Raw genomic sequence first — 288,358 nt, forward strand, 5'->3', positions numbered from 1 at the left:
ACAGGCTGGATGTGCCAGCCTGGCAAGCCAAATTTGGCTCACTGGCCTCAGGTTTGACATCTGTGCTCAAGATTGTGGTGATTAGTAGTTCCCATGGTGTCTGTTTTGTGTGAGAGCAATCGTATTCATTTGTTAATAGAAAAGGATATTGTTTGGCCTTTTAGTACAGACTGAAATATTATATGTTGAAATATCCCACAGCGTATGGCGGGGTTCAAGAAACAGCATTAATAATTTTCAAAGAAAATGGTAATGAAGACTTTTCACTGAAGGAGATGGCGACCATAAATTATGGTACATTTAATTGGTTGGTACTACAAATTTATTTGAACATTGTTTATCTGAAGTAATTCAAATACATTATGTATATGAAAATAATTCATGTTATGCATTATATGAGCTGGAAGCTTATTACATAGCATTTAGTGCTATCACATTCTAAATACATAGCAAATTATGTTTTTAATTTCTCAGCACCAAATTATCATATTGCAAGTATTTCAAAATGCTATGCTTGTGTCTGGCATCTGTTTTCTCATTCCTTAGATAAATGTGTTGTTTCTAAAGGGGATACTTTTTCAATGATGTGCTCATTTGTATGCCAGCCAAGCCAAAATATTTGACATGCAGATGTGATGATAGTTTCCCTCCCAATGAGATCAGATTTGGAATTTGATATCATTATGATCATTCTATGCTAGCAGGGTATGGCAAAGCCCTTTTGCTGCTTGTTTTTTGTGCACTAATTTGTCTGAGGCCTGTAATAAAGAAGGACTTGTTTCAGCTAAAGGATTTTGAAACCTCCTTTCTAGCTGAAAATGCCTATAGGCTGTATAAAGTTTCATAACTTCTTAGCGTACAACAATTGACAAGAAAGCTATAGTATTTGTAACCTTTCTCTTTAAGATACATGTGTAGGTTTTAATAGATGCTCCCCTTCCTCCTTGAGTGGGTGTCATTTTCTTTGTGATCCAGGTAGGACGGGTTAATGCATACAAGTCTGACTGTATAGCAAGCTCAAGTTCCTAAGTTGTTGGTTGATATCTGTTGTCCAAGAATAGAGAAGGTTCTCAAAGCTACCCTGGCTCCTGGTCCTTCTTGGCTTTAGGGTAGGTGTCTTCAAAAGCCATCTCACACAGCAAGTACTCTCCATCACACCAAAAGAACTAAACTAATGAAATACCACAAAAGGCATATTTTTAGAATAATTTTAACTTAATTAATGAAATTGAAACTTTATAAGGCTTCATGTTACATTGTTTTTGTCTGTTCTCATAATCAGTTTTAGTTGGCTCTTAACTTTCATCTGCCTCCTTCTTTACTGTATAATATCTTGGCCCAGACTTGTTTCTACTAAATTCCAAACATTTTACAAGTCCCTCCCACCTTTGCCTGAAGCTGAGCTATGAATTGCTATCATGCATCACAGAAACTAATTACTCTACCCATACATTGAGTTTGCATTTGTCATTTACAGTATAATGCATTTTACTTCATGCTGATCAAGTGGACATACAACTACCACCCCTGCAAGAAATCAAATCATCTTTATAACAAAGCCCCATATGTGAGGTGGATTTTTTTCCCCAGTGCTTTATTTTTCTGCAGAAAATGTTCTGTTTCCTAAGTTAATTAGTGACAACAAATGGATACCAATTGCAAATACAATACTAGGCAACCTTGGCAGTTCCAAAGTTGTAATTCATGTTTTTAGGTGATTATCTCTAACAGGTATGCGAGAGAATACATATCATTGAAATACATCTATGTCTCAGTGTGAAAAGGAATTAATAAGTAGTGACAGCAAAAGAAGAAAGAAAAACCACCCACCATGGCAGTATATTTTTAACATATCGTGCACATTTATTTATTTTTTGGTTGTTAAAATTAATTCAGCCTTCTCCAACTTGGTACCCTCCAGCTGTGTTGGAATACAGCTCTTAGCAACCCCAGCCAACCTTGTTGACTGAAGGATTTCAGGAATTGTAATCCAAAATATGTCAAAGACAACAAGTTCGGAACAGTGATTTAGCACGTGTCAATAGTTTTCAGTATCTTTATTTCCTTTTTACATTTAATTAAGGGAGGTATATGCCATTAACTTTAATTTTTTTAATCTTTACAAGTATAGGAATGTCTACAGAATATAAATTTAATCACATTAAACATGCTTTAATTTTCCTTTCAAATATTTCAGATCAATGTAATGGTTTTGATCTATTTTATCAAATATGTGTATGTAACCATTATTTAGGATCTGTTTAGTACACCAGTTATGACCTTTCCTAAGAAGAATATATTTTGAGTGGGCATTCTTTTAAATAGCTATATTCATATACCTTGATACTACAAATCCTATTAGGATTGAAAAGTATGTTGTATATATGTCACTACACCCTTTGGATTGTCTCCCCCCTTGCCCATTCAGCAGCCTCTTCAAAGCATTTATCGACTCTGGCTGCTTTATACCTCTTAACCCATGCTACCCCATCTCTAACATGAGGGTAACTGGGCCTACAACATGGCAACAATCCTCCCTTTCAGCTCTCCTAGTGGGATCAAAATCTAAACACTTTCAGAAAAATTGTGCAAAATATTTATATGCAGGCTTTGTTCAGATATGTTAAAAATATTTTTAAACTCTTCGTTTCAGGGGTTCTAGACATTTTCCCTTTCCTTTCACTGTTCCTTGACCTCCTGCCTCACATTTACTTTCATCAGTATGACCCAGTTCACACATAATGCTGTGATGCATGCTGGGTGAATTCCCTGGCTGTTTTTAATATTCAACTTCTGATTGGAGATTCCTACATTACATCTGAACCCAGACCCTAGTTGAACCATGGGTTAAACAACCCACACTTAATCTACAATTATTTCTTTATTTCTTTATTTAAAACATTTATATCCCGCCCTATATCATTAAGATCTCAGGGAGGCGTACAGATAAAAGCATACAGTATAAAACAGTAAATATGCATTGATAAAAACAAATTAAACCTTAAACCAAGTTAAAACAGTATATAATTTAAAAGCAGTAAAACAATTAAACAATTAAAACAGTTAAAACAAAGTGCCATCTTAGTGAATTTAACCATTAACTGTGGATTGTTTAAGGTATGATTAACCTATAGGGTCTGGGTTTGGACTTCACATAGCAACTCCTGATAAGCCCAGTCTGGGGTTGAATATTCAAAAAGCCCATGGAAAATGCCGGGACACACCCCATGGTCTATTATTTATTATTTAAATAATAGTAAGCATTTTAATTTTGTGACTATACATATAAGTTAACGCACACAAAAATTAGCAAATCAGTCTTCTACTTTGGCCTCTTTTTTGATGATGCATTTCCTCTTTCATTGACAATGCATACATACAAAATCACTTTTTAGATTACTCATGCATTGGGCCTCTGAGGTTTAAACTGGTTCTTGAAAAAGGCAATGATTTTATCCCTTTCTAGATCAAGATTGCTAGTTTAACCTTCTGTTACCTTGGAACCTGGAAAAGTATATTGATGGGCAGTTCCAAATCCAATTATTATTTATTACAAGGTGCAAATAAGAGGCTCACAGTGCAACAGAATAACAAGTGCATCATCATATCCAGTTGTTACTTTATGAGGTAGGTGAGCAAAGCAACAGATGTTTTAATAGAGATGTTTATAAAGAAGCAACTTTAAATAGTGATTTATCCCAATCCAACTTTATAGGTTTTGCCCTAGTCATTGTGGTCGAAGATTTCAGAGACTGACACAACTTTTGTCCAAATTCTAAAACAGTCAAAGCTGAGTTTTCACTAACCAAATCACTACTGGACTAACATGGAGGGTGGGTGGGTGGAATGCAGAGATTCCACCTCACCCCCATTTGTGCTTAATTCCCCTTTCCCCAGTTATTCATGTTCCAGAAGGGCTTATTTCCTGAATGTGGAGAAGTAGTTTGCAAACACATGCCCCAAGCAAGTGTGGTAACACCTCTGTAGCCTGAAAGTACAGCTTCGCAACAGTATTATTTTTGAAAGCCCCAAAGAAGAACCATGGAACTAAATTTAACATGTAGATCCTAGTTATTGGTCTACATTTATAAGTTTTAACTTGTATAAGCCATAGTGATATTTTAAAATTTAATGCAAGGAGTACCTGATGATAAGTTCTGATCAGAACTGATAACCTATTTGTAAAAGCGTGGCTGCCTACAAATTTTTATTCAGATATTTAAAGCTTCAGTTGGAAGGATAAGAAATGTTGCTCCTACTATACACATTACTGCTACAATTCATTAAGCTACTAGGAAAGATTTTGTGAGTGAAGCTTTCACAGAGATATTGTACCTTCAGGATAACTGAAGAAAGTAATGCAACAAGTTCATTTTTTCCCCTTGTCCCAATTTAGATACAGCAAGCTCCTTTTCGCCACACTGGTCTATCTGGAAATGCACTAATAGGTTTTGGACTGCATGTTATTTTATTTTTCAAGACTCTATTACAGATTTAAGGCTTCCCACAGTAAGTGGAGCTGAGGCAAAAATGAACATGTTTGCCTATTTTCATTTCTGACTTTGTATAAGCTCAAAATTCTTATCTCTCTTCTATTAAACCCTCCTCCTTAGGCAAATATTAAAAAGTTGGTAAAATATGTAAATATTGCTATGGGCTTTCCTAACAGAGGTCTGTAAATAGGATTCTCTATGTAGGTTGCCTGAGGTACAGCTGGCCAGAGCTTTGGATTTGTTAATACCCCAGAGATATATTGACTTGGGAACTAAATAGCTACCCAATTGCTTCTTGATACAAGAGTTTTTAAGGGCATGTACTGAATAAGAAGAACTTGAGGGGACAGGGTGAGCAGATCTTCACCTATCCGAGATAAAGTTTGTGGTAATCCAAGAGCCCTGTACATTGAACAGGTTTCTAATGAAGAGAAATCAGTTTTCAAACAGACTGAGAAAGACAGAGCACTTGGCTTTGGACCCTGGAAGTATCTTAGTATGCTAGCTGGTAAGTACATTTTAATGGTGATAGATGTTTTGAGAAAGTATACATGGTATTTAAACTCCTAGAGGATAAAACAGTTTCTAATGCATGCACAACTTTGCAGAGTTTAAAACAGAACAGACACAAAACTTTAGCAATATAAACAATTATACTCAGTTTTCTCTTTTTGTATTTCCCTTCACCGAAAGATCCTTTTCTCCTCCTCTCCTCCCTTTCAAACCCAAGTACTATCAGAACCCACTTGGGAGTCTTTGGCTGCAATCCTCTGTACACTTATCTTCGAGTAAGCCCCATAGAATGCAGTGAGACTTACTTTTGAGTAAACACATAGGATTGCATTGATAGCTTACCGTCCATGGAACTTTCCCATTTTCCTCCACACAATAAACCTCTTCTTTAACTTTAACTATTGTTAGAGAAGGGATTTTTCCTTATCTAAATGTGTCTCCTTAGTGGTGAGCTCCCACACATACAATTCCTTATACCATTAACATTAACTTCCAAATATACATGTTAAGGATTGGGACGTAATCCACACTAAAAAGAGAACTGTCTTAACATATTTTAAGAAACACAAATTAATGTGCTATATAAATGACTAAACCATAAATGTTGTCAGCCTGGATGTTGCAAAGCATGTACTCCCTGTCAATATGGAAGACTGTAATAACCTTACTAGCATATAGCAACAACTTTTAGTTGTGTTTGGCTTTGACATTTGACAAGGTTCTTTTGTCTACCTGTACTAACATACTATACTTGATGCTTAAGCATTTAAGGAGTTCTTTGTCCTAGATGTACTATTATAGATTGATTGTTTGGTTTACATTTCTATACATCCCAGCTGATACTAAGTGGGCAGTTCAAAAAACAAAACTTAAAATCATACAATACAATAACATGGTAAAACATAATATACAAACTATAAGTAAAACAGAAAAACACCCCCAAGGAATCAAGATAAAAGCCAGCAGCGGTATGAAGATCTAAATATGGTCTAACAAATTTTGAAACTGAAGGGCTATATTCAGTATAGAAAGGTATATCCAAGCAAATTTATCTTGTGTCGTGCTCCATCTAGTTCAGAAACATCTCCATTGTGGACACATTTCATATGGTTTTACATCTCGAAATATGAAGTGTTTCGCAGGCAGAGTAGTCTACTGAACAGGCTACATATTTAAGTAATTCTATATAGCATTTAGTATTTTTTGAGTCAAATATATTATTTGCATATATATATGCATCTACTCTCTGGAATTAACTTAAATAGCTGTTTCCAGAGGGTAGATGCATGGAGTCACATACTCCATGCATCTGATGAGTAGATTCTAGTCCATAAAAGCTTATGCCAAAATAAATTTCTTACTCTTTAAGATACCATGACACCAGGGCCGGGCAAAGCTGGTAATAGGCCTGGGCCAGATGGGAAATGTAGGCCCCATTTCAAACTGCTCATTAAGTATTTTTTAATCAGTTCTAAATACATATGAACTAGAATAATTTATAAAAAAGGTAATGGCAGGCACTTTTATTCAAGGTGTATATAAGTATTCACTTCTTCAGAAATGCTTTACGTGCTTTTCTTTGGGTGAAATCATCATCATCAACAACAACAACAGAAAAATCAAGCAACTTTGCCTTGTCAATGTCAATGTTCAAAACTGCATTCAAACGTTCTTGCACCGTTGCGGACCAAAAGCATGGCTTGATTCATTTTAGGACACTGAAGCTCTTCTCATTAGAGGCCACTGTGGCTTGAGTAGGCCCCCTCAAAATCGTAGGCTCATGCCAACTGGCCCCACTGGGCCCCCTCTGCCCAGCCCTGCATGACACTCTTTGTTGTTTTTAATTTCTCTGGTTGCTAAGGTCTGTTGCAGTAGAAGGAAACAGAGTAGAACAAGAATGAGGGAATTTAGTAGTTATGCAGCATTTACTGGTTGAAAGCCATCATGAAATAAGCTCAGCTGCTATATTCCAGAATATGCATGCTGCAAGATGTTCTCTCATCCCTAGATTCTATGCAACCACTTCCTACTGCTGGGAGGGATTACTACTGATCAGATCGTGAACCTGTAAACTGTTACACATGAAGGGGTTGGCACTGGAAAATGATCATCCTCTTTCCCAGACTATGAGTTGTGCCTGACTTTTGAATGCATGTGTTGTGCCTGATCTCTCTCTCTCTCTCTCTCTCTCTCTCTCTCTCTCTCTCTCTCTCTCTGTGTGTGTGTGTGTGTGTGTGTGAGAGAGAGAGAGAGAGAGAGAGAGAGTTTTGTTTCTTTGTTTTTGTTTAGTGTGTGTTTTGCCTTGATACATGTCATGGTGCTGGTGGAGGGTGTGTGTGTGGGTTGTTCTTTGCACATCACCAGCCTGCCTTTGTGAAATAGATATTTTGTTGTGCTTTGTGGGCAGATGTGCTTTGACATTTGGCTGTCAGACCGTACCTCTGTCTTGTACTCAGTCTCTCAGTCAAGTTACTTGTCTCTCAGTCTCCTCAGTTTGCCACCTGTGAAATGGCTTTTGGACTCGAAAACTGTGGGTTCAAAAGAATAGTTTTGTGCCTTGTACTTGGGCACTTTAATTCCCCCCCCCCTTTTTTTGAACCACAAAAAGAAAAGAAATAAGAATGGGGCAAGAGTGTTTTGTGAAGAACCATGGCCACCATGACAGCCATTCTGGGAATGGCAACCCTTCCCCCAAAGCAGCCATTTTGTGAATTCCCATGACACTCAATATTCCAAATTTTCCCATTGGCCCCGAAGAGTGCAGGTATTAACGACGTCACACACCCCATCACAAAGCCTACTCAGGATTTTCATTTTTGGTGGGACATGGAAGTGGCAACTATGATGCTAAGGTAAGGTCATATTACTTGTTCAGGAGAAGCCATATCATATGGATTTACTAAAATAATTTATAAAATTGCATTAAAATAATATTTCCATTAATTTATATGAGGCATTATAAATAAAATGAGACACAAAAAGGTGCTGTTCTCTATTTGTAGATCAGCCTTTAAAGGTTGTGTTAATACAATATTACAGAATCATAGAATTCCCCCCCAAATAGCAGCAAATTTTCTTGTTTACTCATTTGGATGTGTTGTCTTTCCTGTATCCTACATTTTGTCATGTGTCTGGAAATGGATTGAAAAACAGGAAGAAAATGTTGGCTTTTTCACGTGATTATGCAGTTGTTAAAGAATTAGAGAAAATTTCCCAACACTGTCTGATTTCCTGTTCATCTCTTTTGGCATATAGTGTTGCAACTTGCAATGACTGAAACATAAATTGTTCCATACTGTGAAGTATTCCCTGCTAAGAGTAATGATATTTCATATTGTGACAAATCTTTGATAAAAGTCTATTGCATGTTTTGCTAGAATTTCCATAATATTATTTTGATACTCCCAGTTCCTGCCTACTTTCACCACAGGAGTTATTTCAGGTAGGGTGAGCTCATAAATATTTCTATGTCCATAATAGTTCCCCATTCCTGACTGCAACAACAAAATAGTAAATATGATCACTCCAGTTGAACAAGGATGATCCTTACACTGAAATAGGTCACCTTCTGCTTTGGGAAACAAACATGTAAAGCAACCTGCACAAATTGGCTGGATCCCCAAATTCTTTGCTTCTGCCTGTGTATACACTAGGTTTGCAATATCTGCTTCTACAGGGTTGACCACTCCCATTCCTTTCTAACAGGTGTCTGGCACGAGCAAAGCAAACAGCATCTGGTGGATATGTATGTGTGAACAGAGACCAATGCACACAGGAAATTGCTACACGATGGGAACTTTAGATTGTGACTCATGACAATCAAATAAACAGCATCTTTTGATTCTCTTTCAGCTTCAGATCAACATTTGGTTATAGCTAGCAGTTGCTAAAATAACAGAATTAAAAAGAGGCAAAAAATCCACTTCCAAGGATATGGCAATTTAATAATACTGTACACTGTGAAATATGACATCATCCTGAAAAAAAGAAACAAACTTGAATACTATGTCCGCTTTATGTGTGGGGCACTGGTGTTACCGCAAGTCGTATTTGTCAACTTGTATTTAATATTGACACTTCTTCACTGAAGCTATCAAATCAGCTAAGAGCTTTCTGGAATCTATAACAACGTTCAATACAAAACATGAACCCCAAAAACATTTCCATACTTTAAATACTTGTTATAACTGATACCAAAACTATGGTGAAAACATGCCTGGAGTTTACTGCAAATCATAAATCTCTGTTATCAGTTCATGTGAATGGTATGGGAGCACTTAATCCCTCTAGCACTTGTAAAAGCAAAAGAAGTGTGGACCAGATCTGTGCCTAGATGAGAGATCCCTGGAAACTCCTGCAAGCTGCTCCAAGCTTTCCAAAGAAAGAGCAGCATAGACAAAAACTATGATACCTATGTAATATGGGACCAGTTTAATATGTTCTGTTTTGGTAGAACTGTGTTCTTTCAGCTCTCTGTGTTTTTTTTTTAATTTATTTTTTATTGGTGGGCTCTTATAACTTCTTGTTTCCAAACGTTTTCTCCCAATTTCCTACAAGAAAACATTGCCATCCAGATTCTTCATGCTGCTTTTCCAAGGTGCTGCTGTCTTTAAAACCCCATCCATCCACCATTTTCTCTGTTAACTTTATTCTAATAGAGCTCATTGATACCCATGAAGTTTATTGGTAGAGGATGAATGAAGTATCTAAGGGTGCTTCCAGACAGAGGGCTTTTACTGCTACCAATACAAAGACATTATGCAGCCATGTCATATGTTTTAATTTTAGTGGATTTTTTTTCTGGTAAGAAAAAAGATGGAAGTGGTGGGGAAACTCAGGAGGATTACAAATTAAAGACGGCATCATCTAGACCCAATGTACAATTCTTTGAATAAGGCAGGGTTATTGCTCAATAAAAGTGTCATCTGGAATCATCCTAAGATTCTTGTGGGGAGGGATAAGTACAAAACTAAGGCAATGGATAATGACAGGTGTATGTACTGAAAGACATCCACAAGTGGAGGGCAGAGAGAGAGAGAGAGAGAGAGAGAGAGAGAGAGAGAGAGAGAGAGAGAGAGAGAGAGTGTGTGTGTGTGTGTGTGTGTGTGTGTGTGTGTGTGTGAGAGAGAGAGAGAGAGAGAGAGAGAGAGAGAGAGAGAGAGAGAGAGAGAGAGAGAGAGACCTGCTTAATCAGCAAGCCAAACAAGTACCAGGCTGATGCTATTAAGGATCACTGCTAGTCAAAATGGACTAGTAGGTTCTATGCAAATGTCAGTGTACGGTTCTGGAACTGATTTGTGTGGCATGTTCCAATAACCTGATGGTACCATTTCCTTTCCCTCCATTTCAGGATGGGCTGCACATTTAATGGGAGAAGCAAGGAGGGATGGTGCCAATCAAGTCACCCGCATGATAAGCCATGTGATTGTATTTCTTACATACACACACACACACGCCTGCAAATCACTGGTCCAAAATGTTGCATTTTGGGGTTATCTGTGCCTTAAGTTCCTTTAGCGAAGTAACAGTGATGCTAGTAAAACAAAACAAAACAAAACAAAAAACCAACATTTGTCTGAAAGTAGGAAGTTTCTAACAGTAAAAGTAACATAGACGGAAGCTGCTCAGATGGAATGATGTCATAAACCATAGCTCTAACCCAGCTAAAATGAAGCCCTTTTGATCATTAAGCATGTGTTAAATTTTTGTGACTTAAAAACAGATTTAAAAATGCTTAACTTTGGTTGGATTATGCCCCATGCATTTATGAGATGTTGGGACTGAGCTCATAGAACATTTTCACTTATTCTTGCCCGCTCCACAGCCTTTCAAAAAATAGTTATGTTATAAGGAGTTTTGTCTTGATACTAGCATCAAAAATGAAATCTTCAAGGCTTCTGAGTAGAGAGAGAAAATCCTGGCTTAACCCGAAGAGATAGCTATGATAACTTTGAACAATTCGACTAGGAGAGAACGCCTGGTGGTCTATCTCCCTTTAAGAATGTACTCAGTAGTTCTACTTTGGAAAGACGACTTCATGGGCTTTGTGAATGTATGTCTTTGAGATGGGTGAACTATGCAAATAAAATAAGTAAATAGGCTGCAATCCTATACACATTTACCTTAGATCAGTCTTTAACTCCATTTTCTCCCATTCAATTTGCATTGTTTAGAAATTAACATTAGAATGGTGTGAAATAAATAGGGTCTAGTCAACATTATACCCAATTTTGCAATCATCGCTGCTGCTAGCACAGTCTCATGCTGTAACGTGGAAGGTAACTGTGAATCCAGTCTACTCCTTGATGTTGAAGACTCATCCTGCCACAATGAATCCCAACAGCATGGGAAAGCAGGCAGGTTTGGCAGGTTTGGCTGCTGTCTCCATATCCTTGAGGTAAGGCTAGGTAACATTGGGTTTGCCCTGATTTAATTTCATTACAATTTCAAAAGACTGGCATTCTCTTCTGGAAAAAAGAACCTCCCCATTTCTGTTAACTGTACTAGAGAGGCCTCCAGCAATCCACATCTAATTCAAATAATATAAATCAACACTTGCCTGTGGTATTTATGGCAAAAAAAAAAAATCCTACCCAAAGTGGTTGCAAAGCAGCTTTTTGAAATGAAAGTAGATGCCAGTTATTTGTTTCAACAAAGCTGCAGCTAATTTATTTACATCCCATATCCTATCTGATACTATTAAGACTTTCAAGACAGTGAACATCAAAAAACACCATATACAATATATTTTAAAAGCATAAACCACCACAACTTGTAATCGGCGCACATATAGTCAGTAAACAGAGCTGGGAGCTCTAGGTAATTCAAAACAAAACCATTTATGCCTGGCATCTAACCATAATTTTTGAGGTAGGACGTGAAATAGAGCAGAGGTGAAATCTCACTCTGGACAAGCCAGTATGGTGTGGGAGGCGATGGTCCTTCGAGTAATGTGGTCCTAAGCTGCTGAGGGCTTTTGTTAAGAGCTTAATTACAGCTTTTTTTTTCTTTTTTGGCTCAGAGCCCTAACTTTTAAGTTCTGCAACCTTTGTTAGTTACAAGTGAACCAGAAACAAATCTAGGGACCTAGGAAACAGCCTTATACTGAGTCAGACTATTGGTCCATGTAGCCCGATATTATCTGCACCACCTTCCCTGACCAGGTGCCTTCCAGATGTTTTGGACCACAACTCCCATAAGCCCCAACCAGCATGGCCAGTGGTCATGGATGATTGGAAATTTAGTCTAAAACATCTGGAGGGCACCAGGTTGGGGTAGGCTGATCTGCACTGATTGATGATGGTTTTCCAGGATTAAGGTTGGTAAAGGAAGAAAATTAAATGAGGCTATTTTATTTATTTATTTATTTATTTAAAACATTTATATCCCACCCTATATCAATAAGATCGCAGGGTGGCGTACACACTATCTTAAAAAAAAGTGATATTAGGGCTATTCTATAATCAGAATTGGTCTATGGAAGCAGTTCCTGTGCAAACCAAGTGGTACAATAAAATGGATTTGGCACAAACAGAGATAATTTGACTAGTATAGCAGAAGGCTAGTGTTGATTTTTCCATAGACTTGAGACTGGCTGTTTCTGTGCATTTTTTGAAAGCTGAAAGATACAGGGTTCAAGATATAGGGTATGTATTTTCCATTCCTGCTTGGATCTGGCAGACGTTGAATCTGGAACTTCTTTGCATGCAAAGCACATGCCCTATCACTGAGCTAGAGCCCTTTGTAAATATCACAAAGGGTCATAGCTCAGTCTTCAAGACTTCCATCTATCAGGCATTGCTACTGCTTCAGTCTACCATCATAAATAGGATGAAATACACTCCAGTGTAACAAAGGAATGTGTTTAAAGGAAATTACGCTCATGTCTGGGAAGAATAGTAATAATTAATAGGAAGCAGTTTATTCAACCATAGTTTGAATTCCACATTCAAAATCATTTGAAAAGTTAGCCTTCAGAAAGGTTTAATTTGAGGTCTAGCAAGAAGAAATAAAAAGCATATAACACCCACTTGTTAATCTTGAATAACTTAATGGAAGTGAGGAACAAAATATGATAGGGTGATAATCTGAAAGCTGAAAGAATCCAAACATTTTCTTTCTTCCTGTCACACAATTGTAAATAGACATGTGTATGCTTAAATTTGGAAGGGGATGATATTCTACATTAGTTTTTATTACATTTTCAATTCACACCTAAACCTTATTCCTAGAGTTTTCATCAAGGTTTTTTCTACACATTGATGAACTGACCATCATTTAGACACAAAGGCATTTCAGTTTGATTGCTAAATGCTGTGTGCGCATTCTTCTAAAGAGGAATTTGAGTTTTCTTCACATGTACCACTTCAGTCATGTACCATTTTAAATTCCCCCTCTTCACAACTGCTATTTATGTTTTTAAAAAGGACACATTAATTGCAATAGTGCAACTAAGGTCACATCTAGTTTAACCCCTAGAGTTATAGTAAAGAGAAAAATGTCTATTAATTTCTTCTATATCAGACATTATTTTATAGGGCTCTTTCCAATGTTATGCGAGTGCTTCAACAATGGGAGCTTCCTTTGATCTTCTCCCCCACCCCTGCAGTCCTATGCACATCCTTCAATCTGCTCCAGAAGGTCCCCAACCTTCTGGACCAGCCTTCGGATGCACATGGCAGGCTGTAGGAGGAAGAGAAAATTCAGTCTGCAGTGTTGTCTGTTCCTCTGGTAGAAGGACACTGTTGGATACAACCCTTATCTCCCTATCATGCCTTCGTATAATGCAATCGCATGTATCTTTACACAGACATAAATCCCACTATGCTCAATGTGGGTTATTCCCAGGTAAATGTGCAGAATTGTAGCCTCAGAGCACAATCGTATACAAAAGGGCTTAATCCCAGGTAAATGTGTACAGGATTGCAGGTTCCAACCCTTGGGTCATTTTTGTTGCCCTATACCATTTCCTGGTCTTGCTAATGAACATTGTTAATGAATACTAAATAGTATAGAAGTTAAAGGTAATATAAAATTCTAGGAAACATGTTTTTGTTTAAAACCAGTAAAACCTCTCTTCATTAGTGACTTTTCTGCCTGGCTAAGCAATTTTAAAGAAACAGACCAATAGCTACACCCAGAGCACTCCTTACAAGAAGGACAGAAGTGTATTCATCATGTAGTAATAAGTACTGTTTGTGCTAAATTATCTGTGTTGAAAAATGAGCAGCTTTCAGTTTCTAGGGACTTTTCTATGCAATTAGTGTTATGCTTACTTAGGGTTGCTTGCTTCCCTTTTGTTGCACTCACTTCACACATCTTCCTTCATGTTCAAAAGGCTTTTGCATGCAACTAGTACTGGATGTTGTGCAGTAATGTAGTGCACTTGACTCAGGCTGTGAATTGGAAAGTACCTGATGCAAATCTAGGGGCATTTCCATGAATTACAATTGCTGCAGGAAACATAAATTTTACATTGGTATTTCCTGCAGCAAGTATGTAGCAAGTGGCGATTGCATACAACACGCATCTTTAAATACTGATATACACAACTCTAGGAGACTTGACTGGGCCAGATTTTGCAGAATTGTATACACTGGTATTTAAAGAGTCATGCACACTTGTGTGTTATGTCTACATACTGGGACAAATTGTATGTTCAAACAAGCTTCCATGGGTTAAATAAACTATGGTGGCTTGTTTAATCCCTGGTACATGCTGGGCACCATTTCCCTGATTACCTGCCTGAGCACAGCTTGTCAATGTCATACAAACCCAGGGGGCATGGCTTGTTTGAGGAGGAAACAACTCTACAACAGGCCATGGGTGGCATGTTTTGATTGCAAACCAGCTCTATCTGTGGTAAGATATTGGCATTACTGTCCTGTATTGGCTCCAGCAGAATCAGAATGAAAAGACTTACCAAGAAGCAAATTAATGAAAAAGACAAAGGTTCTAACACACAGGCTTCAGTCCAATGGGTTCAGCCTAAGGCAGGAGCATCCAAGATAGCACACAAAGATCAAAACACAGTTAGGCAGCCAGATATGTCTAGAAGAAGTCCAAAGGTCAATAGCTCAGAGAGTGAATCACAAGGCAAGGTCCAGAACTGATAGAACAATGTTGTCCCAGCACTGGCTAAACAGCCACTGAAGACTTTTAATACCAGAACCTGCTGAAACCCACCTAGAGCCCAGTTGCAGTACATTACAGCTCTCTGGTTAGAGCCCTACTCATGAGGAGTCACATTCTCCTGAGGAGTTTTTCCTTGCAAGTGAGCACTCATTCTCACAGGAGCCTTCTGGCCTGTCACTTGAGGCAATGATGCTCTGATTTGAGCAGGGTTTACATTTCTGAAAATATTAGTAAAATTCACATTTACATAATTTATTCGTTCACATGACATGACAGCCTATGGGTTAAATAACCCATGGGCTGTCATGCACAAGTAGAAGTGAGTGGTACTTCCCACATGCACACCACTTCTGCTTTTACTTAGCAACCCCACTTAGTGGCTCCTTCAAAGCTTACTTAGCAGTTCCTTCATAGATTGCTGTGTGTAGCTTCCAAATCTGAATCACTGTGCTCTTTAGGGGCTAAACAAGCCAGCGATTAAGCATGGTTTGTTGCTAGGTTAACTTCTGAGTTATTTAGCCCCTCAACAACCAAGCAGTCTAGTTTCAGATAACATACTAATCAACCTATGGAAGAGCAACTTGTGGGTTGCTGGGTAAAAGTGTAAGTATCAGACATGTGGAAGACCGCATGCCTGCTCTTTCCTGCTCATACACAGAAGGCCATGGGTTATTTTTAACCCATGGGCTGTTGAATCGTGTGACCCCAGTTATAGAATAATATAGTGCACACTTACCAGTAATAGTCTTTCTGACTATAGTCTTGGAATTTCTGCCACTCTTTCGTTTTCACTCGCTTTATGATAGCATTTTGTGAAAGCACCCACTTTGTGATAGTAGGATTATGACAAACTTGCTTTCCAGGTAGCATGAAGCTCCTTACCTGACTGCAGCCTCCAGGACTTGTTCATCAAGATGAGACTTTTCACGTAGTTCCTTTAAGCTGTACAGCCCTCTAGTGACCACAAGAAGACATACTGCTAATACCCAGCAGAGTCATTGCTGTTATGTTACTGTGAATTCCCAACACATGGCAAGTGTTGATATTTGAATGCTGACAATCCCAGATGACTGTCACAAATCTCATAAAATAGACAATTCCCCACTTTCGGGGCACACACCAATGAATGCTGACAATCATTTGGCATTTATGTCTATACACATCTACTCAGAAGTAAGAACCATTAGATCAGAGGAACTCACTGCCTAGGGAAGGAGAAATTTTTGGTTCAGCACTAATTTTATTATACACACACACACACACACACACCACTCCCCATTCAAGAAGTTCAAAGTGGTGGACAAATCAAATAAAAATAAAAACACAAAAATCCATTTTTGAAAGAAACAAAAGTGCAATAAAGCTGGCTGGTCATTAATGGAAGGCTTCCTGAACAGTGGCATTTTCAGCAGGCACCAGAAGGAATACAAATTTGGTGCCTGCCTAACTTCCAGAGGCAGGGAGTTCCATAGGATAGGGGCCACCACACTGAAGGCTCTTCCACTGGTGGACTCCAAATGGAAAGTAGATATATGTGGGACCACCAGGAGCATGCCCTTTGATGATCTCAATGACCAGGTAGGTTGATAGGGGAGAAGGCGCTCTCTCAGGTATCCAAAGTTGTTTAGGGCTTTGTACACTAGTACAAGAATCTTAAATGTGGCCTGGTAGTGAATAGGCAGCAAGTGCAGTTCCTTCAGCAAGGGAGTTACATGCTGAAAAGGGACGGCTCCCAACAACAGCTGAGCTGCTGCATTCTGCACTAGCTCCATCTTCCGGAGCAGCTTTAAGAGCATCCCCACGTAGAGCACATGGCAGTAATCCAATATTGAGGTTACCAATGCCCATACCACCGTGGCCAAGCATCACATCAACATTACCTTTTGTGCTGTGCACTTGCACATTAGTAATCCATAAGGAAAGAAACAAGCTGACTGAAAACTGCAGCAAACTGTGTATGTACAGCAGTCTGAATACAATCTAAACATTTAAAAGAAAAAAAAGGAGAATGGCAGGTCACTAGTGAATTGATTTCATTTTGCAAACAAAAACAGGTTATTATGATGAATATGCTAAAGCATGCTGAAATCTGAATTTCATCAATATCCCTGTTTTCAGCATTCAGCTATTAATCTAGTAAATTAATCTTAAAATGTCAAGTCTCAAAAGATCTAAAGATGCCAAGTGCCTCTGTTCTTGGTCCCTATCCTCCCATTCCACCAGTATATTGAAACTGCCATGAAAACATTCCATAAATAGCTTTTCATAAAACATGTCAGAAAAGGTAGTATCAACTCTAACAAACACAAAGGGTACAAATGAACACAAAGCGTCTTATCAAGCACTTTGTGTTCTAACTAACAATTTGACAAGCTTCCAGAAGTGTCATACGTAGAGCTGCTAAAATGATGTTTGGCACCCCTACCCAACCCCTTCAGCTTTGGTTTCAAGTGCAATTTTTCTCTCTGGAAATTGAAGGGAGCACAAATTACTATTTATATGCAAGCAGGTGTCAAGGCAAACAATCAAACTATGCCTCACTGTAAAAGCTCCATCATGCCTACGCATTTGCCCTGGTTTCCCCTTGAATTATCCCACTTCGTTTCCTTGGTGTATGAAAGTTTGCAAACTTACACCTGTGTGCTTGTATGTCCGTAGTGTGTTGCTGTTATCCTGCTGAGGTTCACTCTCCTCTTGTGGTTTTTGCCATCGCCTCCACCCATTGATCTCCATTGTACCTCCTCCTACAGTTCATTGGTTGGTGGTAGTTGGACACTGTGCCCTCCCTCCCTAGGTTGTTATTCCCTGTTGCCTAGGCTACAGCTGTTCCCTTCACCCTTCTTGGAGGCCTTGGAGCATGAACATAGTAAAATCAGATGAAGGCTTCTTACCTTTGAGTAAACGCCATTGAACAGAGAGACTTACTTCTGAGTGAACAGAAATAAGACCTCAGAAGTAAGCATGGAGTTGCAGAGCACTTCTTTCCAGTTTGCTGTTTAAAGACTTAAAAAAGAAAGCTTCTGAGTGACCACACTATTAAAAATCAGTTCTATATGTTTTTACTCAGAATTAAGACTCTCTCTGTTCAATGGGGTTTACTCAAAGGTAAGCCAGTATGTAACATTAGCTGTTGAAATCAATTGGATTTACTTTTGTAATTTGTAGTTTATGAATTTGAAGATGCACAGCTTTGCATGATCAGAGGAATGGAAGAGTGCTCCTTCGCACTGGTGAACTATAAGCTCCAAAGGGTTTAAGGGAGGAAATTTTAAAAATCATAAAAAAATCAAGGGATGATCCAATCTGATTCAAATTTGGTATGCTGAAAGCCCTCCTTAAGACCTATCATTGTGCCAATTTTGATCTCTTTATCTTTAAAACTTATGCAGTTTTAAGCATTTGCTTAATTTCCATTTAAAAATCCCCTTAAATCAAGGGATGATCCAATTGGATTCAAATTGGGCATGCTGAAAGCCCTCCTTAAGATCTATCATTGTGCAAATTTTGATCTCTATTTTTAAAAATGAGAGTGCTGCTGGCAAGGAGGGTGCATTTTCCACATTTCTTTTAAAGTGAAAATGCCTACTCAGGAATAAGAACATAGAGTTCAATGGGACTTCTTCTTCCTCCAGAGGGACTGCTTATTATAACCCACATGCAAATTTAATCCATAGACTAATTGATTAATCAACTAAACTTCCTATCACCTGCCACTGGAGGTTGCATTGTGTTCCCCTTGTCACCCATTTCCAGTTAAGAGGGAAATGGGAGGGGAGAGAAGCTAGGCAGCCTTCCCTCTGTGATGCTACCAATGCATCCCCCTCCTGGAGAAGAGAAGATTGAGGGGAGACATGATAGCACTCTTCAAATACTTAAAAGGTTGTCACACAGAGGAGGGCCAGGATCTCTTCTCCATCCTCCCAGAGTGCAGGACATGGAATAACGGGCTCAAGTTAAAGGAAGCCAGATTCCAGCTGGACATCAGGAAAAACTTCCTGACTGTTAGAGCAGTACGACAATGGAATCAGTTACCTAGGGAGGTTGTGGGCTCTCCCACACTAGAGGCATTCAAGAGGCAGCTGGACAAGCATCTGTCAGGGATGCTTTAGGGTGGATTCCTGCATTGAGCAGGGGGTTGGACTCGATAGCCTTGTAGGCCCCTTCCAACTCTGCTATTCTATGATTCCCTTCCCCACCCCCAAAGCAAGTCATGACGCAAAGGTGGAGGATCGAAAGTACAATAGAATAGACCATTCTTTCATTTTACTCAGTAGCCAGGAAGCAGCAGGAAAGGATTTGAATTTGAATTTAAAAACACCTGCTGGAGAAAAAGCATGCCCCTCTCTTTTGTCATCAATACCACCCCTTGAACACACTTTCATCAGCAATACCGCCCCTTGAAAACACGCCCACAGAGCATCAGATTGAAAATGATGGATGAAAATACACATTGAAGTTTGAGCAGGGTGCTTTTGTATTACCGGAAGAACTAGACTTTCTGCATGCCAAAATATGTAGCTAAGAGGGGAGGAACAACCGCAATCACAGCTGGACATGGTCGGTATCATCTGAGTCCTTTGCATGCAATTCACCATGACAGCAGACTATAATGCTTGTGTGATGGAGCTTTAAGGCACAAGCAGGCAGCCGCACAGCAAGAGAAACCTGGTACCATTCTCCACAGAGCCAACCCAGCCAAGAGCCTGCCCAAATTTATTTATTTTGTTTACAATATTTATATACTGCTCCTCATTCAAAATTGAGCGGTGTACAAGAAAAAATACAATAAAACAGAATAAAACACCTAAAAATAGATTTTTAAAAGCAAAACAAAAGGCGAACTGTAAACCATGGCTTTTCATTAAGGAAAGGCTTCCTGGAACAATGATTTTTCCAGAGGTGACGAAACGAATACAAAGTTGGCACCTGCCTGTCCTCCAGAGGCAGGGAATTCCAAATGCCTCTTTCCTCAGAGTGAGCAGCAAGACACTGGCAGGGCAGGAGACCTTGAGATTGCCTGTGCAGTCCCCATCCTCGGACTGAAAATTGGATCCCCTCAGAATGAGGTATTGAAAGGAAAGCAGGTGGCAATGGTGGCTGACAGGGCAGCTTGTGCTCCCCTCCTGCAGTGGAACACAAGGCCCCACCTCAGATAGTGGTTCACATTCTCCCATCTGTGGCGGCAGCAGCAGCAGCAGCAGCAGCAGCATCCCCCTCCTCCTGCCACCTCCTCAGATGGTAGGAAGTTTTGTGCTGGCCCTGAATGCTTTTATGTGTAAGTTTGTGTGTGTGCATGTCAGAGAGAGAGAGTTGTGGGGGGGGGGGGGGAGAACACCCTCCATGCAGACCTCAAAAAGTTCCCTGGAAGGGAATGTGGACCTCAAACTGATAAAGGTACACAAACCTTGGATGTACAGTTATTGTAAAACTTCATGTAATCCTTATTGAGAGAAAATCAGCACAGTTAAAGCTGCAGGAGCTATACTAGAGTGACCAGATACAAAAGAGGGCAGGGCTCCTGCAGCTTTAACTGCTGTGATGAAGAGGGAATCTCACCAGGTGCTACATGCATACAAATGACACCTGCTGTAATTCCCTTTTCTGTATGACTGTTAAAGATACAGGAGCCCTGTCCTTTTCATATGGTCACCCTAAGACAGCCTGTCAGATGGTTGTGAAACCAATTTGACCATCTTTTTATTCACTCCAGCTGTGCGTAAGTGGGAAAGACTGGAAACTGCATCTCCAGGTTTAGGTATCACTGATCTCTGGCCAGGTCTATAGCTTGCTTCTCCTTATCTGGGAGAAACAGATAGAAGGCCATTGTCTTTCTGTGTTGTGAAGGGAGGGATCTGAATTCCTAAACCTATTCTAGCAACAAATTCAGTTCTGATATCCATACGTGATTTATTTATTTATTGCTTTTTTTATACTGTCCAATAGCTGAAGCTCTCTGGGTGGTTTACAAAAATTCAAATTCAGCTGCCTTGAGTCCCATTTTCTTGGCAGAAAGGTGGGGTACAAATCAAATCAAATAAAGATAATATGTCAAATACCATTGCTGGAATCCAGCTCTAGTTAACTCAGAATGTGCATTTGTATCCAAATTAATCCGAATCACACTAAACCAAATGAATTACTATTCAGCATGCCCCACATCTGGATTGGGGCCATAGGCATGGGGGAAGGGTTAATGCCCTTCTACACCCACTCTGCTGGGGTTCCAATCTGAAAAATGTGTACCTGCTAGATATACTTTGTCTTTAAAGTCATGTCTGCTTTTGTTCTGAGTGTGTGTTCTCTCCCAGGGCCAGAACAACTCTTTTGTTAGGGTTAAGCAAAGGTGACCTCCCTGCCCTTTATTGGACCTTTATTTATAGTGAAGGGGAGGAATTTGGGGACAACCATCTTCTTTTCCATACAATGCTCCAGGAAATGATGCTACATGATGATGTAGTGTTCTTCCCAGGAACATTTGTAGCCTATTTGCAAAGTGTGCATACAATGCAGTCGAACTGCCAAAAGGTGACTTCAAGAGTTACATAGCTATTTGTAATTGGTTTGTTTCAGAATGTCAGATTTGATGACCTTGCTACATGCTCAAACAGTCCAAAAGTAGCCTTAGGGAGTTGGAAACTGGCCAGCATGATGTTATTCTTTTAAAATTACTCTGGAGGCATGTAGTACAAAATTACAGATTGGCTTGTACAATGAAAGAAAATAATGAAAGGTTTCCCAGGAAGCCAGATTAAATTAATATAGAAGACTTAAAGTTGCGCTTTTGCTTAGAGTAGTGAATGATACAGATCAAAGGCAGCTTAATTCTACTGTTGGTATTATCCCAGGTGCTAATTTTATTGCTTAAATAAGACTTATGTTCAAAAGTCTTTGTAAAAATTACATTGAGCAGAATATTTGGGTAAATGCTACCCATGGTATTACAATAGTATAATTTGATACAGATGATAGATGCAAGCATATTTCAATTTATAGCATACAAACCCAATATGCAAAGTCTGCCTTTACCTAGATAGTCTTAGCAAACAAGACAAATAAGATTAATTAAAACACAAAGGTGTTGATAAGCTGTTTGATCACATATTATTCTTCCCAAGTAACATACACTACAAACTGGTGAGCCGCTGAAGAAGGTTTTACTCTGATGGATGCTGGGTGTGTGTGTGTGGATGTTTCTCCCACCCTTTTTATTGTTGAGCTTTTCTGCACAAGGCTGATAATCCATTTTATCCATTTTTTGTTTATCACATAATTGGGATCTGAACACCAGCCAAAGACCATTTCCTTTCCTGTTTTTCTGCTGTATAACCTCTAGGTGGAACTGAGATATAGCATAATATTGCAATTGCACAAGTGTAAAAAAAAAAAAAAAGTTCTTTCACTTTCAGAAATAATACCATTTCCCCTGCTCTAAAAAAAAAAAAAAAAATCGTGGAAAATGCTAGGCATGTGCTCCGCTCCGATTAGGAGTGGAGAAGCAGTAGCGGATTGGCCTGCTTCGCCTTACCCAGAGGTGGAGTAGAAGCGGACCGCGGACCCCTAGAAGCAAGGTGAAGAGAAGCGGCCATTTTTCAGAGCTCCTCTTTCAGGCGGAGCACTCTGATCGCCATCTTGAAAACATTTCGCCATAGGATTGCATTGCGGGAAATAATCGCGGATAACTGTGTTGTTTTTGAAGCTATCGTTCTGGAAATTCTTGTGCACAGAGAGTCGTGGATGGGGGTCATTTTGAGACTACTCTCACCTCTCTGCGTCGTGCGGGTCGCGTGCTATATTTTTTAAAAAATCGGGTCAACAAACAGGGACAGCGCGGCTCAAACGGCGGTTTTCGGCTTTTCGCCCATAGGATTGCATTGCGGGAAAGAATCGGGGATAACTGGGTTTTTTTTTAAGCTATCATTCTGAAAATTCTTGTGCACAGAGAGTCGTGGATGGGGGTCATTTTGAGACTACTCTCACCTCTCTACGTCGTGCGGGTCGCATGCTAGAATTTTTTAAAAATCGGGTCAACAAACGGTTTGGTTGTTTGTTTGTTTTTTTGAAGCGATGACAGGCACATTCAACTCCCAATCCTGATGAGAATTGATCTCCTCATGAAGCATCCTCCAATCCCAGCGTTCGAGGGGGGGGACTAAGGCAGAGTCATCCTGAGATCTTTGAGCTCTCAGCGTCTTGTGGGTTTAGCGTTTGTTAGCTGCTGCTGTGTACTTTGGAGATAGATTAGGATTTTAGCTTGGCGCGTGTGTTTGTTTGCTTCTTTCTGACTTTTTGCTTAGTTTGCTCTGTGTTTTTCCCTTACTTTGATTTAATATAAACTTTATTTTAAAATTTTGGAGTGTGTGTTTGTTTGTTTGGTTCGTTTCCCCCCTCCCCTCTCTTAAAGCCTGCTTTTGTGTAGTGCAACAGCCACAGATTGAGCATTTTTGGGAAAGCATACACACACTTCTTGTCCCATTTCCCTACATTTAGTAATATTCTTAAACATATTATTATATTCTTATACATGGACACATGGATAAGCTATCATAGTGCCGAGTTTGAGGTTTCTAACGTACAAATTGACGGAGCTATCGAAAGGGGTGTGAATTAGGGTTAGAGGTTAGAGCCCCGCCAAAAATCAGGGGATGATGGGACTGCCTTGAGTCTGGGTGTCCATGTGGACACATGGATAAGCTGTCCTGGTGCCGAGTTTGAGGTTTCTAACGTGCAAATTGACGGAGCTATCCCAAGGGGTCTGAATGGGGTGCCCGATTTTCAAAAATTCGCCAAAAATCAGGGGATGATGGGATTTGCTTGAAACTTGGCGTGCGTGTGGACACGTGGATAAGCTTTCATGGTGCTGAGTTTGAGGTTTCTAACTTGAACAGAAAAAATGTTGTATAATTTTTTAGCTTTCAATGCAACCCTATGGGGGAAAAAACGGAGCTCCGATCCGGATCCGGAGCTCCGAGCGGAGCGGAGCGGAAGTGGGCGGAGCGGGGGCAGGGCGAAGCGGCCCGCTCCGAAAATGGCGGATCTGCAAGTGAAGCGGAGCGGGGGGTCCGTGCACACCCCTAGAAAATGCTCTTTAAAAATAGAAGTGAAATAGAAAGGTCATGACATTGTCTAAAGAACCTGTAAACAACTGTGAGTACAGATTTATCAGCACACAATAAATGGCTTGTATTGAAAACTTGTGTTTTTATTAGATATTTTTCTTGGGATCTGATTTTATTTGATGTTTTGATTTTTCAGTTATTACTTCATTTATTTATTTGTATTTTATTATTAGCCAACTTTAGCATTAATCTTCATAGAAAGATGGGATATAAATTTAATTAATAATAATAATTATTGCATGGAATTAAACTATCCTTAGGGCACAATATTATGCATGTTCCGACACAACGAAGTCCTACAACTCCCAGCATCCCCCAGCCAGCATGTCTTGCTGGGAGATGCTGGGAATTATAGCACTTATTTTTTTATAAGATTGCACCCTTAATCATATGCCATTAGAGCTATATGCTAGAGCACAAGCTTGAATGTAACTTGAGTTACCTACCCTTTGTTTTTGACATCACAGGTAGGAAGAAAAAAGCAGAACATTTATTGAGCCCATAATGGGCTGCACTCAGGTGGAAAACATTGCAAATTGTGCAGCTGTGGACTAATTTGTGGCTGGCTAGGGAATTCTTGGAATTGTAGGACTCTTTTAAGTCTAAATATGCATAGGATTTCACCCTTAATTGACTTTTCCGTTTTGCTTTCTTTTCAAATATGGGTGGGGTGTTGTTGTTGTTTTGCTATTTGCACAATTTATGAGCTCAGTCACATAATGATGAAAATGAAATTCATCATGGGCCCTGCTAATGTCAGCATATGTACAAGGGCAGCAAGTGGAGACATATACAATCAAAATGTCACGTATTTGGCACAGCAGGCATGCCGTTACTAGAAGTAGAAACATGCCAGTTTTAATTTAAAAAAGCAATTCGGTAGTATGTTTCAGCCCCTCATAGTCACAGTGAAGGGTTTGAAAACAGGAACGTAGGGTGTGGGTAAATAATGTAAAGTCTGGGTCACATTTCTGTTTTTACAGCACACAATTAAGATAAACCTGTTCTACATAACATCTTAATGTTAAAATCAGTGAAATAAAGAACAAGTGAGACATTCACTCACTCCTACTTTTGTAGCTTTTACTGTACTTTGAAGCTTTTGCTCTACTCTGTGTGGTACATTCTCCCCTTCCCTCAAATATCTTTTCTGACTCTATCCTTACTCTGCTGCAAGCTGCTGCTGCTAACAGAGCTTGTTGCCAGCCAGCCAACTGGCTGGCTTTTATATTTTTAAATTTCAATTATTATTTTTGAAACTTGTGTACGACTGTCAAGTTCCTGTTCTCTAACATTAGGGTGGGTGTTGTGGGCAGCAGACACAGTTTCTCATTGCGGCAGTTGTATTTTGGATATTTGAGCCATGGCAGGGGCACACCGTGGTTTGTCATTACTTCCAAATTTGGCAAGGATGGGTTGTTGGGGTGGTTAACAAGCCATCCAGAACCCGAAAATGGGCCATGGATACTGGATGGTTTATCATCCACCCCTTGCCAGATTTGCATGTAATGACAGGCTATGGTGTGCCATATTCACCATTCTGAATATTCACCACAGTGTGAATATTCAGAATGGTGGCAACACAAATCCCTGCAGGGAAATTCACCCACCTTGGCTTCTCACAATTTGCCTTCTTGTCTGAATCCGGTGGGGTGAGTTGTGCAAGGGTTAAACAACCCTCACTTAACCTATGGCGGTCGTGGCTTGACTATTCAAAATGACCACCTGTGCATGCTGCAGTCCACTTTCTCCAGTACTACAAACTATTATTCATTCCTAGACTAAGTGCTTTAGGTATAACAAAATGTATGAGTTATCCTATAGCCAAAGCTGTCAAAGCAGCATACATAATAAAATCAAAACCCATAAATCCAATGATGCTTCTAGATTCTTGAAGCATCTACAAAGCATAATTGGTTTTAGAATCTAGATGCTTTTTTCTCAATTTCCTTCCTAACTGGAGTGGTGGCTTTCATGTACGCCTCCTCCCACAGCATGGCCTTGTGCATGATATTCAGAAGTGAAGGAGTGATGCCAGATGCTGTATGTAAATTTCACAGAACAGCCATTCATATCAGCTCTGTAATTACTGTTCCCAACAGTACCAATCTTCCCTCCCCCACAAAAAATGCACAAATTGCTTTGCAGGTTTCATAAGCTTTCATACACACCGACACATTCTTCTCTTTTATATAGCAATCAACAGCACATCAACACTGGCATAAGGAAGATGCCTTCTTACAGATGATGATGATGATGATGACGATGACGATGATGATGCTTTTGGAAAAGTTGTCTGCAATGTAGGACTTTCTATTGGAGGGCTCAGTTCACTCCTTTGATTCAACAGCCATCTATTTACAAGGAAAAAGTGGTTCTTCCCAAAAGAACAGATTTGCACTTGATCCTTGAACCAGTATACTTCGGTTATGCTTAGATGAATGGCAGTGATCTTCCTCCCATTCATTCGTAATGGAGCAATTGAAGCTCAAAGCCTAATTGCTTGTGGTGGAGACAGTCATGCTTGTTATTCCTGGGTCAGGGATGAATACGCATAAAGCAAAAGAGTGTGGAAATTGCTGTTTTCATCTGGAAGGCTGCTGAAGCCTCACTGCCCCCCTGCCTCGCTTCCCCATTACATCAAACACTTTTCTCCCACCTCTAGTATCAGAAGCCACCAGGGCTGGTGGGGAAAAAGTACCTGATTTGACAAAGTGCAGGGAGCTAAGTCAAGGGAAGGCTCAGCTCCTCTCGCTCTTTCGATATGAAAATTAATTAGCCACACACTCACTGCTTGATACATGAATATGCAGCAAGGATGTGATTAAGCAAAGTTTGTTTCCCATCACATCTAGTTTGGGTTGGTTGATTTTCTAAGGTGTACAAAATGTAAGGGTTTTAGAGGTGTACAAAATTACGCATGGTGTGGAGAATGTGGACGGGGAGACATTTTTCTCCCTCTCCCATAATACTAGAAGCCAGGGTCATCCCATGAAGCTGATTGGTGGGAGATTCAGGGCAGATAAAAGGAAGTACTACTTCACACAGCACATAGTTGGAATTGACTACTGCAATATGTGGTGATAGCCATCAATTTGGATGGCTTTAAAAGGGTTGGATAAATTCCTGGAGAAAGCTATCAATGGCTACTAGTCCTAATGGCTAAGTGCAACCTCCGATATCAGAGGTGGTATGCCTGTATAGGCTAGTTGTTGGGGAACATGGGTGGGAGGGTGCTGTTGCACAATGTCCTGCTTGTAGGTCCCTGGTCGATAGCTGATTGGCCACTGTGAGAACAGAGTGCTGGATTAGATGGACCCTTGGTCTGATCCAGCAGGGCTCTTTGTATGTTCTTAATAAAGTTAGTATGAAGCCAGCTATCAGCAGGGGCAGCCTAAGGTGTTGGTCTACATGGGGCAGAAGATGTTGACAAACCCTCCTCCAACCCATGTCAAGGTGTACAGTACTCAAGCCCAGCCAAGTTATTTTGGCACCTGAAGAAAATAAATAAATCCCATAAGCACCTCTCCCCTTTTGACTGGCAGTAAAAATGATGATAACACAATGATCATCAGTTAAATAGCTAACAATTTGTTGATCTTTCATGCCATCAAAAACCAGCTGTTTCAGTCTGTCTAATGCTCTGGCTGGTCTTGCAGTTACTGGCCTTCTGAGTTGAGTTGAATGGCAACCGGAGAGTCCAGTCCTATGCGTGTTTAGACTGGAAAAAAAAGGTCCCAGCATGCTGGGAATTGTAGGACTAATTTTTGCCTAAACAGGCATGGGCTTGTGCCCCTAGTGGTGATGCTGTGGTTCTGAAATGCTTTTCCCTGGGGAGGCTTGTCAAGTGCCGATTCTGTAACCTTTGGTGCTAGGTTTTTGGGTTTTTTTTCCCTTTTCCAGGCTTGTAATTGTTCAACTGTGATGCTTTATAAAATTTCATTTTAGTGCTTTTTATTTGCTGCTTCTAAAATATTTGGGTTTTTTCATTGACATAGTTGTTCTACTGCCTTGTATTTATTATTTCACTGTGTCAGATGCTCTGAGAATATTTATATTGAAGTACAGCATATAAATTGAATAAATTAATAAAAATGTTAACATTCCCAGCGATTGTAAACATTGGGCATGGTATTTCGTTATTAATTAAGATCATCACCTATCTTTCAATTACTATATATTCTTCAATAGCTTGAAGATCTTACTACTCTTCCTGGATTTCAACATATATCCTACAATTGACAATTTCATCTGGATGCTTATTTAAATATATGGACTGCTTATATCAATGTATATATCTAAAACAGAACTGTTGAATTTTTTTTCCTCTGGCCACTGTGGGTGAATTTCCCACAGGGTTTCTCACTGTGGCAGTGTCCACCATTTTGAGTATTTGAGCCGTGGCAGGGGCATGCTGTAGACCGTCATTACATGCAAACCTGTTGAGGGTTGGTTTGGGATGGTTAGCAAGCCACGCAGAACCCATGGGCTGTTTAACAGCTGGGGGTGCCTTTTTTTCTTTTCTTTTTATTAATGGTCATTGTGAGTGGATACAGTTTTAATCCAATCATTGCGAATGGATATATATTGTTGTTTTTTGTCATGTTAATCCCCACTCTGCCTCCACCCTGTTGCTGGTTTTGTTTTTCCTTTTTCTTCTTTTGTTATAAATGCAAATAAAATTATTTTTAAAAAAAGGTAGAGAAGGGGGAATTTCTAAAATTGGTTGCACATGCAATCCATGGTGGGTGTGGGATTATTTTCTCCATAAGGCCTGTCTGAAGACAGTTGCGCACTTTAACACAATGCTCCCCATTCTGTTCTGATCCTCTAACTTAGCCTTCCACAACTTGGTGCCCTCCAGGTGCTTGACTACAGTCCCCATCAGCCCTCCCCATTGGCCAAGTTGGCTGGAGCTGATGGGAACTGAAGTCCAAAACATCTGGAGTGCAACAGGCCAGAGAAGGCTTATCTAACTACCTTGGGTGAATGGTGGGTGCTCACTGCATGGCAAGCTATTTGTGCAAGCAAATATCAAAATCTTGGTACTTTAGCTATGAAGAAACAAGGGGACAAAAAGGGGGAAACAAAGCTATGGTGTGTGTTTTTGTAGACTTGACATTTGAAGTTTTAATTCATTCAAACCACTTGACTTAAGCTTGCAGGAATTTGTATCATTTCACCAGTCCATTCACCAGCTAACACCTAGTGATATACTTTCCCATTTTCTTGAAACACTGAGATATTGTCTATTTCTAACTTTTCTAATGTGGTCTTCCATTTATTTTTTATTTTTTTTATGAGAAACCATTCGTTCTTATGCTTTTTGATATCAAGCCTTCAAATATATCAGTAAGACTTTAAGGGGATTTTATAAGCAGTGGTTTATGCTCAGGCATATCATCACAGAAAGTTTCATAGTGCAATTTGGATTTGGAAACATCTGAGGAACATGAGCCCATCTGGTTTAAAGCAGTTTAAAAGCTCAAAGAGGTAAAAAAGAAAAAAAGGGGGGAAATCAAACTGACATATGCAATTATTCCTAAGGTTACATCAAACTGACAACTAACAGGCTTCAGTTCATGCTGCAAGGAATGCTATTTAAAAAAGATTAGCCAATGAAGCTGGAAAAATATTCAAAGAATTTCTACATAGCAATTTGACTCACGTCAATATAGATTTGTGTCCATGAGTGAGAAGAAACAGATTTGTTATTGTTTCTCATTGGTCCATTGAAAAGAGATACATTTTTTACTTATTTATTACATTTCTATATTGCCCAATAGCCAAAGCTCTCTGGGTTGCTGAGAACAGCTCTTAGTACTACCAATCAAAAGGCGTTGTACAGCTATTCTGCCTTTCCCTTCTTAGCTGATTTTTTGTGATAAGAAAAAAGGAACAGTGAGGTGGTAGGGGTGGAAACACAAAGATTACAAATGGATGGTGGAAACAGGAGGGTTACAAATGGATGATAACAACTGGACCGCCTCCCTCTAAAATTCTACGAATGAGATAGGATGAATGCACAATAAAAGTCTCAACTGGGAGTCCTCAAAGAGTGTAAAGTAGTAATACTGGGCTATTCTCATGGTTGCTTATGGGTTCTTTAGATGACAATACGGATCTCCTAACCTGCACTTTGGCAAGTTTTTTTTAGAGCAGGGAAAGTGCAGCATTTAATTGTGAAGCAAAGCAAGAGGAAGTGTGATTTCCTCATGCATATTTGCACTATACCACAGTGCCACCTAGAGGTTATGTAGCAGAAAAGCAGGAAAGGAAATGCTCCTCAAATATTATATGGTATTGTTTAAAAATGGCAAAAACGAAGGCTTCCTAAAGGTGACACTTGGCAGCTATCATCAGTTTTTCGATGTCACATTCATTTTGTCCACGTAAAATCCTGAAATAGCCATTTTCTCCCCAGGAATTTCCCCAGGAATTTGCAGCAATCTAAAGGTGAAAGAGAGATATTTTATTATTGTGAATGCCCAAATTGTAATCAAGTAATGCAATGAAAGAAAGAAAGAAAGAAAGAAAGAAAGAAAGAAAGAAGAGCTAAATCCCCAGCCTAAGGAATAGGTGTGGTGGAGTAGCATTGTCCTCTTCCAAATAGACTTTCACTTGGCCCTGTTTCTTATAAAGAGCTACTTGAACGACCTAACTATATGCCAGACATTGGCAACCTTGTGCCTTCCAGATATTTTGGACTACAATTCCTTCAAAACCTGATCATTGGCCATGCTGGATGGGGCTGATGAGAGTTGTAATCCAAAACCTTTGGAGGACACCTCTTGAGGTATATGATGATATCAATCATGTTTTGATTTTTCTAATTAAATACCAGGTGTGCAGGGTGGGACAATAGTCAATGCAGTGCACAAGAAAGGGAGATAAAACCTTCCCTTCCCAGCCATTGTCTTATTAAAGTATCACCCTCCATGATACCATCCAGATGTTCTGAGACCGGACTAGATGCTATAAAAAACATGGCAGCTGTCTTCGTGGTGCTGTGTTGGCAGCGCTTCCCCACCCCAAATCCTGGCAGTCATCCAGGTACTGCAGTCGACACCACAGCCGTCTTCCTGGTTTCCAGTGACCAATCAGCTTTCACCTTCTGTCAGGACCACCCCCCAGATAGGCCATGGAGCAAGGTCAGCCAACAGAAGACCTCGCTTCATGGTGACCTTGCTCCCACCAAAAGAGTCAAGGGAAGTCCCTGACTTTTTTTAGTGCGCAATTTCATGGAAAAGTCCCTCTGTGGCTGCGAATCTGCGGCTGTGTCATATAACTGAAGCAGCGCAGATTTGCAGCCACCACGGGGTTTTGAGCGTGTATAGACAAGGAGCTGCTACTTTTCTGTCTCTCTCCTTCCTGTAACATGAGATGTGGCATTGCTATGTGGATCTTCTCACCCTAAGTCAGCCAACAGGAGGTGATGGTAGGGAGGTGCACAGTGAGATGAACTCACATCACACACCGCTTATTATTTTAGACATTCCAAGAATGGGAGAGTGAAGAGAGATGGATCCATGCCTGCTCTGTGTCATTTAAGGCAAGTTTGGTCCTGAATGTCAGCAAAGCTCTGGGATATTTGTTTTCTATAGTTATGACTGAAAACAACTTTATGGAGGTTTTAGGGTACAAATCACCTTGCCTTTAACTCTAGAGGGAAAAGTCTAACTGGAGTCTAATAAAACCTGCATATGAGAGCTGAACTCCCCAGGTCTCTTAAGGCCAAACTATGTGTGATATGGGAGTTCTGTGACCTTCTCCTGACACCTCTTTTTAAAGTTTAATAGTAGCCAAAGGCTAGGTTCAAGGTGGAAGGTTTTAACCTTTTCACCATGGACTCTTTTCTGAACTATGTAGGCTGCCTTGAGCTCTTTGGAGGAAAGGCAGGACATCCATGTAAACAACAACATCTCCCCGCAAACCTGCTATTTTATCAGCTTGGGGCAAGTACTTGTCTTTCCCCCCAGGCAAGACTATTATTTCAGTTGGGGGAAAGGGTAAACATCCCTCTATCAGTATTCCTTTATTGGGGGTACTTTCCAGATGGAGGGGTCTTACTGCTAAGCAACGGAAGGCATTATGCAGGACTTCTGTCTTTTTCCTTTTCTTCCTTAATGGGTTTTCTGTGATAAGAAAAACAGTGGACAAAGCAGTGGCAAAACACAGGAGGCTTACATGTGGAGGACATCATCATCTGGGACCCCTTATAAAACGTCATGAATGGGGCATGGAGGTGGCACCATGAAAGCCTCATCTGGAAGCACCCTGGGAGATCCATAATGGATCAACACAATCTATCATTTGGGCCTTTAGAACAAACCTTATGTTACATGGTATGGCTGTGCAAGGTTTGGGATTATAGTAAATTCCTACAAATCCCAAGATCCACTGCCTGGGAGAGAGTGACCTACTGGGGCCCCAGAAATGGCACACAGCCATGTCTTCATTGCTGTGATCACCACTGCTGCTGCAATCATCTGGGCGCCACTGTAATCACCCAGCTGCCCACGTGCTTCAGGATGTGCACGTCCCTGGATGGGGCACTGCACATTCCACAAGTGTCCCCAGGGTACATAGGCAGCAGTGATCGCAGCGACAAAGACATGACTGCATGCCATTCCTGGGGGCCCAGTACGTCCCTCCCTCCCAGGCAGTGCATCGTGGGAGTTGTAGGAATTTACTACAGTACCAGGTCCCTTGAGCTGTGCAGGGGAAATGGCAGATCTGTCATAAAATGGTGGATCTTTCATAAAATGGCCGTCAGGATTAAGATTTTCGAACCCGAATCCCAAAACTTGCATAGCCCTATTACATGGATTTCTGTGATGGGGTGTTCCCTCCCCTCACTGCTTATTTAAAAGCTGCCTGAGCCCTGCTCTCCTTTGTATCTGGTCAAGTGGAGCCCTACCTAATGTTACCAGATACAAGAGAGGGCAGGGCTCCTGCAGCTTTAACTGTTGTGATGAGGGAATTTCACTAGGTGCTGCATGCATACAAATGACACCTGCTGAAATCCCCTTTCTATACAACTGTTAAAGATACGGGAGCCCTGTCCTCCTTTCCATATGGTCACCCTAATATGATGTATTGTTGGACCCTTCCTCTGATATTGGATCACTGGAAACATTTAGCAGAGCTTTTGCTCATTCAGTCACTGGGTGGTATCTAATGTTAGTCCTACGTACAGTGGACATCAGTCGAATTCATTTCAAGAGTTATACCCTGAGTTGGACTAACATTGATATTACTCATTGAATGTAACTCTGCTATTGCAAATATAAAGTGAGAAAGCAAAAGAGGAACTACTTTGCAAGGGACAATTGGTATTCTTGCTAACCCAAAAACAATGTAATGGAACATCATGATGATGGATGTGAAGCAATAAAATGTAAACAGCATATGTGCAGAGGGAAATACAAATATGGATAATTTACACAAGTGAAGGAGACTTTGGCCCCAATTCAGAGAAAGTTTGTCAGGCTAACCCTAACAATTTTATAAACTCCACTACAATTAATTTAGAGCCCAAACCCATGCATGTTTAGACAAAAAAAAGTCCTACAACTCCCATCATTCCTTAGCTAGCATGGCTTGTTGAGGAATGGTGGGAATTGAATGACTTTTTTCAGTCTAAACATGCATGGGATTTTTCCTTTAGTTGTGGCTACCATGTTGGAGGAAAATTCTGAGAGTGCCTTGGACTGCAAGAAGATCAAACCAGTCCATACTCCAGGAAATAAAGCCAGACTGCTCACTTGAGGGAATGATATTAAAGGCAAAACTGAAGTACTTTGGCCACATAATGAGAAGACAGGATACCCTGGAGAAGAGGCTGATGCTAGGGAAAGTGGAAGGCAAAAGGAAGAGGGGCCGACCAAGGGCAAGATGGATGGATGATATTCTGGAGGTGACGGACTTGACCTTGGGGGAGCTGGGGGTGGCAACGGCCGACAGAAAGCTCTAGCGTGGGCTGGCCCAGGAAGTCATGAAGAGTCGGAAGTGACTGAACGAATAAACAACAACAAACCTTGCCCTACTGATTTCACAATGATCTTTCTCTGGATCGGGGCCTCTAGCCTTTCTCTATTTTAAAGGTTAAGATCACTTACCCAAAATTTTTGCTTTTGTCCATCTGCACCTTGCAATGCACCCCACCTGTCCAAAGAGATGGCATTAGTAAGATATGCTATGTTAATATTCCCCTGCCCCCTGTACCTCCTAGTAAGGTGAAGGAAATGGAAGAAACATGAAAGGAAGAGCTTTTGTTGTACTGGTTTTTTAAAAAAATGCCAATCAATTAATACAAATCATAACAGAAAATGTAAAATTTAAAAGTATTTTGACAATTTCTCTGCCATTATGAGAAGTATATTTTCAGCAGCAGCAGCAGCAGCATGAAACACTGCATACAATATTAGAGCATCTCCTTCCCACTTGGTCACTGAAATAACTTAATCTTTTCTTTAATGAGCTATCTTCTGTCGGAGGGCTGCCAGCTAGTTCGATCAAACTAAACTGGAAAAGATTGAGTAAATATTAAAATGTTTCCCCTTTATCCTTTTACATTTAGCTCAATTCAAAACCACATATGCCTTGGCTCAGAACTTACTTGCAGAATTGGGACTGCAAATGATCCTTGTGGTTACAGGGCTACTGTTCAGTGAACAGAGGATTTGAGGAAATAGGGTGGTTGGTCTTGGCAAGTGACACACATATGAAATGCAGAAAGTGAACTATTATTTATTTGAACTCAATGCATTTCAGAGGCAATATTATAAAATGCAAATGCTGAAAACAAGATAAGCCAGTTTATGAAGGTGAAGGCTATCCTTCATACACCGTCAAGTCCTAGCTGCCACCTATGTAACTGCAAATGCCATTTTGATGTTGATTCTCCCAGTTTGGAGAGATCCTTTTTCAGCTCTTTGGAATTCCCTTTTTTAACTACTCTAAATAATTTGGTGTCTTCAGCAACTGCTCACTCCTAATTCCAGATCATTTATGAATAAATTTAAATGCATTGGTCCCAATCCAGATCCCTCTGGGACCCCACTGTTGATACCCCTACATTTATTCCTACTCCCTGCTTTCTGTTCTTTAACCAGTTACTGATCCATAAGAGGACCTTGCCATGACACAGGCTCTGAACACCAGACCCGGCCACGGCTACTCCCTGCTCAAGCCAAGCACCACCGCTTACTTTGCAGAAGCCATGCTGATTCTTTTTCTGGTCCTGGTTATTCATTAGCTTTTAATTTGTGAATAAGATCTAGAAAAGGGGCAAGCAACTTTAGGAGGGGCTCAGCCTCAGCGGCATGGCAGTGGTGACAAAAAAAAATGGTGGTCTGGAGAGTTTCAGGCTTGGACCGGGAGGTTCCATTTCCTATTGCTTGATGAAGGACTTTAGACACTTTTTTACTGTTTCACTGGGGATGCATTTGTTGCCACCATTCAGTAACAAATGTGTGCGTGTTTCCCAACTCTGAAAAATATCCAAAATTTAGGCATAATGATGAAGCCATTTTCTTTTAACGCAGTCCCCTTATAATCATACTTCATAGTGACAGTTAGAAACATTCATTTCCTAGTGGTTCATTTATGCCAAAATGGCACTTTTCAGTGATGTTACCCCAGGACAAGAGGACCTTGAGCAATCGCCAAACAGCATGTAAAGCCACACTAGCCTTTTCCTTCCAAAGCAAATATGATTATGTCAGTAATGTCTGTGACAAAGCAGGCTACAAAGGCCTCTGCTGACTGTGAGCTTAGCTATGGCTTCCAATGCCTTGTCTCACATTGTGATATCTGTGTAAGAATCAGAGTTCACAACCCCTTGGCTCATTTGTATTCTCAGTCAACTCTCTGCTGTATACCCTCAGCTAGAGTTCTCTGGCAATAAGGCACGGCCGTAACGCTAGGGAAAATAATTCCCCAAACACCCTGGTTCATGCTGAAACCAATCCTTAGAAAATGTTACTAGCTTCCCACACTATTAAAGAGATATAAATGAACGCATAATAGTTCTTCCAGCTGGGATCTTGGTTCTCATGTATTTCCTAACGGATTGTCCTTCTTGCAATGGATAAACAATGGCCATAGCTCAGTGGTAGAGTGTGTGCTTTGCATGTAGAATGTCCCCGCATCTCCAGGGCTAGGAAAGACCGTGGTCTAAAACCCTGGGGAGTGCTTGCTAGTCAGTGTTAACAAAACACAGCTAGAGGCAGCAATGACTTGACTCGGTAGAAAGCAGCTTTCTGTGTTCATTCCTAGTGCACAAATGAAAAAGCATCAGACCCTGGGCATGGTCTGAAAGCACATGAGATAGCCACCTTGCTGAAGCTAAGCAGGTCTGGGTCTGGTCAGTGCTTGGAGGGGAGGCCACCAGGGAACTGCAAGTAGCCGAGCTCCACTATGGAAGAAAGGTGGGATATAAATAAAGACCAAGTGGGGAAGGGTCACCCACTCACGTAATTACAGAAGGGCACTTTGTCCTCTTGCAGTGAGGCTGCTGCTGAGACCCAAGTTCTCCGTTAGGGAAATAGCAGCCACCAGCACTGCTGCACCATCCCGGAAAACAAGCCCCAGCCGACTTCAGAAGGGATGGAAGTTGGTGGAGAGGCATGGCCTTCAACAGTCTCATCCCAAGAAACATCAGGATGGCTTTATATCCAATTATTGAAGCAATAATTTTGCTTCAGAAAAATATTTTTGCAAGAAAGATTGTAGGAATTCTTAAAACTGAAGGAGAGGCATGGTGGCTCATCCCTGCATGCCCTTGCACCGGAAGGAGGGCTGGCCCTACCATTGGGCAGAGGGAAGCAGATGCCTTTGGCAGCTGATTTCGGCTGTCAGTAAAGGGCAGAACATTGTTAGTTACGCAATTTATTTTTTGTATTTTTTGCTATCACAGATGAAGAGACCTGCGTGTGGGTTGCCCCAGGTACCAAAATAATTTGACAAGTCTTCGGTACTAAATGCACCTTGACTTAGCTGGGGCCTGCTATTTGCTGCCCTGCTTCTGGCAGGGAAATAGCTTGGTCCAGGCCTTCCAGAATACATCATCATCATCATCATCATCATCATCATTGCTGCAACAGCAGCACAAGCATTCCAGCAACTAAAGAATGAAGAAATTGATCTCCACCTCCATGTACTAAAGAAACATTGCCACATTAAAAAAAGAAAGAAAGAAAGGAAATACAGAAGTGGAAGTTTAAAGAAGCCTAAATGCACTTAGGATGTTATTTTAAATGTGTGCCTAAAATGATAATTATCCATTTAATGATACTTCAAATCATTAAAGATGACAAACAATTACTTCTAGAGTAGAGTTTTAACATTTCATTTATTCATCGGAAGTCCTAAGAGTAAATATAAGCATGGAACATATAAACTTTCATGTAAAATAATGGAAAGCAGTCCATTACCTAAATAAAATAAATAAGTTTGGAAAGGCTGCATTAGATGATCAGCAAAAACTAAGGTTGTAAAGTCAGTACCGCTTAATTCAGGACACAGAATCAATTTCAAATTGTTACATTCAAAGCATGTCAGAAATATTTTGTAGATCGTTTTCTTCTCTCTCTTGCTGTCACGTACACGATCTTCAAGCAAGAAATTACTTTAGTGCAAGAAGAAAGTAATTTCCTGGAACTATGGTCAATAGAGCCGGAACCTCCTTTATTAGAAAAAACATTGCCAAAAACTTTCAAAAGATACAAGTGTCTCATGTTTTGAAGCTGTTTATAATTTAAGCCCAAGTCATGAACTGAGGACCTGATCTCTTCTCACACTGTAGCCCATGATCTCTTCTCAAAATCTCAGTAGACTGAACTGTAAATATCGCACCAGTGCAGGGTAAGAGTTTGGATTAAGGAAAGTAATTTAGTTCTGTCTCAAAGGTACAACAGTATTGCTTTATTTCAAGATGTGATTATTTCCTTGATGCTGGGCTACAGGACATACAAATCCCATGCCAGTGGGGAAAAGCCATTTGGCCCTCCACTGTGGCCTACTTTTAGGCTGTAGCCCTGAAGAAGATGAAACAAAAAGGATACACACACACACACACACACACACACACACACACACACACACACACACAGAGCCTGACATGACACAGATCATTCTACATTATTGAGGGGAGGAGGGAAGTGAACCCTGGTGCCAAAAGAAAATATTCTTTTTTATTGCTGAGTCCACTGCCAATTTATTATATATTGTGGAAAAGGCATGCAAAACCACCCCTGGTTTCACTTACCCAACAATTTTGACAGAATGGGTTCTCCTCTGATCACGCTGTGGCTGCCCACCTATGTTTCTACTGTGCTTATAAATTCCACTCTTGTAAAGGAAGAAATCATCATATACTTGCATGATAGCTACATTAAAAAAAGCAAGCAAAATGAATGTTTTTAAAATTCTTCTTATAATTTTAACAATTGCTCATTGCTAATATATGACTTTCCCACTTGGAAGGATATTAAGTACACCTCTTTTATCTGAAGTATTAGACATAAGCAAATAATAAAAAGTAGAAGCAAAACCTAAATTAATCATATATGGCAAGTCCTTGTTTCTTTTCATTTTCCCATTCTTGGTGATTTTATCACACCAGTGTTATACTGTGCAATCACTGCAAATTGCATGCAAAGGACTCCGAAGTTTTCCATCTTATAATCTGCTTTTATTGTGAAGTACTCCGAAGTTTTCCGGTTTATAATCTGCTTTGACTGTGAAGTACTCCCATGTATCCTGCTTTAATTGTGCTATAAAGCCAAAAGACCCGACCTATTTTGCTACTAGTTTTGGAGCATTTGTTGTTCTCTGAGCGGCCACTGGGGGCTCAGGAGCAGGATTTGATACTTTTAAGCTTCAAATTAAACAAATGCTTACATCTGCGTAAGTTTTAAAGATAAAGACATCAGAAATTGGCACAGTAATAGATATTAAGGAGAGCTTTAAGCATACAAAATTTGAATTGGATTAGGTCTTCCATTGATTTTTTATGATTTTTTTACATTTCCCCCCTTAAACCCATTTCCTGGTATGCAAAGGATCTTTATTTATTTATTTATTTATTATTATTATTATTTATTACATTTTTATACTGCCCAATAGCCGAAGCTCTCTGGGTCATTCTTAGGAACACTGCCATTTAGCTAACAACAACAACAACGCAGACAGCTTAGCGCTGTAGGGGATAATTCAAGGGAAACAGGTACGTGGGATGAAGCTATATTTATTTGCTTCCTTCATACACCAGTTTATGCTATTGCCCAGATTTTTCTGATGTTTGAAAACCAATACAAACCATCAGCCCCTTTCCTCTGTTCTGAAATGCACCCAGGAAGAAGAAAAAAGTGTGGATTTCTGTTGATGCGTACATGCCCATCAGGAAAGAAGAACTCACACTGTTTAGAGCATGATTCAAGTCAATATTATTTGTTTAAACTGGGAATAAAGAGGAAGGGGATAACAGAGGAAAACTGTTATAGGAGGTAATAAATGTAAAAACAGCAGGAGAAAGGGATTAAAGAAACTGGCAGTTGGAGATAGGGTACAAATGTGAAAAGAGAAGGAGAGAAAAAATGACAGGAGATGGATAAGAAATCTTTGAGGGGCTTGTGGAGGGGTGGGGAGGAGAAAAATAGTATAAAATAATCAGTTTTCTCTACTTAGAGCAGCAGCCACTAACCTTTTGGGGTCAGTGGGCACATTCTGAATTTTGACAGTGTCCTGGGCACTCTCACAAAGTGTTTGCCATGGAAGGGCTTGTTCATTCTTAAAATGGCCACTATTGTGGGCATGGGCAGTTACAAAATATTAATTTCCCAGAAGGCAAACTGGTGAGTAATAGAAAAGTAGCCCAAGAACCTATGTTCAGGGCAGAGATGGTGGGTCTGACCAGATGGCAGATGGCAACCAGTAAGGGGATACCATCCGCCCAGCCACGCCTCCACTGCAACTCTAGAGTGAGGATAGATGGGACATGCACCATACTAACCTTGCTCTGGAGAAAAAAGTCAGGGTAAGTCCCCAACTTTTTTCCTTTGGAGTTTTGAGGGAAAGCCCCACAATGGTTTTGGGGTGGCTGATGTGTCATATAATCAACCCAGTGCAGCCACTGTGGGGGCTTTTGCTGCGTATAGGCAGCCTGGGCATTGCTTGTATTCCTTTGTTCTAGGGAAAACAAGGACAGAGTATAGGTCCCCAACACTATCAGGGTTCTTACGTTTGGCAAAATGGGTAGTGTAAAACTCAGGAGCATGTATAGAGCTTGCTTGTGTGCAGGGGCTGAGCACAAGAAAAAAAATTAAATTACCTTGCACTGGCCCATTTTCTTTAATTTCTTTCATTATGTCAGTCTCCTAAAAGTGGGGAGAAAGAGGCAGTATTTAGCCCTTTTTACCTATATTTTCCAAATGTAGCATTTAAGGGGGGATAAGATATAATTTTGTTTGTTCGTTCCACTATATTGCATTTAACAACTATGATGAATAGTCTGATCTTCCGGCTGCACAGGCAAATTAGGCTAAGATGTACTAGCTTCTAGTTAACACCTTCACTTAGAATGTCCATGCTTCTTCGTGCAATGTGCATTCATGAATCCATAATTGCCATAGCTCAGGCATGTGTACTTTAAATCCATGTTCCGCAGCTTTGCAGGAATGTGTGGCATATGGGTTGAGTTGCATGGTAGCCAAGTCTTTGGTCATTGGAAACCCCCTAAATTTGGCATCCAGACCCAAAGATTAATCCATTCCTCTTAAAGACCGACATGTACAACATGTCTAAATGTATACTAAATGTTAGGAAAGTGTAAAAATTGCCAGTTTTCTGATAGAATAACAATGTGAGGTGGTCCATGTGTTCTACTTTAAATAGTTCAGTCCTATGTGTGAAAGCACCCTCTATTTGTCCAATCCATGTCCAGTTTAAAGACAAAGAGCTCCATCAGACGAGCATTTTATTGCACCCACATTACTGGGCACTCACGGATTTTCACAGATCCCTCTCAAGACGTCAACTGTCTCCCGCACACCTCCTGTCCCTTCTAGCCTTCTTTGCGCCACAAAAAATCACCCCAGGAAGTCTGACTTATTTTTAAAGACGGAAGTTGCCGCTATCTCCTGCTGTATGTAAGAGAAGCAGCGGGATCAAAATGGCCCACTGAATGGGCTACGTGCACATTGTTGACTTCCTCTTTCAAAAGAGGAAGTAATGGGAGACAAATGCATGGGTGGAAATGTTATGCAAATCCATGTCTTCTCTTTTGTCCTCTTTTTGGATGATACATTTCCTCTTTGTTTAGTGGTGGATAAGCAACCACCCTATAACACAGAGGGAAAGTGAATAGCTGCTGCTGCTGCACTTACCTGTGAAGAGATTCTGTAGGGAGAATGACACTGGTAGACGTGGTTGGATGGCTCTATGTTATTTGGACATGGCTGTGTAGCGTGCCTTTTCCCATCTGCATCAAATACACTTGAAATTGCACAAGCGGTTTGTTGAGATTGATTCCAGAATAATGGATAGCAAGTATGAGTCACCAACCTGTTTGGATAAAAGAACATTAAAAACAACAACCTGTGTTTAAAAGCTACTTTATCAATTAATATGGATTCCTGCCCTCAATCAGATAACTGTTTCATTGTGATCATTTTTGTAAGTAATTCTGTTAGGAACTGGAATGCCAATACTCAAATGCAATACCAGTTTGTTTGCAAAGGACAATTCTCATTGGGGTGAACTATATTTGACACTGGGTTTCCTCCCAATACATCAGTATTGAGGGAAGCAATTTTCATCAGGATCACTGGGGGAGGAAGGAAGAGTTGAACTCTCCTGTCCTGCCTGCCACTGTCAAGATCCTGCTCCCCACCACCATGGCTATTTGCCTTTTTTTAAAGTGCAAAATAACAAATTTAGTGTGCAGACCTATACTGACCTACTTTGTAGTAAGCTTCATTGAACTCGGTGTACCTTGCCTTTGAATATATAGGATTGCACTGTTAATATCATGTTTAGTTGGCCCTTATGCTAGAACAGGTCCATTGACATTAATATGAACTACTCCATACTAATGGAATTGTGGATTGCTGCCTAAAGGAATAATCTTGCCTAATCAGTGCACAAAACTATGTTCAGAGGAGAACTGTGATCAAAAGTGTATCTTAACCGAAGGTTAAGTCCTATTCAATAATTAATCTACCCTTATCATCATATGAGAACATATATCATATCATTTTGTCCTGTGTTTCTGGTAATATTGCCAAGTCAACAGATAGAAATGCTTTAATATTCCACAGTGGGAATCTATATAGGGTGTTTGGCAAAATGGGTTAGTTAGCATCTACCGATGAGAGGAAATGGAGTCCATGTGGGTCAGGACTGCACAATGCAGACACACTGAATAGTGGCCAATTCAGGAAAGTGACATCTTTTGTACCTGCTCTCACTAGATGTAGTTTCCCCTCCTCTGGTGCCAAGATAAGGCATCTGCATCATGCAGCCCCATCTATTCCCCTTTCCTCCACCTGAGTAAACTTTCCTCTCATCCAAGAGGAACCAAAAATCTTCACAGCTCCTCCCTCCCTCTTCTTTAAATGGTGCTATTGTTGTGCAGATTTATTCTGAGAAAGTTGTCAAGTTCTTAAACAAGACTATCTGAAACCACTGGATGAAAGCTCTGATTCATACCATCTTTATTATTTTTCAACTTTCAATGATCAATCTGCATCTGCATTGTTGCAGGGAGACAATGTGAAGGGCAAAGCTTTTAGGAAAACATTATGAAGCTGATACTTTTCCTTTCCGGAAGATTACATTTCTGAAATCTCCCAACCATTTAAATCAAAGTGGCTGTTGAGAAAAGTTGGCTAAGGCTGAAGCAGATTGATTTGAGATGGAAGGTGTTAAAGCATCTTCTTTGTCACTCCTTTGTTCTCTCCTCAGAAAGGCAGAATGTCATGGGAACATCTAGAATCCTGTTTATTTAATGGGCACATACCATTCCTGTCCCTTTCCCACCAGACCTTGGCCATGTAGCCCACACGCTGCAACACATCAGCCACAGCCTGGAATGGGAGGCCTATGCGCTCTTCCCATAGTGACATGCACAATGCTTACAAGCAGGCAACATGAGCTGCCAGAAGTGGGGCCAATGGATGCTACCAGGTGCTATAAGAGGAACACATTGGACACTGCAGCAGGTCATGGTGCAGATACAGAGGGCCAAGGGTTGGTGGAAGAGGAGGAGGAGTAAAAACTAAAAAGGCTCCATTGAACCCATTGCATGTTAAGGAAGGCGGGGGAGAGAAAAGGGTGGCAGGAAGAGAAAAGAGAAAAGGAATGGCCCAGCTACTTTTGCCTCCAGCCCTGTCCATTGCTGCCTTCAGCTTCGCTATTTGTTTTCCCAGGAGCTATCAACTCCCAATACAATGCAATTTGCTTTTGAAGTAGCACTGTGTTTACGTTCCTTTCGATAGCATTTGCCTTGTACCAGTTACACACTGAAACTACACAGTTCTGATTTACTGAACAAATATAACTAACAGTACCTAGTCTCCCCTCCATTCAATTTAACAGCAGCTGAAGGGGATGATATAAGTGTGTGGGTTGTTGAGAAACCTTATCCTGATTGCATTTATGCCTTTATACATTTAAACTATAGGGGTTTGGGGTGTTGTTGGTTCACGATGCTCATATATATATCTTACCTTTCTTATTTATTTATTTATTTATTTGTTTATTTATTACATTTTTATACCGCCCAATAGCTGAAGCTCTCTGGGCGGTTCACAAAAAGCTCTCTGGGCATGCAATCCTATGCACAGTTAGACAGAAAAAGTGGCTGGAGAATGCTGGGAGTTGTAGGACTTTTTTCTGTCAACCCACGCCTAGAAGTGCACCCTTTTAACTCTAAAAACCACAATATATAAAACATTAATTTACCCGTATTTCTTCAAGTAAGCCCAAGCACCATGTATGCTTCCTCCTTTGCATCCCTGTTGGCTCCTTGTGTCACAAGAGATCAAGTTCTGAGGGGAAAGATTGTCCGTGAAACGGCCTTTGGAATGAATTGCGATTCTATCCGCAGCAACACCTGTTTTATGGGAAACAGTCAGGATTATTAAGTAATCTATAGTGGATGATATATATACACACACACACATATATATAAGATATATTCCATGAATATCATGGAATATATACAACAATAATAGGGATGTATGGATCTTGTTAATTCTGATCCTTCCTTTCGTTCTGTTGTCTGCTGATTGACGGAATCAATGGCTTTGTTGATGTGTGATCTGTTTTATCCCCTTATCTCACCTTTTCTCTTTTGTTTGTTCATTTTTAGTGAACACTAATTTTAGATTGCCTTTTAGGGTATAAATCTGCTCAAGGCAGCTTACATATTAAAACCATAATACACTAATCAAACAGCAAAACTCGAGGAAATCAATAAGCACCAGCAATAAATACCAGCAATTAATAAGCACCATTCTAGAAAATACTAAGATAATTGCCCCTAAAAAACCATCAACTTGGGAGAAAGCCAAAGAAAGCAAATGCGTCATTAGTGCTTTCCTGAAGGCTGTGCTGCTTGTTTTCTTTATGGCAAAAGAACATGAATGGCTTTAAACGTTTTTGTTGTAAGCTGCTTTGGTCGGGTTCAAGTGAGCTGGAAAGGCAAGGTATAAAAATTTACGTAAAATTTAAATAAAGCCTTTCTTGAAAACACTTTTGATTGATTGATTGATTGATTGATTGATTGATTGCTCCATCCTCAAGGGACAAGCAGCTTATACAAATGTTTTTGGTGTTTTTGTTTTTTTAAAAAAAATACTTTTAAGAAGAGGCTCAAAAAAATTGTCTTCTCCCTTTTTGGTGTTCTATTCTTGCTAGGCAGGAAAGATTCAACCCCCCTGCAATAGTTGTTCCTCTAGCTGTCTCGATGTCTCCTTTCCTTCTGCAGCCACATGGCAATTGACCATTGCTGCAGAGTTCTTGGGGGGGGGGGGATAATAGGAGAGAGAGAGAGAGAGAGAGAGAGAGAGAGAGAGAGAGAGAGAGAGAGAGAGAGAGAGAAGCAGATGATGCCAAAAGTGTCATCACACAGGGGGAAATTGTGTTTGCTTACCATTGCTTTTCCACCTATGCATTTGTCCCTCATTACTTACTCTTTTGAAAGAGGAAGTAAACAACATGTCCGTGGGTCCATTCAGTGGGTCGTTTTGATCCCGCTGCTTCTCCTACACACAGCAGGAGATAGCAGCCACTTCTGCCTTTAAAAATAAGTCAGACTTCCTGGGGTGATTTTTTGTGGCGTGAAGAAGGCTAGAAGGGGCAGGAGGCATGCAGGAAGCAGATGGCATCTTGAGAGGGACCTGTGAAAATCTGTGAGTGCCCAGTAATGAGCGTGCAATAAAACGCTCAACTGATAGAGCTCCAATACATGTTTGCCCTCTACTGGGATGGGTGAGAAATTTATTTCAATTTGCTTTTGATCAGAAAGAAGTTGAGACTTTAAAAAAGTGTCACCCATTCAGTCCCAGAGCTTTGAGTGCTTATCACTTTAAAATCTTGGTTTGAATCCCTGTGTATTCCATCATTTTAGTGCTTAATTAAGGTTTCCAGCTCTATTTTCTGACATCATCCTTAGCAGCTATATTCATTTTATTATATGGCCAGCAAGTACAACCTGGTCCTCAACGTAGTGGGAATAGATGTACCTATTGAATTTGTCCAGTGCAGATGGGTGAGAATTTCATTTCTGTTCGTTTTTTATAAGAATTTACCAAAATTTGCAAAGTTGTTCATATTTGGGAGAGAAAATGTGAATGCTGGAGAAAGCAAAACTGACAGATTCAGTTCAATGTCTAGAACTGTTCAATGTCTTCCACTTGCTGGAGCCCTTTGTGGAAAGAGGCAATGATTTCTCAGCAGCCCCTCTTCTAAGGAAGAATCTCATTTTTTGTTGCTGCTGAACTGCTGTGTCATTATTATTATTATTATTATTATTATTATTATTATTATTATTATTATTATGCCATTAGTTCATTGATTTGCAAAAACCTGCAGTCTTCTGTAGATAACAAGTGTCCTCCATTCTCTTATGTTGACCCCTTGCAGGGCCTCCAATGTGCATATCGAGATCCCAAAGTCTCCGTTGCATGTAGTCCGCTGCAATCCTTCCATCTGGAAGGCATGCATGTCCTGTGCCCTTCATGGAACTCAATGGAGAAGGTTACATATGTAGGAGCTCCATTTGCACATTGTGCAAGGCATGGAGCTCCAGATTGAGCCTGGCTTTCATTATGTCTTAGGGTGCTTTCAGACAGAACACTTCTAGTGCTAACAATCAGAAGGCACTAGGCAGCTATTCCATCTTTTCATCCTTAATGGATGCTTTGCAATTAAAAAAAAAGATGGAAGAAGTGATTGGAAAATGTGGGAGGGTGACGAGTGGAAGAATGTCATCGAGATGAGGCAAGGCAATCGTGTGATAAAAGCCTCTTCTGGAAGCAGCATTAGTATTTTTAAAAATCTCTTTCTAAGCGACTTTACAGGGGAAGTAATAAAATATTATTTAAAAAACCCAAAAGGAAAAAAGGTAATAATAATGAAGACGATGATGTAAACCCTTTGAGACTTCTTACAGAGTAAAATGACATCTGTGAACTGCCAAGAGCTTTGGCTATGGTCAATATAGAAATTAAATGAATAATTAAATAGATCATCTCTTCAAATACCTCTAGCAAGAATTCAGTGACTTACTGAATGGTTTCAAGCAATGACAGCCTCTATCACATCTTCTAGGATGCAAAAAGGGAATAGAAACCACACTTTACTTGCAGTTGAAAAAGCCCAGGATGCTGCACAATTTCTTTGGTCCAAAGGGTCATGAATCCATCCAGGCCATTCATACCAGGACACAAAATATTCAGGGAAGTCTGTTTCTGCTATCGTGTTTTGCTAAAAGAAAACAAAGGAAGATTGGTGATCCTCACCTGGTCAGCCAACTGCCTGTCATTTTCTTTTAGTGCTGTGACAGGATGATAGACGACTCTATTATCTATGCAGCTTGAAGGCAACAACTGAGAAGAGTTTAGTTGATGTTTGCTATTTGAACAGAACATAGAAAATGGAAACCTACTGTGAGTGGCCTCATGTCCAGCAGAGCAGCAGTTGGGGGAAATGTGCCCAGACGATAATTGTAGCCTTCTTTCAAGCTCATTCCCCAGAACTGGCTATAGTTATTAGCTTTCCACCTGCCTCACAAATATAAAAAACATAGTGCGTCAGCCATGCATATACTGTGCTGTCTTAAACTCAGTCCAGTTCAGAGATGTTGCCATTTGTAGTTTCTGAAGCCTTCATGAGAGTTCACTTCATAGGGCCAAGTAAAATCCATGAAGATGGAGTCATTTTTTCATCATTGTGTTTGAAAAGGAGCATAATTCTTTCAGGATTCTAAATCTGTCCCTCCCAGGATTTCAGTCCCCGTACCCCACCCAGTAACTGTTTTTGTTGAGGTGTAAGGCCAATCCAGAAACAGAGAACAGAATTAATTCCAGTTTGTGATCCAGACAAATATGGACCATCACCAACCACAAATTTCCACTGATGTGGGTAAATGGCAGCATCTGCACTTGGCATTTGCATGCTGTATTCATACAATGAGAATAAATGCATTGCCCCTCTCTTTTAAGATATTGCTCATTGAATACTAAACTGGTGTCCCTGTTCTCACAATTCACATAAATCTATTGCTCACCACACTATCATGGCAAAGTCCTGTCACTTATCTACCAATAGTACATGTCAATAGTGAAAGAGGTCAGTCTCATAAAATTGGGCTTTACTCTGGAGGTGTTAATGATGTGTGTGTTTTTCATTCTCAGCTTTGCGTGTCAAAGATGATCTGCCTGCTACAGTTGAATAGCAATACTTGCAATTACAACATTTAATTGAATCTAGGTTTCACCCTGCCACTTTTACAGCTTCAGAATCTCTTTCACTATTGGAAGCACCTATTGAGGTCAATCAGTCATATTGGCCTATGATCCTTGTTGGTAAATACTTACTACTGGTGAAAAATAATAAAAAGAAAACAAGTTTTTAAGAGGAATGGAATGGGGAATTGGATCATCCCATTTTACCTAATCAATGGATGGCCACTTTAGTATCTGCATCTGAAGAGTCTATGGATTTCAGGTTATGCCTTATTCAGCTAAAGACCTTGTTCCATGTCTGTTGGATGCCACAACATCTCTTTAATATGGGTTTGTCTAAATCAGCTGATTGCTGGAGGTGTAACACAGCTAATGCTTCTTTTTACCGGATGTTTTGGCAATGCCAATAATTGTTTTCTTTTTGTTGAAATTTGGCTAGATAGATTTTTTTTTCAAAAAACAAACCATAGGGCTGGTAAGCACAACCAAAAGAAGTTCATCTGTATCCAACCCTGTTTTTTTGAGCTTGGGTCAGATCCAGACTTAAGCTGGATCAGCTGTGCTGATGGACATGGAAGTGGCAACCTCTCCGCCCCCCTGAATATACTATACAGAGAGTCAGAAGAGTCCTGGGTCTTGTCTATACGATCTATATACCTGTCATAACTGCACAGTGGCACAGCATTGTTTATATGACACAGCTGCCAACTCACAGCCACATTGGGTTCCCCCCTCCCCGAAACTGTGCTTTTTCAGAATGTTGATTTGCCACACGTTTTTCAGTTGCTCCAATACCATCACGTTGTTACTTCGTCTGTCAGTGGTGGCTTCAGTTTGGTGGTGGTGGTGGGGAATTGAGTCAACTGCTTGCAGACCTGTTGAGATCTACTTTAAAAAAACGCAGATGAAAGGAGATCCTTATGGGGTGTGTGTGTAATAGGAAGAATCATAAAATCATAGAACCATAGAACAGTAGAGTTGGAAGGGGCCTATAAGGCCATGCTGCCTCTTGAAGGCCTCTATTGTGGGAGAGCCCACAACCTCCCTAGGTAACTGGTTCCATTGTCGTACTGCTCTAACAGCCAGGATGTTTTTCCTGATGTCCAGCTGGAATCTGGCTTCCTTTAACTTGAGCCTATTAGCATCTGAAGAGTGCTATCATGTCTCCCCTCAGTCTTCTCTTCTCCAGGCTAAACATGCCCAGTTCTTTCAGTCTCTCCTCATAGGGCTTTATTTCCAGACACCTGATCATTCTTATTGCCCTCCTCTGAACCCTCTCCAGCTTGTCTGCGTTCTTCTTGAAGTGTGGTGCCCAGAACTGGACACAATATTCAAGATGAGCCAAATAGAGGGGAACCAGTACTAACCAGTGCCAAATAGAGGGGAACCAGTACTTCACGTGATTTGGAAGCTATACTTCCATTAATGCAGCCCAAAATAGCATTTGCTTTTTTTTGCAGCCACATCACACTGTTGGCTCATAATCAGCTTGTGATCTACCATACTTTCAAGATCCTTCTCACTTGTAGTATTGCTGAGCCAAGTATCCCCCCTCTTGTAACTGTGCATTTCGTTTCTTTTTCCTAGGTGTATGACTTGCCATTTATCGATATTAAATTTCATTCTGTTGTTTTCAGCCCAGCGCTCCAGCCTCCAAGCCAACGGCATTTCCTTCCCCACTGATGAACAACTCAGAATCACATCCCATTGTGGTCATTGTGGCTTACTCCCAGGTAAGCATGCATAGAAATACAGCTGGAGACTGTCATGCTATCCACACTGCTCTGGGACCCTCAATAGTTCTCAATGGATTTACTTTCAGTAGACCTACATCGGATTGCACGGACTCAGCCCCACAGTAATCAGTGGGGCAGGAACTTCTTTCTCACAAAACAATGCACATGGGATTGGGATTGGAGCCTGTAATCCTAACCCCAATTATTTTGAAGTAAGCACTATTGAATTCAGTGGGGTTTGCTTCCCAGGAAATATCCTTAGGATTGGGATTGGCTGTCTCAAGCCGAATGGCCACCTGCGCTCCATCCTGCCATGTGACATTATCAATATCATCCCACAGCAAAAATGCTGCAGGGTTTTGAGGGAATCAGCGAGACACTCCCCTGCTGAATGGGGCAAGCAGTGATGTGGGGCTGAAAGGGGATCTTCCAAAATTCTTGATTGGACCCTTTCTTCGTGTGGAAGTTTCCTTCTTCATGCAAAAGGCAGACCCTGGATTCAGCCCCTCAGATTTTGTCTTTAGGCCTGCTTTGTCTGTTATGTAAGAGATAGGTTCCAATGTTTCCACCACAGGCATTTTTTTTCCTGTAGCATTCAAACATTGTTCAAATGTCTAAAATGCACAGTAGACAGGTTTCCAGCAACTATGATTGGTCAAGATTCCCAAGAAACTTTGGCCATGATACTGCCATGTAAATGCCCCCCAAATGTTCAAAACATGGGCCAATGTGTGGTTGAAATGTAGGGACTTGTCTTTTTCTGTTATTGCACATGCACACATGTGAACATGGCGTGACCTTGTTTGTCCTAACATCATTAATGTGATGCGTTAGCCAGAACAAGATGATGCAATTCATATAAGTGATGACCTTTGGTCTATTAACAACTCTGGAGGCACTTTATAGACTAACGAAGTTACTGTGGCAGAAGCTTTCACTTCATCAGATGCATGAATTATTATCCCCAGTTGCTTGATACATATCTTCATGGGTACAGACAGCAGAAGATGGGGTGGGATTGTTATTACAAAGAAAGGCCAACAGGTCCATTAATTACCTTTTTAATTGTGGTTTATCAGCTGCTAAAGCTATTAGACAGGTACCATGTTATCAGAATGCAGGAGAAAGCAAAACACTCTAATGCCATTTTCTCTCCTATGGGATCAATTAATATGGGAAAAAGGCAAACACATTATGGATGTGTAGCATAGATTAAGTGTCCTATGTAAGCTATTAAAGGAATGATTGAAGCATTCATTTTAAAGTCATAAACTGCAAAACATCAACACTTTCCACCTTGAAAGCAAATAGAATGTCAGCATTCAATAGATTTCTTTTTCCTATCTGAAAATGAATGATTGCCTGGATTCTAAGTATGAAAATGGGCTAGAAAATGTGCGCACAGTTGCACTGCTCTCTCAGAGGAGATGCCATCACAATAAAATGCTTATACCCATCTGTGGAAATAATGCTCTGAAGACACACATGTTAGGAGACTAAGGCAGAGTTGATCTTCAATAAAAACGGGAGCTAGTTGCGTCATCGTGCTGCAAAGCAGGATTCTTACCCATAGTTCCCATCGTTGATTTGCTTAATTAAGTTGGGCTGGATGAGGCATGTTTCATCTGAGCATTTCCAATTACTGTTTAAACATTTGCTGGAATTCATAGAACAGGGATAAGAAAACAAGACAGACAATAGTTTCAAGCAAATAAACAGTGTGTAGTACATGGTCCTGAAATGATCTGCTTGTTATCCCCCCTTCTCTCTCTCTCTCTCTCTCTCTCTCTCTCTCTCTCTCTCTCTCTCTCTCTCTCTCTCACACACACACACACACACACACACACACACACACATGCTGCAGAACATGTGAACTCTCATAAGTGCTCCCTGATCTCTAGCACTGAATACCTGTGGCAGCTGCCTCACTCTGCCTAATGGTAAAACCGACCACTTTAAAGAATAAGCAGCAGCACATCTGCTCAAGGAGAAAATGCAGGAAATTACTTTATCCACAGCAGTTCTACTCTGTTTTCCTTCCCTGCCACCCCACCCTTCAGTGCTGCTCTTTGCGCAAAGCATGTCCAGAAAATCTGGTGCAACACACATACTCATCCCATCACACAGTATGAATGTAATGTGTATTGTTGATAAGAATTTGTTGCATTTCATAAGGGTGCTATTCCTAATTATCTGTATATGCTGACTGTAAGTGATCAGTAACAGACGTGATGAGTTCTGCATGCGTTGTGAGCTAACTGTGAGTTATAGAATGCATTCTTGGAATTGAAAGGAGGCTGCCACCAGTGGGTAGGTTGGGTGCTGGAAGCTGCGCATAGTTTAGCTTAGCAGAGGTACCTTCATCTGGTTGTTACTGAAGACCTGGTTACATTGAGAGAAGTAAGACTAGTGGTATGATTATCTCTAAAACTTAAGATGAGGTCATCCACAACAGAGTTACAAACGCAAGTGTTAGATCTGATTGGCCAGAGGGATCCTGGGAGAATGAGATGCTCACCAAACACGATTACCTAAGCTCTGCAAACCATGCTTACCTGACTGGTAACTATAAGATCTTAAGGATGAGTGCTTTGTTGGTTGGGAGGAATAAAACTTTAAATTTACTGAAGAATATTCCAGATACGATTTCTATTATGCTTCTAATCATCCTAATTGCATTGCTTGTTTCATCACTACATAGATTTGTTCTTCTCTAATATGGTTTGAGCAATAAATGTGTATGTGTGACTTAACTTGAGAGAAGTTTCAGGGACCACAAGCCATAAAAAAACAATTCTTGATGCCCAGAATGCTCAGCTAGATTTATAGGAGTCTGTCCTTTAAAGCCATTGTATTCTCTTTTGATCTAATGAATCTCAGATACACCCATTCAAGTTTGAGCTCCAGTTCTCCCCCTCCCCACGCCCTTGGCCTCTTGCACTGGTGTAAGTAATTAAGGATGCAAGAGGAACAACTTCTAATCTGCATAAATGCCCCCATCAAAGCATCCTGAGTCTGTGCCGATGCAATGACACTTATGCAAGCAATACAGGGGCAGCCCTTGCTGTTCTGGTGCAGCCATCTTGCTGTTATCCAGCCAGAAAATCCTTTTAAGTGTGTAACTCTCATTTAAGTCACTATGTGTTTAGGATGATGGTTATCAGATCAGCCTTAATACGGAAGAGGCTCCATTTATTTATTTCCAGGCCATTACCAAGAGTTGCAGTTGTCTTTCAACATTGCTCCTTCTCCAAAATGCTGACCATTTTTGAAGCAACCTGCCAAGGCAATCCATAGAAAAGGAGGCAATAATTAGCTTGCTACAAGGTAATCGATCATACATCTTATATTTAAAGACAGAGAGTGACATCTTTTCCCCACTTCATGTCAAGTGGAATATTCATTTTTCTGCAACAGTGAACATGATTAATAAATGAATCATGCCTGAACAAATCTAGGAAGACTTTCAGACTGCATGGCCACAATGGCAATTGTAAATGTTGTTTATAAATCAGTTTTATTTCAATATAATGATTCTCATTTCTACAAAGATTGTATTGTTCTTTTCTTCTTGTTGTCTCATCAGAAGCTTTTATGTTGCGTATTCCCTTTAAAAATATAGCATTCGAGTCCCATTAGATATGTGTAAACATGGACTGAAATATGCATTTCCCTGTTGACTAATTATGAATACAATATCATTGACAAAGTCATGGATTTTGGAATGCCCTAAAAATATAATTATTGGCCCAAATCCAGCTAGAGTTAGTTATGAATCCCATTAAGAGCAATGAGATTCAATATAATCACAACTAACATCTTCCAATGGTTTCACTGGCAGGGGCAGGCAAATCCTGTGCATGTTTATAAGAAATATGTCCCACCATGTTCAATGCACCTTGCTCCCAAATAGCATCTCCAACTGCCCTTCTGGTGCTGCTGCTTGAATGTCTCATCACCATTTCAAACTCAAGACTGAAAGCCAGCGTGGCATAGTGGTTAGAGTGTTGGACTGGGACTTGGGAAATCTGGGTTCTAGTCCCCAATCAGCCATGAAGCTCTCTGGGTGTCTCTGGGCTGGGCACTGACTCTCAGCCTAACCTACTTCACAGGGTTGTTATGAGGATAAAATGGAGAGGAGGAGAATCGTGTAAACTGCCTAGGGTTCACTTCAAGAGGAAAGAAGGTGGGATATAAATGAAATAAATGAATAAATAAATAAATAACACTCAAGGCTAAGCTTCTCATCTTTCCTCTCAAATCCTTCTGTAAGTTTTCATTTTACTATTATACTACATCTGCCCTGTTGAACAAGCACGTCGTGTCACCTTGGCTTTAGCTTTGACTCCTCTCTCTCCTTTGTTCCCCATAACCAACCCGTAGCCTCATCATCTCACTTCTTCCTTTATAGCATTGCAAAAGCTGGGCCTTCCCTTCCTTTCTCCTCGGCAAAAGCTTCAGTCCATCCCCCGGTCAGCTCTTGCATAGAGATTAGGGAAGTCGTCTTCTCTCTGGCCTTCTGCTATTTCATCTCAGCCTCCCATCTTTCCAGCCCTCTGCCGCCAAAATCATTCCCACCTTCCATTGCTCTGCTTACATGACTCCACTCCTTCAGTCCCTACACTGCCCTATGGCCCACCTCCAAATCCAGGACAAGCTCCATACTCTTGCCTTTGAACCCCTCCATGACCTCCCCTCCCCTTTCTCTCCCTGCTGTTATAGCCAGATGCGTTGCTGTCCATGATATTCACTTCTCCAGCTCCACCACCTTCCAGCATCCAAAGGTCCGCTGCTCCTCAAAAGACTCTGCCTTCCCTCATCCCCATGCTGTCACTCATGCTTGGAATGGCCTCCCAGAACACCTCCATGGTGCCACCTCTCTTATTTCATTCAGATCTGCTCTCAAGACCCACTTTTCTCATGGAGCCTTTGGCACAACCCCCTAGTTCCCATGCCCTACTGCAATGTAGCCTGAAACTCAGGGCATGTCTACAATATATGGTGTAGAGGGAGGGAGGTGGGACATGTTGAAGTCCTGGAATGGACTGTTTTTGTACTTTTCCATATTTCTGGACAAGTCTGCAAAGCTTGGAAGAACTGAAGACTCAGCACAAGTCAATCAGCTTAAAGGTCAAGTTTGCAGGTGGACTTTATTGAATAATTGGGATGATGCATAAGTGTAATTTTCTCATGATTGCCAATTAGTGGTTTCATCATTTGTTCAGGGAAGTGTATATAAAGAGAGATTTTGGACCATTGTAACCAGATTAAATGTTCTCTCTCTGCTGCTGTGAAACCTGCTGTTAGCTGTGTATCTATGACCATATATGTGAGTACATAAGTGTACATTGTCTTGCCATAACTGTATTATATCTATCAGTAAAATACTTTATTTTTGTACCAAACAAAATAGTCTCTGTCTTGAAGTTAATTTGGTCTTTGCTGGGTTTCATAAAGAACCACTGATACTCTGCAACTTCACTGGTACTAGCTGTAACATAGCATACAAAGTACAGTGATTTTACCCCAAAAGGACAATCCCAGACTTACATGCTTCCTGGATCATTGTAGGGTGTCTAGACACGACACAGACATCCTGAGAGGAAGAGGACATCGTGCCCGCCATTTTGTTTTTGTTTTTTTTATAGGAAAAGAGCACAGGAGAGCTCCACCAAAAAAGTAAGTTTGTTTTTTAAAAAAATCCCGCTCCCCCCATCCCACCCCTGATGGCTCCTGACTCCTTGGAATTACTCATGGGGAGCCAGGATGAAAATGAGGTGCCCGGCCACACGTCCCGCGATCTCGGGATCATCCCGAGACTGTGGGGAAAGTTGGGATAGAAGGGTAGGGCGATATCCTGGGGAAAGGGAGAGATCATCCCTCCCTGCCTCCGTCTAGCCATGCCCTAAACCTAATCACCTGCACAACAACTGAAACAACTGCATGCTGCTTCCCCTTTTGCCTTTGCCTCTGCCTCTACTTTATTGCTTTTCTTCTGTTGTTTCCCCTGTGACAAACTTTAGATCATAACCCCTCAGGATATGGACCAGTCTTTTTGTACTCAGTAAAGCTCTGGGCACGCAGATGGTGCTAAAGCATTAAATAAGTGTGTACAGGATTGCTTCCTTAAATACAACTGACTTTAGCAGGATTCGGGCCACTAGTATTAATACAGTGCCTACAATTGGCCAGGTACTGTACGAACATTTTGTGAACACAGCAATATTAACACTGTGCTCTACCAGCACTCTGGGGAAAAAAGGAGTTTTATGTTGTTTCCTCTATTTGAACATGGGGCTTTTCAACACAAGGCATTTATTGTGTGCTTGTCATTCCCTACTTCCTTAGACAACGTCGTGACCCTCCAGTTTCACATGTAACCAGCCCCTTCAGTGAGTTTTTCCAGACCAGGAAAAATGCAGCATTTAATTGTGAAAGCGCAGGAAAGCACAATTTTCTGTTGGGTATTTGCACTATTCTGCTGTACCACAGTGCCACCTAAAGGTTTTGTAGTGGAAAAGCAGGAAAGGAAATGCTCCTTAGGTAGTGCTTGGATCTCAAGAGGAAACTAATACAGCAGATTCATAGCCAATTAACAGCCTCATATAGAAAAGCTCATAATTCCTTTCTTTTCAAAGTTGGAGAGAGTTTTAAAAAGTAAACACACACAAAACCCAGTACTCTTATTTGTGGCTGGCTTGATGGGGCAAGTGTACTCAACCCTTTGCCACAAAGAGAAGGGCTGGAGCTGGGGCAGCCTATGGGAAGGATGCTGGCCATAGTTTCTTGCCTCCACCTTCCTTGGGGAAGCACGTTGCATTGAACTCTGCTGCCCAACACCGCAATATGTGCTATCCTGATGTGCACCAGTTCCAATTAGAGGGCCTCTGCCATCATTAGTAACAATTTAATGCTCTCCACGGGCTCCTCTTGGCCAGGACAGCTTCTTGTCTGACTGCCAGCTGGAAGAAAAAGTGCTGATGATATTTGGCTGTTATTTAATGGAGAGGTGCCAAATGCAATTTGTACTCAGTAGGGATTGCCTTTCTTGCCAAGAGTGCAGGGACTGGAGTGTGAAAACACAGTACACTTTAAAAAAAAAAGTACTTCTAATTACAGCCAAATTGGAACTGAAGCCTCTATTTGTACATTTTTGTATTCATTTTGAATATTGCAACTCACAATTAGATATTTAAGACCTACTTTTCAGTATCATTAAAAAAAAGTTTTCATTACTGAAAGTTACAATAAATCTACTCATTATTTAGCACATTGGTTGGCCTGATGCAAGCCTTATTTTAATAATAGCATTGAACTGGAAATGCAGATAATACTGATGAGTTTCCTTTAAGTTATAAAATGTCTCCCCCCAACACACCCTTTAAGAGTGACACAAAGTGACATTTGAACAGGACTATATAAAACACAGCAGAATTGACTTTAAAGCCAATTATGAATAAGGATGTTGCAGCTCTGTCTCATTATGATATTTTGTAATCTACTAAACTTTGCTTATGGTACTAATTAGAATAGTTCTGGTTTAATCTAATGTTCCTTACAATGCAATGCTCTGTATGTTTAATCAGAAGAAAGTCCTCTTGAGTTCAGTGGGGCTTACTCTCAAGTAAATGAGCATAGGACAGCAGCTTCACATCACAGTCCCCTTTGAATAGCCACACATGGGATTGCATAGTAAGGCTGCAATCATATGCCCACTTACATGGGAATAAGTCCCAGCGCAATTTGCTCCAAGTGACATATTTATAGGACTAGAGCATTATTATTATTATTATTATTATTATTATTATTATTATTATTATTACTTTTGTCCAATGTTGGACAAAATTTAAAACATGTACATATTTAGTTGGCATTGAGGCTATATACTGCATCAGACCTTTGGATTCCAAATTGAGGGAATAATACTGTTGCTACTACATTCCTAATAGGGATGCACAGATTTTATTAGATCCTTTTCAGGTTTGTTTTGCAGATTGTCAGGTGTCTTTCATTCAGTCATCCACTCACTGATGGAATCAGATTTTTTTTAAAAAAAAAACACCACAAAATTTCATTCTACTTGTACTAATTCCGATGAGCATTTATGCACACTGGCGCAAATGTGCTAATCTGCTAAATGTGCTAATGTGAAAAGTGCAAATTTGCACGACTTCCCCCTTTGCCACAAAAGATAAAGATATATGGTATGCAAGCCCACAAAATGTACATGATGCAGAAAATGCTGGTATGCTGCAGAATCAGCAAGTTGGATTCATAGAAATCTGAACAGTATAATGTAGTATACTGTATTTTATCTATCATGTCAGTGCATGTGTTTTGAAATATATGAATATAAAGAACACTCACAATGTGCCATATACAAGAGGTTAAAAATACAATATAAAAGTGCTCCGCAAACTTCGAAGGTCTTGGCCAGATGCATTTCGACTGGAAGTCTTCTTCAATGGCTTATTACACCGCTATTCCACATTCTAGGAACTAGCTTCAAAAATGGGGGCTGACTAGGGAATTCCCAAAGATAAAGGATTAAATGCATCACTCCCCTGTAGTAGTAAGTCAAGGATAACAGCGTTTCAGCTACTGTGAGTGACAAACTATCATCCGTACCTTTTTTAATTTTATTTTACTTTAATATGAAAACTTCTCTATAAATCCATTATTACCTTAACTTTCTTGGTGTTTTAGCATATAGTGTTTGGTTAAGGTTAGCACCTGCTTTGTGTGCGATTGAAATATATGAAAACATTTCTAAAAACACTAACATTAAATACCAGTAACATTAAAAAAAAAGAGAGCAGTGCAATGCAGTATACTTTCTGGGTTGTAGTTAATGTGTCCACCTGCTAGCAGAACGGACTATCCTTCCACTTGCAGCCCCCTGTGCATCCCCACAATCTTCTCCAGAGGGTTGGGGACCCACATACCCAGAACAGGTTTGGGGGTGCATGGGTAGGTGGAGGAGGAAGGAGAGGAAGGGAAAGTCCTGTTGTGAGAGTGGAAGCCTGGTCGTGTGACATTGGAAGTAACTTTAGTGATACCTTCATTTATTTTTGAACATTCACGCAAAATAATGTTTTCACAGTCACAATTTGTATTCATGGTATCTTGAAGTATCTCAGAGCACTCTCCCCTACAAGGTTCCTATAGCTTCTACGGTTTAAAAAATATCATTCATCTGGCTGCATTCAGGACGAGACATAAGTTTGTTTTACACCACTGTGGTAGTATCATATTTTTAACACTTACCCGCTTGCTGTAATGGAGGAGTTCTTATATGGTCTGGATCAGGGTGCCTAGCAGGACGCTCGTGGCAAACAACCCAGAAATCAGGGCAGCAATCCGCAGAGCCAGGAGGGTCTGAAGTACAGAAATCATCACAGTAACAGGTTGCATTTCTGACATGGTACTGGAAGGTGCAGTCATCATCTCTGCCTGGACAGCAGCCTCGTAGTCTACAGTAGCTTCTCTGGGACGGCGTCCTTTTGGCTCTGTGTCTTCCAGAATGGTTGCCATCTTTAGCAGAATTGTCTTTCAGAAGAACCTTGTTTCTGGAGGCAAATTGTTCCTCCAGGCAGACCACGATGGCAAAGCAATATAAAGCCCAAATCTGGGTATAGATCCACATCCTTGAGAATCCCAGGACACTGCTTTATCGGTCACTGAGCAGGACTCTTGGAAATCTTTGCCTAACAAATGTTCCTGTCAAAACTTCATGATTCAGCAAAACGTTCTGAACTGAAACTGGAAAACATTCTCCAGGATGTGGAAAACAGTTGCACTTTAACCATTACTCAGAGATGCTATAAAATGCCTTGTTTACCCAAGTGTGTGTGTATGTTTTAAGTGTGTATCACGTGAATACAGGATTCATGCTCTGAGAAAATGCGCTGAAATCTTTAACTAAACAATGGAGCAAACTGATAGAGCTGGGCCTAGATCTACACTATTGCTTTATAGCAGTATTGGAGTGCACTGATGTTGGGGCACATTATACCGCTTTCATAGTGTTATTTCCTGCTTTTTATTCCACATCCGTAATGATTTGACACAAGGTGTAGATCTAGCCCTGTTCAGAATTTGAACAAATTTTGGTCCAACGCCATAACACGGACAGTGTCTTTTAACCTTTTATGGGTCCATCCCTTGCAAGATCAGCACTGGGCTTGGTCTATTCTGATACCATCATATCCTGAAACATGTAGAAATATTGGAAGTTTCTCCATGTTACAAACATGGGACATAGGAAGCTGCCTTATACAAGTCAGGCTTTTTGCCTTAGTCATCATGGTTAAACCCATGGTTTAAGGTGTCTTCTGAACACAACCCAGTTTTCTGGCATAACCACCATGGCTAAAGCCATGGTTTAATGTGTCTTCTGAATGGGGCCTGTGTATGTGTGCATGTATATGTAAGTGTAGAGGGGGAAGGGTATTTGTGTGCTTCAATATGAAAAGCAACAGAAATATTTGCAAAGAAATCCAGCTTGATTCACAAAGGCAGTGGAAGACCAAATGATCTAGGCCTGAACTAAGGCCTCTTTCACTACATACACAGACACAGTGGCATGGAAACCTATGAAATGAAATCCATTTGTATGATTCCATCTCTATTCGCCGCCAACCCCACCCATAGTTCTGCAACAAAATTGGAAAAGTAATCAGGGGTTGTTGTTGGCAGACATGTTCTCTCTGCAATAGAAATAGGCTTGAGTAATGCCATAATTGCTAATATATTCCTATTCTTAGCATAAATTTATTTCTAATGTAAGACCATAAGAAGAGCCCTGCTGGAACAGACAAAGGCCATATGTAGTCCAGCATTCTGATCGCCCTTGAGTGTTATCCCTGAGATAACAGTATCTGTTGTACCCAGTGCCCTAATGGGATGCCCCCAATGGGAAGCCAAAAGTAAGACATGAAGCCAATGGCAAATCCCTGCACGTATTCCTCAGAAATGGGTATACAGAGATGTACTGCCTCTGATAATGGAGGTAAGAGAGAGAAATGAAGTGTTGAGATAGTGAAGACTAGGAATGGATGAACTCACTTCAATCCGCACCACCAGGCGCTCGTAATTCCACCGTGAGAACTGCTGGACAGCCTGATAAGCAACTGGTGAGAGCCACACAGCCACCCATTCCCTTTGCAAGCCGCCATATTGTGTGGAAATCGTGGCTCGTCATTCTGTGTAAAAGGTCTTTTAGGCAAATGCCAGCCATAAAGCCACCATTTACACAAGATTAGAAGTGTGATTAGAAGTGTGAAAGGGAGGTTTCATCGGTATAGCATGATACCACAAACCCATGTGAAAGGGGCCATTACCTTGATGCACTAATGAAACAGAGCTAGAAACCTGGGGGGGAAAGTAGGTGTGTTGGAGCTCTTAAGTTTCATATACATACATGAGGAAAAACTGTGCCTGGGTAAACCAAACAAAAGAAAAGAAAGTAATATCAAGATAACAGTAACTTATTAAAAACCGTTTCCATTATGTCACCCAGAGAATATGATTTTTAGCAACAATGTACAGAAATCGAATCATTTCCCACGTTATGTTGTGCCCAGATAAATATAAATTAGCTGTTAAAAGGTAACCTTTTCCTAAACTGAATGCAAACTACAGAAATGGAATACTGAAAAAGAGATTAGCCAGAAAAAAGCACTCCAGTTCTGTATCTCCACTGTCGTTTGAATGTTTATCCTTATTGTTATTTTGGAATATCTGCTGAAGGAGGGATAAATATCATTCTTGAGCCATTTGACTCGGATGCACCCACTTCAATCTTCTTTGCAATTTACTGCAGGCAATCGTAATCCCACTTTAAATCGCTGTCAGTATTGATAACACAATCCTTACAGTGTTATATTGGACAGAGCTAAGTTTGTGACACCTGCTGTTATTAGATGCCAGCTTAATATCCTTCCCGTGTTACTTGCGCAGTTGCTAAGGGCCAAATAACCCGTTACACCCAAAGACCTGACACTGTAGGCCTGCCAACAGCCATTTATTAAAAAGCCATCATCCCTTTTGTCGAGGGATAGGCTTGAAGGAAGTCCAACCTTAGCCTCCACCTGTACTCCTCTTCTGTCTTTCAGAGCAACCCTGTAGTCCACGTTACTGTGACAAGAGCCCAGTGAACACCACAGGCTGTCCTATACCTAACCTCATTTACAGAGTGTCTGTTTCTGCCCTAACTGGCATCGGTTAGGCCCGATTCACAAGAAATGCTTTACACAATATATAGCTCAGCTTTATTTCATTTCAGAATGTAAGTAGCTTTCTAGATAAACGGTACTATTTTCTTCACAATGTAGATTAAAAATCCATTTGACAGTTTGGGAGATTGTATCGAAATCTCCCACAGTCATTTCAGCATCCATCTCGTGGGCTGCCATGATCCTTCCTGTTTACTTGCAGTGTGCTACTGATATTTTTCAGTTAATAGGCAGAGAGAGGCAAAATCAAGTTGCAACAATTCTCTTGACTTCAGCTTGAATTTCATGTCAGCGTTGCACCAGGCTGGTAAGTATTCTCTACAATTAGCATCTAATCCTAAATGGTGGCTGAAAAAGAAAACACAGGCACACATTAATGTGTACTTCCTATATTCATTGTGTGTGTCTCACTCTATTGAAGTTCTAATTTACAACAATGAGAATTGGACTGATCACCATTCTACAAGATACCAAGCCAATAGCACGATGATGATGATTAAAACCTTTATATCCCACCCTATATCACAAGGATCTCAGGGCAGCATACAGATAAAATCATACATATAAAATAGTTAAATATGCAATTCTAAAACAAATTAAACCATTAATATATTAAAACCAGTATGAAATTTTAAAACTGTAAAATCCAATTAAAACAAGACAGTGTGCAGGTTGGTGGATTTAGCCATCAAAGGCTTTGTTAAAAAGCCATGTCTTAACTTGGCACCGCCATGGAGCCAGTGTCAGCGCCAGTCGGGCCTCCAGGGGGAGGGCATTCCACAGCTGGAGTGCCACAACAGAGAAAGCCCTTTCCCTTGTCCCACCAAAGTATTTGTCTCGCGTTATGTAAATGATCAATAAGATGCTTGCGTTAAAGAAGTTAAATTTACTACAACAGATAGAAGTTGGAGGCAGATGTGCTACACCACATTTTAAGTGTGGTGGGAAGTGGCCTAAACACATATTCACTATCCGGAAAAGATACACCTTGGAATGCAGTGAATGTGTATTAAAATCACACCCACCGTTCATGTGTAATCCAGAGATGGAACACCTGTGGCCCTCCAGATGTTCTTGAACTACAATTCTCATCATCACTGACCATTGGGCATGCTGGCCAGAGCTGAGGGGAGTTGAAATTCAACAACATCTGGAGGGCCACAAGTCCCCTGATCCTGGAATAATCTTATGCATATGTTTACTAACATGCATTCAGTCCCACTGAATATAATGCTGGTTAATCCCAGATTAAAAAAAACAATATGCAGTATTACAGCCTTAGGATGTTACAGGCGCTCGTGGGAGCATATCTTAGCCATTCTATAACAACTGATCTGATTATCACTTTGTTTCCAAACACAATTGAAGGTACTAGTTAATGCCTTTGCAATCCTATATAGCTTGGATCCAGGCTACATAAAGGACCATCTCCTCTTGAACTATCCTATCAACTCCCTAAGAACTTTGCTGTATCTCTACATAGATTAGTAGGAATGCATGAAAGAGCCTTCTCCCTGGTTGACCTAGGGATGGCCATCGTGGGAAAATCCAGCCCTGTTTAGACTAGTTAGATTTTCTTGGAGTCCTTGACTTGGCTTGAATTCTGGGCTTTTTCCTGAAATCTGGGAACTTAATCAGGTTTCCCCACCCTAAAATAGTCATTAACCCAAGCCACATTATGAATCCACAAAACCGGGACAATTTTTTTTTTGGGGGGGGGGGCTAGGATTTTTTTAAAAAACTGAGCAATATAGGGAAAGCCCAATTTTTGCAAAGCCCAACTTTTCAATTAAAACATCAACAACTGTAAAACCAGACATCTTAAATTCACTGCAACTTAGGCCATAGCTGGACCTAAGGTTTATCCCTGGATCGTCCAGGGGTCAAACCTGTTCATCTAGGTTTGTCATTGTTGTTGTTACTTACTGTGGAAGAGTAGGATCTACATTTTCTAAAATAAATAAATAAATTAGACAGTTCATATTATGAGCACACATGTGAAATGAATGTGTGGAAACAAACATGTACCCTCAGCTGGGCTACCCTTTTCTTTCAGATGCCATCTGAAATATAACCATAGTTTCAGTCAAAATTATATAGATTTGGTTTGCATGACACGACAGCTCACCATGAGTTAATTCTGTAAGGTTATGCTAGATCTGTGATAGGGTTATGCTAGTGTTAGGCTGAGTTCATATGACACAACAAGCCACAGTAATCCTTGGTCGGGGGTTGTATGTTCAGAATGATGGTTGGCATGTACCACAGCTCTTCGAGGGTAAATTAATCTATGATAGGCTGTTGTGTAGTGCAAACTGGCCCAGAGTAAGCTCTCTCTGTTCTTTTGGTTACCTTTTGAAAACTGAAGCTGTAACTAGGCATTCCTGGAAGTGTGTGCCTGCCACCACAGTCTCCTTTCTTCCCAATAATGTGTCGTAAAGCAAAATACCTCATCATGACATCCTGCTTCGGATTTGTACAACCCTGCTCTAATTCACTGATCACTGCTTTATGGGGTCAGGGAAACGCTGAACACATTGATGTCATATCGCACACTTTGAGCTCCATCAAATGAGCGTTTTATGGCACGCTTGTTACTGGGCACTCATGGATTTTCACGGGTCAATGTCATTTGCCTCCCACCCCTTCTAGCCTTCTTCACACGACAAAAAAACACCCCAGTAAGTCCAACTTATTTTGAAAGATGGAAGTTACCGCCATTTCCTGTGTGCAGGAGAAGCAGCGCGATCAAAACGGCCCACTGAATGGGCCACGTGCACGTTGTTTACTTCCTCTTTCAAAAAAGGGACAAACTCACGGGCAGAAAAGCGATAGTAAGGAAACGTCATTTCCCCCTGTGTAATGAGTCTTTTTGTTTAACCACATGTTAGTAGAAGAGACAGGCAGAGGAGATACAGGCTTGCAGTTATAGGGGGCAGCCATGCATCTGTTGCTGCCACGAGATTTCTAGTGCTGTGTAAAGAAAGCTGGTGTAGAGACACTAGTGTTGGATCTAAGAGTTCAGATCCTAACCTCCTCAATGAACAAGCAAAACACACTGGACACGTCACAATCTATTACTTCCAGCTCTCCATTTTGTAGACTTGGGGGTGCAGGGGGTTAGCTGTTTTGTGGAACTAATGGATGAAGATTGTAAAAACCTCTGGAGAAACTATCCAAGATATATGCACATGATGAGAAAGGTGCAGTGTCATAACTAAAGGTGGAAGTAATGAACACTGCTTGTGTAATGGAATCAGTAGGGCAAGCCCTGCTTGCAGACAGGCCATTGGATACTGCTCAGTGTTTGTAAGCTACGAATTCTGGGTCAAATCTCACCTTGGTCCTGAGGGCCTTAGAGACAAATCACTGTTCTCTCTGCCTCAACCCTGCTTTGGCCCCTGTCTGCAACCGGAGGTTAATAGTGCTGGCCTATCTGACAGCACTGTTGGTGTGTGAAGTGTTCTGAACACTTTAAGTATTATATAAATTCTAAATAGTATTAATAATTATAAAAGGCTTGCACCAATCCTGCCATTCATTAAAATCACTAGGGCCAAATCTACACCAAGTAGGATATGGCATTTTGAAAATGGTTTGAAAACTCTATATGGAGTGTGCCCTGGGCCCCAACAGTTGTCAATTCCTTTATAAACTAGTTTAAAGCAGTAGTGTAGATCGTACCTCGGAATGGATGGGGGCTAGGCCTTTTAGAGAACTGGAAGTTCTATGTCCAATGAGGATGAAGGAAAACTGGGTATTACTTAATCCATAGGCAACATACGTGTGTATTATTTGTTAAGCTTCAAAATTACTTATTAACTGGTTTGAATGTAACTGAAGCAATGATAGCAATTAATGCAAAGAGAAAAACATAATACCTGCTCTTGCTACTAGACAGAACATCTCACAGTGGCAGCTTTGTTCTAAAAGAGAAGACAAAAACAACAACCCAAAAGTAAGTAAATAAGAATCCTTGTGGAGTTTTGTGCTGTATGATTTTGTGAAAGCTGCTGAGCTTTTCACCAGGATCAGAATTTAAGACAAACACTCCTAGGACTGGGTTGAAAAAGTATTTTCACCCACTTTTCACAGATAGAATTTAACACAAGGCTGCCATTTTTGGGGGCAGGCCTGTGTTTTCTGTCATGTCCACGCTAAAAGTCCTAAGTTAAGCAACAGAGCTATACTAACTTAATTCACCTTAACTAGCAGAGAAAGGGAGTGTTTTTCCAGAGTGCAAGCATTTTCACAGTAATAAATAATTTCAATCAATTAATGCCAGACAGCCAATAACTAGACTGAATGTCCTGGAGGCTAGGGACTGATGCACTAATTCACTTATGACAAATAATAAGACCCTAAAAGGTCCCAATTATGAGACATAACTTATGTGCACAACACTGAAAAGCTCACTATTATTTCTGTTCCATGATAATGACAGCTAAATTATCTGACATGCACATTATAAGAAGATGCACATTGAGCCTTAGTTTTATCGAAAGCTTTTACGTTTTGAAAGGTTATGCTCATCAGAGGCTCAACGGCGAAGACACCTTGTTATTAGTGCCAAATATCCCTTCGTGGAACATTAAAGATCTGTTTGTTAGGGTCAGATGGCAGGGTCTAAGATGGGCTGGCAGACAAGAAGCCAGAGGCCAGGGGATGCTGTCTAGCACCTTGCCTCACAGGTGAGCGCCCAGGCAGAAGAACCAAGTCTGGAGCAAGCCAGGCCATTATTGATTCCTCAGGTCACTTGGTCTGGCTGGTCTGACAAAACCATAGTATTCTCTCCGGCAGCCATAACTGGGGTGATACTGAGGAGAGCAGAGAGCAGACTGGAAGCTCCATCTGCCTTTGAACCAAGGCCGGCCTGAGATATTTTGATACCTGAAGCAAAGAACAAGATGATGCCCTCTCCCATTCCATGTACAAAAGCTGACTAGACTGACAAGGAAAGCTTTCTTAAACACTGGTGATGGGACAGCATCCTCTACAACACCTGAAGGCAGCAGACTAGCTTAGGGGGAACAGGGAAGCCTGTGTGGCACACAGCTCTTTCTTCCAACACCTTGCTGCTGCCTCTCAGCATACGCTGCCTGAGGCAACTTCCTCACTCTGGCTCATGAGAGGGCCGGCCCTGCTTAGAGCTATCCTGGCAGGGCCTGCACCCTGCTACAGAGTGCTAGGTTTGAAATTTCTTCTGATGCCTTCTGCATTGAGGGCACAAAAGGCAGATCATGAACAGGAATTACTTCTATACCTTAGCTGGGTTTTGCAAAACTATTCCCAAGATCTCCTCTGATTAGACAGTGATCTCTGCTGTGAAGTCTTCCATTGTCTGGAAAGTTTCCTTTGCTTAGCTCTTTCTTTTCTTCGTAGACTGGTGAATGCAGCTTCTCTTTTCTTCTAACTGAACAAAGCTGTAAAACATGCATTTGGAAAGGACATTGTTATTTTGAACAAAACACTGGTTTTTGTTTGTTTGCTTATAACCAACACCTTGCATTGCACCCAGAATGCAACTGGCAACTAGTGCAAGTCTTAAGGACAGGTACAATATGGTCCCAATACTATGCACCAGTTAGCAGCTTCGACTGAAGCTTCTGTACAGTGTTCAGGGGTAGCCCCAAGTAGAGTGTCTAGAAAAAGAGAAGAAAAATGGAGGCAGCAGTAAATGGAAGGAGAGTCTACGTTCATTCTTGAATATGCAATAAGGCCTTTAATTTGGTTTCTAGCCATGTATTCCGTATTCTGCATTTCCACTTATAAAGTTTCCAGTGTCTCGTGTTACACAGAACAAACTGAGAGCCTGGAGCCAGAAGCAAGTTCACCATATATTGAAGGGGCTCTTTATCCTTTCAGATGACAACATTCAACAGGCATCTTAACAAAACAAAGCCATCCTGAAAAGGACACGCTGTACAAGCAAGATCTCAGGTTCATACAGAGAATCATCCATCTAAAATTCATAAGCCTAGTTTTGAAGAACTGTTCAACTCTTTCTCACATGGTACATGAATTACACTATGTCAACGAAAACTCAGATTCAAGGACGTGGCAGCAATTCATTTCCCGTCCTACTGAAACAACACTTAGGATGCTTTTAAGATGGAGAAACTGTCTCCAGCCCTTTTCCATCAGAGCCAGGCGAGCCCAGATGGTTTTTATCTCATTAGGGAAGGCTGCAGCATCCCAATCAAAATACTAGTACGAACACTAGGATTTCAGACCATGGCCAGATCTACCCCTTGTGTCAAATCATTACAAACGTGGAACAAAAAGGAGAATATAACACTGAAAGTGGTACATGGAATGTGGATTGTGTTATCAGTGCATTTCAATACTGCTACAAAGCAGTAGTGTAGATATAGCCCACGTTCTGGGTATTCTGTTGCTAATGGAGCTGCTCATGGATTGTTTTGTTCCACTTATATCTCAGAGAAACGAGCATTCTGATTAAAAATTGGGTCAAGAGGCCATTTACTTTGCACAAGCACTTTGGAAATGTTTGGCATGTGATTTGTCAAAGTAATTTATTAAGTCTTCAGGTTGCAAAAGCCATTTACCTATTTACCTAACTGGAAGCAATTTTTAAAAATAAATAAAAATAAGGCCAAACATACACACACATATTTTGCTTCATATTAAATTACATTTCAGTAAAGAAGCCAGTCACTAATTATAACACCCACACTTCGCTTTCAGTACATGGTCACTATCCCATAGTGTGACAGATAAGACAAATATATTCTATTTAATGACCATGACAAGACCATGTGGAGGCATAAATGAAGTGGTATTTCTCCATGAAGAAAGCAGAGGCAGATATTGGATAAAAAAATGTTTTGAAGTATCTACTTCCCCACCCTGTCAGGTTGACCGTAACAACCCCTGAATCTGGACTTCTAGCATCTTCTAAGGTAGTAATGAGCATGCCTGACAACTCCATCAACAGGAAATAGATGGTATATAGCAGGGCTGGGCCAGGCAACTTCAGAGCATAAACTGGTGACAGGAAGTAAGTTCAGGTCATGAAGGTGACCTGAGCTATGGAGGGGAGGCTTGGGGAAGTTTAAATTGGGGGGTGGGCAGCCCCCCCTGAAAATTTTAACCTCTTGTGCAGGTCACACCTGGATTAGATCTCCAGCTTGTTTGCATTGCCGCAATGATACTTTAGAACAATTTGAGTCCTTTTCAAAAATTATCCGAGAGCTATTTTGTTGTTGATTTGTTAGTTCTCTGATTTTAAAATGTTTCAGTTGAGAATGGGGGTTTCATTTGCTCTAGCATCTGACTGGTGATGTGCAGGAAATCAAACTCCCTTTTTTGCCCTTTTGCCCTTTCGGGACAAAAATCAGGGGGGCTGTCTATTAAATTGAAACAGGATAAGGGCAGTGGTGCACCTAGGTAATTTTAGGCCCTGGACTTAATTGTCTTATGCCTTTTCTCCCCCTTTAGATGCCAATGTTGTATTACCTCAGTCATAATAGACACAACTAACATTTCTCTTGCCTTCCCCACAACCACCACTCCATGTTTTACAACTGTTATTACATTCCTAATATTTTCAGGCAAAAAAGAAAATCAGGGAGAGAAAAAACTGCCATCCTTCATATTTTTTAAAAAAACTCTGAACACATGCAGTTTTTCATTTTAAACTCATTTAAATCATAGTACCGTCATGACTGCCAGAATAAAATGGTGTGTGCTTCTGATCCTAAATACCTTTAGTAGGGAATAAGCAACATTTTGTTGTAGAAGGAGAATATATATAAATGACAAATAAGCATCTGTCACCATATATATGCCTAGCTAGCTGCCTTCTGACTATGAGATCCATCACACCAGCGATTTATCGCACCCTGGTATGTGTTTTTGCAGCACAGTACTCACATGATGGCGTCCCTGTCCTGCGCTCATCTCACCTCCTCACCTCCTTTTTTTGTCTTATTTTGGAGTTCTCCCAGCAGATCTCTATTTTTATGGAGATGCACAGCTGTACATTATCAAAGTAAAGGAAAACAGATCCTCCACAAATTCAAACAGGTGGAATTTTGCATTGGTGGAGTATCAGAAGAATGGTTGGGGGGGGGGGGAATAAAATAAAAAATCCTAAAAATCAAGGCATGAATAGATCTTATTCAATCTTTGCATGGCTAAAGCCCTCCTTAGGAGTTATCACCATGCCAAGTTTCATCTCTTTAACTTTAAAAATTATGCAGATATAAGCATTTAGGTTAGCCACAGATGTCAGTATCAAAGCTACCCCTCACGCTGCTCAGCCTCTTCCAAATATGGAGCTGTTCAATTAAGAAACACACACACACACAGCATTGATGCCTGAAAAACTGTCAGATAATTTTGGAGACATTAGAAGCTCCGATTTGGTGCAGTAATTGCACAGTTTCATGCTGCCATACTATTGTATTTGCACAGAAATAAACACACACACACACACACACACACACACACACACACATATATATATATATATATATATATATATATATGGGGGAGGAGAACATAGGGTGGGTGGGAGTTTTCACTGGCATAGTAGCGATATAGGTGAAAAGATACATAAGCTGAAATAGCGCAACAACGCACAAACGTGAAAGTGCCCAGTGCTAGACTTGCTAAGGAAACAGAGGGGAAAACTGTGGGCTCTAACTGGGGGTGGGGTGGAGTAGGTGTGATGGAGCTCTATATTTGAAAGAGGAGAATGAGAAGGAAAGATGTAGTAAACAGCATCATTCCTGAGGTGGGGAGGAAGTGCTTGCTTGCCACTGCCCCCATCACCTGCCTCTCCGGCTGGTCATTTGATGGTGGTGCACTTTGGACCAAAGTCCAACCCTGGCTGCATCACTGTATAAGAGTGAAAAGGTATGATCATTGCCTGGTGATCAATTTAAAGGTTAATGAAAGGGTAAAGAAAGGGTACCTGCAGATGTGAGCATATACACTTGTTAAATCAAGTGGCTTTTTTCACATTTCCCTTCTCTCTGCTGGCTTTCCTTCATTGCATCAGCAAAAACAAACCTGAGCTAGTTTCATTCATTGCTTTGCATGCTTTCAGAAACAGAAAGTGTAGGACCATTACCTCTTTAGAGCTGAGTGCTTCATTTTCTGGAATAGGCACTATCGGATGAGTGGGCTGCAAAGAATTAAAAAGTCAAGAACGTTAAGCAGCCACCGCAGCACAGCATGGCATCAGCATAAAGAATACTTGGGCACGCTGGAAATGAGTGGCCAATGCAAAGAGGTTCAGTGTTTGGCTTTTGCAAACGGGCATGCTTGTGATCCCCACATGTGAACTCATTCATTCATTCATTACATTTCTATGCCGCCCAATAGCCAAAGCTTTCTGGGTTATTTGCAAAGGTGAACAACCATAAAAATACAATATCGTACATAATATAAAACCATTTATATGCTGCCAAAGGCCTGAGAGTAGAGGAAGGTCTTCACTTGGAGCCAAAGAGATGATAATATTGACACCAGGTGAACTTCACTGGGGAGATAGTTCCATAACTTGATGTTAAGATCAACAATGGGACCTTTCTTTTTAACCTAACTCTATGTGGTTTTAATTAAATGTATATTTATGGTTTTACTGTAAACTGCCTGTTTATATGTCTGATGGTCTGTTGACCGTAACAATAAAGATTTGATTCTATTAACTTGATGTCTGGGAAACTCCCCAATGCCACAGGATTAGCAAAATACCAGCCTTATGTTGGGTAGTATGAGTGTGTGGAGGGTGGGTTTGTATACTCCAAAGATCCTGGAACTGTGTGTAGTGCAGCCTTGTGTGCAGAGAGTCAATCTCACTCCATTTGCAGGCCAAGTCTCCCAATCTGGCTTATTAACTAAAAGTTAGTTTCCCTATCACTGCAACAGTAGCCCCAAGAGGAGTCATGGAATGTAGAAGGATGGCAGTCAAAGCAGTATAACAAACAATTATTGAACTATATTGAGCGCTTTTTCCTCATCCTTCTACAAGAAACATGGCACAATGAAACTATAATGCTTAATGGTTACAAATGTCATTCTGTGGCAGCCATCGCCTCAAAGAAAGGTGGAAGGGCCAGTGGTGGGCTAGCATGCTTCATCTCTACAAAGATGAAGGCAACTATAACAACTATGACTCCATGCAATTCTTTTGCAATTGCTGTTCATGTTACAGTCTTGGAAATATCTTTAATGCTGGTCAATGTTTATACACCACCCTGCTTTTAGAAATCTACTGCAAATACCATTTGGACAGAATTCGAGAACTATATGGAATCTTTGAAACTGTTATATAAGCTAAAAGCTGAAGAGATGTTTATTGCAAATACAAGAACTCTAATTCAGGCCTTTTGACCCATGAGTATGCTTCCCTTAAGCAAAAGTATAAACTTCTGATAAGGGGAAAAAACAGCAAGCTGAAAAACATGCCTGGCAAATTCTAATCAACGGCTCCCATGACAGGGACATGTGCCTCTTCTGGCGCACAATATCAGGTCTACTAGAGAATGCTTGTACAGCTCCAGTGTGCACTATTGGACCTAATGAATGGATTTTAACAATTTTATTGCTTTCTACAAAGAAATAGAAAAAAAGACGAGCAAAGAAAGAAAGCATAACAGAACACCACACATTTAACTAACAATATAATACACACATGTGCAAAACATGTAAGGCCATTTTCCATTTGAGGCAAACTTCACATCAGACATATAGGCTATCAATAACTTCACTTTAGCCAGCCCAGTGTTATGTAAAGATCACAGATTATATGTAAAAACCGGTTTCTAGCTGAATAACCTGATTGATTGATTGATTGATTGAATTTACATCCCGCCTTTTTTCCTCCAAGGGACCCAGTGAGCTTCCATGACCAAGCGGGAACTAGAACCCAGATCTCCCAACTTCAGGCCCAACACTCTAGCCACTACACCACACTGGCTCTTATTGTTTTGGGGTTTGAGTCTTGCTCACACGGAAGTGTGACACTTGGAATCCAGCTATTTATTTATTTGTAAAATTATATATGAGTCCCCTTTTAGCCCTGAAAGCACACATCGGTGACTTTAAGAGAATTTCAGAATTTTACCACATTACATACAGCTAAATTAAGAGCAGGGGAAAAAAAACAATCTTAAAAACAGAGGGGAGCTAATATATCTGAAATCGCACCAAAGCCATGTGGATCAAGACATGTTTGAACAGCCTGTCTAGACTAAATAAAGAAGGGGGCAGACTAACTTCATTAGTAAGAGAGCTCAATAATCAGGGTGCCTCCACAGAGAAGGTCTGCGTTTGCGTTTCCCACCCCCAACCTAACCTGTTTCAGTGGTAGGACATACAGAAGAGCTTCCGAACCAGATTTTAAACTATGGGCAGGTTCATATGGGAAGAGGCAGTATCCTGGTCCCATAAAATGTAAGGCTTTATAGGTAAGCACCAGCACCTTGAACTGTGTCAGAAAACAACTTGGCAGCTAGTTGGCAGTGCAGCTGATGCAAGACCAGCATAATATGGCCAACAAAATGTGCCACAGAAAGCGATCTGGCTGCTGCATTCTGCATTATGTTAAAACTGTAAGTCTAGTGAACAGGTATAGGTCCGGGGTCCTTTCGCCCCTCACATGCCCACCCTCTCCTCTTTGAACATCTGGAAAGGGCTCCTGTCACTGTTCTTTCTCAGCCAGCTTTTCTTTGTCAAACCTTTGTCAAACGTGGTCATAGACGTTGCAATTATGGGAGATTTCATAACTGATTAATTAGGGTTTTATTTCCTTTGCATAAGGGATTAAGTTGCACTTGCTTTCAGTGTTTTGAATGGAATGGTAGATAACCTGCTGTCACCCACAGCAGTAATCCTGGATTTCTGGAGTGTGTTTTTGCAGTAGTTCTTTTCATCCCAATAGAGTGAGGCAGCCTTGACTTCAAGGTTTTGGCCTGTTGCCAAAAACCATAGCAACAAAAGTGTGTGGCTCTTTTACTTCCCATGTCTTTGCTGTCTTATATAATTAGTTTAATGTTTATCTTTTTCAAAGATTCATTTGCCCTGGGGATTTAAGATGGACAGACCTGTTTCATCCTGATGCAGATTGGGGCGGAAAGCGTTTAAAGTTTGCAGAATGTTTTGTTTCTAACAGATCATTCCATTTATTTGTACGGCAAACTTTAACGACTCATTCAGATAGTTATATAAGATTTATTTACTTTTATGTTACCTACGCTTCTTTCAAGATGCCACAAGTGGTATATATGGGGTTATGGCAAAATATTAAAAAAAAGGTATCCTAAATGTTCTATTCAGTAGATAAAAATTCATTTCTATTAAAAATCCCTCTCTGATAAATAGTAAACACTTATTCTGATACATAGATAGATGATAATTTATTCCTTGTGACTGTAAATTCAACCCCCTCCCCACAATTTGCAGGAACTCTGGACTGTGGGCATTTCTACATAAGACTGTTAATCCACTGCAACTACTTTCTGTTCCCCACACAACTGAGATCCAAGCACAAGTGGAAAACACATTTTCTTTCACTGTCAGAAATAATACCACATTTTCCCTGTTCGTAACAAACTTGAGGAAAGTGCTCTTTAAAAAGAAAAGTGCAACTGGAGGATCACAACATCAGCTAAGGAACCAGCTAAGGAACTTATGAACAACTGTGTATAGTGAATGACAAGTGCACAAGAAATGCCAGATGTAGAAAACCTTTGTATCTGTCAAAACTAAAGTGCACAGAAAAGTTGGAGGTAAAAACTAACCTATCACGTCAGCAAGCGTTCATATACGCCATGCTATATGGGAGAATAGTTTACACTTGGCTTAAGTACACTGCACTTGCATATTATTGATGTGTTTATAATATGTGTACAGGTTCCTTTTGTTGCGGCTGGCCTTGTATTTAATTCCTGTATTTCATTCATCCATTGCTTCCCACATCAAAGCAGCCACAAAGTGACTTGCATAAAAAAGAATACTCCCCAATCCATAATCAATGTAACAAATAAGAAAGAGAGCAGCCCTATGGCCCCTAGACAATGTTTGAGGGGCCACATGATACTACAAAACTCCTTCTCCAAGCTTAGAGACAGAGCTCTGATTTTGGAAAAGGAGACCCATCATGGATCTCCCTGCCCCATCTGGCTCCCATGGAAAGCTTTGTGATGTTTGCCTCTCCTAAGACTGGTGACATAGGGGGTGTCTTGATGACGTTGCTTTGCTGCTTCAAAATCCCACAGCATCGCAGCTGAGGGATGGGAGTGGCAAATCCCCACAGCAGGAGGGAGTGTGGGCTTTCTGGGTGCACCAGCAGCCATTCATCTTGTCAACACCCCCCCGCCCGACCTACCGTGGACCTCAATCTGCCCCCAGCCTCAACGCAAAGCAAGGTCACCACCGGCAGTCGAGCAAAGAAGGTGGTGAACTTGGAGTAAATAAAAAAAGTCATGGTAAGTCTGTGACTTTTTAAATATGCAGTATTGAGGGAGAAGCCTATGGTGGCTGCGAGTTGCAGCTGTGTTGTCTAAACTAGGGGTGTGATCCGCTCCGTTTTCAATCCCCGAATCTGAAGTGGAGCAGGCCAATACGCACCTCTGATGCCTGGTTCCAGAGCAGATCGGGGAGGTGTGGATTGGTTCGGAACAGTCCAAAGCGATTCGGACTGTTCTGAAGCTCCAGACCCAGGTATGTAGGGGAGGGGAGCTTACCTGGCTCCCTTCCCCCGCTGCTGTAAGCTCCCCTCCCCCGCCACCCCATTGGTAAGCTCCCCTCTCCTGCCGCTGTCCATGTGGCGATGGCGGCAGAGCCAGGTAAGTAGGGGAGGGGGAGGGAGGCTTACCTGGCACTGCCGCTGCAGTCTGTGTGGTGATGGCGGCAGATCCAGATAAGGGGGGAGGGCGGCTTACCTGGCTCCATCATGGTCCAGGTGGCGGCTTCAACTGAGTCCCAGACCTCAAGGCGGAAGGCCTGGGCCTCAGTTGAAGCTGCCACCCAAACTGCAACAAATGCAGGTAAATGGGGGGAGGGGTTACCTGGCACAGGCGCCGCTGTCCATACAGTGACAGCAGCACCAGCACCAGATAAGTGGGGGAGGGGGCTTACCTGGCTCCGCCGCCACGGTCCATTCAGCAGCAGATGGAGAAGCCAGGTAAGGGGGGAGGGGGACCTATTCAGCCCCCATTTTATCCCCCCTTCCCCACTTACCTGCCTCCACCGTCCACCGCAGAAGCAAGTAATATATATATATATATATATATATATATATATATATATATATATCACCAACGATGTACTTGGTTCTGTACAAAATATACAAATAAAACAGCGATACCCTGCCTAGAGGCTTACGATCTAAAATCATATTAAAACATATGAAGGGGGGGGAAGGGGTTCACAAAGCAGAAATAAGAGGAAAACCATAGTAATAAGAACAGTAAATCAAGCTAAAATACCAAAAGCTATTGAAAACAAATGAGTTTTCAAACGCGTTTTAAAATCTACAATGGAACTCGTGGTACGTAGTTGCTCTGGAAGAGCATTCCAAGCAAACGGGGCAGCCAGAGAGAATGGGCGAAGCCGGGCAAGAGAGACAGAGACTCTTGGGCTGGAGAGCAACATAACATTTGAAGGACGGAGGGTACGAGGGGGATGGTAGAGTGAATTGAGAGAGGAAAGATAAGAAGGTGCAAGACCATGACACGCTTTGAATGTCAGCAAAAGAAGCTTATACTGAATTCTATATGGGATCGGAAGCCAATGAAGAGATTTCAACAAAGGAGAAACGTGGTCAAAATGACGAGCCAAGAAAATAATCTTGGCTGCAGAATGGTGAAGAGAGACCAAAGAGGAGAGATGAGCACAAGGAAGACCAGTCAAAAGAAGATTACAAAAGTCCAAACGGGAGATAACCAATGCATGGACAAGGGTCTTAGCAGAAGATTCAGATAAGAACAGACGGATCCTAGCAATGTTATATAGGAAAAAACGGCAGGACTTGGCTACAGCCTCGATATGTGAGGAGAAAGAAAGTGAAGAATCATTTATGAAGCCAAGACTATGAGCTCCTTCCACCGGATAAAGTGTGACATTATTAACAGTAACAAAGAATGAAGAGCGAGGGGACGGTTTGGGAGGGAAGACAAGCAAAACTGTTTTCGCCATGTTTAGTTTTAAGCGATGCTGAAGCATCCAGGCTGAGATATCAGACAAACAGGCTGAGATCCTAGCCTGAATGTCAGAAGAAAGTTCAGGAGAAGAGAGATATACTTGTGTATCATCTGCATACAGGTGATATTGGAGGCCATGAGAATGAATAAGATTACCTAACGATAACATGTATAAAGAGAACAACAAAGGGCCAAGTACTGAATCCTGCGGCACCCCAACTTGAAGGGGAAAAGAAGAAGACGAGTGGCCATTAGCACATACGCTAAATGAGCCACCTGCAAGATAGGAGGCAAACCAGTCATAGACAGATTCACGGAATCCAAGGTCACATAGGGTAGCCAATAGGAGGTCAAGATCAACCGTATCAAAGGCCGCAGTAAGATCCAAAAGAATAAGAACTGAAAACAGGCCTTTAGATTTGGCGATAAGAAGATCATTGGTAATCTTAGTAAGAGCTGTCTCAGTAGAATGCAGAGGACGGAAGCCAGACTGAAAAGGATCCAAGGCCGAGGAACTAGAAAGAAAATGAAGACACCGGGAATAAACCACTCATTCCAAGACTTTTGACACGAATGGCAGCAGAGAAATAGGGCGATAATTGGCAAGAGAAAACATATCAAGAGAGGATTTTTTTTAGAATGGGGGAGACTGAATCATGCTTAAAGGCAGAAGGACATGTGCCAGAAGACAAAGAAGTGTTAATAATGTGGAGTAGGGAGGGAAGAATGGTAGACGGAAGATTGATAAAGATGTGAGAAGGGATAGGATCAAGAGGGCAGGTGGAGGGCTTCAAAGAATGCATTATACTAGTAAGTTCATCGGCAGCAATCAGAGGAAATGCAGAGAAAATTACAGGGGAAACTGGAAGTTGAGTAGTGAATGTTGGGGGAGAGAAAGTAATAGCGAGCTCAGAGTGAATTGTTTGGATTTTGTTGTTGAAGAAAGTAGCAAAATCCTGAGCAGACAAGGAGAGAGGAATGGAGGGTGGGCTGGGTTTCAGAAGGGCGTCAAATGACGTAAAAAGCTGCTGAGGGCGCTTGGCTTGAAACTGAATAAGGAGAGAAAAATACTGTTGTTTAGCCAATGAGATTGCAGCAGAAAAGGATGAGAGAACAAATTTATAATGAACAAAATCTGCCCAATCCCTGGACTTACGCCAAAGGCGTTCCGCTGCCCGGGAACAGGAGCAGAGATGGTGAATAGAGGAAGTAAGCCACGGTTGTGGTTGTGACGGACGAACCATCCGTGTCACAGATGGGGCAAACTCATCAAGGGAAACAGATAAAGAAGAATTGAAAGAGGACACGGCTAAGTCCACAGAAGGGACAGAAATAACAGAAGAAAGAGAAGAAGACAAGGACTGAGAAAGACAAGGATTGAGAAAGTAAGTGGGGAAGGGGGGCAAAATGGGGTCCGAATCTCGATCCGGCCCTCTGGATCTCGATCCAGATACGGAGCGGATCAGGGGAGAATCGGATCGACCCAAACCGGTTTGGGCGTGATCCAGAAGATCCGGATTGGGCCCCGAAGCAGTTCGGGGTGGTGGTGCACAGCCCTAGTCTAAACTACACAGTGCCACTGCACAGCTACCACAGTGTACACAGGGTGTATAGACAGCCCTGTAATCTCAGGAGGGGACAAAAGGGGTATATTGAGAGTGGGCTAGTGGGTAGGCAGGAGAGAGGCCATGGATCCAGTGAAACCACAGGCCTCTCAGCTTCTGTCTCTGCTCACAGCAAGGTAAGGGAGCTGGATAGGATCAAAGGCCTATCTAATGCAAAATGCAGATAGGGAACAATGAGAGGCAAAAAAACCCTCTCTGTTCTTCCACCCACCTGCCGGGCTTCTTGGCAGAACATAGATAAATGGAGGGATCTGAGGTCGGAACCCTACATCTTATAGCCATCAGTCTGATAGGATTGTGCCCAACATAAATATAAACCATAATCCAAAGACTGGACTTCAACTCCCAGCATTCCTGACTATTGGCTATGCCAGAATGGGTTTATGGGAATTGGGCCAAAATATTTGGAGAGCTACCTTCCACCCAGCTCTGCCATAGCCAATATAACACAACAGTACAAATATAAATAGATACAATTAAAACATAATCTATACACAATGTAATACTAAAAGTGTTCATCTACAGTACAGAGATCAAACACCCAAATATTCTTCCCCACCCACCCATAAGTCAGAACGAATATGACAAAAGCAGCTCACCATGGTTGGACTGGAACTAATGTCTAAATGCCAGGGGTAGGGCCAGGGTGGGGACCCAGTCATTGCTGTTATAATACCATACTCTTTTGTGGGAGACTTTCCTCCTTGGATTTGTTTTTGGTATAATCATCCCAAAGGTAAAGGCATCATAGTCAGAAAACGATGCCTCTTCACTCATTCAAACTTGATGCTCCCAGAAATGTGTTCTTTGACATTATCTTCTCTTACCAAAATTAAAAAAATGCCATTCTGAGAGCCATTTCAAACAACTGAAGTCCCCACATGGAAATCATTTCTAGGTAGGAAATCTCACACAGCACCTGCCATCCATTAACCAGTGAATCAGTGGGTGTAAATGTACCAGGAAGTCGCAATTGATGGCCCCCTCCTGGAATATAATTTCTTTCAGTGCAGAATCTCACCCAGTGTGAAGCACTTCTGATTAAAGTAAGGATATGGGGCTGAGGGGCTCAAATGTGCTTCTCACTAAACATCTGGATTTTGCAGATGTTAGTCTTAGCGCCATCTGCTGATGAAAGCCATTCTGTCAGCAGGAGGCACTAACAGGATCCAACCATTACATGAAATGTCACATTAAGGATGGGAGGCATGTTAAGGCCGTTTCTACAACCGCCCTTTACCCCCAGGGTTGTCCCTGGATCATTCTTGTGCATCCAAATGAAGCACAGGGGATCCTGGGAGCAGGCAGGGACAATTCCTCCATTTTCCAGGGATAACTCTTAGGTGTAGAAAGTAGGGCTGTGCACAGACCCCCCAAAACGCTTTGTGGCCCCATCCAGAACTTTCAGATCAGGCTCAAAACACTTTAGGCCCAAAACGCTCCACAGAGCGAGATCCGGAGGGGTGGATCGAGATTTTGCTCCCCTTTCCCTACTTACTTGCCTCCGCGGCGGGCGGCGGAGGCAGGTAAGGGGGGGAAGGGGGGACAAAATGGGGGCTGAATAAGCCCCCTCCCCCCTTACCTGGCGCTGGTGCCAGGTAAGTAGGGTGATCATATGAAAAGGAGGACAGGGCTCCTGTATCTTTAACAGTTGCATAGAAAATGTAATTTCAGCAGGTGTCATTTGTATATATGGAGAACCTGGTGAAATTCCCTCTTCATTACAACAGTTAAAAGTGCAGAAGCTAGTCTACAGTGACCAGATTTAAAAGAGGGCAGGGCACCTGCAGCTGTAACTGTTGTGATTAAGAGGAAATTTCACCAGGTTCCCCATATATACAAACGACACCTGTTGAAATTTCCTTTTCAATACAACTGTTAAAGATACAGGAGTCCTATCCTCCTTTTCATATGGTCACCCTACAGGTAAGCCCCCCCCCCCACTTACCTGCCCCTGTCGCAGGCTGGTGCCAGCTTCAACTGAGGCCTGGGCCTCAGTTGAACCGGCGTCAGACCGCAACGGGCACAGGTAAGCCCCCCCTGTCCCCTGTCCCCTTACCTGGCTCCGCCGTCGTCGCACGGACTGCGGCGCCACCGGAACCACCAAGTGAGCCACACACACACTTACCTGCATCCGGAGCTCCGGATGGAAGCGAATCACTTCACCTCGATCCGCTGCTCCCCTAACCCGATTCAGATCTGCCTTTGGTGGAGGCGGATTGGGTTGCTCCGCTCCGGATTACGATCTGAATCGGAGCGGAGCACAGCCCTAGTAGAAAGGGCCTATGTGTAGAGACCTGAGGCAGTGTAGTGGCTACATGACTGAGCTGTGAACCAAGAAGTCCCAAATCCAAACCTTGGCTCACTTTACTTGATGGACTAGTAAGGCAATCTACAATTCTTTTTTGCAAAAAGTGTACACACTGCAAGCAATGTAAAAGGAAGAACATTGTAAGCAAAATAACACAGAAGGGGGAAGTTCTTAATCTCAGCAATTCTTACAGAGTTTTAGTAGTATTATGAACATTAACATTATTGACATTTATATTACTACATTTTATACACCACCTTATTTGCTAAAAGAATTGCAGATTTGTGTTTAACAAATACTCTGTGTCTAAGGGCACAATCGTATGCACGTTCAGACAGAAAAAAACTCTCAGCATTCCCCAGCTAGCCATGTTGGTGAGCTGTCAGCCTTTTCTCTGTCTATACATGCATAGGGTTGTGCCATACAAAACTAATGTTAGTAATACTACTGGAATTTAATACAGATTACTGAGATTTATACATTTATACAAACTTACTGCCTAACAAAATTTAAATCAATCTCACGTTAGTACATTTACATTTTTTAAAAAATTATACACACTGCAAGCAGTTTAAAAGATTTAAGCAACCAATCAACATTTAAGAGAGATAACATGATGAGGATTATTTTCAAAACGTGCCTTAAATGCACATTGAAAGATGTATGTGTGGGGTGTGGGGTGTTACTGCCTGCTGGAAGGAGTCGGATGAATTTGGATGGATTTGGGGGAAATGGAGTCTTGGGAGGCTATTGCAGATCCTTGCTGCCACATCAAAGAAAGCCTCGTCCCTTGTTCCTACCTGCCACAGTTCTGATAGACAGCAGGGCTTCCAAAGTTTATCTCATTGTTCTGGCAGGTTTTTATAGACAGAAGTGGTTCTTAATCTCAGTAATTCTAATGAAGTCTCAGTGGTATTTTTAACATTATTTTGTTAGACATAATGTCAATCCATGGGTTAAATAACTCATGAATTGGTGGGGCCACATGGGAGGTAGCAAGCAAACAAGCACACTGCCTCCCACCTGCTTACCATTTCTGCATCCGCTTTCCGAATCACCCCCAACCCCTGTGACATCTGAACCAGGCACTCTGGGTTGTTGTTGAGGATGAAACAACCCAGGGTTTTAGCTCAACTACAAACCTGGGTTGTTTAGCAAAGCGGATGCAAAGTCAAAGTGGCGCGAGCGTGTGGGAGCCAGCACACTTGCCTACTCATGATTTGCCCTGATAACCCATGGGTTAAATGATCCGTGGGTTCTCAGTTTGTGTGAAATGAGCCACTAAGTATTTCTATGAAATAGCAAAGTGGTGTAAAAATATTTTGGAACAGACAAGCAAGCAAGCAAGTAAACAGTGTTTGAAGTGAAGCACAACAAAAACCATTATGTAAGTGCCTTGCTAATTCTTTGTGCCTGCTGCTCCCCATAGAGAATTCCCAGCAGGTGAGTATGTGAGCCAGACCTCAGATGGCAAACTCCGAGCTTGATATTTCAGTCATGTCCATTGCTTTTGGCCACTGCTGTGAACCAGCTCTAAGACAAAACCTATTTTAGTCTTAAATTTAAATGAAATTGACTTGTAAAGCATCAAAGGACCCTAATTTACACAATTTATAAAGGCAATCCCTTGTGGAGAATCTTTCTCTTTTAAAGCTTTTAGAATGAAGAGTTGCTTTTTCAAAAGCTATTGAAAATTCCCCCCTTTATTCAAGCAAGTCATGTGCGTCCTCCTTAACAAACTTGGAGGTCGCTGTGCTCAGCAAATCTTGCTCTCTAGTGGTAGAATGAATGCAGTGCAATGTAAAGCCATATGATATGGCTGGTTAATTCAGGCATTGCGGTAAGCAGTGGAAAGATTCGTTTAAAATACCACTCAGATTAAAATGTGATATCGTGACTAAGGTAACTCCTGATTATTTTGAAATTCTGCTGAAAAGAGGGCAGTCCTTTCTAAAAATACCTAAATCTAACAAAAGATAAAACTGAGATGCTAACAAAACTAAGTTCTGTAGCAATTAGCCCTCTCGTTCTGGGATACGTAAAGCTTGTAAATATAGATAGTTCCCATGAATTTCACAGGATGTACGTGCATCCAAACCTTTCTGGATCATTCCCATAATCCTATGTAGTCTATCATTGGACTTAGTTCTGAAGCTGGTCATATTAAGCCAGACTTCGCCAACAAGATGCATGCCTCATAGGTTGGACTACAACTCAAAGAATTCCTGACTACAGGTCATGCAGACTGTGGATGATGGGACTTGAGGGCTAAAACATCTGTAAAGCACCAGGTGTGGAAGGCTGAATTATGGTCTCCATAAGGATGCTGCTAGATATTGCATCTCCTCGATAAAATCTCCTCCCACTCCATAACGCTTAGCAATGACCCCCATGTGATGTGGCATCAACATGTTGTGGCTTCCCACCACAGTCCACATCAGGGTCAGCCAGTGACATGGAGTGTGAGAGAGGGACATTCACAAGAAGGCGATGTGGTGCGTTAGTACTACTAAATGTTACAGGGATGGGAAGAACTTGACACAGCGGAACCTGGGTATTATTGTTCCAGTGACATCTTTCACAAGGCCTTTGGAAAGATGAATAAGCACTTTGCTTTTGAGCAGCCACAGATGTCCTATTGATGTCAAAGAGAGTGCCTTCCAAGTGTCCTTGGGATCACTGCCTAAAGTGATATTTGTCATGAACCACCCAGGTTTGTTGTGAACCATCCACTGAATCTTTTAGCAAAAGGGCACCATATGCAGTGGGCTGGTTTGCACAATTGCTGTGAGGGAAATAAGCCATGGTGGCTTATTAACCTCACTGTGTGTGCTGCCGGATTTCCCCAATTACCAACGCTGGCGCAGTTTGCTGCATTGGGTGGGGAGGAGGCAGCAACCCTCAAAGAACCTGACAATAGCCAGCCTGCCTGCCTGCCTGCCTGCCTGCCTGCCTGCCTTCCATATACCGCCCCATAGCCGAAGCTCTTTGGGCAGTTTACAAAAGGTTTGCTGCCCCCTCAAAGCCAGGCCACCAGGATTTGGACAACACGGCAAGCCCCACCAGCAAAGGTAATTAGGGAAATCCAGCCATCACGTGATTAGTACACATGGCAGAGTTAACAAGCCAGCCTGTTAACTTTCCCACAATCATGCAAGCCAGCCGTATGTGAATGTGGCTGTTCTTGAACAAAGGAATTTCAAAGGCAGATAGCAACATGAAGTACAACCATCAAGAGATTTAACTCTATTTCCAGTGGTTTGAATAAGGACAAAGGGTTATTGTTGCCGTTGTTGTTGTCTTCATCTTCATACTACATATGTTAATCGGCTCACCATTCCAGTGCTGTCAGTTTTGTAGCCCAACAAGTCTTGTAAATGGCAACTTCTAAGGTAATCATCACTGTCTGTACTTTGTTGCATATCTATTCCCTCTGACAACTCAGTTTACATCTGCCCTCCCAACCCCAGCATGTGTATAAGGATCTGCCAATTTCAGATTAACACTTCGTACATTTAATGAAGAGGACAGTATCCACAAACGCTTATGCCAGAAGAAATGTGTTAGTCTTTAAGGCGCCACAAGTCGATTGTTCTTGTCTCAAAACCATTTACTGTACCTTTTCTTTTCTCTCTCTCTCACCTTATTATGCAAAGTATTGTGACGGTAAGGACTATAAGAATGGTCATGGATATCGCCCAAGATGGAACCCAAGTGGCTGAATGGTCCAGGAGTTAGCGAGACAGCATGAGAGATGGCCTGCTGTGGATGCAATGGGGACTTAGTAGGTGGGTTCGGTTTAGTATGGAAAAAAGAATGGGAAAAATATGGATCCTGGAAGAAAGAGAAGCAGACAAAGAGCTTGGTTAATGGATGACGAAAGGCTCCCTGAGCTCAAGTTTAGTTTTCTCGAATTCTGTTAGATTAATAATTAACTTATGTCAGAATGGTTTTTTCCGATGTTTTCGGAATGGTGTTAATATGGTTACGGTAGCAAATTATTATGATTATGATTTGAAAGGATTCCTTTAAAAAACATCTCAGTAAGGAATCTATTTTGCCTCAAGTGCAGATATATTTGAGCAGATATAATTGTTCATAAGGTATCTGGATAAGTAAGGAAATGGTTAATATTGTTGTACCAAGCATAGCTCATGAATGTCTCATTTCTTCCTTCCATCCATCCATCCAGTATGACACCATGATCTCCAGATCAAACCTGGCAACTCTCATTCATTCCTTGCATGTTTACATCTGGCAGCCTTTGATCTCTGCGGGAAAGCTGCAAATTATGATGGACTGGTGCTGATGGAAGCCAGCCCCCAGGAGCTCCTTACTGATTGTGGTCTATTTCCTTTCGTGCTATTTATTTAAAAGATTTATAACCAGCCTTTCAGATGAATGATCCTTAAGGCTGCTTACAACAGATTGCAATAATACAAATGCACACCCACACCAACACATACAGGTACAACCGAATAGTCCTCAGATTAGGGGTGGCGAACCTTATGCCCAGGGTCCAAATCAGGTCTTCCTCCTCCACACACACTCAGGCCACAGCTAGACCTAAGATTTATCCTGGGATCATCCAGGGTTCACCCCTGCCTGAGCACTGGATCCCCTGTGTGTCACCTAGATGAACAGGTTTGACCCCTGGATGATCCAGGGATAAACCTTAGGTCTAGCTATGGCCACTGACTTTCCAGAGGGTCAGGGGGTCCTATTGAACGTTTCTGGGTTGTGTTTTACAGGGCTACTGAATGTTTTGGGGTTGTGCTTTACAGGGCTGCATTGGAAGGGGGGAAATTGCCCCCGAAAACCAGGCGGAAGAATTCTGCACTCCTTGAACAAGCTTCCCAATTTTGGCAATCCCCTCCCCCCCCCCAACACACACACACTGCAAGATACAGCATACTATGTTTGGTAGGTCCCCCTGACCCTATGAAGAGGCTAATGTCAATGCAGCATTAGCCAGAATTTGCAGCACAGAACAACCCTCAAGGGTTTTGTGCTTGGATGGCAGCAAAAGTGTATTGATGATTTAATTTATTTGATAAAAGGGAACCTCTCTCCTTCACAGGTGTTCTGAAAAGAACTGAACCATGCTGTCCTTATCAGTATTTGCAACTGCATTGCTTTCTCAGCCTGACTCACAAGAAGGCAGCCAAGCGCCCATTTATTTCTTTTCAATCTTTTATAAAAGCTGCTGTTGCTGCAAATAAAGGTTATAAAATATGTATAAAAATGCCGTTATTGGATGACAAGACCCTCAGTGTCCAGGCATGGGAGACTGAGTTAGGTGAGCCTTTGGAAGAAGATTGGTATTTGGACTTCTTTTGCATCTTTATCAATCAACAGTAATATAAAGGAAGGACAATTCAAAGTCCTCAGTAGGTGGTACATTAGTCCTGCAAGTTATCCCTTAAAACATCCAAATTATAGTCAGTATTGTTGGAAGGGGCGTGGTTGGATTGGTTCATACTTTCGTCTTTCGTGGGAATGTTCTACAGTGCAGGAGTTTGATTGCTGATTACTCTCAGGTATTTCTTCATGTTAGTCTGCTGGTAACTCTTTTATCTTTTTGAAAGTAATGATCCTGGATTCCTGCCTAACGAAATTCTTGAGCAATTGCATTCCACTGCAAAGTTATGTATAGGGTGTAACTGGAAGCCTCCAAAGCAACCAACTAAAGAGCAGTGGGTTGAAAAATTTGGGTGACTATGGACTATGTATAAACTTACTCAGCATGTCCAGCAAGCAAGGAAACTTATCTTTCAGAAAGATATTACGGCACTATGGTTTCCATTCATTTGCTCTGTTGAAGCTCTTTAAACTTTTGATCAAATTCCAACCAAGTACAGTTGCCCACGTTTTTTCTGACTAATACTCACATGCACACAAAACAACACACACTCTCATGCACTCCTTTTATATGCTGTATAAATTGTATTTTAGTCTTTCGTCAGCTACTGAGCTCCCACTTAGCTACTGTAGATGTTCCATAAGCATATCAGTTATCAATGAGGAATTATAATTAATTCTTTGTCTATAATTTGTTTGGTTTTTTGTAAGTGATCTTAATTTATGAATAGGTATGTTGTTCTTTTTGTTGCCTTTATTTTGTTAACTTTTTCCAAAATAAAATAAAACTTCATGGGAGAAAAATAAAGAGGCTTTCTGGGAGACTGTGATGGAGAGAAGGGGAAATTCCTGTGGTGTCAGCTATGTTGCGTTGACATGTTTGATTTCGCCTTAGGCCTCACCATATGATATGGAGTAGGAGACAGGCAAACACATCAAAATGGGAAGAGTGGGGGGGGGGGGTTGATCCAGGGTTGCTATTTTCAAAATTGTTCAAAATCATTTTTGTTTGCTATTTATGCCATTATAAAATGTCCACCTGCATATTTCTCACTGCCTATTGAGACTTATTCATCTACAGTGGGTTTTTTCTACACAAGGCATTTATCATGTGCTTGTTATTTCCTATTCGTGTTTGTTTTATGGGTTCTTTAGACAATGGTTTAATTCTCCAATTTCATTTCTATGTCTAACAAGCACTTTTGATGAGTGTTTCTTGTTTTTGTTTTTTTAGAGCAGGGGAAATGTGGCATTTACTTGTGAAAAGCACAATTTTCTTTTGTGTACTATTCCAGTATACCACAGTGCCCACTAGAGGTTATGTACCAGAAAAGCAGGAAGAAAACCAAAAGGAGATACAGCAGATTAACAGCCTCATGTAGAAAAGTCCAGTGTTCCAAACAAACAAAAGAAATCCTGAGAATGGGTGCTGAATTAGGAAGAGGGGGGAAAGAAACCTTACCTCTTCAGTTTCGGGATTGGTAGTTTCTTCTAAGTACTTTTTGAATGGGTTTGGTTGGATGGGCTCCTCTTCTTGTACTATTATTTTTGCTTTTACCATTGTTGGGCGGATGACACCAGGCTTTGTCTTATTTTCAGAAAAGAGCAAGATAGGGATTTACTTGTTCATATATAATCAAAACATGAAAAAATGAATTTATTGTTAGATATTAATTTTCCAGTCTTAAATGTACAATACAGATACATTGGTGGCTTTCACTGCACATCGCTCCTTGTCCAGTCCAAGGATTGTTAAGTGTGACAAGGAACTCCTACACTCTTCCATTCTGCTGCATGTCTGTCTTACCACATTTCCAGCCTTACTCTAGCTGGCACAGAAAATCTACTTTCCTTCAAAGCAAGTATGTCTGTAAACTGACAAGTCCCCAACCCCTGTGTTCTGCTGGAATGATGACAACACTCCAAAGCACCGTACAGGGGTTTGAGAGGTGGCCCAGAGGCTCTGTCCCTTTTGTGACCCCCAAACCAAAATCAGGAACACATGAATTTCCTAGATCCTTGAATAATTTAATGCCTAGGTGGTACGTGGGCTTAATCCAGTGCACTTTATTTCATATGTTAATGTCCTGTCTTTCTTTCATCATGGAACTCAAAAGTGGCATGTATGTATGTTTACAGAGATAGATGAAATACAGTGCTGTGTTTGTGTGTGGGAGAGAGAGACTGGATTGTGGAGTGGAGGATTAATGGAACCATGGATGGTGCTAACATTAGATATGTGGAGCCTGTGCTCCAAATCTCTTTCTGGGTGCTCTGAATCTCAGCCATCCTGTTGGAAGATGAATGTTCTTTATTCCATTTTTTGGTGGAAGCACAGGGGTTTGGGAAATGAGCAGAGTGCCTGGACACCAGTCAAGCTGTTCAGCCAGCATCAGGCAACTGGATGGAGGGCCAGAGGAAGAGGAGAAGACCAGGAATAGAAGTCCTGAGGGAAAGACTTCTCCTCTTCCTTCCTAGTGCTCCTCACTTCCCATTGTGAAAAGTTAATCTCTCTTACTTGCATCTCTGTAACCAATTTCTCAGCCCTGGTCCACCATAGTCCCCTACCCTATTCCCGTTTCTGTGCCCCAACATACAATTGATCTATGAGATTTGTTGCCACAAGATGGTCTGAGGCCTCTGACCTTGGTAGGTTTAATTCTTTTTTAAAAAAAGGATGAGAAAAATTCATGGAGAAGGGATCATAATTAACAAGTCTCATTAATTTCAATGGGACCACTCTTAAGTATGACTAAATCCAGATCCAAACCGTAGAGTGTTTTTGTCAATCCGGTGTCACGGTGTCTGGTTTTGTGAATAGGTTCCTCATTTGCCTAGATTGCCAGAAGCCTAATTTGAGTGCTGCCGGGCTTGCTGGCACAGATTTACATTAAACCTTTTCCAAATGACGAATCACTTCACACTAATTCAGTCCAAACTAAAAGTAGCCATCAATAGTGGCCTGACAGGTACTTGATGAGAGGACTGATCTACATATTGTAGTCCCAGGCAGACAGCAAAAAACAGGCCCATTGGGAGCTACCTTATACTGAGTCAGACCATTGGTCCATCTAGCCCGTTATTGTCATCACTGACTGGCAGCAACGGCGCGCCAGGATTTCAAGCAAGATTCTCTCCTGGCCCTATCTGGAGAAGCCAGGGATCGAACCTAGGACCTTCTGCATGCCAAGCAGATGCTTGATCGCACACAGTTATGGCCTGCTGCTACTACAACAGTGGTGGTGGCCCATCTGTGGAATACCAGTTGAGTCTCTCTCCAGAGAGACTCACCTGGCACCAGGTGAAGAGCTTTTTATTTTCCCAGGCATCTTGGGAACTCCTTTCAGTGCATGCAGAACTTTGCACTGTTTCATCCCTGTTGCTGATTTTATTTCTGGTTTTATTATGTGCAGCTGGTGATTTTATTTTGCTTTTATCTGATTTGTTTTATTGTCTTATTGCTATTTTTTATTTTTTCTGTTTTTAATCTGCACACTGCCCAGGGAACGAAGGCTATGGAGAAATGTAATAAATCTTTGTACCATTTTATCCCTGTTGCTGATTTTATTTCTGGTTTTATTATGTGCTATGATGGTTTTATCTTGATTTTTATTGGACTCATTTTATCTTGCTTTTATCTGATTTGTTTTATTGTCTTATTGTTCTTTTGTATTCTTATGCTTTTAATTTGTATGCCATCCAGAGAACATAGCTTATTGGGAGCTTTAAAAATATAATAAGCAAACAAACCCTACTACAATAACATTATTTTCATATGGTAATGCTTTGTGAGACGGAGGTCAGTAAATAGACGACACACAGAACATTGGGTTTAAACAGGGCCACATTTTATTAAAGATCTGCAAAGGGGGAACCTAAAGGGCATCCAGTCTGGCCTGATTTTCAGACCTTTCTAAGTAGGGCAAGCTATTCATGTCCCATGGCTTGGCGCTGTACAATTCTCCCTCCCACAGGCCACCCTTTTTGGGATAGGGAGACCTTCTGGCGTCATCCCCAACCCAGGCCACAAGGCTCAAGGTGGGCGAGAAAGGTTGGCCTCAGAGGTAACCCTTATCTCTCAGCCCGGCCATGAGGCTCAATGCTGGAAGCCCTCAGGAATTACCAGTCACCGCATCAGTGCCTGTGAACGCTCACCATTACAAAATCCCTCTGGATGCCCGTTCCTTCCTGCCTATCATCAAATGTGACCAAATTAATAAGCAACGCCAAATTAACCTGTTTATACTCCCAGACTGTCTTACAGTGTGGAGTAGGTGAAAAACTCATGAACAATTTAGAACATGAACAAAAAAATCCTACTCGGACCCGAATGGCAACCAGAGAACTCACACTGCATAAAGGGAGGGAGGGAGGGAGCTGTGCAAACAAGAAGGAAAGTGGGAGAGGTAAGTGCCTCTTTATAGGCCAGCATTATACCCCTCCCTGCTTGGTGGCACCACTTGCTCAGAGCCAATAGCAGAAGGGCTTGTCTCTATTCTTCCCTAGCTCACAAATGCTTCTCCATGCCCAGGCTGTGCTGGGCGTGGCAGAATGGCCCTTCTACTAAATACATCTTTAAAAGGTGAGCTCCCAGAATAGATGTAGCATATATCTGTCTCACTGGTTGGGAATGAAGTCAGAAAGTAGTTTAACTACATTAACAATGGTGTGGAAAAGTCTTCCCACACACAGTGGCTGTTCTAGAACTTTCCACCCAAAAGATGAATGCGCATAAGAGAGAAGAAGCAGAAGAGTGCCTGATCTCTACTTCTAAGGAGCTGTCAAAGGGGCACTGTAGTTTTATAGAGCAATGTTTCAATTATTCCAATGCAAAGAGTTCAACTGAAATGAGTAATAAATAACTTGAAATGTTTTTTTCTGTCACTGTTCTACCAGGGCTATATTTCAATGGGAAAATAGTCACAGAACATTTTATATTATCAAAAAAAATATATATCTTAAATTCTAAAAGCAATAAAAGTTGCTGAGTGGTTGTGTGTCACACAACCACTCAGAGAGCAATAAAACCTCTTTTCATGCATCAGAAAATCTTTGAAGGAAAAAAGACTAATTTGCTGGTCCCCCCTACCAAATAAATCATTTCCCTCTATAAATGCATTGCCCAAGTGGGGAAAGGCAATTCTTTTATTTGCTTCTGCATATATGGAGGAACAAATTTCATGGTCATTCACCCTTTTGAGATAAAAGCTACTTTATTTCTATGTGTAAAAAATACACAATCTTTTGCGCTATCTTTTGGCATTCCACAGAGATTCAAGTATTCTTCTTGTACTGCATCCTTCAGCTATTGCCTTGCAGCAAAGGAATATATGATGTTTAGCCCTAATATATGATGATGATGATGATGATGATGATGATGATGATGATGATTTATATAGCACCATCAATGTACATGGTGCTGTACAGAGTAAAACAGTAAATAGCAAGACCCTGCCGCATAGGCTTACATTCTAATAAAATCATAATAAAACAATAAGGAGGGGAAGAGAATGCAAACAGGCACAGGGTAGGGTAAACAGGCACTGGGTAGGGTAAAACTAACAGTATGAAGTCAGAACAAAATCAAGTTTTAAAAGCTTTAGGAAAAAGAAAAGTTTTTAGCTGAGCTTTAAAAGCTGCAGTTGAACTTGTAGTTCTCAAATGTTCTGGAAGAGTGTTCCAGGCATAAGGGGCAGCAGAAGAAAATGGACGAAGCCGAGCAAGGAAAGTAGAGACCCTTGGGCAGGCGAGAAACATGGCATCAGAGGAGCGAAGAGCACGAGCGGGGCAATAGTGTGAGATGAGAGAGGAGAGATAGGAAGGAGCTAGACAGTGAAAAGCTTTGTAGGTCAACAGGAGAAGTTTATATTGGATTCTGAAGTGAATTGGAAGCCAATGAAGAGATTTCAGAAGTGGAGTTACATGGTCAGAGCGGCGAGACAAGAAGATGATCTTAGCAGCAGAGTGGTGAACAGAAACCAAGGGACTGATGTGAGAAAAAGGCAATGCTTGAGATAAATAATATATCACCTAGATTTGCTTCTGGCCGATTACTGCCCTCCAGGGGAGGCTGATGCTCCGACTTCAGTGAGGCTATGAATCCATTCCAAGTTTAAGTTAGAACCAGCCAGAACTCTAAAGGAAGAATCCAAGCTGCTGAACCTAGTCTGGGGATGGGGTTCAGCACCTTGGATAGTGGCTTTAGAATGCTGAGTGGTTTTGACTGAAAACCGGCATGGGTTCACAGCCACACCGAAATCGGAGCCATCAGCCTCCACTGCTGCCCTCCCACTTCCCCGTTTTCCCCGTCACTGGAAACTTTGTGATTAGGGATGAATACTTAACTTAGGCAGGGTCTTGCTATTTACTGTGTTATCTGTACAGCACCATGTACATTGATGGTGCTATATAAATAAATAATAATAATAATAATAATAATAATAATAATAATAATAATAATAATAAAAATCCAATGTATTTTTAGTTCAGCTATTTATCATCTATGGTGAAAGACAAAAAACTTTCCTGGGGGAATTTTGTCAGACATTGTCCTCATATTTTCAAAGCCCATTTTCAACATGATAAGGAATAGAAACTTGATTTTAAATGAAAAGGAAGATGAGATTTTCAGAAAGTTGGAATAAGGCTATGCTTGCTCACAGCCCTGTCCATAATGCCCGGACTGGGCCTTCCAATATTGCTTTTAACTACAGATTCATGCAGTTGCTGCTCACAGAGCCCCAGAAGTGGTGGCGCTCCGCTTCATATTATTTATTGCCAGTTTAATCAAATGCTATAACCCTAAAGCTCAGCTGCCTGCCTAAAAACATCATATTTCAAAGTACTTTTAAACATCAGGACTTTAAAATCTGCTACATTTCTTGTATTCCTAAGGATGTCTTTGACGTTTTTGTTTTCACTCTATTTTATTTTAATAAAAAAGGACACTTTTGAGAAAACCTCTTTTTCAGTCATTATCCTGCTAGCCAAGGGTAGTCAACTTGTGTCCCTCCAGATTTTTTGGGACTTCCCTTCCCATCAGCTCCAGCCAGCATAGCCAATGGTGGTGCACGATGGGCCAAACCATCTGAGCCATCTTGCCTCCCCATGTCCTGCTTCCACAGGAGCCAGATATTTTGCCTACTGGACCCTGTTCCCCTCCATCCCGTGCATGGCTCTCCTTCTTAGGAGCACTGCTGATGCAATCCCCACTTCCTTGCATTAGGACTGGCCCAAGCCAGTTTGTGGCCTGAGGCAAAGGACAAGATGGTGTCCCCTCCCATTCCGTGTACAAAAGCTGACTGGACTGGCAGATGAATTGGACTTCAACAATAAACATGGGGCACTTTCTCCACTAGAAGGCAGCAGGGTAACTTAGGGGGTGCAAAGTAGGCTGCAAGGCACCTCTCTCTCTCTCTCTCTCTCTCTCTTGCTGCTTCCCAGCATCTGCCGCCTGAGGTGAATGCCTTGCCCTGCCTAATGGTAGGGCTGGCCCTGCCCTGCATGGAATACTTTTAAGCAAGGGCAGTCTAAGGAAGGGGTGCCCATAACCTTCTCAGTTCCAGTCTGATGTCATCTGGGGAGCAATGGGCTGCACGTGCACTTGCACACACTCCCCCTGCCCCATGACACACATATCTCCCCTCTCTGCCTGCTGAGATCTCGGGATCCCTGGGGCTTGGGATGGAGGTAAAAGCCTCTCTCATCCCTCGACAATTGCCACCATGGTTGCTGTTCCTCCGCTGATTCTAGTAATAGGAAAACAGTTATCTCGGAAGCCAGGGAACAGCGTCCCCACTCCAACAGTGGGGTGGGGGATCAGCTGTGTGGGGGATGAGTGGGATCCTGTTGGCTGAACAGGAAGTGGCTAAGGGTGGCATTAGGTCCCAAGACACCCTGGTCTAAGGCTTTATAAAACTAGAACCAAATACTGAAATGTTGCCCTGACCATATTGCTCTCCATCAAGCCCAATTGGCTACAAATCCTCAATTATTATAGCTGGCCCAGATTCCAATTCTAAGCTTGGTTACTCTGAAATATAGTCAATGAGGCCGACAATGCAGTAATACGCTAGGACTGCAGGTAGGTTCATACCCTCCTTAAGATGCTGCCCTTTATCTACCCAACATGGCGGGCACAGTACATCCCACCCCCTAGCATTCTATCATGTTTTTTGTTCATTTGTAATGAAACTCACACACCGACACCCTGACATAACTAGGAGCCCTATTTGGATGGGGAATCTATGGTCAAAATGGCCGCTGCAAGCGTCATTCCCTTGCCTGATGCACTAACCCAGATTAGTAGCATCCTATCAGCTTTTGGGGAGGGGAGTAAAGGGGCTGGATCAATCTCCATCCCCACCCCCTTTCCATTAAATAGCCGATCACTATATTCAGTAAATAGCAACTTTTGGGGGAAATACCAGTTTCTGTATAAGGGGTGGGTATTCAGTTGGAAAACAGTATGTGCATGAGAATAAATTATTAACCCTCCCTGTGTTCCTGATCTGGATTGGGGCACAATGCAGCACAGCTGCTTTTCCTGAACAAAAGAAAGTCGCCAGTTCTCAGCTCCCTTTTAAAAATGTGTGCTTGATGTTATGTGTAGTTTGGCCCCTTATCAGGGCTATTGTGTGCATGGAAGTTTGGACCCAAGCCCATTTTGTTGGGAAAATGGTAGACACAAAACCTACCTTTGGACTCTCAGGCACTGCAGGCCCAGATAAGTAGAAGTTAGCCTGAAACAAAATACACTCAATATTAGTGAAATAAAAAGAATGGAGGTGAAAAAGAGGATGCATACTTCTTCCGTATCCCTCCCTCCCAGCATTTCTATGGGTTTTTAAGGTCTTTGGGGGGAAATTGCAGATGGTGGGTTAAAAAAAAAACCCAAAGAAATGATAGCTTCACAGCAATGTTATAGAACTACTGGAAAAAATAAACAAAGAGGATAGGAAGCCCAGATAAAAAACTATTTCCACCAGCAATGTGCTAAATTGCACAAAGAGTAAAATACTGAAATCACTGACTTTTTAATTGGACGTATATTATATTTTAGTCTCAGTTTGATATAACCTTAGTATTTATGACAAATATGTAACAGCGGCATAGTTGTTGTACTCTATAAACTGGCCGTTTGTAAAGCCGTAGACAGTTACAATTGGAACCATGTTGAAAGCATTGTTTTATGCGTTTGACTATTTCAGCAGAGTGAGAATGAGCCCTTTCATTCCTTTTTCTAATCATTGCAGGCAAGCATAGGCAAAGCACACCATAAAAGCCTAAATCACCTCTCTGGCTACATATGGCATTGACTAAGCAATATAGAAAACTAAATAAACTGGAGATATTTTTATTGCTTCTCCTTGAAATAGGAACTCTGGAATGAGCCATCAGAAAGGCCCAGAAGCCACATCATAACTAAGGCGGTCAGATGTCTTAATTTGCAGAGGACAGTCCTCTATGTGAAGTTGTCCTCTAATTGAAGAACTGTCCAGTTCAAAGCTAGTTTAAAGATCATGAACCCTAAAAAGGGGGAGCCCTTGAATTTGCTCAACAGTTAGCACCTGGACAATAGTCTTCTTAACTAAAACTGCAGCAGGAACCTATCTTTAAATTTTAAAAATTACCTTGAGAATTAATGTTTATTTTCTCTTTTTCTCCTCAGCAAGACCATAGAGAAGGAAAATGCATGTATGATTACATCAATTTTAATACCTCTGCACTGCACCACTATGTTATAAACAAAATATTTGTGGTATCATAGGAGAACTGCATAAATTTACAGTGAGAGAGTATCATTTTTGGTGGAATGTTTTAATTGATAATTTTTACACCATCTTCACCGAATGAATTATATTTTTTAAATGTAAACTGATACCCAGTAACCCAAGGAAAAACATTGTATTAATTAGTACAATAGGTTTTCCCCAGTAGCTAAAAGATAGATAAGATTCATTCACTACCCACAAGAAGGTTCGTTTTCATCTAACCATCCTAGGGAGGTTATGAAACTCTTGAACTGGTGTCTGGAGGACATTTTTGGATGGATGATGACAAAAATACCTGAAACTTAATCCAGACAAGATAGATGTATTTTGGATAGTGAAACTGAGCAGTGGAAGTTGGTGGCTCCAATATCAGTAGGGCTGTGAATCTGCTCTGGGTTTCAATCAGAACCAGTCAGTTGTGTATAGGATCTATCAGGGGTAATGAACCCTATCTCCAAAATGGGTTCAGCACCTTCTTTTATTTATTTATTTATTACGTTTATATATTGCCCCACAGCCGAAGCTCTCTAGGCGGTTTACAACAGTTAAAAACAGTGAACATTAAAAACAAATATAAAATTTTTAAACCATCAAAAGCATAAAAACAACAATATCCATTTAAAACCAACTATTCTGTGGTCAGTTAAAAACTCAGCATATGTTGTTAACTGCCTGGGAGAAAAGTCTTGACCTGGCGCCCTGTTGGCTCCAGGCAAGCCTCGTCGGTGAGATCATTCCATAATTGGGGGTGGGGGGAGGCACCACTGAAAAGGCCCTCTCCCTTGTTGCCACCCTCCAAGTTTCCCTCGTAGTAGGCACTCAGAGGAGGACCTTAGATGTTGAGCGCAGTGTACGGGTAGGTTCATGTCAGGAGAGGCGTTCCGTCAGGTATTGTGGTCCCAAGCCGTGTAAGGCTTTATAGATTAAAACCAACACCTTGAATTGGGCTCGGGAACGTATAGGCAGCCAATGCAAGCGGGCCAGAATCAGTGTTATATGCTCAAACCTCCCTGTTCCAACTATCAATCTGGCCGCTGCATTTTGCACAAGCTGCAGCTTCCGAACCATCTTCCTTGGATAGCTCCTTTAGAGTTCTGTGTGATTGTCACTGAAACCCTGAGTGGATGCACAGCTCCACTGACATCAGAGCCACCGACCTCCACTGAAACCAAGTACTCCGGATGGAGGCTTGCAACCTGTCCTAGACATGGTTGCATACCACCTAAAGGACCAAGTACACAGTTTGAAAGTTCTCCTGGACTCAGCACTAACTGGGGAAATCAGGTGACTGCAAGGACCAGGAATGCTATTTATTTAGCCCAATGCACCAACTGCTGGTGAGGGGGAAAATCCAACAAGGCTTGAAGTTGTCTATTCCAAGTGTCTGTTCTATGGGGAGTTATTATGACAGAACCGCTGCAGGGAGAACAGATGGATACACTATAATGCTTCATTTAATGCTAATGCCTTGAAGCCTTCACTCCCCGGAGATGGGTTTCTGTCATTCGGTTTGGTAGAAGTAATATTACTGCAATGGCGAAGTGTAATGTGAACTTGAATATGGAATTCTTGTTGCTAAAAAAAAATAATGCTACAGATATTATGATCACTGCTGAATTCCTAGCAAGTGAGAGAAAGGGAAACGTCGGAGCTCAAAACTGTCTGGAAATGCCTCTCTCAGATCTGAATGTTCTTCTTCTAATCCCTAGTATGTGGTGTCTTACTCTAGTTACTCAGTGATGAGAGGGAATGTATTCTGCACATGCTCAGAGGCTCCTTCCTTCATGCTATTGAAAACAGATGTCAATGCTGAGCCCAGGCACAAATTAAGGCCTAGGTATGATGATACTTACAAATCTTGTTTCCCATCCAGCTGGTCTCTGTGAAGCTGAATATGTCTGTAAGTTAAGATTTGATAATATAATAGCAACATAGGTCAGAGAGTTCTTTGTACATCAAGCAGAGAATTTTTGCCAAATCGTTGCATTCAGGCACTCCTGTCCCCCACCCCTATTACTACCAAACAGCAATAAAGGTTAGTAAGATACACATTTAATGAACAGGTTCTATACATGGAAGAAGAATAAAGTCACATTAAGACAATTTAAACATGTTAATAAATGATTGTGGTCTATCATTATAACAACTAATTAATACCAACAGCCATGAGAATTCTTTAGCCCTACTGTATGTGTTTGTGTGCCTAGGTAGGTATTTTAAAGTGTGGAGGTGCTAAAGTAAACATATATGTATAGAAGATGCATAACCTCCCTTACTACTGAGCATGTTTAAAATGGAAAAGAAGGGATACCGTTCATATTAACTGAAATTGAACCTTCTTCTTAAAGTCGTTCTTCTTTTAAGCAAATAAAATTATTGATCTGTATGTCTGAATTAGATAACATGTAACCCAAGTTGAAAGGGAATAATATTCACTTACTTTGTCTATATCTGAATCTGATATGTTCTGCAGGGAGCTTGGAGAACAATCACATCGGTGCTAAAATGAAGAGGCGGAAAATTACAGTCACTGAGTTATAGAAACTGAAGGAGGAGGAGGAAAAAAGCATAGAAATAAGCTGCTTTGGACATCTGCATACCATAGATAGAGGGTCCTGTAAGACTTGATCAATAGCAGCACACAGCTCTTCTGTTTGTTGCCTGAGCTGGGCAGGGGAACAGATCTACAAGATTTATAGAGAGAGATTGTTACCTCCATGTTTCTCAGTTCCAGACTTAAGGGTACGTTTGCACCATCCCTCTTCGACATGGTCTGCTGCTTTTACTACTGGGATCAGCTTGTACCATGAACATGGCCTTGTGTGTCCTTGTTTTACTAATCCCCTCTCTCATAATCTGTAGCTCTTCTATAAACAAGTACAAATGGCAGCTTTGTGGGGATCTGCTGAGTGCAAAGCCCGTGCTCTTATCCATTGCAGTGTCCTTCAGAAGCCCAAGGAATGGTTGTTATTCTTCATCCATTTGTTCTTAGTTCCTTCATCTTATTTGCTCTGGCAACATGCTTTTTATCATCTCCATTGAATTGTTCTCCAAGCAAGGATGCCCAGTGCCCATCTGGTTCCAAACATCCAGTGCTGCTAAGCATTTGGTGTTTTTTGTTTTGCATAAGAACAGAACAGCAGAACTCCCCAATGGGCTTGTCGATACAATGCCACCCAGACTATTCATGTTTCACCCTGCTGCTTTGTCTTTGCACCAAAACATAGTACTTTCTAAAAAGGCCCATTGAGAAGGACAAGATACAACCACCAACATCTGGATCAGGAATAGTCGACTTGTGGCCTTCCAGATCCTTTGGACTACAACTCCCATAATCCCTCACCATTGACTATATTGGTTAAGGCTGATGGGAGTTGTAGGTCAAAACATCTGGAGGTCCACAAGTTGCACACCTCGGCCTACATCTTATGCGATCCATGGTGATCAGAAAACAGAAATATTTATTCATGGTGGACAATTCTGAGTTAGGAAAGACTAGTGCAAATGAAGTTGTGCCCAGAAATGAAGTGAATTTAATTGGGATGAATTAAATACAGAGGGATGAATAAAGTCACCTCCGAATGTGTATCTCCATCTTCAACCACTCCTTCTGCTTTGGTTGGTTCATCAAGTGCCTACAGATGAATTCAAATTATGTTGAGATCAAGGTGAGAAATAAAAGAATGATAATAAAATCATAACAAGAATAGAAATCCAATTGGAATTTCATTATTTCTCCCCCATCAATTTATTTCCATCATTTGTATCCTATCCATTTGCAAAACACTTTAAGGGCCAAACCAAACATTCCTTTAATCATGCATAGCTCCTCCTGCAAGTACACATGGCCCATGCAAATCAGCACCATGGTGGTTCAATAGACGAGGAGTTAAGCTTCCTCCCAACTTATTTTCATCTTCAAATTCCACTCCCCTGCCCTGTGGAATCCTGTAAGTGCAGTCAAGGGCTTGAGCACATCTGAAGCAGTGTGCCCTCCTGTCCTCTAGAGGGAGCAAACACACTGCTGCTTTACTGGCATGTAAACAAGACATACTGGTGTGTCATCCAGGAACCCAAACCCAGAGTAATTTCCAAGGATCTGCAGACCACTCTCACTTTGTCACAGCTAATGTCAGTGTTCATGACTCAACGATCAGAACAGGACAACTCTTAATTAAGCAAACCACTCACCTTCTGCTCCAGAAGCAGTGTGTTTGTAGGGATTGCTGCAAATGCCTTGTAGCTTGTCTTGATCTTGTATAATCAAAGGGCAGGGGATTGAGAAGGGCAAGAGGAAACAGTTGATACTATTAAAAGTAATTCTCTGATGTATTAACTGTAAATGTTATATTAGTGTTAGAGGGAATTACATAGCACATGAATACAGTGTTCTGACATTTAGAACACAGTAACTCCATACACTTCATACCATATTATTCATTTAAATGTAATAATGTATATACTAGGTTCCCTTCTCTAGTATCCTGGGATGCGTAGTTATCATGGTCAGATTACAGAAACTCTTAAGGGACAAACTGGATTTGGCAACTCACTAATTTGCACCATACAGTGTCCTCAGTCAAGTCACAACAATAAAGCCGGCATCATATTGTGCTCGTGTTGTCTGTTCCTTCCTTATTATTTTGCTTTCTACAGTCTGAATAAATGCTTTTTATTGATTTCCCCAAATGCTCCTTTCAATAAGCGGAGCCCTTGAAAAGCTGAGCTTTAATTACAAGTTCTGCATTCACAATTGCAGGTTCATCCAATCAGAATGACAATCCTATGACAGATGCTGTTGCTCCAGAAACCTAAGCCCCCCTTCTCACACAACTCATGTAAAGGGGAGTCTGCAATTATATATAGGCTATTTTTCTCAAGGACATATGAGTTTCCAACTGTATAAAACCATTTTGAGGAGTGGAGAGTATTTGCGCCATTATATTGATATTGACAAATCCCGGTTCTCAGGCTATCTCTCATCCAGGCACAGATCAGACCCAGGCCTTTGCTAGACCTAACTTAAAATCCATGCCGGACAAGGGGAAAGCCCGCGATGCAACTATCGCGGGATCTCGCCTTCGTTTACACGCGAGGTGCGAGGAGCTCACAAAGAGAGCCGTCGCGCCCGCCATTTTTTTCTTAACGCTTTTTTCTTAACGCTCGTGCGCTTAGGTAAATTGGGTTTTTTTTTGTTTTGTTTTTTTGTTTTTTGTTTTTGTTTTTAAAAATTCTCCCTGCTCCCCCCACCCTGCGCCCCATGCATGGCTTCTTCTGGCTACACGCGAGTAATTGCGCGGAGCCTGGAAAAGCAGCGGAACGGGCTACAGCGGAACCGGGCTAGAAGAGGTAGTCTATATCCCAGAGCCAAAGAGGGTTGATCCCTCCCTGAGCCCGGGATCCCCTGTGCATCATTTGGATGCAAAGGGGCGATCCCGAGTATCAGCCCAGGATATAGCCTGGTCTAGCAATGGCCCCAGACTTGCTCAGCTTCAGTACAATTTCTTTGTCATCATATGCCTTCAGAGCATGTGCTCAGACCATAGAGGAAGCTGCTATCTGGCCTGAAGTAATCTCATTTAAGTCAAAACCTCAATACCCCCCATTTACCTGTTATATGAAGAAAAGGCCTTTTTTGGACAATACAGATACCTACATGCTACCCACTACTACACGGATCTAAATAGATTACCTGTAGTTTAAGGGCTGAATGCAATGTTAGCCTAACTTAATTCCAATGGGTCTACTCTAAGTAGGGTTAACATTGGTTACAAACCACAGGTTCAGGCACAATGAAATTTTTACCAATAGAAATATCTGGCCCATTAGGGAGGAGTAATGCATGCCATTACACTCCACTAAAGTGATTTCTGGAGTATACAGATCTGACATGTGAGAGCTGCATGCTTTTTACATATTCTTAGCTGTGTGTGTGTGTGTGTGTGTTGAAAGAGGTGCCTAGAGAAAGAAAGACTTCTGTCCTGGGTCTGCAAAATATAGTTAAATGTAATTGAAGAATCAGAGAGTTGGAAGTGACTATAGAGGTCATCTAGTCCACTTTCTGCTCAATACAGGCTCTGCACTACAGGTTGTAGCAATCTGCATGCCATGGGATTGTATTAAACTGTGGCATTCTGCTCGCACTAATGATCTTGCACTAGGGGACACCAATGCTTGCACTAGGGGAAACTAGTGTTTGCTAGTGCATCAGAAACTAGCTTGCACAATAGGACTTCTCCTTCCTCTCTTTTCCCCTGCACACTTCGCACAACTGTGGCAGGGGGGGGAAGTCCCATTGCACAAACTAATCCCCCCTTGCACAAGCACTGGTTTCCACTAGAGAAATGACGTTAACGCTATTGGAGGGTAAGATGGGTATTACCCCATCTGGCTCCCTTCCTCATCCTTGATACAGAAGGATAATGCAAGAGCAGGATGCAATTATTAGCAGTCATTGACCCTGTTCAGACAACACGTTAAGCCACGGTGGTTACGCATTTTGAGCTAAACATTGGCCCCATTCAGAAGACACCTTAAACCATGGTTTTAACCATGGTGAATAAGGATCCCCCCTTCATGGAATCAACCGCAATGCCAATTCTCAGCAGCAAAATTGTTCTCTGTTGACAATTTTTGCAAACCTGCTCATTATTAATGCAAACTTAAATCACACTGCATCCAGTGGGACTAAAGCACGGGATTTTAGTCGACATGCTCTGTTTCAAAAAACAGGGTGCATCACACTCAAAACATTTATTCTAAAATTAATTAATCCAGCAGATCTGCCTGACCCTGGTTCTTTCTTCTCACTGATGAACACAGAATAAAAAGGGCATTCTAACATGAACAAAAATTAGCAGAGGAAAAGGTGCTCTTTTTAACTAGACTGATCATACAGATCAGTCACATGCAATGTTCTTAAATTCAGTTCATCTTCAAGTTTTAATATTTAAGTTTGGTTCATCCTCATTTGGTTCATCCTCATTTTTAAAAGTTTTTTTTTTAAAAAAAATGCTTAAGCATTTTTGTACACATTTCTCCTAATGCATGTATTTTCATGTACAATTTTGCCTAATACACACCTTTTTGCAAGCATTATGTTCCCAACATAATGCACTATTGAATGTTATTTTCTCCTAATATATGCAGTTTTGTACACATTTTTGTTTGGACAACTCTACTGCAAAATTCAGAGAAGTGCGAAGTTTCAGTTTGTGTATTGGTTTGAAAGTGCAAAATCAGGTAAGTTCACATTAAACCATGAACTGAATTAATTTCTCCTCCAGCCCTAGATGGAGGTAATAAATATTATAAATATTAGGGGTGCGCAGAATGGGCACATGAGTGAAGTAAAGGATAAAAGCTCCCTCCATAAATACACAGGGTTGAATTAACACAGAATCAGGTGTGGGTGTGAGTTAGAGATTTTTTTTAATTCCTAGGTATGAAGGGATCTGTTTCAAACTTGGCATGCCTAAAGCCTTACTTAAGAGCTATCATGGTGCCAAGTTTCATCTCTTTATCTTTAAAAATGATGGAGATGTAATCATTTGGTAATTGTCATCTGCTAATGGAACAGCTGGCTGTCAAACTTTTGGTGGCTGAGCTGTCAAAAATTTTAAAATTCCTAAAAAATCATGGGTGAAGGGATCTGTTTCAAGCTTGGTATGGCTAAAGCCCTTATTAGGAGCTATCATGTTGCCAGGTTTCATCTTTTTATCTTTAAAAATGACAGAGCTGTAAGCATTTCCATTAATTTCCATAGCCTATAATGAAGAGGTTATCCAAAAACCGGACGGAGTGCCAAACTACCTCCATTCCACACTGCGGGTATTCTGACAGTTTTTAAAAAGTCCCCTAATTGCACCAAAAGTTCAGAGCTCCATTGGAGCACTGTCGGACCCTCGGATTTTCAGTGCAGAGCACACACACCCTAATAATTAAAAAAAAAAACTGGGAAAAATTTACTCTTTCATTCTTGGAGCACTATTTTCCTGATTCAGAGCAGGAATGAGGGGGCAAGCAGAAAGTAAGCAAGCAAACAAGTAAACAAGCAGAGTACCTTGGGAATCTTATTTTCAGAGTCAGAAGGTAGGGAGAAAGACAGCGGTGAATTCAGTTCCCTGGATCTTGACAACCATGAGCAAGGTGAGTGAACCATGGTCTGAGATCTATTCTGTGATATTATTGGGGTCCTGGGTCTTGAAGATGGAGGGCAAGCTCTGAAGCTTGAGTGAACTGAATTGTTCTGAGGTGCAGGGGATTTAATAGCACAGCCCAGAGGAGTAGGTGAGGTTGCAGCTGGATGAGAAAAAGGCCAGTGAGATGATGGAGATGATGGATGCATATCTGGGTCCTTAGCAGAGGCTTGTGGTAAATGTTCTTTAGACTGATCACCAGAATGCCTAAAGGTTGGAGAGAGAGGACATTTTTCTGAAGTGGGGGAAATTGTTGTGTGCCTTTGATTGACAGCAGGAGTTGATACAGGATAGGACTTGGCAGTAAAAGTGGGGGAGTAGGTGTGTACCTTCTTAGACTTCTCAGGTTCTCGTGTTCTGTGGACAGGGGAGAGCGCCCCTTTTCTTGGCACATGGGGAGGTAAGGAAAAATGAGGTAACTTTGATTGCAAGAGAGGCGACACAACCGTTTTTCTATAGGAGGAAATTGTGGGCGACAAGGGGCGCAGTTTGTCAGGCGAAAGCGCCCTGGCATTGAGGTGACTTTTTGGGGAGAGTGACCTACATCTAAGAGTAGGACTCAACTTTGAGGATAAGGTCATGTGATTTGGCAGGTTAGAAAATACTGAAAGGTGAAAATCATCTTGACTTGGAGAATCAGACCTAATCAAAATATTTGAGGCAGATTTCTTAGGAGTTGGTGGGGTTGTAAACTTCTGGTCTATTGTCAGTGTTGAAGAGCCTAAGGAATTGCTAGAAAATGTGGCAGGACAAGATGCAGGAGAAAATGGCCTCTTGGGAGAAGACCCTGATTTCAGAAGAGCAGTCAGAAGAGAAAGCCTGGTTGGCAGAGGGGATCTTCTTCCAGATATCAGAAGATTTCCACTTGATGACATTTGGCTACTGGGGTTATTTATGCTATGTATGGTTGAAGAGGAACCGTGCAGAGGAGAAGACAGGGGCTTTGGACTGGGAGATAATAAGTGTGTTGTGATATAAATAGGAGCCACAGACAATGTGGCAAATCTCTTGGAAGGAAGAGGAGAACGGGCCTGAGGAGAGGAACTCTGAAGAGTGCCTGCTGAACTGAGAACCTGTGAAGAAGGACATGAGTCCTTGCTTGTCGAAGGTGCTGAGGAGGTGGATTCAGATTTCTTGTGAAGATTGCTAGGCTGGAGACCACCCGGTAACTGAGTACTATCTGAGAGGCTGTTAAATGGGAAGGAAGGCTTTTTCAAAATGGAAGACGGTAGACTGGAAGAAGTGGTAGATTGTATGTAGGTAGATGACTGGGATACGGAAGATCCATTTGCAGACTGCCATTGGCTATGAGATTCTTGCAGAGAAGAGGCTTGATGGACAGTAGGAGCCAGTGCGCGTTCTACCCTCAGATTAGTTGGAGAAAATAAATGAGCAACAGATGATTTATGGGAAAGATGATCAGAGGTAGACAGAGAAGTTAACTGGAGTGGGGAAAGAAAAAAGAAATGTTAAAACAGAGTAGAATCTGTGTTGTTGTTAAAATTATGCATTCCATCACCACACTCATTGCATTTGTTATGTACTTGAAGAGGAGAATGCTGACTTTTATTATTAGTGTTATACAGCATGCTGAGTGGCTAAGTGGCTGCTGTTCAATATTAAAACACCCACACATATACTTGGCTTCATTTATATGAAGAAGCTCTCTGTTTTCTATATTCAGTGCTAATTTATTTTATACCCTTCCAAAAATAATAGCACATTCACTAATGTCATTAGCAGCTACGTGATGTAAACAAAAGACACCAAAACCTGTATGTTTTTAAAACTGAGAAGGGATAGTGAGTTGCATCCAACTGACAATTTGCAAAAGGCAAATTGCCACTTTCCCCCATTGCCCTAGCAAGTGCTAGTGACGTTGTGCAAGTGTTGGTTTACTCTTGTGCGTCATTAGCTGTAGAGCTGCAACACGGTCAGATGCTCCCTATACTAGTTATACTATTGAACTCACTAACACAGGATGTAGTGATGGCCACCAATTTGGATGGCTTTAAAAGAGGGTTAGATAAATTCCTGGAGGTGAAGGCTATCAATGGCTACTAGCCCTGATGGCTGTGTGCTATCTCCAGTATTCGAGGCAGTTAGCCTGTTGCACCATGTCCTGCTTTGTTGGTCCATGGCCAATGGCTGGTTGGCCACTGTGTGAACAGAGTGCTGGACTAGATGGACCCTTGGTCTGATCCAGCATGGCACTTTTTATGTTCTCATGTTCTTACTAGTGGACACTTTTTGTACAACGGAGCTGCAAGTTGACCCACTTGTGCTCACAATTATTCATGCGTAAATCTCAAAGAAGTTGACATGCATGTAGAAGCATGGCTGTGTTTTGGATTATAGCAACTTGGCAGATTCCTTAGCATACAAATCAGAATGTAACTGTAAAATTGTCATTGGATGCAAGCCAGTACCTGTTATATATGTTTAGGATTTGCATTTTCTTCCATAAAAGGAAATGCTCCATACATGCATGAGGATTGTTTGCACCAATACTTTTCCTTCTCATTAAAAACAACACGGAAGTCCTTGTGCACATACAAACCTTGTGTGCATATGGACAATGGATTTGCACTACCTGATTTGTATGTAATATATATTGTTTTTCTAGCTCTTGATGAAAGGCTCTTCTTGCCTTGCTCAACACCAGTAACAAAAGGGGCAATCCAAATCAGGATTGCAATGGTTAAAGCACCCCTCTCCCCACACCCATGCTAGGGTCCCAAAAAAAGTGAATTATGTGCTTACGCACATAATTTACCATCACAAGCCCAGGTCTGCATAGGCAGTCAGATTAGTGTGGGTAGAAATTAGCATTGCCAAAGGAATGTTAAAACAAAAACATTAAGGAATATTGCAATTCCCAAAAATTAAAGGCATGTTTTTGGTCGCTGTTTGCCTATTTCTAAAATGCTAACTGTTTTAGAGCTTATTCATGTGACCAGTTTTCACACTCACTTCCCTTTTCTGTTCCCTACATTTTTGGGGTACAGTAAAAATGGTCTTCTGAATGCTTCAGAGTACTGTTAAGTTTTCCTGGTTCAATCAACATAGTGTGTTCCGATCTCAACACATATTGGAACATTCTGAAAACTGCAGCAGGAGTGAGTGGCATTTTTTATTATTATTTGTGGCAGAAAGGCAGGATATTAACCAACTAAATAAATAAATAAGGGACCATGAGACAAGTGTTGAGAGAGCAAAGCTGAATTCAGGGAAACAATCCAGAATCCAACTCAAGCCTGGGCAGCTTAATCCATCACGCTGTACTCATCACGCTGAATAAATTCCCATTACTTCTTTCCAAGGTCCTTCTGTAATACACAGGAAGCCTCTGGGTGTAGCTTGGCTATAGGAAGTCCTCCTTATACTCCACAGCAGCATTTACAGCAAGAACTCACTGTCTACTTTCCAAATGGTATTTTTCTAGAATCCTTCTTTCACCCGCATCATACGCAATGACTCTGCATATCTGTAAATCTTTGCTTGCGCATACTGGGAAACCATTTACATGTGATGATCCACATGTGGGATCCTTGCAATTTCTTATATGGAAACAAATTAGGAAGCAGCCATATATTGGTCCATCGTGCTCAACATGGTCTACAGCAGGGGTGGAGAAGCACACGCCCTGGACCCCAAGTTCCAGCTCTCTGTAAGTGTGTACATGCCTGTCTGGCTGCTCCCAAATATAAAACATTTTTGAAAATAAGAATATGAAATGATGCTGTGGAAACCAGTGGCTGCTGTCCCTGCCCTCATCGCCTGCTGCTCTTTAGCTTGTCACTGGAGAGGGGAGCTGGGCTGCAGGTCCCTGGACTTTGGTCCCAAGTTCCAGGCCTAGCTGCACCACTGATCATGAAGTGAAACAACACGGAAACAGTTGGCAATCATTTTTCAATGGGTTCAGTCCCATTGAAAGTACAAAAAAGTTGAATATACTATGGCCCTTTCTACACCTAAGGATTATCCCAGGAAAATAGAGGGATCATCCCAGCCTGCTTCCGGGATCCCCTGTGTGGCATTTGCCCGGGACAATCCCAGGAAAAAAGACAGGTGTAGAAACAGCCTTCTCAATGCCAGTGGTGCTGGGGGGTTTCCACCATACCAATCTCCTAGCTGGATGTACAGGTCCTATCATCTACAGAAGACAACAATATATACATGGTATTCATTCATAATAAAGTGGGTAATAAATAAACAGAACTCCAGCCAGAGCAGACCATAAAGATTACAATTCTCTCTCCCTCTCTCTCTCTCTCTCTCTCTCTCTCTCTCTCTCACACACACACACACACACACACACACACACACACACAGAGTTTGAAGAGCATTATACCTGGGCATGTTTCTGTTGACTGGTGGAACTGTAGGGACGTTCCATGTGTAATGGGAGCTGTGAAGCATTCAGCTGTCCTCTTGATGCACCACTGGCAGACACACAGGATGCATCTAAAATCTTGGCCCTTTCACAGCCGTTGCCTGCAGCCGCTTTTGTGTCTTCTTCCGAGTCCGTAATGAAGACAAACTCGGCTTTGAAAAGGTCATTTCCCTCCATTGCCTCTCCACTTGCGTTAGGTCCTGTGGGCGGGAAACCTTTGGGGTGACTCTTTGTGAAGCTGATGGCTTCACCTTTGTATCGGCTTCCCAAAGCTTGATCTTGAGAAAATGCTTCAGTCTATGAGAAAGGGCAAAAGAGAGAGAAAAGCAAATATTTGGATCATTACTATAATTTGTTCTGCTTATTTCCCTTACCAACAGAAAAAATAGGAGTTTGTAGGACTACAAGCTAACCCTACAGTAAATCAGAAAATATGCTCAACTTCTCAGAAATCAGGAAAGGTGGAGAGTGTCAGAGAAAAAGATTGGTTTTGGGTGGGTGGGGGAGTCTTTATTGTTGAAATAATGTGGTTTTCTACCATTAGCACTGATCCTCTTTCACCAGCACACTGACTGTCTGAGGACCTGATGCAAGGGTCCCTTTCTTGCCCCTTTCTAGCTACAGAAGGGAGAAAAACAGAAGAAATAATTCACATTATAGCAAGAACAATACAGAAATTGGGTGGAGGCAAGTGCAGTGAGGCAGAATGGCGAGTAAGGCCTTTCTAAACCAGGGGTGATGGGGATGGGATTCTGGCTGTGGGATACACGAAAACAAAACAATGGATCCCACGGTAATCAGAAGGACAAATGTGGGGCAACTCTCACCCCCCACCCCCACCACCACACTCACACACCATACAAATGAAATAACAAAATAGCTTTAAACCAGAACAGTCTCTGAGCAGCCCAAACAAAAGGATTTTCAGTTGGGGAGCTTGACTGTACTTGTAAATGTAAGCATTTTAGTACAAAGCAGAATTGTTCTGTTATAGGGACTCGTTCGGATTCAGGTCTTTAACTCTTCAATTGCCAGAAAGAGCACTGCTGTATTTTAAAGGGCATGCGCTCCTTCTCAGTTCTCAGAAGATTAGATTCCCCCAAGGAAACCGGCTGATCCTCCAGCCTTAATGCTACATGTGGCACTTGTGGAAGAATCCCCATTATTAATTTCTTGTGAGAACACAACTACTTTGTCAAACCAAAGGAGTCAATACTTGTAATGGTCACCTCTTTGAACAGCAGAACAGTAGCGGTCACTGGAAAGACATTAATCCAGCACTGCATACTTGCAGAATATTTCAGGTACATGGGCTATTTTACATATTAGATCTGTATAGGGTGACCATATGAAAAGGAGGACAGGGCTCCTGTATCTTTAACAGTGTATTGAAAAGGGAATTTCAGCAGGTGTCATTTGTATATATGGGGAGCCTGATGAAATTTCCTCTTCATCACAACAGTTAAAGGTGCAGGTGCCCTGCCCTCTTTAGTATCTGGTCACTCTAGTATAGCTCCTGCACCTTTAACTGTTGTGATGAAGAGGGAATTTCCCCAGGTTCTCCATCTATACAAATGACACCTGCTGAAATTCCCTTTCCAATGCAACTGTTAAAGATATAGGAGCCCTGTCCTCCTTTTCATATGGTCACCCTAGATCTGTAGTGTCTCCAGTGCTGGCTCCAGATTTCTGAGGGCCGTTGGGCAAGAGACCCTCAATGGGCCTCCTCCTCAGTGAATCTACCTTCTTACTGCGATAGTCTGCTCCTGGTCCTTTTCTCATAATGGCTACCCCTTGCTTGCTTCCCAGGCAGAGAACCAGTGAGCAGGTAGGCAGTAGCATCTACTGCTCCTCTTTCTCACCGCCATTGTTGTCTTGGCCAGAGAGTGCACAAGCAGGTTGCCATGGTGAAGAGTTCCAGGGGGTCCTTGTCAGTGGGCCCCTGGCAGGTGCCCAACCATGCCTACTCTTAATCCCATTCCTGTGTCTCCTACATGCTACAAACATGCTACAGATGTGATTGGCTGCCATTCACCTTTGTCCTTATTTAACTTCCCATTTTTGCCAACCACCTTTGTGGGTACAACAAGCTCATTCTGCATACTGTTTCCCGGGTCCTTTTCTTCCAGTTGCATGACTGGGCCAAATTATACATTACTTTAAAGATATAGTGATGTATTTAACTTTCCCCACCCTCTTTTTACCCTAAAGTAAGTACGAGAGACTGGATCCAGATTGGGACCATAGAATGTGGCTGGGGGAGGGGCTTTAACCTTGGCACCTTGCTGTGGTATCAATCCAGATTGTTCTTTTCTTTTCTTTTTGACAGTTAGAACTGATGTCTCTAGAACCTATGCCTGGTTCTTGAATTGGAGAGGTCCATTTGAGCACCTTACAGACCATAGTAAACAAATGTACTTTTGTAGGGTAGATCATGGTGGTAGATCCTTTACCCATCTTATGTAAATATGTATATTTGTTTGAAAATCAGAAGTGAATCTACATGCATACAAGTATACAAGTGTACATGCATAGGTTCATTCCAGATGTTGTAACCAACACAAAGAGCTTGGGCCAGAACCTGCTGCCACGTGTGCGTGTTCTATATGGTTAGAACATCGTATGGGGCTTAGGTGACTTGTTTTGGCTTGGGCAGTCTATCCAAAGCAACCCTTTGCTTGCTGGGGAACCTCCAATCTGTCTGTTCTCATAATCTCACTTCTACAAGGGCATATACTCTCTGGAGACCAAGGAAGTGTGACACTCTCCCATTCTGTGGTTCCTTGACACTCACACGGAACTGGAAGCCAGTGGCAAGACCAAGTCCAAGCAAGGCAGGAAAAAAATAGGACCTTGAATAACTCCAAGTGGGTCCTGCTGGTTGGAACTCTCTCCTACTAGAACCATAGGAGGATGTTGTCACAGCAGGAAGCTAAAACCAACTGAAGCCTTTGCAGGCTGACAAGACCTGTAGTGTGGTCAGGTCTGCCCCTGCTGGAAGAGCTGACTGGATTATTAAAGAACCCTCAACTGATTTTGTAGCCTGAGACTTCTGCGGGGCTGGAGAGTAGAAGATCCTGCCGGGGATGCAGGAGGGACCTGAAAAAGGCACTGGCTGTCCAACTCATGAGAAGTAGCCTGTGCCTTCTCCTCAGAATCCTCTGCTGCACATTAGAAGACCTAAGGGCTGGGTATTTAACCTTATATTCCCAAACTGTGCCTAAATTTAACAATGAAACAACCATAGAAAAGAGAATGGGATATATATTTTGAGACAATTTGGAAGATTTTCTCCCACCCTAATATCTTATAAACAAGTATTAAAATAGGAATAAGCAAGAGTCCTACTCTGTTTCTAGAGCTCCTATCCACAGGCCCCTCTGCAACTCCCGCAAGGAATTTTGTGGCATCAGCAAAGTGGAACTGTGTCGGCAGTCTTCCAAACGAAGGAACAAATGTGAACCTCAGGAATCCAGATTCAGAAGGAACCTGTAATATATACAATGAGTATATTTAACAAAGAATAGAAAATTAGTGCTGCGTTGTCCCATCTGCACCAAACCACCTTGCAGTTATTTCACTGGACTACTGCAGGAGAACATTTTCTCCAGTGCATTCATCTCTCATGAGCATTTTGCTGTTCATATTTTCCAATGTTTTTATTTTGTTTTTCCAACCAACCCTGATTGAATTTGTACATGCTGTCTCATTACACCCAAGGGAAAAATAACCTTGCAAATAAGTCCACAGAAGCCACTAGTCCAGAAACGCACCCATGGGCCCACTTGTCCACCTCTGTTAGCCATCACATCTGTGGCACATTGGCAAAGGAAAAGGAATAACCAATTCTCTCCATTTATAAAAAAATGTATGTTAATTTGAATGTAATAAATTCAAATCAATAATAATAAGGCTAGAGCAGCTTTCCCCAACATGGTGTCCTTTTGAATGTGTTGGGCTACAACTCCCAGAATCCCCCCAAGACAGTCTGGGAGTCGTAGTCCAACACATCTAGAGGAAACCAGGCTGGCAAAAGTTGGGCTAGAGGCTATAAACAAATTGTACACTAAGACTATAAGATCTAAGAATATAATATAATTCCAATGGTTTGTGCTTATGTTGTGGGAATGCTGAGTCTCAGGATGAGGGATGCTTCCAGATGGTGAGCTCCTAGTGCTACCAATCAAAAGACATTGTGTCTTTACTTCCTTAACAGGAAAAAAAAAGTTAGAAGAAGTGGTGGGAAAACACTGGAGGGTTATAAATGGAAGATGACATCATCTGGACCACCATAAAACTCTGAACAAAGAATAGAGATTGCACAATAAAAAACTCATCTGGAAGTGCCCTAGATTCCCCAAAGTACCTGCTTTTTCACTGTGAGCTGCAAAAAGTAGTTGTAAGAACTGCTTCTGATGGGAGCCACAAAAAGGGGGTAGACCCTCGATCTCTCTTATAAGGACTTGCTGGAGACTCAGGGGAAGTGAAGAATGGAAGCAGGGTACCCCAAAGTGTCAATTCAACACTTAAAACCCTGGGGATCACCTTGCTAACTGGGCAATCTTGTCCCCTTTCCCCAACTTGTCACTGTTAATGGTGTTCAAATTAGCTTCTATGGATTCTTGTCTTGTCAATTTCCTTGCAAACTTCATACTGCACTGAATTCCTTTTGACAGCGAAAACGTACAAGGACATTGACAAGACAAGGCTATTGTCCTGTTTCCCATTCACACGTGCTGTCAAACTGACATGGGGCATCCAGTGAGGCTTCTTTTATTGAGGGAAACCTCGTGGTGAAAAGCTTAATGGTTATACACTTCAGAAATACTTAAAGCTGATCGATGGTCAAAAAGCTTTAGGCTCTAAGATAACGTACAGTCAAAATGCTACTCATCACAATAACAACCTGGTTTCCCAGTTGCCATCTCAACGGTTCCAAAAACGGGTTCCAAACCCAACCAGGGGAGAGGAAAGGTTCCTGGTCTGTTCCATCAGGCAATCACAATGGGAAATTCTTGAAAGCCTTAACAAATCATCCCAACAGAGCTAGTCCAAACCCAGCCACCCATTGGTAACTCAGGGAACATGGCCAAAGCCTAAACAAGATCACAGGCTGGGTAAAAAATCTCAGGCACAAGAACTCCCATGCTGGTGCTTTAGCATTCCCTGCCTTTGAAGTTTGCAGCGCCAATTTGCAACAGATATATTACTCACACACTAAAATTCCTCAGTTTAGCCCCTGACATAATAGAAAATCATTAGCCGATATATTTTCCCCTTCAAATAAAGATTTCAATTAGATGCTTTCATTATCTCTTAAAGGATGGCAGTTTCACAGCTGAGGCGACATAATCAGAGGCAATTCAAAATTGGTATGCATTGCAATTTAGCAGAGGAAAACTCAATTACCAAACTCTGAAATTTAAATTTGTATTCAAATTGATTCTGTAAATGTTCCAGAAAAGAATTGGTGATAACAGATTAACCACCACAAACTTCACAGATGTGCCGCACTAAAACTTGCTAACTCCTAGTTAAGTAGAGACATGCCCTGCAAATGCTATATAACTCCTCTGTTTGCTTGTACATGCATAGAAAGCAATTGAAAATGTTTTGCCTCCACACCAGTTGGTAAAAAAAATAAAAAATTAATGAAGGGCAAAACACAAAGACAACAATCTATAATAGACTTGAAAATATTGAAATGTTTCTGCCCTTCTCCCGGAGAATTCCACAGCAGTCAAAACTATAGAGTCCTGTGGTACTTTAAAGTCTTACACCTATTGATGCACAAGCCCACTTTGTCAAATGCATACTTCCAACTGGGTATAGACAGAATGGCAGTGTATGGGGGAGCGAATGTTATTACAAAATGAGGCCAGGAGGCCTAATAATGTTAGATATGACACATTACAATGCACAATAATGTTAGATATGACACATTATAATGCACAACACAAATGGCTGACACAGCTGTCAGTCACTTGGAGGACACACACTGTAAGTGCAACTTGGTCATGTTCCTTCCCCTTTAAACATAGTGTCATTTTTTTTTTTTTGCAACAAACCCAACATTATTTTAAAGGATACCATGAAACAGTGGGCCTATTCAGACAACACGCTAAGCTATGGTTAGACCGTTAACGCTTTTGCAGCAAATGGTTAGTGGCCATGTTTAAATCGTGGTTATGTAGCCACCATGGATAGGAATTGTTCACACGATACGCTAAGTCATGGTGCACACGACACACACTAAGAATAATGTTTAGCTCAAAATGCTTAACCACTGTGGCTTAGCCTGTCGTCTGAATAGGGTCAGTAGCAGAAGCCATTCTCTATAGCACAGTCTGTAACATAGAATCTGTATAAAATGGATCTTGCATTCTTGAAGAAGGCAAATTATGTATGAGCATTTTATCTGCTTACAGCTAATGATGTCCAAATGTTTGGAGCCTTTTGAATGTCTTTTTAAAAGGGATTTAGTGAGTGCCATTACAAAGAGATATTTGGGAGGGGGTGTTATCTATACATGGTAATCTAGGATCCTGTTTGTGAGCCCACTGAGGAAACATTGCACACACTGCTTAATAATTTCATAGACTGACGGCTCACAAGATCTCTTCCAAAGCCGAAACCATGCATATTACATTTCTATTGTTCAACAGTGTTACATTAGAATTCCACCTCAGTTTCTTAATGTTAAACAGTTTTGGTGATCTTTTAATCCAGGTTCCTTCATCTCAGACAGAATGCCTATTCCTACAGTATCTTCACACTGTACAATTTTTTTTTCAAAAAATAGATTAAAAAACCCTCTGTTCAGCTTATTCAATTGTGCTCACCCATGTTAAATAATAATAATAATAATAATAATAATAATAATTTTAAAAAATCTGTTTATATGGAAAACTAGCTTGGCGGGTAGAAAACTAGTCTAGAAACCTTTTCCATTAGGTCCTAGTTGCCTATGAATAGAAAGGAGTCTGGTTATATAGGCAAGCATTCTAATATGGGAACACTCAACCTGCATTCTCAAGTGGTACTTTCATGGGAGGACTATACATGAAACCGTTATTGAAAATGTAGTTCAGCTCCAAATAACGTATGCATCTGACTCGCTGACAGACCTGTGGTATCCAGAATTTCACAAAACTGTCAACAATGTTACAATTTATGTTACAATTTATGGCTCTCATTTTGGGTTACCCAAAGCATTAAAACAGCATATCTAATTGGCATAGTTCAGAGGTATTTGCGACATCACCAGCACTTTCACTAGGCCTGTCACATACACCCTTCTCAGGCCAAGCACTACCACTTGAAAACCTGAGGGAGCAATAAATAAAACCTTTCTCCTAGCTATGAGGGAGACAGGTTTAATATAAGTTCTCTCAAAATGTACTCTGGGAATACTCTGGTGTGGGTGTTTATTAACTGTAAGGGAGGTAAATAATGCCAAGCTGACACATGGTATTTCGTAGCTAACAAAATTAAAATAAGTTTATTGTTGTTTAAAAGCTTTAAATTAAAATATCATATGCTCAATCCTGCCTGATCTAAACTCTCCACACACCAACCACCTCACTCGCTTTACACCAATCCTAAGTCCCTAGAATCCAAACTCTTCTTACTCTACAACTAAACAACTCTCCTCACACACACTCAAACTCACATACCTCACAAACTCCCAACACTGTCCTTATGCTTTTATATTGTTGTTTTTATGGTTTTAAATTTTATATACTTTTTAAGTGTTTACTGTTTTTAACTTTTGTAAACCGCCCAGAGAGCTTCGGCTATGCGGCGGTATATAAATGTAACAAATATATAAATATATAAATAAATAAATATACTCCTTTCCCCCATACCTATTACATCATAAACCACGCCCACTCAGTTCTAACATTCTATACTTACCAGACATACAAACTTAGACATATGCAATATACACAGTATTCCACCCTGCTCTATATGCCACACATATAAGGGAACATGTTCCACATAGCTGGTTCCCCATATTCACCCTGGAGGCAGTCTGGGAGAATTTTTTTAAAAATACTTCTCTTCCCCTGGAAAATGTCAATGGTTTATTGTGTGCTACAATGCTAGACAAGGAACAAAGGAAGCCACAATCCAGATGAACTCTTTGTTTACATGGGAAACATACTTCCACCTGCAAAAGTGGAACAGATGGTGTCCAAAATACATAACCTTCATTCAAAAACACCTATTCTATTTCACTAAATTAAAAGAACATTTAAAGTCTAAGCTTAAGCATGTCTCTCTGGAGGCATGTCCAATGGGGCTTACTGCTTATATACTATAATATGTTTAAGGAATTCCATCTTAACATGAAGGGCTGTATCCAAAGTTAGATTGACTTAAGTCCAATTCATTTCAATGGGTCTACTCTAAGTCGGACTAATGTTGGAAACAAGCCACTATGTTTATACTGGGGGTAACAATGCAATGGTGTTTTTTTTAAGATTAATGTTGAATAGCAACCTATGGTAAACCTAGAACATCTTCAAAAATTATAAAATGCTACTATATATTTTTAGAAAGGCACCATACCTGTTCTCTGTAAAGGAAATTTAGTGTAGAACTTTCTTTTGCATCTCATATCCCACTCCGTTCTCCATGTTGTGTGGGCTGCTGGCTGGAAGACGGGTGTTTGGGGCAGGGGGGGACCAAAAACATTAAATACATAAAGTGGATTTGTGCATGAGTCCCAGGGAAAGAATACATTCCAGCCACTTAAGTACTCACTCTAGAGAGTCCTTTAATGGGATAGTCAGAGAGTAGGCAGTTTGTGTGGGCAAAAGAAGAATTTGAGGCATAAAGGCTTGATTTGTTCAACTCCCAAGTTACTAAAATGTGACATTATAATAGTGTAATGGCTGCTTCCTAATGTCAAGAGATATCAACGAATTATTTCCATTGGGCAGGAGCTTTAGACTAAACTACTTAAAGCATTATACTAAAAATATTTATTTTCTCAGTATTAAATATACTGCATACATTACAAAGTACAAGGCATTCCTTTATTCCTGGGGAAAAAATCCTGGCTTCACTTGATACTGTTCAGTATAAATTTTCAGACTAGACTGAAAATTAGCAAGCTGTGCACTCTAATACAGCTAGAATATAGCGAGAGTGACCAGATCCAAAAGAGGGCAGGGCTCCTGCAGCTTTAACTGTTGGGATGAAGAGGGAATTTCACCCGGTGCTGCATACATGCCAATGACACCCATCACATGGAGAGCCTCCATCAGATGCTCCTGGCAGCCCTTGACCAACGTTTGCAGGCTTTCTAGATGATGACAGATGTCCACACAGTAAAACATTCTTACTGTTAAAGGTGAGGATGCAGAAGACACCACCAGGATGCCAATCTTGGTTGCATATTCACAGGAAGTGCACAATGCGCTTTGGCTTTTAAATAGGTCCGCTGAACAGGCGGTAGTGACTTCTATGGAAAACATGTCCCTGTTGTCAAGCTTTGTTTTCTCTTGGGCTTGGTCTGTTCTTAACCTTGTAGGAATCTCAGGATAATAGTTGTGCCCCGCAGTCAGCTGGCCTAAGAGTATTAGTCCAGTTTGGACAATTCCCCAATTTGGGGAATTAGGAGTTGATTAGAAGGCAGGAATGGTCCATTTAGAGCAGGAGTGAGGAACATCTGGCCCATGAACCAACTCCTGCCCTCCTAGGTTCTCCAGATGGCTCACACACCCTGTCTCCTGACCATCAATTATTTGGTGATTTTTACAGCTTTTGCCAGGTTTTCCATTCCAAAAAGTTGAAATGCCTCTCCTAAAGCAGTAGTGTAGATCCTGCCAAAGTTACTGTCAGTAAGAGTTTTAATATGCTACTATTTTGGACTCAATGGCTGAGTTCAGACGACACGCTAATCAACTGGGGGATGGGGATGGGGGTGGGGTGGGGGGTAATAGGAACAGAATAGGAAACAACCATTGATCAGTGTGTCATCCGAATTCAGCCAATGATTTTGCAGTTCACCCTGCCCAAAACAGGAATGCAGCCCCTGAGAGTTTCCCCAAATTCAGTTCTCTGGCTGAAAAAGGTTCACCATCACTGATTGAGAGGAAGTGGGTTTCTATGCTGAGAATCCACTGCTTTGAGATTTGATTGATTGTCTTCATATACTCACCCAGCCTCCTGGAAGCTTCTTCCCAGCAGTGCTCCTCCTACATTGCCTATGTGTGAGTATTAAACACCCATGTGGGAAGAGAAGATCACATGGGTCTTTCCTATCCAATCAGCACTCTTCTTCCTGGAGGGTTGCTAAGAAATACACACTTTGTTTGCTCTTTCTGTAACACACACACACACACTGCAGCTGTGTGAGGTAGCACCATGGGGAGACAGTTCCTACGCAGGCCCTTGAAAGTGTGGAGAGGAACTTTACTTTGAGTAACTTTGCTAACAGCAAGATAGCTACTTCAAACCAGATTGAGCCTCTGAAACAGAGAAAAATTGATGAAGAGCTATCACTGAAGTCTCCAAGGCAATCGCTGTTGCTGGTAAGGTGGGTTTTTTAAAAAATATATTTTCCAAAGTTTTGATCAATCATCTGACACATTTAACAAGGAACACCAGTAAGCTATATCTGTCATTCTTTGCTCAGAGAAGACCAAAGTAATTAAGTCCCTTCGGTATATATCAATATGTTACACCAATAATTGACAATTGCCTCAGTGGGAAACCAAAAACATTTCCAGCCAAAAATGTCACACAGCTAAGAAGTATGTGTTTGTCCCGAAGCTGCAAGTATATTAGGAAGAGTCATAACCTTAAACACCAACTGCAGAGTAGAATTGGACAAAATTGTTATTATCCAAACTAATCTCAAAGGAAATGTTATTATGGTATCTCAGAACATGTACAAAATTTCCATAACCAGAATTTAGTTATATGTATTACTCAGAGTGATGGACCACTACCTCCATTTCCAGCTTACTCTTGCTTAAAGGTTTTCATTCCTCACCAGAACTCCAGGCATGCACTTGAATTTCTTGTGTGCACAGACTTTCCCATTCAGCATTCTTTCTAGGGTGCTCCTGTTTTAATGTTTTTAGTGATTTGCTGATTGTTTTGACATCATTGACATCAGACACCACTCAATGACATGATTGACATCGGACACCTCTCTTGTAACACAACTCTCCTTTCCCTCTTCTTTATGAATTTTCTTTACTCCATTTATACAACTGTTGGCAAGTTGGTTTGTGAAATCAACTCAGAGTTTTGTTTTGTTTTTTGAAAGTTTGCAAACATTAACACTGAGATGCTTAAAATAAAATATTTCCTTTCTTGTTTCCTCAGCTTAAAATAGCCAACTAACTGTGTCCTATCCTTTCCATTTCTGCTCACAGGTATGTCCTGTTGAATTCAAAATGGGGGTTAATTTCGGGTAAGTGGATATCGGATTGCAGCCTAATTCTAATTAAAAAAATCTTCTCTGGTACTGTTGATTTGCTGGAACTTGTGTCCTATTTCTACCCTCCTCTGGTCATTTTCTAAAATCATGCCTACTAACTATGTCAGTGGTAAATAGGGCCCAATAAATCTGTAATGCTATGAGGTGGTATTTATTAAAATAGAAGAGAGTAATCTAAGAAGAAAAGTATTAAAACCTCAAAATGGAGGCAGGCTTGGCTTTGTAACCCTTCACATTCATGCTGCGGGTCAATCCAGCATGATTTGTGCTTCTGGGATAACCAATGTTCAAGAACACATCCCATTCCCTTTGAGTACATTTTTGAGTACATTTCATGTGCTGATTCTCTAACATCTATTTAAGCTGCAATCCTATATGTACACACTAACCTCTGAGTAAACCCCATTGAATGCAACTGGACTTACTTTTGAATAGTCATGCATAGGATTGCACTGTTCATTGAGTTTAATAGGTTGGTTGGAGGGTGGGGGTTGCTAGCAGAGCTTCTAGAGTGCCTTAGACAAGGCGACTGACAAAGTAGCATTTGATGCAGAGGAGAAAAGGACACCCAGCTTTCCCACCCCCACACCACCCTGAAACTTTCATTAGCACTACCAGGCTATGTTGCTTTATGCCACTTCAGATGGCATGAATGCCCCACAGAGTACTGGGAACTGTCATTTGGGAAGGATGCCAAGAATTATGTTAGATCAGGGGATGGCAACTTGTGTCCTTCCAGATGTTTTGGCTATGCCTCGATGGGAGTTATAGGGAGGAATACATATCTAGCCTCTTTGCAGAACTAACTTATCAGGGTTCCCTGGGAAGGGCTAATAATCACTTTTATCCACTTTAATGACTATATCCACTGGCACAGCATAAACATTATCATGCTGCTCAATGAGGGCAGAAATTGTCCTGCTTTGAATTTTCTTGCTTCGGAGGAACTTAAACTGAGATTAATGGCAGGTATTCTCCACTAATTTTCTCCACGATTAAGTTGAGATATTCTTCTTCTTTTTTTTCCTTTTCCTCCTATGAGCACTGACATCCTTAGTACTGCAGCTGTGGCAGTTCAGCCAACTAGAGCGAGTCATGCAATAGTTGTTGTTACTGGAGTCAAGTTCTGAAACTATTCTTAGAGTCCCACACCCTACGGTGGAAGGTGAACATACTATACTGTTGATGAGTCATATTGATGACAAGAGTCAGTAACATCAATGCAATGATCGGTTTTTCCACTATGTCCATTTCAGCAGACATTCAACCCTACTCCGAAGGGAAGCAAAAACAGACCAAACCTCTGCATAATGTAGAAGGATGTCTGCCTCCCTTAACTATTAGATTAACGATTAATTAGATTTAAACTAGTAAGATAATAAATAGGATGGAGTTCAGTGCATTCCACTAGCTTTACGTCTTGCCTGCTTATATAACTGAGTTGGGAGCCAATCCAACAGCACATTCAGATGTCACAAAATCAGCTCTTACTAAATGCAAAGAGAGAGGGCAGAATCAAGTCAAATGTTGCAGTGTTTTTCTTAATTCTCCTCATTCAAATCAAGTGTTTAATGTTGACTGGACTGCTCTATAGTATCAGGTTCTTGAGTGTATTTGATTAATAGAGTGACTCTTCTTTTCTTTTCTTTTTATTAGCCCGCACAAACATGCAGACCTAATCCTATGCACATTTACTCTGAAATTTACCTGGCAACTAGGGGTGTACAGAGCAGGTCTGTTCCTCCCTGAAATTCGGGGTGCAGCGCCGATAAGGCAATTCCCCATCCTGATTTTTGGGGCGGCTCTGTCTCCCTGCACCATCAGGTAAAATCAGTCCATTTTCAAAGAACCACTTTGGTCAATGGGAATTAATTAACAAAAATGCTAACATCTCCATCATTTTTAAAGATAAAGAGATGAAACTTGGCACTCTGGTAGTTGCCAAGTTGGATGCAGATCCCTTCATCCTTCATTGTTAGGATTTTTTTTTTTAAAAAAAAAACACCCTCCAACCATTCCCCAACCCATCATACACACACACACTTCAGATGCACTTCATCGTCTCTCAAGAGAGCTTGCAGAAATTTCAGAAACTAGAAACCTACTACAAAAATCAAAGTACCCTGTCTCCATGAGTGGAAGAAGAACACACACACACAATAACACACACAATAACACACACACAATAACACACAAAGGAGAGTGTGAGGCGTACTACAAGAAGCAAATAAAAGCAGACAGAAACACAGAGAAAAGAAAACCCAGCAGAGCAAGCTGGCTCTGGCCATGTTGGGAGAGGGACAGGTGTTTCTTCTAGTTCCCCACCCAAAATTAGGTGCCCCCCTTTCTCTGCTGCTGCTGGGCCTTCTGAAGTGCAGAAGAAGTTGCATGTGGGTGGTCTTGAGGTTCCACCCGCACCTTTTCCTGCAAAATGCAAGTCTAGTGCCTGCGATCATTTTTCTTTGGTGATGGAGGATCCTAGCTATGCTAGATCATAAAAGGCTGCACCCCCTTCAAGACAGCAGTTAGTCTCAGGCTGGCAGCAGCAGTGGCAGTGCTGTGGGCAAGGTTCCCACCCAAACACCCCACCCATAGGTAGGCCACACTGGACCAGTGAGGCATGGGCAGAAGGGGCTTCAAAATGCCCCAGATAAGAAAATTCTAGGGAAAGTTGATGGAACTGTCCCATTTCCGTGCTATTCAGTCAACCTCAGTCGCATTGTGAAAGAGCAGTGCTATGGGCTCTTTCTGTTTCATTTGCAATCCCTCCCCCTAAGTAATGTGATTGGAGGGGGGACAGGAAGGAGACTCCAAGGCAACTTGAAACAGGACACCTGTTTTTTCACCTGTTGATTTTTCTGTTGTTGGTTAGCCACAGATGTCATTCTCAAAACTACCCCTCCCTCACCCCTCAGCGTCTTCCTAATATGGAAGTGTTCAGTTAGTTGTCCATCATCAACATGAAACGAGCCCTCACATCGCCTAAAAAACCTTTGGATACAGATCTCATTGGGGCTCCAAATGATCTTCTAACTGCACTGTGGGTTTCTGTCATTTTTTGAACCACCCCCTAACTGCACCACAAGTTTGGAGGTCCATCAGAGGTCCATCAAACTTCCCAATTTTCAGAGTGGAGCACACACCCCTACTGGCAACTGTTCTAATATCTTTCTGGGACCATGAAGAGACCTTTTGTAAGCCAGCCTGATGCTAAGAACAAACAAAGAGTCCTGCTGAAGCCAGCCAAAGGCCTGTCTAGTCCAACTTCCGGTTCCCAGATGCCTATGGGAAGCCGTCTCCTGTTTTTGGTCCCCAGCAACTGGTAGGCACCAGATAGTATCATGACCAGGGCGAGGGGGGCCCAGTGGGGCCAGTTGGCATGGGCCTATGATTTTGAGGGGGCCTACTCCGAGTTCCCCTGGTAGAGGCAAAGGGGGACCCTTTGGTAAAGTTTTGTTACAAAGTAGATCTCCTGTGAGTGAGCAGTGCTAACATTGACAAGGCAAAGTTGCTTGATTTTTCTGTTGTTGTTGATGAATTTGCCCAAAGAAAAGCACGTAAAGCATTTCTGAATGTGAAGAAGTGATGTCTTATATACATCTCGAATAAAAGCGCTTGCCATTACCTTTTTTAAAAATAAATCGTTCTAGTTCATATGTATTTAGAACTGATTAAAAAAAACCTTAATGAGCAGTTTGAAATGGGGCCTACATTTCCCATCTGGCCCAGGCCTATTACCAGCTTTGCCCAGCCCTGATCATGACTAGTAGCCACTTATGGCTTTATCAATTTGTCCAATTCTCTTTTTAAACCATTTAAATTGGTGGCCATCACCACATCTTGGATTGAGGGTTCCATAGTTTGACTATGTGCTGCAAAAATGCATTTTAAAGGCAGGGTAGAAATCTAAAAAAAAATTAAAAGACAAGAAATAAGTAAATTCTCACTGTGTTGAATGGGTCTTACTCTTAGAAAAGTATGCATAGGATTGCAGTTATAGCCATTACATATCGGTCAAGGTTTAAATATTTCCAGGTGTACATAATGATCTTCTAGGTCTTTTTTTTTTTTTTTGGTGCTGGCAGTGTTGCGTAGTGGTTAGAATGCTAGACTGGGACTTGGGCGACCTAGATTCTAGGCCAACTGGCGATGAAGCTCACTGAATGATTTTGGCCACTCACTGACTCTCAGCCTAAGTATTTCACCAGGTTGGGGAGATAGAATTTAGAAGAGAAGGACCGTGTGAGCTGCCTTGAGTTCCTGGAGGGGGGAGGTGGGGAGGTGGCATGTAATCTATATAAATAAAAATGTAAATGTTTGTTCGAAACAGACGTTATATCTCCGAAAGTTCTTCACCGATTGCTTTGAAATTTTGACACAACGTTGCATTCGAATATGCGAGCGTTGTTATGTAACTATGTTCTATATGGGGTCAAAAGTTTGTCAAAAATAGGTCTCCTCAAAACCAGTCCTGCTGATCATTGTGACATCGCCAACCAGTAGGCCAATCCACTGCCTCTGCCTCCTCTCCTATTTGCATATTCTCTCGCAATTGGCTGAGTGAATATAGATGTCACACCTGTGACAGTTACACGTTCTGAAGAAAGGTAACTGCAAGGAGTTTCCACTAACCTCACCATAAAAACATCCTTTTTAAAAAAACCAAACAATCTGCTTTACTTCATCCAAATTATGCCTCGCAGAAGATCACACTTAAGTCGTCATACTCACAGAGCGGAAGCACTGCGATGAGAAATTGCAAATCAGACTGAGGAAGAACGGACATCAGCAAACGAGAAAAAAAGAAAAAGAATGCCACAAATATGTGCCAAGGAACCAGACAAGCAACGTTCAGCCAGACTTGAGGATGCACGGTTGAGAGCACGGCAATCACATTCTACAGCTTCAGATCTGTTTTGTTCTCAATAGAATGAACGTGACAGGCTGAGAGTGGCTGAAAGACGTCAACGAGAAACAGCACATCAGCGTCAAACACGACTTCGTGGTAAACAATCACACGATTACAATCGCCTTGCATTCCGGTACAACCCAGCTGATGATTATAATTTGAGGCGGCATGTTCTCATCGGCACTATGACTGAAGTGTGTCCTTATTGCAAGGCTCTTAAATTTAATGGAGAAACAAAAGGAATGTGTTGCGCTGCTGGAAAAATTAAACTGCCTCAACTTGGAGAACCACCAGAGCCATTACAAACTTTGCTTGCCGGATATACCGCAGAATCAAAGCAATTCCTATCTAATATCAGGAAATACAACTCATGCTTCCAAATGACGTCGTTCGGCACAGAAATCATCACAGCTCCATTTATGCCAACTTTCAAAGTCAAAGGACAAATTTATCATAAAGCCGGCTCCTTCCTTCCGTTTCAAGATAGTCAACATAAATTCCTACAAATGTATTTCATTGGTGATGGCAATGATGAATTGAATGCACGCTGCGGAATTTATACCGGCATAAAAAGGTCCATTGTTTCAAAACTGCAACAGCTACTTCACGAAAAAAACAATTTAGTACATTTGTTCAAAACAGCAATTGACATGATGCCATCTGATACACACAAGATTGTTATTCATGCTGACAAAACACCTGCCGGAGAACATGTGCGAAGATTCAATGCTCCAACTATAGACGAAGTGGCAATTGTTATAGTCGGAGATCAATCTTGACAGGACCTTTCAAAAGTGAAGATGTCCTCATTCCTCGCATTCCTATGATTCCAACAGATATGCCATTTCAATTTAAGAGATTGTAATTCCCAATTCGATTGGCGTTTGCAATCACCATCAACAAAGCTCAGGGCCAATCTTTAGAATTGTGCGGTTTAGATCTAGACACAGGTTGCTTCTCACATGGACAATTATATGTTGCATGTTCTAGAGTCGGCAAACCAGACAATCTCTATATCTACACAGACAATGGAACAACTAAAAATATTGTATATCCACAAGCATTGTGAAATTAAACATATTAGAAACATCCGCTTTGTCTTTTCTTTCTTTTCAATTTAACCAGACTGAGCCACAGCAACGCGTGGCAGGGTACAGCTAGTAAATAAATAAAATATCAAGCAATTTCAGTAGTCACGAGGAGTAGAAAAATATGGCACCCCCTTTAGTTAATTGCACTGCTCTGCACTGATGCACTAACTGATTGCATTGAACTGTAGAGCTACTTGACTTTTGAGTCTCTGGACAATCTGAATTAATGATGATTACATTGAATTGTAGAGCTAATTAAATATAATAATAATAGACCAATAATTCTACAAATGGAATATTCGTAATAATCTGGGAAGGTAAGATTAATGTGTTAGTTGTGAATAAGGTTCTGCTCCTCATGAAAGTCTCCATAAAGGAAGTGTCCTGTTTCAAGTGGCCTTGGAGAAAACTAGAAACAGGCTGTTCTTTCGGCCTGCTTCATTTTGGGGTGTCTTGTGAGTTGAGAGGCAGGGAACTTGACCACACAGGAAGTCTCGGAATGTGTCAATTCCTCCCACATGGTAGCATGGAAGGGCATCAGATTTTAATGATTATCCATAACATCATACACATACAGCAGAATTACAATTATGTTTTTACCAAAATCCACAAATAGTGTTTTGAAGGATTTGGGCCAAATGTATTGGACAGTGAAATTCAAAAAATGTATGTATGATCCAGTCCAAGTTGAGAATGTGCTTAAATCTTCTCCACTGAAATCAATCTACTTTTGAGTGGATTCTGCCCATAGAGATAGTATGTGTGTGTTATATACGTGTGTGGGGGAGGGAGGGGGAGGGGGAGGGGGAGGGAGAGAGAGCATTTTCCTGAATTTTTTGTTGGCAATCATATCCTTTAGCCTTCAGCAGAATGGCAGAAGAATATTTTTTTCTGTTGAAATATATTTATCTGTCTTTGAGCCTTAGGTGGAATTTAGCTATTACCTAGATATTGCCCTCTCTGTCTGTAATTGTTCTATTTCATTAAGTTTAAAGTGGAGTATTATTGATCTGCATTTGCTGACTTGAATTGCTGAGTTTGTAGGTCACCTTGAGGTTATTTTTTACTGAAAGTATTAAATCACATCAATAAATTCTTCTGAGCAAGTGGCAAGTCTGTTAGATAAGTAGCGAAAAACAAAACCCAACAACACAAAAAAACCTCCCTATTTTCCTTCCGGATGAAATTCAAGGCTAACAGTCTTTAGCTAAGAGCTAAACTACACATTCTGTTCAATGTGCTGTCACATTTTGGGGTTGAAGTGTGCATTTTCCCGCTCTTTATGGAGACTCCCGATCTGGGGCACAGGGAGTTAACTCTCTTCCTCACCTGTATTATTGCTCCATGAAAAGGTCCCCTCCCCAATACTGCTTTTTTCCCTTGGGTACCAATAGCATCTTCATACCCAGAACAAATAGAGGTTTCACTAGAGGCAAATTTCATCACAATCAGAATGTAGAGGGAAACTCGGCTGCCCAGGTGTCCTAATTTACAGGCAACAGTCCTCTATTTGAAGGACTGTCCAATCTAAGCCCAGTAAGAAGGGGGAACATGGGCCTTGAAGTCGCCCATCAACAATTAGCACCTAGACAGTAGATTGAGCAGGGAGACATACAAGTCACATTCTTCCTCACTACACTGAGATATATTGTATTTCTATTTAAATCATAGTTATTCCTATATTTGCATATGAAATTGTTATGCAAATTGGTGTCCTCTTCCCTGCTGATGCTTTCCTTCTTTTGGGCATAACTGGCCACCCTCGGGGAAAGTGTTAAAGCCTATTCCAGCTGCCTCTGGTTCTTGATCTGGATTGGGGAGGGGTGTGTGCTAAAGGTCCTATTAAACATCAAAACAAATGCCAGTAACACAATTAACATAATATGAAGTTGGGCCCTAATAGCATGGCATCCAAAATCATTGCACAGCTTTCCAAATGGAAAAGAAACCAGCTGCTACACTACCAACAGTAGTTCAGCTGACAGTTTTTGCAAGATTTTTGTTCAGTTGCTACTTGAAACTATGTGAATTGATGGGTCCGACATTCAGCAAGTCCCTATAGTTATTATGCTTTTAGCAAAACTCAGGGCCAAACTAAAGGTAATGTAATGTGTGATGGGGTGAATACAATTTGTGTGCCTTTTATATAACACTTTCATACCACTTTAATAGTGCAATATCCTGCTTGGTGTAGATTAGGCCATGGTTAGGCCACTAATCCTTTTGTAGCAAATGGTTAGTGAGTATGTCATGGTTAGGATGGTTCACATGACATGCTAAACCATAATGTTTAGCTCAAAATGCTTAACCACTATGGCTTAGCATGTCATCTGAACAGGGTCATCAAAGACCTTGAAGTATTTCCTGGGGCTAGATATACACTAGTGCTTTATTGGTATTGAAGTTCACTGATAACTGTTGGACACATTATGCATTCTGTATACCACTTTTCTAGCGTTATTTCCTGCTTTTTATTTCCTATTATCCAAAATACCGCAGTAGATGACATTGGCTCAGTTCAGACAACGCATTTCTCAACGGTGGTTTTAGAACTCCACAGTGGAGGTTTTTATGCCACCATTGAGAAATGTGTTGTCTGCCAGGAAAACTCCACCCCACGGTGGAGTTTTTTTGGAAAACACTCCACACTGAATATACACTCTGTGCAGAGGAGAGTTCCTGCACAACTGTTGTGTTACGTGTTGTGTGGAGGGCTCCATGGAATTTTCCATTGTGTTGTGTTGACTTTCCCCACTGGCTGCAGTGGCTCTTGGGAGAACAGAAATCATCAAGCTAAGAACACTCAATCACATGCTTTACAGATCTCCCTACAAGTGTATTATAGGCACTGCATGTGAAGCAGTCTATACAAGTCATGAGGCTCCCTGGTTTAAGTGACTGGTGCTTTGTTGGGATTTTAGTTCCCATTCCATAAAATGGGAACAGGAATCACTAATAGCATAGGGGTGTGGTAGAGATGAATAAGATAAAGATTGTGAAGCACTCTGCATTCAAATCTGTGCCTAGATGCGAATTTTGGAAGCATTACAGCTATCTAACTCAATAAGGGGCTTTGGATCACACGTTTCTAATTAACAGCTTTCCAGAATTAGAAAATATACTGCAGGTTTGTAGACCACACACCTAGTCAGCTGTGGCAAGTAATGCCATCCATGTACTACAAATTACTAACAGGTAACTTTTATGGAATTATTTCCATGCCAGATATTCTGCAAAGATTTGATGTATCAACAAATGTGGTTAGAATGAGAAGCATATATCAACTGCTCCAACAGCACAAAACATGTTGCTACCCTCATGTTGCGGTGATGTCCAGCAGCCATGCCATTGTGAATGTTTCAGACCGAGGTGCCAGACAGTAACTTTATCTCTAACGGGAGTCTATTTCAATTTTCTCCCTGTGGATATTATACTGGCAAGAGAGCACCGACAGATTTAGGTTCATGAAATGCAATGCAAAGAGAAGACGGAAAATATTTTTACTGCATGTACTGTATGTAGCAAATGTCAGATTGAAGATGTGGTACTTTCAAGTCTATCGCCCTTTTATCTTGGCTTCCTTTCAGTCATCACTCTCCCTGCTCTTGGCTGGGAAATGTGATGGCAAAATATCCAGGTAGGGCCAACTGACATATCGACACAGCAGCTGCAGCAGTAACAGAGAGTACTTTTAGAATCAAAGGGCAGATGAAAAGGTGAGGAGCTCTTTCTGGAGGGAAGTTCAGCAGAGCGTTATGGCTGCTAATAGTCCGGACACTGTGAGCAGCCAGCCCTGGCTCTCTCCTGAAAAGAGAGACTCAAGAGACTGGGGAGGGACAAAGCTTGAGGGAAACAAAATAGCGGAGCACGGTGACTGCTTGGTATGTTTTCCATCTTAGAAAACTCACAGAGCTGTGGTGGAATTCAGGTTCCACCACAGTTCCTAATTACGATGCAGTGATTAAAATATTGCCAATTCATGGTTTCTTGTTTCATAGTAAGGTTCTTGTTTCATAGGGAAGGAAAGATGCCCTGGGTCTTACAATTGCCCTGGAGAGGCACATATCAATGTTGACAGAAAGCAAACCTCACCTGAGAAGAGAAGGAAGGGAGGCCTCAAATGAACTGAGCCATACACAGTGCAATCCTATGCATTTTTTACTCAAAAGCAAGTGCCACTAGAATAAGTACAGCTTATTCTCTAGTTCAGGGGATGGACAATATGTGGGTGGCATGCACCCTCCCCCAGACTTTTTGGGGTGCCGGTGGCAGTGGCCAAAAAGGGACAATTTCCCCCATTAAAGCAAGGTGTTACATGAAAGGACCAGATCCGCACCCCTTGATCTTAAAGTGCAGCTTGGAACTGAGCTATCTACTAGATTTCACACTTCTTTGAATGTTGCAATTTGGTTCTCAGCAGTGAACATAGCAAAATACGCATTTAAATTGCATCCTGAGAGAAAATACATAAATAAACATTATTTTGAGAGATTCTTTTTTTAAATTAGCAGGTTAATTGGGAAATCATATGGAACAGAATTATGGGTAAAACATATCCAAGTGAAACAGCCCCAAAACGGACATCTGTAACCCTATCTTTCTAATCCAGTAAAGGTGATCCATCCATGGAAATAGACTTCTCCTTGTGTGTGTGTAAATGATGTTTTCACAGGATAGTCTCTTATGTAAATGTATACATGCAGAATCTCTGGTTTAAACCTTACTTATTGGGTCCTCTGATTTTAAAACGTATTTAAGATAGAGGTTTATCAAAAAATTGTTTTCTATAGTAACTGTTGGGATTAAACCTTTCACTAGTACTTAAATTATTTGTTTAATTTCAGTGTGTTCTTTGTCTAAGAGGAGGCATCTTTGCAAGTAGATATCACCTAAGCAACTATGAGCATTCTCTGTCTCATTGTCCATCTGCCCCTGCCCTGCACCGCCACACACACACACACACCCCACTCAGTCTAAAGCTCAGATGAATGCCAAACATGCTGTGGGCACTCCATGTACAGAAACACCCTCCCTGGAGTGAAGCTTTAGCTGGACAGGAAATTATGCACATCACAATTTGATGCTGTATATAGTCAGGAGCCACTTTATATTTGTGCTTCTCTGGTCCTTTCTTGCTCGTGAAACCTCATAATTATGCTTCTGCTTCACCTCCTTCTGCTTTCCCCCTTATTTATGGCATGTGTATCAGCTGATATTTGATTGCTCTTTTTGATACTTTTAAGACTTTTTAAAAGGAGGACAACTCAATTCAAATAGCCTATGCCTAATTTGCTTTGCTTGTAAGCTCTCTCATCCACCTATTTGTAGTTATTTTGTCTTTTCTCATCTATATGAATCCTAGGCAACATCTTAGAGGGACTCCAGCAACATCACTGATCCACCTCTCCATCCACCTCTTTTCAGAAATATACCGTTTGGGCCTGAGAAATTGCGTTTGGATTAGGATCAGCGTTGAGTTGACTCACTCATCCCCCCTCTCTCTCCCCCTCAGTCGTCCCGCTAGTGTCCCATCAGCCATTGCTGCAGAAAAGCTATCCTGCTGGCTGGACGAGAGTGGCAGCTGCTGTTTTGATCACTCTTGCCTGGTGACACAGTGGCTGACGAAATAACCAACAGTGGCCAAAGAAACAACCAATGGTCAGGGCCAGTGCCAGACTATTTTGCACCCTAGGCAAGGTGAGCTGCTTTCACCCCACCTCCCAAAAGAAAATGCCGACTTTGATTTTGAAGAACATATGTTTCCTGGAAAAAATAAGAAGCACAAAACTTGACACTGCTAAATTTATTTTAAAGTGCAAGAAATACGTCATGCCGATTATAGCAAACAAATTGGAAAGGGACATCTATGGGTCTAAAATGCATTATTTAATAGGAATATCACCTCCAAATCATCCCCCCAACTCACACGCATGCACACACACACTCCGCATCACTCACTCCAAACAAACACATGCATGAACACATGCATTCACTCAAAGACCCCCTGCACCCCATTCAAGTTCCGGAAGTCCAAATGTGGAGCCTCCCACCCACACCCACACCCCAGCAACCTTGGTTTCACTTCGGTGGGCGAGATGGCGCCCCGCGCCTGTCCAGCCGAAGCAAAGCCAGGGATGCTGGGGGGGGGGGGCGGCTCCATGTCTGGACTTCCACCCGGAAGCCGCCCTCCAGGGCGGTTTCCAGGTGGAAGTCCGAACCTGGAGCCACCCCCACCCCAGTTTTGCTTTGGCTGGACGGGCGTGGGGCGCCATCTCACCCACCCAGGCCCAGCTGAATCCTCAGGCTGGGCTGGCTCACAACCAACGCACATGAGTGCTGCGCTGTGCCTGGCGCCCCTCTTAGCTTGGCGCTCTAGGTGGCCGCCTGAGTGGCCTCTATGGTAGCACCGGCCCTGCCAATGGTGCCCATCACTCAACACAATAACCAATGGTGGTTCAAATAGCCAACTCTGCACAGCGTTAGTTCTTTGCATATGTTATTTCGGCTAAAGCCTTTTAAAAAAAAATCCCTTCACACAACATGATAACCCTATTAACTATTTAAACCACTGTTGGATATCATGTTGTCTGAACCCAGTCAATGTAGGTCTATTTGGGCAGAGCCTGAATTTGGATTTGTGTGTGTGTGTGTGTGTGTGTGTGTGTGTGTGTGTGTGTGTGTGTGTGTGTGTGTTATACAACCGTGTGCTTATTTAAGCACTAAAGAAATTAAAAAAAAATATTATCATGTGAGTTTCGTCTTAAGCGATGAATGGCCTGCCTACAATCGTAAGAAGTTGCCCTGTCATTGACCTAGTTTGCAAGATTTGTTAACTGTGGGTTGCTTTGGAGCACAAAGGAGCAAATAAGCATGTTGGCTCCTGATGCTCAGTCTGTTCTGCTTCATTGTGGCATCCAAACCTGGAGCTTTTAGTTGTTGTGAGTTCCAGATTTAGATGTCACAAAGCACAGGAACACCCCGCTCCTGGGTTGTTTAGCAAAGCAGGAGCAGGTGAGCGGTCTGGAGACAGCATGCTTGCTCCCAAACATCATGTTTAATTATGCAATTATTGAATCTGTCAAAAAACAACAACCCAAAAAAGCAATAGTACTATGTTATGTCAGTTTAGGATTCCATTGGATAAAGCCCCATTTCCCCAAAGGTTACTTATTTTTCTTCATGATGTGGGGATATGGAGTCTAGCAGCTATTGTATGTACTTTGCTCATTTTTACTCTAGGGTAGGTGCAGGGCCCCTAATCTGACTCTTAAATGTCCCCCTCCTGTACTAGAATGCTGATCCAAAAATGAAAAAAAGATAATAGAATCATAGAATAGTAGAGTTGAAAGGGGCCTATGAGGCCATTAAGTCCAACCCCCTGCTCAGTGCAGGAATCCACCTTAAAACATCCCTGACAAATGGTTGTCCAGCTGCCTCTTTGAACGCTTCTAGTGTGGGAGAGCACAACCTCCCTTGGTCATTGGTTCCATTGTCATGCTGCTAACAGTCAGGAAGTATTTCCTGATGTCCAACCGGAATCTGTCTTCCTGTAACTTGAGTCCATTATTCCGTGTCCTGAACTCTTTGATGTCTGAGAAGAGATCCTGGCCCTCTTTGTGACAACCTTTCAAGGATTTGAAGAGTGCCATCATGTCTCCCCTCAATCTTCTCTTCTCCAGGCTAAATGTGCTAAAGATGTAGCTGCTTGACAGAGATTTAAAGTAATGTCTTAAGTTCTCCCAGCCCAAGATCACCCTCTTCCCATCTAGTACAATATACCAGGTGTGTGAATGTGTGGTGCTAGAAATTGATGGAAAGGCTGCTCTGGATTCAGTAATGAGCCTCCTACTGTGCTCCCAATGCAGAACTCACACATGTTTGTGTGCACACACATACATGCCCATACACCTGGGCAATTAGATGGGTGCTCATAGCCTTGTGTTATGCGTGCTTCATTTCTTAGAATCACATTTCATGATATTTGGAAGCTTACGCAGTGAGAGAAAATCAACAGACCTGGTAATTTGACAGCAATAATGCAAAAATGAAGAAAGTACTGTATAGTAAGCATATGAAGGGTTTTGCTCACTGCTGATCCAGCATGTCTCTTCCTGCTTCTGGTAGGCATGGAGTGCCATTACTTTTACTATATTCCAACTTCATTCCCTCTCCCCAACTATGTTCAACCTTACTGTACAATTTATTTATTTATTAAATTTTTATACTGCCCATCAGTCAAAGCTCTCTGGGCAGTGCACAACCAAAAACCATAAAATATAAGAAGTACAACTTTAAAACATTAAAAAGTTTAAAAGGCAATATAAAACCAGCTACATTAAAAACTAGGGAAAGCCTTTGTAAAAAGGTAAGTCTTCAGGAAGCGTTTAAAAGATATTACGTTTCCTGCCTCCCGAACTGCACGAGGGAGGGTCCTCCAGAGGGTGGGTGCTGCTACAGAGAAGGCCTGCTGTCACGGTTCTTCATGGAGACATTCTGTTCATTTGGGAATGGCCAGCAGGACCTCCTCTGAGGATCGTAGTTGTCATCTGGGTGCATATAAGGGGAGGCGGTCTGCTAGGTATGCTGGTCCCAAGTTGTTTAGGGCTTTGTAGGATAACAACATAACCTTGTATGTGGCTCGGTAACTAACAGGCAGAGCTGGGTGTCCCCGTGAGCACTCTAGCTGCTGCATTCTGCACTAGCTGCAGCTTCCAAACCACACACATGGGTTAGCCCCACATAGAGCACATTACAGTAGTTTAATCATGAGGTTACCAGTGCATGAATGACTGTAGCATAAATTTGTAGGGTTCCTTCCTTAACATATGATATATAGCCATGACAAGGCTACACTGTCATCATGTCACTCATGAAGTTCAACATCATATTATAAATGACATTTACATTTTCCCCTGTGTACTGGATCCATTTCACACAGCCAAACCAAACCTTTTATGGTCTTAACAGAACCAAAGAGAAATGAAATAGATAGGCTCCCTGTTAACTTATCACAGCCTACTCAGATACTGACAGTCATACCTACATCACGTAAATATATATACCAATCCTAAAGCGTGATTCTAGATCTTGCCTGTGGGTGGCAGCATCCTAGTCCCTGAGACACTGGGTTAACGAGCTTTTGTGTTGGAATTTAAGTAATGTAGCATAAAATGATATTGGATAAGGTAATCTCTAGTCTAAGGCTTGTAACTAACAAGCAGGCAAAGATAATTGTCAGTCGATTCTTTACAAAAATCTTTGTACTGTTGTCCGTAAATTATTTTTACTGAGTTCAATAGAGTGGGGAGCGGAGAAGGAAGCTAAAAAACATTTTCAGGAAGGTGGAAAATGTAAATGCTTCCTGAAAACACATCTTTTCACGCTGGCTTTCCCTGTACCTGCTGCTGAGTTTACTTTGGGTATCGTGGTATTTAAAATCTTTTAAAGCTTTATATGTTTTGATCTGTTGTATTTTATGGTTTCAGTTGTGAACTGCCCAGAGAACTTCACCTATTGGGCAGTATAAAAATATAATAAATAAATGCTAGCAAATTCTCCCTCTGAAGTAGGGGCGGGGGAAGGCTGGTGCCTCAATACTCTAGTAACGCCTTCTTACTCAAGAATGTGATGCCATTTCTAATTCGTCATTCAGGGCAAGTGACTGCCAACTATGATTTTTTTTTTTTTTACAGGTTATCAATTTTCAGGATCAAGAATAACACGGCGCCTTCGTGTCACTGGGGAAACAGCTTTGGGAGCAAGCAAATTCCATTTATCACTCTGGAGTTGTATTTGATCAGCATTGTAAACAAATGTGAAATTGTAGTTTTCCCCCCGCCTTCCACAATTCTCTTCATTATTTAGCATCAGGCATATAGCAAATTCAGCACACAGCATGTTGTGATACTAAAGCTGGATCTATACTACTGCTTTAAAGTGCTTTATAACAGTTTTATAGTGTTTTAAAGCAGTTAAAGCGCTTTATAACTGTTATAAAGCACTTTAAAGCAGTAGTGTAGATCCTGCCTAGGTAATAGAATAGTTTTTCCTTAAAAATAATACATCACAAAGTCTATATAAGGTTTATCATTTTCACAAACAACTCATAAGTACAGAAATGCCTGTAATGGCATCCCATTATCCCCACCATAAGATTATTGCATAACTAATTTTGACACACTGTTATTATACGTGTTAATCTTCAAGGTCACTGACTTGAGGAAGTATCAAAATAGTAACTGGAACTTCTTTGCTATGCAACAACAGCTACTTTTCTTCCTTGTCCTCAGGAAATCCAAGATACGCAAATTATTCTAAGGTAAACCCCATCTTACCTTCAGCTTCTCCTTCGACAAACAGTCTCTTGCTGAAGTTCCTCTCTTATGTTTTTCTAACTCCATTTCCCAGGAAAAGAAAGACTCAGATCCCATAAAGAAGTAACTTAACTGGCCACATGTTAGACATCACAGCTATACATACTCGGATTGTGAGACAGAAGTGTATCAGGCTGTCCAGGCGATAATTTCTTGTTAGCTAGGGTTTCCATTTATAGACTTAGAAAATTCACAAATAGAACCCTAGCGGGAAGGCAAGCAACTGGCTTCAGATAACAATAAATGCCATGTTGGCATCAAATAAGTTGATTAACATGAGCTCTACCAAACAACTTAATTTTAGTTACCTGGGGCTCTGCTATGAAATAAGCCCTGCTTAAGGCATCCCTGAAGAAATAGGACGAATGCTGGAGATACAATCCTGAGATAAAAGACTACTGTCAACCAAATGCCACTTCATAGCACCACACTCCATGTAACCTTTGTTATTGCTGCCACGCATGGCTGTGTAATCCAGAGGGACACCATCACATGTCTACGTTTCTCTCGCTTTTCTTCATAGAAGGTGCTCCATAAGAACTTCGCCAACTGTTCTTTAAAGTTCAGAAGGTAGTTTGGGGCTTTGTGTCAAGAGCTTTATGAAGGTAAAAAACCAGCAGCCAAACCCACATCAACTGCTCTTTTGCCAAACCTCCAAACAGATATTTTTGAACATTTCAGTTTAAACAAGAATTTTGGGCTGCCTCCAAGGGCATTTTCTGAAAAGCAAACATGCTGAGGCACATGCAGGGATCATGCCCACAAGCAGACACCATCTGAATCTATAGGACTATGCAGGTCTGATTCTTTTCCTAGTAGCAGCCCACCCCCCCCATGTCACTTGACACTGGGCATGGAGGAGTATAAAAGATAATTTACAGTACTATATAGGGAGCCATTGTGTGTGTGGCAGGCGACCGGGGGTGGGGGGTGGGGCGGTGCGGAGAGAAAAACAAGATTGTGGCCGAATTAGTCAGGGAGGAAGAAGGTAAAGGTGACTCCATGTTGCAAGCAAATGCACTTGCAGATGTATGCCACTTTACACTGTATTCAGACATGATTACAATGAAGTAGTGAAATGTTCCTCTTCCAGCTTTCTGCAAGTCATGTGAATGTGTTGATTACAACAGATGTGTCAATTGCAACTTCAAGGCAGGGAGCTAACATATCAGTCTTTTGATGTGGGTGTAAAGATGGTGGGGAACCGCGCCAAAGTAATTAAAATTTCCTAGAGTGGTGAACACAGATACAGGTTCTATTTTCAAAGTGCTCAGCTCTGATTATTTGGATAGATATGCAAATGAGCTATTCTTGCATACAAATGAGCTATTCTTGTATCGCTCAATCGAAATCTCAAATTATGCATAGGTAATGAGAGAAATCAGAGCACCATTTGAAAGCAGAAGCATATAGCTGCATAATTCTCTCTTGAGTATTACAGGGCTAGTTCTTAAGGTTGCAGATAATAGTAATGTAAGGGCAGAGAAATTGTTCATTTTTTAACTGAAATAGCAAAGTTACATTTTTCCAAACTAAAATAAAATAAAGAGCTGTTGTAGCTTAACCTACTTCACAGGGTTGTTGTGAGGATAAAATGGAGAGGAGAAGGAATATGTAGGCGTTGGGTTCTTTGCAACGGGGAAGCGGGATATAAAAAACAATAATAAATAATAACAATAAACAAATTAAAATCAGAGGCCTTGGTGACACTTGGAAGGATCAGTAATGGGCTTCTCTTGGAGACTTCTTTTCTTAAGTGACTTGGCATGATTCTGGCTTGGCTGGGCTGCTTTGAACTGTACGTCTGTCCTGTTCCCCTGGAAGAATTTCTTCATGACCATATGAAAAGGAGGACAGGGCTCCTGTATCTTTAACAGTTGCACAGAAAAGGGAATTTCAGCTGGTGTCATTTGTATGCATGTAGTACCTGGTGATATTTCCTCTTCATAACAGTTAAAGCTGCAGGAGCCTTTCCCTCTTTTGTATCTGGTCACTCTAGTACAGGTCCTGCAGCTTCAACTGTTGTGATGAAGAGGGGATTTCACCAGGTGCTGCATGCATACCAATGACACCCTTTTCCTATGATCACCCTAATGTTGGCGATTGGGGTACATGTACCCTTTCATTCCAAACCCCTGCAAGCACACACATAAATGTGTGGGTACACACACACACTTTTGCATAGCATAGGATGCAGGCTCTGTTGTCTTGTTAGCTGTAGAAGAATAACCTGGCAGCCGTTCTGGACTGATGAAAGTCAGGAGTCCAATATTAGCAACTCTGCTGGGAGGAGGCCCATTCCCTGGCTCCGAGATAGATTCCAAGGTTTACAACAACAACACTCCCACTGGTTGCTACACCAACTAGAGTAATGTTGGCTTGGAAGCAATTCACAGCCATTTGGGCAGCAGCTCTCAGCAAGCAGAGCACACATGCCCTGTAGCAAGAACAAGTTGTCTTAGAGTGTTTTCCCCCACACACATTGCACTGAAAGGGCCTTTGAGGCTCTCTCCTGACTATTTTGGTGCCTTTATGAATGTCATTAGCATAGCAATGAAGGTACACAGAGCCATATATCAAGCACACTTACATTCTAACCCACTAGATGTAGGGTGACCATATAAAAAGGACAGGGCTCCTGTGTCTTTAACAGTTGCATAGAAAAGGGAATTTCTGCAGGTGTCATTTGTATATATGGAGAACCTCGTGAAATTCCTTCATCACAACAGTTAAAGCTGCAGGAGCGATACTAGAGTGACCAGATTTAAAAGAGGGCAGGGCACCTGCAGCTTTAACTGTTGTGATGGAAATTTCACCAGGCTCTCCATATATACAAATAAAACCTGCTGAAATTCCCTTTTCAATACAACTGTTAAAGATACAGGAGCCCTGTCCTCCTTTTCATATGGTCACCCTACTAGATGCAAAAGAAAAATAAATAAAATAAAATTGCATCTTGTGTAAGAAAATGTAGCAGGAGCCGGTCAAGCAGGGGTTTTTTTTTGCTAGTCACTTGACAATCCTGGTCAGGTACAAAGTTTTTGGCCTTGGGTAGGACATCTCTGGAAGCTGTTACTGTTACAAGCCCTTTCACTAATGGATTTTAGACATGAGTTAAAAGAAACCCTCTTTAAGTAGGGTGACCATATGAAAAGGAGGACAGGGCTCCTGTATCTTTAACAGTTGTATTGAAAAGAGAATTTCAGCAGGTGTCATTTTTATATATAGAGAACCTGGTGAAATTCCCTCTTCATCACAACAGTTAAAGGTGCAGGTGCCCTGCCCTCTTTTAAATCTGGTCACTCTAGTATAGCTCCTGCACCTTTAACTGTTGTGATGAAGACAGAATTTCATCAGGTTCTCCATATATACAAATGACACCTGCTGAAATTTCCTTTTCTATGCAACTGTTAAAGATACAGGAGCCCTGTCCTCCTTTTCATATAGTCACCCTACTTTAAGCTTCATCGCATGTACCTGTTTCCCTCAAATTATCCCCTACAGCATTTAGCTGTTGTTGTTGTTGCTAGCTAAATCATACCCCGGGCAGCAGCACTCCTAAGATCCTTTGCATACCAGAAAATGGGTTTAAGGGGGGAAATGTAAAAAAAATCATTAAAAAATCAACAGATGACCCAATCTGATTCAAATTTGGTATGCTTAAAGCTCTCCTGAATATCTATTACTGTGCCAATTTTGATGTCTTTATCTTTAAAACTTACCCAGATGTAAGCATTTGTTTATTTTTTCTTTAAACCTATCAAATCCTGCTCCTGCACCCCCAGTGGCCGCTCGGAAAACAACAAATGATTCTCTCCAAAAGTAGTACCACAAAAGGGCGGTTCTTTTGCCTTTGAAGCACAATTAAAGCAGGGAGCATGGGAGTACTTCACAGTCAAAGCAGATTATAAAATGGAAAACTTCAGAGTACTTCACAATAAAAGCAGTTTATAAGCTGGAAAACTTTGGAGTCCTTTGCACGCAATTCGCAGTGATTGCACAGTATAACGCTGGTGTGATAAAGCTCTATATTCCCTCAGGGTTTTTCAAAACAATATGGTAATTTGCAAGTACATTGCGTACTTGTGTTGTCTTTCGCTGTTGTTAGTTTTCCATTTTAGTTATTTTATTGTTTGATACCAGCCGTTGTAATTGCCTTGGGTGCTTCAGTGATAGAGTGGTGATCAGTATGTTTGTATTAATAAAAATTAACATGAAGGCTGCAATCTGTGCACACTTACTTGAGAGTAAGCCCCATTGAATACGTGGGCTTGATTTCTATGTAAACATGGGGTTGTACTCTAATTTCCCCTAAATAAATAGGTGTGTAGCTAACATTAGAGTAGCTATAGGTATTGTAAATTTTTATAGTTAATTTGGGGTGTGTGTCCTTTTGATTGTTTATGCTTTACAAAATGTGCAACACTTGAGACACGACTTGTGACACTTTTCACGACAACATCCCCAAAGATGAAGAAGACAAGTTGTATCCCATTTTGTCAGTTAAGATTTTGCTAGAAGACCCCATACACTTTGAGACAGGGTTGTGCTCATAGGTACTTGTGGGAATATGTTGTAGTCTATGAACTACATTTATGTAAATAGGGAACAGGAAGCATAGACTCTGCAAAATAAGTCAATAGTGTCTTGGGCATGTGGGAGTCCAGTTCATGTGGTGGCTATACTGGCTGGGGTCGATGGGAGGTGAAGTCCAACATCATCTTGGGACCCAAGATTGCCTTAAACAAAAAACAAGGCCTCTCAATTTGGGGGAAAGATCGATTAGGATGATAGGCCATCATATGATATCTTGAAACAGTTTCCTCAACAGATTGATATTCAACCTCACTGCAAATTGTTTTACCCAGTTCTGAGTGAATATTCTCCTTCTCTCTAGGGAGATGAAGAGAACACAAACCAGCTGGCACACAGCACGTTATCCTCACCTGGCAAATGCAAACCATGCTGGTCCATAATTCTGCTTCATCAGCTCCTACACCACATCAAAAATAAAACCATCCGACACCTAGATGTCTCTCTCAGCTGAATCTCAGCATGTGTATGCACACAAACAGCATTCTTATTCTAAAGCCTAGTTCTCATTAGTATTTATTTATTGCATTTGTATAACACCCCATGGCCGAAGCTCTCTGGGCGGTTTACATAAGTGTGCCCAGGCCGTACCACCTCTTCCACCACCACCTCCTCCTCCTCCTCCTCCTCCTCCTCCTCCTCCTCCTCTTATTATTATTATTATTATTATTATTATTATTGGCATTTATAGCCAACATTTTTTTTCCTTTTTAGGAATCCAAGGCAGTGAACAGAATCCTCCTCCTCTCCACTTTATCCTCCTCCACTTTATCCTGTGAGGTAGGCTGGGCTGAGAGTCTGTGACTAGTCCAAAGTCACCCAGCCAGCTTTCATGATCAAGGGAGGACTAGAACTTGGATCTTCTAAGTCCAACACCTTAGACTACATGTGTTGGTTCTCCTGGACCTCTCAGCGGCCTTCGATACCATCGACCATGGTATCCTTCTGGATAGGTTGTCTGAGCTGGGAGTTGGAGGTACTGCGTTGCAGTGGTTCCGCTCCTACTTGGATGGCCGATTCCAGAAGGTGGTGCTGGGGGATTATTGCTCTGTGCCGTGGCACCTAAGCCATGGGGTTCCACAGGGCTCTATCTTATCCCCTATGCTGTTTAACATATACATGAAGCCACTGGGGGAGGTTATCCGGAGATGTGGACTGAGGTGTCATCAATATGCAGATGATACCCAGCTCTACCTTTCCTTTTCATCAAACCCAGGTGAGGCAGTGGCTGTTCTGAACCAGTGCCTGGGCACGGTAATGGACTGGATGAGGGCTAATAAACTGAAATTCAATCCAGACAAGACGGAGGTACTGTTAGCGGGTGGTTCATCTGTCCGGCGAGGTGATGTTTGCACTGCCCCTAAAGGATCGGGTCCGTAGTTTGGGGGTGCTCTTGGATCCAGAACTGTCACTTGATGCACAGGTGAACTCAGTGGCAAAGAGCACCTTTTACCAGCTTAGGCTGATATACCAGCTGTGCCCTTATCTGGACAGAGATAGCTTAGCTACAGTTATCCATGCTCTGATAACCTCTCGTTTGGATTACTGCAATGCATTATACGTGGGGCTGCCTTTGAAAACGGCCCGGAAACTTCAACTGGTGCAAAACAGGGCAGCACGCTTACTAACAGGGACTGGCCGGTGAGACCACATCACGCCAGTCCTTTTCCAGCTTCATTGGCTGCCAGTCCAGGCCCGGGCCCGATTCAAAGTGCTGGTATTAACATTTAAAGCCCTAAACGGCTTGGGGCCAGGTTATCTGAAGGAGCGCCTCCTCCCATATGTACCTGCCCGGACCCTAAGGTCATCCTCAGGGGTCCTTCTCCGTGAGCCCCTGCCAAAGGAAGTGAGGCAGGTGGCTACCAGGAGGAGGGCCTTCTCTGCTGTGGCACCCCGGCTGTGGAATGAGCTCCCTAAGGAGGTTCGCTTGGCACCTACATTATATGCTTTTAGATGCTAGGTGAAGACCTTTTTATTCTCCCAACATTTTAACAATCTATAAATACATTTTAACATGGTGTTTTAAATTTGTAATTTTGCATTGCTGCTGTTTTTATCTGGTTGAGCTTTTATATTATATTTTATAGTATGGTTTTATACTGTTGTTTTATACTTTGAATGGTTTTAATTTTTGTGAACCACCCAGAGAGCTCCGGCTATTGGGCGGTATAGAAATGTAATAAATAAATAAATAAATAAATGTGGGGGGTCCATCTGAGTGATTACTCTTCCATGTCAAAATGCCCTCCACATAGAAACTAGATATCAGAGAGAGCTTTCTAGCTTTCTCCCTGACTTGTAGAGAGTTGGACAGATTCATTTCTTTCTGTATTCAATTATGCATTCAATATAGCATTCAATTATGTGTGCTCCTACCTGAAGTGGTACAGCCCGGAGACTTCCTAAGAACTAGGCATGTATGAAATAAAAAATCCACCTAAGTCCTCTTCTGATGAACTGTGCCTCTCCAGGTGTTTCCCAGGCTTATTACCTTCACTGTTTTAACAGGTGATTACCAAGGAATGAGCTTTGAACCATAGACATACATAGATCAGATAGATATACAAAGACTGAGAGTCTTTGCATATCTAAGACTCTATGGGAGGAAGTTGAGAAAGCAAGGCCACTAGCCTTGATATACCTGCTCTGTATGTAGTTTGGTTCTTGCATGTGAATTGCATGATGGGATTGGAATGATGTATGTGCCTGAATGTGCTATAATGCTGAAACTGCTTAATTGGAAGAAAATGCTTAATTGGAATTTCTAACTGCGAAGGCCTTTTGATATAGTATGAGACAAATAAGCTAGCTTGATAAGGATGTTCAATCTGACATTGCTAGAAGAGTTATGAGCCACCTGTTGATAAGGTATAATGATAATGAAGAAGTTTTCTTTGATCTGTCTTTGTTTTGCTTTAGAATTTTGCCAGTTGCTAATTGGTTAAGATGCGACTGTGTATAAATATACCTGCTTTTCATACTGCCAGGGGAGAAGTTCTTTTTCAGTAGGACTCTCTCCATACAGCTGTATTATGCATAAAAAAAATAGAGTTGCCTTACAACCAAAGTGGATTTTTATACTTGACAAAGTGAATAGTTTTTTCCCCTTTATTTTTGCATCTTTGTTTTTTAAAAAAGATTTTATTATTTTTTTAAATACAAAGACAATATACAAACAAACAGTTTAAATCTAATTATGGTTAGCGTGTCACCTCCCCTTTTCTTTCTTTTCTTTTCTTTTCTTTCCTTTTTTTTTTTTTTAACTGTATAGACAAAAATATGGATGGAATCCATTGATTGCTTGGAGAATTGTTCTATGATCCTTCAGAACTACAAATTATATTTTGCCTTCTTTCCACACTTGGAAAGGTGTTGATCAATGCTGCTGAATATTTTCTTGATTTGTATATATGAATCATTTGTCTTGTAGGTATTTTACATAATCAGTGATTAATCTCTAAGAAGAAAAGTGCCAAAGCTCAGAATGGCTGGAAATATCATCTAACCAGGAAGCAATTTTTCCATTATCCTGGCAGTGGTTGACTAGTGGTAAGATAAATGTACTCTGAACATGCTCAGAGACCCTTTTCCTTTATCATTATCATTCAGACATTAAAAATGTGTTCCAGAGCAGAGGCCTGGTGCTCGTTTGGGTGAAACTAAGATCTACGTATAGTTGTATTTCAATACATGCAGTTTGCCTGCTGTTATCGTCAGAGATCTTACCTTTCAGCCGACACGGAATCTGAGGATGAGGGGGAAGTTAATCTTGTGAGGGATCATAGTCCACATTCCAACAGTGGCAACTGCTGCTGTCACTCTTTGGACAATACTGCTTGCTTTTTAAATGCCAGAGCGGAGGGTGAGATAACAAGGCACGGGGAATGAAACATTACACACAGCATTCCGTACCTTATACTACAGCTGCCTCTTGAGAAGCAGAAGGACAGAAACCTTGAATGCTACATATTCACAATATCCTCCCCCTACTTGACCCTTGTTCTGAAAGGTTCATGGCATGAAACATGCATGTATTTGTTACCGCCTTGGAGCTAAAAGACAGAAAAAAATGTGTAAATGAAGCAAAGAGAAGTCAGAGTATGCTTCAGTGCAGGAGAATATGCCAAGAGATGAGGCCAGGCTGAGGCCTTTAAAAAGGAAAGCATAGCTTTGCGTGTTTGGGGTGGCCTCAAGGCTTTGCAGGAGCAGCCGATAAAGTGAAAATAAATGGAACCAAATGCAAATTGCCCACCTCTGGTTTAAACTGTGGGTAGGCCAGAGCAGTTCATGAACTACCTTCAACGTAACAGAAAAGCAGCAAGAAATACCATGAGAGTGTTGTTTGTGTTTTCCTAAAAAGAATATTTTATTAAGGAGGGTAAAAAGCATTGTTTAAACAGTCTGAATAGAGATGAGTTTCTGTATTCTCTGTCTCTTCAGGCTCAAAATCGTCAGGGTCTTGGGTTAACTGGTCAGCATCTTCGTCTGAAGTGGACGGCCGTGTTAGGATGATTCGAGGTATCTTGGGTAGCAGAGGGGAAAAAGAGAAGTACATGGCAAAGTGCATCTAGAAAGAAAAGCTAAAGTGTGCTCCTTTGCCGAATGGCTAATTGTGCATATACATGGAAGTTACCAGTTCAAGATTTCATTTTACTTTTGTTCAGGTCAGGGTTACATTTCCTCTTCAACAACAACCCTATGGGGCAGGTTAGGCTGAAACGTAGTGACTGGCTCTCTACCCAGTGAGATTCAATGCTGCCCAATGAGATTCAAATGATTTAAACAGGGTCCGTCCCCCCCAGACACTGCAACCACTACATTGGCTATTAAATATCACATTCGTTTTCATTGTGACTTAAGATTTCTAATGTCATGCAAAAGGTTAAAATATAGTCTTCTGTGTAAAAATTCAAGGGTTGAAGGAGAGTTGCAACCCATGCTGGAAGATTGCAGTTTTTAATCTCATATGCTGCCTGAACACTGGAAAAATGGGATCCAAAGTAAATAATCAGAATCCCATGAAGCTGGCTGGTGGGAGATTCAGGACAGATAAAAGGAAGCACTTCTTCACACAGCAAATAGTCGAACTATGGAATGTGCTACCACAAGAAGTAGTGATGGCCACCAAATTGAAAGGCTTTAAAAGGGGGTTAGAGAAATTCCTGGAGGAGAAGGCTATCAATGGCTACTCTCCTGATTGTTATATACTACCTCCAGTATTAGAAGCAGTATGCCTATGTACACCAAGTGCTGGGGAACATGGGCAGGAGGGTGCTATTGCACTTGTGTCCTGCTTGGGGGTTCCCCGGTCAACAGCTGATTGGCCACTGTGTGAACAGAATGCTGGACTAGATGGACTCTCAGTCTGATCCAGCATGGATCTTCTTATGTTCTTATGTAAGCCCCCACAGTATTGATGGTGATACTACTTCCATGTTGTGTTTTGTGAATTTCTATTACTTGCTCAACGTGCTGTCCAGTTGCTGTTGATGGGCAACTTCAAGGCCCAGCTCCTCTTTCTGATGGTTCTTGGTCTTTAAATAGAGGACTGACCTCTATAAAAGATGGCACATGGCCACCCTACATATTTGCACAGGTTTCCTATTCATAGGCAGGATCCTAAGTGTGTTCAACTGAACCCACTGAGAATCCTGCTTTACACCTTCGTGCTTATCACACATCCACAGTGAACACCAGAAGGGAATTTATGCCCCCTCTTGAATCTGAATAGGGAATATACCTAGTGAATTTGTACAATCCCACAAAGGTTAATAAAGATGTATTCTCAAATCCAAATGTCACTTTGTCAACCAGCAGACATGGAGAAGTAGTCAGTGATTCCACCCAGAGAAGAAAATGGTCCAATTTTGTTCTTACTTTTATAGAAATGTGAGCGCTGGCTCCAGATTTGAAGGCTTAAAGAGGGTAGAGGGTTGGGGGTGGGGACACATACTAGCCTCACCCCCTACATCTCTGGGTGCAAGTATGGCATCATCATTTTGAAGAAGGGCCTAGTTTGAAAAGAAGCCAATGTTGCTGTTTCGGTACTCTAATTTTCTACCATGTGTGGAACCACTAATTTAGAAGTGGGGAAACTGTGTCCTCCAGATGTTATTGGATTCCAATACCCATTAGCCCCAGCCAACATGGCTAGTGGCTGTGGATAATGGGAGTTGCAGTCCAACAATATCTGAAGGGCCAGAGGCGCTTCATCTCCACACTAATTACTTGTTCACATCCTTCATTTCAGAATGCAATATTTGTGTTTATGATTAGAATAGGAAAGCATCAGATTAAGGGGGAAAGTAGCAGAAAAAGGCACAGACAGCAGTTGAATAACCTCAATTTAACTTCATTCATTCAATTGACATGAATCAGATGCCAAGGGATAAACATAAAAAAGAGCAGGGGGGAGGGAGGAGAAATTTAACTATATTTTCCAAAAACATAGATGGTAGCAACACATCTTCACCCTCTGTTGTTAGTGTGTTGTTAAAGTCATCCTCCATTACTTACTGTTATAACATGGTTTATTGTCTGGAATGGTCCACTTTTAGATGGTGTCTCAGCAGGACCAGAATCAGGTGTGCTGGGTTCGGAAATAAGGGCATCCTTAAGAAAGAAAGAAAGCTAATTAAACTTTTCAGGCATTATTGAACAAGTTAGGATATTTGTAACTGTAACTTTCCCCCAGCAAGTGGAGATTTCTAGTGAAAAAAACGATCAAATTAAGGAAGGAAGGTAAGTATTTATTTATGTATTTATTTTATTTATTACATTTATATACTGCCCCACAGCCGAAGCTCTCTGGGCGGTGAGAAAGTGAGAAAGTGGCCATTTATACATCTCCCCAAAAGATGACATGCAAAAGAAGGCAAAATAGGAATCAATTTGCATAAACATTGCATATGCAAATCAATATATGTATAGATGCAAATGTAGAGAGAATTATTATATCTCAAATAGAAGTAAAGTATATTTCACAGTAGTGGGAAGACTGAGACAAGGTGACCTATTTGCCTGCCTACTCGGTCTGCTGTTCAGGTGCCAACTGTGGATGGGCAACTTCACGGCCTCTCCCTGCTCTCCCTTCTGATGATTCCTTGTCTCTAAAACAGCCATGGACAGGACAGCCCTTCAAATAGGGGAAGCCTTCAAACAGAGGACTGTCCTCCATAAAGTAGGGCACATGGCCACACTAGCTAGGAGCTGTGATGTTTTTCCTCTTGAGGGGAGGGGACTTGTTATTCATCACCCTTTTATACATTACATGTGTCTTTCAGGTAGCGTTTCCAAGTGGTTAGGCCATGTAGGGGGGCTTCCTTGTGGTTTGGCCAGACACCTCAAATTATGCAGCCAGGATAAATTAGTATAAAACAAGCTTCATTGAACAATCAACAAAGGGTTCGGGTTAGGGCATTGGAGCAAACAAAGAATACAAAGAAACCAGGAAGTAAACCTATAAGTTGTCTGCTTCTCCTTAACCTGCACCTCTACCACTTGGCGAACTCTGTTGAAGAACCCCTGCTCCATGCACAGATTCGGTTCTCCACAAACCCACCCCTCTCCAGTCTGCTAACATGGGCTTTCAGCCCCTCCTTTTAAGGGGTAGATGGCCAGGCAACCATGCTAGCTTGGACCCTTACCTGTGTGTGATTGCCAAGGCCAGGAGATAATAAGGAGGAGTCTTTTGGCCTCCATCCCACGGGCCAGGCCCCCTTAAACAGAACTTCAGGTGAGAAGGACAGCTTCTTGCCACAGGGGTGCCTTTGTGAAATCCACAAATGGTAAGGGAGGATAAACCTCACCTGAGAGGCCTGGCATTGCCAGAGGGGAGGGAGTTAAACCGCCCCTCTTCCATACTATTCTTCCAGTCTGGCTGGAGGAATGGTAAAAAGAAACACCTCAGGGGGCAAACAGACACAGGCACAACTGCTTGTCAGGTCTAGTTTGGGTCTGAAAGGCAACGCATCAAGACTATAACTCAGAAATCCTCAATCTGGTGCCTAAAAGATGTGTTGGTTTACAACTCCCACCATTCCCAGTCATGGCCGACATAAACAAACGTTGCTTGTAGCAGGGCTGCCTAGGCTCATGGCAAGCCACATGCATTGTGGCTAAACTGGAAGCCTTTTTTAAAAATATAAAAAGGATAGAGATGGTGGCACTGATATTCTTGTGACCAGCTGTAACTCAGGCGGTGATGAGCAATCCAGTTGTCAGATATAATCCATTTCTTAAAAACCAGTGGATTAGAGGAGATGCCTTCGACTATATCAGGCCAACAGTCTATCTAACCATAAAGTCTTTTCCAATCCCGCTGCCATGAATCATGAACAGATCATGCCAGGAATGGAATCGAGGGCTTTACATACACATGGGCATGAGCTCTGTCACTAAGCCTAGGGCTCCATCCTCAGGTTGCTTCACAACAAATGTTTTTGTCCCGTGATCATATTGATCATATTTGTCTTTCATATTCATCTTGCTTATATATTTTTTCCACTATAAAAAAGAGTGAAATTATTACTACTGCTAACAGTGCCACCACATGGAACTAAAGAAAATGCATTCATTTATAGAGCAATGCCCTGTTTAGAGTAAATGCTTAAGTCCCATTGAAATCAGTGGTGCTTAAGGCTGCAATCCTATACTCACTTATCTGGGAGCAAGCTCCATTGAACTTGATGGGCCTGTTCAGACAACATGCTAAGCCATGGTTAGGCCGCTAACCCTTTTGCAGCAAATGGTTAGTGAGCATGTTTAAATCCTTAGCTATCCATATTCACTAGGTACATGAGATCTCTGTTGCTGTTTAAAATTCCCAAGGCTACACAGATAAGTAACTAAAAGCTCTCCCCACTGTATCATTTACAATTTGTTTGTTTGTTTGTTGTTTTGTTCCAAGTTACTATTTAGTTTTATTTATTTATTTTTAAAAATGCAAAATCCAAATGGTGAGATGTATACAAATCAATAGGCAGTATTAAATGTTGTGACTATAGTTCAGTAAACCGAACCCAGTAAACTCTCTCGGGCAGATGCTTCCCTCCGCCAACCTTTGCAAATAGTTTTCTGGAAGAAATTCCACTGAAAATATTCTCACAAAAAGAGATAGCCATTTTCTTTCAGCATAGAACTCCTGCTGGAATACAATGCTGGAAGAAGGTAGGCCACGGCTACAGCCAAGACCACACTGATTATTCAGATGATCATGTTTTCTGCCTCCCCCAGTGTTCTTTCAGACCCAGGTTCAATACCAAGTGTCCTTCAATGATAACATTTCATAATGCAAAATATGAAACCAAAGACTCTTATACCTCCAACACTTTGTCTTCAGATTGCACCCCAGCGAAATCAACTGGATTATCTTTGGATACATGCGCTATTAAGATTCCCTGGGGAGAAAGAAGTCAACATTTCAGACCTAAGAGGTGAATGTGTTAGCTAGAAGTTTCAAAGTGAATAGGGGAAAATGACCTCAAATCACATGGTAACCAGTTATTTTGATTGCCGTGTAATAAAAAAAAATGAACCCAACCTCCATGGGTTAATAAGTTCAAGCATATACACACAAAGAGTGCCACAAAGAGGAAGGAACAACTGTAAAATGAACAGATGGGATAGAAAGTAGTTGCATTAGTGTGTTAGCTTCAAATGGCGTCACCTTGAATTTAGCCAGAAAATGACAGTGCCAATGAGAGACAATTACATACATCCTCCTTTCAGTCGTCATCATCATCTTGTAGCCATCTAACAAAAAGCTGTAGTCAATTTGATTAACCCTGGGATTCAGCATAAGTCAACCTTGTTAAGGCTACTGTAATACAACATTGATGACTTCCAAAGAAACTATGGCAAGACAGGACTAGCTTTAGCAAATGACTATTTTGGTTTCTCACAAAAAGGATTAATTGGGAAATGTGGGAATAATGAAATGCACCTCATCATTTTCTTTACATGAAGATGACCCCTTTCCACCAGCAATGCTAATACCAAGGCTCCCCATTTGACTGCACACAGTAATCGTTATCTGGAAGAGAATTATAGTTAATAATAATGTTGAATGGCCAGTTTCAAGGAAACACAGCAGCTTATTCGTTCCCATTAGACAGGAAACAGCTCATGAAATGCATGCAAAAGAACACACATAGGCAATGAATGAAGCAACCACAATGCCTGTGCTACAGTAATCAAATCATGACTACAGAGAACCAGAAGGGTAACTTGTGAATGGTAGGCCAATTCAATTAATCCTATATACATATCTGGTTATGATTTCTATGGCACTGAAGGTATGGAAGCAGTGGAATCCGAGACAGCTCATCAGCAGTTATGCTCACCCCAAACCGCCCACCCCAATCTTGACCCTTCCACCTGTTCTCCCTCCAGTTTCCTACATCTTGTGAATTGTGATGCAGTGCAGTGGGACTCATATCAACTGCTCCTCCTGGGCTGGAAGACTCACTGACCTGTCAACACAAAGATACAGATCGTAATTGGGCAGCTTTAGTTTTGGAAGCCATGAGGACAAGGGATCTGTGTATCAAGAATGGGGAACCTTGGCCTTCTAAAATCTAGAGCCCAGATGTTGTTGGACTATAAGTCCCATCGTACCTGACAATTGGTCATGGTGGCTGGGGCTGTTGGGAGTTGATCTATTGGACCCTATTGATGTATTATTGAATAAGCTGCAATGAGATGGCAGCTTAGAACAAGAAGGAAAAAAAGTGCTTAGATTCATTTTCACTGGTTCTAATTCAAATACACTGAAAATGAGTAGGTGGTAAGCTACACTTGATTTATATAAAAGCAATGGAATTCAGAGTTAACAGCAGCATTCTAAATTTAAATAAACTCTTCATCGATGTTACACATATGTCCCCTGCAGCTACTCAACGGACATCTGAATTTAAATTTCCTGAAGCACAGACCCTGTGAAGTTAGCTTAGACAAAAGAAGGACCCCAAAATAAAAGATGGAATGGTGGTGCATTTTTTTATACTATGTATTTGTTATTCTTCAGTTCCACTAATATTCAAAAGAAGCTGCCTGGGGAAATATTTTGGTTTTGGGGTCAAAAAACAGCGATAACATAAAACATAGTAATAATTTAGGGAGGACAAAAATGGAGAGGCTGTTTTTCAGACCACATGTGACGATTCTTCAAGAACATCTCTCTGACCACCTCACTAGTTCTACATCGGGAGCAATGAAATGGTTGTGTGTGCTAATTCATAAAGCAATACTTGGGCTTGAACAGCCACAAGACAGAAGCAGAAATGACTTCGCTTACTGTGTAACCAGAGGAAAAGGAAAAAAGGAAAGGCCTGCATACACAGGATAAATACTATCTCCAGGTCATGAAAAGCTTCATCTTGTAATCACGCAGTTCAAAGTACTTATAAAAGGTGGGAGGTACATCAGCTAATTCTAATGCTAGAAACCTTAGAAGAGGCCTCCCCAAGATGTCTTAAACTACAACTCCCATTGTCTAGGGGTGATGGGAGCTATAGTCTGGCACATCTGTCAGGTTGGGAAAGGTTGGGCGCAGTATCCTCCAAACGTCTCTATCTTCCCCATCAGCATAGGGAAAGCACAGGAAAGTGCAGAAGCACCTCCGGAATGCTTCCCCAACCAACCTTTGTCTCGTTGCCTTAAAGAAAAAGTAGCTTGGCTTTGTCAAATGGCCTTGTAAATCACTGAGATCCTGCCTGGGCATATTTTGTGGGCCTGGTAAGCAGGCGTGCACAGTGTATACATGACTTTCCCTCCTATTAACATGCAGCTCCAGAGAGCAGACTGAACATGCAAACACTTCTTCATGCTAATGAGTTACCTTCAAGGGGGGCTGGGATGCATCTGCAGCGCCTGAGATCTGCTCTTTGTTTTCATTTGAAAACCTGCTGCCATCTGTTGGGAAGCTGTTCGTGGCTGTAGCTGGAACCTGCGTCTTATTACTGGCCGCTGGAAAGGGTTTCCCCTTCATTGCAGCATTCTGCTTCTCCTGTTGAAGAGCGACTCTAGCATTTCTTGGATCTCGAATGTTCTCACTGGAATCAAAGAGACTCCCAGAGAATTTGGATATAGGCTCCTGGGGGAAGGGGTTGGTCGGTGTGTGTTTTAAGGAAACAAACAAACAAAAGCAGAAAGAAGAATTGTTAAAGTCAGAATAATACCCCTGAATTGGAAGCAAATCACTTCAAATAAAATGTGCGTGTGTGTGTGTGTGGTAGGGAGGGAATCTCAGATCATGCTGAGCATGCCTGAAAAATGCCAATTGCACACCAAGGGGGAATCTACACTACTGCTTTAAAGCGCTTTATAACAGTTTTGACAACTGTTGGGGCCCAGGACACACTGCATATACAGTTTTCAAAATGTTTTCAAAGTGCTTTAAGCGCTTTAAAAGCAGTAGTGTGTTTATTTATTTATTTATTTATTTTATTACATTTATATACCGCCCCCCAGCCGAAGCTCTCTGGGCGGTTTACAACAATTAAAAATAGTAAACATTAAAAGTACACAAAAATTTAAAAAAACATAAAAACAGTATAAAAACAACAACAGTATCCATTTAAAACAACAATTGTGGGGTCCATTAAAAACAAACTTAACGTTATTAAATGCTGCTTAAAATGCCTGGGAGAAGAGAAAGGTCTACACTAGAAAGGTCTAGTGTAGATCCCCCCCCCCAAGTTCCATCCCCCCAAAATTACAGCTGGGTCATATTAAAAAGCAAACTGCATTTCTATATAGGGTGGCTGCTTATGCATCAGCAAAAAACAGGAAATGCATTGCAAAAAAAAAGTCAAAGTTGGACACAGATTTGCATAATATTTGCCTAATATAATTTACATGTTTAGACACAAATAAAACAATTATTGCAATTTAAATACATCTCCCCATAGTAGGGAAGATGGTGACCAGGTGATCTCAGTGCCTTGCTCAGTCTCCTGTCTGGGTGCTCACAGCTGATGGGCAACTTCAAGACCCATCTCCTACTTTTTATGGTCCTTTATCTTTAAACTGGCCTTTGTCTGGACTGTCCTTCAAAAAGAGGACTATCCTCTGACAGTTGTCCAAATAGAGGACAGTTCTCTATAAAGTAGGACACATGGCCACCTTATTGCTATATACATTGGCTGCATTCACATGTGATGCAAAATCGTGATTTAGGACAAGCCACACTGAACCTCAGGCTTGTATACTCCCCCTCTTTCCTTGGTGGAGGTGTGAGAAGGACTACAGAAGCTTTCACTTCCATTTTAGAGTAACCACAGCTTGATGTATAAACCCAGAAAAAATTCAGTTAGTCTTAACTATGATTTGTGGAAACTTCAAACCATAGTTTATGAAGATGGCTTATTTTCATTACCCATAGTTAAACTTAACCAGAATGTACAGTTCGGGCTCCATGCTAAATCGTTGATCTAAAATGGAAGCATATAGTCAGGACTGTATGTATTCCATAAATCCCGCAAAGTTCTGGAATGAGCTATTTCCCTCCGAAACTCAGACTGTGTTGAAGTCACAAGAGCTACAACTATCTATTGACAGTGAATGTTGGCATTTTGTTATTCCTTCTATGAATATCTGCATTAAAAACGATACACATGTCAAAATGGATCATCAACACATATCAAAACAAGCTAGTTGATGTTGCAAACATAAGCTCCAATGTCAAAAGTCAACAGACAAATCTGAAGCTCAGCATGGGATGGAGGAGGAGGAGGATTCTCAGATTTCCTAAGTCACTGCAGGGCAGTTACCAAAATGTGCAGGAATACAGTAGTGCCACACAACTGGGCTTTCAGGCTGCACTTAACTGATAGGTGTCAGGGCTCCTATCAGTTGTCACAGCTAAGAATATTTGCAACATGATCAGGCCAATTCTGGGATGTGTCTCTGGTATATTTTTTTCTGAAAATGTGACTTGGTGGGGTGGGGTGGGGTGGGGAGAGGAGACATTTTGAGTGGCAGAAAAGTAGCATATACAGTTTATTGTTATTTCGATTCCCTCAAGCCTGAATATAGATGCAGGAGGGCACTTACATCCTCATCAGGATCCTCCAACTCCTCAGCTTCTTGTTCAGGACTGATTCGGCCTTCCTTCCATTTTTCATTGGACGAGCTAAATTTGTACAGGCTGCAACCTTGGGCACCCTCCTTTCCTTTCAGAGAAGCCCAGTGGGAGCCCTGCGAATTCCAGTTATGACTGCCATGTAGCTTAGGAGACTTGGGAAGCCACTTAACCGAATCCTGCAAGGAAAGCAAAAGCAGAAGATCCAATTCAGCATGCAAATTCTCATAGGAAGCTGCCTTATATTGACTTAGATGTCTAAGCCCTGTACTGTTGACCCTGGCTGACTGTCGCTCTCCAGGATTTCATACAGGTGTTTTCTAGCTCTATCTGGAGATGCTGGGGATTGAACTTCAGACATTCTGCATCAAAGCATGCATTCTACTGTTGAGTTACAGTCCTTCAAAATCAATGCCTACCAAGAGGGCATAAGCTAGAGTGGATGAGTTCTGAGCCTGTGGCCCAGCTAAGTGACAGGTTTATTATCTCACGTTGAGGAGCCAGCCAATCACCAGCTGTGGCAAGTGAATGGGATCACTAATGACTAAACTTTTGGCCAACTGAGCAAAGTTGGAAGAGGCTGAAGCCTACAGAGATGAAAAGACCACAAAAACAGAAAGGACTGGCATGCTTTCATCAAGAGTTATTGGTCAATCCCATTTTGTGGGACAGAAAGATGCTAGCCACAAGCCAAGTCATTAACTCCAGCCCACCTCATGCTTGGTTTCCATCTTTCTGGCCCAGCCCATCTACTGTAAAGTTCCACCATTGGCATAACCCATATATGTGAACAGCAGTCTAGATACTATTTTGTGGTTTTGCCACCCTAATATGACATACAGGGTTGACCTCAGGAAGACCCTGAGGAAAAAGTCTGACATAGACATGCCCATGGTCAGTCTTGACTATGGTGAGATGTATTGTATTTCTGTTTAAATTATAGTTATTATTTATGCATTTGTACCTAGACATATATATTTGCATGTGCAAACATCATGCAAATTGGTGTCTTCTTTTGGTGTCTTCTTTTGTGTGATAACTGGCCACCCTATGGAAGAGCGGATTTGTTGACTAAATATTTTCCATATCTTTTGGCCTTGCCCTAGAATGATAAGGTTTGGGATTTTAATATTAGATGAGCTTGAATTGATCTGGGATGCTCCTTAGAGATACAGTAGTAGTTCTTTTTGGATACCTGAAGGATATATTTGCTCCAGAGGATATTGAAATTATCAGCAGTCCAATGGCAATTAGCTTTAGATGGAAACCCACCTTCAACAGATGACTGGTATTTCAAGGTGTAGGATATCGCTTCAGTGATTCAATTGATTAACGTAGGAGCTAGCAAAAGGAGGTTATTTGAAAAACGGTTTATAGAAAAATGGTAGTTATTTTTTATTGGAATGAAAAAGCTGAAGAAGCAATTTTTCTTTGCTAGAGATGATCTAATATCAGTTTGCTTGGCTAGAATATATTGTTATTACTGTTAAACTGTCAAGACTGCTCTTTTTCTTTGATTATAATTCACTTACTGTATTACAGTAACCCTGTATCATTTATTTAAAAAATGATGAAGACGAGACAGCTACTTCTCTGCTATCTAGGGGCCCTATAAAACTACTGTACTGTGTAGGTCTGTACCTTGGGCCATCCATGATGGTTGTCTTAACATTCACGTGATGAAGAAAACAAAGGTGGAGCAGCATATTTTGAGAACAATTCAAGGTAATGAGCCCCCCCCCCCCCGGCCACCTAGATAAAGCTCTATTATTGTATTTATTTATTATTCAAGTTTATGTAGCACTTTCCACAAAGGTATCAATGTGGTGAACACAGAATACAGTACAATAAGAACAGAACACAATGACATAAAAACAGCAATAACAAAACATGCACAATGCAAATTAATCAGTGATAAAATTACACACTACTGTGTGCAACAAAACAATAGCTTCCTGCTTCATACGTCAGGGAAAGCCTATGGAAAGTTGCAGCATGCAACAGAACTCTCAGGGCCTGTCTAATGTCAGTCAGGTGCTGCAACGCTAAGCGCTCTATTGCAAGTGCTCCTGAGGCAAACCTCAGGGGCATGTGGCACCTTCAGAAGTACTCCCTCTGAGGGTCATAAGGATTGGGCAGAGAGAGGCTTACTTCTGAGTAAACAGAAGTAAGACCTCAGAAGTAAGCATAGGGTTGCAGAGCACCTCTTTCCAGTTTGCTGTTTTAGACTTTAAAAAAATCTTCTGAGTGACCACACTATTAAAAGTCAGTTCTATGTGTGTTTACTCAGAAGTAAGTCTCTCTCTGTTCAATGGGGTTTACTCAAAGGGAAGCATGCATCTGAATTTAGTATGACTTGGATGTAAATATGTTTGAAATCAATGGGATTTACTCTTGAGTAAGGGAACCAGCAGCTCTGTAGTTTATGAACTTAGAGATGCACAGCTTCGCATGATCAAAGGAAAGGAAGATCAATTCCTGGCACTGGTGGACTATCAGGAAAATGGGTTTAAGTCGGGGATTAAAAATTCCTTTAAAAATCAAGGATGAACCAAACTTGGCATGTTGAAAGCCCTCCTCAAGACCTATAATCGTTCCAAGTTTGATCGCTTCAAAACATACACAGATGTAAGAATTTTTTAAAATTTCCATTTTAAAAAATCCTTAAACTCAAGAGATGAACCAATCTGATTCAAACTTGGGTTGGCTAAAGCCTACCTTATGAGCTATTACTGTGCCAGTTTTGAACTCCTTATCTTTAAAAATGAGGGAGCTGTGTGCAAGGAGGGTGCATTTTCCGCATTTCCTTTAAGGTGAAAATGCCTACTCAGGAGTAAGAATATAGAGTTAAATAGGACCTCTCTCCCTCCCCCTTACAGTTGAGCAGAGAACTGCCCCGCCCTCCTTTTTTGTTAGCAAGACTGCCCTTAGACACACACACCCCAACAAAGAACAGGATGGTCAGATAGAATGCAAAGACAACAACACACCGGAAAGGAGGAGCGCATTTATTTCTCAGAAGAGGGAAAACAGTCCAGACTTTTCCCACTCCAAAAAGAAACCAAACATGGAGTGGAAGAGGTGAAATGAGTGTAGGATGTGGATGACGTCATGTGAGTGTAGGATGTGGATGAAAAAGCACATACCAGCATGGCGAGCATGTGATAAATCACTGCTGAGATGGAGCTCATAAAGCATGAGGCGATCTTTAAGGCAACCTGGTTCCTAGAGTGACCATATGAAAAGGAGGACAGGGTTCTTGTATCTTTAATAGTTGCATAGAAAAGGGAATTTCAGCAGGTGTCATGTGTATGTATGCAGCACCTGGTGAAATTCCCTCTTCATCACAACAGTTAAAGCTGCAGGAGCCCTGCTCTCTGACCAGATACAAAAAGAGGGCAGGGCTCCTGCAGCTTTAATTGCTAGGATGAAGAGGAAATTTTACTAGGTGCTGCATACATACAAATGACACCTGCTGAAATTCCCTTTCCTAGACAAGTGTTAAAGATACAGGAGCCCTGTCCTCCTTTCCATATGGTCACCCTACTGGTTCCAAGTAACCTTATGACTTTATATGTGAACAATAGTTTGGGCCCATACCTTGTAGTGTCCCGTCTTGTCCTACCAAAATGGAGTAAGAACATCCTTTTAACAATACTTCATGTTGTTCCATCCATGTTTATCTGGGTATCTGGGGAGGTTTATAAGCATCTGCTTCACAAGGATGGAACTTTCTTCTCTTGGAAACTCAAAGCCAAAGTGTCGTTCAGGAACATGATAAGATCTGGACCTTGTACCATGCAGGCTTATTATTCTAACTTTTAGGAAATTAAGAATTTCACCCCTTATGGACACTTTTAGGTGGTATTCTAAGTGAAATTTTAATTGGGCATTTTACATTCCCCCCCTTGAATAATCCACCCAAAGTGTTGGAGTGGGCTGAACAATAAATTGAGGATATCTGGTAATCACAACCCAGTACTTAAAATGTTTTAGTCTGCATGAATAAGATAAACACACTCAGAAAATCAGCAAACGTCTGATAGGAGAAAAAAATGGCAAGAATTGAATCAGATTTATGTTCAACATTCTTGATTTATATATTCTGTTTTAATGGAGCTTCCAGCATTTCTGACTGTAATGGCACCATCTAGTGGTTTCTGTCACATATCATTTAATCTGTGCATGAAACACATACTGGTTTTTTCCCCTAGCTCATCTTCAGCTACTGAGTATCATCACTGGTGAATCCTATAAACCATTTCTTGGCCCTGTATTCCAGAAACAGTGGCACTATAGAACACTGTTGCTCCCTTCTAGTACACAGACGACCGTAATGTCAAAACAGACATTACTCAATTGTAAGGGGTACCTACTAAAGCCAAAAGGTGATTCATAAATGTATAAATAAATAAAATAAAATCCATACCTAAGAGTCTTTTAAATTTTTACAGTAGGTGCAGGAGGCTCAATCCAGATCTTAAAAGCCGCTCTACCCACCACATTAAGATCCAGATGTGGATCAGGTGGGTGATGGCTGCAGCTACTCCAGAGTAAAGATGGGGGAAAGGAGGATGCAGCTGCTAGATAAAGATTAAAGTAATGTCTGTTTTGGTCCTCGGAAGCAAAATAAGCGGCTTCTGGATTACTTCCTTAAGAGAACATAAACTATTTGAGCTGTAACTAAACGCTACAGCAGAATGCATGCTTTAAATCTCACACACACACAAATAGAAAAAAAGGTCCACATGTTATTGACATGTTGGTTCAAGGGTCTTGCTATTTACTGTGTAATCTGTACAGCACCATGTACATTGATGGTGCTATATAAATAAATAATAATAATAATAATAAAAGGTTCACATGCTGTGTTTAGTAGACTCAAAATATTGTTTTCAAACAGTCAGTGACTCTTCTAGGCATCAATGCTATGTAAGAAGTGATTATCTAGTGATAGCTTAAAGAAGGGGGGAGAACTCCCATTAGCACCACTGGGAGCTTTGCTTTTAATACAAATAGAAATTCCAGGGGATCTGATCAGGATCAGGACCTCAACAGGGGGGCAAAAGGTTAAATCCTCCTACCCCCACCAGGATCCCAATCCAGATTGGAGCCCCATACCTGTCATTTACACATAAAATAACATTCACAACTGTTAATTACATGAATGGTATGAAGTCTAGTTTGGCTCTGACAATCCCTCCCCCAGATTATGATGATCCACATATATCGCAAAGAAGAGGAACAGTATTTGGACAGGGACATGCAAAGCTTCACCATGTTATGGCATCAGATTGTGACACGATGGATGTTAAGGGGCAGAGTCTGATGAAGGAATGGATCTCAATCAAGTTCAAAGGTCAGGCACAGACATGCAGCTTTGGGGCTGGATGAAGTAACCCAACTCCTAGCATCTGCCGCCTGAGGCAACTGCTTTACTCTGCCTAATGACAGGGCCGCCCTAGGTTGGACTGCACACACGAACCTTTTAGTTACAATGATTTCCATTTAGGAGCTTGAGTGACATTGAATGACAGAATTCATATGAGATACACAAAGCAAAACGCTGGGATTACTGAGTGCATTTGTTGAAGACTTCCAGCACACGTTATCAATGGAGCCAGGCCATATTTCTAGTGTGACTACAATTTGCATTATTTGGCCTATATAACACACACCTCATCTGGCTTCTGGGGGGAAATTATGTATGATGTTGCTGCCATTAAAGTGAGAGACATGCTAGTGATGACTTACAGATGTGAAGCAGCTATCACAGACTGAGATGATGTGACAGTTCTAGTGGCCTTCATGTTTTGGACTACAATTTGCATAATCCCTGGACTATGCTGGATGTGGCTGTTGGGAGTTGTAATCCAAAACATCTGGAGGGCAATACTTTCAATGGAGATTGTTCACAGTTTTAGCTGAATCATTATGCATTAAAAAACCAGATGTACCAGCAGTAAGAGCTTTAAGCTACAATATGCTTGTGTTTTTGGTCCTGCCCTTTTTATCTTCAAGCCCCACCCACCACTGGAATGTGGGCCCGGAGACGTTCTCCAAAATGGAATTCACTCTGGCCTGAACGAGGTTCAACCCCTCTGCAGTGGTCTTACCACTCCCCCACCCCCACCCACCCAATCGCATGCACTGCTGTCTCAGCACAACAGCCTGTATGTAGCATTGGGCCATTTTATAGATTTTTAGGAAGCAATGTGACACAGATATTAATTTTGAAACAATATGTAATTCAGCCTGTAGAATGAACTGCACAGGGTAATTAGCATGGTATCTATTATGTAGAACATTGGTATTAAAATATATTGGCTGTTTTGGAGAGCAAAAGACTACCAGGTGCTCCCATTTTACTTCCTAACACCTGCTTCTTTAGCACTTCAAAGCTTTAAAATATATATATTTGTTGCTATGCCTGTGAGCCACAGTTGCTGTGAAGCAGCTGGAAATGGCCTAACAGACAGCAACATTGAATTAGTGCACAGGACAGATGGTCTTGGCTGCCAACTTTTAATGTATGTTGTTCCAAGGCCTTTGGTTCCAGAGTAATAGCTGTTAGGTGACACCAGGCAAGGTTAATTAAGTCCTACCTAGTGAGTAGATAAAAAATCAACAGCGGCATATGGAGATTACCAGTCCTTAACATCACAAGAATGCCTTTCAATTGACTTTGTGCTTAACTCTTTAAATATACATTCCTTATTGCTTAGTAATTTACAAGCAATATGGAAGCTATGGCAGATCAACTAGTGTCTTAGTCTGAACACTATGGTTGATGTAGCCATTTAAGAGGTTCAGAATAAGGGCTGATTCACACATGCAGATGGACCCCATGTATTTCCTTTCCAATTGTCCACAGATGCCAACTCTGCAATTCCAGGATTTTAGGAGCACATTTTTGTTGAATGTGGAGCGCTTGTTCACACAATGTTCTTCATGCAATGCTTGTACTTCGAGAATGTTAGGATGGACTGAGATATCCGAATAAAAGTTGGTGTATACGTCACTAACATAATTCTTCATTTCAGATTACAACAGCTGATCAATCCCCATGCCTGTTTTCAAGGCAGGATAGGAAATATGCAAGACAGATTGTAATGCAGTTTCTGAAGCAAAGCCTCTAACACTGGATTCTATCAGAATCTGGGATTCAAACCTGTATTACCTGTAGAATAGATTCAGTCATGAAAATGATGACAACCCTGGTAATTTAAGAGCAGAGTTTAGACCATGTTGGGAATAGCTCAACAAAGACAGGAAATTGGAAGCAAAGGCCTTAACAGACATGCCCCATGATCAGTAATAACATTGTGCAATGTCACAAATTGTGCTTGCCTTCAACTTACCTTCCATGCACCCACACTTTTCCTGGGTCTTTCAAGAACAAATCCAGATGAGGAGGGAAGAATGCCTGGAACCAGAAAATATGGCCCACATTGTCTGACCCTGTATTGCATTATGAAGTATCTAAAGCTTACTGTATTGCTAGAGTAATCCTCCTGTGACTTGACGCATGGCAGATTGTTGCTTGTGAGCAAACACAATTTGTGACAGTATACAATGTCATCACTGAACATGGAACATGTTTGTTAAGGCATAAGCTTCCAACTTCCTGGCTTTGTGGAGCTTGAGCCAACATGAGATAATCTCAGGTCTTAAATTGGCTGATTTTTTATAATTGAATTTCCCTGGTTTTCAAAAAGGAAACTTACTATTACAGTATTCTGGGGGTGGGGGGGACTAAAAACCAAAACACTAGTAAGTCACTAGCAAGAGATTCAGCGTGGTGTAGTGGCTAGCATGTTAGACTGGGAGTCAGGAGATCCGGGTTCTAATCCCCACTTGGCCATGGAAGCCACAGGGTGACTTTGGGCTAGTCTCACTCTCTCAGCTCAACCTTACAGGGTTGTTGCTGTGAGGATAAAATTGAGGATTATGTATGGCACCTTTGGCTTTTAAGGAGGAAAAAGGGTGATATATAAATGTAATTAATTAGTTGAGTAGATGTGTACAACTTAATTGATTTGTCCCTGTATGTTCAGAAAGATTTACTTCTGAGTAAGCCTGCATAGGCTTCCAACATACCTTCTTCCTTTCCCTCCCTATCCTATTTTTATTCGCGTGCTAGCAAGCAGTGAATGATTTTCCCCAGCCTTCAAAATTTCTTATCTCAGTTGATAGTTTCATGCTACCCCAGTTCGACTGTCAGAATGCTGACAGGAGCACTGGAATTCCTTTCAAAACACTGGAGTATTGGCAACATTCTAGCTTCAGAGTGAAGCTGAGCATGCCTGAAATAACTTTGCTAGCAGATACTACCATAGCCTTCATGGGAAAGAAAAGCTTTATTAACTTTGAACTGCTCCTCAGCACTTCACCAAGTCAATGAAAGGCACATCTCCTCGACAAACTGGTCACACAACCAGCAGGAGCGGGGTTGGGAACAACCCATTCTGTGCTGTTTCCTCCACTGATTGTCGAAGCTTAGTCAACGGCTCAACTCCTAAGATAAGTTTAACTTAAGGAAGTAAAGAGAAGAAACGTTTCCCATCCTCCCTCCTCTGCATTTAGCTGCACTTTCTGACCAAAGTCTCTCTGGAGATCAGGGCCCCTCCTGAACAACTGTCACTGGGAGCTGATGTGGGAAAGATGGGAAACTTTATGTTTGTGAACTACCTTAAGTTAATTTATTTTAGGATCCAAGGTAGTATTTAATGAAGTCATTACATAGATTCATTTCCTAGTCTTCAAGTGCTGAGAAACCATGTGATAACACAAGGAATATACAGTATATTTATTATGAAATCATCTATTAACACAATTATAACAGTCCAACTTAAAACTATATTTAGCAAGGTTCACTTTACTGTCTGATTCCAGCTCAGGTGGGGAAAAATTATTTTTGTATAATTTTTAAAACATGGTATCAGTTTCCTCATCTGACTTTACAAACTGTTTGTTTGGATTCTCGGGAATGGCCTCCTGCAAGTCCAGCTTAAATTAAAAACCTTACCACTCAATACAAAGTTGGAAAACCTTTAGACCCAGATTGTGATGCAATCCTGAGTTTTACCATAAATGTAATGAGAAAACAATGAAGAAGGAACTATACCTCCTTTGAAATAAGTAGGTTTCATTTTTGCTCACGGCTTGTGACGGGAGCCCTTTGGTTGAAGGCTCCCATCACAGACCTGATATTCCAAAGCTGCTTCTCCTCCTCAAGAACATATGGCATGATAAGAACATGCAGATCTTTTCACAGATGCTTTTGTACTATAATCTACCTACACAGTCTTATTCTTAATACATTTACACTTATGTCAAAACAGATGTTTTATAGACAAAAATATCTATAGAAAGATTTAGATATTGGTTTCCCCTGGATAACCTCACTCCTTCTCCTGTTTCTTATTGAGGTAGAAAGTGAGGTGGGGAAAGATGTAGAGATGGTGACCCATAATAAGGTATTAGGAAAGTTCTGTATCCTCCCACTCCCAAGTTGCAATTGCACTGAATTACAGCGCACATCTAGTCACATACATTCCCACCCACCTAGATATATGATTTCATAAAGATTTAAATGAGAGTTCCAGAGAGGTACCGTATGCTAGGAAATGTACAGTTAATTCACGAAATGTACAGTTAATTCACGAAAGTAATTTACTTGGTTGTTTGCAGGTTTGTAGAACACTACAAACACTACACTGTATGTTTTTAAGATGTTCCATTTGCCTACGCAATCCAATCAGCAGCCGTGGATCAGTTTTCACAACCAGGAACACAAAATGAGTGTTGTTATAACAAGAATTTAAGTTTGTCTAGAAGCTGAACTGTCCTTTTATCCATTCTTTGGCCAGGCCACTGGACCTAACAAAGCTACCTTGTAAAGCAACATCTGTTATTTCTGAGTATGAAAGAAGCAGATTTATCCAGCAAATCAACTTTTGGTATCACCCCCAGGAATTTACTGCTTACATTTCAAAATAAATCTGAGTTACATTTGAAAGCAACAGGGTCAGCACTGAGTAGTAGGTAGTATGAAATACAACTCAAATGAATTAAAGTATACATCCTTTTAGTAGCAATTTTAGTAGCAGAATAAAAAGTTAATGAATCACTAAGATTTTTTTAAAAGTTTTATTAGGTTTTATAGAGATATAAAACCTTCCAAGAATGTTTGAGAATATCATGCCTGTATAGTACATAACATTCATTTTCACAACTTACGCACTTGTTCTTGTGCATTTTGTTCAATTTTACAAATTTCTTTACAAATGGCGCATCTAAAGGTGGGCCTCTGAAATTCTACTGACTGCTATGCTTCTGCAGCCAAAATGATTTCTTCATGAACAGATTTTTTTTACAAAAAGTGTGTGAGTGCATATCATAAGGCAGTGGCAATTTGAGCATCTAGTGTCATCACCATCATAGAATGAAGATTTTTTTTTTAAAAAAAAAGAGGGTGGTTTTTTTTTTTTTGCAAAGGGAAGTTAAAAGTTAATTGTTTGCAAAATAGCACATCTAAAGAGTCACCCTTCTTTAAACTAATCTCACTGTTCCTAAATTTTTGTTTAATCTGATATAGGCTGTATTAAGGCACATGTAGATATAGCAAACATGAATATCCATGGAATTAATCTTGCAGAAATAGTAAAATGTACCGTTTAAAATTTCTTTAAAAAAATGAAATACATCATTTTTGTTATGAAACTCCTATACAAAATTATAAAATTTACACCATCTGAGCTGCCAGAGAGGTAAAAACATATCAGTTCTCCATATAACTACCTTTTTCATTGTAGGTCAAACAGGGCAACCCCAGCCCTTAATGGCAAAAAAAAACCCCACCAGCAGACAACTCCCCTGTGTATGAGATGCATGATTGTATAATAGTGTATTCCCCTTGTTCAAAAAAGAAACAAAACACCTTAAAATCTATTAAAACGACAACACTGGAAATTATGGGAACAATTCACCAGCAAACAAACAGGAGCTGTGCAAGCAAAGAACAAGACCGTGGGGGACATTTCTCAGTGCTCTACGGCCCTCTGTGTTCAAAGGCTTGGACTGAAATAAGGCACTTTTCTTCCAATGAGAAGCACCTTCCAAAGAAATGACACAAGGACGAGATGAGTCGGATCAGATTTCTGGTTAAACACATGAGAGTTGATTGAATGGTATCCTGGGATGCAACAGTAACGATTCGACAGCAGGGGGAAGACACAGGAGGCAAAAATCTGGAGGACGTGAGTCTCTACACAGAAGTGGTCACTCTGTCATTGGCATTATTGACCTCATTTTTGTTTGAATCCAGTCCTTTAGCAGCATTCATATCATTCCGTAAATTCTCCACTGTCTTTTTCATGTTCTTTAATTCCCCAGGATGAGGAGTGGCTCGCCTTAGAAGTGTCCTCTAAAAACAAACAGTGGAGTAAATGATTTTTCTTGTGTCTCCCTTTTAAAAAGTTAATGGCTTTTCAGACTTAGCGACTAAATACCAATTATTAGGTTTACATGAAATGTAAATATAGGTTGTCACCGCTTTAATAGTTGCTTAGTCTAACAACAAATGTAGCAGGGGATATATCCAACAGCTCAAGAGGCACCAGCCGTGATGCAGAGAAGCAATATGCATGAAGGGGAGAACCGCAAGCACAACTGCCACGTTGCTTCCACACACAACACAAGGCTCATGATTCTTCTACCACACGCATAACTTCTATGAATGTCAGCATGGGGTTGGATCCATATTACGTTAGTTGTATCTAGTTGAAATCAATGGGACTTAAGTCATGATTAGCTTGTCCCAGTGATTTCAATTGGAACCAAGTTCAACTTAGTCTAGATCCAACATATTGACCTGGTTTGCAAGATCAAAATAGCCCACTTTGGGTTGTTTTAGCCACGGTGGGCTGCTGTTGGTGCCAGATGGGTTTGCATATTCAATGCCTGATCACGGCTTGTGGTGTCATGCAAACCCAGAGACTGTGGATTATGTGAGGGTTAAACAACTCTTGCATAACTCAACAACAGACCATGGTTTATGTGAGTGTTATTTAACCTTCACATAACCCACACGCCACAGATTTGCATGACATGATAAGACATGGGGCAGGTACTAAATATTCAAAATATTAATAATGGCTGCCTCCCCACAACAGTGGGCTGTTGGATTGTGCAAACTGGCCTATTGTATTGGAAATTCACAAGAAGAGTTATTCCCAGTTTAAGTGCTTGTAGAAGTGGCACCTCTCCCATTACATTTTTTTTCCTGGCTGGCCATTTTAATTAATGGGTTTCATACGGCAATCTATTCCTTTACCTTCAAAAGATTATTATTCCTATTTCGCAAGAAAGGAATAAAAGAATGGTCCCAAGGAATGATTAAGTCAACTTACTTCTTTTGAATAGGAGGCCCTGCCACAACGGTCCATGATAAACTCCTTTCAAAAATAGATTTATGCTAAAGCATGCAGTTTGCTGTTCTTGGGGAAGGTCGGGGAAGAAGTGGGCTGTGACTCTTAGGCCATAGCTAGACAGGGCGAAATCCCGGGGTGATCCCCAGGATCATCCCTGTGCGTCCACATGACACACAGGGGATCCCAGGATCAGGGAGAGATGATCCCTCCCTTGCCCCAGGATCTCGCCCTCCCCTTTAGCCCCGGTTTTTCCAGCCCAAGACGGCGGAACGTGTGGCTGGGCGCCGCGGGTTGAATCGACTCCTCGCAATTCCTCGCGAGGAGCTGCGCACGAGGTGCAGCACTCCTCAGGAGCGCTGTGCCCATCGGGGGTAGGGTGGGGGGAGCGGGGGAAATAATTTAAAGTTAAAAAATGCTTACCTTTTGCGCACAAACATTTGTGCGCTGCTGGCCCTTTAATAAAAAAAATGGTGGGCGCAACACCTCTCCTTCTGAGGTCGTCACACGTTGCATGTAAACAGAGGAGGGCTATCGTGATAAACACATCACGAGATCTTCCCTCCTCCATCGCGTGCTAACGGGTAGGTCTAGCTAAGGCCTTAAACTACATTGCCCTACAGCCTTAGGTTTCAAGACGAATTGTTGCCCATCATGAAAATGAAGCCTATTTTGATATGATGGTTTTCTTACAAATTTCACGTGCTTTAAAAAGTAGTTGGGCTCTCTATTTTATCACTATGAATTATATGTGATATTTGGGCTACTTCACGCTTTTACATTGCAAATATGTCCATAAAACCAAGACTAATTTTTGAAGAGATGTACATCTAAACACAGTGAATACATGCTGAATGTGCTGCAGCCAATGTTTCAACATGCTTCTGTTCTTCAAAATTCTATAGTGTGTACTATGGAATGTGGCGAACATGCGCTGGCATACACATAGCTGTGCTTGCTAACATTCAAGTCTTGAATGTGAAAGTTCTGGTTTGCATACGCAGATGTGAAATGTAATAATGCTTAGAAAAGTGACTACAGCAGATTTGTGAAAAGCATCCATCACGATATGTATTCTGACTCACGGCAGCTGCCGTTAGTTATGCAATGATATTTTAATTTTAGTTGTTCTTTAAACATAAAAATAGGTGAGGTAAGGGGGTGGCAGGTTTTATGTCTTCTCTGCCTTTTTTGTGTTATCAAGTAATCTGATCTAAATTCCTGTACAGCAGGGGTGGATAGAAAGTAGTTCACTAGATCTTTTGGACTTCAGCCAGACGCTCTGGCAACATGGCCAGTGGTCAAGAATGCTGGAAGTTGGTCTAAATCATCTGGAGATCTACTTTCTGCCCACAGGATGCATGTAACAACCATCCCTGACAACGTGCCCATATTACATGCTATGTGGCCAGCATCTCATTTAAATTGAGTTGCCATCTGTAACGTTATCCTTCTCCAACCTGGTGCCAGCCAACTCCCACCAGCCCCAGATAGCATGGCTAACGATCAGGCATAATGCAAGTTGTGTAGGCCAAAACATCTGGAGGTTAAGGAAGCCTGCTGTGCACAGCGTCAGATGCATGACCTGAGAAAACATTGGCATGGTAATGTTGCACACACAGGGGCTGGCTATATAATTTAAACAAACACTTGCTGAGTGGAACCCTACATATGTTAAGTTCTGTCTCTCACACACATGCCCATTGTCTTGTTTTGATCTGTTTTAGGAAAACAATATATTTTAAAGCAGTTTTTATGTGAAAGTGTTCCACTCTTAAGCACATTGGGAATGGAATTGTTTCAGGATTATATCAGGATATTAGGTAGAAAAGACAGAACAGGAATTTTGGATGTCTGATTGCTTCCAACCCTGATTAAGGATACAGTTGTTCTTTTTGCGAACAAGTCAATGTTTGCATAATTACATAGCATTTAAAGAGAGTGAGAGAATATCAAAATCTAACATGGAAGTAGGAAAGAGTAAATCAGAATTATTAGTTGTCACATATACGATTGGAAAGACAATCGTATATGTGACATACTGGTTCCCCTCTATTTGGTACTGGTTAAGGCTCATCTTGAGTACTGCATCCAGTTCTGGGCATCACACTTCAAGAAGGATGCAGACAAGCTGGAGGGGGTTCAGAGGAGGGCAACAAGGATGATCAGGGGTCTGGAAACAAATCCCTCTGAGGAGAGACTGAAAGAACTGGGCATATTTAGCCTGGATAAGAGAAGACTGAGGGGAGACATGATAGCACACTTCAAATACTTGAAAGATTGTCACACAGAGGAAGGCCAGGATCTCTTCTCGATTATGTCAGAATGCAGGACACGGAATAATGGGCTCAAGTTACAGGAAGTCAGATTCCGGCTGGACGTCAGGAAAAACTTTCTGACTGTTAGAGCAGTACAATAATGGAACTAGTTACCTACGGAGATAGTGGGCTCTCCCACACGATGCATTCAAGAGGCAGCTGGACAACCATCTGTCAGGGATGCTTTAAGGTGGATTCCTGCATTGAGCAGGGGGTTGGACTTGATGGCCTTATAGGACCCTTCCGACTCTACTATTCTATGATTCTATGATCAGGACAACTGAAATGTGTTTTCTGCACTGCCAACCAAATACCAACTTTGATGATAATGCAAAACTTGGTGATAACTGAGAATTACTACACATTCAGCTTTTGCTTTTTTTTTTTTTTTTTTACTGCCAAACCTACCTTCTAGGCTAAGAAAATCAAGACTAATGAAACCTATTCTCGTTTTAATGGCATATCTGCCACTCCTGCTTTGGTCAAGCTTATTTTTTGTTCCCTATTTTAGCCACCTGTCTCTACAAATATGTTTATTAGCATATATATCTATTTTTAAGTTTGGTATTATTGGTTAAGTAATAACAAGCCCTGAAATGAATAGAAGCACTCGTTTCTGTAAGGGGGCAGGCCGGTGGAGCTCCCATAAGGGAGCTCCACCAACTTGGCCCCTTCCAGAAATAAGTGCTTCTGCTCATTTCAGGGCTTGTCCCCAGAAGCGCTAAGTCGTTATTCAAGGTGTGGTAGGGTCCGCTTGCGGAACGGAATTGATGGAGCTAGCCACACATGGAACAGAATTGGCAGCCAGCTCCGCTAGCAAATGTGCAGCATTGGATTCTGCCCTATGGCTTAAGGTCAGGGGTGGACAACTTGCAACTCTCCACATGTTTGGCCCACGCTTCCCATCAGCCCTAGCCAACGATGAGTGATGATGGGAATGGTAGGGCGAAACATCTGGAGGGCCACAAGTGGCCTACACCAAGTGTATACCTAAAAACATCTGAAGTGTGGATGCAACAAGCATTACACTGATCTGGGAGCCATGAGTGGCTGCAGTTTGGTATCTTTTATATGATTCAAAAGTAGTCGTCTACGTGGGGTTTACTTCTGCAGAGCATTTGAAGGGAGTGGGTGTATACTTTAGTGGAGGTCTCATAAGTACAGTGACAGATGCTCCCACTAGACCCTCCTTCATTTGAGCAGAACACCGAGCATTTCACTGCCAGCTCATAGATTTTATATTCAGTTTTCAATGCAAATGATTATGAAATGAAGGAGGGGGCAATGGAAGTGATTGTGGGGAAGACGACAAACAATGTGATGGGGGTAGGAGACAGTCCAATGGAAATCCCCCCCAAAGAAGGGGCTGCTGTCTACAAAAACACAGGGTCCAAAGCTTACACCTTCCACAGAAGTCCCTACCTCTACTTTGCTTTTAGAAAATTGAAGGGGACCACCTTGAAGAAGCAAAAAGGAGAGAAAAACTAGTCATAGAATCATCAGAGATCTAGGTTTAAGTAGCAATATTTTGCTATTTGTTTCTCTAAACAGAAGGGTTTTTTACCCACCCAGCCCTCACCATAAGTCGTATCTGATCAGAAGCATTTAAGATAACTGACACATCGTACAGTCTGCTTGTCCCATGTGAATTAAGATAATCAGTTGTGTTCAATAACCCACGCCTACCTCCAGGGCCGGTGCTACCATAGAGGCCACTCAGGCGGCCGCTTAGAGCGCCAAGCTAAGAGGGGCACCAGGCGCAGCGCAGCACTCATGTGCGTTGGCTGTGAGCCGGCCCGGCCTGAGGATTCAGCTGGGCCTGGGTGGGTGAGATGGCGGGTGCAGGGGGTCTTTGAGTGAATGCATGTGTTCATGCATGTGTTTGTTTGGAGTGAGTGATGCGGAGTGTGTGTGTGCACGCGTGTGAGTTGGGGGGGATGATTTGGAGGTGATATTCCTATTAAATAATGCATTTTAGACCCATAGATGTTCCTTTCCAATTTGTTTGCTATAATCGGCATGACGTATTTCTTGCACTTAAAAATAAATTTAGCAGTGTCAAGTTTTGTGCTTCTTATTTTTTCCAGGAAACATATGTTCTTCAAAATCAAAGTCGGCATTTTCTTTTGGGAGGTGGGGTGAAAGTAGCTCACCTTGCCTAGGGTGCAAAATAGTCTGGCACTGGCCCTGCCTACCTCCCCACTTTGGCAAAACATACCATTTCGTTATCCTCTTCATCTTTTTCATCTTCTAAAAAGCGGATTGCACTGACTCTGTTTACTGCCCGTTCATTCCATGTTTCATCCGACATTTCGTTTACCAAGCTCTCCAACGCACCGCATCGGGGCAGGAGATCTATTATGACAGCGGACAACAAGCAAAGATAGCAAGTTTATATGTCAGAGGTTAACACTGCTGCGCATTCAACATATCAGATGTTAAAGGCTCTTCTTGATGAAAGCTGGTAATGGAAAACATTCTCTGACAGTAACATACAATACTCACCTGAGAGGTTAGCTGCCAAAGATTGTGCTCATATTCAGTTAAGTATTCACACCATAGTTGCAAGGAGTCCAAAGATACAGCTCCATAGAGTAACTGTATGTGTCTTTATATCTGAACAGAGGCGGATACACCAAGCTCGTAGACAGTTTCCCCCACAATTTATGTCTCCCAAATGCCCATAGCAGTTAAGTTACAAATAGAAATGAATAATCTGAAAGATGTAACTCTTGTCCTTGCTTGTGGTAAAGGGTTATGAACATCCAGCATATTGAAATGTCATTTAGAAAAATGGTTCCAGGATTAAACTGAAGATCTGCATTTATTCAGCAACATTTTAGAAGTAAAATTATAGTGGGAGGGTAGTCAGTAAGGCATCCTTCTAATTATCTGGTAAAAACTATGCAATACTTAATAACCTTTAAATAACCATTTCTTAAAAACCTAACATCTTTAGTAGTTTATACATTTAAAATATTTTGTACATTTGAATGATACAATACAGGCAGTTTGTTTTCAGTTTTGTTTTTCTCATTACCCCCACTGAAGCCATCTTACTTCATGTTAAAATGAGCTCCAAAATATATTTACCTTGGCAACCAGGCTCAGAAGGCATTTGAGGAAGTAAAACACACGTTAAAATCTTTTCTCCTATCTCAGGATCTGTGTCTGTCTGGAACGTAAGCAGAGGCTGGGACTGGTTATCAGACAGCCACAAAGCTTTCAGCTTCAAGCTAGTAAGCGACATGGGAAGATGTAGCAACCTAGTAGAAAAAACAAGAAAACACCTAGATGTTCTTTAAAAGCTACAGAGGAGAAGGATAAGAAAGGGGGGTGGCGCCTTTGTTGTTTTTGCTGCAGATTAACATGGCTACCACCCTGGGAAGAGAATAAAGCATTTCAGTGAAAAAAAATCCTACTCTTTCCCCTTTTTATAGATGCCCCAAGGAACTTGTTCCCCTTACAATGCCATTGAACTGTTGAACTTCTTATATATATTTTTTACAACATTTAGCATAACTTTTCAAGATAAGTTCAGCTTTACTATATTATTTAATATGTGCAGGAAGATAAATAAGGAACATATTGTGTGCCCAGCTAAGATCTTGGAATGTATACAGCTCCAGTGTTTAGTGCTGAACACTGTATTTGTCTGAGGAAGTGCTAACAGGGAAAGGTTAATTTCCCCCCTTAACTGATATCCACTTCATTCTCCGTGTAGTTTCCCAAGGGGTTGTAGTGAGAACAGATACTAGAGCAGGCTAGAGAAGAATAAATGGTATATGTACTGATATATGGTATATGGTATATCTCAGGAGAATGGGATTTTCCTTTTAAGATTTCTCCTCTCACTAGTCCCAATGAGAGGAAAAGTAAGTATCCTGCCCTAGGGTTGACATATTTCACACACACACCGCCCCCATTCTGGAGATATGTCATGTGAAGGGGAGGGCTTTGGATCCAGCAGATCCCAAAGTCCCCCTGATCTGCCCTTAGCCTTCTCCTTTTTGCCATTGCTGACGGTAAAGTGGAATGGGTGGTGGCATTTACCCTGCATGCAACAGGGAAGTTTCCATTCCAAGAGCAGAAGTTGTCCTCAGGAAGTGGAAATGGATGTCCACTGTATTAGGGTTAAGCAATCTAGTGCTCTCCAGATGTCTGGGGTTACAATTCTCAGAATCTCTGACCTCTAGTTATGCTATCTGTGGTTGATGGGATTTGTAGTCTAAAACACCTGGAAGGCACCAGGTTGCCTACCTGTGTGCTATATCCCATGGCCCCTGAGACATTCCCAGGGATAGTAGTCTTGCAGCCTAAGATCTCTGGTGTCTTGTTTTTAAAGCATCAGTCTCACTAAAGATCTAATACCATTTTGTAGAGGTTTAGATAATTCTTAGGAAGAAAATGAATTTGAATCATTGTCCAACACTGCTTTGCTAACATTAACTTTAACACCAGGTTAATGTAACCAAGCACAGGAAGGTTAACGAAGTTGCCAATTCCCACAAATCCCATGCAAAGATGCACCTCAAAAACGATTGGGATTTATGGTACAACGGAATACTTGCCTGTTTCCAGCTACATCTAGGACATGAAGTTCTGTGGCTTGTGATATCTCAGGAGGAATCCTAGATAACCGGTTGTCCCGTACTGAAAAAACATTTAGACTGCAACATCCACCAATCTGTTTTATGAAAAAAGGGAGAATGCAGTATTGGTGCAGATACAGTTTAATGAAGTATGCATGTAAAATATATAATGTGACTACTGATGGTATTAAGTTATCAAACTCAAGAAGTTAGTAGGATAGTCAAGTCTACTTTAGCAGTCACTTTCTGCAACAACTCATTCCTCTAAGGGGCAGTCTTAGCATTCTTATTCTAATGTCTCCTCCAGGTTAAACCTATGCAAATGATAGGCTTTTTTCCCTATGCAAACTGCAAGTCCAGAGGGCAGATCGAGATTGGGACACAATGGGAGACAGAGAAAAATACCTCTTCATATTAAGGTCCCAATGCAGATCAGGTCCCCCATGTTTACTTTTGAATAGGTAAGAAGAACTGGCATAGTGTCAAAAGTAATAAGTAGTTTGACCCTCAGCTAATCCTTTAGATAATGTTTTAGACAGTGTCATTAAAGTTCTCTTGTTTAGTTACTAGAGACTGCTAAAAGTAATCAGTTGGCACAAAGAAAGAGCGCTACATTAAGGCTGTAATCCTATACACAGACTTGGGAGTAAGCCCCACTGAACTCAATGGGGCTTTAGTTCAAAGTAGATAACCATAGGATTGCACACTATCTTAATTGCTGGTTTGATAGTGCTGCCACTGCTTTTAATTAGGTTTCCCAATCTAAGGCCTTCTTCCCACATGCTACTGTGGATCAGGTGCTAAGGAGTGTCTTGTGTTATGTCTGTGCAGCTTCAAACTGAAACAGAGTAGGCAAACCTACTCACCCAAGGCAAGATGCTTCTTCAGTTCTTCTACTTGCAGTGCAGATGTTTAAGTAGCAAACACTTATACTAGTCAACACCCAGAAATTTGCTACAAAGCAAGTATTGAGTTTCCTGTCCATACAAATGACACAAACCGAGTTCTTTATACTAACAGTATAAGAAAATGTGATTTGTGTTATCTGTATGAGCAAGGGTGCACTGTCAGATACCTCTTACTCCAAAACCCCACAACTTACATGAATTTCAAAGTTTAACTCAACAGCACAACTGTAAGCAATAAATTCCTTTCTTCTACAGGAAGAAAGAAAAGCGTCCTACCATGTGCTTTCTAAGTTGCATGGTATCACAATCACTATTTCTGAGTAAGCAATCCTAGACACATTTATTTTAACATGTAAATAAACCAAATACATGCCATGGAAATAAATAAGATTTCATTCCAAGTAAATGTGTATAGGATTGAAGAGCAAATACTTTTAATTTACTGTGTCAAGTTTCCCATTTACTCTTATTCCCTATTGTGAATTCACCTAAAATTAATGAAGCTAACACCATGCATCCTAGATTCAAGGGGGATCACCTAATACTCCGATTTCATTCAATTCAAAACCTAATTTCAAAACATCCTGTGATAAAAGATTTCAATAATATATGCTTCTATATATAGCCTACAAAACATGCACTCCACAATATGGATGGCATTCCTCTTTTTGGAGGATAAAAATGGTTCAACTCTTGCTACCGCGAATGCCAACCACCAACATAAAAGGAACGGTGCTGTTTGATGACGAGTACAATGCTTGTATCAACTAGCCACTTGAAAGCCCCTTCTCAGCCTTGGTTATAAGTCTAAAAATACAGTTTCAAATGACTCATTAAATGCTAGCCTAGCTACTGGAGTCAGTTCAATTTTGGTTGAAACTAATTTCCATATTCCTTTTTTTCCTTTTATAACTGAAGTCCTTTTCACTAACCACTCCAAAAAGTATCCTTTTCATCACATCTCAATCTTTATGTAAAATTTCTGCCAACATAAATATTTTCATCGTATTCCCTTCCATAAGAAACAGGCACACTTTCCTATTTTCATGCAAAGAATCGGTAGTGAAAGCATGAGCAAGATGATTATATATTGTGTTTTTAAGCATCAGACCCTTCCCAGGAGTGAGAAACCATGCACTAAACTTTCTGAAAGTGCTCTGACAATTTCACAGGATATGAGGTGCTTAAACAAAAGTATCCATTGTTTGTCTAATTGGTGCATCTCTAAAATGAAAAAAAACTGAGAACAATTATTCTGGTTAGTGAATGCTAGATGAGCTGGCAAATGATGCCCTGTCGTACACAAGGAGTGTTTGCTTTGAACGTTTCTGTCTCGGGAACATAAGCAAGAATGAGTTTTGGCCATGCAGCCTTCTTGAGAGCATCCCACCCCTTAAGCTGGAAAATCCCAGACTTTGGGGGTAATGAAAGTGCAGTGGTGGAGCCAGCCAGCTTGAATCATCATGCATTGAAAGCAGTCAGATGAAAGGAACTAGTGCGACTGTGGACTGAACAATACTTACAAGGTTACAAGAGTTTACCTGACTCAATTTTCCAAGCAGCTAACAATTAAGAAAAACACAAGAGACAGTTGTTTGATTTTAACACACACTATTATTTATGTGGACTGGACAGTACCATTCACACACACACACAAATCCCTCGAGACCATTCCCCGCCCCCACCCACCCCGAGAACTCAGCATTTTCACTAAGTTTATTTTACTTAGCTGAAGCTGGTCTCCAGCTAGGTCAACATGGAGCAGCCTTGAGCAATTTGATATTGAATATTTTCCTGGAAAACTGACCACTGTTTGCCACATTGTGGGCACCTGTAAACTCAACACAGGAAACCATAAGGGAAACCAGCTGGAGAATTAAGCTTGCCATATCTCTGCTCCCAATCAAAAATGTGAAGTAGTAGAGCCATGGTCAAAATGTTCCCTTACAATGGAGTCAAATAAAATGACCAGCTCCCCGTGTGATTGGATGTAGGAGTTTACCAAGTACTACTATGCAGTAGGTGGCTGTTTGCAACCCATTCTGTTGGTCAGATCCAACGCCATGCAAGCAGACTTCCGCTTGCACAATGGGATTTCCCTGTCCTGCAGCCTCTTCCCTGTGCCCCAAACCTGCTCTGGAGGGGCTACAAGGAGAGGGGAAATCCATTCCACTAGCAATTTCTGCTAGCAGATAACCTGCACTGGATCCAACCCAGTGTGTTGATAAGAAGGTGACACGTGGGCATGTCTGAAGGGCTCTCTGGGCTTTCTATAGGCAAGTTGGCTTACGAGGCACCAAAATCTGCCACATACTGGCAAATCATGCACTCTAAATTTAGCCATATTTAAAGTGTCATGGTAGGCAGCTGACTTAATGGTACAGGCTGAATGATAAACTACCATGCAGCTATGCCCATGTTATTAATTGATGATGGAACCTCTCTTTTTTAACTAAACACTTCTGCTTTGAAAGATAGAGTTCCTCAGGGATGAATGAACCCCAGGGTGTGTGTGTGTGTGTGTGTGTGTGTGCGCGCGCACGTGTGTGTGTGTGTGTGTGTGTGTTGAGCCACTTTTAATTTAATTTGGTAGTTTCAGACCACAGGTTCTTGAAATACCTGTTTAGTATCTTAAGTTAAACCATAATAAATTAAAATGGTGTCTGGTAAGAATTCACCTTGCTACCAGATTATTTTGAACTTTGTGAAGGGAAAAAACAGCCACAAACAATGGTAAAGATAGTTTGCAAGAACATTTATCTACATAAAACAATAAACAGAGACAATAATTTGCAACATTATTTTAGCTCTAGAAAGGGAGGGTCTACTCCATCCTTGTGGAAATACTATAAAATAGGGTTCAAAAGGACTAAGTGACAGAAGATTTTTTTTAAAAGGTTCCAAATGCTAAAGGGCACGCATGTATTGAAAATCTGGAGTATCTGTGCCGTAATGCTAATCCAGAATGCTTCTCTCTATGTTAACTGAAAAATAGCAGGCCACTCTGTTCAAGCTGTATTCATCAAAGTTCCATTAGCCATAGATATAACTCGTATATGTGCCACTTCACAATCAGTTATCATTTAATTAAAGAAATAAATGAATAAAAGTAGAGGGGTAGAGATATAAGACCTCAGAAAATGGGGGGGGGAACAATGCAAAGATATGGGAAGGAAAGTCAAGAGTAACAGACATTTGGATTTGGGTGGTAGCTGTGTACATGGACATTGAAAGCGTTCCTGCACCATCTGGATACTTTGATCTGACTGTTGAGTCCATTTGTGCATTTTACATTACATTCCAAATATCTGTAGGTGTTAATGTTGCAAACTTGCACTCCTCAATGTTTCGAGGAAATTGCATCTTACCATTTGTGGGCAATGTTCACTATGAAAGGAAAGGAAAGGAACCTCTCGTGAAAGCACTGAGTCATTACTGACTCTTGGAGGGATGCCAGCTTTCACTGACGTTTTCTTGGCAGGCCTTATAGCGGGGTGGTTTGCCGTTGCCTTCCCTGGCCGTGATTACCTTCCCCCAGCTAACTGGGTACTTATTTTATCGACCTCGGGAGGATGGAAGGCTGAGTCGACCTGAGCCAGCTGCCTGAAACCAGCTTCCTCCAGGATCAAACTCAGGCCGTGGGGAGAGTTTCAGCTGCAGAAACTGCTGCTTTACCGCTCTGCGCCACACGAGGCTCCCTGTTCACTATGAAGATATATATATATATATCTTCTAGATATGCAAGTGTACATCTTAATTCATTCCAATGGATGCCAAAGTTAAAGGCCCAGGATCCTCATTGTGTTCTGCATTGTCCTAATTTTGGGGAAGGGGGTCATTTGCTTTGTTTTATGGTTGAGGTGCTTGGCATGTGGCTTGGTCCCGCTGACATGGCAACCAGCCTCTTTCCTTCCCCTACCCCAGGTCACCTATTACAGACATAGTACAATTTTAATTTTGTAACACAAGAGCCTGATCTTTTGTAACACAGAATGGAAAGAAACATGCTAAGATTATTAATTCTTACCCTTGATAAAGATACCCACCAACAGAAGAGGGAACAAGAAAATGATGTGACAATACAGCAGAATAATTTCATATACAGTATACATAGATACATGTGTTCACCACTCAGTAACAGCAACATTAAGTGATGACTTGCATATGGTAAAACAGCCACCACAGAGCAAGCGTTAGAACTTTTTTTTATCAGTATAGATCGCCTCAGAAAAACCTTTATGAAAAGAGGCTGCCTCCTGTCAAATACGGACCAGAGTGATGAAATAGAGAACTGTACATTTGTGCGTGAATCAGCTCTTATTTCAAATAGGTAGGCATCAAAGAACCTGACCATCACTTCATGAATCCCAACTACCTGCACGAGGCTGCCTGCTGAAATTCACCCACTAATTCCACCCTGATCAAACCCTTTTGCAATTAAAGCAACTTAAACCCACTGCCTTTGATCTCACCTGTCAGAATTTTGTAAGGGTTCCGTCCCAACACTTTACAGTGGAGTTTCTCATTATTACATTTAGCAGTTCATTTTGTCATATTTCTGTAGGTGGGCACTGATGGCTATGATTAGCTGCAGAGCAGCCTGAATAGCTGATTTACGTAACACCAGAAATACCGTTAGCCAAGGGCAGATGGGATTTCAAGTTCTGAAACAGTTACTTACGATGTAACGAAATATACTTAGGAGGATAGAGGGATAACATTTATTTGTAGGAATATCTAAGATACAGAGAGCAAACAAAATTAATAGAAACACCTTAGACTATGAGTGACCCATCTGCAGCACACATGGGTCTTTGCAAAATTCCTGGACAGAAGCAGGAGAGGGCTTCTGGGTCTGGCTAAGGCATTAAGAGTGCAATCTCACACATCTTTACATAGAAGAATACCTACTCTTAGCACTCCTGGGACTGCTAGGACTTTTTTTTAGTCTTAACACACATAGGATTGTGCTCTAAGTTGGGTTTTCATGGCCGCCTGCCTCTTGTGCTTCATTCCTGTTTGTTTTGCAGCCCAGTAGATTAGATGGGAAACCACCTAAGATAGTGAGGGTAGGAGGAAAAGACATGACCACTGATGTAGTACTCATAGACTTGAATTGTGGCCCCTGAAGAGTGTGGAAGGAAGAGGAAAGGAGTTATAAGTCCAGGTTTTTTGCTATGCTGAATAATATTTTTTAAACCCATGTAATATCCTATGCAAGGTTTTGTACAGCCTATTTTGGGGCATTTTAAGCCCAATGTCTTTATTTTCCGTTTCCTTCGGACAAAAAAATTATGCCTGCATTATAACACAACGGTCAATCTTATGTACCAGCTAATTCTGCAAATTCTAGAATGAACATTTGATCTTTGGCTTTCACAGAAAAATGATAGGGAGGATCTATAGCTCTACTACGCCAATTCACTGCACTGAGGAAAGGTCCCTCATATGTTTTTAAAATGCAAAGAGGTACAGAAAGAAGGCTAATCTCACCAGGGAAAAAAACCACTTTCATATCAGACCCGTGCATACATATGGGGCACATTAAAGGTGGTATCCAGTGTTAGTTCTAAGTACAGTAGACCCATTTAAATGAATGAGGCTTACATTAGTCACAACTAGCTTAAATGTCATTCATGTCAATGGGTCTACTCTATGTACGACTAACATTGAATACTATCCTAAGTCAGAGACAACATTCTCTTAGGTCAGTATCCACAATTTAATTTTTTGCCAGTTTTGAATATTACTTTCAGAAAAAACAGGAGTCACCACCATCAATATATCCTACTACTGAAGTACTAAGCAACACCAGGTACACACGCCTACAGGCATAACTGAGGGGTAGCTGTTGGTGGAACTGCCACTGAACCAATGCATACAAGTGGTTACTTCTTCAGAATTTTGCCCTCTCCTCGCACTCTCTCCATCCTTTCCCCAGTTACAACTACCGAAGGCATCCATTGGTCCTACAAGTGTTCTTGGAAAGCTATAAGAGTGAGGAGTAAAATTCAAGAACAAACTCAATAAGTATAAAGAGGATGATTTGCTTTTCAATACCTGTTCTCCTGTACTGTAGTCATTACTAAAGTGCCCAACATCTTCAGAATAACCAAACTTGATTAAACTCACAAGGAGGATGTGCAATGTACAGCCCTTGAGGAAAAGCCATAACTCAGTGGTGGAGCACCTTCTTGGCATGTAGAAAGTCACAGTGTCAGTCCCTGGCCTCTCCAGGTAGGGCTGGGAAAGACCCCTGTCTGAAATCCTGAAGAGCCACTGCCAATCAGTGTTGACAATGCTAAGCCCGATACAGCAATTACGGAAGCCTATGCAAAAAGGATGGGTGCTCTTATCTAGGTTTACCAGTTTGAACTCTGTACCTTTTCAAAATTACTAGCATGTGGAACTGTTTAGGGCTAGTGCTCTCGCTAGTTCAGTGGCTCATGGGAACCTGTAGTCAATTAAAATAACGAGTCTCCTTTCACCTTGAGAGGCAAACAGAGACTGTCCCCGTTCAGAAGATACCTTAAACCATGGCTTTAACCATGGTGGTTAAGCCAGAAAGCCAGGCCATATTCAGAAGTCACCTTAAACCATGGCTTTAACCATGGTGAATAAGGCTTTTTGCCTTAGTCACTGTGGTTAAAGCCATGGTTTAAGGTGTCTTCTGAACACAGCCCAGCTTTCTGGCTTAACCACCATGGTTAAAGCCATGGTTTAAGGTGTCATCTGAATGGGGCCACTATTAAGATTTTAAAAACATGTTTACAACAATGTGGCGCTGATAACCAAAAGGAAGCATTTGGGTAATGAGGACAAACCAAACCGACTTCCAATGTCAATGCTCCTGCCAATGCTGAGTCCACAGAATGTATGTGCCTGTCAGTAAAATTACTCCCCAACATCCTGCTCTCATTCCTAAGCATTCTTTTGGTCTCTGAATAAAGAAAAAATGAGTTTCTTTTTGTCGTCTGACTTTCACACCATGTGTGGCTTTTCTTATTTATAGTACATGTGCATATTTTGCTTATAACAAATGTTAGCAATCAAACAGCTACATTGGCAGCAAAAAAAAAATCACAACAAGAAGTCTGTCTGCTAACATCTTTTCCTCCAACTGCTTCAAGTTAGCAATAAATCTGAATTAAAGAGAACCAAGTAAACTGGATGGCTTCCCAACAGATTGAAGAAGGGCAGATATATTTAGGAGAGTAACTAGGGCATGTCTATACCATGCCTTATCCCAGGGATCACCCTGGGATCATTCCTGTGCATCCACATGATGCACAGGGGATCCCAGGGGCAGGGAGGGATGATACCTCCCTTTCTCCCTGACAGCTTTTACCTTGGCTTTTCCCACGGTATCAAGATCGTCCCGAGACTGTGGGACGTGTGGGCGACCAGCCCGGTTTCATCCCGGCTCCTTGCAAGTAAACGTGAGGAGCCAGGAACCAGGCATGGGGCACAGAGGTCTTCAGGAGCTCCGTGCCCATCGGGGGTGGGAGGGGGGAGGGTTAAAAAAAAAACTTTTCGATGGAGCACTCGTGTGCTCATCTTCAATAAAAAACAAAATGGCAGGCGCGCCGTCCTTCTTCCTCCTGGGACGTCGCCCGCCGCATGTGGACTGAGGGGGAGGATCTCACGATCACCATATCGTGAGATCCTCCCCCTCCCCTTCCTTGGTGTAGACACACCCTAGGTGCTATCTAGAGGTAATTTTTACCAATTTCTGCTTCATCCTGCAATTCCAGGGGCGACCTTCCAAGATGTTCCAGAGGGCTCATTGCCCTTCTGAAGCAGCTTTAGGGGAAGGGGGAGGGGGGATAGAAGAAAGAAGGAATCTCCAGCAAACCAGCTCCCCATCCCCTTCCTCCAGCAGGAGCCTCCACAGTAACAGAGTGCCTTACATAAATGGAAGGAGCCCTTCCATTTGTGGAAATGCATGTCTACATCCAACCTAATAAGTCTGTTATAACAACCAACATCATCACGTTGTTGGAATGTAAAGACTATCAAATTTGTGGCCTCTGTAACAGACTAACATGGCTCCTTCCCTGGAACTATGACCTATGCCACAATAAATTTGTTAGCCTAAAAAATTCAGCTGACAGAATACAAAACTACATCTAATTCCCACAGGTGCAACTTCAAGGTGATAGGAGGCAGACATGCAGCAAGGAGGTACATGGTCCACAAAGCTTTGAAAACCAGCAACAGTAATGAAAAGGATCATGTTCCCAGGCAGGTAACTGCATAGCATTCATACTGATCACATTGATTCTGGCTTTCATTTTCTATCTGAGCAAAAACATATAAGCGTTCTCCAGCATTGTAAAACCTGCCCCAGTTACACAGAACACCAGATAAACACTTGTAATAATGCACACTACCAGTATTGTATTCTCACTAGGGTAACAAGATGCTGTTTTGTAGACCTGACAAAAGGAATATCTTCAATTCGTTTATTACAACCATTCAGTTCCATTTTAGAAGTTGTGACCTTGAGATGAACTTCTGCATAGTAATTTTAGCCATAAAAAGCTTAATAGCTAACCAGTAACACTCATAATTGCCTGAGATTTTCAAAGGTATTCTGATGCACTACATATATATCTGCAGTTAGCATTCCAGAACGTTGCCTGAGTAAAGCAGCTGGCCTTCAACTTCCTATATAACTTATAGGATACTTCAGTATTTCAGTGTGAAAAGTAAAAAGCTATCACCCTTTCATACCTGGGACGTCCAAGGCTAGGAGGTGAAGTCTAATTATTATAAAACCTCCCCAAAGACATCAGCCACAGTACATTTGACAGTAAACCTAAGAACATAAGAGCCCTGCTGGATTAGAACAACACTCTGTTCCCACAGTAGCCAACCAGCTGTCGACCAGGAACCCACAAGCAGAACATGGTGCAATAGTACCCTCCTGCCCATGTTCCCCAGCAATTGGTGTACATAGACTTACTGTTCCAGTTCCAGTCCTACACTGTCATAACTCACCATGCTGAAATCCTTATGTCTACTTCCTTCCACTAACCGAGGTCCAGTTATTTCAGATTATTCTAGCTGTTCCATTCTAGCTGAATTAAAAATAAATACCTTACATACCACTTGGTTTCCCCAGAATAAAGAAGGGAAAGGGATACTGCTTACCTCTTTGGGTAAAGCCACTAGTTTGTTTCTGTCAACGTTCAATATATTCAGCTTCTTTAGCCTTCCAACGCTTTTCGGCAAAGTCTGTATCAGATCCAAACAAAGCAACACCAACATTTAATACTATCCGTTTTTCAAAAGTTTGCTTTAAAAAAAAAGATAGCAATCTGAAAGATGCTGCAGTTTTCTATGAGGAACATCCTTTGAAGGCAGCATTGAGAAGCATTACATCCTGAACTAATAGGCCTATAAATCTCCACTAAAAAAGGTTCTAATTATGTGACTAAGTCATCCAGGGTTTTGAGGCTCAAGGGCTTGGAGGAAGTTTCACAGAAGGAAAGTTTCCCTCCCTTCTGCAGCCATCTGTACCCCACCCCACCCCTCTGGAGAGTTGGGGGCCTTCCTGAATAATGTGAGGCATGAGTCAGGGGGTCTGCTAGGGGAAGGGGGAATCACCCAAAAGATAGTTCCACCTAATTTGGGGCAATTCCATCTTCCTCCACCAGCCCCCATTCCACATTGGAGTGGGGAGGCACCACTCTGACTCTCCAGAGAGGGTTTTTCATGGGGCTCTGGTGGCTGCATGGGAATTTTTAAAACTCCCTCCCTCCACTTACTTATTTTAGAATCCGAGCCAAATACCACACACATGCTTTTCCCTGGCAATACAAGATGTCATGTGTTCATTTATGCTGTTGTAGTTCTTTGCAGCTTAACACATTGTGAAAGGCAAAAACAAATTAGGGCAATTTATCTGTAGAATCAAAAGACTGCAGGACAGGGAACCAATAAAATTACCAGCTTCCGAGTGGATTGAGAAATACTGGTTCTTCACTGTTTACTGGTAGTCACATTCCCTGGCGTTTTTTATTTAATAAATACTTGATCAAGATTGCCTACAATTCTATTTCTTCCGTCCACCACCAGAAGAACAAGAAAAATGAAGGCAATTAACACGGGTGGGGGGGGGAGAAACCCTCTCTACTTTCCTATACATGGTGACAAGCATTCAAGAAAGTAGTAAGTGGATACTATTTCTTTCTTTCTTATCCCAACTTTCCACCAAAAATGTGGCTCTAGGCAGTCAATGATAGTAAATAGAGATTAAAAACAATCTCAATTTTTTATTAAAAACATACACACCTCATTTCTATTAAACAATTAAAAATACAGCAATAAAAAGAAACTGACAATGCGCACGGCCAGTTAAAAACCCCTTCAGCAGCAAACCAGCTTATATGCTAACCTTTTGGGCAATAAAACATCTTTGCCTGCTGGTGGAAGGAGACCTAAGAGGGAGCCGATTTGGCAGGGAGTTCCAGAGCTTGGGAGCAGCCACTGAGAAGGCCCTCTCTCATGTCCCCGCCAAACATGTCTCCAATGGTGATGGGGTAGAGAGAAGGGCGTCCCAAAGATCTTTACACCATGTGGATCTCTGCCTCTGTGGTGGAACACTAGCCCTGTGAACATTCTCAGCCACACATAATATAGGAAGAACCCACTATGGGATGAGCTTTGTTTTTATATTAGAATCTGTCTCTAGCATACCAGCAAATCAAACTGCTGATTGTGTCATTCTTGCCTTTCCTATAGCCAAGTGCGCTGGAAGTAGTAAACCTCCTCTTTTACTGAGGTGCCTACCTGAAGGCAGCCAAAGCAGCTGCAGCAACTGCACAAGGGCAAACTCGCATTCAATTTGCTGGTATGATTGAGATAAATGTTAATATAAAGAGTTGAAAACAGAGTGAGCTCTCTTTATATATTAAGTGTCACCAGCAGCAGCCATTCTAGCAGGCTGCCCTGAAGGAGATGTAATTGGGAAGTGGGGCCATTCTACCAGCCCTACTGAAACCCTTAATTTCCCCCCTCTTCCTTCCCCATTCCTGTTCCTTTGTGTGCCATGTCTTTTTAGATTGCAAGCCTATAGGCAGGGACCATCTTGTTGTAATGATTATATGTAAGTTGCTTCAGGAGCCTTTTTGCCTGGGGAGCAGAATAAAAATACTGTAATTAAATACATGAATCTTCAGCTCAAGGTTTTCCACGATTGTACATTAGAAATCATGGTCAGCAAATCTCAAACTCCTGGAGCAACACAAGGCAACTTTCTTTTTAGGGTATAAAGACTTTTTCTTTTTAGTTATAGGGACTATCAATTCCCTATACCTAAGTGGTGCATTCATTTTTTGCATTCTGAATTGCTTTCCACTTGTTCCAAATGCCTTTAAAATACCCTGTTAAATCTAAGAGACCTGTCAATTGATTAGGCAAGCTTTCACGTCAAAAGAACTTGTGGGGTTTAAAATTAAAGCCCCCCCCCCTCTCTCTCTCTCTCTCTGAAACCAGATAGGATACTTTTATCTAACTGCAGCTATCACTACTACCTTCCACTTACAATCAGCTATTCCTTTAGGAAATAGTAGAAGAAAGCTATTGGCATTTAAAAAAAAAAATAAGTTCACTGAAGCTTTCCTTTCTGAAATCTCGCACAATTCGGGGATGGCGTGTTTGAGTGATAAACAGTAGTAAGGTACAGCCATCCAACCCTGTCTCATCATGTGGTACAGACATAGATTTTTCTCTTAGACTATAACATCCAATAGTATGCAATATGGCCTTTAAGACTGCATACTGAAGGGTAGTAATTCACCTGTCCTACATTTCAGTAGTCATCATAAGATAGTAAAATAAAGATGCTGCAGTCCAAATGAGTCAGGACGTGGCAAAACTCTTAATTACTGCCATGCATTTGAAGAGCTAAAACCATACTTACCAACAGCTGGTTTTCTGTGAGAACTAATTCGGTAAGGCTTTCACAGTCTCCTACTGCTTCTGTTAACTGAACAAGCCGGTTCTGGTCAACCTTCAGGATGGATAGCTTTTTTAATTTTCCTACAGACAGAAGAGAACAGTTTAGGTAGCACCCTCAAGAGCACCAGTATCAAATTGTGCAGTGCAAAATGTTCACCACTAGTGAACATTAAAAAAAAAAACTTAGATGTACCTGTCAAATTCTATGGGCTTTTTAAAACTTTCTTTTCTAGTAAGGTCTGGATAACTCTCAAAAGATAACTATTTCAGAGTTTTGTTTTGTTTTTAATAATCAAAAAATAGAGAAACATTTTTGTTTAAGTGGTATTATCACCCAGCTTTTTAAAGAGAAAGGAAGAGGCATTACGGAGGACAAGGCAGTCAACAATGAAGGAGAAGTAATGCCTCTGACCCATGACCTGGCACAATGAGGTGCTGGCTGAGTACTAAGGTCTCAGCCGGTGCTGAGTACTAAGATCTCTAGTATAGCTAGAGTGACCAAAAGAGGGCAGGGCTCTTGCAGCTTTAACTGTTGTGATGAAGAGGGGATTTCACCAGGTGCTGCAGGCGTACAAACGACACCTGCTGACATTCCCTTTTCTATGCAACTGTTAAAGATACAGGAGCCTGTCCTCCTTTCCATATGGCCACCCTATCCTAGACCCAAAGCAGCTCTCCATGCCTATTTTGAAAACTTTTACATTGAAGAAATAAAATTAGAAGTTGTGCATCTTTTGATCAGAATGCACTAAAATATCACACTGCTGGAAGAGATCTGACAAGGATTACAATGCTCTGATTGCCCAGCAATGACCAATAGTTCTGATGCATACAGAGGCTTGACCCCCCTCCAGGTGGAGCCCACTCTTCCTTCGCCCTCCTTTAAGTCTGGCATAAGAGCTCTTTATTCCCCAATTAGCAGAGCAAGTCAAAGTTATGCCAATATAGAAATGCACTAAGAATATTACTGCAGAAACACTGAACAAGTGCTTTATTAAAATGGGTACTTAACAGTACAAATGGGCAAAATCTAAGGCTGTTTCTTATCAGTGAATTATTATGAAATGAAGAGAAAAGTGAACTCCAGAGGAACCACCAGGTAGCCAAAGCAGGTGAAGATATACTGAATCAAATATAATAGAGCAGGGCTAGACAACACAGAGCCCTCATGTTCTGGTGTGGTCACCACCACTCCCTGCTGAAATGCACAGAGGCCCAAAAAAGAGAGAGGAGCAAACCATTATGGAGGGTTAAAATTTGTGTTTGATTACAAATTACAATTGTCCTTTTTAGCTCTCCATAAGAGATTGCCACCAAACTCCAGCAGCAAACCACCAATTTTCCTTGCTGCTGCCACCTCATTCAGCAATGGAGTGGCAGGAATGAGTGTCCAAAGGGTGGAAAGTGGCCAGCAGACCTGGAGTTGCCCACCCCTGTACTAGAGGGTGGCAATGGCATCAGACAGAACTACGGCACTGTGAGTAGAGCGACACCAATGGGACAGACTAAGGGCCCATTCAGAAGATACCTTAAACCATAGCTTTAACCATGGTGGTTAAGCCAGAAAGCCAGGCCATGTTCTGAAGATACCTTAAACCACAGCTTTAACCATGGTGAATAAGGCTTTTTGCTTTATTCACCATGGTTAAAGCTGTGGTTTAAGGTGTCTTCTGAACACAGCCTGGCTTTTTGGCTTAAGCACCATGGTTAAAGCCATGGTTTAAGGTGTCTTCTGAATGGGGCCTTAACTAAGATTGGAAAATGAGTGAAGTAGTGTTGCCTAGGAATTTCATCTGTCTTGACATAGATGCACAAGGGCTAAACAGAGGTGTATCGTAAAAAGGTTTTCAGCTCTGTGTGTGGGTGTGCGTGCATATGGATGCATACACGCACATACACAGAGCGTTTTTAGTGTTTTTTTCATGGACCTCTTCAAATGGACAGTGTGTGGGGTAGGGAGACATGATTACCTGAGTCTCGATAGATTTTTCCTCAGTGATGTTAAAATATAAACAAATCTGGTTGGCTACATGGCATTGTGATGTCATAATATCCCCTATATTATCTTCAATTGGTTGGGATAATAATAATAAATTTATTTTTTACCCGCCTCTCCATTTGGATCGAGGCAGGGAAGAACAACACGTATAAAATACATAAAACTGAATTTGGAAAGGACAGAGCATGGGGAGTGGAGGAAATGGTATTGAAGCAGCAGTAGAAAGTGGAAATAATGGCTTAGGACATCCACAAATGAGGAAGCAAAAGATTTTTCAAGAGACATTTTGGCCCACCCAAAAGCATAACTTTAATCTAAAACCTCTAAAATGGGTTAATACATTGCACAGCTCTAATTATCAGCAGTATCTTCCCAGTTTTTTGCTCTCTGACCTAATGCCCTGCTATTGACATACCAAAATCCAGAAAAGCATGTGGGGGGGGGGGAGGAGTAAGTAAGGACTGGGCAATTATATGCCACAAAGAGATACTCACATCCTATTGTGAGGATATGACATTTACAGGAGGTGCATGTCATTAAAAGTAAACTTTTAATGTTTACTATTTTTAATTGTTGTAAACTGCCCAGAGAGCTTCGGCTGTGGGGCGGTATATAAATGTAATAAAATAAATAAATAAATAAATAAATAAATAAATAAAATAATGACAGATCTTGCCTTTGCCTTCTTGCCAAAGGAGAAAACCTTGAGCAAGTTGTGCACATGCCCTGCATGTAAGAAAGAGCTACAGCTACACACTCCAAAGCCTGCAGAATTCATTGTCATTACAGAGAGGATACTCAATCTTATGGGTAACCAATGCAATTTAACTTAACAGCTAAAACCTATATCCGTAAACTATGATGTTCTATAAAGCAAAGCACTGATTTATGTTTTAAAGGAGATTGCCTCTTCTGGGAAAACAAATCAGTTGAGACACTCAGTGCAAAAACAACACTGGAGCTACACTATTGTTTAAAGCATGTGCGTAAGATGCACCAAGAAGCACAAGTTTAAAGCATGCACCTATGCACATTTAAAATGTATGTTTGTTGGGGTAGTGAAATGCTGCTTGAACAAAATGCCCTCCAGATATTTAAAATTTGTCCAATTAATTGTGGTGGTGGACTTGTGACAAATCCACCAAAAACTGTCTAGAACCCGTTTTTGGTGGCGACTCTGGCAGTAATATTCCAGAAATATGCTGCATATTGGGGTTTCTATCACATGTGTACATCTCAACAGAGACATGTAGGTTCATTACATATGACACATAGAGCACAAATAATCTCCTAAAATTTATTATCTATTGCATTTATATCCCACCATTCCTGTCGGGACCATTCAATGGGTTACCTCAATTTATGCTCAACAACCTTGCGAGGTATGCTAGGCTAAGAGAGATTGGATTCCCAGCAGCACCAGTGAGTACCGTAAGAAAGCAGAGATTTGAACTCAGGTCTAAGACCAACATTCCATCCACTAATGTAGAAAGTTAGTCATGCCTGCTGCATTCAGAATGCAGTGTTACAGTGTTTGTTTTTAATGCTATGGCCACTCTGTTAGAGCGACATCTGGAGCCAAATTAATGGCTATATTCATACGGCTCTAGTTGCTCTCTCAATAATAGGTAAAACCTGTGTACCAGTTAAAAGATTTAGTTACTGCAACATGCAGTAAATGAAAATAAAACTGCTGACTGGTTGCTGTGAGCTATATCATCAAGAACAGGAGAACTAAAGGCGGTGGCCAGGATGTTTAGCAAGTGGGAGGAAGATAAGGACAAAGGAGGAGAGGTTTAGGCAGTACCAGACAGGATAAGGCAATCAAAATAATGCTTACGTAAATAGAGACATTTCAGTTGGGAGAATCACATGTCAGGTGTTTCCTTAAGAATATTCTCTTATCTGAAAACCACTGCATTTGAATTACTATTACTTAAATAGCACCACCAATGTATCTGGTTCTTTACAGATAAGCAGAAAGAGCCAGGTCCCTGCCCCATAAAGCATGCCAGCTCACTTTCAACATTGGGGGAGACTGAAGGAGTAGAGGGAAAGGATGGATGCAAGCACATGAATGTAGAAGTATGACACTTTCTTTGAGTAGGATGTCAGGACTAAGAGGTTAAAACCAGGAATAGGTACCCTGGTGTTCTCCAGGTGTTTTAGACTACAACTGTCATAAGCCCCAGTCAGCATGGCCCATGGTCAGGGATTATGGGAGCTGTAGTCCAAAACAACTGGAAGGCACCTTAAACTAAAGGTTTCACTGGAAAGATGGATTAGAAGGAATTTGAAGAAAAGGAGATAGGGGAGGAACTAGGTCAGTGTTCTGGGAGAAAGCCTCAGGCATACAGGGGGGCAAGAGAGAATGGACTGTCATGTAAGGAGCTGGGGGTAGTAGAGCAGGAAGAGTGGAAGTCATGGCAAGGACAAAATGTGATATAGGACAGAAAGATATGCATGCAGTTGTGGAGGCTTAAATGTTTATGACGGATGCAGAAGAATATGAGGTCCAGTGTAGAGTTTGAGGAGGGGTAGCACATTTTCCAAGTAAGAAAATGGCAGTAAAGTTTTAGATAGAGGTGAATGTACTGAGGCACTGGAGGGGAAGGCCAAGGAGAAGGTTTTAGTCAAGGTGGAAGGAGGCCAATTAAAGCAAGAACCAAAGCAGAGAAAACCAAAACAGTGATCTCACCTATAGTTTAAACTTTATCTCCCCAAACAGGCAAACTATGGCACTGTGGAACAGTCCCCAAAGCTAGTCAAGTAACATTTATAACACTCTGGCTGACATTTTAAGAAAAGCTGCAACCCTTTGTATACCTAGTCGCTAACAAGATTATATTAAAGCATCCATTTCAGAGAATGTTGTGAACATCTTTGATTAAATTACAGAAGAACTATTTGGGCCAGAATTATACCTTTTTTGTTTTGTTTTGCACGTTATAGTCTCCTTTACTTTTTATATACTCTCGCCTTTTGAACAGTAAGTGTAAGACCCATGCAACAGCATATTAGATAATTTACCAGCCATGTGATTTTCACCCAACAACAGAGAAGCCCGGATGTGGCAAGGATCCTCTGGATAGCCTGCGTATCATAAGCAAATTCAAGGAAATGTTGTGTGTATGGGGGTGGAGACGACACACGTGGTCAGAACTATATATTATAAGAAATACATGGCTGCATCATGTCAGGGGAGGGGGAGTGCATGGGTCTGGGGCTTACATACACTCATTCTTGAATTGCTAAACCATGGTTTAACGCTAAACCCTCTTTTAGTTACAGGGATGGGCAAGTTGTAGGCCAAAACATCTGGAGGGCCACAATTTTCATCAGCCCTAACCAGCACGGCCAATGGCGATGGATCGTGGGAGTTGTAGACTAAAGCGTCCAGGCAGTCACAAGTTGCCAACTCCCAGTTTAGTGTTACAGGAAAGCAGGCTTAATGTGTAGTTCTGCCCTTTATCAACATTAGCACCAAAACAAAAACAAAAATGTTCCTGAGAAATAAGAAAGCATTAAGAATGCAACACACATCTGCTTCTTACTTGGACCAGACTGAAGACTTTCCTTTTAATATTTTTAACCTTTTAATATTTTTAAAGCTTTTTACTTACCTACACCATCTGGTAGCACCTCAAGAAGATTCTGAGAGATGAGTAGGTCAGTTAAAGACGTCAGACCACTTATCTCTTCAGGGAGTTTTTCCAGTTTGTTTTCAGAGATATCCAGACATAGCAGGTTTTTCAGGCTTCCTATTTCCTACAGGGCAAGACTCTAAGTCACGTCTCAACATGCAACACACAGAGATCTGACAACTGTCCCATTACAAAATTCATAAGAGCGAAAGACTACAATTCATTTTTGTCAGACAACAACCCATTCCGATAATATCACAAGTGAGTCAACAGTAAATTTACCTGTGCAACACCTAGCATGTGCTAACAGTCCAAGTTAATTTGCTCTCAGACTTATGTGTGCAACCCAACATTGCCAGCAAGTTATTCAATACAAAGCAACACCCAATTTTAAGTACTAACTTGAGGTCAAACGGCTTATTCATGAAAAAGCTAGGCATATGAATGCTTCTCCTTTCAAGTGACCTCAACAAATTAGTTCTTGCTGACTCATGGTTCATACTAGTATATGAGGATTTTGTGTCTTGCATTTCTTGTATCACAAAAAAACTTTTAATGAGGCAATGTTTAATCTATTTTACCTGGCTGAATTATATACCAAATACTGACTCTGTGCAATCAAAGATTTCTATTTGGATTATAGTTAGCAGAAGGCATGGATGCTGAGGTCTGATTGTAGAATTAACACAGTTTATTTTTAATACTGTTCACGTACAAGCACACCCTCACCATAAATTCACACCTACACACATTCTGTCATGGATCAGTTCTTCAATTATCAAAACACTCAACTCTGCTGAATCAACACAGCTGAAAAAATGGGGAAAAGCAGACATTCCAAAACTGCAACTCACTCCTGCTATGTAGAACATCTCCTCATTTTCTAGCTTTCAAACAAATGAACTGTGTAGAGGATTACTTCTCAAAAAAATACAGTCACATACTTAAGTGTTAGGCAGGGGTCGTCCATGTATCACCTGCAGGTACCACTGCACCTGTGAGGCCAGGCTGAAGTGCCCACTAGGCTATTTCCTCCCTCTGCAAGTGAATGAAGCAATTCTTCCACTTACGCGTATTGTGGGGGAGAGTCCTCCCAACTGAAAAATGGTTGGAAGGGAGGGTGTGAAGTGCATCTCACACTAGGGAACCTTGGAGCAACATAGTCCTTGAAGGAGTATTGATCTTTGCCCCACTCCAGCTGATTTTCAGAGAGAGGCTTCCCTCATCCCCATTCAAGCAAAGAAATTGATCCATCCATTAACTTAAATAGGGAGCGGGGGAAGTCCTACATGGAAAAAAATTGCTGGAGGAGAGGGGGTGAAGTGCACTCTCCTACTTGGGGCAACAGGGTCCTGGGGGCGGTTCTTGCCCCATGCAAATGAATGGAGAGATTGCTCCATTCTCTTGCATGAGTAGAGAGAGAGGGGAGGGGGAGAGAGAAGGCCCTATTCTGGATCACCCATCTCTTCATCTCAAAGAGTCGGGAGCCAATCACAAGAACCCTGATCAGGCTCTAACTATCCCCAGCACATTTGTGTGGAAAGACATATCCTAGTCCTAAACTCTCTAGAGCTTTGTAAGTTAAAACCAGTATCTTGAATTGAGTCTGGTAATGAATTGCAAGATAGCAAAACTATTTCAATGAAAGGTGTGCCCAGCCCTTTTCCATTAATTGAGTCTTAGCTGCCATATTGTGAGCTAGCTAGTTCATGGGCTATCTTCAAGGTCAGCCCAACAAAGTGTTGTACTTTGCAATAATCCGAACTGGAGTTACCAGAGGTTGGCCATCTCTTAGGACATTTAATTTCTTTTAGTGCCAACCTATGCTAGCTACCTCCCCTCTTCATTTTCATGGCCTCTTCTAATTCCTTGTAATCTCTCTTTCCATATTAATGACCTCTCTACTATGAGATGAAGAAAATGGATCCAGGTCTAGAAATATGTTTTTGGCACCACATTCCTTCCCCACAGCTTTTCCAACTTCAAAATAAACATGCTGTTCATATAAAGGTGAAAAGGTTGAAAATAAAATGCATGACCTTAAAAAAAAAAGAAGACAAATTATCTTCTATATAGTGGGATATAAAAATCAAATATTTTCACTTCATCTATCAAGTGTTCAAAGCAGAATAATTTATTTACATGTTTATGAGAGGTGCCTCTTACCTCAGGTAGTTCAGCCAGCTGGTTTCCATCCAGCCAGAGGTCTTTAAGATTAAAAAGTGCACCTATAGTTTCTGGCTGTAACATACAAACGAAAATGTATTGTCATTAGAATTACAAAATATAACACTATAGTCCACAAGGGAATCAAAAGCAACTTAAGTTACTTCACCCAAATATCCAAGGCCTTAGCTAGACCTAAGGTTTATCCTGGGGTTGTCCTGGGGTCGTCCCTGCCTGCTCCCAGGATCCCCTGTGTGTCATTTAGATGCACAGGGATGATCCCGGGATAAACCTTAGGTCTAGCTAAGGCCCTAGACAGCCAATTCAAGAATGCAGAAATAACACAGTTATTAATTAGGTTTGTATTCGCTAGACCCAATCCCTATAGCAGAGGAACATTATATCAAATGGGCAAAGCTATGTACAAAAATAAGCACAAAAGCTGTGTAACGTGCTCAGCATGCCATTACTCAGGTAACCCTGTGAATCTTTCCAACCTGCTGACAGTTCAGAACTTTGAGGGAAGTGGGAGAAAACAGCAGAGCTCAGCATGTTACAACTTCTTCAGTTGCAGGGTCAAACTCCTGATAACCTCACATACACCAAGACAATCCAATGGAAGTCCCAAGGCACTTTCTCCCATTCAAGTTAGAAAAATTGTTTCCAGACGACGACAACAACAACAAAACAACAACATTATGACCAAGTCATAATTAATTACACAAACTGGAAAAGATGTTGCCAAACGTAAAACGCATATTACACTTCTTCCTTTGCCCCAGTAGCTCAAGCCAGCTAGAATGGAGTGTGAAAAGATAAAATGAGCAAACAAATAATTGGGAACTTTCCCCACAATTCTGGCTCTCTTCCAGAATTGTGGGGAAAGTTCCCAATTATTTGTTTGCTCATTTTATCTTTTCACACTCCATTCTAGCTGGCTTGAGCTTCTGGGGCAAAGGAAGAAGTGTAATATACGTTTTACGTTTGGCAACTTCCTTTCCAGTTTGTGTAATTAATTATGACTTGGTCATACAGAAGAACACCACACAAAAACATTCTCAGACCAAACAACTGGAAACACTATTTTCAAAGTTTTATTATTATTATTTTGCCCAAACCATCCTTATAACTGAAGAGAGGCATATATTTTCCTTCATTTCATCAGCTTCTGAAAGTGAAAGCACATACATTTTGGGCAGCCTTTGAGGAAAAATGTACTTGGGCCTCCCATGCTGGTAGCTTGAAGTCACTCAATAGAACGGTACACTCCACATGAAATGATCATACAAATTACAAAAATTACATGTTTGAAAACACACTGGGCCCCTTGTTTGCTTGCCTTAAAAAATAAGTTACAGATTTCACAGCGACTATAACTCATTCTTTTTCCCACTATGCATTGTCCTTTGTACTTCTGTTAGGGTTTTATATATATAAAAAAACCACCTCCAGTACAAGGATTGTATATATAGCACAGTTGCAAGAAGGACATTCAGGTTCTCTCAATAGATCTTTAAGCCTTAAGTAAAATATAAGGCAATTGTACATATTTTGGGTAGTCCTGTCCTAAAAATAAAAGAAGTAACTAGCTTAATAGGAAGTGTAACACGCCTGGGACCTCTGGTTCTTTTCCTAGAATTTATTGAAAATGATTCTGTATTGCAATACAGAGTGTGCAATTCACACTCCACTTCCTTTTTGTTTTTATAGTGTGCTTTTGAAACCATAGCATGACATGAACTGCTGTTATTAGGAATTTAACCATGGAATATTTTTAGTTCCCATAGTCTGCCTTCTATATGCAATTTGTGGTTATGAAATGACAGCCTAGGCTGCTTTTCATTCTTTCATATGCTGTCGTCCAGAGGAACAGTATTGCAGTGGGGGCGAAGAGAAGCAAGTGAAAAGAGCAGCAGCTCAAATTTTAATCTTGCCTAGATTTGGCTGGGGGAGGGAGGGATTATTTTTGAAGATTCATCAGTAAATGTTGGACTGTAGGTTAAGGGCACAATCCTGTCGATGATCAGAAGCCCCCGAACTTGATGATCGGAAGCCCCCGAACACAGAGGTTTCTGATCATCCAATGCAGGGTGGGAGGAATGGAGGGGGGGAGCTCTTTGCCTTCCAGTCCTGCATTTTTCCTTAAATAAGCATTTTTTTTAGTAGTAGTATTTTAGCCATCTGGTGACGGTGTTTCAGAAATGGAGGGAAGGAGGCTGGAGGGGCCTCAGGATAGCTCATATCCTGGCGTCTCTATTCTCCTTTCTTCCCAGCCCACAGAAATGCCCCCTTTTCCTTTTCTCCAAGGTCACTTTTCTGACTTTGGAGGGCAGCCGGCTCCCTTCTTTCCATGCTGGCTTCAAGGGGAGGGAGGGTCGGATCTCCAACTCCCCCTGCCAAGGTCAGAGCACTGTCTCTGATTCGGAGTGGGGAATCCCCAGTATCCTATGGTCTCCCAGACAATGTCAGCATAGGATTGCTCCCTAAATTGGTTTAGGATTGCTATAATGTGTATTTTAATATTAATTGGGCATTTTCTGATTATTATTATTTTTAATTATTTAGTTAATTTAACTTTTTTAGTTTTAAAAAGTCTTAACGCACACTGAACCATCATTGTTAAAAGGGAGGATAGAACTCAAAACAAATGCAACATTATCTTAGGGTAATATCACACTAATTGTAGCAACAGGAAACCACACTTTTCCCAGCTCAGCACTACTAATTACATCTCCCACACACACACACCCTCTTTTCCCTGCACACATTCCAAGACAGAAATTAAAAGAGTTTCTGGGCAGCTGGGCAGGCAGCAGGATGTCAGGTGGGGTTTTTCCTTTCTATACAGTTGCCATTTCTGTAACCGCTGAAAACAGCGATAAAAAATTAAAATTAAAACAACAAATTGAAAGTGGTTTAAAGTTGGCCTTAAATTAGAAGCAAGTCCATAAAAGGGGAGGGGAGAAATATGGTCCTGTAAAGCAGAAGACTGAGGATTGCAGAAATGACGGAAGGGGAAGAAGAGTTTCCAAGTAATGACTTCATCAACAAGTGACAAGGAAGTGTCACTAGACAGTGACAAATTTCTCATTCTTCTAGAATAGGAAATGTATTTGCCTATTTTACACACTACCTGTGTATTAAAAAGATTCTACAAGAAGAAAGGCAATGCTCATTTTAAATGAATTTCACCTGGTTGTATCTTTCTTTCAAAGGATGGTGATTATCCCATTTCAGTGGAATACAAGAATAGAAATAGGAGGTGCAATGGCTTTCTTCTTAGATTTTGAGAAGGTGGCCCAATGAAGGATAGCTATTCCCAACAAGATATTGGTTGCTGTTCTGCTCCAGAGGTGGAAATAGAACACAGTCTTCCTCTCCAAGGCTGCTTTTGCTCCATGTTTGCATGAGATGGTAGCTAGGAAGCCCCTTCTGAAAACCCTCATTATCCATCAAAGCTGCTGACACATGGCCCAAGTGGATTAGATCTTCTCATCCAGTTTAAACATCTGCACACATGCCACCAAGATGAAGCTACATACACAGGAACCTTCTACAGTCCCCAACTCAGGTTTCTTACCTACTTTTGTAATCCATTGGACAGCCCTTTCAACAAAGCTATGATCACATGCACCCACGAGCAATACAGAAAAACAACAACCTGCCATTGGAGCTTATCTGTAACTGCCATGCAAGAGCAGGGGGGAAGGGCAATTGTAGGTGGGGAGTATGCCCTTCCCCCATGTGCTGCAGTTGCAATGGAATACATACATAAGAAGAGCCATGCTGGATCAGAACGAGAGACCATCTAGTTCAGCATTCTGCTCACACAGTGGTCAATCATCAGTTGACAAGAAATCCTCAAGCAGGACAGGAGTGCTCTGTGCCTTGGCAACTATGTTATGGGGTTCCACGGGGCTCTATTCTATCCTTCATGCTGTTCAACACCTTCATGAAACCATTGGGGGAGGTAATCCGGAGCTGTGGGCTGAGATGTCATCAATACATGGATGACACCCAGCTCTACCTCTCTTTTTCATCAAAATCAGGTAAAGCAGTGGCTGTTCTGAATCAGTGCCTGGGCACAATAATGGAGTGGATGAGGTCCAATAAACTGAGACTCAATCCAGACAAGACGGAGGTACTGTTAGTGGGTGGTTCATCTGCACCACTAGGTGATGCTCATCCTGTTCTGGAGGAAGTGCTGAAGGAAGTGAGGAGGGTGACAAGCAGGAAGAGGGCCTTTTCTGCTGGGGAATGAGCTAGAGAACTTGGCCTGGTGTCTCTGTTGTGAAGACCTTTTTATTTCCCGTCATTTTAGCATTCTGCTGTTTTAAATCTATACTTTAATTCTCGGCATTCTAGGTTTTATTATGGTTGCACTTCTATATAGTAGTTGTAAGATTTTATATTGTTTTATGCTGTACTTGTAGTTTTAATTTTTGTGAACCATCCAGAGAGCTTCAAATTAAACAGCACTCTCCCATCCATGTTCCCTGCAGCTGCATACATAGGAAACTGCATGCTATATCTTTAACATGGGGGGGGCATGTGGACTGTGGACAGCATGTAGCACCCACTGCACCTGTTACTCCCCACTACCCCCTGCTCCCCCTGAAAAAGGTTTTTTTTTTAAAAAAAAAAAATTAATGGGGAAAAATGGCTTTGGGACTATAACAGTGCCGTCTGGACATCACTTTTCTTCTTTCTTTCTTTTTTCAAAAACTAATGTGTAAATCCTTTTCAGGTTGCTCAATATACTGCAGCCCAGACCTCCTGATGTTGCCCAACCCTGTTTAAATGTAATATGTAGTTTGAACTTCAGTTAGCCAATAAACAGAATGTTCCAAAAGCAGTCAGAAAATAATCTAAGCAGAATCTGTGCAAGAACCACCAGGTGGAAGCCCTGCCTTTTTCAAATGTCACTGTTCACAGTTTGGGAATTTGCATAGTAAGTAGTCAACACATGTAATGCTAGATTATAAACCAATGAAAAGTGGAGAAAGCTTACCAAATTATAAAGTTCATTGTTCCCTAGGTCCAGCTCTTCTAATCTATGCAGCTGGGCAACTGACCTAGAAAAACAAGAAAGCGTTTTTTGTACACGACACTTTAAAAGCAGCCTATCAGTATTTTTACCTTATTTATCTAATAATAACATGTTTTAAAAAATGAATTAGAAGCTGCTAATTCATACATGTCATTCCACTGTCAACCATCTAAAAATATTGCAGGCGGGTGGCGGGAAGAGAAAGATGGTAACTAACATCATCAAAACAAATAATGAAAGAACTTACTCAGGTAAATATGTCAGCAGATTCTCTCTTAATTCCAGTGATGCCAGGTTATATAGGCTAAAAAGACAAGTGGAATTATATTAAACCGTTGTGATTTAAAATAACTTTAAAAATAAAAGTGATTCAAAAGACATGAAGAGTATACATTGTAAAGTACAAAATGCACCACATTAACCAAACATGTGGAAGCTTTAGGAAATGGCACTTTTATGGCAGGAGTGAGGACAACCTTGGGTGATCCAGGAGCAATTTCCACCACTACCCCAGACACCCCACAGCTGCTGAAAACAGGGGAGGGGGAAATAAAATTAAAATTAAGTGGCATCCAGAGCTGTTACAGAGTGCCAAAACAGTCAAAGTTACATGGTTTGCAAATTGATTTTTCTTCTTTAGGGATCCCGTAGGCAGATACAGAGCACCCAAAATGTCAAAATTAGCTTACAAAACACTAATTTGACAATTTTGGGCCTTGGTAACATCTCTGTTTTGATCCCCCTCCAAAATAATGTTAGGTCCCCCCAAATTGGGTGTGTGTGTGGGGGGGAGCACATGTAGCTTGAAGGCCACATATTGCTCACCCCTGTTTATGATTATGCACATCATTACCCCCTTACCTCCAGGCTATTGAGATACATTGCTAAGAGGATATTGTTCATACTTGCAAAACACTGATTGATCCAATCTGAGCTATCAGTACTCAAAAGGTAACACTGAAAGCTTTCAGGAAGGAGTTGTAGCTCAGTGGTAGAGCACTTGCTTTGCATACAGCAGGTACCAGGTTCTATCCCTGGCATCTCCAGGTAGGACAGGAAAAACTCCTGCCTGAAACCCTGCAGAGCTGCTGCCAGTCAGTGTCAACAATACTGGGCTAGGTGGGTCAATGGTCTGATTCAATATAAGGCAACTTCCTATGTTCCTTCAGCACTAAACCTATCAATGAAACTGTATTGATACATAAAATCCAGAACTTATTGATGCGACAAATTCTTACAAAATGAACATGTTACATTCCTGAGGCAAATAAAGAATTATTTTCAACAGTATTATATGGCTACTTGTACCACACAAAATAAACATAAAATGGTTGAGAATTAAGAAATGGAGTAGGAAGGAAAGGGAAGAGCTGAGTTGTTTGGTTGTATCATCTAATGGTTATTTGGCAATGTAAAAAAATCCCTCCAATGGTATTAAGAAGAAAATACATCCTTATTTTCTAATTTGAATATAATTTTACTTGTTTTTAAAAAATTCTGACGTAACGGGTTAGAAGAGTCATAGAATGCTCAGTTAAGCACATTTCCAGCTAGTCAAAACTTCCCACTTACGGATTTTTCATCATAATAAGTGACATGACACAACTAAGCTTTTCACTTATACCCCATCATAGTAAAAGCCTATCATCACCATAGTAACATTCACTCTTCCCCCACCCAGATTTTATTTAGGACTAAATGGAACACAAGAAATCAGACATTATCCCAATACTATAATCTGCTTTAATCCTCCAACCTCCTAGAACAACATAAAAACAGAAATATGCCCATCTTTTCTACATCATAGCAGCCTTTGCTTTACATAGCAATGAATTCCAGAGAGGCAGCCATGCTCATCACATGTAAAAAACATACAAGAGTGCTGAATATTCTTAAATATTAAGAGTTTTTATCATGGCATCAGTTTTCATGGACTAGAGCCAACTTTGTCAGATGCACAAAGTATTAGTGGGCAGATATATGCAGGTACAGGGGGAAAGGCTGCCAATATTGCAGCCCAAAAGCTATAAGATGAAAGGGTAGCAGTTCAGCTGTCACATTGTCATGCAGAGCCTAAATGCATGCAAGTTAAGAACAGAGTAACCCATTTACAAGAATACAGTTTTCCATGCTATGCTAATATAACTCTTAAAGAAAAATAATTATGTCCTGTACCAGGAAATATAGTCTCTACTGAATAGAATCAAATTCGATTATTAAATTTAGTTCAGCAATTTCAACAGACTTTGAAGTCTGTTGTCATTATACTTTAAAGCAGAGGTGCAAAAAGTGCAGCTTGTGAGCAGCCCCCAACACCTCCAACACCTGCTGCAGCTGCCAATTTTTTTTTTTGCAAAGTTTCATTTCCCAGTGACTTCCTGCTGCCAAAGATTCTCTAGGAACGGGTCTTTTTATGGTAGGAACCATAGAGCTCTTTTAGGGTGTCTCACAGATTGTCTTTTAGAAGATGATCCGCCATGCAGAGACTTGTTACTTATTGCTGCTGCCAGGAGGCAGAGTGAAGCACAGTTTTTATTACCACGGAAAACGTAAGAATGGAGGAAGAGAAGGCTGAAATAAAATGAAACGTTATTCATTAAAAAAAGATGAGATGGAATAAAATAAATAAAAGGGGAATAAAATAAATATATGAAAAAATAGATGGGATCTAATGAAATGTGAGAGAGGAAACAAAGTTGATCTCTTAGTAAATAGCTTTTATTATACAAATCAGACAAATCAACAGCATTTCAGGTTATAGACTTCCTCAACCTCCAGCCGTCTAGAGCGAAGATCTCTAACTAGCTTTGCACAATACTAGATAGATTACCTGAAGATCCCTTTGATGGATGCACCATTGCTATGAAAGTTCCACTGAAACTGGTGCAGCCCACAGTAGGAAACCTGAGTTGGTTTTCTAGTCACACCCTCAGGAAGATCCCTAGGGACCTCTTTTGATGGACCAACCTTGGTCCATCAAAACACCTTACTTCCTGAACTTACTCCTCCCTCTTGACCTGATGACTGGTTCTGGCATCTGTCACGCCCAACTCTTCCCTCCCCATAAGATCTTGTTTTCCTATAGATGGTGATGGTTCAAAGTCAAACAGAAACAACTGATTCATTGGCATCTGGACAGATTCCTCTCTTCCCCTCTCTTCCTGTTCTTTCTCCTGAAACTTTGGTCACTCCCCTACTGCTTCGCCTTCTTCCTCATTGGACTCTGAGTCAGTTCCCATTCTCTCTCAAGATGCTTCTGCAGAGGTGCTGGGCCCAATCATTACTGTGAGGGTGGGGGGAGAGATTGTGTGTGTTTGTGCGCATGCGGTGTGTGCGGCTGTCAGGAGCAAAAAGGTTGTACACCCTTTTTAGAGTGACATTTAAGTTGAAAAATATATACCTGCCATGCCCAGTTCTGCTGCCTATTGATAGTATTCCACCATAACCACTTGCTGTACTCAGACATAAGATTGCACTATCATAGTTGTCTCCATGTCTGCCAAGGAAACTTCAGGATGGGACTTGATACCTCCTCAGTCCCAGCCCACTCCACCTTCCTTTAACCATTTAATGCCACTTTACAGGCAGGAAGGCTCAAATTATCACTTGTGATATCATCTGCAGAAATCATAGCAGTGTTAATTCAGGCAACTGTGTTGACACAATTCCCTAGGTCAATCTGCAAAACTAGCAAAATCAATAACACTAGGAACACTAGCACCAGATGAGTTGACTTGTCAGTTACTTGTACAACAATTCACAGGGCTGAACATGAATTTCCTTTTCACCATAGAACACAGTCTTCCCCAACCTAGCCTTCCTCCTCTATATCTATTGGACTACAACTCCCATCATCCTCCAGTCAGTCACACAGAATTATGAATTTAGACCGGTGGGTCTATTCCACAATAACATTCACAGTGTAATCTATTTTTTTAAATGCGAAGTAACCTCAGAAATTATTGTAAGTACACATTTTGAATACTGTAATGGAAAAACTGAACAGTTTTCCAGCCAAACTTTCAAAACTGTGTTTTTGGAGCATTTACAAATACCATGCAAGAAGATAGCCAGACCAATGCAGGGGAGGATGCAATTTCTTAAGTAATTACAATTGTTGTTTTTCCTCCCTCAGCATTCCAGATGTCTGATCTGCTTGAAGTATGGGACCAATTAGATGCCTGAGGGGATTACATTCCAAAACATGCCCTTTCAGTAGAACCAGCTTGTTGGCTCACTTTCAAATCAGAGCTGTGCTTAGATATGGCCATTTCTCATTCAAATGTAAATATTTTTTAAAGAAATGGAGGCTACATGTTAATACAGCTAAACAATAACTAGAATTCAAGGTGCTTCAATGTTACATATGCAAAGAAAATGCACAGCCCTAACCATTTCCTACTGAAGGTAATATATTGCTATTTCTGACAACTATATTTCAGTTTCTCAGCATTTCAAAAGTGGACTATGTTCTACTTAGTAAGATCTGACTTGAGATCTTGGATGATAGTTTCCATTAATATAAGTACTATACATGTTGGAAAATAGATGCACTATTTATTTATTTATTTATTACATTTCTATACCGCCCAATAGCCGGAGCTCTCTGGGCGGTTCACAAAAATTAAAAACATTCAACATATAAAACAACAGTATAAAACCATAATATAAAATACAATATAAAAGCTCAACCAGATAAAAACAGCAGCAATGCAAAATTACAAATTTAAAACACCAAGTTAAAAAATTTTATAGACTGTTAAAATGCTGGGAGAATAAAAAGGTCTAAAGGCATATAACGTAGGTGCCAGGCGAACCTCCTTAGGGAGCCCATTCCACAACCAGGGTGCCACAGCAGAGAAGGGCCTTCTCCTGGTAGCCACCTGCCTCACTTCCTTTGGCAGGGGCTCACAGAGAAGGACCCCTGAGGATGACCTTAGGGTCTGGGCAGGTACATACGGGAGGAGGCGTTCCTTCAAATAACCTGGCTCCAAGCCATTTAGGGCTTTAAATGTCAATACCAGCACTTTGAATTGGGCACGGACCTGGACTGGCAGCCAATGAAGTTGTAAAAGGACTGGCGTAATGTGATCTTGCCGGCCAGTCCCTGTTAGTAACCGTGCTGCCCTGTTTTGTACCAGCTGAAGCTTCCGGACCGTTTTCAAAGGCAGCCCCACGTATAACGCATTGCAGTAATCCAAACGAGAGGTTATCAGAGCATGGGTAACTGTAGCTACGCTATGACTAACCCAGTTAAGATACTTTTTGGCAGATAGGGGATCTTTAAACAGATGAGTCCAGATGTCGCTAGGGTACATTAAAAGGATCTATGAACCTGATTAAGAGATTGGCCTTCCTTAGCTTTTTTTATCTGGAAGTTTGCTTATGCACCAGCATATATACTAACATAATACATTCCAGAGATTCTTCACTTCCAGTATGAAGAGGACTTCCAGTTATTTGTGACTGGGAAGAATGTTTTACTCAGCATGATTGTAGCAATAGCATGCTTCTTAAACATCAGTCCATTACTGCAGTGATTTTTAGAGCTATCAACACAGCACTAAAGGCATAATATGATAGGTATAAAGGAGAATTACACTGCACTGCTGCAGGTGGCAATAGGCTTCCAACAGTGTTACCAGAGGTAGAGAAATACTAGATACAGGGGCAACATTGCCTAAAAATGGGGGTGGAAAATGGAAGAGAAAAACTTGTGGATTTAAAACAAACAATTTTTTTCCACTTTTACAACACAGTTTTTCTTCTTTTGCCTTTTATGCTCTGTTACATTTAAAATTTATGTCAACTGATATTTGTCCAAATAATTCGCATTTGACTACAACTACATTTTCCCAGCCAAGTCTTAAAAAATATGTTTATGGGTGGGGTGGGATGCTTTGGGCTCATTACTGTTAATTTATTTTATACTCGCTATGAAATTCTGGTATCATGGCTGCATGACTTGGTAGAGGCCCCATCATATACATTCACATGTATTGTCTAGTAGACCTTTTAGCCACCAGCACTCCTTAATTTTGAGGGTGCTTGCTTAACTAGGGGTATGTGAAGCTTTTATTGTATTTTGTCTGCTTCTTATGGTAACCCTATCTCCCTCCAGGTGAACAGCTCCTGGTTAGCCTTGCAAGTTTTCAACAGAAAACAACAACCAAGGACTCCCAACATCAACAGAAGCAGTGTAACCATGAATACTGCCAATTGTAATCAGTGGAAGCCAATGGCTCCCCATTGAAGTAGCTTCCATTGCTTGTAATGCTCTAAATGGTAGCACCATACCTGCCTGCCCGCCCCTCCCCACACACATACAACAGGAAAGTATGTTTCAGGATTACTTTATCAAACATTCAGCTTGAACAGTTGCCATACTTTCTAAGAAAGTGGCAAAACTGAGTGAAAATTCAGCCAAAGGCAGCAAGGAAGGTCTGTTTCCCCTCGAACCTCATTAACATAGCCATCAATTCTATTAAAAGTTTGTGTCACCAGCCTTCCCTCTCTCTCTCTCTCTCTCTCTCTCACACACACACACACACACACACACACTCTCTCTCACACACACATACACTAAGCATAAGTTCACTATAAGGTACCAGCCTTTCTGCCAATTAACAGTGCCAGCAAAACACAGCTACTGAGCAGCTACTACACGTTTTCAGCATTCTTTCTACACCACTCTAATAGCTGAATTCTTTTTCTTTCTCTGTCTTTTTTCTTTTCTCTGTTTGGCAATATCAGAAATTGTCTGGGAGACACAGGTAACACCTTATTCCAGTGAAACTTCACGACATTAATAGCAATCTCTCACCTTGGTGTTGGAGAGATTTCAGGGAGTGGGCATTCCTCATTCATATGTGGTGGCCATGCCCCCATGTTGCAACTTTTTGGAGGGTGTTTGTTTGTTTACCTTTCAGCAGTAACACAGAAAACCATTCTTTTGGAACCTTTATCAGCACTTTTGTTAATTTTCGTAGACCACCAAAAAAAGATCCTTATTTTATTCAAGGATCTTATTTTATTCAAGCTAGTTACAGCTCAAATGGCAATAGTGAGAAATTGAAAATCAGCAGCAGGCTAATCAGTCGAGCTCTGATTCTCAAAGGTTTGGCAGATCATGTTTGCAGAAAAATTAGCAGACCTCAACAGACTAACTAGACTCTGTTCGAAGAATGGAAAGCAGGATTTATTTTCAGTAAAATTCATTGGTCGCCAATATAAGAAACTAAAGATATGAGCAGCATATTTAGTTACTGCAGCTCAGCAAAACCATCATGTTTGTATGCAGGCACAGGCATTAATGCAGGACCTGGAGAGAAGCCACAACTTGTTTTTTAAAAAAACAGTTCATTGTGAGTTTCAGCAACTTTGAAAGATGTATAGTATGTATTATTAATTGTACTGCCCTCATGTAACACACTCGGTAAATGTCCAGGCATGTATCCAGGACAAGCCACCACACAACTAAACCCAATCTCAACTAATAATCTGTCACGTACAACATCTAGAAACCTGATCGTACAAGTAGTTTCAGCATACTGAATACAGGGAGTTCAAGGATCCATCCCACTTAATTTTAACCTGTATCCAATTTCCTCTGCAAATAGACAGGGATACAGCTAGAGAACAAGATATAATTGTATATAATGTACAGAATGTGTTTTGAATGTATGACCCCGAAAATTATGCTTTTTTGCCTATAGTATAGTTTCTAGCCTTGTTTCCCATTTTTCGCGTTCAATACTACATGCTTAGGTGCAGGTGCAATTTATATTTAACACTACACACACACGTGTACACACACACAATTATTCATGCTTGAATTCTAGTTCACCGTAAGATGTCACATACACTGAACTATTGACTCATGCCCATTGTACAACTGATACTGAAGTTACCAAGTAGAACTTAACTACTTCCTGAAGATCAGGGGATTGTGTTATTTATTCCTCTTTACAAAGATTTAAAATCAGGCTCCCCTAGCTTGTATGTGGGCATAACAGCATGCATGTTATATAAAAGAAAACATTCACAAAGGAGGAAAGCAAAAGTGTGTTCCCTCTCCTACACCTATGGAGACAGGCTAATTATATATTACTGCATTGCATTCAATAATCTCTAAATTCAACAATTGTAATAGGTAGTTGAAAAGTCCTTTGTCTCTTGAGTTTTCAAAAGGTAGCATTATTATTGTGATAGATTATAAATGCTGGCCAGCTGTACTTATAGCACTTTTTGTTCACATAGGATGATTGCCAGGTCTAGGCTTCTATCTGTCTATTATTATTATTATTATTATTATTATTATTATTATTATTATTATTATTATTATTAGGCTAAGACTAAGGCTAGACAACCTGGCGCCCTTCAGATATTTTGTAGTACAACTCCCATACTCCCTGCCATTGGCTAGGGCTTATGGGAATTGTAGTCCAAAACTTCTGGAAGACATTCGTTGCTTACGCCTGATCTAGATTATATATTGTTTAATGTTAAACAAACTGAAAAAGAGCATTTTTTATACCAAAGTGCTCAGAAAGATATTCTCTATTGTAGCTTCTCTCAACCTGGTACCTTCCAGATTTTTTTAAATGACAACTTTCAGGATTCCTGACTGCTGGCCATGCTGGCTAGGGCTGAGAGAAATCGAAGTCTAAAACATCTGGTTGTGGAAAGCATATTATTGCTTACTAAAAGTATCCCAAAATTGCCTCTCCAAAAGCGTCGTCCTTCAGCCCTTTTTATGTGTCCTTCTTCCTTTTGTATACAAATTAATCTCCCTTCAAATAAATAAACTTACAAAATGAAGCAAAAGCCATTTGGAAGAACCAGTGTGGTGCAATGACTAAAGTGTTGGGCTGGGAGTCAGGAGATCCAGGTTCCTTAGTCCCACTTGGCCATGGAAGCCCACTGAGTGACTCTGGGCCAGTCACAGACTCTCAGCCCAGCCTACCTCACAGGGTTGTTGTTGTGAGGATAAACATAGAGAGGAGGAAAATGTACACCGCCTTGGGTTCTTGGAGGGGAAAAGGCAGGATACAAATGCAATAAATAAATAAATAAAATCTCAAGCTTCAAATTAAAATATAATTCTTTGAATTTACATTGAATTCAAGATATACCATGGCTAAAATTAAGCTAATTGTTTTCACAGAATGATTTTAGATACCATTTGTCTTTAAATGCTGGACATGTTGGCTAGAGGTAATGGAGTTGTAGTACAGTATGTCTGGAGAGCACCGGGTTGACGAAGGCTGTTTTAGACTACCCTTTTATGCAAATTTTATGCATAAACTTTCTCCAAATGTCCAAATTTAAAATCTGTATACATTTTATTCTATTAAATAGTTATATAATTTCATAACAAAGGATATCATATACCTACTGATGCCCCTTTGAGTTTAGATTATTATTTTTACTTTTCTTTACTTTTGTAATTTATTTTGTGTCCCGCCTTCCTACAAAAAAGGCACTCAAGGCAGCCATTATAGATCTGGGGGAAACTGTCTTAACCAAATCATGCTCTCATAGCCTGGAGTCACTCTTCAAGCACCCCCTGTCCTGGTAGAATTTAAGCTCTGCATTTGAAGGCAAGGAACATTATACTTCCAAGACTATTCAAGAGGGAATAATAAGGTTTAAGGACGTTAGTGTCCAAATAAAAGGGGTGATAACTTAAACATTGCTCCCTATTTAAACATTGTTAAATTAAATTAAAAACGTACATACAAATTAATGGCAGCCCTCCAGCTCATGATATTTTTCCACTGAGGCTTATAGTATTGAAAGCACGCCACCACCCTTGTCTTCCTCTGCATGATACATCACAGAAATAATGAAACAGCAGCACAAGAATACCACAGATATCACTGCTCTGCTTGAAAAACCCACAGATGCATGTTTCTTAGCACAGCAAAGCACAGATCATCATTCCTATGAAATGCCTGGAAGGGGATTGGTCCTGAACATATTAGCATAAGAAAACCGATGTGTATTTATCAAGTTGGCATCTTTATGGAGATGCTTTCTTACAATCATTTTTCCCAAAAGAGATGACATATTCATAGAAATACAAGTTGAGTAGTTAAAGAACAACCTAATGAACTCTCTGCTGACATGTTTGATGAGCTCTGGAAAACTGGAGGCTGAAGCTTTCAAGTAGACGTGTAATTCACTGCTGTTAGGAACTAGGTCTTGTTTTGGATAGGACTTTACAGTGTCAGAGTTATGGCTGCTGGGAATTTAACTGTATAATACTCAAGACGGCCCTAAAAACAATCTTCTCCAACCTCCAGTTGTTTTGGATTACAATTTCCATCATGGAGCTGATGGGATCTGGAGTACAAAAGTTCTAGAAGGCAGCATGTTGGAGAATGCTGAGCTACAGTATTGTGGAGGCAGTGCTGGAATTCAAGGAACACCAGGGGAGAAATAATACAAAGTGCTCATCCAGCAGCTGCAGTTCCAGCTACAGCTGCTTGCCAGAGGTAGCCATAGTGCTATGCCTATGAGAAAGGGTCATTCCCTGTCTTCCCTCCCATTCTGTCTTCCTAAACCACCTATGTAGAAGAGAGAGTCTTGGAGGAGGAGCCTACACAGTATGAGTTCCTATTCCCAACACAGCAATCTATTGATACTTTAATAATGATAAAAATAGATCTCACAAAGGAAACATCAAGTCCAGTGGGAACTATTCAGATCATCATGAAGAGCCTAATAATGCAAAGCCAGTGTGGGGGGATGGTAGCATTTTTCGTAATTAGGTCAAATATTGAACTCTACACACATAGCCAAGTACTTGTAGCTTTTTGGTAAGCAGTTCCCCTTGCTCCGACATGCATACACATTTTAACAGTGTGTTTATTGTCAGGGCAATTAAACAGAAAAACACCCACTTGTGCAACAGAATTGGCAGGGTGGGAAATTAGCAGGGGTGTAAGTGCTCCATTGGATATTGTCCTTGGGGTCAGTTCAGATGTTACAAAAACCATAGTTTTTTTGCCAGGAAGATGCACAGGCAAAAGTTTTGGACTTGTGTATTTCCCACTCCTTCCTTTGCATGAAAGGAGAAGGCGGAAGTTTAAAGCTTTCCTTTCAAGTTTTGACTGAACCAGTTTCCCATTATATCTGAATTCAGAAAACTGTTGTTTGTTCTAACCACAATTCGTTAACAAACCATGAAACCACAGTTTGATCAACATTTTTGAATCAGCTGTGGTTACAAGACATGGGTTCCTGTATTGAATATGGGATATATGCAATGCATTCAGGGTATTTGAATACAAGGTATTGAGAAATAGCAGGTACTACACTACAGTCTGTTCAAAACTGCAACTGGAAGCTTTAAACTTCCTCCTCTTTCATGCATGGAGGAAGGAAAAGCTCATAATCATAATGCTTAACCATGGTTCAGCATTTCGTCTTAGCCAGGACAATCTCCAAGAGACTAAGGCCATGGCTAGACCAGGCCTATACCCCGGGATTGTTCCAGGATCATCCATGTGCATCCAAATGACACACAGGGGATTATGGGAGCAGGCAGGGACAACCCCTCCATTTGCCTGGGATAATCCTTAGGTCTAGCTACGGCCTAAAAGTCAATCACACATACTGTGTTCTGTGTATTCAGTAATGCTTCACACATGACATAACACTTCTCCCACCCTGATATAAAAAGTGTCATATGTCAAACCAGCCCTCACAAAAGATGATTCGACATTGATATAATGCTTATGCATGAGATGATGGCTGAATGGAGATTTGAATTGGGGACTTGCCATCTTGCTTTTTAGAAAACATATTGCCTCGTGGTTCAGGCTGTTACAAGTATCTAGATGACCTAGGGCACAGTCTTAAATTGGTCAGACCTGAGACCCACCTTGGACTCCCAACCTGCAACATGGGATCCACTTTCACAATTTTACACATGGCAGCAACAGCTTTGCCGCGGCCCATCTGTACTGATCTCACAACCCACTTTTGGGTTACGATGCACTGGTTGAAGATCATAGAATCATAGAATAGCAGAGTTGGAAGGGACCTACAAGGCCATCGAGTCCAACCCCCTGCTCAATCACTGACCTAGGATACTTGCAACAGCCAAAAAATGTTTTCTATGCATTGTTCACAGGTTTTTAGGATTATATATGAAGTATTTCACTGATGCATTTCAGAAATCAAGTATCTCATTAAAAAAACAAAACTGAACTTACTTTCCAATATTTTCAGGTAATGCTTGTAGAGAGATATCATTCACAGAGAGACATGTTAGATTCTGCAATTCAGGAAAGCTTTCAGGCAGCCTACGTAAAGAAAGCTCAGAATCAGTCAGGGACAGCAAAAAGGATAGATTCAGTTCTCCACTGCAGAGAAGTCCATTATGATTAATGTTTCAGCAGCTATAGGCTGAACTTTGCTTTCCTAGTCTTTAATTATTATTATTATTTTTAAATTTAAAATACGTTTATATCAGCTTTTAAGGCAGTTTACAAAATGCAAGACATAGACTATAAATATTAATGAACTAAAGTAGCATATGAACTAAAGTTCATTTTAACAAACAAACAAAATCACAACAGTTATAACAGCTTATAAAACATAGACCAGCATCAATATTTATTCCTCTAATACAATACTTAACATCAGGACACCAGTTAGTGTTATGCTGTCCACACTACTGAAGAAATCATATGCTTGAGTTAGCACAAGAAGCTGCGAATAAATGACTCATTGTTGTTAACTGCATGGTTTTAAAGGATATTTTCTTTTTTAAATCTGACACTTTTGTTGGAGGGGTTTTCCTTCCCCTTTTCTTTGAATTGTTTTCTGCACAGAACTATTTCCCCAAGGACTTCCTCTCTCACTCAACTAGGCCGCTTGCCCTGTAATGCGCCACTACATACTGTTTGAAAAAAGCAAATCAATAGTTCATTAAAGTGGAGCAGAGCCACAACACTGAATCTAAGCAGACCGACAAAAACCAAACAATATCAATCAGCTTCAGGGATTTGTCTTCTTGATCCTGCAGGAGAGAAAAATGGCCATCATCCATGGGAACTCGTTTGGAAGCAAGAACCTGTTACAGACTGGGTATCATCTATTAGGCTCTTGTAAAATAACTAAGGCTTAATTGGATTGAAAGTAAAGATTACTTTCTACATGGGCACATTGCCTTTAAGCGATTGATTAAATGGACTGTTCCCATCTAAATATATGTTGTGTTTTAAGCAGGAAGCAGTCAGTTGTTGATAGGATTGATATTCTGAATAGGAAATGCCATAACTTTGCTAAAGCTATGCTTTAATGACTGGGAAAGCAATGAGGAAGCACATTAGACTACTAGAGGGACAATATCATGTGCCTGCCATGTCTCACGTGAGATTTTGAACTCCACAACAGCCAAAATTCATCTCCTATGTCTGTTCTCACAAGCCCATGCACATTTAAATTGCAGTTTTTCTTGGTAAAATACACAGGAGCAGCAAATGATTGAACCTCCCCACCCACCACCATATATACACACACAGTTCCCTGCTTTCAGCTAAGAGCAGCCACATATATCATTCAGAACTGTCACACAAGGTGCATTTCTTTTGTGTTCCTGCATCTTTGATTAAGTACGATGACAAACACAAAGCAGCTCAGAGGCTTCTAAGAAATCCCATCAACTTTCCTTCAGCCTTTTTGATACTCTCTAACCATCTCTCTGGTTCACACAGAATCATCATGTTTCAATCAGCTGCTCTGGGGGAAAAAAAATAGTCTCTTTGGAAATAATATGGGTCCACATGTTTGGGCAGCCTCACAAATCATGAATAGCTCTTCAACTGCTCCCCACCTCACCCCAGCCCTTTTCTGTATAAACAGATTTAATTCAGGGTTCTACATTTTTGTGGGGAATCAAGTCTCTAGCAGAGATAAATGAAACACAGTTTCCACAAGCCAAGCTCTGCCGTAGTAGAAGGAAACCATGGAAATGTGCAGCTGATATGGACAAAGCCCAAGCACAACTAGGTCCCTTGGGACCATTTCTGGAGCTTCCGGGGATAAAATGGGCTCCCTCCAAAGCCACCGGAAAAGAAGATAGGCCAGAACAAGGCTTCATTACTGATTTGTGTTTGGGAGGAAGGTAGTGCAGTTGCTTTATTTATTTATTACATTTATGTCCTATCTTTTTTCCTCCAAGGAACCCAAGGCAGTGTACATAATTCTCCTCCTTTCCATTTTATCCTCACAAAAACAACCCTGTGAGGTAAGTTTGGCTGAGAGCCTATGACTGGTCCAAAGTCACCCAGTGAGCTTCCATGGCCAAGTGGGGACTAGAAACCAAATCTCCCGACTCCCAGTCTAACGCACTAGCTACCACACCACACTGTCTCACACTAGTCACAGTTGAGTGAATAACAGGTCCACCTTCTAATCCTAGGGCACATTTTACAAGAGGCTCCACAGGCAATTGGACTGTGCAGTAAAGGCCAATTGCCAAGGGAAGTAATCATCATTAAGTAGCACAGAAATGTCAAATTTTTAAATTGGCTTTCGCTAAAGGATTAATGACTTTCCTATCATTTTCAGTCCTGTCTTCAAAGCAGTGAGCATTTGAATTTACCTATCAAACAGCTTAGTCCATCAGCAGGAGTGCACAGAGACAAACCTCATATTTAAACCAATCATGCAGAAGAAGCCACAGACAAGATCTTCTTTACACTCATACTTGTAAGACTTCAACCATTTTTGTAGTTCCACAAGAATTCATTCCATTCGTTGAAGATTACCTGGTGAGGGGATTCCCACTGAAGTCTGCTACCTGCAATGATTTGCAAAAGGAGATGCTTTCAGGTATTTCAGGAATATCTGCAAGACAGAAAATAGCACAATGAGAAATGGCAACTGAGAATCTTCCATTCAATTTTTATTTTAAGCATCAATGCATTTTAAAATCCCACAAAGCAAGACTATTTTGTAAGATACAGTCTAGCAATTATCTTTCTAAAAGAAATGACAAATGTTGACTTGCATTTATATACAAACCCATCATTAAGAGATTTCTGTGGAATCCAAATGAACAATCCACCATGATGCTATGTGCATTGCATTTAACATCTCTCTGTTGTCTCCTGCTCTTGTCCCTCTTCCCTCATGTAGCATCCCTGGCTTTTTACAACATTAAACTTATAGCTAAGGTAGCATACAGATCCCGCTTTTTTTAAAAAAATCTGATTTTTACAAGTTAATATATAAATTCTCTGAAGTCAAAAGGAGAATTATTCTCTACTTTAGTCATTTTGGAAGACAAACATAGCATGAGCTGGTTAGAAACAGAGCTGGTTTACATGACTAAATAAGTGTGCAGGTGGCCATTCTGAATATTCAAGCCACAGCTTGTCATGTCATCGGAACCCAGGCAACAGGGGTGACGGTTAAACATAGCCTGTTCTAGAGTTATGTGAGGGTTGTTTAGCCCTTGTGCAAGCCGGCCACCAAGGTTTGCACAACACCATGAGCCATGGTGGCAGCTTGAATATTCAAAAAACACCCTGCACAAGCAGCAGTGGGCTGCTATGATCACAGAAAACAGGTCATACTGGTTTTACTCAAAAAGGATCACATGGGGTGAAAACTCAGTAGAAGGTAGAAACTCTGCCCTCCCAAAATTGCACTCCTATATTTGTTTATCTGTATGTTGTATACACACAGACACACTTCAGATCAAGAGAGAGAGCTCTTTGTAATTACTATTTATTTATTATTTAGGTAAGCTTAAGTAAGCTGACAGCAGGGCATTTTGCAACCCTAGTTATCCATGAACTCTACAGCCAATTTGTTGATTATTGCTATTTTACAAGATGTGGGGGACCTTAATATACAAAAGAAGATGCATGGACCTAGTAGGCTGCACATACTACTACACTGAGAACTAGAAAATCTGCTACACATCTGAAGTGCTTGCCTAAAATCTTTTAAACTAGCACTAGAAGATGCAACATTCGCTAATGCCCCTTGGAGAATTTCCATACGGGGGCGGGGGGATGCAGACATATCTACTGAGCTCAATTCATGTACTTAGTCATGGAAGTAAATTAGTAGCAAAAGAATCTCATTTGAACACTAGAATTTAGAGTTTGGAGAAAACGGGTGAAACAAGTCTGATAAGCAGGGAGGAGGAAGTGGGAAAAGTTTTAAAACAGTAATGGGTAACATTTGCCCCACAACCAAATACGGTCTGTAGGGGTTCCCCATCTGGCCTGCCAGCTTCTTCCCCAAGCCGTGCTCACTCTCTGGGCAGAATAAATGCTCTTTCTGAGCATTGGAAAAAAGCTCTTATCTCTGATCAGTTGCTGACTGGAGATAAGAGCTTTTTCCTGCAAGAGAAAGGGGACAGGCCCCGCAATGGAAGGTGCTGAGTGATTCTGTCCTGCTTACTTCTGAGGCTTGCCCTGCTTACTTGTAATTAGATATGCTTTCATGTTTACTTCTGAATAGATGTGCAGAGGGGCTTGGTATTTGGGATTCTATTTGAAAGTGCTGCTGAGTGATCCAGTCCTGCTTATTTCTGACTTGACATGGAGAGGCTTGTCCTTGTTGCCTCTGAGAAAGCATAAAATCAGTAAGAAGCACATTTTGGACCAACCCAGAGATGGAATGTGTTCCCTGAGACCTTTCCAAGATTGGAATGTGGCAAATGGACTGAGGAAGTTCCCACACTGCTTTTTTTTTTTTAAGGGATGCCATTTTAGGCTCCTCTTCCAGATTCTTCACTATCATTTTCAGGTTAGATACATCTGTAGGTAGAACTCTGTGCATCTGTCACAGAGGGATATAATCAGCTTCCTCACTATTCGTGAGTTCTTCCCTACAGCGTTTATATAGATCTAGATATTTTAAGAATTTCACATAATCTTGGTAATCTTTTCAAGTCACCTGTATAGTACACAGGTGACTTGAACATCTGTACATATATTGATAATGGAAGTGCCACTGCAGCAAAGAGATGTGGCGTGCAAAGGTGCATAGTGCCTTCATGGCTATAGTGAAAGAACATGTAAAAATATAAAACTCTCTTAAGGTAAAAGGCTTTTATGCCCTCTGCTAAACACCTGTTCTCTTAAAAACCATATGAATCCCTTTCAGCCCTGAACAGTTCCAGTCATCTCCAAAACGATGGAAATTCTGACAAAGTTTGGAAACATTTACATAAATAAGGAAATGTTCAAATTTCCTTAACACACAATGAAAGAGGAAGAGAACGTAAACAATTCCATCTGTATAACAACTGACATCAGGAGAAGAACCTTCCAAAATGTGAATCCTGAAAGTCAATCTTGCTGACTTGTACTAACAAACACTTGAATGCCCTACTTCCATTTAAATAATTCCATTTTTTTAAAAAGTGCAACACATCAAGAATAACATTTTGGCATGTTTTCCCAAATACTTGGTAGCTGGGAGAAACACTAACTCAGGCAATGGACAAAATCCTTTATTAACGGTGTAGAAAACAGACAGATGTGTATCTATTTTCAAAGCCCTGTGGTTGATTTATATGGACATCTGTGCCTGTACGACAATTAACCAGGTAGAATAATTTTGAATGCTGCTGGTTAATTGATTCAATCGTCTTGAACATCCAGGATCTTTCTGACACTGCACACCAATGAATGCTCTATAGTGTATATACACATGTAATGCCCAGATGCTCTGGCAGACAGACTAAACACTGGCACAGCTAAACAATAAGGCTATCAAGTATAAGCTTTATGACGTAGGGCAGTGCAAACAGGAACACTGTCAAGTGAAAATTAGGCCAGCTGAAGTGAAGAAAGCCAAGCTAGCTGTGCTGTAAGTAAGAGCGTATAGTTTCCCCTCCCAGGCAGGATTGTTCTCTCATTAGTTATTGCCAGAGCCTTAATATGAATTGGACTCAGAGTTGATAGTCTGGCCACAGTACAGTCTACAAGTGTAATTAGGAAGACAGTTTGACACTAATTCTTTGCAATGCGTCACTAAAATGCTACCAGATTTGATACAGCTTTGTTTTATTTACTACCTCTGAAACATTAGTCATTATGAGTCCTTGGGGGAAGGAAAGCAATATGTTTGTACGCTCCATGCACAGAGATGCATTGTGCTTCAAACTCTACCCTCCATCCTGACATCTCCTCCTGTGAGGTTTCTGTAAACAGAAGCAGAATTGCACTGAAGGAACGCAGAAAATCTCTTTTCCTTTGCACAGCTTCTCTGCCCTGGCAAAAGTTTGAGACTGCATTTAAATTTTTGGCTAATTTCTAAAGCAATTACACAATGATGGCTCACCAAGAATTGCTGAATTCTTTCTGTTCATTATCAAGGATGAATGAAAGCAAGATTCATCATCATCATCATCATATAATAATAATAATAACAACAACAACAACAACAACAAAATCTGTTAACTCTGCCAATCTGCCATCATCATTAAATTAGGCATTCCTAAGCAGAAAGAAGTGTACAATAGTTAACCAGGTAGGACAATTTCTGCTGGTTAACCAATTCAATCCTCTTGAATACCCAGGATCTTTCTGACACTGCACGTCAATGGATGCTCTATATACACACATGATGCCCAGATGCTCTGGCAGACAGACTATAGACACAGGCACTGCTAAACAACAAGACTATAAAGTGTAAGCTTTATGACGTAGGGCTGAAAGTTAGGCCAGCTGAATTGGATGAAGCCAAGCTAGCTGTTCTGTAAGTAAGAGTGTATACTTTCCCCTCCTAGGAGGATTGTTCTCTCATTATTTATTGCCAGAGCTTAAATATGAATTATACCCAGAGCTGATAGTTATCAAAAATGAACCCGGAGAGCTGGTGTTGGACTGGAAGTTGGAAGATCTGGGTTCTAGTCACCACTCTGCCACAGAAGCTCACTGGGTGAATATGGGCCAGTCACAGACTCTCTGGCCAACCTACCTCACAGGGTTGTTGTGAGGATAAAATGGAAAGGAGGAAGATTATGTATGGTGGCTTGGATTAAAAAAGGCAGGATATAAGTGTAACGAATACTATCTCCAGTATTCGAAGCCATAAGCCTGTGTGCACCAGTTGCTGGGGAACATGGGTGGGAGGCTGCTGTTGCACCATGTCCTGCTTTGTTGGTCCCTGGCCGATGGCTGGTTGGTCACTGTGTGAACAGAGTGCTGGACTAGATGGACTCTTGGTCTGATCCAGCATCAGGGCACTTCTTATGTTCTTGAATACAGAAATAAATTTTAAAAGGGTGTGTGTCTATTGCCTCCCAGAATGGAGGAGTTTGTATAGCCACAAGAGCTTTGCAACCCCCTTCAAACAATTGCAAGATCTGTCATCTCTAACATTAGAGGGCAGATTAGTAATTTGAGTTTGTCAATAAGAACTGGTTTGTTTGTTTGTTTGTTTGAAAAACACACCTCAAAATAGTGAGTAAATCTTGTACAAGGTTCTATTTCTGCAATGGAGAATAAGTGATAAATTACCTGATTCACATGTAATGACAACCCATTGGTTTAAAAACCAATGGGTTGTCACAAGTATGAGTGGGAGAGAGCAGGTGCTCTGCCTGCAGCATGCCCGCTTCTTCCACTTTTACTCAGCAATCCATGATCAACTCCTGCTGAGTGTGATATTCGAACTCAGACTGCTGGATTGTTTACGGGCTAAACAACCCCCAGTTAACCCATGGTTTGTTGTTGGATTAACTACTAGATTATTTAGCCCTTAAACAACCCAGCAGTCTGTGTCCAAATTTCACATTCAGCAGGAACTGATAGTGGCTTGCTCAGTTAAAATGGAACAGCCAGGTGCTTGACTACTCACTCATTCCCGACAACCCATCCATTTTACTTGCAACAACAGTATGACTTGGCAGCATAAGTTTATACTCAATGACAACTGCCCACATGATACCCAGCCACTCTTTGCAACTAATCTGTGAGCAGCTCCCTATAAGGAAGAAGTATTCTAACCAGCACACTGATTTACTTTAAAGGATAGCGGGGGACCTGTCCACCTTATGATGGTATCTCAGCTGTAACCCCTTTCTTTTAATACATAGCTTCTTCAGCAGCGGTGGGGAATATGTGGCCCTCCAGAATTTATTGGCCTGCAACTCCCATCAGCCCCAGGCAGCCTAGCCAATGGTGAAGGATGATGGGAATGGCAGTTCCACAACATTTGGAGGGCCACATGTCCCTCAACTTTGTTCTGCATGATACAGACTCTGTACAAGTCCCCATGGCATTTCTGATCCCTCTTGGCCTCATCCTTGACTCATCTGCTCCCTTTTCCAGCTGCTAAATTCTAGATTAAAACTTTTGAGAGTATGTTCTTCTGAGTTCAGGCACCACTTCTGTTGCATTCTCTGACTCACTTCTAGGGAATGGACATTTATCTACCACCCTTTTCCCAGATGTCTCACACAAATACTATCTTTGGCAGAATGAACATGGACCAAATGAAAATATATCCATATGACTTACTGCAAGGCAAATTCATTCACACATACAGATGTGCACGCACGCACATACACACCAGACCATGTCATGGCAAAACACAGAAGAACACCATACTACACCAACAAACTTGAATAGCAAACAGCTCTGGTTAACTCAAGCAGGTGGTTATTGCAGGTTATACTCAATTACAAATGCAACTAAATCATTACAGGGTCACTAGACACTCTGACTTTTGGGATAATCCTTCCTAACCCAAGTGTCTCACTCAGATCCGGAGAACAAGCAAAACCTATTCAGAAAGTTTCATATGGCAAAAGCACACCTTTGTAGTCTTTTAAAGTCTATTTTGAGAACTACAGGTCATAACAAGTGAAATGGTTACACAAGATATTAAGCCATACCAAGCAGTGTGTGCAGTTACCTAGCGAAAGAGCTAGTTAGAACAGATACTAATAGCAGTACTAGAAAATGCTATTCTTACACGTGTTCACCTTAGAATTGAACATCATTTCAGTTGCTGTTGTAGCTGTTTGCAATGTTTATACTTTGCAGAGCATATTTTTAAATGTGGTTGGATATTAAGAAATATATCCAGATTTTGATACCACTTCCTTCCTTCTAATGAATCGTAATGCCATTTGAGAAGCCAGCAAAGCGTGAGCCAAGTTCAGTTTTAAAAAGAGTAAGTGAGAGGTGGAGGAAGTTATTAATGCACATTATGTACATCCTCTATATTTACTTTGAACAATAAGTCTATGAAACAACCTTCATACTGCCACATTCCAACTGTGGAGTTGACCTGGTAAGAAACTTATACTGCATCCTTAAGTGCATAACAGCAGTTCCACTGAAGTGGAAATACAAATGAACAAATTCATAATGGAATATCTGGCTACTGAAAGATTCCAGACTGACTTCGTCAAAGAACTGCTTAGCACAGAAAAGAGGGAGAAGTTACAGCAAGAGAGAAAAATAAGCAATATAGCAAATGTTCAACAAAAATGGCATGGACTTACAATTTTAACTTTTCACACTGTTCTTCTTAACTATCTGTAGAAAAATGCTCACAATACTAAAAGAGAGCAATAGATCACCAGTATGAGGTTCACCGTAAACAGGAGATACACAACATTATATCCGCAATAGCAAGCAATCAGAAGCCCAAACAGAGTGCTTATGGCTGGATTCCCTGCTAACTGTAGACAAATGGAAGCTGTAGATTCGGACCAAGGTTATCTGGATGACCAAATGGAAGACACAATAGTTAAGCTATAGCAGTGGCTCTGGGAAGTCAGGGGCCTTTAGGCTAGGCAAACACTTTTAATCTCAAAGCAGAAAGGAAAACACTGAAACAAAACACAATGAAGTGCATCTTTAATCATGCAGGCACTTGAGGTAAATTAACAGGTTACACAGCCAAGAATCTAAAGAGCAGCTTTTGTTCCCCTTAATTAAGTATTTCCAAGAGCTGGGCTTTTTCGCACTTGCGTGTAATTCCTGCTACTGCTTCTGTAAGCAACAGCAGTTAGCTGTCAAGGACAAGAAAGAAACCAGGCCTATTTTGTTTTATCAGGAGGGGTGTGATAGCTGTCTCCAGCTAGCTTGGCTTAGCTTGAAATTCAACTCTGGAAAGAGCCTTTACAGAATGATCCACTGAACATATGGCTTAGCATCAAACTATACGTTAAAGTTGTAGCTAGCAGCCATTAAGTGAGGGGACTTGATCCAGGTGGGGGCCCTGTGGAGGGGGGGAGCACTTTAACCCTTTGCTCCCCACTGTGGTCCCACTCTGCAATTTACATTTATATCGTTTCAATATATCACTTTTTAGCATGGTGAATTGATACCAAAAAAATTACACTGTTGCAATATATCACTTTTTAGAAATGGCAATTGTAGGTGCAAGGCACCCAATTTGGATCAGAATCATAGGGATGCGTAAAGTGTTAAAGCTCCCTACCTCCCCCCACTAGGGTCCCAATCCAGATTAGGTCCCCTATACTTACTTCAAAGTAAGAAAAAGAGACGTAACAGCTAGCTAGATCTTTAAAATAATGTGTAGTTTGACTCACAGCACCTTCTGACCAATTCCATCATACTTAAGAACGTTTCGTTTCTCCTCCAGTGCAATTGCCTAAGGCCTGTCTGGGGCTATAATAATAATTCATAATAATAGTAAGCATGTGTATAGTGTGTTCAAAGCACTTCACATGTTTTATCTAGTTGTAATCCTTTATCTAATTGTAAGCCAAAACGACTTGGAACTACAGGCTCATCTACACTATGTGCTTCACAAAGACAACCCATATTTATTTGATGTTTTGCCCTTGTCTAAACTGTAATACACAGGCATTGTGTGGCTCCATCACATGAAGCTTCTTCACGCCAGTATCTCAAACTCCTGGAGGCAGCTGGTGTTCCACATTACATGGATATGAGACATCCTCTGTGCACCACAGTGACAGTAAACCAACACAACAAGAGGCAGTTTCATATGGTTCAAATGCAATCAAAGTAATGCGTAGACCAGTTCTAATAGCCTGTTCAAACACTCAGGAAGGAGACTGTGGCCTCATCTACACCAAGCAGGATATTGCAGTATGAAAGCGGTATATAAAAGGCAGGAGCCACACTACTGCTTTATAACGATATTGAAGTGCACTGACATCTGTTTGGGCCCATTGACACAGACCATATACCACTTTCATAGTGCTATATCCTGCTTGGTGTGGCTCCTGCCTTTTATATACCACTTTCATACTGCAATATCCTTCTTGGTGTAGATGAGGTGTGTATCACATCAATGGATGATGGAAGCTGCATGTTGAGGTAACATATTAGAGAGTGAAAAAGTCTATTGTGCTAGTATAGCCCTTCATCTGCATATTTTTAACTTGGGGGTGCAAGTTAAATGTCCTGTACATTTCCATGTGGGGAGAGAGAGAGAGCATGCCCACAATTGTGTTTGGCAACACAGCTCTATATAGAGATTAAGTTAAGCTTTACTCCTCTTGAACCATGCTGTAAAAGAATTCCATAAAACAGATCTAAACATAGTCAAGCTTACCATTTCGAGACAAATCAAGTTCTACTAGCTGCATGAAGTTCGCTATCTCTGGAGGAAGTCGCTGAATTTCGTTATCACTAAGCCCAAGTTTTCGTAACTTTACAAGCTGAAAAAAAGGCTGAAAGAGAAAATAATTTTCCATTACATACATACACAAATTGTAGGCAAACATGTAAAAAACACCAAAGGCAGAGACTACAGTAGGGACAGTAGTAAAGCAGAGATAGGCAACTTGGTGCGCTCCCAATTTTTTTAACTACAATCCCCATAATCTGACCATTGGCCATGCATGCTGGGGGCTACACCTGAACTAAAGTGTCTCGAACTAGTGAACATTAAGTGACAATAGGGTGACCATATTTTGGAAACCAAAAAGGAGGACAACATGGTCGGCCCCCAAGGGGGCATGTCTAGCACCAAGGGGGCGTGCCCACCCAAACATAGCCTTCATCACATGTCTGATTTTACAGCACACATTTAAGACAAATCTGTTCTACAAAATAATTTTAAAACCTCAATTTTTAAAAAAAATCCTAAAAAAATCAATGGATGACTGGATCCATTTCAAATTTGGTATGGCTAAAGCTCTACCTAAAACTTATCATGGTGCAAAGTTTCATCTCTTTATCTTTAAAAATGACGATTTTAAAAATAATAATTTTAAAACCTCAATTATTAAAAAATTCCTAAAAAATCAATGGATTAACAGATCTGTTTCAAATTTGGTATGGCTTAAGCTCTACCTAAAACCTATCATAGTGCAAAGTTTCATCTCTTTATCTTTAAAAATGGCGATTTTAAAAATAATAATTTTAAAACCTCAATTATTAAAAAATTCCTAAAAAAATCAATGGATGAATGGATCTGTTTCAAATTTGGTATGACTAAAGCCCTTCCTAAGAGCTACATCGTGCCATGTTTCATGTCTTTATCTTTAAAAATGACGGAGTTATAAGCATTTTTGTTAATTCCCATTAGAGCTGCTCTTAGACTGGGGAAGATTGGAAAAATCCGGATTTCCCCTCCCCCTCCCGGATTTGTCACCAAAACCCCGGACAAATCCGGACAAATCCAGTCATATGGTCACTCTAAGTGACAACATCCTGTTAATTGAGTCTGTCATAGTCAGGCCATGTTTCATCTAGTTTTGTTGCATGAACTATGCAGTAAGCTTGCCTGTGAGTGAGTGTGTATGCATGCAGACAATGTGAATAATAGCGTGAACATGCGCCTTGGCCTACTGATCAAAATTAAAAATTCCCTGCAACGGTTTTCCCAACCCCTACTTCAGATTCAGAAGCATTATGCCTTTCTGTGAGCCAGTTCAGACATCATGACAATTCAGGATTCTTTTAAACATTGGGTTGTTCATAAGCAAGCAACCACACTGCTATTCACTGCCTGGTCACGCCCACTGGGTTTCAACCGTAGGTTGTTGTGACGTATGAACCCTGACAAGCTGGTGTTCCTGGCTCCGACACAACACTAAGCAACACAGGGATGGAGTGTCCCTGGACTGCAGCAACATGCACCAGCGTGTGTGTGTGTGCGCACACACACACACACACTCACAAACATCTTAGACTTTAAAAACAAAACAAAACTTGGGCTATTGTGATGTACAACATGGCCCAATATCACTTGCTCGAGAACATGGGCAGGAGGATGCTACTGTGTTCATATCCTGTTTGTGCGTTTCCCTTAAGAGTTTTGGTTGGCCACTGTGGGAACAGGTAGTAGTATCCTATCGGGGCTATGTGCATGCAGCCAACCTGGTTCTGTGCATGACTATGATATTGCGCTTCCGTCAGGAAGCACCGATTCAAGCAAAAATAAGTGTTTCCGCCAAATAACCAACTATTGGTTTAAAAACTCTTGCTACACAACACAATAACCCACAGTGGGTTAAACAACCAACCAACTATTTTAAACCCCCATTGGTTATCGTGCTGTCCAAACCCAGTCACAGAGTGCTTGGGTCTGTCCATTTGACCATTTGTGACCATTTAATTTTTGTGAACCGCCCAGAGAGCTCCGGCTATTGGGCGGTATAGAAATGTAATAAATAAATTTGTGTATTTGGCCCCCGCCATTCTGGCTGATTACAGCCAGTAGATCTAGCCTGAGGACTTAGATCCAGAAACTGATCAATGCATCTTTGAAGGATGGCTTTCAAAGAGCCAGTGGTTCTTCTTCTCCTGAAGAATCCAGAGTTAGATCCAGAGGACCTTAATAATTTTAGGCCAATGGCCAATGTTCCATTTTGGGGCAAGAAGACTAAGCAGTAGTTGCTAGACAACCTCAGGCACTTCTGGATGATACTGATTATCTGGACCAGTTTCAGTTGGGTTATGGTTTCAGGGTAGAGACTTCCTTGGTCACCTTGTAGGATGATCTTTGCTAGAAGAAAGACAGGAGGAATTCATCCCTACTAGTTGTCCTAGATCACTCAGTGGCTTTTGACACTATCAACAGTGGAGACACTGTTTTACAGTGGTTCTTCTTCTATTGAACAGCTGGTTCCTGAAGGTGGTGCTAGGGGTCTATAGTTCTGTCTCATGGAGAGGTTATTGTGACATTTGTCATGGTTCTATTTTGTCCCCCATGCTATTTAACATTTACATGAAACCACTGGGAGAGGTCCAGAAAAATGGAGTAAAAACTCATCAATATGTGGATGACGTGCAAGCTCTACCTTCCCATTTCATCAAATGCAAGTGGGGTAGTGAATATTCTGAACTGGTGCTTGGACTCTGTAATTGGCTGGATGAGGGCCAACAAAACGAAACTATCCAGAAAAGACAGAGGTTCTGTTAGTAGGTGGTTCATCTGTCCAGTTAAGTGGTGTTCAATCTGCTCTAAATGGGATTGCATTTCCTCAGAAGGAGCAAACTTGTAGTTTGGGGGTCATCATAGATCCACCACTGTTGCTTGAGGCATGAAATGCTTTTATCCATTTTGGCTGATATACCACCCACAACTCTACCTGGACAGAGACAGCTTGGCTATTGTTATCCATGGCAACTTCCTTCTTGGATTATTATAATACTGCCACTGGGGCTAACTCTGAAGACAGTCTGGAAACTTCAGTTTTTACAAAAAGAGCAGCAAGTCTGGTTACTGGTTCTCTGAGTACCACTGCCCACAATGATGTGACAGATGGCTACCAGGGGAGGAGTCTTGTATATAATGGCTCTTCCCCAGGAGATCTGCCTAGCATCTCCACTGTATATGTTTAGATGCAAGGTTAAGACTTTCTTCTTCCAGCAGATATTTAATTTCTAATCTGTCATTTTCATTATTAACTTTACTGATGACTAATATTTTTAATGTTTTGATATTTTAATATTTGATATTTCCATTGTTATATTTATTGCTTTGATTTTTGTTTTATTGTTGTTTAAGATTGTAAACTGACTGAGGGCATCTGCCAGTTGAGCAATATATAATAAATATATGAATAAATAAATAAATAAAATCCAGGACTCCATGCATTGTCTCTTATACATATGCACCCTACACAAGTGCACCCCACACAAGGCATCCAGTAGCCTTGGAGATAATACAGGTGTGACATCACTCCCCCACCATATGTAGGGTATGATTATTGTATGAACCAGGCAACAGTTCTTCAGACTCCAGATGTAGTTTCTTTTCATGAGCAATTTGTCTTAAGTGTTTTGTCTGCAGGATGCTCTATTTTCAGAAAACCTTTCCTGGCAGGAGGAAAGCATGAAATCAGTTCTTATGATAAGCTGAGGGCCGTAATCATATGGCAAAGAGCCGGTGGTCTTTAAGTGCTAAACTAACCGTACTCACAGTTTTAGGTACAAAGCATTATGCACGTTACTGTTTCAGCTCTCTACATAATGTTTTCTAATCAGAACCCTCATAGCCAAGTGTTCTAGGAATCTACATAGCCATAAAAATAGAGCCTGAAATTCAAAACATTGCTTTTAAATCTATAGTGTGCAAAACAAATCCCCCACCCCAAAGTTTTAATTTCTAAAAGATTAATAATAGTTTTGATGATACAGAAAACCATGATAAGCCATTTCTATTACTACAAGTCTGGGAAATAGTGGTCTAAATGGAGATTCTAGCAGTTAATGAGTAACTCTCTGAACAAATTTAAAATATTTATTTATTTATTATTATTTATTTATTACATTTTTATACCACCCAATAGCCGAAGCTCTCTGGGCGGTTCACAAAAATTAAAACCATAATAAAACAACCAACAGGTTAAAAGCACAAATACAAAATACAGTATAAAAAGCACAACCAGGATAAAACCACGCAGCAAAATTGATATAAGATTAAAATACAGAGTTAAAACAGTAAGTTAAAATTAAGTGTTAAAATACTGAGAGAATAAAAAGGTCTTCAGCTGGCGACAAAAGGAGTACAGTGTAGGCGCCAGGCGGACCTCTCTGGGGAGCTCATTCCACAATCAGGGTGCCACAGCGGAGAAAGCCCTCCTCCTAGTAGTCATGTTCTTGATCCTCCCATCAAACCATCTTCCCTAAATATCAAAAGATGCTTCACAATGAACATACATGCATGGATGTGATACAAGCTACATAAAATTACTAGCTTATATTTTTTGTTTGCCAAATCTGGAAACTTAGAATTCTTTATTTATAGTGACAAATTCAAATTATTAAAACCCAAGATGCAGAAAAAGATAAATTTAGGGTGCAATCCTATGCATGCTTAGACAGAAAATGTCCTACAACCCCCAGCAGGCCCCACCCAGCATGGTCTATATTGGTGGTGACAATATTGTCACCACAGCTCCTTCTGAAAGCTAACATATCACGATACTCACAAGAATCCATGTCAAAGTACTCTACAGCTACACAGTCAAAGTACTCTACAGCTATACATTATCAGTCTGGAATTGGACAGAGATGCTGTATTACTATCCCAAACCCTATTTTTAGAAAATAGATTTTTTTTAAAAAAAAAATCAGAATGTATATGTAAAGGCAGGAGACAGAGCAGTAATTATAACTGAGTATCCGTTTAACATGAAGGACATTACTAATCAGGGACAAAAACATTAATCAGTTTCACCAGCTATCAGACCACAAGAGGAGGCTACAAACACACAAACCACTAATTAAGTAGTCTTACAAAACAGAAAACAAAACCTTGTTCGAACACCAATAAAAAGGGCAAATCACCATCATGCTGAATGTAAACAAGGAATCCATGCTGCAGATCAAACAATATATATCTCTTCTCTCAGATAAGAGACAGAACACCAAACTGTAACTTGGAACAAACATCCAAGAGCCTTGGGCTCATGTGCTTCCACTTCCTCTTGTGTGTGGCAATTCCCTGCCTCCGATTTGAAGAAAACTATCCTAAATTGCATGGAAAGTCAGTGTGAACCAGGGCCAGCCCTCCCATGAGGTGGGGTGAAGGCGATGGAGCAACAAATTCCACCACTCCTACCCCACCCACGCAACCTGCCAGGATGACTTGCCACCACCTCCGGAGAGCCCTGCCAGCTACTCTCCTGCCGTGGCATTTGCTGCAGTGGGAGAGCCAGGCATTGTGAGAAGGGTGTCCCAGTAAATTGCCTGGACAGGTGACTTCCTGGGCCATCCCTCTCATGCCTGGATCTGAGGAAAGACCCCTTAGAGCCAGGCATTTCAGCCTGGCTAGCTTTCTGAAGAGTCACACCAGCTGCTTCCTCCTTGGTTTGCAGCAGAAAAGGTAGGGGGTGGATGGGTACAATGCAGTGAAGGGGCAGGAGGGCACAATACAGTGGCATGTGTACTCTCTTGCCTCAGGTGACAGAAGAGCTTGTGCCAGGACTGTTGTGAACTATGGCAAGCTGGATAGAATGGCGGGGATGCAAAGACTGTTAAGCATCCATAGCAGACCCCCCAAAAGGAGAGAAATGTCTCAGGATGCAAAGATTTTATTTATGGAAAGCCCCACATGGTTCAGCCCCTGGTTCAATAAATTCCCAGTAAGTATGGATACACAGGCCTAGTGTGCAGTGTGGAATTACGCATAGTTTTTAATGTTAAATTCTATGCACAGACCTTGTTACAAAAACAACAACAACCTTATAACGTACTTATGTATTGCCCCCCCTTTATCATTAGTGTTATAATGAAAAGAGACCAAAATGCATTGGGCTTTCCATAAATAAAATCTTTGCATCTCAAGACGTTTCTCTTCCTTTTTTGGATAGAATGCTAAACTACACCTTGAACCAGGATTAGCACCATGAAATGAGGGGAGGAGGGAGCATATGACCTGAGGCTCAAGACTATCCATACCATGGTTTGGCATTATGCCTGAACCATCCCTGTCTTTGCACAGTAGTCAATAAAATATCTGAGAATTTTGGTTTTATGATCACAACAAGCCCTGATAATAATAATAATAATAATAATAATAATAATAATAATAATAATAATAATATAAAAGTAAAACCACAAAGCAGGTCAGTCAAAGAAAATGAAACTAATGAATGTTCGCCTGTATTTCAAGTTCTAGTTTACTTGTCTCATGCAACTCCCTCTTACAGTGGGCACATCGGCGTGCGCAAGGGCTGTGCCAAAGCACACCCTAATATCTCAAGCAATAAGCACCAAATTGAGGGGACCTTTGAGTAGGGATCCAGAGGGGGATCCAGACGCAGCAGAAATGGTCCTAAGGCTGCTCCATGGCTGCACTGCTGCCACACCAAAGAACCGCTGCCTCCAAGACAGCACCATTGTTCCTGGCAGCAGGAGCCTCTCTGTTGAAAGCCACACTTCATAGACGCCAGGAAGAGGGCCCTTGTATCGCCTTGTAAGCCCCTCCTCAAGCCAGTGCCACCAAAACACCTTACCAATGCTGGGGCTTGAGGAATGTCTCCTCATTCCCCCACCCCCACCCAACTCCAATGCCACCCCCACCCCCCACTGCATCAGGGCATCGGTGTCTACAGTGTTTAATAAATGAATAAAATAATGTCCTTTATGATTGAGTATTCAATAAATGTCCGCCTTTAAAAAAATATTCCCTGAGTACACACCCAAATGAAATGTGCTGTGCATGCCTATGAGTGGGGCACAAAAACTGGTGTACCGGTAACCCCACCAGCCCGGTCAGGCTTGCCGTCTCTGTTTTATCAGGACTGATTCAACACTAGAGAACAGTATGCCAAAGAACATGAGACAAGTAGACTAGACTCTTTACAGTATAGTTTAACTGGGAAGATTGTGATTTCTTACTTGTATTAATGCCAAGAAAAAAATGGCCTTATTTTAATTCTGGCATAAAACTGTATGTGCGTGTTACACACACATTTGAGGACTAACACTGCTTTAAAAATGTAGCTATAACTAAATAGGCAGAGAATAGGCATGCATTCAAGTTTAGCACCATGGAGACTATGGAAATGTGGACCTCCACATGGTGAGCCTAATCTAAGCCCTAAAAAAATTGGGATCCCACCTTACAAATGATATTTTCTCCTTCTCTCCCTCAAAGTCCACAAAGTGAAATAGGAATCAAGACCCAGAACTATGTGTTCTCGCTCATAATCCAAAGAATCTATTTTGCCCCAAACACTTGGCAAGTCATTTTCAACCCCAAGTATTTAGGACCTTTTGCCTGCTCAAACCTAAAATTTTGCTGAGCTTTAGCACTCTGTGCATGACCCATCATTTCAAATTAGCTCACACCTGTGTGTAAGTAGTATGTGGTTTTAACTTTTTTGTAATTACCAGTTAAGGTTTCAAAAAAAAGAAAAAATTACACCCAAATGCCTGTGAGCAATGGATGCATCTTAGAAATGTTACTACATCAATAGCAAGTTTTCCTCACCTTATCCAAAGGCAAATCAGTGAGCATTAAGAAGTAGGGAGAACAGGTACTTTTTACTGTATATCAATTGATTAAATATTAGGTGAAGGCACAGTAGGAACCTGTAGCTGCATTGTTATGTTCGACATCAAATCTCAAGTTCAAATTCTCTCTCCAAGAATTGAATTAGGTTGCTGCAAATGGGTTATTATTCACAAAGTCAGTGGGGACTGACACTAAAACAACATTAATGGGTTGAATGTGCCTCCACCTTTTTCCACACAATTCACATAGCAGGTTTATCTGCATACTGGAAAGGAGGGGTTCATGCCACTCCCCTGCTAAGCTATTTCAGCTTTATTCCAAGGTTGAGTGTATAAATCATGACTATTTTTCATCCAGCAAACAACACTTAACAATTCACCATTATTTCCAAGATAACCGTTTGAGAATGTTAAGTGTTTCTCTAGGAGAAACAATTACAAAAGCCACTGGTATTCAGATACAGTTATTATTAAATGAGGTCGCAGACCAAGTAAAAGCATGTTAACTGGTTAATCATGTAAAAATGTAATCACCATCATTATTTTAATCAACTAACCTATCAGTTAAATTTATATATGAGAACACACAGTATTGCTGAAGCAGGAAGAACAGATGTTTTAGGAAGCATCATCATCTGCAGTTTTTATAAGCACATTAAGTATAATTGGGAACAGTCTTTCATCCGATTAGACTTTTTAAATCAATTAATCAAACCGATCAATGAAACATTATAGCCCTACTGTTAATATCACATAACAATAATTGGGAAATAGCAAACCTCTTGAGCATCCTGATCTTATTTTACACAGTAGATCTCACAGTGATTTACAATTGGAATAGAGTGTTGCATCCTTACGTGCCAATGCACAAATCAATCCTATTTTCCTTAGAACAATAAGCAGAACTAAGTGCTGAAACCACAAAATTCATCTCCCAACTCTCCTCATGGACTCAGTTTTAAGTCCCTGTTAACAGCAGGCAAGACCCAGGTTCTACTTAGAGCAGCACTTTGAAGTTATTTGCAACTAACAGGCAATTCTGAAATAAACCTTGACACAAAACTGGATGGAATTAGGCATTTGAAAGAATTATTAACTTGTGATTCCTTTTCCTCCTCTTAATAAGGCCAAGTAGGTAGATTAGAGGTTCTGGTACAGCAGCAGCGGCACCACCACCACATTGTTAACAAGGAAAAGTGTATTTCTGTCAAACCCATGCAATAAAAGCACCGGCTTTCTTTATGAGGGAGAACTAGATCTGTCATCCAGTTTTTAAGTCACCTCAGGTTTTAATGAGCGGGTGAGCCCTAACCCGACAGCTGAGTACAGGGAGGAAATGTGCTCTTAACACCTCCCATCCACAGTTTGTTTTGGATGTCAATCAGTTTAAAAGATGAAGTCAAAGAAACAGGAACTTTCCTTTGTTCTTCTTGCTTAACAAAATGGGACCAGCCCGGCATGAAACATCCAAACAGAAAAGAAGTTTCGGCTTCTTAGGAGCCAACCCTGCACAGGTCCAAGAAAAAACAAATCCAAATTCCCGATCACACCAGCAGAAATTTTCTAGCTTCCTAGAATTTTTCCTGCCCTGCCCAAACATACAGTGTAATTCTGCTACTGGGGGAGTGGAGGGGGGTGGCTCATAGGGTCACAGCACTCACCCTTAACATACAGAGTAACAAAAGGACTGTTGACTGTAGAGTCAATTAGTGCTCCACTTCTGTGATAGGTCTCAACTTTTTCCACTCGTTCATAGAACATTAATGGTAGGGAAGAGATTTTAATCCATGACATTATTACAGCATTCCAAGTTAATCTTTGCAGAGCCTTTTTTGAAAAAGGATTTGGATTGACATAAGATTGTGGGAACACACCCAATACCTATTTAGGAAGGAATGGAAGAATCCATGCTCTTAACGTGTTTTTCAAATCATGCTGATTGTGGAAAATTTGAAGAGTTAAGGCATGCTAATTAAGGGCTACCAAATGAGTATCAATGTAGCATAGAGCACCTGCTCATGTGACTTTCTCTATGCCAATGTAAGCTTCCAAAAAGACTTTACACTGCATTGGGAGTTTTTCCACATCAGTGACTTCTCACATTGGGCTGGTTCACACAATCAAATCAGCTTATTTAAAGTGCTTACAGGTGCCATCTCACATAACAAACCCATGTGCCTGGGATTGTCATATTGTCTGAACCTGGCAGGGGTGGCTTATGTGAAGATTAAACACCCTCACATAATCCATAGGCAGGATTTCTTCCAAGTTCCACTACTGGAGATGCCAGGAATTGAACCTGGGACCTTGTGCATGCTACAGCCTGAGCTACAGCCTCTCCCCAGCAAAAAGCAATGGCCCTCTTTCACAGATACATCAAAATTACTGCTAGAGCTTAACTTCCATGCTTTCACTTCAGTAATGAAATACACTGAAATGGTTGCTTTGTTTTATTTTCCTGTGGGCAGGGATTTACTACACACACACACACACTTTATGTAGAATGAGCAGCAATAGCAGTAAAGATTAAAGAGCATCTGCTGGGAGACTCATCAGATCACAGCAGAGAGGGAGAAAGCTTTCACCTCCAGCTGCTGCAGAGGAAACCTATAATCATACATTATTACTGGATGCTACTGAATCTGGGGCTAGTTTAACTGAAACAGGGAAACACAGCTCTTTGTCAGGGACTAGGACATACATTGATCAGGTTTGACAGTCATGCTTAACATCAAACATCTAGACAAATAAGATAATTTATCTTCTATTAGATGTGGTGGCTGCTGAGATTTGAAGGAGCATTTCTCCCCTAGAACAGCTAATGCACCCTGGATAGAGTCAATTAATGCTCCACTTCTGGATTTGGTTGTGAAAAAGCAAGTTTCTCAACAGAGGTGTCCAAGCTCCATTTTTATGGCTGAATAGACACTGCAAGCAACATTGGATATACAATAGGGCACTACTGGTTGGAAAGATGATTTCAAATAATAGATTAAAGTCCTACCAGTAGATATTACATGGGAGAGGGCCTTCTCGGTGGCTGCTCCAGTGCTCTGGAACTCTCTTCCCGGGGAAGCTAGGCTGGCTCCCTCCTTGATGGGCTTTCAGAAGCAGGCTAAAACATTTTTGTTCCAGCATGCCTTTGGAAAATAATCTGGCCCTCCATCTATGTTAATGCCTTATAATTTTGTTGTGTATTTTAAACGTTTATGGTTTTGTTCCCCCCCCCCCCAAATGTATGTTTTAAAGTTTTTAAGGCCACCTTGAGGCCCAGCATTGGGCAAAAGGTGGGATACAAATAACGGGCTCAAGTTAAAGGAAGCCAGATTCCAGCTGGACATCAGGGAAAACTTCCTGACTGTTACAGCAGTACGACAATGGAATCAGTTGCCTGGTGAGGTTGTGGCCTCTCCCACACTAGAGGCCTTCAAGAGGCAGCTGGACAACCATCTGTCAGGGATGCTTTAGGGTGGATTCCTGCACTGAGCAGGGGGTTGGACTCGATGGCCTTGTAGGCCCCTTCCAACTCTGCTATTCTATGATTCTATGAAATACAATCATCTTCATCATCATCTTCAGCAGCCTTCCCTAACCTGTTGCCCTTCAGATGTGTTGGACTACAATGCCCATCAGACAGCCATGCATGCTGATTATGGTGGGAATTGTAATCCAGTACATATAGAGGGAAATGGGATAAGGAAAACTGCTCTTAGCAACCCAGCCTGCTACTCCACATGGGAAACTGGGGTGCTTACTCACAAGTAATTCACCTGCACTTTGCAGATGGAAACTCTACAACCACAAAAAGCAAAAGCAGAATTGCTGGGAAAAGGAAGGACAATGTGAAATAGCTTGTCCCTCCTTTATCTGGAAATGAGCTGAATGGTGCTACAAACACACCCTTTATAAACCATTATCAAAATGCAGTTTAAAGTTCAGGGGTTTTTTATGGCGTGTATCTTTAAAGAATCATTTGGAACTTTTTAGCAAATAAAGTAGAGAGTGAATTGGTTATGCCACAGTTTCCTAACCATGGGATATATTTTCTATGAAGACATATTTCAAAATTGTACCACTGCTGATAAACCACCAAAATATGCATTTCTAACTCTGTATATGTATGTTTACACTGACGTTTTCCCTCAAAATAGCAAGCATCCAGAAAAATGAGCAGTAACTGAGTTAGTGTTCTACATTAAGCAAGTACAGCTTAAGTAGGGAAGGCATTAAAATTGATATTTATTGCAGCTATTTTCAAGGAACAAATTATATCCCAGGAGATAAAGGTATAGGGTCCTTCCACTCACCCTCTCTCTCTCATACTAATTTTCATGTTCTGTCCATTCCCGGCTACATGTGAGAAGCCTGTGAAGAACAGAGCTGGTAAGTGCATCATGGCAGCAATTCCTGGGTTATTTAACCCAGGAATGCAGGGAGGAGAGGAGCACACAAAGCTGCACGCTTGTCACTTCTGCTTTTAATTAACAACCCAGGAATGTCCATTCCTTGGTTGTTTTATGATGTGTGAACCCAGAAACTATTAGTTGTTTATGGGGTTAAACAACCCAGAGTTAACCCAACGAGAAACCATGAACAATTGTTGAGTTAACTTTGCATTGCTTAACCCGTAAACAACCCAGAATTTCCAGTTTCAGACATCATGAAACAACCCAGGGTGTTCCTGGGTATACATAAAGAGCAGAAATGATTATCGCACTCTGCTCATTCCTGCAATTCTTAGGTTAAAGAACCCAGGAATTGCTGCTGTCACATGCAAAGTGTCCCAAGTACAGATGAGGAATTTTATATGTTTCTTTCACTACTGGAGGCTCCCTTAGATAGTGACAGAGGTTACCATTTAAATTTCTGTTTAAGAACCCAAGGTTGCTAAGGAGCTCCATATAATTATGCAAGCATAAATTAGGAAAGGAACTCGGAACAGCGATCACACAAGAAAAAAGCAATTGATCCTCTGCTGAGCCCCATGCAAACTGGCCTTATTACACTATGCCCGTCTCTTGTGGTATCACCCAGAGCTTATTTCTTCTCTATGGACTCCCCAGACTTTCCTTACTACTACTATCTCTTATATGCCCAGTCATACTCTTAACACAGCCTTCCCCAACTTGGTGCCTTCCATACCTTTTGGACTACAATTCCCAGAGTTCCTGACCATTAGCCATGCTAGCTGAGGCTGATGGGAGTTGAAGTCCAAAACATCTGTAGGGCACTGGGTTGGTGAAGACTATAAACCCATCTCTTGCTCCACCCTTTAAACCCACACTTGTCCTCTATCAGAATTGGTTCACAGATTTATGTCACTACAAGAAGGGAGTAAATGTCCATAATAGAAAATAAAGTATTTGTCATAACATGTGTAAGCACAGCTATTTAGTTACCAGATCACAAATGTTACAGAAAGCAAATAGATGTAACTGAGTGCAGGCTTAAACCCTGTAGATTTAAGATGTTTGAGATCCAGTTTTACACTTTAGATTAACAGAGAGAAGGCTGTCATAAAGCATTGCATTCTAATAACAGAAAAGAATGACAAGACAGGACAGCTAAATTCAGAATTTCATCATATTTCTGAAGACCTGCACTTCTGTCTATCTGACTTAGCATCAGAAGTATGTCAAATGTATTCAAATTGCTTTGGATAATGCTACGATAAATTACTTAGGCTGTAATCCTAAATACACTTTCCTGGAAGTAATTCAATGAGGCTTACTTCTGAGTAGCCCTTCCTAGGAATGCACTTGAAGATTGTTGGACCAATGGCTAACCAATGGTCTAAACGGTAATTACTAACAGCCCTTTTAATAATGGGCATATATTTTAGAAAGCCCACAAAATCAAAATCAGCAAAAACCTGTACCCTCACAAATAAAAACATCCTTTGAAGATTGTGTAAAACTTTGTTTTAAACAGTGACCCAGTTAGCACGATAAAACCCTGTTGTTTGGGAGCATGCTGGGTCCCGACCACTCACCCACTTTTAGTGTGCTAAACAACTCAGGGATGCTCTGTCCTTGAGTTGTTCTCTGTGATGTCCGAACCTGGAACTCTGGGTTGTTGAGGGAGAAACATAGCTTGTTCTTGGTTTACAATTCTGGATTGTTTAATGCACTGGAAGTGGGCAAGTGCTCAGGAACAAGCACACTCGCTTGTTCCACAACACCCATGGTTAACGAACCATGTTTCAACATGCCAACCAGGTCAATGTAACAAACCAAATACCCACCTCTGTTCCCTCTGTACCAAAGAATTTCAAGAGCATTGGAATATAATGAAAAGATCCTGATTGTATTATTCTAAAACAAATCCCTCCCAATAAAACTAATTAGAAACAAATTTGAGTTAATATAAATATTTAAACAAGGAATTTAAGGCAGCTGGTAGCTTACCAATTACTACTTTTACAGAAAATTCAAGTGGAAAAATCCAAGAGTGAATAATCACTAAGAAAGCATCACATACATACATACACACACACACACACACAAATATTCTTAACATTACGGAGCTATTCATGACTGAGTAGCACTTGCTCTATATTTGCCCTCCTCTCTAACCTTCCCTCACTTTCTTCCATTTACCAAGCATTTTTTCCAAAAGTGATCCTGTCACATGATGAAACTAGGATCAGTTGTAAATTATCTCACACTTAATGTGGGAACAGAGCAGGACACACTAACATCCTGTAAGAAGAACAGAAGCCAAAAGGTGACCAATCACCTGTGAAAACATCATTAGGAACTGTTAAAGCAAAAACAAGGCCAATGCTCCTTTAGTCACAGGTTATTCTTTTGGGGTTCCAGACATAATCAACAGCATAATAATGCAATGTTTCTCATAGAGATTTCTACATCCCAAAAAATAAAACAGCAGCAAGAAACAGTCAACACAGCAATAACCTAGAGCTGGGGTAGACACCTGATGCCCTCTAGATGTTTTGGAGTACAACCCCCATCACCCCAGACAGCATGACCAATGGTCAGGGATTATGGGAGTTATAGTCTAAAATATCAGGAGGGCACCAGGTTGCCTACCCCTGGCTTAGAGAATGTCAGAAGGCACATGACAAAGTCCCACTACTGAAGCTAATCTGGTTTGGCCCTGTAAACAATCTGAGTGGGAGAACACAAGGGAAATATAAGCTAAGGATGCTCAGTTCCTTGGAGAAAGAGCAGTGTACAATATAGTAACTACAATTACCTAGTTTCACATATTTAAAGCCATGCTCATACCACAGTATCAGTTACATACCCAGGCCTTAAACTGGCTATTCCAGAGGATCTAGGTATTTCAAAAGAGAATGCTCAGACAAGAAGCCATCCACTCCAGCAGTAAAATTTATTGGATTAAAATTTACTGCTTTTTTAAAAATAAGCCTAAGTAAATGAGAGTTCCATTATGCATACACAATCTTCAAAATACAATTTAGTAGCACATCCATACACACAAAGCAGAATTGTTTTGCCAGTATGAAGCTAGAACAGATCAGTTTTCTCTATAAGGAAACAAAGCATTACATAAAATTAGGCTTCCCCAACCTAAGGCCTTCCGGATGTTTTGTTCTACAACTCCCACCTTTGCTGGGGTTGATGAGAATTATATTCCAACTACAGTCTCCAAAGGAACAGTGATGACTGCAATTCTCAGTTTGGACAGGCCCTGTGTGTGTTATTCGTGTGAAGGGGTCTCCATACATAAAAAGAGCAGCAGGGCCACACAGCCTGGCCCCAATCCCAACACCCATGTGGATGTCTGCACAGGGAAAGCCTATCCACGGAGACTTCTATACATGTAGGCCCCCACATGTTCTATAATTCTATGTGATCAGGGCCCTAGAATGAAGGGAAGCCTATGTGAGTAGACCTCTCCATGTGAAGATTTCCTATACACACACAATACATGGACATCAGTAGGCATAGCTAATTTGAAGCCAGCAGTGCTGCCTTGTTGCCCCTTCTACACATGGAATCCTTTTGCACAAACAATGTATGAAGAGGGCTCAAATTAGAGTTAGCACAAACTATGGCTTGGACACCCACTTCAAGCCATGGGCCCAGTTCATACATCACAAGAACCCAGTCTTCTTTTCTTTTTTTAATCCCTGCATTGTTGCAAATGCGGCAGCATGCTGTTACGTACTGCCCAATCATTCCCGCTGCAAGCAGGAGCAGTTGAACAACCTGGGCTGTTTTTCCTTCAACAAACCAGAGTTCCTCATTTGCACATCATGTCCAACAAGCTAGGGGACAGAGCATCTCTGAGTTGTTTAGCCACTCCCATTTGCAGTGGGAGCATTTTTTTAAAAAACAAACAAACCTGGGTTGTTGTCCCATATGAACTGTGTCATGGTTTCTTATTCTGATATTCCTGGCCAATTGGAAACTATGATTTGTCAATTCTTGCTATCTCTAGTAAAATAATCTCAGGTAGCAGTGGCTCTGAAGCGGCAGTACTTGTCAAGGTAGATAGCACCGGACAGACAGACCTGTGGTCTGATTCCATGCAGGGCAGTTCTTTATATTCTGGATTGAGTAAATAAACATCCAGACTACTTCAGGTTCTCCCTAACCATTTATAGAAGGTATGTATTTATCTTGCCAGTACATCAAGGGTTCTCAACATCTGTACAGGTCAGCCGCCTTTAGCCAATGGGGAGGGGGCATCTCACCTTAGGTTTAGTGATAAATGAGCAGCAACTGAGCCTGTTAAGCAGGCTTACATGCATCTGGGGTAAAACCAACCCCCAAAACAAAACGAAAAGCTGGTGGAGGAAATGAGAGGGGGCTTATTGCCTCTCAGCATCAATAGAGTATGGGCACCATAGCAGCCCACAGTGCTTCCTGAATTAGATTGATGGGGAGGAAAAGAGACATCAAAAAAATATAAATTTAAGATTTATTGTAAAGTTCTGATTACATATAGCTGTATTTTCTATTAATTTGGAGGGTCCTTCTATTGAAAGACTACAATACATCTGAACCCAAACATGTTTTGCCAGTGCAATCTTATGCAATCCCAACGAGTTCAATGGGGCTTACTCCTCAAGTGAACGGACTGCAACAAATTGCTAAAACTCTGCTCAAGTAAAAACAACAAGAGAAAACACAACAAGGAGTTCTGTTAACTCCTTAACTTAGATAGAATAACTTAAAATGAAAAAAGAACTCATCTTGATAATTACATTATCAAAAACATACACAAAGTTAAGCTATGCTCTTGCCTTGAGGCAAGGATGGAGACTTTTTTGAGCAATAGCTTAAATTTTTATTTTAAAAATGGGGTGTCTTCTTCTCAGCAACTCTTGGGAAGGTCCCAAATACAACTTGAAACCATCTCTGTATCGGGTACAATCTAATTTGAATGTCTGCCACCACCTTTCACTTTCCATTTAAAGCTGTAACCAAATGCAGGCACGTGGCTTTTTTTTTTGGTCATCCCCCCCCCCCCCCCCAGTTTTTGGTTTGTTCACCATCTTGCCTGATGAAAAGTTCTGAAAAACTCAAAAGGCTGCACAATATTTTGTGACCTTTGAGTTAGCTTAATAGAGATTTTATGGTGATTTGGATTTTGTAATTTTTCTTTTGGCCAACACAGCTACTTTCACTTTCAGTAATCCAAGACACCCCAAGGGCAAGAGACTGCCCTAGAAGCCAATATTAACATAACCGAAATACTTTGGCCATTCTTTCCTTACTATATTTATATTTCACCCATCCTACAAGGAGCTCATGGTACCAAACATTGACCTCCACACCTCCAACACAATTTTATCATCACAACAACCCTGTGAGGTAGGTTAGGCTGGGAGATAGTAACTGGCCCAAGTTCATCCAGTGAGCTTCATGGTTGAGTGGACATTTGAACGTGGGTCTCCCTAGTCCTAGTCTGACACAGGGACTTACTATCTTGAATGTAACTAATTATTACATCCCTGAATGTGAAAGAAGTTCAATGAACACATAGGGAACAAGATTCATCACTGTTTATGATACCTTGTTATTTTGTAAAGTGCTTTGCATCCTACAACAGTAAGCCACAGATTCAAATAAAGCTGAAGAACATAAGAAGAGCCATGCTGGATCAGACCAAGGGCCCATCTAGTCCAGCATTCTGTTCACACAATGGCTGACCAGCTGCCGACCAGGGACCCACAAGCAGGAACCAGTGCAACAGCACTCTCCCACCTGTGTTCCCCAGCAACTGGTGTACATAGGCTTACATGAAAAGCCCCCACTAGCAAACTTAAATCCTCAATATTTAGGATAACAGTCCCAAGAATACTACGATTGGTGTTATTAAAACTCAGGTGATGTTTGTGGACTTAACTTTTTCTCCCATCACAAACTCTGAAGTTGTAGGAGGGTTAGGATACCCTGTTAGAGTCATTTATACATACAGTTCCTACAGTCTTTTGTAGAATGTGCTGCAAAAAGAAACCTATGTGTGGTTTTCACTTGCACACACTGGAAGGACTGAAGAGCCTTACAGATTGTTCCTTAAAGGCAGAAAGAATAGAGTAGCAAATAGGAAGAACGTGGTGATGAGGCAGCTGTGATGGAAAAACCTACAACATTAATAGCAAAATATGTTCATTGCCCAAGCCCTGTTGTCCCAGGAGCCAAGGCAAGGAGTAAAAACACAGGCTGTTCCAATACAATTCCATTGGGAGCTTGCAACCAAAGAATTGACTGGTTGGTTCAAATCAATGTGAGAAATTTAGCCCTTCTCCCACTTTACCACCCTCATTGCAGTGAAGGAATTCTGCCAGTTGTGACTTCTACTTTTGACAGATGATAAACCTCACACCCCAAAAAACCCTTGCCTCACCACATCTAACAAGGCACAACCGCTCTTGTCTCTATGTCCCATTTGCATAGTTTGCCCCAATCCTACTTTATTATTGGCTTCTCTTCTTTTTCAACTCCAGGTCTCCACTATGCAGTGTTTCCTCAGGCTTCCAATTTTCAGGCCACTGACTACTTTGCCAGGTTATCACTAAACTAGCACCCTTGTATCCTCCCCTCTATAGCATACAGCCTCTCCTGGTCTTAAAACACTGTAAATTTCTTTGGAAACTCTTCTGATTAGCACTTTCTTGACTCAATAGCTTGTCAACTCTGTTGTTTTTCTCAAGCATAATTCTTCACCTTCAGGTTTTTGCATAGTCTGTGTTTAATTCTGGGAAACTTGTCACTTAGCTTCCCTATATCATGGCTTTAATCCAGCCATGTCAACTTTCCTCTTAGAAACTGGACTCCAAACGGCTGAATTCCCTAAGCACCCAAACATTTCATATACCACCACATCAGCTTAATGTGTGCTAGAAGCATCACTGACAGAATGTATGCAATGTAGATGGGGTGGTATTTATTGCGTGAACTTGTATAACGAAAGAGGAAGTAACTGCAATAAGGAAAACCATTAGTGGTGGGAGGAGGCAGACTTGAGGTTATAAAGAATGTTTTGAGGCTGCACGTTGGGGCGCATCTAAAGACTAGTTTGAGAATCGCTGGTATAATTAGTGAAGCAGCACATAGCGATACTATTGTTGCATCCGTTGACTATATTGTTCACATATACAGAGGCCTTGCACTAGAGACTCAGCCTAAGTATCTTTCAGAAGAGATGCAATATTATTTGGACCGGCACTTGGTTAATGTGACAGTTTGGCAGTCTATTTGTGCCATGTGTATGTTTTAAAAACATAAAATAACAGAGCCTCTTGGATTGGATGGACTAACAAAACAAAATCAAAATAAAGCACCACAGGAGGCTAGTAGAAATCCATATAAAACAGTGATTACAATACTCCCTATGTAAAAAGAACAGCTCACAAACCCATTTTCTCTCCATGCATATCCAAACCATGTATTTGCATGGGGAAAGGATACACGGACCAGAATGATCACCGATACAACAACTGGAAACAAAAAGCAGAAATCCACATGACCACAAATGCTGGACACCAAAATACGGCAACCACAGAAATGGCCATATATCCACAAATATGACTCTGAAGGCTACAATTGTCCGTAGAAGGGCATCCTCAGGACCCAGGTGCTAAACCAACCAGAGCCAGATTTCACAATGAATTGATGTCTCAGGAAGATAGAACTGATGCCTCAGGAAGGCAGTTGATACACTCATGCTGATCAACCAAATACCAGACAAGAGTGCAAACCAGCTCCATTATGCTTGTGTCTGGGTCCCAAGATGAGGTTGCACAAGCTCATTTGTAGCTGGGATTGGCTGTGAAGCATAATAGTTTTTACTAGGCAAACAACAGGCTGTCACACAAACGGAAAAGCAGGTCTTGCAAGACTTGAGACTCGGGGCTGTTGTCAGAAAGACTGGCGCAGAGGCAGCTGCGTTTCGGTCACTTTTCCCTGCCTAACTCCTCACTTCTTCCTTTCTCCTCTTCTCGCCCACACTCCACTCCCTCCCTCCCCCACGTGGTCCCCAAAGAATGGAGTAAGTGGGGATAAGTTTTTGCCAGCATCCCGGCAGAAATCTGTGGAGGAAAAAATAGGTCTTGGAAATTTGGGGATGTGGTTCTAACAACCCTTGTGAACTCAGAGGGACTGCTGAGTAAAGCCCTGGACAGAGCAGGACGGTAAGGACCGAGACTGACAGACACGGAAAGAAGATGAGAACTCCGTCGGCGGACCGTCTGCCTTCCCAGTTCAGAAGTTTGCGAAGCCGCATTGATTGCGGAGGGAAAGCATCCCCCTCTCTTGCTTCGAATGGTTGCGCCCATAAAGGCAAGGAGCCTTTGCGGGCTACTTCACCTCTCGGTTGGGGTGGGGGGGAGATACGCGAGTGGCGGGCAACTCTCGTCTTGACCTACCTGCGACCTCGAGGAAGTTCCCCTTCTGTCTCCCCACCCCCACGCCACCCCACCCCGTTTCTTCCCCTTCCTACCCAGTCCTCCTCCAGCGCACTCGCTCACCTTGGGCAGCTCGCGGAGCTGGTTGGCGTCCAGCAGGAGCTCTTCCAAGCTGCGGCTGTAGCGGTAGATTTCCTCAGGCACGGCGGCCAGCGAGCAGTGGCGCCTATCGATAATCTCCACATGACGGTTGCACCGCCACAGCGGGATGCAATGAAACATAGCAGCAGCAGCCGCGGCGGCGGCGGCGGCAGCAACAACACTCGCCTGCCTGCCTGCCTGCCAGCCACCCGCCGCAGCCGCACAGGGCTCTGGCGGCCACTCGGGGCAGGGGCGGCGCGCAGCGCCTCAGCCTTTCAACTGCCCCCCTCCTCTTCCCTTCTGCCCGCCCGCTCGCCCGCGTTCCTCCTCTTCTGGGCGAGTTCCAGCTCAGCCTGCCAAACCCGCGCTGCTTTTGCCCTCAGAAAGCCACGGGGGGCGCGCGCGCAACCCGCCCCTTAGCAACCCTCGCCGGGCTCCGAAGCGCGTCCCCACGGCTGGCTTGTTTGCCAGCCACCGCCTTCCACGGCGCCCTCTCCTCTGTCTCCTGCTGTTCTTCCCTCAGCAAGTCTTGGAGGAGGCGGCGGCGGCGGCGGCGGCGGCTCCTACAAACATTCGCCTGGGACACAAGGAAACACTTTCCTCCCCTTCAGCTCCAGAAAGAAAAGGGGAGCAACTACTATGCGTAAAAGGAGACGGGGCGGGGGACACCCCTTGTTCCTTTTATTGTCTCTTATTGGGTCCCCGCTGTCCAATGAGTTGCGTCGAGATCTCGCTCGTGGTGGGCTCCGGCGGAGCCCGGCTCGCTGCTGGCTGCGTCTCGGGCACCTTTTCTCTTTCTTTCATTCCTGTGCCTGACCCGGAACCCTCGCTCGCTCGCTCCCTCCCCTTCTCCGGCGCGCTGGCTCGCTCGCTCCTTCTTTCGCCGCTGACATCATCAGCCCCAGATCCCTCCCTCTTCTCCGACTCTGGTATCTGACCCCTCGGTTGTGCGACACACCGACGGGGAGGGAGAAAAGAGCCTTGGCAGCCGGGAGCCTTGGCGAAGAAGTGGGGAGGGGGGATCGGGGAGGGGGGTGAGAAAAGGAAGCGTGGCTAAGAGCGGGGAGGGGTGTGGGGGAGGAGGGAAGTCTTCCCAAAGTTTCCCCTTTGTTGGGAAAGATTCCAGCAACACGCCGCCGCCGCCTCCTCGCCCCCGCGGCGATTTTGCAAATCATAGTTTCGGGAATCCAGCGCGATCCACGCTGCACACTTACTCGGAAGTAAGTTACGGAGTTCTATGTGCAGCGCGGCACTCAACAGACCTGCTTCACGCACGAATGTGGGTGTGTGGTATATCTCGCCAAATAGCCAGATTTTTTTTAAAAAAATGTTAGATTGGAAACCTCTAGTATAAATGACTTTTTTTTTCCATATGGGAAAATCTCTTGAGTACCAAGCTCAGATTCATATCCTACACATAGGCAGCTTAAATACCTTTGGCTTCAATTTTTTTCATTATATTTTCATCCAACATTACTTTCGAGGTATTCAACGGGCATAACAATCCTGAGAGGTAGATTAGGATGAGAGGTGGGCATCAAGCCAAGGGAACACAAATTATATCCAAGCTTGGTAGTAAAACATTATTTCTTCCAGCCAACGGAAATATATTCAAAGTGCCTCTGAGCATGTGCAGAGTGTCTTTCCTTTTCCACTGAGGAAAAGCCCTTCCCAACACAAAATTAAAGACAAGGGATTATGGTACAGGCAGTGTTGCTCCTGCGTAACTCTAGAAATTAAAACTCACTCCACCTCCCCAGCAAATACACCACACATAAAGAACACTGACTCCCTTCCCAAAAAAATCAGCCCTAGTTTCCCTCTCCCCTCCACTCCTAAGATCTTTACAATTAATATTGCCACACGTGTACTCAAACTTTTCAACTCTTTCACCATCAGTAGGCTTGTGACCAGCCCAGAGTCACCAGGAAAGCTTTGCATCTGAGCAGGGATCTGAATCTGGATCTCACCAGTCCAAATCCAATACTTGCACCAGTACAGCATGCTGGCCTTCCTTCATCAATGGAATTTCAGCAGGGTTGCAATGTTGTGCTCTTGTACCATACATAACTTAGAAGACTTAGAAGTTCCTTCTCCCCAACATCCAGTCCTTTGTAAATATAAGTCATGTGCAGCTCTTCGTCAGGGTATTTCTTAGCCAGCATCCTGTGTTGATGATATAGTGGCCAAGCACTCACAAGCTTGCAGGGAACATAAGAAACTGCCTTATACCAAGTGTGTGTTTATATCAAGTCAGACTACTGGTTCATCTAGCTCAATATTGTCTACACTGACTGGCAGCAGCTCTACAGAATTTCAGACAAGGGACTTTCTCAGCCCTAACTCAAGATGCATGGGGTTGAACCTGGGCCCTTTTGCATGCAAAGCACATATTCTCCCACTGAGCTACAGCCCCTCGCTTAAGAGTGCATTCAAACCTTTGTAAACCGCCCAGAGAGCTTCGACTATGGGGCGGTGTATAAATGCAATAAATAAATAAAGTGACTGCACTGGTGGAAGGTCATCAACACCCTCTGGTCTGTTTGAGCGACAGGCTTTGAAACACAGAGGTATTGTCAAATTGTTGGGCAAGGTTCTTAATAATGCAGATAGGATTAAGGTTAGTGTTGGCACTCCCTCGTCCTTCCACATTGCACTGTCATCTGCTTACATCTGACTCATACAAAGCCTTGTGCAGTGCTATTGCACCAGAACAATTGTAATGCCCTGAATCACTACAGCAGTGCACGTTCCATATAGTAATACACTGATGTTAGTCTAGCCTCTGCTAATGAATAGTTGAGCGAGTATTGTAGTATGGAATGACCAGTCACTCAGAAAAGTAACAGTTTGCAGTCCAGCTTCTATGAGGGAAGAGAAAGCTGCCAGTTTAGCTGGTATTAAACCTTTACACTGGGGATGGCCGAGGCCTGTTATGAGTTCCTGCAACATATGAGGCTAAGCGACAAATTGCCCAGAGGGACTGAGAAAGAAGAACCTGAAGGAAGGTGGAGGATGAGACTTAAGGAACAAATGAAGAGGAGGTGGGAAACTGAGGCAAAAGGCTCTAATCACAGAGAGTGAAAGATGGAAGAGCTCTTAATGAAACCCAGAAAACCACCCCTTAAATTTAGCAATGACATTCCTCTCTTCCTAATATAGAACTTTTCTACACAAGGCTGTTAATCCACTGTATCTACTTTCAGTTTCGTGGCAGAATTGAGATCTGAGCACTACATGAGGAGTGTTTCCTTTCCTGATTTTTGGTTACATAACCTCTAGGAGGCAGTGTGGTATAGCAGAATGGCACAAACACATGAGGAAATTGCTCTTTCTTTCACTTTCACAATTAAATGCCACATTTTTGTGACCCAAAACACCCTCGCTGAATGTGCCGATTAGATACAGAAGCATAACTGGAAGATCACAACATCATTTTTAAGAACCCATAAACAACTGTGACTAGGGAATGATGAGTGCATGTTAAATGCCTCAGGTAGAAAAGCCCTTAGTGATTTCATCATTTTAACCATTTCTAATACTTCAATAAGCCAATTGTAACTTCTGGGAGTAGTACATCTTTTCCATTTGGCCTCTACATTAATCCTCACTGCAGAAACTGTAGATGACATTTTCCAGCTTTCCTAATTAAGTCATCTAAATTAAGGGTTACTGAATTGCAGAAAAACTCCTGCCATGATAAATACATTGGTTTTGTCACAACACACTATAGCTACCCTCCTGGAAATGGACCCCAAGGTAATTCACAACCCACCGATGCAGGTATCCCAATATTTTCAAACCACTTTATGATTTGCCCAGCAGCCCATAGTGCTGACTTCTCCTAAACATATTTATTGAGAAGTAAATCTCACTGAGTTCCATAGAGATTACTACTCCCAGACAGATTTGCATTGATTTCAGTTCACCAGGATAAAGTTATCTATCTTCTTTATGAAGCTTAATAATATATGTATTGAAAAGTGAAATATATTATCAAAGAAAAAGACACATGTTTTCCCAGGAGGTTCTGCATACACTTTTTGTGCACCTCCAAGGATTTAAAAAACAACCACCTATCAATCAGAAACCCTGATAGATTGAGCAGACCTCATTATAGATAAAACAGGTTAGACCAATCCTCAACTTGCTATTTGAATGCCTTGGAAGATAAAACAGCATTACTCTAAACTGTCACCTGCCCTTAGTGGAAATTTGTCAAAAAGCGTTCCTTTCTTCTCTTCTGAAAGGCATGCAGGGAATGCAGTGCTTGTTTGTTATAAAAAGCTGGTGACATAATTTAAGGAGAGCTTTAAACATTGACCAGTTAACAAGAAGCAATAAATCCATAAAACTCATAGAACTTGTTTGTTTAAGAAAAAGAAAGAGGTCTCTGCCTCAAAATAAAATGTTCTGGCAGGTAACTGAACATAGCCCATGATGTTGCTCATATATCAGTGCTTAGTATCTAAGGCTGTGTCCACATGATAGCTTTTCAGACAGTTTGAATTGTACATGTCAACACAATCAAATTTACTTCTAGGGCATGCACCTGTGAATGCTAGCAATCATACCAAGTTGACTGTCAGCATTTACTGGTGTATCTCTACATCTTTGGATATTCGTAATGTTTGACTGGTTTGTCAACAATCACATGTGAATGTTGAGATTCATCACATTTCAGATATTCACTAAAAAAAATCTCTCAATCTCTCTCCCTCCCTCCTTTTCTTTCTGTGCTGCTAGGATCTCTAGCCAAACTGGCTTTGTATCCACAATGCTTTAAGAAGTACCTAGAAAAAGCTGGACCTAGCTCCCAACAGGACAAACAAAACTGCTTCAATAGACACCTGAATGACATGGGCACCTTTTTCCCATAAGTAACACCCCCACCTGCATGCAAAGCAGTAGCTTATTTATTTATCTGAGCAAAGTCACTGCAAAAGAAACTAAGCAATTCCTTTTAAAAAGTACAACCACTTATTATTATTATTATTATTGTTATTATTATTATCCTACCTTTTTCCCAGTACTGGGCCTCAAGTATATACAGCTTTTTTTAAAAAAAATCAGTAATGTAAATATTTCCACTCTGTAGTCAACAGTTCATTCAGATTTAGCATTTTACCATTTGTCATAGTCATGTTCTAATTTATTTATTTTATTTTATTTTATTTTTGCCATAGGCTGCCTAGCTCACCTGCAGAACATAGTTTTGAAAGTATTCTAATTAAAATTAAGGGTGAACGCCTACATCTACAACTTTCTTAAAGACAAAAGTGAAGCAATTCTCCTCCCCTCAGCAATGCCCGACTATTCAAAAATGAATATTTTATTTATTTATTTATTTATTTACAATATTTATATACTGCTCCCCATTCAAAATTTCAGAGCAGTGTACAAGACAAAATGAAATAAAAACAGAATAAAACACTTTAAAATAGATTTTAACAGAAGCAAAATGTACAGTGACCCATGGCTGGTCATTAAGGGAAGGCTTCCTGGAATAATGACATTTTCAGGAGGCGCCGAAAGGAAAACAAAGTTGGCGCCTGCCTGACCTCCAGAGGCAGGGAATTCCATAGGAGGGGGGCCACCACGCTGAAGGCTCTTCCCCTGGTGGACTCCAATTGGAGGATGGGTCTATGTGGAACCACCCTCGGATGCCCTCGGATGACCTATCTTCCTTAACCCTTAGGAGTGGAACTGACAGGACCAATATGAGCTTGCAATCTAGTTTAGTCTATTTCACTGATCTTGTATGGGATGTATGTGTCTAAAGTAGCTACAGTTATGATAGCAAGGTTCTCACTTCCCTTATTACATTTGTTGTTATCAAGGTAACAGTGTGAGATCACGCTGGCATCACTGTAACTTTCAGAGGGAGGTAGCTGCTCCCATTACACTTCAGGACTGATCTTTTGTGGTCAGCCTGACAGATACAAAACAGGTAATTTGTGTATATTAATCTCTCTGGCACCTTATAGTAATTTATTTGCTAAATGCATTGTATGGTGTGATCCTAAACATGTATGTCAAGTGGAGCTTACTCCCAAGTAAGGAAATGTGCATAGAATTGCAGCCTAGCCTGCAATCCTAAACATATTTGCCTGGATATAAGTCTCATTGAACTCCATAAATTTACTTATGAATAAATTTGTTTAGGATTAGGCTGTTAATTTGTTACATTCTATTGTCACTGTGATGGTGCATAGAAGAAATAATAACTATGAAATAATTTATGCAGATACACCAGCATGGGCAGAGGAATCAGTGGCCTCAATTGATATTGGTATAAGAGAATGCAAATATTTCATTTTCATAGAAACCTTTGTCAGGTAGCGTCGAAAATATAATGAAAAGGTATCGTCAGCAAGATCAATAGAGAAATAAATGCAGTGTTTGTTTACTGCATTTCTATACCGCTTAATAGTCAAGCATCTGGGTGGTTCACAAAACAAATGCCCTCCTCCTGGAGGCCTGACTGGCGCTGACACTGGCTCCATGGCGGTGCCAAGTTAAGACATGGCTTTTTAACAAAGCCTTGGATGGCTAAATCCACCAACCTGCACACTGTCTTGTTTTAATTGGATTTTTCTGTTTTAAAATTTCATATTGGTTTTAACATATTAATGGTTTGATTTGTTTTAAGAATTGTATATTTATTGTTCTGTTGTATGATTTTATCTGTACGCCAACCTGAGATCCTTGTGATATAGGGCAGGATATAAATGTTTTAATAAATAAAAATTATAATATAATATCACTTCATCGATGCAAAGGAAACTGTCACCTAAAACAGTCACAGAATAAATTCAAAGTTAATAAACCCAAAATATAGATTGGCTATTCAAGGGAAATACAACAGTTTCCTCTGCATCGATGAAGTGAAATGTTCCCTGTAACTCAGCAGTAAGTATTTTCCTAAAGTTATCCCTTTGTACCTGTTTTGTATTGAAAATGATTGTGCGTTGATTTTGGCACCACTAACTGGGAAGACACTAATGTGCTTGAGCTGGTAAAATGTGTGTGGCTATATATAGCCCATTGTTCTCGGTGTATTCCAGTATTATGGGAATGTATCCCTGCTCTCCTATCTGCATTGCTGTTTCTGCTTATCAGCATTTGCCCAGGTAAGATGCCAGGAGTGACGGGAGACTGTGATATTGTTTTCCCTGATACTGGTATGTTAAAAGAGCATTATACAGACCAGTATTGGGTCCTGAGTGCAGAATTTCACATCTTCAGAATTTTGGCATCATTTTTTAAACACGTTTCTAGTCCTTCTGTTTACAAAGATACAAACACATATGAGTCAGAGGTTTTGTGAATAGGATATCCAGTGGTCAAGGGGAAGAGCAGCACTGCCCTCCATAACACTCTGTCCTTCAGTATTGCAGGATGGGAATCAATTATTTTGTTGTTTATTTGTTCAGTCGCTTCCGACTCTTCGTAACTTCAAGGACCAGCCCACGACAGAGTTTTCTGTCGGCCGTTGCCACCCTTAGCTCCCCCAACGTCAAGTCTGTCACCTCCAGAATAGCATCCATCCATCTTGCCCTTGGTCGGCGCCTCTTCCTTTTGCCTTCCACTTTCCCTAGCATCAGCCTCTTCTCCAGGGTATCCTGTCTTCTCATTATGTGGCCAAATTATACACCCCCCAATATATACAAAGTAATTTAATTTGCATAATATATACAGGCTGTAGACTGTATTCATTTCAGTACAGTCACTGCCTTGCCCTATGGATGCAGGGATTTGCATATTCATTATCTGCATATTAATCGATTACAGACACTTCTAATTGACCATTTACCCATTCCAAGCAGATAGTAAAGTTGTTGTTGTTCTTCTTCTTGTTGTTGTTGTTATTATTAACATTCATACCTCAGTTTCTGATTCAATGCATCTCCAAACCTGTTAACAATATTGTTTTAAAAGCAACACACAATTAAAAAATAAAATTAAAAAAGTAGAAAATCGCAAGAACAAAGACTGAAACAGGTTGACCAACATAAAGAAACCAAAGCTAAGCAGAACTTTCAGAAAGGGTGGAGAAAAGAGAACCAATAGAAGAGGCACTATAATCAATTAACAAGTTCTCTTAAAAATAATAATAATAATCCAAATAAAAAGAATTCCAGTGCGGAGATGCCAACTCCTCCAAAACAAATTAAGCCACAGTGTTTACCAAACAAACTTAGCGATAAAGCCTTGGAAGTTGCTGGAGGCCAAACTTGGCAGATTTCCAGAGTTAATTAAAAAATACAATAATCGCCTTTCTTTACTTTTCTAGCTGACCACTGCGAACAAGTTCACTCATAAAATGTGTCAATTCTTTTTAGAAAGGGAGAATGGGGGATAATATGTTACTCCAAAATCGGCCCATGCAATTTTAATGCATACCTCTGCTTGGTTTTCAGCACTGCATAAATCCCACCAGGATTTGCATACATTATTGATTATCTTCCAGCCATCAGGCCCTTCATTTACTTTATTTGTTTACATGACTGGGAGCAGTTTCAGGATTGTGGTTGGTTGATCACAGAGAATGGGCCTCCTGTGAACAGAACAATACAAAAAGAGAATTTCAGAAGCTGCAACTTTTCTCTACTTTATTACGGGTGGGCCAATGAAGCCAACCCAACTGGGTTCAATAGGGCTTACTCCCAGGTAAAATGGGTATGGGATTGTAGGCTGAATGTGCATAGGACTGCAGCCTTTGTACAGCAGCCTGAACTATCAGAGGCCTGGTGGTTTATCATGAATCAGGGGAAGGAGAAGGACAGCATGGCTAAGCTATTTGAAGTCTGGAATTTCCCAGTGGGATGGAGAATGAAGAAACTGCTAGATGAGTCTGTGAAGCCAAGTGTGATGAGCTGATCAGCTGTCTAGAATGTGACCAGAATGGAACTACATATAGCTTTGGGTAGGGATGCTTAAAGTGGGTTGTCATTTTTTTGTGACTGGATTCCTGTGCCTGTAGATCCAACCGTATATCCCCCCCACCCCGCCGCCGGATAGTTACATCTATTGAATATCTGTACACTCATAGCTGTTAACACCTTGCCATAAAAAGGTGGCAATGCAACCAGTGGATTGTGTGTGTGTGTGTGTGTGTGTGTGTGTGTGTGTGAGAGAGAGAGAGAGAGAGAGAGAGAGAGAGAGGGAGGGAGGGAGGGAGGGAGGGAGGGAGGGAGGGCTGCATAGCATACCTAGAGAGGAGATTAGAATGGGCTGGTCATTTGGTGTTCAGTTGTCCAGCACAACTGATGCTGGACAGGTGACAATAACGTAGTGCCTATGTGCCCTATTTCACCTCTGAAATGGCTCATCTGATAATGGTTTAAAATAAGAAAGCCCCTAGAACATTAAAGGCTCTGATTCCTGCTTATCCCCAGAAGAAATTGTTTACTGTCTTAGGTATGCAGTGAAGGATTGCCAACTGACCAAGGGGAAAAAAGAGCCTTACTGGCTCCTGTGCCATTAACAGCAGCTTAATCTGTAGAAATCATTTCAGACCATGGAGTTGACCAATATCTCCTGCTGATGTCCATAGATAACATCAATCTTAAAAACAACAATGAGTCTTGAAGCACCTTAAAGACTAAGAAATTCATTCTGGCATTGGCTTCCATGGAACATAGCCCACTTTAACCCAGTCCATGAACGTTTCATCCAGAATAAGACCACAATCCTATACAGGTTTAGAAAGGCAAAAGTCCAACAATTCCCAGCATAAGAATGCAAGAAAAGCCATGCTAGATCAGACCAAGGGTCCATCTAGTCCAGCACTCTGTTCACACAGTGTCCAACCAGCTGTGAACCAGAGACCCACAAGCAGGACATGTGTGAAATAGCACCCTCCAACCCATGTTCCCCAGCAACTGGCACAGATAGGCATGCTGCCTCTGATACTGGAGCTATGCTGAGGAGTTGTAGGACTTCTGCCTGTCTAAATCTACATAGGATTGCACCATGTATTCCTTAATCTTTAAGGTGCCATAAGACTCTTCCCTGGGTTTTTCTCCTCTCCTGCAATACACTCTGGAAATTGTTTCAATGGAAGGCACCACTATTAAAGACACAGGAACAAAAGCCAATGAAAACATTGACAACCTGAATGGAGAGGTTTGCAGGAGCTCCTGGTTCACTCTACATAAGCAGAGGCCTTCGCATAATAACTTGAAATATGAAGTGAGGAGGTGTGAGTAACCATCCCGGGATATCCTGCTTCTATAAACAAAGGTTGTTGGTTCAGGATAATGATTCAGAAACAATCTCTGCTGTTCTGCTTTGTGTATGAATTCAGTGAACAGTCCCCAGGAAGCCTCTTCAAAAGGTCACATGTACCCAAACCAGGCAGCACTGAATTGAACAGGTTGCATGAAATCTAACAATTGTGTACACATTGTGTGTGTGTGTTTAAATCCATCCAGGGATCCTGGTGACATAATAAGCCCCATAGCAAAACTGGAGTGGCCAGCGCTGTTAACCGTTGCATTTAAGGCTATAAATAGGAATAGTATTGAGCCGGTAAGGCGTCTCTTTTCTTGTCCTCTCTACAGAGGGAGTGATTGTTCAGTGGGTAACACTGCTCTTTGTGTTGCGGGCAGCGGGGAGGGGAGTGATTTGTGAACCCCATTAGGTAGCTGGTCTTGTATTTATTCTAATTTAAGTTTGATTCATGGAGAAAGGCGAGGCAAGGAGCATGCCTTGTGCATGGCCTTCTGTGCTCCGTTTCTCCAGTTCAATGGCCGTAAGAGCAAAGCAGGAACGCCGCTCGCAATTTTAGCACACAAGGGTGGTGATTTCTCTTTGGAGAGCCACCTCCACAACTGCTGCCTTGAGCCCTAATGGTGGTGGAAGGACACAAAGGACTAAAAGTCAAGCTAACGATGCAAACCTTACCTGGGAGTAAGGGGGAAAACAGACACTACTTTTTTAAAAAAAACACTATCTAGCAGCTATGCCTTTTAAAATTACTCTAGAGCAGGCCCAGGGGCCCAATCCAGATCTTAAACGCCCCCACCCCTAGATTTTACAAGCCCAATGCTGTGATCCCAATCCAGATTGGGGGCACTGCATCTATTCTAGAGTAAAAATGGAGGGAAATGTAGACATGGATTTTAAGAAATTTGTTTCAGCTTTAAGTTCTGTTGAACTCAGTGGTGTTTACTTCTCAGTAGACATCGGTTAGATCTACATCAAGCAGGAAATAACACTTTGAAAACGGTATATGGAATGTATCCTGGGCCTGAACAGTTATCTAAACCATTATAAAAGAGTAGTGTAGATTGATTCTGCTCTGGACAGGATTGCAGTGTAAGAGGGGCATGTAGTGGTTTTCTGACTCTACCTGCAACACAAACTGAAAGGTTGCATTCGGATTCCTTTCCATAAGTAGGGGGCCTCTTGAGATAAATGGCATCTTCTCCATTAACTACACCGTAGTCAAAAGAGAGACATCTAAACAAAAACATTCTTCTTGCTATGGGATCAATACATTGGCCTGTGCAAGGCTCCTTAGAAGTGAATCCCATTAGATGAGTGTATACAGAATTGCAGCCTGTTCTAGAATATCTTTCTATCATTATCATCATCATCATTATTATTATCTCTTTCTCGCTCATAGCAGTTTTTCTAGATGAACATGGCGAGCTTTGCCAAGTCATGCTGTCTTTTTCAGATTCTGGAATTTCCTGACAACTGATTATGTTTTAATTATGACTACTTTCTGGATGTTGGTGTAGATGTATTTTGGTAGGCCCAGTTTCTGAAGGTTTTCTGTATAGTTTTTTGATGTGATGCCAGTGACTCATGTGACTAATGGAATAATTGTGACCTTTTCCTGTTGCTATAGTCCTTTGACTTCCATGGCCAGTATAAACTTCTCCTGTTGACCTTCAAAGCTTTTCACGGCCTATCTCCTGCCTATCTCTCCTCTCTCATCTCACACTATTGCCCCGCTCATGCTCTCCGCTCCTCTGATGCCATGCTTCTCGCCTGCCCAAGGACCTCCACTTCCCTTACTTGGCTTCGTCCTTTTTCTTCTGCTGCCCCTTACGCCTGGAACGCTCTTCCAGAACACTTGAGAACTACCAACTCAATCACAGCTTTTAAAACTCAGCTAAAAACTTTTCTTTTCCCTATAGCTTTTAAATATTGAGTTTGTTCTGACTCTATACTGTTAGCTTCACCCTACCCGGTGCCTGTTTACACTTCCCTGTGCCTGTTTGCATTCTCTTTCCCTCCTTATTGTTTACTACAACTTTATTAGATTGTAAGCCTATGAGGCAGGGTCTTGCTATTTACTGTGCAAACTATACAGCACCATGTACATTGATGGTGCTATATAAATAAATAATAATAATAATAATTCTTCCTTTTCAACAACATTTTTGTCGTTCAGTATTGCTATGTTGATGAGGTATGTGTGTTTTTCTTTTTTGTCTATGACCATTATGTCTGGTCAGTTGCAAGGTATTGTTTTGTCAGTATGAATTGTTCTGTCCCAGTATATTTTATGATCTGCATTTTCCAAGATTGCTTTGGGTGAGTATGTATAGTATGGTGTAGGTTGTTTGATAAGGTTGAATTTGATGGCCAGTTGTTGGTGAATTATTTTTGCAGCTGTACTCTGTCCGTATAGTCCATTCCTGCCAGAATTTTACATCCTCCTGTTACATGGCTTATTCTTTCTTGAAATTGGTGGCATTTCCTGCATAGGTCTGTTGTTACATTGTTATCTTTTATGATGTATTTTGGTAGTTCTTGGTTGCTATAACTTGATCCATCATCATGATCATTATTATTATTATTATTATTATTATTATTATTATTATTATTTACATTTATATACCACCCCAGGTATATAAAGGAAGAGGCCCTGGAGAATGACAATGTCATGCAAAGGACCCACAAACTAATGTAAGTAAAGAATCAGGCATACACAATTAATGCCTTAATAGAAGAGTGTCGTTCTAAGCCCGTTTACTCCCAGTGGGTTCAGTGGGGTCTACTACCAAGTAAGCATGCATAGGGTTGCAGCCTAAGCATTCATTCAAACCTGGGTGAATAGGCAAAAACCACATGCACCAGAGAGAAACTTGCCACAGTTCATAACATTCTCCAAAGAAATAAACCACTCTCAATATGCATCCACTAAACACACGTCCTTGTTCCTTAGTCTTCCAAAAATTTAAGTTGAAAAATATTTTAACATCCATTTGTTTTAAACTGGGAAAGAATTCAGCATGTGCTCAGGTCTGTAATCCTAAGCACACTTACTAGGGTGTAAGACCCACTGAACTCAGTGAGACTTACTTCGCAGTAAACATGCTTAGGATGCACTGCATGCATTCTCTTTAATAGAAATCAATGGAATATAGTAATGTTTAACTTTGGCCGGATCACATCCATTGATCTTATGGTAATGTACAACTGCCAATGGTAATAGTTTTTGTGGATCTGCATTTTTTCATCAGCTTCTTTGGGTTATTTTTAAAATAACATTCTATGGAGGAGGCAGAGTGATGGTGCAATAAAAGCCTTGTCTGGAAGTGGTGTGGGTGTGACACAGCCACTGAAAGAATGAGTGTGTGTTGGTGTATAAATGGGGGTGGTGTCTTGGTCCAACCCACAGCCACCCTGCTCACCACTCATGTAACCCCTAAAGGGCTTTTGCAGAGGACAAATCTACCTGCCCTAACCCCAAATAGGTCGCCCACTATGTTTTAAATAAATAACACTATCAAAAACAATTAGAAAAACCAGAAATACATAAAACTCTATAAAACTCTATAATATAAACTCTATAAAATCAGATAATTGGTGGAAGACTTCCCAGTTTGTTTGCTTGCTTGAACAACGGGAGAAGAAAAGGCACTGTGTTGGCAAGTAAAAGTCTGATTCACCTCTGAGTTTATTAAACTGAGATATGATCATCTAAACCCTCCCCTATGTCCAGTGCAGGCAAAACCTTCATGCCAAGAGCCGACATGATACCAGTAAAGCCATTTTCCATCCCAATTCACCTTCAAAGTCCTCCTCATTCCTGGGGTGGGGGTGGGCGGATGACTCTCTCAATTTCACAAAAATTATGGCAGCTTTGTTGCCTCGAAAAAACTACCAGCAACAGCAGCATTCAAATTAGTCATGAATATGTTATAGCTGGAACAAAGGAGCAACCTACAGAGGGTTATTAACTGCCAGTTAAACCTTATTTGAATCCATATTTCATCTCGATATGAATACTCTTCAAAGGGGTGAGGTTGTTTTTCTTAACTAGCATTTGGGTTCAGTTTGGGTAGTTCAAGGGTGGATGAGTAGAACTGTTTTTAACCGCTAATACAGCTTAGCAACCCCTAATGAAGTCCACTTCTAATGGTATTTATTTAAAGTGGCAACCCTAGACATACTTACCTTGGAATAAGCCCCATTGAACTCAGTGGGCCTTATTTTATTTTATTTTTTACATTTATACCCCCCCTTTTTTCCTCTTAAGGAACCTAAGGTGACATACATCAATCAATCCAAAGTTTATTGTACTAGCCAAAGGTCATGACAAATACATCAAAAGAAAGCATCCATACATATATACAGAAGAGTCAACATCTTTGTTAAAGGCAACGTACTATTCTATCCATATGGCACAGGTGGAATACACTGTAATATAATACAGCCATTTCCCCTCTGTTGAACAGAGACAATGCCCTGGGTTTACAGTACAGCGTGTTTACAGTACAGTGAGGAGAACTTCACTGCTGAGCAGGTAGGGGCAGCATGTTGTACAAAAACCAGCAGGGACCTGTGGACAGACTGCTGTCTGCGAGTGAGTGGAACCAGCTGCCGGGAGTCTCAGGCCCGATCTACACTAAGCAGGATACAACACTTTAAAAACGTTTTGAAAACTGTATATGTAATGTGTCCTGGGTTTGAACAGTTGTCATAACCATTATAAACCATTATAAGCAGTAGTGTAGTTCCTGCCTCAGTCCAGCTTGGCCAAAGAAACCGTATAGCAATCACCATCTCTCAGCCTTAGTTTCCCATCTGTAAAATGGAAACTAGCAACAGAGAAGTCAAAAACAAAAACAGAAGTCACATAATCCAGGGCTGTGTAACATTGTTGCTTATAAAATGCTTGCTACTTTGCTAGAGCTTTAAGAGGAATGTCACATATGCCTTTGTTAACCCATCACTTTGCTGACCGGGAAGAATCTCCCGTTGACCTCAATTGCAATAAATGTTTGAACATAATCCCTGCACTGAATACATCCAAAGGGCCTGAGAATGTAGGCAGTGATGCATCCATTCACAAGGGGACTGGATTAGATGACAAGTGAAATGCCTGACAGGTCAATAGTTTTGCACACACACACACCCATAGCATGGCTGTAGCTCAGTGGGAGAGCACCTGCTTTGCATGCCGAAAGTCCCAAATTCAATCGCTGGCATCTCCAGATAGGTCTGGGAAAGCTCAATGGACAAAAGTCTGGCTTAGGGCAGCTTCCTATGCATGAGAAAAGGCCAGATTGGCTAGCCTCCATTCCAGGGGGCAACTCACTTTTCTGCATAACCTTTAAAGATACAGGACCCCTTGGATCTGGTTCCACACCTGCTTTCCTTCTCCGATCATGATGATAAAAGAAATAAATCCAAATATAGTGAAAATGTCCTCTCTTTATTTATCATTTTAAGAAACTAATAGTTTACAAAACAAAGTTAATATATCTAATAATTCAAATATGCAATAAAAGACACAAATAAAGAAGGAACAAAAGAAATCCCAACTTCTACTCAGTTCCTTAAGTTGTAGAAAGTCTAAGTGGGGGGGAGGGCTGAGCTGCATACACAGGGGCTGTTCTCACAACACACTAGCCCACATTCAGTGGTGTTGTGTTGGTTGTTGTTGAATCATGGATTGTTGTTGAACCGTGAGTTAATGTATTGTCTGAACCCAGGACATTTTCCTCAGAGTGGCTTGTTAATCACACTGAATTACACAACAACAAACAATGGGTAAACTAAGCCACACTGCAGGGTTAAGAAAACCACCCGGTGGAAAATATCCTGTGTTCAAAACCCATGCCAACCCACAGTTAGACAAATAACCCACGATTTAACAACAACCCACACTCAACTATTAAGTTTGAGTTAGCGTATTGTGCAAACCCAGTCACTGCTTTCAGCAAAGCAGCCACGTGTAGCAGGAACAAGGCAAGGGAGATGCTTGTCTGGATCACTCCAGGCACACTTCCTCTGCACAGTGCGAGGGCCAGGCATGATAGGCAGTGGTGCCAGGGCCAGGTTTTGACTCACTTTGCATTTTCTTGCTGCTGCTGCTGCAGCAGCTCTATCTTCTGCAGGGTTAACTGCAGTGGGGTAGCAGCAAAGGAGCAATTCAAACTATAGCTCTAGTACATGAAAGGTAAATCACCTTCCATAATCTTTGGGAATGATGACATCTAGTGGCAAAACATGTAAGAGCATTTTATCTGGCATTGAGAAGGCAAAACAGACTCAATGCTAGGCAGAGAGAGAGAGAGAGAAAGAGAGAGTCAGACGCCATAACCAAGAAGGTCGTACCTTCACTCCCCACCCACCTTATGTCATATGAACCACAAATGGTTCAGTGAGCAACCAGTCTTTTGAGTCTGAGGCTGAAATCCTGATGGGCAGGACGGAGTGTCCGGGGGCAGCAAAGATGCCCCCACATTGTCCTGGTCCTGTATTGCCTTATGAAGCATCTGAGCCTTAACACATTGCAGAGAAATCCTCCTGTGAGTTGACCCAAGCCTGTTTGTTGCTTACTGGCAGGATGGGCTAAACCGTGGGCGATGGGGTGGGGATGGGGGGGTCTCCTCCGATGCAGCAGGTCTGAGAGTGGTAATGCAGATAGCAATTTGTGGTGCTTGTGGCTATGTTTTCCTTGCATCTTTTAGGATTAATGATGGTGCCAGTGATGAAAAGTGACAAAGCAAATTCTGAAAATAATCTGCTTTATAATTTTGTTTTCTTTTTAAGAGGCACCAAGAAACAGAGCCTCTCAGTGGTGTGGATTGAGAAATGTACTGATTTTGAGCATGACTGGGCTTATCTGTTTATATTCCAGTGTATTTGTAGACCAGTGCCTCTTCCTCTCTGAAAGCTGTCCTCTCATTCAACATGTACCAAATCCAGAATAAGAGATGTGAACTCTGATGTCATTCAGTCCTACTTTACTCCCACACAAGAAACTCCTGTCTTGAATCAGTGTAAGTTTGAGGAAGGGTACAAGAACAGGGTCCTTTCCCACTGTATAGCCCAGTGGAGGGGAAGCTCTGCCCTGTGGGTCTAATAGCCCATAGCATTCCCCTCCCAGCCCAGAAAGGCTTTGGCTCCACACGGCACATAGTTAAACTATGGAATTCACGACAAGATGTAGTGATGGCCACCAATTTGGATGGTTTAAAAAGGGAGTTGAATAAATTCCTGGAGGAGAAGGCTATCAATGGCTACTAGCCCTGATGGCTATGTGCTACCTCCAGTATCCGAGGCAGTAAGCCTATGTGCACTGGTTGCTGGGGAACATGCGAAAGTACTGTTGCACCATGTCCTGCTTGTGAGTCTCTGGTCAACAGCTGGTTGGCCACTGTGTGAACAGAGTGCTGGACTAGATGGACCCTCAGTTTGATCCAGCAGGGCACTTATGTTCTTATGTTCTCTGTGGGATCAAGCCCCTGCCCCATCCCCTGGAGTCTACTGGGGACTTGGGAAGGACCCCCCTGTTATCTCCAATCATTGACTTAGAGGCATGGAGAGAGAATGGAGAGAACAATAATCCCCGTTATCTCCAATCAATGATCAGAGATAACATCCTCCACCAATGGAGGATGGTGGCTCCGATTTCAGTGGGGCTGTGAAGCCATTCTGAATCCCAAAGGAGCTATCCAAGGTGCTGGGCCTACATTGGGGGTAGGGTTCAGCACCTTGGATAGATCCTTTAAAGTTCTGGCTGGTTCTGACTAAAACCCAGAGTGACTTACGTGCCTAGCCAAAATCGGAGTCACCAGCCTCCACTAAGTATTCCCCTTAGTGCCCCACTAACGCTTCCTACTTGGCAGGGCAAGTGCTGCACAAAACACTTTGCCTGCACTTCAGGGTGGAGGTTCCCACTATGTCCCCATTTATATAGCTCCCAGAGTGTACTGTAAAACACTACGAGGAGTTATTGGTATGTCCTTTGTAGAAACACATTCCATTGGGTTCAAAGATGCATATTTGCCATGAAAATCTTGGCAGTGTTTATTCCTTGTGTTACACTTGACACATTCCAGGTGTCAAGTTGGAATGGACTGAGTGAATCTCAAACCATACGTATTTCACAGCTTTGAAGCAGCAAAAAGAAAGAAAATATGTTCTATATGATGTTGAAGAAACCCCAGTAGAAACATTCATGATTTTAAACAAACCGAAAAAACCCACTCCAAAAATAAGAGTGACATAGTAAATACTCAGTCTTTAAAAAAAAATTAAAATACCACAATATACTAAACCAAATACTTTCCATTCTTCACTCCACTGAAGTAGTATACTGTAAATCTGGTATAAATGTCTCATTCATGCCCTAAACAGTTATTCACCGTGGTCCAACTCTGTTTTTGAAGGCTCTCAGCGATTTTCTCATAATTGGAGCAATATCTGTGGTAAAACAACCACAACCACAATAAAGCACACAGAGATACAGAAGCTAGAGAAATGTGAGACAGACTAAAATAAGTTTGTCTAAGAATCCAACCTACAGAATCCACTGAGAATTGGCCTTTCTAGGTCTCATGGAGTCCACAGACTTCCAGATACAGATATTTTTTAAAAAAAATAATCCCAAAATTTCTGCAAATTCATTCACAGGAAAAAAACCCTCATGTTTCTGATGAGACATATGCCATGCTGGAAAATATTCGTGGGGAAAAGATGTTGAATGGAATGGGAGACAATTAGTTTCATACCACGTACCTGGTTCCCTCGAATTATCCCCTACAGTGCTAAGCTGGCATGTTGTTGCTGTTGCTAGCTAAATCACACCCCAGGCGGCAGTGCTCCTAAGATCCTTTGCATACCAGGAAAAGGGTTTAAGGGGGGAAATGTAAAAAAACATAAAAAATCAACGGATGACCCAATCCGATTCAAATTTGGTATGCTTAAAGCTCTCCTTAATATCTATTACTGTGCCAATTTTGATGTCTTTATCTTTAAAATTTATGCAGATGTAAGCATTTGTTTAATTTTTTCTTTAAACCTATCAAATCCTGCTCCTGCACCCCCAGTGGCCACTCGGAAAACAACAAATTATTTGCTCCAAAAGTAGTACCAAAAAAGGGCGGTTCTTTTGCCTTTGAAGCACAATTAAAGCAGGATGCATGGGAGTACTTCACAGTTAAAGCAGACTATAAAATGGAAAACTTCAGAGTACTTCACAATAAAAGCAGATTATAAGCTGGAAAACTTCAGAGTCCTTTCCACCCAATTCGCAGTGATTGCACAGTATAACGTTGGTGTGATAAAGCTCAATATGTTAAATGTTACCTACTAACATAAATTATGTAAATTGTTGTGAAGTTTCTTGCAGAATTATTTGCATATTTTTCCACATAACTGAGGGGGGGGGGAATCTGCCTGTGAGTGGATGCCGGAATCAACGACACTGCACAATCCATGAAACACACATGCGGGGAGGATTTCACAAAATCCAAACATCTCTATCAGAGAGAGTTTATTTGGAAAGGTGAACCTGAACAAAATTAGAAGGAGCTGGCCCATGAAATAGTATGTCCAACAGCAAACTGAACTCTTTGGGGTAGTTCTCAAAGAGTTAGGTCACAGGAAGGCTGATAATAATAGCACATTTCCCTGCCTCTCTACCCTTGGGCAACCTCCCAGTTTCTGGAACACTTCTCTCAAGGGTCAGGAAACCCAGCAGAATAGGGGGTTGAGGAGATCCTTAAAAATCCAGTAGAGGCAACTTCCATGAGCAGAACCTTGTTGATTTAAAGATGTTGGTCAGTTTATTAGTTCCATTTTAAAAGGGTAGGCCAAGGGGTAACTGATGTATATCAAGCTGGAAGAAATAATTGGCGAAAGAGTGAGTACAGTTACAGGCCTGCCCATTAATAAGCACTTGGCCAGATGGCTCCTAATGAAAGGTGTACTCCCCTAAAAGGATCACGGGTGCAAAGGATCATACTGATTTTGAAACAGAGGAAAGGTAGCAGTGCTTCAAACTGCAGACCATCAGGAGTCCACACAGGTGGTCTGCAGAAGCAATGAAATAGAGAAAATTAAGGTCTCTTTGGAGATCTCTCATCTCTCTGCTTCTGCACTCTACTGAACATCTAAGCAGAAGGGAAGCTTTGACATTCTTAGCCTTTAGGGACAAACTAGAGGCAATGTTAATTATGTGACCCTAAGATCATCGTCAGGGGTCCTTCTCCATGAGGAGAAGGACGTAAGGTGGGTGGCTACCAGGACGAGGGCCTTTTCTGCTGTGGCACCCCAGCTGTGGAATGATCTCTCAAGAGAGGTTCACCTGGAGCCTACGATTTTAATTTTTGTGAACCACCCAGACAGCTTTGATTATTGGGCAGTATAGAAATGAAATGAAATGAAATAAATTAATAAACTGCAATTAATGTGCACAGTTTTCCACTCCCCCCAAAATGTAATTAGCCTGGTGAGGGAGGACTTCAGAGAGGGGAGGAGACGACAGTGGAGAAAGGGTTAAAAACTCTCACGCCCCACCCTCACCCCACATGAGGTCCTACTGCCACTCAGGCCTCCACTCCCTCATCACCACCCAGGGCCATTATTGACTTCTCCTTCTTCTTTAATGTGCATGTTCACTTCTAGCTTGGACCCTGTTTGGGACCAAATCAATCTCATGTGGAAATGATCATGGATGGAAAACCTTTTGCTTTATGGTACAGCCTCACTAAATGCAGGCAGGAGGAGTGGGATGATGATGATGATGATGATGATGATGATGATGATATATTGCCAAACAAATGGAAGCAGTACTTGGGACACTTAGTGCCACCAACTGGCACAATGGCAAACACTTAAGAGACAGAACTAACCCCCCCCCTCTCATATAAAGCAATTTAAGTGATAACTTTACTTACTTTTGGGAAGCTTTTTCCCATTCTGAGCTGGACCATTAGTATAAATGGAAGAACAAGTTGATGCCACATTGGTGCCTTTAGTGGAGCTCAAGCCCGACGAGCCGTTGCTTCCCTTTCGCTTCTCTGGATTCTTTGATCTACCCAAGAGCAATGACACGGACCAGCTATTGCAAACACAATGACCTTTTAATGAAGCATCAAGATGAACTTAGACATTTAAGAACAGAAGCAATGACATGGGAGCAGGGGCGTGGTGGAGGGAGGGTTCGTAAGTCATATTGAAATGTTTAGCACCCATGTAAATCACAAGAATGGTCACAAGTAGAAGCTCCTAGAACGTCTCTTAATCCTTTATACACATATACCTGCCTGCTACTTTTCTGCTTGAAAAATAAATTGCCCCACTCAATACCAGAGTAGGAGTTCAAACACTGAAGACATGGGCTGCCACCAGCCATGTCTAGCTCCCCTGCCCTCAATAGGACACATTAAAAAGTACTTACTCAGACTGACGTTGAACAACAGACCCTGATGTCCCATATTTTTCCTGTTGACGGCGGATATTTCTGGGTGGCTTTGGCATGCCATGTATAAATGCCATTTTAATTTGGTGGCCTAGCCAAAGAACAAACATGTGCTCAAACATAAGTCTGGTAAAATTAATAGGACTCCTGACATTCTACAGACACACACAAAATGCGTTAACAGTAGCACTGTGATCTCATTTTTCAGAAGAGGTGAAGGTTGAAGCAGACAGCAAGATGGTACAGATGGAATGCCAAACCATGGGTTGCAGCAATGTCCAACTCAACCATGGGTTGCAGCAATGTCCAAGTCCATATCAGACAATCCATTAATTGTGACAGTGGCAACCAAGCCAGGATCTGAAACTGTGCTTTGAAGATGGTTTGTAAAGAACGGTTTGGGCAAACTGTCATTTGGCATTATGTTCAAGCTGACAAACCATGATTTTGGACATTGCTGCTGGGAAAGCAGTTCTTGGAGATGTCTCAAGAAATGTAGGAGGAGAAGTAAAATCATGGTTTGCCTGTACATTTGGAATACTAGTCGTGGCTTGGAATCTGAACTAGTTAGTGCAAACCATGATTTGGTTGTACTTCTGAACCTCATGTCATATTGATGCCATCCCATCATGGTGATGCTACATCCCTCTTGTGCATTTATATCTTGTAGCACACACAATGACATCTATTGTGGTATTCTGGATAATATGGCTAACAAAAAGTGGAAAATAATAGTAGAATGTGCCCCAACAGTTATCAGTGCTCTTCAATACAGATAAAAAACAAACACTGATGTAGATCTAGCACCAGCGTCACCAGTTTATTTAATTTATTTAATTTACTTATTAAAACATTTATATACCACCCTATATCACTAGGTTCTCAGGGCAGCGTACAGATAAAATTGTACAAACAGTATAAAACAATAAATATACATAGCTAAAAACAAATTAAACCATTAACCAAGCAAATTTATTTATTCAAAACATTTCTTAGCCGCCTGATGGTAAAAACTAACAGTAAAAATAACAGGGGCAGTAGCAGCAAAACAGTATTCATTTATAAGTAAAACAGTAGTAAAATAAAACATTTTAAGGCCTTCTTAAAAGCCTGTAAGGATGGTGCATGGCAGACCGCTGGTGTTAAAACCAGTATAGAATTTAAAAACAATTAAAACAAAACAATTTAAAATATATGTAACCTTTTAACAAATAGCTTTGTTAAAAAGCTATTTTTTTTAACATGGCACTGAAATGACGCCTGCACCAGCACCAGTTGGGCCTCCAAGGGGAGGGCATCCACAGCAAGGGTGCCACAACAGAGGAAGCCCTCTCCCATGTCCCACCATAGCATATGTCTTGTGTTGGTAGAATGCAGAGGAGGGCTCCTCCAAAAGATCTCAAGTCTCGGGGAGGCATATATAGGGAGACGCCCTCCCTCAAGTATCGAGGTCCCAAGCCGTTAGGTGTCATCACCAACACTTTGAAATCTCACTGGAAGTGTATAGGCAGCCAGTGCAATTCCTTTAAGATCGGTGTTATATGGTCTTTGTGGGATATACCAGTCAGCAGTCTAGCTGTTGCATTTTACACTAGCTGCAACTTCCAAGTTGTCTTCAAGGGCAGCCCCATATAGAGTGCATTGCAGTAGTCTAATCGGGAAGTTACCAGCGCATGCACTACTGTGCCTAGGTTGTCCCTGTCCAGGAAAGGCCATAGCTGGTGGATCAGCCAAAGCTGGCCCCAAGTATTCCGGGCCATGGAGTACTTTGGGCCTATTACTAACTATTATTTAGTTACCAAATGAATGGTTGCTGGAGTTCATGGATACCTTTACGCCTTTCAGACTGAGCTGAAAGAATGCTTTGGGTGAGAGACTTCAGTTTTTCTTCTCTTTGATTGAAGAGCCTCAGATACATTTGACGCCATGATTCGCATTCCAAGAGCTGTTCATTTCTAAAGACTTTTTGACAATGCTTCTTCCATAAGTGGTCAGACTCTTCTACAAATGTCTATTTTAGGCAAAGCAAAGGGCATTAAAACATTCCAGAGGAGGGCAGAACACAGCTACCATGGAAAAGTGGGGATTTCAGCAGGTGCAGCTTCTCACCTAGTAAAACAGGCAGCATCTGCACACACACACACACACACACACACACACCAAAACTCTTCTCTATACAACTTCAGTAGTCCTCTCCTCCATTGCAATCAGATGTCCTGCCTTTATCATTTTTGCTTTAAACTGTTCCAAAGGTAAGGAACTTCTGTCAATACCCCTTTTTGAACATAGGCACAACCAGCACAAGGTATTAGATTCACTCATGTTTACTTCTGGTTTAAGAATTCTGGCTTAGAATTCTCATTTAATTTCTTTATTTGGAAGGAGAAAGCAAGATCTACATTCCATTAGACATGAAATGAAATCCAACTACAAAGTTTCCAAAGCAGAATTTAAAGCTGTGTTTAAAAAACATTCCTCTGCTGCAGAATCAAATGGAATAGCACCAAACCTTGCTAGGCTCCATGCGGACTCAATAGTTTTGGTAGGGATTGCCGATGGGGTGGATGGGTCTGCAGGCACCAGTGGAGCCCCGGACAGGTTCCTTGGCACTCATCAAGGAGTCCTACCCCTCCCACTTCAAAAACCAGGTTTTGTTACTGGCAGCTTCCCCTTAGTGTAAACACTGCAGGCGCTATTAACAACCAAGGGGCACTTCTTTCACTTTAAGACACAATGTAGCAAATAACACTTAAGTGTTCTTCCAACAGTGGCCTTTAAGTAGGGTGACCATATGGAAAGGAGGACAGGGCTCCTGTATCTTTAACAGTTACATAGAAAAGGGAATTTCAACAGATGTAATTTGTACGCATGCAGCACCTGGTGAAATTCCCTCTTCATCAAAACAGTTAAAGCTGCAGGAGCCCTGCCCTCTTTTGTATCTGGTCACTTTTCTAGAGTCCTCCTTTTCATATGGTCAGCCTACGTTTAAGTATCTTTTCCCAAATAATAAAAAGAATTAACTTTAAAAGCACCAAAACCGTGCCATTTAAATGGGGGAGAAACATGGCTTACCGGATTGCAGTCCTCAATGCGAAACAACTGTTCTGGTGTACAACGCGTGAGAACAGGCTCAAGGATTTCAAAAGGCACTCCACCGACTTCATGCAGGGCTGCAAAGTAAGAACACCATCTTGGCTATATCATAAGAATATAAGAGGAGCCGTGCTGGATCAGACCAAGCGTCCATCTAGTCCAGCATTCTTTTCACACAGTGGCCAACCAGCTGTTGGAACCCACAAGGAGGACAGCAGCGCAACAGCACCCTACCACCCATGTTCCACAGCAACTGGTGTACATAGGATACTGCCTCTGCTACTGGCATTTCATTCTGTCATGGTGTCTCCCCACTCATGCCACAGTACAAATCAAACTCTCCACAGTGCAATCCTAAGAATTGACATCCCATTCACTAAGGGTTCAAAGCTATGCATGTTTAGACAGAAAAAAGATCCTATAATTCCCAGCACGTCCTGGCCGTCCATAGCATTGTACCCTAAACCAGCCCTTTGTTTCCACTCATTCGGGGGGTGTTACTCCCCAGCAGGCCTTCTACAGGCCAGATCAATGAGCATGGCCATGCCTACTGATGTCATCACCTCGCCCGTGTCCATTTTCCCTTTCCCTGTGATGAGATCCCACATGTCTCTCTCGTCAGGGTGAAAGGGACTTGGGTTGTCACTGGGAGGAGTGGCTCCTCCTACTGCTGGCTGAGTTGTGAAGGACTTGGCCCACACTGGGAAGGATGGCTGCTCTGCTGAGCACAGACCAAACGCCTTGCCTCCCATATCCCCACTGCTATCTCCAGTCTTGGATCAGAGATAACACCAGGGATTCCCCTATGTGCCACACTTCCTTCCAATTTTGAGATGGAAGCACTGCACAGGGGAATCCTTACTGTTATCTCTGACCTCAAATCGGAGATAACAGTGGGGATTCCTCCAGGGGAAAACCAAGGAGCTCTATTGGCTTATTTGTAAAATTAGGCTCACAGGCTGGGGGGGTGGGTCTGTATTTCCCGGGTTATCTACTGTATTTCCAGGCTTCTGTATTTACTTCTGTATTTCCTGGCTTCTGTATTTCCTGGCTTATTTATAAAGTTAGGCCCACTTGATTGTAATTGTAGCATTCACACAACACCTATCCATTGCTTTCTTATGGAAAGGAAACGTTACCCAGTTAGTGCTACCCCCTGAGGAGGATATAATATTATAAAAGAGCCAGTGTGGTGTAGTGGCTAAGGTGTTGGAATAGGAGTCGGGAGATCCGGGTTCTAGTCCCCACCCAGCCATGGAAGCCCACTGGGTGACTTTGGGCCAGTCACAGACTCTCAGCCCAACCTACCTCACAGGGTTGTTGTGAGGATAACATGGAGAGGAGGAGGATTATGTACACCACCTAGGGTTCCTTGAAGGAAAAAAGGTGGGATATAAATGTAATAAATAAATAAATAAAAGGCAAAGGATCAAAAGTCACCCAGAGGCATTTTCCAATACTTACAGTTAATATTATTTTGAAGTACCCGGATGCACTGTTCGTATAGCGTTAGCATTTTTGAAAGACAGGCCACTTTAGAACCAGAGTACACTTGCATTTGGGTAATTGACCTCCGTCCCATGAATGGAGCAGTTTCACTTTTTTGCTGGGGCGTTTCCAAAGGAAGTGGAGCTGAGGAAGAGGGCAAAGAGAATTGAAAGGTTTGCTGTTGTTTCTAAATGTTGCAATTTTCCTCCAATAGGCTTCAGCGCTATAAAGAAAAAGACAGTCTTCCTTCCACAGATTGACTGACACACTTCTTCAATTTCAGTTAAGTCGCAGCACGTACAGATTAGTTTCATGGTAAGTTTTTGTTTGATACTGTGATGTGTGTGCACCTCAGTTCTGAATGGTGAGATGCTTCAGGGTTTCCAACGCTCACACACAGGGTTCAGTTTCCATGGAATGAGGTCACAAGATGCTCATGGAACTTGTGATTTGAGGTTTATCTACACATAAGATGGAGGTTCACAGCATTAGCACACCCAAGAGATTCCTGTTCTCCATCAGATTGCTAGGGGAACCCATAGTGCCACAGGATTTCCTCTTCAGAGGTAAGTCAGCTCTCTGCCTCCTTTTCAGACTCAGTTCCAGCACAGGCTAACTTCCTTCTGCACACCCAGACCTCACTTGCCCCCTGTCTTGTCTATAGTGGGGAGAGAAAGCTGAGTCATCTCCACCCATCACCAATGCCTTCTTGGGCCATCCGAGCTCCCACTGAAACACATCACCAAAACTTTAATGCCTATTAACTGTTTTTTATCAGGCTTTAAGAGATTTTGCCTCAAGGCACCCACACTGAAAGAGCCTCGATTGAGATTGGTTACTCATGGAAGTTTGCAGGCCCTTTCATGATGGCATCAGCCTCCCATGTCTTCTGTCCTCTATTTCATTTTTTTTAAAGATAGGGGATAATTAACTATTAAAGGGAGAAAGGAGAGTAGGAAAGGGCATGTAAAGGGCTGATCTTAATATCACAAAAAATGCAGAAGCCCCAGTAAAATTGCAGGATAAAAAGCCTCTGTGTGGAGAAGCTCTGACATAGCTCTACTTACAGAAATCTTAGAGCTTTTCTACATGAGCCTAAAATCCCACACCTTTGCAGGGGCTTTTGCTTCCAGATTCCTTGCGGGATTACAATTGGCGCCTTTCCATGGTTTTTTCCTTTTCCTTTTCCTTTTTTCATCTTCCTTGGCCAGTTCTATATGTTTCATTATAAAGCCACTAGATGGTGCTGTGGTACTTCTGCAATAAAGTGCCATTTCAGCACTACACCATAGATTTACAATGGTTCATAGCGGGAAGAAGGGAAACGCCAGATTTTTGTCATCATGAAAAAAAAATGTGATAAATGTTGCAAAGAGCAGGAGATGCCCTGGAGGACCTGTGAACTTCCATGAGTGACCAATCACGAGCACACAATAAATGCCTCATATAGAAATGGCCTTAGAGGCAAGAATTAGAGACTTTGAAGAAATCCTGCGGGATCATGTTGACCAATCCCAAATCTATTGCATTTTCCATACCTTAGTGTTTTTATCTTTCACAGAGATAATGAATATCTCTTAGTAAGAAAGTAACTTCATACAAACTTACTTCATACAGTGTCTTTAAAATCACTTCCCTGGGATATCCGCATTTCAGATGCTTAGAAATCTAGTTCTGGGGTTGGTTGCAGTGAGGTCAGGAATCCATTAAAGCGGTAACAATGTTTCCCATAACTTTGCTCACAGTTTACCATTTGAAAAGGCAAGCCAGCAAGTCTACCTGAAGCTGCCAAGAACCCCAGCCTCCCAACCTATTCATGAGTTGTTCTCCTTGCTATGAACAGAAGCAGCCGGAATTATAGCTTGAAAAGGCAAGTTAGCACACCTACCCACAGGCAAATTTACTTGCATGTAAACACCATTGCCTTCCACTTAAACATTGCTGGGGCATTTCCTTTACTATTGGATGGTAAAACACACAAAGTGCCATGTAGGGTTATATGGGTCACAGATGGGAAAATATAGGACAGAACAGAATGTTGGTGCTGAAATACCTCCAGACAATGGCTTCCTGTGCTTATGGTTAGGTGCTCAGGAGTGAAAAGGTCTCCAGGAAAGGAAGACCTACCCTCCCTGCCAAGAAGGACTCCTTGCTCACCAATGAGACCCAGCAATACAATGTGTGGTGTAGTGGCTACAGTATTGGACTGGGAGTCAGCAGATCAGGGTTCTACTCCCCACTCAGCCATGGAACCTCACTGGGTGACTCTGGGACAGTCACAGACTCTCAACCCAACCTACCTCACAGGGTTGTGAGGATAAAATGGAGAGGAGGGGGGGTATGCATGCCACCTTGGGTTCCTTGGGGTGGGGGAAAGGTGGGATATCAATGTAATAATAATAAATGCACAGCCCATTCTGGTTCTGTGCACCTTCACACATTGTGGGTCACCAGCACAGGTTCGACTGTGGGCACTAGGAGCCATCCTGATCCCTGGAATTAATGCTGTTGGAAAGTGCTCTCAAAACGTTGCTTTGTAAAGAAAAAAGAAAAAAAATGCGGAACTGGGGGGGCAATGAATCTGTCAGGCCTGCTCATGGCATCGTTCCACCTGGAGATGATTACGGCGTTCCGGAAATGGGTGGGGAGTCAGAGGCAGTGCAGCAGCTGCCAGTGAAATGGTGTGGGAGAGTCAGAGAAGGTGGAGGCAGCAACAAGCGAAGACTGGAAGTCTCTTGTGGACGAAGGCAAGCTTTGTTTCCTGGGGATTGGAGGAGGTTGTGGAGCCAGAGGGTAGATTTATGAAGCTGGGGATGGGGAGACAGTGCAAGCTGTGACCTCTGTGATGAGATAGTCCTCCTTAAACCAAGGCCGAATCTGGGAGAGAGTTAGCTCCTCAAGGGCTGCTGAGACACTAAATTGGCTCTATCAGTAAGGGAGTTTTTTACACTCCTGTTGTGATTATTATCCTAATCAACCATAACCAACACTATTCAGTTACCTTTAAATTCCATAGCATAAGGAGGAGAAGAAATTGTTATCTCTGGCAAATCCTTAGGAAGTGGTGTATTCAATAGCTCTTGAAGTGAGGTCTTAGCCTGTATATGATCACAGAAATACCATTAATAACACCGCCATATATTTACACTTTTCAGAAACGTTGTGTTCAGCCACACAGACATTCACAAAGTGAAGCACTATCATTTTGGGGGCTGAATGCAACTGTGTTTAATCTCATCTAATGTTCAGCATTTAAATGGTCATTAGGCAGAGCCTCACATTGTAATTGTTCTTAGATTACAATGCAAGGCCCTGTGAAGGTGGTTAGCCAACCCTGGATATATATATATATATATATATATATATATATATATATATATATATACACACACACACACACACACACACACACACACACACACACACTGTGTGTGTGTGTGTGTGTGTGCGCGCGCACATATATAATGATTACAGGAATAAAACAGAGTCTGCCTCTCATCACCTGACTCTCTCTGGGTGGTCATTGGGGAGGGGTCAGTCTAGGCATTTGCCCCAAATGTCCAGCCCAGTGCCTCTGTGTATACTAGGCACCAGCTTTTTCATGCTGCTCAGGAGACAGACTGCCTCCCTTGGTACACGTATGTTCCATGCAGCTATTAAGGGTGACAGCTGTTTGTTTATTTATTTATTTATTTATTTATTTATTTATTATTGCATTTATATGCCACCTTTTTTCCAGCAAGGAACCCAAGGCAGTGTACATAATCCTCTTCTCCATTTTATTCTCACAACAACAACCCTGTGAGGTGGGTTGGGCTGAGAGCCTGTGACTGGCCCAAAGTCACCCAGTGGGTTTCCATGGCTGAGTGGGGACTAGAACCCGGATCTCCTGACTCCCAGTCTGACACTCTAGCCACTACACCACACTGGCTCTCTGTTGGTAGAACCATTCTCCATAAATTTGTTTTAGCCTTAAAAAAAACCCAAAAAACATTACTACCCAGTACACCTGTTGTACCTCTAATGCCACTGGATACCCACATGTAGGTTTAATGTTTGAATAGGCATACACTCACAAAATCCAATATACATAGGCTAAGATTACAGTCAATATCCCAGGTAAAAATTGAGGAATCAACTGAATGATCCCAGACTATGCACATTGGAGTTTACGCATATAAGTTCAGGAATATGACATCCACACGTGGATTTTCTGTGGTAGCCAAGATGAAAAGCTCTTGCTCCCCACTATGTACAGGGGAGTGGATCCAGGTACTGGTATTGTCCAATCCAGCCCACAGACAGATTTAATTGCAGATAAAGGTTCAGTTTACCCTCTTAATTTACTTGTCTTTAAAAGGAGGATATTGTTAGCATGAGCAACTGAATAAATGAGTCTGCAAAATGAAGGCTTGTATTCTACATGAAGCTTTTTACCCGCCAATTTATGGAGCTTTCTGTTTCCGGATTCTTTGTAGGAGTAAGATCAGCTCCTTTACATGTGTTCCCCAACCCACCCGGCGACCCAGGGTTTTTCTTTCTCTGCCTTTCTATATGTTCCACTAGCTGGCACTGTCGAACAGCAAAATTGTGCAAATACATGCAGGGTTTTATGGTGCCATTCAGGATATACCAGACTTTCCTCATTAGGGGAAAGGGTGGAGGGCAAAAATAGTTGCAAAGCACAGGAGGAGGAGGATGTTGTGTAAAGGACCAGCACAGAATAAATGCCTTGTATAGAAAGTTCAAAAGTACACAAAATGGTGAACAGAAGTGAACTATTATATACAAGAAACTCTAGCTAAGAAGTAAACTTCTTTGGTTCCATCTGTCCATTAGGCAATATTCCCTACCCTTGTGACCAATGTTTGCACCCAGGACTCTCTGTATGCATCCAGAGCAGTTAATTAACTCTGCACCCTTCCCTACTATTCTGTCATTAAAACTCTATCACCAAATTAACCCTTAGTTGCACCTTTTTCTTGCTGTGAACCCCTGCCATTGCTATTACAACAGATATATGCATAAAATCATTACACTAGTAATAATGTCTAGTCATAATCTTATCTTTTCTGGAGTCTCATTCTCCCAAGCTTGAACACAAGGATACTGGAGTGAATTTTCAAAAAGAATGAATTAAAATAATCCAAAAAGTGTACTTCACATCAGTCTACCAATTTACCTTTTTACCAGGAGTTGCCAAGTACTCTTCTGATTTTAGTTTTCTTCTGTTTTCTTCATTAGTGGACAATGTCACACCTTTCTGAAATGCTGAGCTGTGATTTCCATTTGCCACCTGTCTGCCTGTAAGGTAAGCCTTCCCCTTTCTTCTACACAGAGCCTGGTCATAATTAAGGTATGATTCAAAAGACATAATAGGTGGCTCAAAATCCTCACCAGTAGCTGAGTTGACTGGGCTTTTGGACCTTGAATTAGATTTGGGTATTTCTTTTTGAGTGTCTATTTGTTTGGTTGATGGATCCTTCCCAGATTTCTCTATTTCTAAAGGTGAGGAATCTTTCCTGTTGGATGTTGATGGACGGTTCTTTTTGGAACTTTTATTGACTGCTATACTGTGCTTTTCTGAAGATTTTTGTCTGTCCTTACATCCTGTGCAGATGTGTTCAGAATGATTTCGTGGCTTATCTTTTAAGCCTTGTGCTTTCTTCTGCATATCAGATGAAAAATAAATTTTGCAACTAGATTCAGAGGACCAAAACTTCTCAGAGGGTTTATTCTTGTCCTTTGATCTCAGTCTTCTTGTGCTTTTATTTGAAGTTTCATTTTCATTTTCACTGCTATGTTTTATTTTAGGGGGTTCACTATAATGCAAAGAACAAGAGTCTCAGCTAATTCAAACAGCCAGCCATTACACATTTTTAACATCCCCAACCTGGTGCCCTCCAGACATGTTGGACTACAACTCCTATCATCATCACTCAGAATGGCCATTCATTCTAAGCAAGGCACTATTATGAGCATGCACATCAGCAGGTCACAAAGCACAGATAAGCCAGGACCATTCAACAGTTGCCCCACAAATACTGGCCATGTCACGCTGCTGGGACACCAACATTTTTCAACTATATCAAAAACCATCCAAAATATTAATACAACTTGCCCTATTGCCTCCAGAGAAGCAAGAGCATTCTACAAAACATATTTCATTAACCCATCATCACAAGTGTAGATGCAGAATTTGGGAGTAGGAGGAAAAGGTTTGGAGCTTCCTACTACATGCACTTGGGTGGAAAGCCCTCTAGATCAGGGGTAGACAGAGGCCTAATCTACACCAAGCAGGATATTGTAATATGAAAGCGGTATGAAAGCAGTATATAAAAGGCAGGAGCCACACAAAGCAGGATATGACACTATGAAAGCGGTGTATGGTATATGTCAATGGGCCCCAGCAGCTGTCAATGCACTTCAATACCACCATAAAGCAGAAGTGTGACTCCTGCCCTTTATATACCACTTTCATAGTGCAATATCCTGCTTTGTGTAGATTACGCCAGAAAGTAGATCTTCAGATTTGGGCTTCAACTCCAAGCATTCCTGACTATTAGCCATGCTAGTAGGGATTTTGGGGAAGCTGAGGTCTAAAGCATCTGGAGATCTACCTTCTGTCCACCCCTGCTCTAGAACATGGCAACATCTCCATTTTGGGATACCCCAAAGCTGCATGATTTGCTTTATGGTATTTACAGTACAATCCTATATATGTCTACTCAGAAGTAAGTTCCATTGTGTTTAATGGGGCTTATTCCCAGGTTGATTGCAGTGTATCATTTTAATGGCTCTAATTTTTCTATCTCCATCATTGTGCTTTGTGTGTATAAGTCACTTTGAGACTACTTTTTGCAGTGGGAAGTGACACATACATCATCATCATCATCAATGCAGTTACCTTTAATAGGTATGAATTAAGAACATACTTAATCTGAAATAACAGAGATATTAACCTTCAGCAGAGCTACATTTTGAGGATCATCAAGAGGGGTGTGTGTGGAATGCGTTTCCCTACCATCACTTTGCCTCCTGCTTTTGTCCCACAATAGGGATGAGCAGCTTCCTCTTTCTTCACATGGGGAAGAAAGAAGAAGCAAGCAATGACCGCGTCCTTCACCCAGTGTAGCTTCTCTTGCACACAGCAGGAAATGGCAGGAAGTTGTGTTATAGCAAAAAAATAAATAAATCGGATTTGATGATCCTTCACCACTGATTTTGATTTTGTGACTGAAAAAAGAGCAGAAGGAGCAAGAGATGTATGGGAGAAATGCTTTGTCGCCAAAACGCCCTGCAAAGAACTGTGAGTGGCAAGCGTGCGCTAAAACACTCATCTGAAGAAGCTCTATGCCATTGTAAAGCAATAGTATAGCTCTAACCTTAGCCTAATGTCTAGTCTTGCATTTCACCTACCTCGCCTTTTCTTGAGGAACAAGTTTTTTCCATCGACTTATCAGGGATTGTGCTAGAACACCCACCGTAGCATGTTTCCTAAAACTGTTCACTGTTTTTCCCACTCCTGTTTCCTAATTAAAAGCAGAAAAAACGAGCAACCATCACATTTTTTGTGTTTTAATCCAATCAAGATTTTCACTCCAAATTCCTTGCGAAGTATGTAATAAATTAAAGCAAACATGTTTTTTTCCTTCTCCACTGGAATCACTTAGCCTTCTCACGCCTATCTCACTCTAGGCCCTGAATGGAAGAGAACTAACTCAGGGCTTAGTCATCATCTGGTACTTTTTTGAGTCAGTTAGCAAAGTGCCTCCCTAAGAACATAAGAAGAGCCATGCTGTAATAGTCCAAGGGTCCATCTAGTCCAGCACTCTGTTCACACAGTGGCCAACCAGCTGTTGACCAGGGACGCACAAGCAGGACACGGTGCAACAACACCCTCCCGCCCATGTTCCCCAGCAACTGGTGCACACAGGTCATGTTAGAGCAGGGTAGGGCAAGGGAAGGAGGAAGAGAGCAGTGATTGTCATGCCAGACTGCCCTGGAGAAAGGGAAAGGCTGCTCCACACCCGTACCTTGCTTGCTTTGTAGCAATAACATTGCTGCCGACAGGGACCCTTCAGAAGCAGGGGGCAATGTAGTCTCCATCAACGGAGTGCACACATAGCAATTATCTCCTCCTTGTCTCTTGGACAGACTTGGGGCCAAACTAGTTACAATGTTTGCCAAGTAGTTCATCCTTGCGTTGTTGTTGTTGTTGTTGTTGTTGTTGTTTTAAGTCATTGGTGCTTCCTTCCCATTGTGAAGTGCAGGTGTGGAAGACTGATTCCAATCAGGCCGACAGCAGGGGCAAATGCTTTTTTTAAAAAAAACCCTCTCCGATCTTGGTTCCAATCTTGCTCAGTCTCCAACACTGGGTATTTCTTGATTTAATACTCAACAATGCAAGGGCAAACAATGTGACAAATGTTTCATCTAGTTTGGCCCAAGCATTCCAGTGTCTTGGTTCACATGTAACATTAAGGATTTAGTGCAGCCTTTCCCTACCTGGTGACCTCCAGATGTTTTGAACTATAACTCCCAACATTCTTGACCATTGGGGCTGATAGGAGCTGAAGTCCAAAACATCTGGAGGGCACCAGGTTGGGGAAGGCTGATTTAGTGCTACCAGGTCAAGCCTCCTTCTGTGGGGCCGAGAGGAAGACTCATGCCAAGGTTAGTTTCACTTTCCCGAATCCTGGCTTGTCATCACATATGAATCAGGAATTTTGGTTTAAAACAAACTCTAGTCAATTGCTTAACAAGCCAAACTACAAATGTTGGTTTGTTTGTTTGGCTCGTTTAACAAAATAGGGTTTGGTTTAAAACACGATTCCTGGTTTGTACATAGTGACAAACCAGGAACCAGGGAAAGTCAAATTAAAGTCAGCTGGAATCGTCCTCCTTGCCACACAGCAGGAGACGGGTGGGGGAGCATGCAAACCCAGCACTTCGCTCAGGCTTGCAGAGGCTCATCCACAAGGTGCTAAACCATGTCAAATCCATTCCATTTGTGTCAAATCCATTCCGTGTGTGTTCTTGAAATTTATAAAAACGATCTGCAAGTCTGGAAAATCCACCCAACAAAGGAAAAGCTGGTCACTGTGGAATCTGCAGGTTGGAGTCATAACAATCCAAACTCGTTTGGTCCAGCTGCAGATTCCTCCAACATCCCTACTTGTAACACACAAGAATTTGGGGGTACTTTGCATAGGATCCCATGGAACATAATACAGTTCTTTTACATCCACACTATCAGTTTAGAGACACAAGACATAAATGTGCACTCTTCAAATACGATGTATTGCTCTGATACGAGAGCACAAAAGCTGTCAAGTGAAGTGGTCCAAGGAGAAAACAGACCTTGTCTTGGAATGTGAGGTGCTAATTACATACTATACATACAAATACACATAACTGGACCCCACTTTCCTTCCAGGAAAAGCTACTTAGGGAGGGGAAATATTGAGTTGAGACTTGGCAAAGCAGAAGGGTACTTAATCTTCTCCTTGCCTGCCACATCTGTGCTACATATAATGCACACCGTGATAGGAACTAAAGCCTTCATAGCTCCAGTGACCACACATGTTCATTTAATCACTTACCGCTAGGATGTCTAGGGATATTTCCAGCTCCTGAAGTCTCTTAAGTGCCTTCCGAATCTGAAAACAGAAATAATCCACACATGGGTATTGTTAATATATTGCTTGATGCTCCCCACTACCCTGATTGGCAATAAATCTAGAGCAGATTTACAAAGTTTGCTTTCTTTCGAAGAGAGAGAACTAGAGACTTAAATGGCATTTTGCAATATCGCTTTACAAATTTTCATGTCAGGCAAGCTGATACAAGGACAAAGAGACAGTGCTAGAGCTAAAGCAGAAGTTGTGCCCCAAAGCAAAAAACACACACACACCTTTTCCCAGCCAGCCTAGAAACTAAAAATTCTCCTCTGGCTAAATTAAAATCCACTGACTTTCCAGGTAGATGGATGATGCAACACATTCTAAGACAGCCTTCCCTAACCTGATGCCCTCCAGATGTTTTGGCTACAACAGCCAATGATCAGGAATGCTGGAAGTTGTTGTCCAAAACATCTGGAGGGCACCATGTTGGCAAAGGTTGTTCTAACAGCTTGCAGGGCTTATTCCCCCCCACCCAGGGCCCAACTGCTCAGTGTCAATTGCCAGTGAGCCATCCCAGACCCTAGAGGGATGGCAGCCATTTTGCCTTACCAAGCAGTTGGTTGGCAATGAAATTATTATCATCTGTAACTGTGTATAGTAAAGGTTTTGCCTATCTTCCCCGTTCAAGAGAGAGCTTTGAAAAATCTCAGTTGTATTTTGACGATTACACCCCCTGACCCCTCACTCATACTCAAAGGAAGAAAGCAGAACAACTTCATTTCAACTTCATTCATTGCATTACATTTTTACTCTCTTCTTAAATAACAAAATAATGTGAAACAAAATAATCACTAACTTAAAAGCCTTTCATATTGTGATCGCTTCTCAAAATTAAGCCAATGCTGCTCTCTTCCTCTTTTCCTACCTTCTGGGTCTTGGGAATTGTTCTTATGTTTTTTGTACAGCAGCTAGTATTCTACTAGGCTCCTGATAAAGCATGATAAGCACTCACATAAGTGTATTTTTTTAGTGTGGCGAACATGAGGGTAGTTAGATACAGCCATCCAGCAGTGCTTGGAACACTACCACTATAGCCGGATGAACCCACTAGAGGTCCATTTTCTCAGGGCCACCTTAAATATGGAGCTGGCCCTGGGTATGAGCTAGTGAATTATTTTGTAAAGCAGGACTACCTTCCCTTCCCTTCCCTTCTCACAACCCGCACAAATGGATTACATAGAATGGACTCAGCTCATATAGAGTTAGATGTTGTGCTCAGAGATAAGCTAAGTATATTTACTGTTTTATACTGTATACTTTTATCTGTACACTGCCCTGAGATCTTAATGATATAGGGCGGGATAAAAATGTTTTAAATAAATAAATAAATGGAAAAGCCAAACGTTCCCCAGTTTGTAGGATCCATTTGACAGAAGCCTACTGTTGATCTTGGGTGGCCACTTACACATAGGGGAAATGCGTCAGCAAGAGAGAACGAATTTGCATATACTGATGAACAGATGCAAATTTAGAAATAATTACCACAATTTAAATAGAAATGCAATACATAGTAGGTGTACCTGCTCATTTCAAGTGCTGATGGGCAACTTCAAAACCTCAGCTCTCCCTCCATAGGGTTCTTTAGCTTGAAACCAGACTTGGACTGAACAAGCCTTCCAACAGAGGACGCCTTCAAAGAGAGCACAGGTGAGCAACTTGTGGTCCTCCAGATGCTTTGGCCACCATAGCCAATGGTGAAGGATCATGAGAACTGTAGGCCAAACATCTGGAGGGCCACAAGCTGCCCATGCCTGACATCGAGGGCTGACCTCTAAAACTAGACACTTGATGATCCGATATTTTAGCAAAACAATGTCTCAAAACATTGACATCAGAAAGTTAAAATGAAGTTTATTAAATAAATAAATACATTTAAGAGAACATACAAAAAACCCCAAAAGTTCCATGTTTCTACTTAGAATGGCAATTTCCAAATAGAATTTTAGGAAACCTTCTCCATCATTTGCAGCTTGCTTGATATTTCTGGCAGAATGTATATTTGCCCAGCTATTTTTATATTGGTTAGCTATAAAAGAGAAAAATGTTTCCTGCATAGCTTTTTTTTTTACATTGAATAAAATAATAAAGCAGGGAGAAGAGAAGAAACAAATATTTAAAATATAGATATTTGTAAAACGCCAGAAGGCGGCAGCAGCAGCAGCAGCTTAGGACAGATGGATCCCTAATTATTATTGTAAGACTTAAGAATTCTTCAGAGAAATCCGTGTTTCCACTACTTTTGCAGTGACTGCAGAAAGAAAGCTGAAATTCCAATTAGTTACAGACAAGTATATAAATAAGGTTTTCCGAAAGCCAGCAGATGTGTCAGGTATAGAAGGCATTTTAATTTTAGAGCATGAAGGAATGGAACTTGCTTTCTAAAAGGGTTTTCTTCCTCCACAGGACAATCTGTGGTACTGCTAGCCTAGTAGGGAGAAAGTGTCCCATTATGACGATTAAGCTTCGTTTGAATTTAGTTCAGCATTTCTAAGCACACCTGTGGGGTCAATAACTGGTAGCACCTGGGCTTAACATAGCCCTTTCAGGTACCAAACTATCAATCCAGGAGGTGAAATGGGGGAGGGTTGATGCAGGTTGGTATTTTCCCCATTGTATTTATTTTACAGAAGTATGTACAATGATCCGTTTTCCTTTTGTATATTTATATACATTAGTAAGAAGAGGAGGAATGAGGGATTCTGCTTTTGGAAACAGCAGCAGGCCTTTGGGTGGGTGTATATGTGAGATTTTGGTCCTTGCCATTACTGTTTTCTCAAAGCTAGCTGGTGACTTCGGGAAGGAAGCCTGCGGAGAAATACACTCTAAGGAGATATGGACAAAGTTATTAGAATACATGTTTATATTCTGTTTTATTTCAAGGTATTGAATAAATCAATAACATTGTCCAGCCATTTCCATGACGAAAGAACTCCCTGGGCAAATCTCCTTGATCCTCAAGATAATCCAACCCTTCAATCTCCAGGAAAATCCTTCTCACTATGATTAAAAAGCTGGCTAGTTACTCATATTGATTTGCTAGTTGAATTAGAAAGCCCAACACTGAATAAAACAAGATTCTGTAGCCATCCTTTTATGGAAAGTGCCTCCTGCTCCCTTCCTCTCTCTAGAAAGCATGGAATAGCTGAGTCGGCAATGAGATCAGCGCTATGTATGGGAATACCGCAGGACAGACAGCTCCATTTACTTTGTACTATAAATGGGCAGTGTAAATGCCAGTAGCTAGACTGGGCAAAAAGAGAAAAAGAAAAGGCTGACCTCACCCTCCCGACATACAGGAGAGACCAAAACCTGAACGGTACCAAAAGCACACTCAAGGGCCATTTCGCATACATTTCCAATCTAGAAAGCACATCCGGGTAGGCAACAATATGCTATCTATACGTGGCTCATAATGTGTGATTATCTATATTTGGCTGCATATACAAGTACTGGAGAACAGTGACTGGAAACAACTTTGTGTATGTATCTAAAAGATCACAGGCAACCAGATAACAGGACAAATTCATGGAAGAGAAGACTATCAATGGCTACCAGTCCTGATGTCTATATGCTTCCTCTAGTAGCAGAAGAAGTATATGTGCCAATGCACACCAGTTGCTGAGAATCATAATCGGTGGGTGCCATTGCCCTCAGATCCTACTTGTGGGTTTCCCACAGGCAGCTGGTTGGCCACTGTAAGAACATAATGCTGGATCACATGGTCCTTGGTCTGATCCAGCTTGGCTCTTCTTATGTTCTTGCATGCATATGAGGATCTACAAGACTCAGTACAGTCCTCACATGCTGTAAAGAAACCTCTGTCAATCAGGTACCATCTGAGTACATAAAGATATATGCCACCAACAGGATTGTCACCAATCTATAGTTTTTATGGATTGATAATAATTTGGAAGCTCTGTCCACAAGTAAGATGCTTGTGATGTGTGGAGTTTGCCTATATTTAAATGAAGAGGCTTTTGAGTGTCCAACTCATCTTTAATCAGTCTCTTGCCTTCAATTTTTTTCTAAAGCATGAGAAAAGAGAGCTTCTGGTGGAGACTTAAATTCACTTCATGCATTAACCATGTGAAGGTATGCTTTAAGGCGGATTCCTGCATTGGGTAGGGGGTTGGACTCAATGGCCTTATAGGCCCCTTCCACTCTACTATTCTATGATTCTAAGAGACTCTATGCAGTTAAAGACCAGCACCACAACATCCACAAGTTTACTGTGAACATCTGAGAAGGGGAAGCCTACATGAAAAGCATAGAAGCTTTTATAGAAGCTAGAACCCTGCATGAACTCTGGGATCTATGTACAATGACTTCTCCTTCTCAGACATCTACACTCAATGTATTGGGGGAAAAGTCAGGAACTAGTGCAACCGGAGACACAGTGATGCAGCCCTGATATCTCTTTACTCACATGAAGGAGCTCTACATAAAGAGGGCAAAACTAACAAGAATGCTTCAAAATAATAAGCTGTTTTGTTGAAATATAATGCAAAGCGGGATTACTTTGCACATCACACTCCCTTTGAAAGCTGAAAATAATGAGTAGGACAGCTCTTACAGTGGAAGAGCTGTCAACATTCTGCCAATCCACATGTGTGGTGTAGTAGTCATAAGAACATAAATAAATAAATAAATAAATAAATAAATAAATAAATAAATAAATAAATAATAAGAACATAAGAAGAGCCCTTCTGGCTCAGACCAAGGGTCCATTGGGTCCAGCACTCTGTTCACACAGTGGCCAACCAGCTGTTGACCATGAACCTACCAGCAGGACACAGTGAACAGCACCCTCCCACCCATGTTCCCCAGCAACTGGTGTACTACCTCTGATACTGGACATCCTGTGTCCTTATGACAGCTGCAACATCAATTGTGTAAATGAACCATCACAAATATTAACGCCACTTTCATTTCACCTTAGTCCCTAAGTGTTTCCATACAGTCACTTGGCAGCAAGTGACATGACTATGAACAAAGTTGTCCTGAGCAATCCTAATTAGTCTTTAGCTGTAAAAGCCTTTTTTCAGCTATCATTATTTTAACAAGTTTTCTGTTTTATGGTTTATAGAAGAGCCAGTGTGGCTCTTCTATAAACCAAAGTGTCAGACTGGGAATCGGGAGATCTGGGTTCCCCACTTGGCCATGGAAACCCACTGGGTGACTTTGGGTCAGTCACAGACTCTCAGCCCAGCCTACCTCACAGGGTTGTTGTTGTGAGGATAAAACAGAGAGGTAAGGATAAAACGGAGAGGAGGAGGATTATGAACGTCGCCTTGGGTTCCTTGAAGGAAAAAAGGCGGGATATAAATGCAATAATAAAAAATAGAACACGTAAGCCTTTCTTCGTTCATTTTCTGAAAATCAAAAAACCTTGCTAAATCAGAATGAGAAGAATAAGGTTGTATGCAATGTTAGTTCGTTTCAATGAGTCTACTCTAAACAGAACTAACACAGGATGCAATCCATGGTGGTTAACCAAGTAGAATATGAGATCACCAGATTGATTGATAACACAAGAAATTCACAGCTATTCAATAATGGCTATATGGGACCTCCATTTTATGAAGCAATGTACCACTGAATGCTGAGGAGCAACAATAGGAGATGGCTAAATAAATAAATAAATAAATAATGGAAATGGCAAGGCAGAGTACAGTTTAATCACATGAAACAAGTTACTTGTCTGTCACATTTCCTCCCAAGAGCTCAATGTTGTTTTTATACTCCTGCTGCATGCCTGTCAGATAGGTTAGGGAGATGGGCAGCCATGTTACCCAAGGCCTCCCAGAACATTTTATTGGAGAGGAAGGGACTGGAACATGGATGTTCTGCTTAGAAAATCAATGCTTTAGCTACTGTAATATCAGGCTCCCTTCCTTGGACCCCCTGCAATTGTTTCTTAAAGTTACTGAGCGATGAGGGACGTGTGTTCAGCACAAGCTCAGCACTTCTGGTTATTTTTAATTCACCCATCCCAGGCCTGAGCCTTGGCTTTATCAAAACAGATGCTAGGTCTGAACTCTGGCTCAGATGAAGGCCTGTCCAATTACAAACCACGGCCACAGAAAAATAGGTTCACCCAGGCCACTCAAGGATAATTGGGTCACCTAGGTTTGGGGACAGGCTGGGTAGTGGGGAGGAAAGAGTTAACAGCTAAATTCAGTTTATGTGGCTGGCCAATTCAAACCGCACTGAGACATTTCACACAGTAAATAACTCACCAAAGGGAGTACAGAAATTCTGACCATATGGCAGGGCACCATCTTCTATATTAAACTAGCAGTGCTTTCTTACTACAGGCAAAATGTGAACCTACCACATGAACACAAACCTTCTACAAAACACTTTGTTCATAGAGACCAAGAGATGACCTTTTGGACACATAGATGAGAACTAATATTAAAGAAGGAGTAGAAGCAGCAATGTACCTTTCGGGGATCTTGAGTGTAGCTGAGACATTCTTCCAGCTTTAAAACTCTTTGCAGCACACCCCTGGAGTCAGCCATACTAATAAAACTTGCAGGCTGTACTCAGAGGCCAGCTCATGCAACTGGTGTAGTTTGAAGAAGCCTGCCTATCTCATAGAGTTTAGGCTGTTCTCCAGCTGACACCTCTTATAGCAAAACATTTATATAGGGCAGCCTTTACCAACCTGGTGTTTTGGACTTCAGCTCCCATCAGCCCCTGCCAGTATAGCCAATAGTCCAGAATTCTGGGTGTTATAGTCCAAAACAGCTGCAGGGCACCCAGGTTGGGGAAAGCTGCTATAGGGCCTTGTCTTCACTTCTTGTGAACCTTTTTAATGCTTGGGTGGAAAAAACAGAGGGGAGCATGGCAGTGTAGCTGTGTAATCGAAATCAGTTAACAGTGCAATCCTATACACAGCTTTTCAGAAGTAAGCCCATTGAGTTCAATGATACTTACTCCCAAGAAAGTATTATAGGATTGCAAAAGATTCAGGTCACCCATAGGCAGATGTTGCATGAGGCATTGCTCTGGGACTTTTGACTGTCATGGGGGAAACTCTCAATTCAAATAAATGTTTGGTATCCAGAAAATAACTACTGCTTTCCCCTGCTTCTCAAAGGTCTAACCCTTTTGGATATCTTTAAAAACAGCCAACAGCACAGTCTTTCAGGCCATGATCCTCTAAAGACTTTGCAGGATCTTCACTGGGTTTTTGCAGGATTGAAGTCTATGCCAGTTGTTATACCATTTGAGCTCTTAAATGATCCACAGGCACACCCTTTCCTATTCCTAATTTAACCTCCCATTCTACCGCAGATTCTTTTCTACCATCGTGTTGAGAGGCAAAACACAAAACCTTTGCATTTTCTGAGCAGAAGAGATTTCAGGATTATAG

The 288,358-nt window shown here is 41.4% G+C and overlaps 3 protein-coding genes across 4 annotated transcripts; all 3 read right to left on the reverse strand.

The window, feature by feature from the left end:
- Nucleotides 1-30,452: 30,452 nt before the first annotated feature.
- Nucleotides 30,453-59,613, reverse strand: TINAG (tubulointerstitial nephritis antigen). Its single transcript, XM_063125475.1, has 11 exons — nucleotides 59,235-59,613; nucleotides 53,182-53,245; nucleotides 51,535-51,624; nucleotides 47,433-47,547; nucleotides 47,128-47,251; nucleotides 44,225-44,375; nucleotides 41,647-41,824; nucleotides 40,593-40,638; nucleotides 38,529-38,649; nucleotides 34,378-34,423; nucleotides 30,453-30,706 (listed from the first exon to the last, which is right to left on the reverse strand). The coding sequence occupies exons 1-11, from the start codon at nucleotides 59,611-59,613 to the stop codon at nucleotides 30,590-30,592; spliced, it is 1,431 nt and encodes a 476-aa protein (XP_062981545.1). The 3' UTR covers nucleotides 30,453-30,589.
- Nucleotides 59,614-62,223: 2,610 nt separating this feature from the next.
- Nucleotides 62,224-137,027, reverse strand: MLIP (muscular LMNA interacting protein). Of its 2 annotated transcripts, XM_063125052.1 has the most exons (15): nucleotides 136,839-137,027; nucleotides 112,392-112,532; nucleotides 109,002-109,340; nucleotides 104,512-106,089; nucleotides 100,641-100,703; nucleotides 100,025-100,084; nucleotides 99,050-99,133; nucleotides 98,890-98,949; nucleotides 98,303-98,347; nucleotides 95,373-95,417; nucleotides 88,139-88,264; nucleotides 84,958-85,149; nucleotides 71,304-71,357; nucleotides 67,467-67,626; nucleotides 62,224-62,551 (listed from the first exon to the last, which is right to left on the reverse strand). In XM_063125052.1, exons 1-14 carry the CDS (start codon nucleotides 136,932-136,934, stop codon nucleotides 67,468-67,470), a joined length of 3,042 nt encoding a protein of 1,013 aa, XP_062981122.1. In that variant the 5' UTR covers nucleotides 136,935-137,027; the 3' UTR covers nucleotides 62,224-62,551; nucleotide 67,467. The 2 variants fall into 2 exon arrangements, with proteins under 2 accessions (XP_062981122.1, XP_062981121.1); XM_063125051.1 differs by lacking the exon at nucleotides 104,512-106,089 and having other exon boundaries at nucleotides 136,839-137,023.
- A 28,311-nt stretch (nucleotides 137,028-165,338) lies between these two features.
- On the reverse strand, nucleotides 165,339-245,209 carry LRRC1 (leucine rich repeat containing 1). The gene is made up of 14 exons (XM_063125050.1): nucleotides 245,008-245,209; nucleotides 224,179-224,296; nucleotides 215,415-215,493; nucleotides 212,853-212,942; nucleotides 200,876-200,932; nucleotides 200,590-200,653; nucleotides 195,579-195,653; nucleotides 193,392-193,536; nucleotides 187,732-187,850; nucleotides 184,959-185,042; nucleotides 174,874-174,989; nucleotides 173,396-173,568; nucleotides 172,521-172,657; nucleotides 165,339-166,981 (listed from the first exon to the last, which is right to left on the reverse strand). The coding sequence occupies exons 1-14, from the start codon at nucleotides 245,164-245,166 to the stop codon at nucleotides 166,823-166,825; spliced, it is 1,575 nt and encodes a 524-aa protein (XP_062981120.1). The 5' UTR covers nucleotides 245,167-245,209; the 3' UTR covers nucleotides 165,339-166,822.
- Between the last annotated feature and the right edge of the window lie 43,149 nt (nucleotides 245,210-288,358).

Source organism: Elgaria multicarinata, chromosome 4 (assembly GCF_023053635.1).
Source record: "Elgaria multicarinata webbii isolate HBS135686 ecotype San Diego chromosome 4, rElgMul1.1.pri, whole genome shotgun sequence".
NCBI lineage: Eukaryota > Metazoa > Chordata > Lepidosauria > Squamata > Anguidae > Elgaria > Elgaria multicarinata.

Coding starts and splice junctions, on each gene's coding strand:
- LRRC1 (XM_063125050.1), bottom strand. CDS start 245,166: ATGTTTCATTGCATCCCGCTGTGGCGGTGCAACCGTCATGTGGAGATT. Junction 173,569..174,873: donor CTAGATGTAGCTGGAAACAG/GCAAGTATTCCG, acceptor TTTTTCTACTAG/GTTGCTACATCTTCCCATGT. Junction 172,658..173,395: donor TTCTGAGCCTGGTTGCCAAG/GTAAATATATTT, acceptor CTGTCATAATAG/ATCTCCTGCCCCGATGCGGT.
- TINAG (XM_063125475.1), bottom strand. CDS start 59,613: ATGTGGATCTATACCCAGATTTGGGCTTTATATTGCTTTGCCATCGTG. Junction 51,625..53,181: donor AAAGACAACTGCAACTCTTG/GTAATGGCCTGG, acceptor TATGAATTCCAG/CAAATGTTTAAACAGTAATT. Junction 40,639..41,646: donor CCTACAGAATCTCTTCACAG/GTAAGTGCAGCA, acceptor CCCCACTTTTAG/GAGACTGACATAATGAAAGA.
- MLIP (XM_063125052.1), bottom strand. CDS start 136,934: ATGGGATCTGAGTCTTTCTTTTCCTGGGAAATGGAGTTAGAAAAACAT. Junction 112,533..136,838: donor TGTCGAAGGAGAAGCTGAAG/GTAAGATGGGGT, acceptor TATATATTACAG/GTTCCTTCTGAATCTGGATT. Junction 100,085..100,640: donor CACTGCTTCTGGAGCAGAAG/GTGAGTGGTTTG, acceptor ATTCATCTGTAG/GCACTTGATGAACCAACCAA.